Below are 269526 nucleotides of genomic sequence, written 5' to 3' on the forward strand. Positions count from 1 at the left end.
ATCAGAAGCCAATCACAACACGACACGTGTCAATGTCAAAATGAAACTAGAAACTCTCTTCTATAAATAGAGATCATTATCTCACAATATTTTCTAATGTCATTTGTACTAAATCATTCACTAGTACTCACTAAAGGAGAGGTTGAACCTATGTACTTGTGTAAACCCTTCACAATTAATGAGAACTCATCTACTCCGTGGATGTAGCCAATCTGGATGAACCACGTACATCTTGTGTTTGCTTCCATGTCTCTATCCATTTGCATACTTATCCACACTAGTGACCGGAGCAATCTAGGAAAGGTCACAAACTTAACACTTTCTGTTGTACCAAAGTCCTCACTGATTTTGTGCATCAACAACAATAGTCCAATTCTAAGGATGAAAGATCCATTAAAAAGATCGATAGATACTTTTTCTTTGTTTCTAACTTTGATCAATAAGATCCATTAAAAAGATGTATATGGCAAATCTAGAATACTATATAACTAGTATTTATATATATTAAAGAAGAGAAAAAAGAAAAGCAAAGTTTTAAAAGGCGCTAGGCACTAGTCGGGTGGCGAACATGAGTCTAGCGTCTAGGCGGGACCTTAGGTAGCCATTTTTTTAATTTTAATTAAATTTATTATGTAATGTCACATCCCCCCCAAGCCCCCACCACATCCGAGGCTCGACTCCACCGTAGCACGATATTGTCCGCTTTAGGCCCCGACCACGCCCTCACGGTTTTGTTTTTGGGAACTCACGCTAGCAGAACTTCCCAGTAGGTCACCCATCCTGGGAATGCTCTTGCCCCTTTCTCGCTTAACTTCAGAGTCCCTACGGAACTCGAAGCCAGTGAGCTCCTAAAAGGCTTCGTGCTAGGTAAAGATAGGAATATACATAACCCAAGTTCACTTCACACAACATAACTCAACATCCAAGGGCAAAATAGTAACTTCTACGCTCTTGAGGATAAAATAATATATACATTCGGGACGGGTTGTCACAACCTCATCTCATGAGGCTTCAATTGTCGTGAAGCATAAGCAATCACCCTACCATGCTGCATCAATACACATCCCAGACCATTCAAGGAAGCATCACTGTAAATCTCAAAATTACCACTATCATCTGGAAGTGCTAAAATAGGTGCATGAGTGAGACAATACTTCAATTGCTGGAAACTTTGCTCACAATTATCATCCCACTCAAATTTAACATCCTTCCTAGTTAACCTCGTCATTGGTAAAGCAATAACTGAAAAATCTTTAACAAACCGTTTGGTATTTTTCAAATTCCTAGTGATTAATCAGGGTGGTGGTCAGTTGCCTAGTACCTAAAAATATCTAGGCGTCTTTTCTTAATTTTCAAACGCTTAGAGATTAATCGGGGCAATGGTCAGCCGTCTAATGCCTAAGCAACGCTAAACGGAGATTTTTAAAACAATGAAGAAAATATATGGCAAATATAGAATACTATATAACAATAGTCCAATTCTAAGGATGAAATATCCATTAAAAAGATCGATAGATACTTTTTCTTTGTTTTTAACTTTGATCAATAAGTTAAGTTTATATACAGAGGTACAACACAACATGCATGGTATGTAATATGTAGGATTATTTTAGTACATTCACATTCAGCATGCACATAACTCATATAACATTTGCATTTTTTATGCAGGTACTCCAAAACTTAGTGCATGGGCAACGAATAGCCTTACTTTTTCCTCCATTAAATATTACCTTTCACTGGCCGCTTTACTTAACTTTCACCGTCCAATTTCTTTTTCATCACCTTTAATTTCTTAGCACTCTAATAAAGTGAAATATTTACCCCCAGCTGAAATTATTCATATCCTAAGAACACTTTATACATCCACCCACTGCATGGCATTACTGAGTTGGCTAATAACAGTAACATAATCGTCTGCAACCATTAATTAACATATGTTTTGTGCACCTAAAACAACCATCGTCATCGAGCTTTTTTTTCGCAAAAAAAGTCTATTATACGTCCCACAGTTTGTCCACTAGTCATGTACGACGAGGATGCATGGTTCCATTTGCATAAAAGATCATGAACTCCATGTGTTACAGTGCTACAAGAAGTTTCCGTTTCTATTTAATTTGTTCTAATATCTTTTTCTTATTTTTTTGCTTTAAGCACTTTCACCCCACTCCATCACCAAAAAGTATAAGCTTTTTGCATTCTATATAAACCCCCCCTAAGGCTCTTGTGTTCCTTCATGCAAAATAATTAACCTTCCATCATATTCTTTTTCTTGAGCATCTCATATATTTTCCTTTCTTTCAAAGGGTTTCGTGCACTTGAATATCTTGGGTTTTATTTATTTATTTATTTATATCGAAATCTAGGGTTTGCTTGCTTTTTTTTAATCGAATTTAGGGTTTCCTTGCTTACTTATTGCAGTTGTGATTAATCAAACAAGAAAATAATTAATCATGAAGAACAAGGCTTCTGTTTTCTTGAAACATATAATCACCTTGCTGAGTTCCATAGCCAAGGCCAAGTCCTTGGCTATCAAGAGCAAAACTAGCGCTGCGAAAGCTCGCCTGATAATGTTCTCATTGGTGAAGAACAAGAAGGTTTTGATGGACACCGTGTCACACAAGATCCACAGTCTCCTAGGCCACGATCACCGCGATCAAGAGGAGGAGGAGGGAGACCAAATCAAGGCGCTTGTTCTCTACAATGCCATTGCCAATGAGTACTCACATGCAGTTGGTACTTCGATCTGCATGCTTAGGTACAATGGCCGAGATGAGGAGGAGGAGGACGACGACGACGACGATGATAACTACCCTGATCTCAGGCACTCATTGTTCGATGAAAATGAGAACTTTGATGATGTCAAGGATGGCGGGTCTGTGATCGATCTGGTGAAGAATTCCAAGGTGGAAGGAGAGGATTTCAAGCTGGAAGACGAAATAGATCACGTTGCGGATTTGTTCATTAATAGGTTCCATAAACAAATGCGCTTGCAAAAGCTTCTCTCCTTCAAAAGGTATCAAGAAATGATCAACAGAAGCGTCTGAATATTCTGACAGATCAACACAAATAAAAATTATTACGCTGTTTACATTAATTAACAAGAGTTGTTATTATCATTCCAATATAATCATATCTTACACTTTTCTCGTAAAAAAAAAAAGAAAAGAAAAAAAAGATAAGACTGTAAGATGATTATTTTAAAGTGTTTATAATAGTTATCTAATTAATTATGTGTAGAGATGGATCGATCGAACCCCTATTACTGGTCATCAAATAGGTTAAACGTATTTGATATGGCTACCTTATGCATCTATTAGAGCAAGTCTACCCCTAAAAAAATGCGCCAGCACCTAGCCTATTTAATCCACTTAGTGAACAGTGATATACCTCAATGAACAATGATAAGCCAAATGCATCTCCACCCCTAAAAAAATAGCATAGTCAATTTTATTAAAATATTATTATTTTTTATTATAAAAAAATAAAAAAAAATAATTTTATTTTTAATTTCTGACTTTATAAAAAATATTAATAATTTCTGACAATTTATTTATTTATTTGGTAGAAAAATATGAACTGTTGATCTAAAAATCGAACGATCCTCATTGTGCCACGTCAGTGGTCATTAATTTTAAATTTCCATTTTTTTTATAGTTGGAAATCCAACGGCCCAGAAAAATAGTCGTTGGAAATCCAACAGACATAGATGAGCCACGTGTCCCCATGCCGGAAATCCCATATTGCACCTACACAATGGGCCCCACCTCTACGACTCTGTCAGCCACTTTATGGCCTTTGACGTCAGGCTGATGCAAGCCTGACGTCAGATGGCCATCCCATAACTCAGAACATTTTGGACTGCTTTGGAGACTGGCTTGGGCTGGACTGGAGCAAAAAGAGGAGAGGCTGGTCCATTTTTCATGTTGGGTGCCGGCATATTGATCCCCGGTGGACTTGCTCTTTAGGGGCTATGGGGCCTTTTTCATTACCTTGTAATTTTACATGCATAAATAATTAAATACATTGTTGTAAGCTGTTTGTAATACATACTTTTTGATATGGAATACAGGTTTAATTGAAGGGAGTTTTAACGAAAAGTCCGTCGTACTGTTCATTTTAACGAAAACCGCATTTTTACACTAAAAAGTCAATCCTGATACTATTTACTTTACCCTTTATTTTGTCCTTATCATTAAAACTCAAAGTTTTCAAGCATTTTTCATTAGTTTTCCTTTAATTGAAATTCCGCAATGCTACTGCTAGATCTGGTATGGATGCATGTCGTTGGTGCTTTACATCTTACATCTTTTATCTTTACAAAGTCGATCATTGCACTACCGCCAACAACCTTGGTAGCGGCCGTCTCATGCATCTACTATGGGCTACGGGGCCTTTTTCGTTGCCTTGTAATTTTGCATGCATAAATAATTAAATATATTGCTGTAAAGCTGTTTGTAATGTATACTTTTTGATATGGAATAAAGGTTTAATTGAAATTCGAGTCCGCACTGCTACTGCTAGATCTGGTACGGATGCATGTTGAGTTGTTGGTGCTTTACATCTTTTTTCTTCTCTCATCAGACTCTCAGTCACAAAGTCAATCATTGCACTACTGCCAACTGATAACAACCTAATATATGTGATACAGAGAAAACAATGGAAAGGAAAAGTATCGAAGAGTGAGAACAAACTTAGAGAGAGAAAGAGGAGGGAAATTTTCTGTTTTTCATTACTCTCCAACTGTAACCCACATGACTTATAAATACATCACACATATAACTAACTCTAAAGTCCTCCAATACAATTGTTACACGTGTGTATATACTCTAACATTCCCCCTCAAGCTTATGCGAGGAACAACCAAGCATAAGATTGTTACAATGAGTACTAAACAAAGGCAAACACAACCCCTTGGTGAAGATATCAGCATGCTGTTCAGCAGAAGAAACAAACTGAAGCAAAATGGATCCTTGCTGAACACGTTCACGCACGAAATGACAGTCGATCTCTATATGTTTAGCTTTGGAATGGAGTACTGGATTTGTGGCCAAGGCCATGGCAGATATGTTGTCACAGTGAAGAAGAGGAATGTCAGTACAAGGAAGATGTAAATCCTTAAGCAACTGTTGTAACCAAACCACCTCTGCAGTTGTGGTAGCCATAGCTCGGTATTCAGCTTCTGTGGAAGATCTGCTAACAGTATGTTGTTTCTTAGAACTCCAGGATATAGGATTACACCCCAGAAACACTACGAAACCTGTGGTCGACCGTCTGTCATTAGGATCCCCAGCCCAATCAGCATCAGTGTAAGCTTTAATATCCAAAGGACCAGATTTAAAACATAAACCGAGAGTCATGGAACCTCTGAGATATCTCAAAATACGTTTGACAGCAATAAAATGACTTTCTAGAGGTGATTGCATGAACTGGCAGACCTGATTTACTGAATAAGCAATATCCGGTCGTGTAAATGTCAAATACTGAAGAGCCCCAACAATACTCCTATAAAGACCCGGATCGTGAAACACAGGACTACCATGTTTGAGTAATTTCTGATTGGGATGGCAAGGTGTAGTGCAAGGTTTGCTATCCATCATGTTGGTCTTACTGAGTAAATCAGAAATATACTTGGACTGATGCACAAGTAAGCCTTGAGGCTGATAGTCGATTTGAAGACCAAGGAAATAATGAAGTAGTCCCAAATCCTTCATTTCAAACTCATTTGTTAACTGATTAATCACATATTGAATCTGAATGTCACTATCACCACTGAGTATTATATCATCAACGTACAGTAATAACACAACAACAGATTGCCCATCATGCTTCACATATAGAGAAGGATCAGCATAGGAGGGTTTGAAACCCAAGGTAAGAAGGAACCTGGTAAAACGATCATTCCAAGCTCGAGGGGCTTGTTTGAGGCCATAGAGAGATCTGTCCAGTTTGCACACAAACTCAGGGTGAGCAGGATCAAAGAAGCCTTGGGGCTGACACATATACACCTCCTCATCAAGAAAACCATGCAGAAAGGCATTTTTGACATCAAGCTGTTTTAATTTCCACCCTTTTGTGGCAGCTAAAGATAACATGAGTCTCACTGTGGTGGGCTTGACCACAGGACTAAAGGTTTCGTAGTAATCAAGACCTGCTGCTTGTGAAAACCCTTTGGCCACCAACCTGGCCTTGTATCGAGCAACTGTGCCATCAGGATTATGTTTGACCTTATAGATCCATTTACAGCCAACCAAATTTTTATTAGGGGGAAGGGGAACCAACCGCCATGTTTTCTGCTTGACTAAAGCTGCCATTTCCTCTTCCATAGCATTCTGCCACTCAACAGACTTGGCAGCAACTGTGTAAGATTGGGGTTCTTTGATCAGAGAAGACTGAACCTGAGCAAGAAGCACCTTTTTCTTGAAAATACCAGACTTGGATCTGGTTTGCATTGGGTGTGTATTAATCTGAGAAGCAGAAACATGTTGCAGGTCCGGAACTTGAGAAACGGTGACATCAGGATGAATGTCGACATCAGGATGAACTTCAGATTGTGCGACTGACAGTGGAGTCGTGTCCACAGAGGAAGACCGTTGTGGAGGGACAAGATCACCATTTGTTGAAGAAGAGGACTGAGTAACTGTATTTGGTCCAGTGAAATTGGGAAAAATGGAGGGATGGTGAAAAAGGTTGGGGTGAGAAACCTGATACGGTGACACTGAGGATGGTGATGTGGAAAGTGACATAGGTGTGCTAGGTAACAGAGGTAATACACTAGGAAAAGTGTCCTCGTCAAATACAACATGTCTAGAAACAATAAGCTTGTGATCTCTGAGATTATAACAAATATACCCTTTATAGTGAGCTGCATAACCAAGGAATATACACTGTGTGGTTTTTGGATCCAGCTTATTGTGTCTATAGGGTTTCAAAGTAGGATAGCAAGCACACCCAAATACTTTTAAATGATCAAGTCGAGGAGGAAAATGATATAACACTTCAAAAGGGGACTGCATTTGTAAAACAGAAGTAGGCATGCGATTAATAAGATAAATGGATGTGGCACAAGCATGAAACCAAAATTGTGAAGGAAGGGATGCTTGTTGAAGTAAGGTGAGTGCAGTCTCCACTATATGTCTATGTTTCCTCTCAACCAACCCATTTTGTGCAGGAGTATAAGGACAAGACATTTGATGCAAAATACCCTTGGTTTTGAGAAATTGTTGAAAAACAGACCCAATAAACTCTCCACCCCCATCACTTTGCAGCACTTTGATATGAACAGAAAAGAAATTGTGAATAAAGGCATGAAACTGAATAAAGATTTCACAAACTGCAGCTTTATTCATCATGGGAAAAATCCATGTATACCGTGTACATTCATCTATAAAAGACACATAGTATCGATGACCTTCTAGAGACAGGACAGGGGCAGGTCCCCACACATCAGTGTGAATGACTTCAAAGGGTACAGTAGATTTGGCTGCTAGTGAAGGAAATGGCAAGTTGGTAAACTTGCCTTGCAAGCAAGGGATACATGTTTGGGGTATGGGATTACAAGGAAAAGAAATAGCTGACTTACGAAGAGCTAATTGAACTACAGAGTTGGTTGGATGCCCCAATCGGCAATGCCACAGAGAAGCATTCACTTTCTGTCCAAGATAAGCTGCAGGCTTTAAGTGTGGTTGCTTGAACAAAGGAAGGGGGTAAACAGCATTGTTACTCAGTCCTTGGTAGAGTACCTTGTTGGTGACCTTGTCCTGTATACACACAGAAAATTCATCAACAATGCATCGACAATTATTATCTTTGCATAACTGATACATAGAAAGTAAATGTTGAGATAACTGTGGGACATGTAACACTTTGTTAAGCTGAAGCATATGAGAGTGAGTGGGAAGACAAGACTGTCCAATGTGAGATATGAATAAACCTTCACCATTAGCTCCAGTAACAGATTCATTGGATGGATATGGAGTAGCAGCTTGCAGGTTCGAAATATCAGAGGTCATATGATTGGTAGCCCCCGAGTCAAGCAACCAGAATTCTTGCTGTGGAACAGAAGGTAATGGAGTAGTCCTAGCAGCAAAAGCTACTGGAGATGATGCTTGGTGAGCCACAGAAGGATTAGAAACATAGTGCGGAGGCAGATGCTGAACTGGTAAACCAGGAGCCTGAAACTGTGATGAGTACATAGGAGGCTGAGACACAGACATGGATGCATTAGAATTGCCCCTATCAAAGCATGTTGCTGCAGTGTGACCAACTCGATTACAGATTTGACAACCACGTTGAAAGCAATGAAGGGCAGAGTGACCCTTTTTATCACAAATCTGACAAAGAAGCATAGGGTTATAAGGTGGCACAGATGACATTGGAGTGTTGAAGTTCTGAAAAGGAGGCTGAGACTGAGACTGAGACCCTTGAAATCCAGAATGAAACTTCTTCCCCTTGACTTTATTCTTGAAATTATTCCCCCTGAAATTGTTGTATGTACCAGAACCTGTTTGAGAGACAAAGGCATATGGTCCTGAAAAAGGTAACTGCTGAAACTGTGATGAGTACATAGGAGGTGGTTGACTCAGTTGTGGAGGAGAAAACAGTTGAGCAAAATGAGACATCTGAACTCCGGGCACCATTTGAGGATCTGGAGGAAACTGCTGAACTCGTTGGACCATTTGAGGACCTGGAGGAAACTGACCTGAGGAGGAACTATTAGGAAAGTTACCAGAAGAAGACTTTACACCAGATGAACCTTCTACTTCATACATAGAACCGGAACCATGAGCATACATGGCAGTCATCAGGGGCTGTTTAAAACCTTCCTCAAGTGTTGCTTCTTCAGCCTTTAACTGAGATCGGAGCTCTCGCAAAGAGACTAGATTTTCTCGTCCTCTAATAACAGCCTTAATAGTATTATATTCAGTTGGTAAACCTCGAAGAGCAACAATCACAATGTCTTCATCAGAAATGACTACACCCACAGCAGCTAGCTGATCCCTGCAATCTTTGATCCTTTGAAGATAAAGATCAACAGATTCTGCCCCTTTCTTAATGTTCTGCAAATCAATTTTCATCTGCACAATGTTGGTTCTAGTCCTACTAGAGAATCTCTCCTTCAAATTTTCCCACATCTCCTTGGAACTTTGACACCCAATCACACAAGATAACGCAGCAGTAGACAAGGTTGCAGTGATAAGGGTCATTAATGCTTTGTCATGAATTCTCCAGACTTTGAAAGCATCAGTGACAGAAGAAGTATCCACCATATTGCCATCAACAGTTTCAATGATATTGTGTTTTGCAGGACAAGGTGTAGAATCATCAAGAAAGCCCATAATACCATTGCCCTCTAAAAGTAACTCAATTTGGAAGTTCCAGGTAACATAGTTAGCATCATCTAATTTTACAGTCACAGTATTACCAACACTAGGTATCAATGAAGATATAGGCGATTGAGTGAGCGCTAATTGATCAGCAGTCACCATCTCGAAGAAATCAACAAAGCTTAACAAGCAACAACCAGCAACAATCCACAAGCAAACAACAGACACACCAACAATCGGCGCAAGAAATCAACAATCGACAAGTATCAACGACTGATCAACACGTCAAAGCACAGCCAGATCTACGAAAAATGCGAACACGAAGAAGCAATAGAGCATAGAACGAGACAAATACCTACAATCACCACGACGAGCGACCACGGTACTCAGAAATCCCCAAAAAATTAGGGTTTGAGAAACCAACGAGCTGCAACCAGAGAACTCCGACGACAACACCGATCTACAACCAGAGAACTCCGACGACAATCAAACAACAGAACTCCACCGATCACCAACGGAAAGCGGAAGCACCGGTCACCAAGATCGTCAGACGACGGCGTTAGCCATTGTCGGCGATGATACCATGATAACAACCTAATATATGTGATACAGAGAAAACAATGGAAAGGAAAAGTATCGAAGAGAGAGAACAAACTTAGAGAGAGAAAGAGGAGGGAAATTTTCTGTTTTTCATTACTCTCCAACTGTAACCCACATGACTTATAAATACATCACACATATAACTAACTCTAAAGTCCTCCAATACAATTGTTACACGTGTGTATATACTCTAACACCAACAACCTTGGTAGTGGGCTGCGCCACAGACTTGTGATTAACCAACTTTTCTCTTATTCAAATACTGGCCTTCATGCACGTGCTTGTGCATGTGCAGAAGATTTTTTTTTTTAATCACAGTATATTATATATGATTTACATATTTTATATGTATTTTTATGGGTAAATTGATAAAAAGAAACTTAAATATTTGAAGTAAATGAATAATCATATATCATGGTAGAAGAAACCCTTTATAAACCAATTAAAGCAGCTGAATTCATATAATAAAATTGGTCTATATAAAATTTACATTAAGAATAGAGAAAATAATATTTCATAAACAATTGATTGAATCATATTATTGCTAGCTCATTGTGAGGCTAAGCTCAGCCTCTCCCCTTTAGTGTAGATAATATCGTTTGTTAAAAGAGAAAAAAAAAACAATAATTTGACAACTAATTTAATTACATAATTATTCGCGTGTGAACTACTTTTTTTATAACTAGCATTACATGCCTCTTAAGATGTTTTGAAAATGTTTAAAAATAGAGAAAATAATATTTAATGTACAACTGATTGAATCATATTATTGCTAGTCTATTGTGAGGCTAAGTCTACCCCATCTTCCTTAGTGTAGATAATATAGTTTGTTAAAAAAAAACCATTTTATAACTAGTTTAATTACATTATTATCCGCGTGCGAAAATTTTTTGCAAGAGTCAGATCCACAAATATGAAAGAAGGTAGTAAAAAAATGGATTGTGTTTGTAAAAACTATACAAAACAAATTAGTTGACGAATTTTCTTTTGATAAAGTTGATCTACAGAAAAAAAAAAAAATGAGAAGAAAAGAGTTTGAATGAGATTGTCACACCGTTACTAATCTGCATGCTATTTGAGAATGCCGAATCTAAAGTGAGGCCTTAAACAACAATTAGAAAGAGGCCCTCACATGCTTTCCCATCATAATATTTATTTAATGGTTTAGTAAAAATACTAATATTTAAAAATAAGCATTAGTCGCAAGTGATGAATGATCCTAATAGATATGCCTTTCTTTTCAAACCGCTACACATCCAGATTAATCCCTCTATCCTTACCTTAACAACTCAGAATATGAATATTGTTATGCATAAGGCCATCTCCAATAAAATTCCTATATTTAGTCCCCATGTGCATTGTAATATAAAGCCGACGACGAGTTTATATTTTATCTCTCTTTTATCTTCATACTATTTTCATGCTACGAGTGTCTTGGATTAACGATACAATTGAGATATATATATATATATATAAGTTCCCTTTGTTCAGAGTATAGAGCCCATAGACACGGTGCTACGATAACAACGGATCAGGATCCTCTCCTGAGCAGATGGCGAGGATCCTCCTGACTAGGCCCATCGGGCCGTTCATTTTTTATCCAATGGCTACAAACAGGAGGCCCTCTAAAAGTTATAATAATTATAACCGTTGGATAAAAAATGAACGGCCCGATAGCCTTGGTCAGGAGGATCCTCTCCATCTGCTCAGGAGAGGATCCTGATCCGATAACAACAACTTGTATCTCGAGTCTTGACGAGTTTTCAGTAGGTTTATAATTTGGGTGGATCCCACTGAATCATCAGAGAACTAGGCCCGCCTAGAGTTTGCGTTTGCGAATCCAAAGCCCAAACTTTTGAAAGCCCAAAATTCATCATGCGACGTGGCAGCCCACGTGAGCCAAAATGGCGGGAAAGGTTCCCGCCAAAAAGCAGAAGCCTCCTCCCTTGTGAGCCCTTGAGGCAGCGCAGTTCCATATTCCGAATTGCAATTTCAGCCGCATAGAGAGAGAGAGAGAGAGAGACGACGAAAAGAAGTTTAATTTAAGGAAATGGCAGAGAATCATCCGTCGACGCCGGATTCGCCGACGTCAGTCGGGTTCAACACGGATCAGCTGCCTCACACGAGCCGCACCTCCGAGAACTTCTCGTCGTCCTCTTCCGACGACGAGGCCGCCGTCGACCCCGAAATCGTCCGAGATGAACCCGACGACGATCCCCTCCTTGAAGAGGAGGAGGGAGAGGATCTCTTCCACGACAATTTCTTGGAGTCAGTACTTCAATTTCTTCTCTCTCTGAAATGCATGATGTTTTTTGAATTGATTTCATTTGATTTAATTTTTCAAATAAAATTTCGAAATTTGGGTTCTCAAGAAATGATTTGTTTGGATGAAAATATAGTGATTATCGGAGAATGGATGGGCACGACCAGTACGAGTCGGTGGGGCTGGATGACTCCGTTGAGGACGAAAGGGATTTGGATCAGATCATGGCTGACCGCCGTGCCGCGGAAGTCGAGCTCGATACCCGTGACGGCGTCCACACCTCACGCAAGCTCCCCCATCTTCTCCATGACCAAGGTAAGTAAACTTTGTTTCTGTGAATGTAATGTATCCTTGCAATTGAGAATGGAACAATTTCAGAATTATGTGTTTTTGGTGTTGGTTTTGGTGAAATGTTGAGTGTGTGTTGGCATTTTGGTTGCAGATACTGACGATGACAGCTACCGGCCTTCGAAGAGGGCAAGGGCGGATTTCAGGCCTCCGAGAAGCTACGATGATACAGATGGAATGCAGAGTTCACCCGGAAGATCACAGTCACAGCCCGAACACTCCAGAGAGACTGATGATGACGGCGATGAGGTTTAGTTATTCAAAGCATGCTTTTGACTTTGATGAGATTTTACATGAATTTCTTAACTTGCGTTGTGAACCCTTTCTTATATGTCAAATTCTTATCACTGGTTGTGGGTTTCATGTGTAGAATGATGAAGAAGAAGAATTTGAAATGTATCGTGTTCAAGGAACACTCAGAGAGTGGGTTACTAGAGACGAAGTGCGAAGATTTATAGGCAAGAAATTCAAAGAGTTTTTACTCACCTATGTGAAAAAGGATCACAATGATATCGAATGTGTGCGCCTCATTAATGAGATGGTGTTAGGTAAAGGCGTAGCTTTCTTTTATAACTGTTGTTGTCTTTTTAATATTCTACTTTTTATCCCATTCTTTGTGCAAGCAGGAAGCTAATGATGCCTCGGATTTTGAATTTGAATCAATTTTACTGTTGCATTGTGCAGCCAATAAGTGTAGTCTGGAGATTGATTACAAGCAATTCATCCATGTTCATCCCAATATTGCCATTTGGTTGGCTGATGCTCCCCAGTCTGTCCTGGAAGTTATGGAAGATGTTGCCAAGAATGTTGTGTTTACTTTGCACCCCAATTACAAACGTATCCATCAAAAAATCTATGTTCGGATAACTAACTTACCTGTTTATGATCAGATTCGCAACATTAGGTATAAAGGAGATTTCATTGTTGTGGTTACATTTTTCCTTGCCTTTTCCTTTGTGGTGACACTTTCATTCTGCTCTGAATGATGTGCAGGCAGGTCCATTTGAATACCATGATTCGTATTGGAGGGGTTGTGACCCGACGCTCTGGGGTCTTTCCCCAATTGCAGCAAGTAAAGTATGATTGCAATAAATGTGGGGCAATCTTGGGGCCATTCTTTCAGAATTCTTATTCAGAAGTGAAAGTTGGTTCTTGCCCTGAATGCCAATCAAAAGGACCATTCAGTGTCAATATTGAGCAGGTGAAGTTTCATATTTTCACATCTGCCTTCAGTTTTCTTTTTTAATGTTGTGGAGGCGGTTATGGGATTTTAATTAGTATTACACTTCAATTCTTTCCTCAGACAATATACAGGAATTATCAAAAGCTTACACTCCAAGAGAGCCCTGGAATTGTCCCCGCAGGTCGGCTTCCAAGATACAAGGAAGTGATACTATTGAATGATCTAATTGATTGTGCTCGTCCAGGGGAAGAGATTGTAGGATCCTCATCTTTATCTTGCTCATTTTTACTTGATACCTGTTTTAGTGAATAATCACTCAGCCATATTCTGTTTTCTTTTCTATTTGATTTATTCCAGGAGGTCACTGGCATTTATTCAAATAATTTTGACTTGTCTTTGAATACAAAGAACGGGTTTCCTGTATTTGCCACTGTGGTTGAAGCAAATTATATCACTAAGAAGCAAGACCTCTTTTCTGCTTACAAGCTTACTCAGGAAGACAAAGAAGAGATAGAAAAGTTGTCTAAGGACCCAAGAATAGGAGAAAGGGTATGTTACCAAAACCCTCATTCTAAAGTTTCTATCTTTGTATTACCATGAAATAACTATAAGTTTGATGGATGCAGCTTATCAAGTCTATTGCGCCATCAATCTATGGCCATGAGGACATAAAGACTGCAATAGCTCTTGCCATGTTTGGAGGCCAAGAGAAAAATGTTGAGGGAAAGCACAGACTAAGAGGGGATATAAATGTTCTTCTCTTAGGTGATCCTGGCACGGCAAAATCACAGTTTCTTAAGTAAGAGCTACTATCATTCATTTAAAATTGAATCCAGTTTTTTGGCAGTGAAGATCTATTTAATTATTCAATTTTTCCTTCTCAAAAGGTATGTTGAAAAGACTGGGCAGAGGGCGGTGTATACTACTGGAAAAGGAGCATCTGCTGTGGGGCTCACAGCAGCTGTCCACAAGGATCCTGTTACAAGGGAGTGGACTCTTGAAGGAGGAGCGCTTGTTCTAGCTGACAAAGGAATATGTCTTATTGATGAATTTGACAAAATGAACGATCAGGATAGGTACGGAAACAGTACTGTATATGTCCATCTTTCAATTATGAAAGCTGACTCACCGCCTTCCCCATTTTTGTTGAGGATTTGAGCACTAACATTTTCATCTGCAATTAGGGTGAGTATTCATGAAGCAATGGAGCAGCAAAGTATTAGCATATCAAAAGCTGGGATTGTCACTTCTCTACAAGCACGCTGCTCTGTCATTGCAGCTGCAAACCCTGTTGGAGGAAGGTATGTTAGTGCAAAATCTATTAAAACTAGCCATCGGGACATACAAACTCTCTTGCATTTTTAAACTAGACACAGTTTTCTTTTTCCTATTGTAACCATTACTTGCATGTCTGAGAACAATCTGACCCTATGTCTGCATTCCAGATATGATTCCTCTAAAACATTTGCACAAAATGTTGAGTTAACAGATCCAATCATCTCTCGTTTTGACATACTCTGTGTTGTTAAGGTCACGATTCTACAAACTCTAGTCTTCTTTTCTACATTTTATGTCAGTACATTTTCATAGGGTTGGAAAAAAAAATGATAATATGCAGGATGTGGTTGACCCAGTCACTGATGAAATGCTTGCAAAGTTTGTCGTTGATAGTCACTTCAAGTCACAAGCCAAGGGAGCTAACATGGATGATATGCCTATAAGCGAATCCCACGAAGACAGTGAAGCCTCTGCCAACCCAGTAGATCCAGAGGTTTATACTTCATACCCTACCCAGTCTATCAACTTGTACTTTCTTGGTTTGTATGGACTTGAGTTTCTTTCTTTTTAATCTCATTGAGTTTTTGGCCTTCATTTTCAGATAATTCCTCAAGATATGCTGAAGAAATACGTAACATATGCCAAGTTAAATGTATTCCCAAGGTTGCACGATGCTGATTTGGAAAAGATCACACGTGTTTATGCTGATATGCGGAGAGAATCTTCAGTTAGTTTCTTTTCGTACATGTTTTATCTTGAGAGTTTGTGTTTTGGGGTTTACCTTGTAGGAGACTTACTCTTTCACTGTTTTGTTTAGCATGGACAAGGCGTACCCATAGCTGTAAGGCACATTGAATCGATGATACGAATGTCTGAAGCACATGCAAGAATGCACCTTAGACAGCATGTTATACAAGAAGACGTGGACATGGCAATTCGTGTATTACTCGATTCATTCATCTCAACCCAAAAATTTGGGGTGCAGAAAGCTCTGCAAAAGGTATAAAAAGCTGCACATCTTCCCTTTCCCTTTCCCATTTTTATTCTGGTGTTTTTATAGTCTTCTAAAGCTTCTAATTTTATGACACAGTGGCAAGTCTAGTTGCCACATTGAATTGTTAAGGTTTTAGCTATTGTTCTGCTCGGCAATGGAAATTTACGTTATAGTGAGTACGGTCAATCTTATATATGAGGATTCTTAAGTATCCACCACGGCCAACTTACTCTCCCTATTGTCTTGTATTTCTTAGGTGTTAATGCTCACATAAGTTTTCAAATTATTCCCCGGCCAAAACTCAAGTTTCAGCATGATAATCATCTCTAGGTCTTTGCTGAATGTTTATGCCCTTAATTTTTAAATACCATAACATTTTATAAGCACTTTCATAGTCAATCATTGCCAATCACAATTTGATCTTGTTTGTAGTTTTAATATTATAATCTAATAACTTTCTTGTGCCTACCTGAAGAATTTGTATATCACTTGGCAAAATTTTTAAAGTTTTCAGTGTAGTTGATTACTGAAGGATTTGTTTTGTATTTTGCAGAAATTCAGAGAATACATGACTTATAAGAAGGATTACAATAGTGCGGTCCTTCATTTACTCCGTCAGCTCGTGAGGGATGCAATCCGCTTTGAAGAAATTGTTTCTGGCTCTGCCTCAGGGCTCACCCACATTGATGTAAAAGTGGCAGATTTGCAGAGGATGGTAATGCAGACATGAAATCCTGCTATTGGAAATTTAATTTTTTTACTCTCCTAACCGAAATAGGCACTTGACAATCGAGCTTTTCGGATTTGATTTGTTCTGTGCAGGCGCAGGAGTATGAGATCCTTGATCTGCAACCCTTCTTCACAAGCGCTAGTTTCTCAGGAGCCAACTTTGAGTTGGATGAAGAGCGTGGATTGATACGGCATCACCTTGCAAGATGATGATTGGAAGAAGTATCGGTTTCAAAATTTGCTTGAAGCACATCAATCAGTGGTCTTGCATAAGTAGCACGAGCAAAAATGTCGCGGTAGTTTGGACTGCAGGATTATGAACTGCGTAGTTAGAAATTAGATAGATTTTGAACAAAATCTTACGATTTGCATTTGGTTTCGATGCTAAGATAACATTTACTGGTTTCTCTAGCTGCTCGCTCCAAAGAATTTGCCTCTCAGATTTTCTTGTTTTTGGTGTTTAGTCTTTTAATTTTTCTTATTCGTCGAAAATAAAAAAGTGCATGATGATTTTTTAGGCTGTTGAGCTTTCTTTTAGTGAACATTAGGATCCAATGCCCAAAATTGTCCCAAAATACAATTCAATTGCTTTTCTTCTTCGTGCAGACGCTATTATTAATGGTGAGGATGGGGAGAGAACAATAGGATCGGAAATTGACTGTTGGTAAATATGTTACAAGGAAGTTTAACGAAAAGCTTCCGATACTATTCATTTTAACGAAATGTTATATTTTTACACTAAATAAAATCAATCCTGATACTATTTATTTTATCTTTTATTTTGTTTTTATCGTTAAAATTCAAAGTTTTCAATTATTTTCATTAGCTTTCTTATATTATATCAAAAATTGAAAACTAAAACATATATACAGTCAAGTTTTCATTTTATTATTCTCTCGTAACCTCATCATTAGTTATAGCGTACATATGAGAGAATAATAAGTGAATGAGTATGATGAGTAATATAGTCGGAAATTAACATGTGTCCGGTTAAAATATATCAATCATTTATGGGTAATGCTATTCAGACTTCTTTACTTTTCATATTTGTTGTTTATTAATCATTTTCAATTCATTCGATTTAACAGTCATAATTTAAGAAAAATATGCAAAAAATAAAAATAAACGTGTGAATAACATCACCGTCACTTATCAAAGTGATTGAACCGTACAAATATTATAATGGTAATCATTTGTATTTCACAACTCAAGTATTGTCCAATAGAATCTTTAGGTCTCATATTGCACCCATCTAGTATCTTCTACTTGATACTTCGCTTCAACTGGCTAAAGAATCAACAAACAAAAAAATTCTACTCAGCAAAGGAAAGCATTCAAATCAACTGTTCCAGTGTGTAGCCAAAATCCAAGGCGCGCTTAGGGTTAAGGCGCGACGGTCCTCATGGCAGGAACACGGTGGCGTAATTTCACTGGCCTCCTTCTTCTTCTGCTGGTACTGCTGATTGGCTGCTCCGCTTCTCAGATCCGCGCTTCTTCCGAACATGAAGTCGATTCGGTAAACCATTCGCTTCTTCCGAAAACTGTTCTATTCTTTATTAGTCTATTTTTCATGAATTTTTACAAAGAATTTATGATTTACAGATCTTTTACGAGCCGTTTTCTGAGTCGTTTGAAGGCCGATGGATTGTTTCTTCCAAGGACGAGTACCAAGGTCCTCACTTTCTCCCTTCAATTTTTGTTCAATTTGTAATATCTTACATAATTACAGCAATTGGAAATAAATCATTGTTTTTCTGTAATCTAATTTTTCCAGATTTGTTCTTGTTCATACCGTAACTCTAGTCATTTATTACTCTCCAAGTGTAGTGAATTTATTTTTGCAGTGGATTTTGAATGCTAATTTTTGTATTTTTCAAATTTAGGGGTATGGAAACTGTCCAAAAGTGAGGGACATGATGATTACGGGCTGTTGGTAAGTGAGAAGGCAAGGAAGTATGCAGTGGTGAAAGAGCTCGACAAGGCTGTGAGCCTCAAGGATGGAACCGTTGTCCTGCAGTTTGAGGTCCGGCTCCAGAATGGGCTCGAATGTGGCGGTGCTTACTTGAAATACCTCCGCCCCCAGGATGCGGGTTGGAAAGCAGAGGAATTTGACAATGAGTCGCCTTATTCCATTATGTTTGGACCGGACAAATGTGGTTCCACAAACAAGGTTCATTTCATCTTCAAGCACAAGAACCCCAGGAGTGGAGAGTTTGTTGAGCACCATCTCAAGGACCCTCCATCCGTGCCCTCCGACAAGCTGTCTCATGTTTATACTGCGATACTGAAACCTGATAACCAAGTGAGGATTTTAATTGATGGGGAGGAGAAGAAGAATGCGAATCTTCTTTCGGCTAAAGATTTTGAGCCTGCGTTGATTCCAGCCAAGACAATTCCTGACCCTGAGGATAAGAAGCCAGAGGATTGGGATGAGCGGGCGAAGATTCCAGACCCCAATGCCATTAAGCCTGATGATTGGGATGAGGATGCACCAATGGAAATTGAAGACGAGGATGCTGTGAAACCTGAAGGGTGGTTGGATGATGAACCTGATGAGATTGATGACCCTGAGGCGACAAGACCAGAAGATTGGGACGACGAAGAGGATGGTGTATGGGAACCGCCGAAGGCTGATAACCCCAAGTGTTCATTGGCACCAGGTTGTGGAGAATGGAAGAAGCCAATGAAACATAATCCTGCTTATAAAGGAAAATGGAGCCCTCCTATGATTGACAACCCCAGTTACAAGGGCATATGGAAGCCTCGAGAAATTCCAAATCCTGATTACTTTGAGACCGAGAAACCCGACTTTGAGCCCATTGCTGCTATTGGCATTGAGATCTGGACAATGGAGGATGGAATATTGTTTGACAATATTCTCATAGCTGATGATGAGAAGGTTGCTGAATCTGTTAGGCTAATAACATGGAAGCCGAAGTTTGAGACTGAAAAAGAGAAACAGAAGGCTGAGGAAGAAGCTGCAGGTCTTTCGGATGGACTCTCAAGCTACCAGGTAATCTTTTTTTTTTCCTTTTATATTTGAGTTTCCTTCATTGCTAATGATTTTGGTACTTCATAAGCTAATCAGTTTTAAGTACTAATACGTGTAGAAGAAAGTATTCGACCTTCTCTACAAAATAGCAGATGTTTCTTTTTTGGATGCATACAAACCCAAGATCATTGTAAGTCCTTGGCCTGCCATTGCAGCATCTTAACAAACTTTCTCAAAACTCTGCTTAATTGAACTTGTAGAAGGCGATAATTATTGGTTTTTGTGATACTCATGCAGGATCTGATTGAGAAGGGAGAAAAACAGCCCAATATTACAATTGGTGTTATTGTTTCCGTTGTGGTTGTTCTCTTGTCAATGTTCTTTAAACTCTTCTTTGGTGGCAAGAAACCAGTGGTATGCTATTACTTCTTGCATATATTCACTTTTCTGTAGTGGTTACGACTTTTGATATCTTCTTAATTACACTAGGGCACTTGTAAACTCTTTTGTCCCACACTTTCCAGGTAACTGTTCCTGAGCCAAACAGGGCTACGGCTGCAGAGACTCCGCGCGATGAAGGAAGCAGTGGCGAGAAGGAAGATGAGAATGAGAAAGAAGAAGAAGAAGCTGCTCCTCCTCCCCGCAGGCGGCCTACCACCAGAAGGGAAACATGAGCATATATGTGATATCAGTATGTGGTTATATTAGCAAAATTTTGAGATAGAACCTATATGGCTAGATTTCTTGCTAGCATGTTTCCGAAACTTCCTTTTATACTTCTTATCAGAACACTTCTTTAAGTATGAATTAGCGCTGCTCTTGTATTGATCGTTATATTTGTTTGCCTAACGTTTTCTGTTGGAGATGGATGTTGTTCACTCTAAATTAAGAATGTTCTCCCATTTAGCCACCTGCTCTTCATCTTGAGTTATGAATTGCGTTGTGTTTAATGTCTCATTTCTGCTGTAGATTGTCACTATAAATGCGTTATTTGCGACCATTTAGCCTTCGTAGATCAAGAACCCAGATGATATAACAGCAACATATACATAATTTTTTCACCAAAAATCATCGCATTACAATAACCTTTCTTAAAACGAGGGAAACAATTTGGGTCCTTGAGTACGATTTCTCGTCCTACCATGCGGGACATAATTTTTGCAGAATCGAGGCGCCTGCGACACACCCGGATTGTGTACCGATGAGGCCAAAAGAAACGGCCAGCATTCACGCTCTTCATCCACATCACGGAAACTAAAATCCGATTCAGGTCTCTGTCCTTTGCCTTCCATTTTCTGCATCAAACACTGCAGCTCCAAGTATGTTCCCTGTGATCTTCGGTGCGCTACGTCCCCCGTCCCGAACGCATGAATTTTGTTTTCGAGTTCTGTCCGAGTATAAGGTTTATTTGGTCTGAAATCCATGTCTGTAATCATTCCTCTAACTTCATCGCCCATCTCCTGTTTTACATTTTCGGCGTACCAGTTGGAGAGCAACACATATCGTCGGCATGAAGAGTTTCCAAATCATAGAGCTCTCAATAACCCGTTTGCCCAGATTCAGTTGCAGGTGAATCCTACAGCCATTGCGCAGTGCTCTGAGTACCTCGGCATGTCCTTCAATCTTTCTTCGGCTATAAAGCTCCTTGCATCGTCAAATTGCCCAGAACGAGATAGAAGAGCTACCAGCCAAGCACGGTGCAACTGTAGGTGTCTTGATGCAGATGAAGTTAAACTCCCTTTCCTCAACCATGTGTGCAGCAACGCAAGCATGAAGGACAGCGGCGTATGTGATTTCATCGATCTGTATGCTCGAGTCCTTCGTGTGGCAGAACAAATATACTCGGACCTTTCCTTGTCAGTGTAAGCTGTACCCCGATATCATCACTGTCCACGAAACAAGATCTTTTTACTTCAACTCGGCAAAACTTTTACAGCTGATTGGATAAATCCCGACTTGACATACATGTCCCTAAGTGCATTCAGAACGGTGAGATTCATTCGGATACCATTTCGCAGCAAGAACCCATGAATCTCTTTGCCATGTTTACCTGCAGACATTCTTGCGCATGCCGTTAGAACACTAGAGACTGAGAGGGGTCGGGTTTCGCCCCGTCTTCTATCATCTGCCTCAACAGTTTAAGACCGTCATGGAAGCCTCCCCGCTTCACATTGGCATGAATCATTTCTGTCCAGGAAATGACATCTTTCGAAAACTGCTCGAGCTTCTTCGACACAACCGCGGTCCATGTACATTCTCAAGAGTGTTTTGCTCACCACACATCATACTCCAATCCACCTTCCTTGCCAACCCTGTGGACTTTTGTGCCATCAATCAACGATCTCAACATGCCACAGGCACCAGCCACCGTCGCAACCGCCACAGAACCTATCTGAGCTCCAGACTCCATCATTCTCTCAAACACATGAACCGCCTTGCCGGGCTTAATTACCTTCCCCGATGTACAACCTTGCCAGCATAGTCCAAGAAAGAGAGTCCTTAACAGGGGATGTTAAGGGTATTTATCAGATAGCCCTTTTGCAGCGTCCGCGCTGTCGAGATGACCGTACAATTCAATGAGAGCGGCAACCACGTACCCGTTACCGGAGCAGACGAGCTTATGAGCGTGGCCATGGAGTTGCTTGCCGAGAGAGAGACCGGCCGAAGAGCGAACAAGACGCGAGGGAGGGTATGTGTGTCGGGGCGAATGCCGCGGAGGAGCATTTGGTGCCAAGTGGCGAGGGCGTGGTGGAAGTCGCCATTGGCGATATGGGTGACGGCCACCTTCGTGGTGGGCTTAACATTTCGGGAGTGCTTGCAGTGGACGGTGTTGATTGAGTTCTCGGTGACCATCAGAAGCTGGATTTGGGCGGATGGAAGGGCTTCCATTTCAGTTCAGTCGGACCCATTTCAGCATTGCCCGTACGGATTAGCGCGCTGTTATCGATGAGGTGTTTTTTTCTTTTTCTAGAGAGGGTTTGCAGTTTGGCAGTTGAAGTTGAAGCTTGGTCGAAGAACAACGACATGTCGTGTTTTTTTTATTAGGATACTCTCATAGCAACTCTACCCATGGAACCCTCCTCTCTGGCAATCCAATATTGAATCCATCATTTTGAACAGTAACTGCCTTTAATGAATAGTAACTGCCATTAATGAACAGTAATTTTCATTTGCATCTTCACCCTTGGAGCCCTCCCCCTGGCAATAGGCAATAAAATATTAGTTTTTTTTGCTTGTTTAAATAATACAAAATAAAATTATTTGTAATTTCGGATAAGATTTTTTAAATCGTTCTCGTTGCGCCACGTGTCATTTTATAAAAAAAAACAATTATTTAGCGATGGATTTCGATAAGATTTTTATCCAATGTCATCGTGTCACGTATCGTTATCTTTTGAGAATCTTTGACGATAGATTTTGATCAGATTTTAACTCATTCAAAATTGCGCCACGTGTCATTATCCGAAAAGATAATTATTGGAGATCGATTTCGATAAGATTTTTATCCAATACGAACGTGCCACGTGTCATTATCTTTTCAGAATCTTTGAGGATAGATTTCGATCAGATTTTTAACGAATGACGGCATGCCACGTGGCCTTATCTACAATCCAATCCTTTCTAAATCGTCCATATAATCCATCATCCATCCTCACAAATCTCACACCAATTTTCTCAACATCTCTATCTCATTATTCATAGTTTCTACTTCTTCTTCACCATCCATCCTTACAATGTCTTCTTTTTCATCAAGGATGATGTGAGAAATCGATCAGCAAGAGGAATAATTGTTTAACCAATCTGAAGGAATGTTCAATCTTCAGATAGCCGAAAATGAGATGGAAGAGGATGAGGAGCGTAGAAGGAGAGATGACGAAACAAGAATAGCCAGAGCCTCACATTCCCGTCGAGTCATCCAGACTGTTGCTCAGATATGCAGGCCCAGCCATTCAAGAAACCTTGATAGAAGCAGGCAACGACGGGGTGAAGAGCTGTTGGACGATTACTTTGTCCATAACAGTGCATTTCCTGATACATATTTCAGACGCCGTTTTAGAATGGAACGACATTTGTTCAACAGAATCATGACTGATGTTTGCAACCATGATTCTTACTTTGTGCAAAAGAAGGATGCTTGTGGTGTTATGGGTTTCTTGCCTCAACAAAAAATCATTGCTGCGTTGCAGATGCTTGCGTATGGAGCATCTGCAGACCAAGTGGATGAGATAACGAGGATGGGGAAATCAACCATTCTTGAGGCCCTGATGAGGTTTTGCGGAGCAGTCGAATCTTTGTACACCGCATAGTACATCCAAAGACCTACTCACATGAACTTGCAAAGGCTTCTGAAGAAGGGCAAGATGCGAGGTTTTCCTGGGATGATAGGAAGCATCGATTGTATGCACTGGATGTGGAAAAACTGTCCAAGTGCATGGCAAGGTGCATATGGGGATAGAAAATGAGCAAAATCTATCATTTAGGAGGCAGTGACATCTTTTGATACATGGATATGGCATGCCTTTTTCGGGGTTCTGGGGGCTCAAAATGATCTCAACGTCCTTGCCCAATCCCCAGTGTTCAACAACGTCCTGCAAAGAAAGGCACCAAAAGTCACGTACGTTGTCAACGAACGTAGGTACGACGGGCCATACTACCTAGCTGACGGCATTTACCCACGATGGGAAACATTTGTCAAAACAGTGCCACGTCCGCGAGGTGCAAAGGAAAAACACTTTGCAAGCTATCAAGAGGGGTGCAGGAAGGATGTGAAGCGTTGTTTTGATATCCTTCAAGCTTGTTGGGCGATCGTCAGGGGTGCTGCCAGAATGTTTGATGTAGAGTCACTTCGATCCATCATGATGACGTGCGTCATTCTTCACAACATGATTGTGGAAGATGAGTTCGATTATGATGCGGTTGATGAATATGAGCCTGAGCCAGACACGATGAACAATTCAAGAACATGGATATATTGTGCGCATAATGCCACCGAAGAACCCGTGCAACACGAGCCATTAGAAAGAGATGGTCGTTACAATGAAAGGGTCATTCAACGATATACTGCACTTCAAAGGTCATCTATGCACAATGATCGGCAAATTGACTTGATAGAGCACCAGTGGGCATTGAAACAAGCTGAAGATACTTAAGTTTATTTAGTATGTTTGTTTGTATTTGGTGTGTTTATGTAATTTTATTTGGTGTGTTTTTTGTAGTGAGTTTTTTATTATTTCGTATGTTTTATGTAATTTTAATTGGTGTGAATTATTTGGTATGTTTATGTAATTTTATTTGGTGTGTTTTTTGTAGTGAGTTTTTTATTATTTGGTATGTTTATGTAATTTTATTTGGTGTGAATTATTTGGTATGTTTATGTAATTTATTTGGTGTGTTTTTTGTAGTGAGTTTTTTATTATTTGGTATGTTTATGTAATTTTATTTCATTATACGTGAACAATTTGATGAATAAAGATTCTATTATTAGGAAAAATATATTACGAAATTAAATAAATGTACTCTCAATTTAAATAAAGTACTAACTTCAATAAATTGGAAACAACATAAATAATAAATTACAACCCAAAGTGATTGGAAAACTATGGGCTCCGATTACTAAAAGTACCCTATTCATCATCACTTAGCCAATATGTGGTGCTAGGATCATCTTGTCTTGTTGTGCTAGGACCATCTTGTCTTGATCTCGCTTCTCTTGCACGCCTCCTTTGCACCACATCCGCTTTCTCCGATTGTCAAAAATATTTAGAATTTGGAGACATCCCTTCTAAACGCGTGTTCATAATGTCACGATCTCGTTGTGCAATTCTTTATTCTCTAAGCAACTCCCTTTCTTGCCTAAGTAGCTCTCTTTCCCTCTGTTCAGCTTGAAATGCTTGTTGAATAGCTGCAACTTTTGCCTCATCTCTAGCCTTTTCAGCCTCATATTTCGCCAATTCCCGTGCCAACGTCAATTCACCTTAACGAGCAAGTTCTTGCATGTACTTTCCATAATCATTCTTGGAAGCACTCCCTTTCCTCTTTGAAGCCTTCTTACCTAGAGGCCTAATTGGATAACGGGTCGACCCCGACGCTTGTTCAGGAATGGGCGTTTCAGACACTTCTTTTCCATCTTCTTCATCAACATGGGAGCCATGATCGGGTGTAGAGTGTGGAGGGGTGCTGTGTACAAAGGTGCTGTGTAGAGGGGTGTTGTTCATGCATACTTCTGGACCAACAGGCACAACTTTGAATTTAGGACAATTTTTAACAATATTCCAACATTCCCACCGGTGGAATGATTTGTTTCTTGATTTGATTTTGGCAGCATACCATGCTTGTGCTTGAAGTTGCTACAAATGAATAATAATGAAATTATTAGGTAACAAATAAATAATACAAACAAATAATAATAATGAAATTATTATTAGGTAACAAATAAATAATACAAACAAATAATAATAATGACATTATTAGGTAACAAATAAATAATACAAACAAATAATACTAATGAAATTATTAGGTAACAAATAAATAATACAAACAAATAATAATAATGAAATTAGGTCACAAATAAATAATACAAACAAATAATAATAATGAAATTAGGTAACAAATAAATAATACAAACATATAATTATAATCAAATTAGGTAACAAAATAATAATACAAACAAATAATTATAATATATTCTTACCTCATCCGCATAATTTGCCCCACTTCGAACATTACTACTAGCTTGTGTCAAGGCATCTCTCCACGTACTAAAGGAATGACAAAGTATTTTCCAACGACTGGACATCGATTCTTTGGTTCTTTTCCCACCTATTTGCTCAAAAAATTTGGTATGAATTAAACTCCACATTTCTCGCAACTGCATCTCATTACCCGTAAGGGAATTATGAGTAACTTCAACCCAGCTAGTGCACAACGCAACATCTTCAAGAAGCGACCAATTCGTACCTGCATCAGTAGTCATTTTGTGGAAAAAAAATTGGATTGAAACTTTGAGAGAAAGATAGGAATTTGATTGAAAGTAGTTGAGAAAATATGAAATTGTGGTGTAAGGTAGATGGAGAAGAAGTGATATTTATAGAAAAGTAAAAACAATTTTTTACAATTTTTTTTCAGATTTTTTCGGATTTTTTACAATTCTTTTTAAATTTTTATTCAAATAATGAATCTCTGCCGTTGGATTTTAAAAAATTTGAATTCCAACACTCCAGATTCTGCCACGTGTCACAACGGTAACTTTTCTTAATTAAATTTTTTTTTAAATTTATAAAGCAGATTAATATCAACCGTTGATCTCAGATCGAACGGTTGATATAAAATCAGCTTTTTTTTTATTACCGTTGCAAATCGGACGGCTCGTATTAAAGAGCCGTTGGGATCGAACGGACCGTGGGAAGCCACGTGGCTTCCCAATGGTAACTGGGTTGCTAGGCCCGTGCCCTGAATTCCTGTCGGGCGATGCGCCCCCACTCGCGAGTGAGGGGCACGCGCCTGACACAAAAAAAATAAAAATAAATGCTCAGACCCAGGCCTGACGTCACGGGCCTCGGGCCACAGGCCTGTCGATTGTCCACCCCCCCCCCTCGGCCCTCGGGCTCCCACCCTCACTCGGGCTCTCCATGGCTGGAGAAGAACCAACCGGCCCTCAGGCCCTTTCCTGGAGCCCGTCCCCCGAGCAAAGAGCAAGGCTAGACTTGCTCTTAATAGAGAAACGACACCTTTGCAGAAGCGTTCACCTCATGGCAATGGTGTCATTCATTTCATTCAATTCAACAGCAAAAGCACTTATATTTCAAACTGTGCCTTCTTGATAGGCATATCATGTTAAACTAGCAAACTGTCGAACCGAACCTAACCGAACTAACTGATAGCAAATTAGTTTGGCATAAATTGGTTTGGTTTTCGATTTTCTCACTTAAAATCCAAGCCTGAGCATTTTTATAAAAAATATGCTTCCATTCCTCTCTTTTTTTACTCCGTTTCTAACTGAAATCTCGATTAGTATTATATAGTTTGTTTCTCAAATTTAAGAATAAAGCGAACTGAATCAAATCATGCACACCCAAACCAAGTATTGACCAAAATAAAATTAGAAGAAAAATAGATTAGACGAGTAAATAATGTTCCCAACTCTTTCTGTTTCATGTCTCCAGAAATACAATCTTCAAGCACTCGACTTCGGAAACCAATACACCACAATGTTTTAACCATTGTAATTTGCACATGAAATATTTGAAGGTCAAAGTGTTTCGAAGGAATCGGCTGTTATTGTATCGATCTTGGATATTTTTTTAACAAACGATAGTAACTACATTAATTAGTGAGTTTAACCTCACAATGAGCTAGCAATAATGTGGTTCAAATTTGTCTTTGGCGAGAATCGAATTTAAAATCTCTTACTTACAAGTGAAGAGGAATACCAATACTAGGGAATCGAATATAAGATCTCTTACTTACAAGTGAAGAAGAATACCACTAGACAGTAATCCTAGGGGTAACCTTGAAATTAAGTTGCCATAAAATTATAGCCACAAGAATCCGCACAAATTAGAAAGCAATTCACCTCCCCACTCCCCACTCGACCAGGCCTAACTTTGACCATACTTAACTTCATGTCGTGTTTGTGAAGGATAGGAATTGGATGGTGGGTATTGGCTTGACTGAGCTGGTAGCTGCTGTGTTTTTTTTAATGGACTATTGATTACGAGACGTTTCGGTAGAGCTGTCTGATTAGTTAGTATTTATATTATATTTAGGCTAAACTAAAATATTGATAATTTCATGTGTTTATGCGACATGCGCCTACAAATTTAGGTGAACTACTTATGTCTATTAACACGAGAAATTTCGCTAAAATTATCTGTTTAGAACAATTTTTAGGTCGAGTAAGACAACGAAAATTGTGAAGAAATCATGTATTATAAGAGGTGCCCTAAAATTTTCGATAGGGCAACAATATTAGGTCGTGACCTCGGGTAAGACCACAAATTCGAAGAATTTCATGCCTTTGTAGTTTGTACGATGAGCTCACAAATTTAGGATGAGCGCGATAAGAACTTTTGGTAGAAGTGTCTTTTAGGGAATATAGACGCTGGGTGAGATTTTACAAGCTGTTTTCATGAAATTTTTACCTAGGAGATGATTTTAACGCATATTTTTTAATTTCTCACGTCTTTTTATTTTTTGTTATTCCATTGAATAAGTCTAATAAAAATAATTATAAAATTAAAGTTTAAGAGGAAAATCTATCAATTATAAAAGTTTCAGAAAGATAATTAACTAAAATTAAGATTCATGAGAAATTAGCTAATTATAAAAATTCAGTAAGATAATTAGCTAAAATTAAAGTTCATAAAAAAATTTACAAATTCGAAACAGAAATTGACAAATAGGTTTGAATTAAAGAAGTGTGCTTATCAATTCTTATTGGGATCCGAGTAAGGGGAGATTTTTCAGTGTGACTGTTACACGAGGTGGTACACTGCGTGTCGCTATATAAATGATGGGTTATATATGTTAAAAAGTTAATAACTTAAAAAATAAAATTTCTCATCACTTACATAAAAACACATAATTTATCATCCGTATTTATGTCACAATTAAAAATTTCTCCGAGTAAGATTAGAAGTGCCTTAAAAGACAGAAGGCAATTTAGACGGATCGGATAAACCGAGTCACGGTGGAATCCCGGTCCGTCTAAGTCCTTATCTTAAAGAGTAAACTGTCGGTTTACCCCCTGAACTTTCACCTCACTTTCGATTTCCCCCCTGAACTTTTCTATTGGAAAATTAAGGACTCAAACTAATTTTTTTAGCCAATTTACCCCCTACCGTTAGTTTTTCATATATTCCATCCATATTTCCGTTAAGTGAGACCATGTGCACAACATGTGAGGGTAGTTAAGTCATTTCACTCTTAAAAATGATTAAAAAACTGAAAAAACAAAAAAAAAAAAACAAAACTTTCCCTCTATTTTTTCCCGCTAATTCCTATCCTCGATTTTATTTTTCCCTCTCATTCCTATGCATGAGAAATGACATATGGTGTTATTGTCTACCATTTTTATTTTCTCTAACAAATTAATAATTTAACAAATGCTAATGGTGCTATTGTCTCCAAAGCAGTGCATTAATATAAGAAACCCTAGTTTTTTTATGGACATGTTTCTTATATTAATGTACTGCTTTAGAGACAATAACACCATGAGCATTTGTCAAATTATTAATTTGTTAGAGAAAATAAAAATGGTAGTACATGCTTCAAGAAAAAGATTAACTTAGCTACGTATGAAGACAATAACACCATATGTCATTTCTCATGCATAGAAATGAGAGGGAAAAATAAAATTGAGGATATGAATTAGCGAGAAAAAATAGAGGGAAAATTTTTTTTATTATTTATTTTCAGTTTTTAATCATTTTTTAGAGTGAAATGACTTAACTATCCTCACATGGTGTGCACATGGTCTCACTTAACGGAAATATGGATGAAATATATGAAAAACTAACGGTAGGGGGCAAATTGGCTAAAAAAATTAGTTTGAGTCCTTAATTTTCCAATAGAAAAGTTCAGGAGGAAATCGAAAGTGGATTAAAAGTTTAGGGGATAAACCGACAGTTTACCCTATCTTAAATGACGCTGACCTATGTTGACTGCTAATTTGTCCATTTCCCTATCATGTCAAAATCTGAAACAAGAGCACTGGCAGTTGGTGACCTAGGCCAGCCAGTCCAAATCTGCCAAACCCAGCCACGCACCATAGCCATTCTACTAGAAATTGTTTTAAAATTTTTAATTAAAATTAAAGATAAATATTACTTAACCAACGCTGGTTATAAAATATACAATGAACGAATATGATATGTGGATTCTTAGGATCCTTACAAAGAGGATTCTCATTCCAAAAGCCACTCATGCTTGGGTTTATTTTATACATGTAAAATTAGATTCACATCAAACGACTGATGTACTACGAGAAAAACTTTAATGTAATCGGAAATGTGAAATATATGCCATAAGAATACAGAGATATACTCTATGACAGGCAAGCATTTCAAGATTGAAGTAAATTCTGCACACTTCTTTTATTTTTTGTTGCACACGGTTGTTTATTTTTTGTCTTTATATTGAATCATTATTCAAAAAAGAACCAAAGAGAAATAGATGGTCATGTACGAAATTGAAGTAAATTCTGCACACTTCATTTTCTTTCGTTGCACACCTTGTTTATTTTTTATCTTTAAATTGAATCATTATTTGAAAAAGAGCCAAAGAGAAATAGATTGATATGTGCGAAATTGAAGTAAATTCTGCACCTTTTTTTTTTTTTTTTTGGTTGCACACGCTTATTTATTTTTTATCTTTAAATTGAATCATTATTCAAAAGAGAACCAAAGAGAAATAGATTGACATGTGCGAAAATAGTTTCCAAGAACTAATGAACCAATGACAACTTTGAGAAATTGAATAAGAAGAATTTAATGGTAGTACGATTAGCAAAAAGATGACGATCATTAAGCAAAAAAGTGCAATTAGAAAGTAATTGTATTAAAAAAGAGCATGAAAACATATTCATGTATTTACATAATTATATTCACTTCAATCCAATGAAAATCAAAAGAGGGTCCTCCTCATTAACACCTAAATCCTAACTAATCATTAAAAAGGCACTAATCATCATTTTCTTGACGATTTGATCTTGATCTTGGCTTTGGAAGAACCATTAGTAGAACTACTCTTTTGCTTCTGGGAAGCCTTCGATGAATTTGGTTGAGATTTCTTCTTGGAAGATCTCCTCAGCCCAAAAGAAGAAAGCTTTCTGCTCTTCTCCCGAGACTCTCTGATGGGCTCGAGCCTTGGCTTCCACTGCCGTGCCCCAACAAGCTGCGTGTAGTCTTTCTGCAGCTGAGCCGTCGTACAAACCCCGCTCTTGGCCTCCACCGCCGCCGCGTCATCCTCGAGCTTCTTTTCCTCCAGCAATTGCGATATAAACTCGTCCGAAACGCGTATTCTCAAACACCCAGACGGCGTTTTCTGTATATCGAACGGCTTGCAGCTCGCCGCTTTTCTAACAAACGCGTTTCTCGACGAGTCTTTGCTGCTGAAGGAAGCAATGGTGACGAACGAAAGCACGGATTGGAAAAACTGCTGGGGAAGGAGAAAGTACTTGTGACCGAGTTGGAGCTGGTCGTCCTCCGACAGTGCCGGGATCTTCTGCCCGATGTAGAGCGAATCGGACCGGCACACTTGGTGTTTCGGAAACTCCGTCATGACTTCCGAAACGTGGATTGGCCGGTGGTAGATCAAAACAAGCCCGTCCGATTTGACAAGCTTGATCGTGCAGATCGGGCCGGCTTGGTCGTTGGGACGGAGCTGCGCGCGAGAGATGCGTTGGCTGCCCATCAACTGGAAGCACCATGGCATCATTTGGAGAGTGAAGAATCGCAACGCCATTTGTCAATGTGTGAGATCGGAGAGATGTAATTTGTTGGGGACTTTCAGCATAGATGTTGTGCGCATAATAAAGATGGATGATGATAAGGTGTTAAATTAAATTACCGAGAGAGCGAAAAGGGTTGTGGCTTTTGGGTATGGCCTGTGGGGTTTGAGAAAATTGATTCCAAGTTAACACGATATGAGGTGGGTTTCTTGGGGTTTATATATAATTGTTGATCGATGTACGACTATGTGGGTTTGAATGGAATGTGCACCATGTTATTATAAAAAATTCTTTAAGGATTCTCTTCCCTTCCTTCCCTTTTTATTTGAATGGCTACAGTTAAGCTACATCAATAACTTATATTGATTTTTTTTATAGAGATAATAAGATAAAAAATAAAATGTGAGAGAAGAGGAGAAGGGAAGGGGATAGGAATAGGAGGGCACAAAATCCTACTTTGGAAGATTCGGTACTCTTCAATTTTAACTTTCATATTTTTGAGCAAAGATATATCGATTAAAAAACTCGTAGTACCGGCCGGTCCAAAGCATCCAAAGAAAATCATGTTATTATACAATAGTAGAATGCATTTTAATCTAAATGAGGATCCTCGCCATATCTTTTTTGTGAGGATCCCGGGGATCCTCAAATCAAATTTGTTTATAAATTATTGTAAATTTTTTATTTAAAATTGAATAAAAAAAAGTGACCGCACGATGTACGATGAACAGATATGATTGGAGGATCCACATAATTCTCACAAAGAGGATCAGGCAAGGATCCTCTCTCTTTTAATCTAATCTAAACTACTAAAAAGATTTTATTTTTATTTTTTTAAATACGATATTTTTACACTAAAGAGATTGAGAGTTCGGCTACGTCACACTATGGACAATCTAATTTGGTATCGAATTTCCATATACGAGATTCAAATCTACGACCCCTCACTTCCAAATAAAGAAGAATGTCATCAAAATGTAATACTAAATAACTAAACTGCTAAAAAGAGATTTAAACTTAATACAAAGAGAGGGTAATCGCGACCTTTGCTTATAGTTTCAATAATACAGAGACACATGTAAGTTTGTTTTCTAATTGGACAGCTTGGATTTTAGAGTAGGACTGAAGACAGAAAAGAAAGAGAGGGAGGAGGAGGGGGACCGATAGACCCGGGTAAAGCTTTGCTTTCTATTTGTCCGTGGGACATCAGATAGTACTTAGCATCTACTTTTGTTTGTTAATTTTGAAAGTTGGACACTTTGGTTTGACTGCAATTTCTTCTCGTACGCCAATTGAGGCCAAGCTTATTTAAATCCCAGATCCCGCCTTTTATCTATGAAATAATATGTGGTCCAAATCCAACCCTCTTAAATTACTATATTTTTTGGTTTAGATAGTAAATAGTAATTTGGGAGGAGACATACAAATAAATAAATATTTTGGTGTAAAGATACTATGCTATCCCATATGCGGGCATGCTGGATTCTTAATTTTATCCATATATTTGGCACGATATATGCATATGAGGGAACATCGAGTTATTGTAGTCAGAAGAGCCAGATGAGCAGATAAATCATTATAGAGAGGAAGCGAATGAAAACTCTATTATGTTTCGATGTATGCATAATAATTTGGTGTGTACTTAAACATTTAACACTTAAAAATTTAATGGTTACTAATTTTGGTCTATAGTATGTATTAATATAAGGGTAAGACTACATATAATAGATGTTTTATCAGAACCTTCACAAAACGAGAAGTCTTATTCACTTGGGGTAGCTTTTTTTAGTATAAATCAATACACAAAAAGCATCATGTGTGTAGCAAAACTTTGAACAGTTAAAGATTCAATAGTCACAAGTGGCAGTCTACTCACCAATGTTTACGAAAAAATCACGAAAAATGATCAAAAATGTTAAGATGTGGTCAGTTAGGTAAGTTGGTCAACAGATTGTGCTTATTCGTTTCCACTAAAGTTCGATTCATATCTTTTTTTTACGCAGATTAGAGTACTAATTTAGAATATCCTCGTGTTGAAAAAAGATACCAAGAGTAGAAAATACATATAGTTTTTTTGTTGCGTAGAAAGAAAAGAATATATCTGTAATTTGTGTGCGAGTTGCATGGTCTAAGGAAAGGGTGACAGGAGAATGCACTTCCCCATGGACATAACAGTAACACCACTGACCACCCCATGCGTGACGCACACACCACCATTCCCAACTTCTATAATTAAACAAATTTACCACAATCTTAGATTCTCTAATTCGATCCTAATTAAAATATATCATGATAATCTTTTTTTCTTTCTCATTTGGCCTCTCCAACTCTGAACCAAAAGTAAATTACAATTAATTAGATCTTGATTGGTCCCAGGTTGCATTCTAACCAGTCAGTTGTGCGTCCCTAGCTCGGAATATTTTAAAATATGTGTATTGGTGAATAGTTTAAATTATCTGTTCAGGATTGTTGAGAGTGTAATCTCAGATCGGATAATTATACTCATGCATCAGAGTTCATGAAGTGAGAAGAAAAGAGTACAAAAACAAAAAACGAGAGTGTAAAAATTATTATTGTAGAGTCTTAACAGATTATCCACCTGTTGAGTTTAATGACTGCACATTATCGGTCACTTTATATGCAGCATGCACATGCGAAGACAGTAGTTTGAGCAAACGGTAGCATTTATGCACGGTTGTTTGATGTCTGTAAATTCGTATTCAAACTAGACTCGCTTCAACCAACACATCCTTGGTCCCTGGATAGTGGATTCACAGGTCCCTTTCAGCTAAACCTCGATAGAAAATAGTAGTAAAGTTAATTACGTTGCGTACGAGAAGGATTAGTGTCTCTTTGCTGGCAATTCTTATGCACTCTAACTGTGGTGAAATCATGTTCAGACTACAAAGACGTTCCAAGACAAAAGAGAAAAATGCTTATAAATTTGAATACCATTGCATTTTACAAGTTTGTGAAATATTTAGTGCATATGGTATTGAGTTCTTAAACCCTGCGTACTTTTCTATATATATTGTCACATTCTTGGCTTACATAGAGAAGCTTGTTTATTGCACTTAATTTTCTCCATTAGTTATGTAGAATTGTAGATTACCTGTCAAGCCATGATTATCGTCATTAATTAACTTTTTGTGTGTGTGAGAAGCTGGCATGCAATTCGAATGTGTACTCACCAGAGTTTCGAACATCCATTAGCAATCATCAACGACAAGTGAAACCAACAATATTCAGTGGAATTCTGATATCATATGCTGCAAACTTAATTTACCAATTGTATGTAGGTTATTCTCTTAATATGCCTTCACATTTTCCACAACTGTTGTTGTCATATTTTTCTTTTCTAGCGATATAAATTTTTATAAATTTAGTGCCTTTGCACATGAAATACAACAAATTACTTTACAAATGTCAAGTTCAATTAACCTAACCTATTTTGATTAAAAAGGAACCAAAACTTACGTATCACTTGGGTCTATAACACTCTATGTTTAACTCTCCCTCTCTTCAATGATATGAATTTTTTTATTATCATCTGTCTATCTCTCTCGTCATATTTGGTAGCTAATGTTTGAGTTTGGATGCATAGACAACTTTGAAAGATTCTTATTTATAGAGTCTCTCTTCAATTAGGTCATTCAGTCAGGACCCATCAAAGCATTACCTAGTAAAAGCAAAGTTGGCAAAGCCAAAGTGCCCGACGCCCGTCTGAATTTCCAAAATTGTCCATGCAGAAATTTTCACTAAAAAAATGTCAATGTAGTTGTCTCAACCCTGCAGGAGAAACTTCTGTTACTATTTTTTTAGAGTAAAAGTATATATCGACAAGGTTGATGGAACAAGTACCTAACAAAACGTTAGAAACCTTCACCCATAAAAAATATTTTAGAAAAGATACGAGACAATAAACTATAACATGGGGTGTCAATAGATATTGAAACTCTATTTTTCTATTGTGATTTTGGTATTAATTTTATTTTTTTTTCTAATTGAATCAATATACAATTTCTCATGGTGTTATATACGTGGAGCCAACTAATCTATTTGGATTTTACATATATAATAGAAGAGTTTTTTGTAATACCATAACATATCTTTGTTCTCATATACAAGTTTACAACGCTTATCACGTGATCACAATATAGTTTTAGTTTGTATATATATGAGTCTACAAAACTTATCACGAGAACAAATAAAGATAGATAAGTATAGATCTCCAATAACAGGTAACACTTTCCACGTATAAAAGTCTTTTGATACAATGAACCATATAGTATGAACATGGAGATTGTTATAAAACTTAATGAGAAGTTGTTATTGTTGAGTCACGCAAATGCACACTAGCATTACCACACACATGAAAACTCCATCAACTCGACTCCTCATCCACCAATCCAGTCTCGTCCGTTTTGGACAAACACAGTAAAAAAAAACAGTACAACAACAAAAGCAAACGTGCATGTGTTGAATACATTTGCTTTCTTCAAGGCACAAGGATTGTCTGCCCTCTTTGTTTCCGTGCCCTCCTGTTTTGTGTAGTCACGGTTAAGCTACGTTAACTTTTATATTATTTTTTATAGAGATAATAAGACAAAAATGAATAGTAATATAAAATGTTGACGTGGTTTAACCGTGATCATACAAACAGGAGAGCATGAGAGGGCACGGAAACAAAGAAGGCAGACAATCCTTGTCCTTCTTCAAGTGGATCGACCATTCTATCTTTGACCAGTTTGGTCTAGTGGAAACGCACGTGTTCAGGTGTCGAAGTTGAAGGAAAAGTACTGATCAAAATGGTATTCAAGGAAAAGGACTGAAAACTAAGTCGACCAAACTGGTAAATAGGGCATGCCAATTGCCACACCAGTTTATCGCGTGATTCACGAATCGTGCTGGAGTTATTCATACCGCATTTCATGATCAAAATTGTCTATATTTTAAGACCTCATTCAATGTTCATTCATGCAAAACATTGTACCAATCTGAAACGCTTTTGTGACCTAAAATGTGCAAAACATATCATTTTTTAAATAAAGTTGAAACATGTCACTTAATACTACAGTCTAATGATATTCATTTTCACTTGTAAGTAAGAGATTTTAAGTTCAATTCTCCACAAAGGCGAATTTGAACCGCATTATTGCTAACATATTGTGAGGCTTAGCCCACTCCCCCACCCACGTAATGCAGATAACATCGTTTGTTAAAATAAAAAATAATGTTGAAACAGAAATGAGAATAAATAATGGTAAATTTGAATTGTTCTGGCTGTTGTTCAAAATGGAATTTTAATTTTTTTCTTAAAAAAATGACATTCTTAAAATATGTTAATTACTTGGAAGTTGGAAGAGAGGGAGTCATCAAATGGTGTTTTGACTGCAGTGGCGAAAAATAATCATGCTTATGCACTTGGTTTGGATTTGATCCCCACGAATCCTCTTCCCCCTAACAACTAACAATTTAACTTACTAATGCTATCGTTTATTCAAAAATAAAAATAAAAAACAAGGGAGAAAGTTGTGAATCATGGAGGGAAAATGTAATGGGAGTGAGATATGTTGATATTCTTGATTTGATTCGTGATTTTTTTAGTTATTAAAATACGAATTTTGAGGCGAAGGTTTATTTTTTTATATTTTTATTTTTTAAATAGGGACAACTAGTAGCAAACTACGGTTATCCATTCTTTCCAAGGTTGGAAAAACTCATAGAAGCATTTCAGCCTCTCTATGGTCACAAGTCTTGCTTCCACACCAACCACGAATTTTGAGGTGAAGTTCACATTTATTTTATTTTATTTCATATATGTGTTAAAAAAAATAAGAATTTCAAAACTAATGTTTTAGCCAAAAAAGTCAAGAATGAGAATAATTCCAACTCCGATTGCATTTAAGTAACCCGCCATTCGTGCATAAAAGCCTCACTCAGATTATAGATGAAGTGAAGCTAAAGCCCAAAAAGGAAAATGGCCCAAATATAGCCTACATGATGAAACTGTATCCGGCCCATCAGGACCCATCTGAGTATTCCGTATCCCAGAGAGAGAGAGAGAGAGAGAGAGAGAGAGAGAGAGTTGACGAGAGCTGAGAAGAAAGGAAAATGGCGAAGAGGTGGTGGATAATCGGAGCGGCTGTGGCGTTAATCGGAATAGGGAGGGAGCTGAGCAAGCACTATGGGTTGGACAAGGACGCTGTGCTCAAGGTGTTTGCTGAATTGTCCGATCGCCTGGGAGTATGGGCCATCCCACTGTACGTTTCGATCCACACTATCACTCTCGCTCTCTGCCTGCCCTACGCCGTCTTCTTCGAGGCCGCCGCTTCTATGCTCTTCGGCTTCTTCCCGGCCGTCCTCTGCGTCTTTGCCGCAAAGCTGCTCGGCGCTTCCCTCTCTTTCTGGATTGGCAGGTACCACTTAAATCTCATTACTTTTACCTTTTCGTTTGGGCAATTTGACAAGTGATTTGGGTAAATTAGACTCCTCTTTAATCTAAATGTATATAGTATCACCGTTAGATTTGGTAACATATAGACACAGGACGGTGATCATTTTTGAAAGTTTTATGCTTTTCTTTTAGTGATGGGTGAAAGGTGAAAACTTTGATACGAAATTACCATGGAATCACCCCACCACACAATGCCTAATACCCTTTTCCTTATTCAATGAGATAATGACTGAAATTTATGATTTCGTAGAGGTGGCTCTAAGCTTTTAAGTATTAAAGGATTCAATAGAGTTAGAATTGTTAGCTTTATGTTGAGTTGTTCACTGCATTCGTTGAGAGAATCAGGTTCGATTTTGAGTGAAGGACAAGTTTGTTTTAAATTTTGATTTAGATGAGGGTCTCTGCAGAAGATTTAACCTCCCTGCAATGGGAAATGCATATTAGTATCTTAATACAAATACAATTCATAGTATCACCAAAACAGCGAGAGGTGCGCAAGTACGTGAGCAGCATTGCTTAACATTCTTCATATGACAAGTTGACAACAGACTGCATCAATGAAATTCCCCCCTGCTCCAGTTGTTGGGATTAATGCTATGTTGATTAGGTTGAAGTTTGTGTATGTGTGTTTTATATTATTTGCTTTTAGGTACTGCTTTAATGCTGTGGTGTTTGCAGGTTAATATTCAAGAGTTCAAGCTCAGCAATGGACTGGGTCCAGAAGAATAAGTACTTCAATGTCCTATCCAGAGGAGTTGAACGAGATGGTTGGAGGTTTGTCCTACTTGCCCGGTTCTCGCCAATGCCATCCTACATTATAAATTATGCCCTTGCTGCAACAAAAGTTCGGTTTGTCGTGGATTTTCTGCTGCCGACAGTTATTGGATGCATGCCGATGATTTTACAAAACACATCCATTGGCAGCCTGGCTGGTGCTGCTGTTTCTTCAGCATCGGGCTCTCAAAAATCTCAAATTTGGTCGTACCTTTTTCCTTTACTAGGAATTGTGTCAAGCATTCTTATTTCCTTGAGAATTAAGAAGTACTCTACTGAAAATTTAGTGACCGAATCATCTCCAAGTCATGACTCTAGTAACTTAGTTAACTCTAATGACAACGACTTGAAAAAAGGTCAGTGATGGATTTGTAAACCCTAAAACTTGGTAGAACCGTTGAACTTTACCAATTTCTGCTGCTGCTGGAAGTTTTTCTGTTGAGATCCCTTCTTGTTTTTATCTGCAATCTGCGTTTGTGGATGATGTGCTATTTTATTGTTTCTTCCCTTAGCCTACTCTAATTACATTGTGGAGTTTCTTGAAAACTAAGCAAAGGCATGTAGAAAGAGCTACTGTAGGGAAGAAAGTTTAACGCTCCCATTTTTAACTGACAATTGATAAATATATTTATACAAGTAATTTTGCGATCATGTCAAAGTTCCCATGTTCTCATGCATGCTATAATAAAGTGGTTTACCTAGCAAGATGAAGGTACCATCACAGTTGTTACTGCGAAGCTGAAAGATCTGGTGGAATAAATTGTGGCTGTGTATTATTGCTGCTATTTACTCTGCTGCAATAGTAGAACTGTAGAAGTCTTTGCGTTGTCAAGTCTGCGAAGATTCCGTTACATCTTTCTTTGGTTTAGTGACACTGAATGCTGAATAATGATTTTTGTCTGAGGCAGCTAGGACTTGTTCACATTGTCTCTTTGCATTATATGGCATGACAAGGGCCAATTACATCGATGATGTGAAATGAACAAGGTATGTTTTCTAGTGCCGCTGTTACTAATCCATTGATCGTAGCAGGTTTTTTCTTTTTGCTGTTTTAGCCATAATGTGCATTTAGAATTTGATGTTCATCAAAATGATGGTTTTTGTTGATTTTAAGGTTGGGTCGGGTATGATTTTGTATTTGTCATAGGATTAAGATACTAATTACAACGGTTAATCTCCGCGCACACACAATGCCATGTAGACCTGGCATTTTGGACCCGACCCGTTAATATTAGTATTTGGGTGGATGCTTAACGGGTCGGGTCGCTAACAGGTGACCCGTTAGCTTAACTGGTTGGGTTCGGATAACCCATTAGCTTAACGGGTCGGTTCGGGTGATCCGTTAACTTAATGGGTTGGATTGAACCCGATCCAATCCCGATAAACCCGACCCGTTTACAGGTCTAGTGCCACGCACGGATGCACGTGGACATGCTGCAATAAAGATATGAGTCTTCATTGGATAAAGATTGTCGTTTCGTATTACCACTAATCACCCTGAAATGAGTTCAAATCTTCTGCACTCAGTTTGTTTGTGACCTCTATCATTGATTGAACTCTCTTTAGTTTTGTTATCATAAATTGGTTGTCAATTAATGATAGACAAAATAGGTGCAGAAGATTTGATCTCCCCTGAAAGTCAAACACGGGATTATTCTCTTGCTGGTCCAAGGGCAATTGAAAGCATTAGCCCTTGGAAGTTGACGATCATGGATGACAACTTTTAGGTCAAAACGATAGATTATCCTTTTGAAATATATGTATGTGGAGAAATTCAACAAACCCTACATGTTGAAGGACACAATGCCAGCTTGCCATATCAAAGTGGTATTTCATACTAAAACTATGTGCTTTACCAAATTGACTCCCTTGCGGCGCGTAGGGCGGCCGCACGTGTCAGCTCCTTCATGTAAAGGTGGGTGTAGAGGGTGGGATCCACACGGAGGGCCTGGTCTTTTATGTAAGAGTTGACGCGACGGCCCATGACAATAATTTCTCCTTACAGCCCCTTTTGTCAACAAAGTCCACTTCCTACCGTGGCAAATGTTGAATACCCCATCATAGGCCCTAATGCTCCGCTAGTGGGTAATTGAAGCAAGATGTCGTAAAGGATAACTTCTTCTTTAGTCTTGATTTGACATTCATTTGTTTGGATGAGTTGACATTTGTAATGTATCTTAATCAAGTGTTACTAATGATGATCATGGATAATTACCATCATTTTAAAGGTACTAATTACTTTTAAAACAATTTTAGGCATGGGTTATTATACACACATAATATGATCAAAAAAGGAAACTCTAGTGTTTTGGGGCCATGGGTGGCGTGTTAAGGACGCAAGACGTAAGAATTAAGGACACAAGACTTAAGAATTAAGGGAAATACATCATCAAGATTGACCATGGAATAGAAAAGTATTTGTTCCGCTTTTCCATTTTGTTCAGACCACGTCATCCGTCTAGCAACAATACAAATAAGTGAAAACTCTTTCTGTATTAAGATCTAAATACACGAGCTTGCTATATCGACTTCAATAAGAGGGCCTCTTGTTCGTGTCTGCCGTCAAATGGGCAACGTGATCCGGCTACCGGAAAGAATAATGTATCCAACTTGTGCCCTTGTGGTTTTCTTGGTCAATTAACAAAGGGTTTTGGAGAGCACCATAAAGCAATGCTCAACGAGTGAACACTAAGATATACATAATCCAAATCTTAATCTAAATTAATAAAGGTTCTTATCCTTAATCAATTGAACACTTTATGTTTCTGCATCCAATCAATTAAACTCTTTTAATTCAAAGAAAGAAATGTGGACAAAAACTTATCCAAAATACCCAAAATAATAAAATAATAAAACTTGTTCATATTTGCAATTGGGATATCAATCTACACATTATTGGTGGTCACTTGTTGCGGTGGTTCCTCCCCCCTTTTTCTCTGTCCCCACCTTCTCACCAGATGGTTGTTAGCGGTAGGTATTATTGCACACCTACCACATGCGGTGGACCCTCACAGGACCCCATTATTTCTTTCCCTTCTTTTTTCCACTTTTGGGTGCTCAAAAAATCAGTGTGCAAAAACCAAACTCCTCTAATTTGATTACACTTACACAAGGTATAAAATATCGATGATATCGGAAATATCGGTAATCCAAAAACACGAAAATATCGATGGAAATATCGGGATATTATCGATATCGATAAAAATTGAATAAAAACCACGGAAATTGTAAGAAAAACTTGGAAATTTTTATTGAAACTTTACAGGATGTTTATTTAGTCAATTATCTATTAGTTTATCACAAAAAATTGGAAGGAAATGCATTGCATGATAGATTTAACTAATTTAAGTTGATTATATAACGAGCTGGCAAACATTGTGAGTGTATTTGGAACTATCAAATTAGTCATTTATCCTAATTAAATCTGAACTCTATATCTGGATTTCGAAACCCTCTCAGGCTGCCACGTGGCAGCCCCCAGCACTCCTCACGTTTCTCTCTCACTCACTTCGACTCTCTCTCTCTCTTCTCTGCACTGTCTCTCTCTCGAAACCCTTTTACCTCTCTCCCTCTCTTGCCGTGACCACACACACACACGCAGCAGCACCATCTGCTCAACTCAAGCAGCTCGAGGACACCACCATCGTCACACATCATCAGTCTTCTCTCTCCCGCCTTTGCGAGAATGGCGGAGCCCATAAACTCTCCAGCGAGTCTTCTTTGATTTTCCGATTAGGTAAGTCTCGGATCTCTCTCTCCGTGTTAGTGTGAAGCTCAAATTAGTTCGATTTGCTGCACTGCACAGCAGCATAAGTCCTTCGTTCACCACCGCAGAAAGAACAGACAGGGAGCGAGTGAGCGGAGGGGAGACACACCACACCCACCCCACCGTGACCTCCACCACAGTGGCGCACACTCCGGCGAGCACCATCACCACCTGTAAGAGGCGCAGATCTTGGCAGCTGCGACGACATAGCTCGGTTGCCGTTCCGACGACGGAGAGAGAGAGCGATATTATCGATAATATTGATAATATTGCGATATTTTGACGAAAACCAATTGGATAACCATTAAAATATCGGTAACGTGAAAAACCGATAATATCGGCGAAATATTGCCGATATTATCGGCATTTAAGACCTTGCACTTACATAAGCATTAGATCATCTAATGATAATTACAGGCTATAATCTCTCTATCTCTCTCTCTCTCTCTCTCTCTCTCTCTCTCTCCTTCTTTAATCACTCTACTTAGTATAATTAATCAGAAATTCTCTTTGTGGAAGTCGAACTTCGTGGTGGTCTTGTGTGAAAAGTACAACGCCAATTCCTTGAGGTCCTTTGTTAGTGCTGGTGCCCCACAGTAAAACACCCCTGCATACATAACCATCAATTTTGTCACGATTAAAATTAATGATGCAAAGATTATGATTAACAACGTTGGACTTAATTAAGAGGGCGGCATGGATTCTTAATCGGTGATGAATGTGTGTCTAAAATAGAACTCGCTTACATCAACGATTAGAAATCAGTTATGATACGTCAACGTACGAGTGACTGTGTTATTCTAATTTAGTTAGATTATGGATTTTCAAAGCATGAAGTGGTGGACAAGAGAAGGTGGGTGAGGTTGGTGAGGAAGAAGCTTCTTTTGTACTCACCCACTCGGCTATCCGGATGGCGGCGAGCGATATCCTTGTAAACTTGGCGCCAGTTGGGCTTGGCGAAGTGGGATTTGACACGTGTGCCCGACACCACATCGACGCCGTTCTTGGCGTGGTGGAGGGACTGGAGCATGGCAATGAGGGCTGACCTGGCATCCCCTTCCTCGTACACACTGGTGCAGTAGTTGTGAATCTCGATCACACCCTTCTCGTCCATGTCCGCCACCTCGTTCAGAATCCCCTTGAACCACTCGAACGAGCCTTGTTCTCGCGTCACCCAATAGTAGTAGGCCTTTCTGGTCTTGAACCCTTTGTTGCTCTTGTTCTTGCCACTGCTGCTGTTGTTATGGCTCGGGGCATTCGGAGTGGCCCTGCCGCTTTCTAGGGCGGACTCCGAATCATCGCCTTCCCTGCTCTTCATCTTTATGTTGTTGATAATGTCCTTCACAATGCTCACCATGGGAGTTGCTCCGATTCCGAGCCCTACAAGCAAGACAACGTCGTATTTCTTGTAGTCCTGTGCCGGTGCTCCGTATGGACCGTCTATCAGTATCTTAGGGAAGCTGCAACACGAATTAATTAACAAATCAATCCACATTACTCAATTTTAATTAAATCCTTCTTTTGTTTTTAAGGTATGTATGTCGAATTAAAAATGTACCTAGGATTGTTTCCTCCTTGCATATCAGCTCTGAGTAGGCCGCTCTTCCCACCAGTTGGTGGCTGACATACCTAATTAACCAACACAAACAATTAATTAGTGAGATCATACACAAATTTTGGAGGGTTTGTAGCAAGAAACTTTAACATGAACAAGTTGTGATTAGAAATTTTTAAACGAACCTCGGAGAAAACAGTTTTGAGCTGCCGCGTCCAATCGCCCAGTGTTCGAATGTGGACGCTTAGGTAGTCATCTCCCGGTGATGAGGTAATGGAGAACGGGTGCCTGTCGATATGATTAGAACATAATTAGTATGTTTAATCGGGCATGATTAGAAGATGGTGTGCACAAAATGTACGAGTGTTTACCATTCGAAAGGAGAAACCGCAGCGCAGTTGACAAACATGTACTGCCCGCTCTTGTATTTGAAGCCCTGAGGTTTCGACATGTGCAGTGCAAGAACATTTCCAGGATAAACAGCAACCTTCAATAATGTTCATAACAATGTGTCAGATAATTAAGAATTTGATTATAGAATTTGAGCTAAATAGCTAGGTAAGCAAAAATTAATCAACTAATTAAGTACCTTGAGAATCTTGACTGGCTTGATGCTTGACCTAAAAGCTCTAATCAACCTTTCGCAAGCGTAGAGGACGACCGGAACCGCCAAATACATCCATGTCTGCCACCAAAAGAAGTAAATCCACTCTCAGAATCATGCAACTCAATTACGTACCTTAAGGAACTGACGGTCTTTTTTGACGGATATTCTAAATTATTTTAATTTACAGGGAGAAGAATTCGAACTCGAGTGCAAAGGACTCACCGTTTTATGATACCATTCCTTGGTGAGGTAGAGCTTGATGCCATGGACAATGAGGAGAGCATAGACAATGACAAACAGGTGGTGGGAATACCAGAAGGCGTTGAAGCCTGTGAGCTTCTTGAGCGGCTTTGGCAAGTTGAGCTTGTTTCTTCTGAACCAAGGAGTTGCCAACGTGAAGGCTATGGCCATCAATACCACCATCAAAATACCTGACCACCCTTCCACTCCCTTCACGAACCACCAGTAGTTCCCAGGCTGCTCCTCGCCGAAGTAAGGTTTCAAGTCCTCGTACTCATCTTCAGTCGCATGTATAATCCGTGGAAAATCGCACGTCAAATGCGCCCCCACGTGTAGTCCAACTCCAACAATGATTCCAACCGCAATGACCTACAAGACCAATTCAATTTCACACTCGATTTTGGAGACACTATCGGATTCTCCGAATGAGAAAGTGACATTTTGTTTTTGTTACTACCTTGTGGAAATTTAAGTTGTCATCAAACGGGACGGCAACGCCTAATTTGGTCTTGTTTCGGAGCCAAGTAATTGTGTTCCGGCAGACGGGAAGAAGGATCAAGGCCATGTTAAACTTGAGAGTCTCAGCTCCTCCTTTGGCAATGCAGACACAATATCCCATCACCTCGAATGCCTCCTCTCTTTCGCGGTACTGCACAAACTTGTACACAAACAAACAAGAAACTATGCCGAGCCAGAGCATCATAACCCAGAATCTCTGCCAGTTATCAAGGAAGAAGTACTTAGTTCTCTGGTAGCATCTTCGGATTGGGTTGTTCTCCTGCGTCGGCTTCAGCTTCTGACTCAGAAGCTGACTCAAAACCCGGCTTTCGTTTACGCTCACAGATTGGCCAACCGGAGCTTGCAGCAACAGAGTTTCCAAATTTTGAACCATGATGTAGCCGACATTGTCCGGGTCTAGTTCTTCCATGATCAGAGCTGCATATTCCTTTGCTTGTTTCTGAATGTTTGAGAGCTTGTTTGCAGAAGCACTCATGCTTATAATCTGCAACACATATATACGATCAATTTAGGAAACTGTTATTAGCACTTAAAGAAATGTCATCGGCAAGTTAAAACTCGATTACATAATTCCAAGAATATTTAGCCCAGCGCTTAAAGTTAATTAAAAATTAAGAAATGTGGCCGGCAGTAATCAGTAAATGGCGGGTCGCCTACCTCTGTGACTTCTTCTTCAGTGATTCTTCCATCGGCGTCTCTATCCACCCTGCATTTACACACACATTAATTCTACTTAATATTTAATTTAATGACTAAGATTAGATTAATTAAGAAGCCTAATAAATTAAATGGTTTGTGTACTGTCCAAGTGTTAGTGTAGTACATGTCAAAGAATGTTTGGAGTCTGGAATCAAAACTTTCATCGGAGATTTGCTCCCAGAATTCTCTAAGTTGCGCCTTGTTGATGATATCGCCGGTTATGTTCCGCCTCCGAGCAAGTGCCCGGAAAAGCTCTCCGGCAAACTCCTTGGACTCCTTGTTCATACCTGCAAAGTAATTTAAACCGCGTTAACTAATTTAGCTTTCACAATTGACTAATTAATTAACGTAGTGATTTTTACACTCCTTTCTAATCCTGCTCTTGTTTCTGTCGTTTTAATCCTATGATTCATTCGTAGGTAAAAGAGAGATGATCAGACCTATGCATTCGCCAAAGAGGGAAGAGGGGAGGAGCCAGTTGGATTTGGCGGTGAGCTCGTCGTAGCGCTTGTCTACGGCGGTCCAGCCGGAGGTGGCGCCGGCGCCGGTCTTGGTGGTGATGAACTTGAGGCTCTTCAAGGCGTGGGCGGTTGCTGACTTGGTCCGATCGAACCGCTTCGCGTTGGAGGGCCTCTTGCTGAAGGAAGCCAGCCGCTTCAGCTCCTGAGAGACCTGCCGGATGTGCGACGACGTGTTCCGCAAAAGCGATGACCGGAAAGATGACGACTTCTTCCCCTCGAGTGTCCGCTTGGCGAGCAGAGCCAGCTCGGGATCTTCGTTACTGGCTCCACCGGCGGCCTGGACGCTGTGGACGGCGACGGAGTCGTCTCGGATGTCGAGAGTGATCTCCACGTAAGTATCATCGTCGTTTTGGTCGGAAGTATTACCAGTAGTCTTATCCGTACCGCCGGACTTGTCGAACTTGGCGCTCTTAATCCGCCTCCACGCCCGGTTGGAATTGGAGGACGTGGTCGGGGCGTGGTTGCCGCTGTTAGGCGTTCCCAGGGGGCCGCTGAAAGCTCGTCTTTCGAACTCGATGCTGCCCCCTGGCCCGGTGGACTGAGTGGACTCGGTGTCGGAGTTGTACTCCGAGGAAGTAAGCATCCCTTCCTCGTGGTGATGACCGTTCATTTTCAGATGCTTCTCACAGATATTCAAAGTTTGGTTGATTCAACTATTCAACAAAGTAGGAAACTAATTAGCACAAAGAAAGACAAATGGGGGGTCCGAATATATTTTGGGATTAAAATACGAGGGGTGGATGGGTATATGTAAGAGAGGAGGACGAGGAAAAGGAAGAGGAAGGTAGCATGCAGTAGCAGAAGGGATAAAAAAACATGAGGGTGAAAAGAACACGAAGACAACTTGGAATACGGAAAAGTTAACGGAGGTGAATTGTCTGTCATTCCATTCCCATACTCTTTTTATCTTTTTTTATTTGTGTGATTACGTTTGAGTTATGTTAATATTTTATATTAATTTTTTTATCAAAATAATAAAATAAAAAGTAATAAAAATATAAAATATTAATTTGATGGAACCGTAATCACACGAAACAAAACAGAAAAAGATGAAAAAGGTATGAAAATAGAAGCACGGACAATATATCTCCAAAGTTGAGCATGAGAGAAGAGCGTAGAAAATGAGCGAGCAACACTCGGCGGGGATTTGATGTGCTCTCACTTTCTCTCTCATCGCACTACTCATACACAGACGTACATGTGATGCACTTTATTTTGTTATTATTTTTCTACTCTTATCATTTGATGTGACAAATGATATGTATTTAATACTTTAATTAATGAACTCTCTTTGATTAATTATTATATAAATTAATTATTACATCATATAATACACCGTACAGACATGTAATATAAATATATGATTTCCCTAATATTACTATGAATGAAATTATATATAAAATTATTTATAGTGTTGTCCTCCTCTAGGGTGAGATTTCGAGTTCAAATTATACGTATATAAGATAATCATGCAAGTATTCAATATTAAGTTGTCATCACCCTTTAATCAAGGTTCTAGGTTTACTGTCCCTTTTTGTGTATCTCATTTCTAATATTTTTGACACATGTCATTTAACTTAACTTAATCTCAAATTCTGTTAACTTTTTATTTAACATTTAAAATTTTTAAAAATCCAAAATAATCTGATTGTTGGGTTAACGAGGTCTGCAAATCCAAAATAGAATTCTTTCTGTGGCTGTTGGGTTGCCAACATAAGCAAACTTCTTCCAAAATTTTCTCCATCATTGTACTGCTTGTTCACTTCATTCCAAGCCAGCTCTGGTTGAACTTGGATTCTGTCTAGTTGAAACTTGAAAACAAGCTCTTATAGGAGTTCGTTTTCTCCATAGTTGTACTGCGTTTTGTCTATAGTTTATCCTTGAGAAGTTAAGCAACGAATCAGGTATAGGATATATATATATGAATCATTTATAGTTTTCTTGCTTCTTATTCATATATAAATTTGACTCTCATATTGTATTTTTCATTTTTCCTCAAAGACATGGATGGAGAAAATAATCCCTGTGAAGCCAATGGAACCGAAGCATATGAAAAGCACCAAAGAAGGATTTATGCTTTGATCAACTCTCAAATGACAAGCACCACAAAGACTCATGATAATGATATGAAAGTGTAAGATGCTATGAGAAAAATGCTCAACAAATTTACTCTGTTTTGGGACTAAAGTTTCAGTTAGTACTTTTTATTAAAGATTAATTTTATTTGGTTTGATGTTTGGAAAGTAGTAGCGACTATCAATTCTTGTGATTTTCTGATGACTCATAAAATAGTTTGATTGAGAAGAAAGAATTTTATTTTGTTTTTAGAGTGCAATTCGTTTGACACCAAGCAAACGAACCCTGCAAGAGCTTTCTTCGAGTCACAAATCAGTTCTTGCATTTAAGGGACATACATAGCACTACAACTGTGAGGGATGATTTCATATTTGTTTTAATCTCAATCACCTCAAACTGAGATTTTCTGCACGACAATAACAACAGCAACGTACACACAATTGATAATGAATAAAGCCCTCCGTTCGCTTACTCAACTCTTCACCCAGTATGCATGTCCCACTGTTTCGAATCGTTTCCGTCTTTACTAACCAATTTCTACCTCTTCTTCGATCTAGAATTCCCAGAGAATCCTTGACTCCTAGAATACAATGGGATTTCACACCTGAAAAATCTCTCACTCTACCACCTCTTAGCAAATCCTTATTCTATGGATGAGATAGCAAAGATGGGAAAATAAATTGTTCTAGAGTCCCTGATGAGGTTTTGCTCCGCAATCGAAGCCCTTTACAGCAATGAGTACCTCCGAAAACCCACGACAATGGACCTACGAAAGCTTTTGAAGAAGGGTGAGATGCGAGGCTTTCCTGGCATGATTGGAAGTATCGACTGTATGCACTAGATATGGAAAAAATGTCCAAGTGCGTGGCAATGAGCTTATGGCGATAGAAAATGAGCCAAAAGTATCATTTTTTAAGCAGTGACATCATTTGATACATAGATTTGACATGCTTTTTTTGGTGTTCCAGGAGCTCAAAATGACCTCAATGTCCTTACCCAATCTCCAGTGTTCCACGAGGTGTTGCAAGAAAAAGCACCGAAAGTCACATATTGGGTTAATGGACATAAATACGAAGAAGCATACTACCTAGCAGACGACACTTACCCAAGGTGGATAACATTTATCAAAACAGTGCCACATCCACAAAGTGAAAAGGAAAAACACATCGCAAGATGTTAAGAGGGGTGTAGGAAGGATGTGGAGCGTTGTTTTGGTATCATGCAAGCATGTTGGGTGATTGTCAAGGCTATTGCCATATTCTTTGATGTCGAGGCTCTTCGATCCATCTTGATGACTTGTATCATTCTCCACAACATGATTGTGGAAGATGAGTATGATTATGATGCCATCAATGAATATGAGCGGGACACGATGAATAATTCCAGAATACGTATATATTGTGCTCATAACCACATCGCAGATCCCGTGCAACATGAGTCATTGGATATGGAGGGACGTTACAATCAACTGATCATTGATCAGTACACTTCAATGCAACGACCATACATGCACTTAAGCCGTCAAAGTGACTTGATTGAGCATTTGTGGGGATTGGAACAAGGTGAAGAAACTTAAAAGGAGCTTGTGGCCGAATAATAAAGTTCTTAGTTTATTTGGTGGGTTTTTTTAAAGTTTTATTTGGTGAGTTTATGTAACTTTATTTGGTGTGTTTTTTTAAAGTTTATTTGGAGAGTTTATGTAATTTTATTTGGTGTGTTTATGTAAGTTTATTTGGTGTGTGTTTATGCAATTTTATTTGGTGTGTTTATGTAATTTTATTTTAGTGTATTTATGTAATTTTATTTGGTGTCTTTAAATAGGAAATTACATAAATTACTACAAATAAATAAGAAATTACATAAAGTACAACAAATAAATAAGAAATTACATAAAGTACTACAAATAAATAAGAATTTACATAAAGTACTATAAATAAATAAGAAATTACATAAATTACTAAAAATAAATACGAAATTACATAAAGTACTAAAAATAAATTAGAAATTATATAAAAAGTCTAAGGAGTTAGGATATGTTGTGCTAGGATCTTCGTTGCTAGGATATGTGTAGCTAGAACCCCTCCACTTGTTCCCTCGTTTTTTTCACGCCTCATTTGCACCACGTCCTCTTTTTCCAATGTCCAAAAATATTTAGAATTAGAAGACATTCCTACTAGAGGCTTGTTCATAGTGTCACGATCTGCTTGAGCCATCATTTCTTCTCTAAGCATCTCCATTTCTCGATTAAGTACTTCTCTTTGTCTCTCATTAGCCACATCACGTCTCTCAGTAGCTACTAAGATTGCTTGCATAGTCGCAGTTTTTGCCTCATATCTAGCCGCTTCCCACGCCATGGACAGTTCACCTTGGCGAGCAAATTTGTCCATATATTTTGTGTAGTCATTCTTGGAAGAACTTCATTTTTTTTCTTTGCCGCCTTTTTACCTTGAGTCCTTAGGGACCGACAAGTCAGCTCCCGCACTGCTTAAGGCATCCCTTCCCGCTCTTCAAATGTGTCATCTTCATGTTGGGTTGGGTCTGCTTATGGCGAACTGTGTAGAGGGATGCCGTGCATGACAACATCTGGACCGGTTGGCACAAGTTTGTATTTGGGACAATCTTTGACAACATTCCAACATTCCCATATGGTGAATGATTTGTTTTTGTTGTTCGCATTGTACCATGGTTATGCTTGAAATGTCTATAAAATGTGGGATAAGACAATATTACAAAATACGGGTGTAATACAAATAAATAAATTAAAATATTGATGCGGGTGGAATACAAATAAATAAATTAAAATATTATCACCTGATCCGCTAAATTTCTCCCACTACTAAGATTAGAGGAAGCCTAAGAGAGGGCGTTTTTTCCAACTAGTAAGCGAGTTGTTAAGTTTTTTCCAACGACCTTGAAGACCTTGACTACTTCTTACGTCTTCTCCAAGCCTCTCGCAAAACGCTGTAGTAATTCTACTTCACAGTTCTCGCAACTGCATCTCATTACCTGTAATCGGGTCGTGAGTAATTTGAACCCAGCATTCACACAACATAACATCTTTGACGACCGTCCAAGTAGCCATTTTTTGCACACAAAAGTATATGAAAGCTTGGGTTCATATTGAAATGTGGTGTAAGGTGGAAGATGATGGTTATGTATTTACAAAAAAAAATAATAAATTTTTTTTCTGTATTTTTAAACAATTTTTAATAATTTTTATTAAGTTAATTAATCTGGACCATTGGATTTGAAAAAATTGAAATCCAACAGCCCAGAATTGGACATGTGGCCAACGGTAATAATGATGACATTTTCCATATTTTTATTATGTTTTTTGGTCCAAAATCGTGGACCGTTGATCTAGGAATCGGACGGCCCAGATGTTGCCATGTCACTAGCAGTTGGGTTTGAATTTCAAAATTTTTTTATCGTTGGAAATCCAACGGTTTAGAAAACTAGTCGTTGGAAATCCAACAGCCGAAGACGCACAACGTGGCCAAGCCCCACGCCCCTTTAGTGGGCCTAAGACGAAGTGCCCCGCCGTCTGTTTTCTGTCAGGAACGCGCTCCCACGCGTCGGACGCAAAAAAAAATGTGGGCTTCGCTGATGTCAGATAGGCCGGTACATCACTCAGCACATTTTGAGCCAGCTTACATACGGGCTTGGGCTGTGGCCTGGCCTATTTTGCTTAGCTGGAGAGTTTTTCATGGTGCCAGCCTATTTTTTAGGCTTTGGACTAGCCTATAAATTTGGGCTGGAGTTGCTCTAATTAACTGTTGCAATGATTAACTAAGAGCATCCCTAATGTGAGCTTTATCCTCCATGAGGCTACCACATTTCTAGCCTTAGCGAAAAATTCCATCCCCAATGAGCCGGAAAATGGGGCTAGATCCACCATTAATAATTGTAAATTCCATTAGAATTAAAATTTCAAATTGATTTAACGTTCATGGGCATTGATGGATGAAATTTTCAAATAATTTTTTTTCAAAATTCTATGATACTAATTTACCAATTGATACTAGGTAAATTGTTGTGTTATACGTGAAAATCAAATTATTTTAGACGGCGAAGTGGAGGTTTATTTCTTTCAAATGATGAGATTGAGATAATAGAATCTAATCCAACGAACGATTCATAAGTGATGAAATCTAACTTTGTCGCAATTTGAACTTTTTAGGTTGAAGGGTTCATAAAAAAAATTTAAGATATCACGTCCAAAAATCAACTTAAGAAAAGCTAAAAAAAAAAAAAAATCATTGTTTAATCAAATTACTACATAAATAAATATATATAGCCCTATATAGAGCCTGAAAGATATAGCCCCTCATTGGGATAGATTTTTTTATAAAGCCCCAAAGATTCCTCGAAGCTCTAAAATAGGCTATATCCATCACTTTTCCAGTCCCATATAAAGCCCCTCACTGGGGATGCTCTAAACAAGTTACAATAACTGGCAAAAATCAGGTAAGAAATAATAACACTTAAATTGTCACTTCTTATTACGATCAAGTAATATTTAATTTATTTGTAAGTAAGAGATCTTAGGTTCGATTATTGTTAAATGCGAATTCAAACTAAATTATTATGGCTAACCCTATGAGGCTTAATCAATCTCTTATTGTCATAGTATAGATAATATCGTAAGTCTGTCAGATTCACGCCCCTATTTGATCTTTGTTTGTATATAATAAACGGTAATGGCCCGGTGTGATAAACCAAACAAAGAGGGATGGTCGTGGTGTTTTGTTTGAGCAGTGCTATCTAGTGATTAGAGACCAAATTATTAAACCTGTTTCCATCACATTTGCCACATATGGTCCGGGAATCTTGGTAGGTAGATCGAGGAAATATCAAGATATTCAGTCTGAGGGTCTTAATTTGTGATTTTTTATTTTGTCGAAACTTAATTTATGATTTGATTTGGATTGATTTCACGTTAAACGCGGCAAAGAAACCAACCCATACAAAATCACTAACATTGGATTGTTTGAATGGGGCGGTGTATCGGTTATGTCTAAGCTCAGTATTATTTTAAACTTGTTTTAGGGATCTAGCTCAATCATATATGCATCAGTTTCTAATAATAGTAGTGTGTTGAGTGAAGCATAATAATTCTATATTTGAAATAATTTTTTAGTTCTTTATATTGTAAAGAAGACAAAATTATCAAGACAATAATTTTTAACAATTTCATCAAAGAAATAAACTAGCTATATAATTATATTTAAACGTTGAAAATAATTTGTAGATGATTTTTTAGATTGTCAAAATCAATCAATAAAATGTCTAGTGCCAAAACCAAATAAATTTAACTTAGTTGACTTGGTTCAAATTAAGTGATTTTCACATAGGCACGTCCCAAACCCGACCAAATTTTTACAAGTTTTAAAACCGGAAAAAAATAAAAAATAACCACTCGGAGTGCGTGGTTTGTTTGGTGGCGATGCAAAATCACAATTTAGTTCAGGCAGTTTTTGTTGGTTTTTACATGATAAAATCACAATCTAGTGCATGAATTTAAGGATTGAACGACTACAATTTCTTACAAGGATTCGGATGAGGCAGAACGACTACAATTACCTTGATAAATTGAATTTCTTCTTCTTTTATATATATTTCAACTATATTTGTTGGTAATGTACGTAGCATACAAGAAAGGAATAAAGGAATAAACGTATGAAGCATGCATACATTGGGTCGACGTCCAATACACACACACACATATATGTACATATATATATATATATATGTATGTATGTATGTATGTATATACAATTTGCGTTGATTAAGGAAGATGAATGATAAATTCAATTTGATGGGGATTAGCAGAAGTAATCTCAATCTAAGAGCTCGTTTGTATGTACTTTTAAAATGACTGAAAGCGTTTATGATGAAAATGTTTTTAGAACTAATCATTAGTAAAGATGCAAGTAAATCATGGGAAATCACTTAAAGTGCTTCTTGCATAAAACACTTTAAGTGCTTTTGAAAACCCAAAAATATTTTCTTTAAAATTGCTTTCAGTCATTTTAAAAGCACATCCAAACGAGCCATAATACTTTGGCCGTCTGGCTAACAACAAAAGAACTTGGCTTCACATGGATATTAAACATTAACTTCAATTGTGTGACCTTTGTAGTGGTGTGAAGAGATTTTTTACTGTGACAGGAACATGGCCCATTACATGAAATGTAATAATGCAATTAGTTGGAAACATGAAACAAAAATTTCCAACCAATTGTATTATTATACTTGGTGCTCCGGGCCGTGTTCTACGTAGAAAGTAGAATTTTTGGGGGTATCGGGATTACAAGTCACACGATGTATCAATTTATGTGTTATAATAAAGGTGAAGAACTCAGTTGATATGTCCTTATTTACGTGTTATAATTTAAATAAAAGAGTAACGCTATGTGGTCGTATTTGGAATATAACTAAAAATTACTTTGTAAAAAAGGAAGTTGCTATATGTCTGTATTGTATTTCCTTTTGTAAAACGGTCTAATTTCTCAAACTTTATGTAATTTTCATTATATCTTAGTTAAAATTTCTGGTTAGTGATTAATGTTATCATCATTTGAATTTGAAACGACCAAAAGCAAGGCAAACAATGTAGACTATAACTCCATCCGTTATCTTTTTGTGATGGCTTTAATCTGAAAAGTAAAAAAGGGCAACTGGGGGATCAATTGCTGCTTGGTATTTTGTTGATAATTGTTAGAATTTCTCTGTCTCACATCGGGCATAAGGCTTGAGAACAAGCCATTTAAATAAAATTATCTCAGTTTAACTAATACCGAGACCTTTTTGTATTAAAACCTCACATATGACGAATTGAGCAGGTGACCAAGTGGGGATAATATCGATGTTGTTGGAGTGGGCCCATGACCCGTCTATCTGAAATTTAAGATGGTATCAGAGCCAAGGGACGGGCCCGTACATCCACATGAACGGGTGTGTCCCCCTTGACCCCGCATAAATAGGTGATCCCTAACTTAGCTCTACATAGACCAAGAGATGCCAAGTGAATGGGTGGGTTCCCATTGGCCCTGAGCGAACGGGTGAGCCCCGGCTTGGCTCCACATGGTTGCCAATGTGTGGAACTTCACATGTGACCCATAAAATGGGGTTTCAAGTGTGGGAGAGTGTTAGAATTCCTCTATCCCACATCGGCCAAAAGGCTTGAGAACAAACCATTTAAATAGAATTACCCCATTCTAACTAATACCAAAGTATTTTGTATTAAAACTCCACATCTGATAGATTGAGCAGTGACCAAATGAGGACAGTATTGATGTTGTTGGAATTGGCCCATGATCCTTCTACTTGAAATATTAAAACAGTTGACACGAATATGCACGATTATCCTCAATCATGTTTAGTACAATGAAACTGTATATCCTTTCGCTCCCTATTATACATGTGAGAATGATATTATAAATAAGAAATTAGCGTGTTGACTTTTTTGAAGAAATTGACATGTGTAGAAATTAACAGTGTCAATTCTTTTATTTTGGTCCCGAAGCACTAGAGCACTGCTGTGTTGCTTAGTTTATCTTTTATTTTGGTTTTAGTTATTATTAATTTTTTTATTAAAAATTAACAGTGTCAATTCTTGCATTTTCCTCCTTGGCTTTGACTCTTTCATTGTCTGGTCTGCCTGTCTGTGGACGACTGTCTTGATTTTCTGTCATCGAATCCTTTCTTGGGGATCTTAAGATTTTTGTGATTGTGATTATTCATTGTACATTGTCAAAAATCATTTCAAAATTCAAAATTAAATATAAATAGTACTTAACGAAGATTGACCGCATGATATACGATGAACGGTCACGATTACGAGATCCTTAGGATCCACAGGAAAAGGAGGCTGGGATCTTTTTCCAACTTTCTTCCTTACTAGATGAGCACATGTCCAAAAATTAGAGAAGAAACGCAAAAAAGAGACCAAAACAAATAGAACAACAGAACCTTAGAGCATATTCAATGGAATCCCTATATAGGGAAAACCATCATATTCAATGGAATCCCTATATAGGGATACTTGGTGTATGTACCCACATATAAAACAAATATAGAGACTTTATATGGACGGAAATGGTGGACCAAATACGACAATTTAAGTGAAAAAACAAGCGTGGATCCCAATCACATGGCCTTGTCTTTTTTTTTTCTTTCCTTTTCAATAGTTTAAAATAGAAGGTCCATATTGATTCTTGCTTTTCAAATTTTTTTACCATTGAAAGATCAACAGTTTCAATTCAATAATCGTTTCAATTTAGGTTATTCTCTCATGTTGGTTTTCAATTTTATTTTTATTTTTATCTTTTCATATTTCCTCCATAGAAAGATTAATAGTTTCAATTTGGGTTACTCCCTCATGTTGTTCTCTCATTATTCCTATAAATACTAAATTATTTGACCAAAACTTACCAAAACTTCATCTCTTATACTCAGTTCACTCGTACTCAATTCATTCATTCTAGTTACGTTTTTGTGAAGGAAAAACTTGGTGTCAGAATTTGAATTTTTTTTGTTAAAATGTTCACTAAAATATTTTACGAGAACGTAATGTTAAATTAATTTAAAAAATGTTAACACAAAAAAAATGTGAACCTAATCAAATTATCACATAAAACGGTAAAAACCTCAAATTTAGGGATTCTATTACAAGGACTCTCTCATTGAAGGTAATAGTCCATTAGGGACACAAAGATTCTTTTTAAGTCTTTAAATGAGTATTCAAAAAGGGTGTGCTATCCACACACACACATTTTACTTTTCACACACCCCTTATTAATTTATGTCATTTTATATTCTTCAATTCATCTGATCTGACGATTGAAAATTAAAAAAATGTATGGGAAGTAAAAAATAGTGTGTGAATATCACATCCCTATTCAAAAATGGCAGTGGGAGTAGAGATGCTCTTAGCATGAACGGCGCATGACGAATATTTGCCTTAAAGGTCCATGAGAATGGGAAACAAACATTTAAGGCAACCTAAATGAGGACCTAACCCGAATAAAGAGAAGTATGAATGGGCTGACTGAGTAGGGCGGAGGGGTCCGGCCAGCGTCAGCAGTGAACGACGCGGCAGAAAGTTTGATTGTGTATTCACTGAATTTTACTTCCATTTTCATTTTTAAATTTAGGTAGCCAGAGACCAAGGACTGATCTTTTTTTTTTTTGTCAAATATATTTTGTTAGATTAGATGTTATATTAGTTACCAACGAGGTTCATACTCAAGCTGTAATGCAAGGGCTCAACACATTTTCACCGTTGTGGTAAAGGACTAAGACCAAAGACATACTTTTACTTGATTAAATTTAATGCCCAAGGGTAATGATAGGAGACCAAATTTCTAAACTAAATTTTGTAAACTAAATGATATGGATGTTGATGATTAGATTATTAACGTGCTTATTTTCTATTGGTGACATATCATTTGATTTGAAAATTTAGTTTAAAAAATTTGATATTTCTAACATTATCCGTACATCTAATACTACACTTTAATTGTTTTTTTTTTGGTTTTTTCATTTGTAAGTTCTCTCATGAATGATAAAATTTGATATCCAATTTTTATAATTAGCTATCTACATAATTCGCTCATTTCAACCGACTTAGTGTAAATTAAAACAAAACTAAAACAAGAGTTTGTTGACATGTGTCCATAAAAGACAAAAACCATAACAAGACTTTTCGAAATTCATTGATAATCTGGTTTTCAGCTTTTCATATATGAATCCAATCATGTTGTAATCAAGAAGATGCTTAGTAGTTTATTTAGGACCATCTTGTTATAGAAATTAAAGGAATAGATTCAGATCTTTGCGGGGCTTCACTCATAATGTGTTGAGTATTAAGTTCAGTTTTTGTTAAAGGTGAATTTGAATCAAATCATTATATAAAGTTATGTGAGCTTAATCCCTCTCCTATTTTCATAATATAGATAATATCGTATTGTTTGGACCCAAATTTACAACATCGGCCTGTGAAATCAAGGCCGTTGAGTGAACGTAGACCCCTGCAAATCAATACAAAATTGCCCTGCGCAAACTCTCACAACTTGTGATTTTTCTTTTTCCTTTTTCGCTGACACATCTTCCGTTGGCATCAACATCACTGTGGAAGCAACCGGTGATATCTTAAGTCGGCATAGATAGCTCTGTCACCGTAGAATCAGTCGGTCTCGCAGTATCTTCCGTTGGCATCAACAGCACTGCGGCGAGAACGATTGATTACCTATCCAAGTCTCGGTCGAGAAGGGTTTCTAAATCCTTATTGGTCGAGGTCATTTCATCAGCCTTCTCGACGAAGTGAGGTGTTACAGTTATTACATTCGGCACATTGAAAGTCGAATTTGATATCGAACTTCGTAAGAATAGTAACCTTGTCTTCAGGTTCGAGAGCCCAAGAGGCCGAGACGTGTTCCTTTCTCGGCCGCAATCGTAAGACGCAGAAGTCAGTAGCGCGACCCAACGCAACATCAACAAATTTACTCCTCGGCCGAGCTTGGCCGACGAGTTGGCACGCCCCGCATTCACCGAAAGACGTAGTTAGCTCATTAATTACTCGGCCTGCGCGCCACGTAGGCTTTGTAGTTTCTAGGGTCAACATTTTGGCACGCCCAGTGGGACCCAGTGCTAATACTACGAAGTTCATATGATATATCAAGATTCCAATCTGGCTCAATGTAGCCGATTGTACGAGCTCCTGGAGGAATTGAAAAAACATAATGAGGAATGCAAAAAATCTTTGGAAGCAGAAAAAGTTCTTCGTGGCCATAGAGAGATGCAAAAGTCATTCGCTTGCATGTTGAAAATAAAAGCTCCTGTTACCCTGCAAGGGCAATGGGTAAATGAAGATAGGGCTCGATTTAATGCCTGGCTAGATGAAGAACGTTTTCCTTACGTTTCCGACTACAGGTCAATTCCATTTGAAAAATGGTTAAGTCCAAAGGCTGGGGGGCAATTTTTCGTTTCAGCCACAATCAAAATTCGGCTTCAGGAAATTGCCAAGACGGCCGAAGAAATGCCTAGGCCACCTGTTGTCTCGGTCGAGACTGAAAGTGTGGTAGGCCTAGAAGAAAAAGTTCAAATTTCTGAGTCACAAATCAACTTGGAAAATGATTCGTCAGTGGAGTGTTCCAATGACGAACAAGACCGATACACAGCTTCGGACCATAAAACCACATCAATTGATATGGTTTTAGACGCCAAAACCACGCCAATCGATATGATTATTGGTGATAAAGCCGAGATAGAGAAATCTCGTTCGGCTAAGTTGTTCGAGTTAAAAGCCGAAATTGGTGAAAAAATTATGCCCGGGGGGGCAAAATAATTGTTCCACACATTTGGCGGCCGAAAATGAAAAATATTTCGTCAAGTCAAAAATATTTAGAAATTTTTTTTTATTCGGCCTAAGATCTCGGATTGGAATAAAGCATCGTTGGCCTCCTCCTCTTTATTAGTTTGGCCACTTTCGTTTTCCTTTTGTTAAAAAAGAAATAAATTATTTTCCAAACCATTCGGCTTTATGGGTCGATACTTGAGAAAATAAGGGGGGCAACAGATGGTAGTTCGGCAAAAAAAAAAAAAGAAAAAAAAACTTTGCCGAAGGAATGGAAACGGATGTGCATGGCAGCCTTATGCAATCACATTAGAATCTCGGCAGAATTGCGAATTGGAATCTCGGCCAGATCGTCGACCTCGGCCCAATTTCAATTTTTTCTCGATATTGGTGGCAGGCCGAGCTTCAGGAACAATTTCAATTTCATATATATATATAGGCAGGACTAGCCCTCGCCGAGAAGGTCATCTACACCTCTGTGATCTTCTTCGTCTTTGTCAACACCATCGAAGAAATCTCCTCAGGCGAGAAAGTCTTCTCGCAGCTACAAGTTGTGTGGATGTGGCGTTCTATTCATGGCGTGGTGAGCTTACCAGGGTACCATTGAGAATACCCACCAAGCTCGGCGGTCAAGTTTCACCGAATGAAGCAGTTTGAAAAAGATAAGAAGTCACTGAAGTTGGGGATTTGTGAGAGTTGTTTCAATCTGTACCTTGAAGGATTTGCGTTAAATTTTTTTGGCAAAGCAGACAAGTAGGATCATGCTGGTCGAGCAGATTTGACTACTGCGAAAACATTATATGCTGCAAGCATTTTGGCGTGCAGTGTGCAGTCGGCGTCAGGCCAATGCATTTGATTATGCATAAGAATTCGGCCAAGGACCATTAGGCCGAAGTCGAAGGTAGAAAAGTCGAGGAAAGTGGGTTGAAAATTAAGATCAATAAATACCTTTAACCCTCAAGTCATGGTTCGGTCGCCATTTGGTTTACCTTTAATCGACCTTTCGATGTAAGAGTAGGTGACTTTTCTCATCTGGCCGAGAAAAGTGGATTGAAACCACTTTCCCTGACAAGATTCCACCCTCCCTTTATTTTACAATAGTTGAATGGTGGGCAGTGGTTTGGTGAAGCAGAAAAGATTTGATATGACTCAAATATGGTGCTATCGTGACCCATATATATAGGTATAAAGGCATGCCGACGTCATAGACTTTCCTCGGCCACTTTACAAAACAGCATATATAAGCCTTGGCCAAAACTATATATATATATATATATATATATATATATATATATATAAGGCTTGGACGTGAAGTTTTGAGTTTTTTGAGGAACTAAGCGGTCAAGGGATTAGATGGTAAACATGTGGATGCGACTACGAAAAAGTGCCAGTCAACAAAGTATTATCTCAGCGCCATGATGTTCACTGTTGCTGTATTCTTTCTGCTTGCCTTCGTTCTGAGCTTCTCGACCTCGGCTTAGTGTATATATATCTAGGCAGGACGAGCTGCCAAGAAAAATTCTTCTCGACCCTCTGGCAAAATTGCTGAGCCTGGCAGTCGAAGGAGGCCGCAACGTTGGCAGAACATACATGTTATTGCCGAGGAACAAAGTTTTTTTTCGGTGATACGAACAATTAATTTCCTTAACCTTTCGGCTTACGAGCCGAAGTTCAAGGAAACTGGGGGGCAATGTTTGGACCCAAATTTACAACATCGGCCTGTGAAATCAAGGCTGTTGAGTGAACGTAGACCCCTGCAAATCAATACAAAATTGCCCTGCGCAAATTCTCACAACTTGTGATTTTTCTTTTTCCTTTTTCGCTGACACATCTTCCGTTGGCATCAACAGCACTGTGGAAGCAACCGGTGATATCTTAAGTCGGCATAGATAGCTCTGTCACCGTAGAATCAGTCGGTCTCGCAGTATCTTCCGTTGGCATCAACAGCACTGCGGCGAGAACGATTGATTACCTATCCAAGTCTCGGTCGAGAAGGGTTTCTAAATCCTTATTGGTCGAGGTCATCTCATCAGCCTTCTCGGCGAAGTGAGGTGTTACAGTTATTACATTCGGCACATTGAAAGCCGAATTTGATATCGAACTTCGTAAGAATAGTAACCTTGTCTTCAGGTTCGAGAGCCCAAGAGGCCGAGACGTGTTCCTTTCTCGGCCGCAATCGTAAGACGCAAAAGTCAGTAGCGCGACCCAACGCAACATCAACAAATTTACTCCTCGGCCGAGCTCGGCCGACGAGTTGGCACGCCCCGCATTCACCGAAGGACGTAGTTAGCTCATTAATTACTCGGCCTGCGCGCCACGTAGGCTTTGTAGTTTCTAGGGTCAACACGTATATATTAGAAAAAAAATGTAATAACACTTGAATTATTTTGTATAAACATGGTCCGTCGGATTCACGTTAGTATTCGATCGTTGTTTGTATATAATAAGCGGGGTAATGGGTCGGTGTGGTGGTGATAAACCAAACAAAAAGGGATGGGGAAGTGAGATACCGGAGGAGAGTGACATTACGAGGTAAAACTAACTGCTACTGCGTGTATATACTGGTTGATTGTGATTATATACCGTGGGCGTTTACTATTCTTCGCCATGATATTAAGCACGCTGCTATTTTACTTACCTTTTTCGTATACTTTTGAATTTTGATATACCTAATACGAAGTCTAACAAAGTTTGTTATAGTGTTTTGTTTAAGCAGAACTATCTAGTGCTTAGGGACCAAATTATTAAATCTGTTTCATTCAAATTTGCTACATTTAGTCCAGGGCATCTTGGTAGGTAGATCGAGGAAATATCAAAATATTCAGTCTGAAGTTCTTAATTTGTGATTTGATTTAGATCGATTTCACCTTAAACGCGACAGAGAAACCAACCCAAAACAAAATCACTAATTGTGGATTGTTTTATTAGGGCGGTGTATCGGTTAGGTCTGAACTCAATATTTTTAACTTGTTTTAGTAATTTAGCTCAATCATACTTATATGTTTCAGTTTCTAATAATAGTGTGTTGAGTGAAGCGTAATAATTCTACAGTTTGAATTTTTTTTTTGTCCTATATATTCTAAAGAAGCCAAAGTTATCAAGACAATAATTTTAATAATTTCATCAAAGCAAAAACTAGTTTTATAATTATATTTAAACATTGATATTAATTTGTAGATGATTTTAAAATTTTAAAATCAATAAATAATTCTCTAGTGCCAAAACCTAATAAATTTAACTTAGTTGATTTGGTTCGAATTAAGTGATTTTCATATAAGCACGTCCCAAACCAGACCTAATTTTTACAAGTCATGAAACCGAAAAGATACAAAAAAAAAAAAAAAAAAACACTCGTAGTGTGGTTTGATTTGGCTATTTTGATGCACAATCACAATTGAGTTCAGGCAAATATTTGTTGATTTTAACATGATAAATCACAATTTAGTGCACGCATGACTTTGGGTTGGCACGAGGCAGAACGCATGACTTTGACTGTAGAAACCCTACCTTGATAAATCGAATTTCTTCTTCTTTTATATTCCAACTATACTTGTTGATGTACGTAGCATACAGGGTGGGAATAAAGGAATGAAGCATACATACGTAAGACCCTAGTGGTCGACGTCCAAAATATATAATTTCCGTTGATTAAGGAAGATGAATAATAAATTCAATTTGATGGTGATTAGCATAAGTAATCACAATCTAATAATATTCTGGCAGTCTGCTGGCTTTACATCTAACGACAGAAGACTTGGCTTCACATTGATATTGAACATTAACTTCAATTGTGTGTCCTTCGTAGTATCCTACTTGATAGATACGTGGAAAATAGAATTTGTATGGGTATCAAGATTACAAGTCACACGAATTTATCAATTTATGTGTTATAATAAATGTAAAGAATGTAGTCATATGTCCTGTATATTAATACAGAAATAAATTTGTTACAATTTAAGTAAAATAGTAACGTTATATGCAATCTGTTTTGAATGTATCGAAAAATTTCTATGTACAAAGGCAAGTTGCTATATGTCCTTGCTGTATTTTGCAAAACGGTCTAATTTCCGAATAGGGGTGAAGCAGAAGAGGAAGTAGCAGTCATGGCAGAGGTAGAACTAGTGGCGGTATAGTCGTGGCGGAAGCAAAATCTAGTATCAGAAGACGAGCGATTAAACAGAGAGCTCTGATACCATGTGGAAAGTGAATTGCATAAGGTTGAAGAACAGTGACAAGTCGAGAATTGCAGGAGATAATCTTTCTCATTGCTGTTTACAGTATAAATACACAAGTATACAAGAGAGTCCTAGTCAAGGTAAATTACGTGTCCATCTCTAAAACAAACCTTGTGTTTACATTTGATTTTCAAGTGTTGGACTCCAAAAGGTTGACTAGGTAGCCTGTTTAACAATATCTTTGATAAAATTTTGGTTAATGATTACGTGAGAATGATAACATAAATAACAATTAACGAATTAACTTTTAGTTAAGGAGAGAAATTGACGTGTTGAATTTTTTTACTTTATCTACTCTTGCAACGTATAACGCGTTTGTTGTGAAAATTATCTTTAAATGATTGATCTCATTTTTAGAGAATATATTTTTTATATTAGAACACTTGAAATGCTTTTAGTAAATTATGTGCTTCAAGCAGGAAAGAGATCCTAAAACGGAAACAGCAAACCGCGAAATGACGAGGCATGAACGATGCATGACGAATATTGCCTAGAAGGGCCCATGGGAATGGGAAACAAAATGAGGAGCTAACCTGAATGAAGAAAAGTGTGAATGATGCTGACTAGGTAGGGCGGAGGGTCCAAGGCAGCGCCAGCAGCGAGCGACGCGGCAGCAAGTTTCAAAGCCGATTCACTGAATTTTATTTTTATTTTTTAGTATAGATAGCCAAAGACCAAAGATAACCTTTACTTTGATTAAATTTAAAATCTAATGCGTCTAATACTTAGATCTAATTGTATTTTTCTGATCTTTTTTACCTGCAACTGCTCTCATAAACGAAAAATTTAATACTAAATTATTATAACGAATTTTTGTGTGATTCGCCCTAATTTCAACTGGCTTAGTATATATTATAGTTATATTAAAAAAAAGGAAACAAAAACGAAGACAAAACCTCTTTGATTAAACAAATCCCTCTTGATTAATCGCAGGCAAGGGAGTGAATATTATTAGACATACAAGACAAAAACCAAAACAAGACTTTGCGAAGTTGATTGTTAATCTGGTTTACAGCTTTTCATATACGAAATTTTTAGTTGCTGCTTGCTGCTTGCTTTCAAACAAAAATCAACAAACAAAATGTTTAGTAGTTAATTAATTTCTAAATAGTCTATGTTAACAATTGAAGAAAAAATTTTATTTTTATTTTTAGTAATGTAATAGCGCATGGAGACCAGATGACATACCCAACACCGTTTTGACGCGTTATTATTTTTATAAATATTTGACAACGGAGTAAAATAAGGCTATAAACCAAATCGAATGTGATAAGACTAACTAAGCTCAATTTGTTGTTCCAAACATATGAATCCATGGATTATGATTAAAGATTGGGGCATAAATTGTGCTAACCGTACTGTACTTAAACTCGACTTAAACACGACTTCTGTTCTTTGGGCTCATTTGAGTTAAGACTCCTACAAGCATTCAACCTTTTGCCCAAATTCAAAATTTTAAAGTGGGTTGAGTGGGCTGAATTTGAGGCGATGCGGATGTGCACTTCAAACCTACTTCACGAGAAGGCAAAGTTTGTGATCTGAGATAAGCGGTGGGCTGAGGGGATGTGGGCATTAGTAACCAATTACATACTTAATATGCTTAGTGCTAACGCAATCTATTTTCATAAAGTACTCTCATATCATGCTTTCTTTTGTCATTCCAAGTAAAAAATCTTGATCGAACCTATGTTTTCCTAATGGTGCAATATGCTCATGGTTAAACTTCATATGGGTTCAATGCACTTTTATGTTGAATGAATGATCTAACGTTCAATACTCACTTTTAACAAAACTCTTTTAGGACGTACTCTTGAGATACAAGAATTCACTAAACTAGTTTTAAGTACCCACAAGAATGTGCTAACATTGTTCACATATATGTTTAATATTATGAAAACCGACAATATACTTGCCCCATGGTCAGTTTTATCTATACCAATTGACATGGCTCAATAATAATACAACACGTCTTCTCATGTTTTTAGAGCCTTTTCAACAACTAAAAAGCCTTGTCACATGTTTATGATATATGGAATCTCAACAATCTTTGGGTTTAAATAAGTCCGTTGCCCCTCGAGTTTCCTTGATTTCTTGATCAGTTCCTTCGTAATAGCCTTAAGTTTTATTTTGTAAAAACCCGTGTGCAATTAGAAGTGAACCATCTATAGGGATCAATAATATATAATATAGCATGTCTTATCAGGTACTAAACGTAAACATGGTGATAAAAATTAAAAAAAAAAAAAAAGGATTTAGAAAAATGGTTCTCTTCGTAGTGAGAGTCTTTTCTCCTTAGTGAGAATCCGCCATTGTGCGTGTCTTCGTGTGGGCGTGGATTTGCACTCTTCTATCCGTTTCTGTGTTCATCTTCAGTGGTTGTGGATCTCCTTTTTGGGCGATTTATGAGAGGGGTAGGTGGAGCTATTTATTCTTCTTCGATTTTCTTCATTTGGGGTTTGTGCTTCTTCTGATTGTGGTGGGGCTTTTTGTCCGTGTCTGTATTCGTCTTCTGTGGTTCCGGATCTCCAGTAGGGGGTTTGTCTGAGTGGGGTAGGTGGAGCTTTAATTTCTTCTTCAATTCTCATCGCTTGGGGTTCGTGTTTCTTCTGGTTGTGGTGGGGTTAGTATGGAGGAGAGTGGGCAGGGCATTTTTCCCTTCCATTCTTTTATTTGGGGGTTAGGGTTGTACTGGTCGTTCAGTTTGGGGGTTATGGTTGTATTCCTCTGTACTTCAGTTCTCGATGTGGGAACGGTAGTCCGGAAAAATCGTGGGCTCTGTGAGGATGGAGAAAATTTGGGTATAATTAGACCTCATAGAATTGAATGCTGGAACTGTATTTATGGGTCTATTGAGACTTTGGTTGGCAGCTTTAAAGGCGTTCAGTCCTTTTTGCCCCCAAATGGTAGGTATGTTCAGGTTTATGCTTTTAATGCCAATTTTATTGTGCTTCCTTTGGTTCTTAAAGAAGATTTGAAACCGATTAAAGATATGCGACTGTTACCGGCGGGTGTTCCTAAGGTTTTTTCTGAGTATTTCAAGTACTCTGCGGTATCACCGAGGCTGTCGAAGGTGAGGAATCTGATACTTATGGAGAATCAAGGTGTGGATGAGCTTGTTGTTCATCTGGATCGTTCGCTGGATCTGTCTACAATGGAGATTGGTGTAAAACTAGTTGGTATGGCTTTGGCGCAGAGAACGTTGAATAGGTGGGGTATTAGAAACATTCTCAACTCGGCATGGAAGGAACTGGGTGAAGTGGGAATTAAATGGGTCCGAGAGAACTTGTTCATTATTTCGGTTCAGGATCAGAGTATAGCTAATAAAATCCTAGCCCAGGTGTCGTGGGCAGTCATGAAGAAGAATTTTGTGGTGAAAACTTGGCCCCTGGACCTCGCTCTGGAGGAAGTAGACATGAAGACAGTTCCTTTTTGGGTTCAAATCCGTGGTGTCCCTTTATGTTTGGTTACCAAGGAGAATGTTACTCGACTCACTAGGAATGTTGGCGCTTTTTTGGAGATGGAGGATCCAGCAAAAGCTCGTGGTTTCTTAAGGGTTAGAGTTTTAGTTAATTCGGAGAACCCGCTTGTTCTTGGATGTTGGTTGAAAATGGAGGTAAACAGAGAGACTTAGGTTGAGTTTAGGTACGAGAGGCTCCAAGACTTTTGCTATCGTTGTGGGCGTATTGATCATGTTAATACGGAGTGTTCCTATGCGGTGAACATGGGAGGGGCGGAGGGCTATGAAGATTAGATAAAAGCTCCCCCAGTGCGTGATTTTATGGAGCCCGTGCGTCCGACACGTTTGGGAGTAGGTGAAAGGAGGAAGGTTGGAATGGTAAGGGGCAGTGATCGTCCCGAGTCGAGGTTGTAGCGTCCGATCCACAGTGAGGCTTCGAGTGGGAAAGCAACAACTGGGGTTAATGCAGGGGAGCACAGTTCTCAAATTCGTGACAAGAAGAAATGGCGTAGATTACAGCGACAAAAGTTTCCTAATAGTCAGCTTCAGGTGGTAGTGCCTCAGCTTAGTCGTCAGCTCAAATGGGATTGTGGAGGTGGGAGTTTCTCGCCAGTTTTTAACCAAGTGGTTTTTCAGGGTGGAGAAGGAGGACATTCGGTTCGGATTCGGGATGTCAGTGAGGAATATTCTGCTACTCTACCAGAAGTTGTTTTAGAGGGGTTCACGGGGAAAGAGGTTTGTAACTCTAGGACGAGTTCGAGCCTTATGCGTCATGAGGTTGGTGGTATCAAGAGAGGAGTGGAGTCTTCGAGTATGGATTTAATACCATCCCCGCAAAAGAAAACTCGAGGGCTTAACACGGAAGATGATAGAAAAGGTAAGATGGTGGAATTGGTGCGGGGTAGGAGCTTGAAGGAAAGTTGTCTCTTGGTTGATAGGGTTATCTATGATGAAGTAGAGTTACATGAAGGCAATATGGAAGTCCGTGATTTGTGGGATCATGTGGAGGCAGTCTCCGTAGAGAAAGAGAGCAGTGTCTTGGCTGAGTGTGCGGGCAATCTGGCTCGAGGTGGTGGCGGCTGGCCCTCAACAGCCGCAAGAACGCCATGATTCTGGTGTTTTGGAACTGCCGTGGTCTAGGGTCGGACACGGCAGTAAGGGCCCTTCATGGTCTTATTAGAAACAAACGACCATCTATGATCTTTTTATCTGAAACTAAAATGAAAGATCATAGATTAGATGGTGTTAGGCGACGTATGGGTTTTTTGAATGGTTTCAATGTTTCTCCGGTTGGAAGGGCAGGTGGGCTAAGTTTGTGGTGGGATGATTCTGTGGAGGTGCAAATTATGTTTTCTTCTAAGCATATTATTGATGCTATCTTGCGAAAGGTTGGAGACAGTAATTGGGTTCGGATTACTGGAGTTTATGGAACTCTTTACAGGGAGGAAAATGCTGCTTTTTGGGATTGGATGACGAAATATTTTACACCATCTAATATTCCGTGGCTATGTGTCGGGGACTTTAATGAATTTCTTTGGGATCATGATAAGTCAGGGGGTGTGGAGGTCCTCTACAATAGACCTAGGTATCTGGAGAATTTCATGCAGGCTACTAATTTGTGGGATTTGGATTTTAATGGTCTTGCTTTCACTTGGCGTGGTATGCGCCATGGTAATCTGGTGGAGGAATGGATTGATCGGGCTTTGATCAACGGGCTATGGCAGGATCTGTGGCCTAATTCTTTGGTTACGCATGAAACAGTTATGGGGTCTGATCATTATCCTCTCATTATTCAATCTGATTTGGAGAGTGTGCGGGGGCGTAGGGCGTTTAAGTTTGAGGCGTTCTGGGCTAAGGAGGATGAATGTAATCAGGTGGTGAGCTCTTGCTGGAGTAGGCCGGATCCTGGTGAGATTTTGGTGAGGTGGACAAAGAAAATAAACGATTGCAAATCCAGTCTCATACGGTAGAGTCGTAATAAATTCAAGAAGAGGGGTCATCTGATTCAGGAACTTCTTCATCAGTTGCAGGAGCTTCAACGGGATTGGCGTTCTAATATTGACGTCATTAAGCAGAAAACTCTGCTTGTTGACGAATTGAGGGCTCAAGAGGAAAGTTACTGGATGCAACGATCTAGAGTTAAATGGCTTTGTGATGGGGATGCAAATACCAAATTCTTTCATAATTCTACTTTGTAACGAAGACGACGAAACCAGATTATCAAAATTAAGGATGAGCTTGGGAATTGGGTGGAGCAACCTTGTCGTGTTCGGAAGTTGGTGGAGGATCATTTTATGCAGACGTTTACATCTGGAGGAGCCCAGAATTGGGGATCATTGTTGGACTGTATTAGCCCGATGGTGACTGAGGATATGAATCAGGCGCTTTAAAGCCGGTTTCCGAGGATGAAATTAAGGCAGCGGTTTTTAAAATGGGTGGTCTAAAAGCTCCAGGACCGGATGGTTTTCAAGGTATATTCTATCAATCTTTTTGGGATCATGTTTATGCGGATGTTTGTGCTTTGGTGAGGGAGATGATGCAGGGAACGAGTAGTCCGTCTACTCTTAATGCTACTCATATTGTTCTGATCCCAAAGGTTCCACACCCAGAGTCGGTCTCGCAGTTCTGGCCTATTAGCCTTTGTAATTATTCCTACAAAGTGCTGTCCAAGGTTTTGGCGAACCGGTTAAAGGTTATTCTTCCAAAGATCATATCTCCCTCCCAAAATGCCTTTGTGGCGGGACGCCAAATTCAAGATAATATTGGGATTGCTCATGAAATGTTCCACTTTTTGAAAGGGAGGACATCGAAACGGAAGTTTGAAATGGGTATTAAATTGGATATGCAGAAAGCCTATGATAGAGTAGAATGGGATTTTCTTGATGCGGTTATGGAGAGAATGGGGTTCTGTAGTATGTGGAGAAAGCTTGTTATGGGATGTGTTTCTTCTGTTAACTTTGCAGTCCTTCTCAATGGGCAACCAGGTGACAAGTTTGCTCCTTCTAGGGGTCTCAAGCAGGGAGACCCATTATCTCCATACCTGTTTATTTTACTGGGGGAGGTTATCTCGTGCATAATTCAAGCGGTGGTTGACGATAAAAGGCTGGAGGGAGTACGGATTGGTGTCTCGGGGCCAATTATTTCTCACATGTTTTTTGCGGACGATACTCTTCTTTTTTTTAGAGCGGAGGTAAATTATTGCTGGAATTTACTCTCTATTCTCGAAAGGTGTTATGAAGCTTTGGGGCAGAAAGTTAATCTGCAGAAATCTAGTATTTATTTTGGGGCGAATGTTCTGAAGGGGGTGGCTGCCAATTTGGGTGGCATTCTTGGTATGTCAGTGGTGGATCATCCTGGCACTTATTTGGGTGTCCCTGCCATCTGGGGTCGTTCCAAAAAGCGTGGCCTTGCTTATGTGAAGGGCAGAATTTTGGGGAAGTTCCAAGGGTGGAAGCAGAGTGCGTTGTCGCGGGCGGGAAGAGAAGTCTTGATTAAGGCTGTGGTCCAGGCTATTCCTGCTTATCCTATGAGCATTTTTTAATTTCCTGCTGTTGTTTGTCTGGAATTGGATGCCTTGGTTGCGAGGTTTTGGTAGGGAAGCCATGGGGAAGACCGAAAGATTCACTGGGTGCCTAAGGAGGTTTTAGGCCTTTCTAAGGATATGGGTGGCCTGGGTTTCAGAAACTTTCAAGAATTTAATGATGCGTTACTAGCTAAACAGTGTTGGAGGTTAATTACTGAGCCGAATTCGTTGTGGGCTCGGGTTATTAAGGCCTGGTACTTCCCGCATTGCTCTTTTTGGGAGGCTAAAAAAGGGGCTAGGGCGTCGTGGGCTTGGTCCAGTCTTCTCTCGGGCAGGGAGCTTCTTGCCAGCGAATCTCATTGGCAAATTATGGGTGGGAAGATGTGAGGGTTTGGGTGGATAGGTGGCTGCCCTCACTTCCATCGAGGCCCCCTATGCCGCTTGGTGAGGTTGAAGTTACGAAAAATTTACGGGTTAGCTCCCTCATTGACTCATTTTCCCAGCAATGGGATTTTGAATTTCTAAGACCGTTTCTCTCTATGGCGGATCAAAGGGCTATTCAGGAAACGCTTATTGGAGACTCGAGGAGGAAGGACCGGCTTGTTTGGGCTGCTAACCGGAATGGTAAATATTATGTGAAATCGGGTTACAGGTGGCTTCAAATTTGATCTTTAGATGTCAGGGATCATCGTCTGCCTGTAGTTCGTTTGATTTCTAAAAATTTGTGGACTTGTATTTGGAAGCTGGACGTGCCTCCCAAAATTCGGCACTTCTTATGGGTATCGTTGCATCTTGGCCTGCCTACATGTATGGCTCTTTTTAAAAGGAGGTTATCCCCTTCTCCCTCATGTCCTCTATGTCGGAGTGCTGATGAAACTGTGGAGCATGTCTTTCTTCATTGTCCTTGGGTGGCGGCTGTTTGGTTTGGTGGTGCTTTGAATTATAAAGTTGACGCTGCCAGTATCGATTCGTGGGCTCTGTGGTTGCAGGCAGTGTTGTCTTCTAATAGGGGATCTTCGGCTAATAGGAAATGGTTCCAGGCTTACGTTGCATTTACTTGCTGGTTCATTTGGAAAGCTCGATGTGATTATTTGTTTAATCAGGTTTCTATCAACCCTTCTAAGGTTATTTTTTCGTTGTTGACTGCTTTTGGGAATTATTTGCATGCTGTGTCAAATTTGGGTGTTGCTCGGCCAGTGTCGGGTTCTCGGGAAGTTGCTAGAGTCAGGTGGTGTCCTCCTTCTTCTCATTTTGTTAAGATCAATGTGGACGCTAGCTGGTTTAAATTTTCTCGGATGGGTTTTGCAGGGGTGGTGGCTAGACAGGAAGGTGGGCTTTTTCAGGCTGCGGTAAGGTCCTCTCTTTTGGCTCCTTCTTCTTTAGTGGTTGAGTCTATTGCGATTCTTCGCGGATGTGAATTGGGTGCCTTGTTGGGTTTCAACTCTGTTATCATTGAATCTGACTCTCTTCAGGCTATTTCCTGTTTAAATGGTTCTCTTGAACATGGCAGCTGGGAGGCTTTCCCCATTTTGGCTAGGGCTCAAAGGTTGGGTTCGGCTTTCCAGAACTGTCGCTGGTCTTGGGTGCCAAGATCAGCCACTATGGCAGCGGATGTTCTTGCGTCAACTGGTCTTACGGAGATGTGTGATTTTGTGTGGGTTGACAGACCCCCATGTTCGTTAGTTCATGTTTTATGTAATGATGGTCTTCCTTGTCCTCATTAGTCGTTTGTGGTGGGTTTGGGGTGACACTTTTACTTAGTGCAAGTGTCTGTGGTTTGTATCCCCGCTCACTGCTTTGCTTTGTGTTTAGCTTCGCTGTGTTTGCCTCATCGTAGGCTCTCTTGCTTCTGTTTGACTTCTTAGCCTTGGGTTGTTCCAAAAAAAAAAAAAAACCTGCTTAATTATGCCCTAATCCGAAAGAGTTGGAACCAGATTGCACGTCAAACCATTAAAGGCACATGTTTTGGCTCAAAGTTGGTTACATATCTTTGGTTCGAACCAAAATTTGGAAGAAGATAGACCATGTTAATTAAATTAATTGCATAGATGAGTTTCCCAAATTGCCGGGATCATTAATATTGATTCGGATGTCAAATATCTTTTTATATTAAATACAGAACATTAGAATTTCACATGATTACCAGTTCATATGATCAATCAAGTTGATATTGCAGTTAATTAAACAAAGCTTTCTGCGCAAATATACATGTTAATTTGTGTGCATATATATAATACATATATATGTGGAAGTCAACTGCTTGCGACCTCGAGTTACAACAAGTATATCTCATTAATTCGGCTGTTATTTGATTCTGCGGAGACCTCCCAACTCAGCTGAAGATCTGCGAACATATGCTAGGCAGGCAGTGGTTTCCAAAGCAGGCAACATCTTTTGATCCGAGGCTTCGATTCCATATATAAAAGTCGACGAGGGTTCCGCTGACACTTGTGATTAACTAAGCTAACTTCTGAATAATTAAGTTAATTGGAGAAGTAAAACATTACTTCCACCAGCCACATATAACATACTTGAATCTTAAGTCTACAGCCATAATCACCTATATCTATGCATGCATGCAGCATGTATGCGGAGATATCGGAGTACGAATACTATAGTTTGTGTTTGGAGTTAAAGCGATAAACAATGTTTTATAAAAAATAAAAAGATCCACAGTTGATCCATCAAGGAAATTCTGAAATCCACTCAAAATTTGAAACTTAAAACCTAACATATTCAATATTTGAAGAATCATATTCAAGCTAATCAGCTGTATCATAAAATGAGATAATAGTGTATGAATGAAAATTTGCCCGACATGCATTTCAATGGAAAACAAGTACAAAAGGAACTATTAGACTACTCAATTGTGACTTGTGAGGGTGACTAAGAGTAGAGTGAATCTAAAGTTCGAAACCCACAATGTAAGTCATGACATACATTCTAATAGAAAAGACATGTAAAAAGTTTCTTGAAATCAATGTGTTGAGGTTGGATGACTCTGCGTCTGTGACAATACTACTACGTAAAAAATTAAGAACAAAGTTTTAGAATTTATTGTGGAACATTACTGATTTCATACATGTTAAAACTATGTAAATCAAACGTTATAAACAAAATCGTTCATTCTCTTTATCTTTATAATTCAATATCATCTTTAAATAAATTCATTCAATTTGAATTTATACCGTCATATGAATCAGTTAACTAAATAAAAATGAATGATTTTGATTATTTGTATGACAAAATAATGGAGAATGTAACCTTATTTGGAGCCGAGCAATACCGTATCCGTATCTCCCTAACTTTAACTTGATATATAAAAACATACGTTGGGTTGACCAGATTAATGAAGGAGGCTACTGTACACTAATAAAGAGAAAAGAACAAAATATGTATTGCGGAAGAGGGAGAGGAGCTAGGTTTGATATGAATGAGTGAGTTAAGGGCTGCCAGCCAAACCTGACAAATAATTACAACTGGAGCCTGGAGGTGGAACAAGACACCTTTCTGCTTTGGATAGTGCTGGAACACAACCGCAAGACAGCGTATTCTACTGTGAATAAAATCATCTGATAAGGAAGGATAACGACCTATATAACACAAGTTCATCATTAAGTGATAATCTGTTTCAAAAAAAACAATAACATATAAATTACATATTTCTTTATTCTTTTTTTTAAGTCATCGTAAACAATAACATATAAATTACATTTTTTTTTTTAAGTTGTCGTAATATTAAACTCGTACAATATAAGTTTTTTTTTTCAATAAAATAAAATATTATTTCATCACAACACATAACAAATTGACAACACTTATCTCATCTGTTTGCGGGATCAGGATTCTCTCTTTGAGCAAATGATGAGGGTTCTCATGACCAAACTCATTGGGCCGTTTAAATTTTATCCAACAGCTACAATTATTATTACTTTTAAAAGAACCTCTTGTTTGTAGCCGTTAGATAAAATTTGAACTGCCCGATGGGCCTAATCATGAGAATCCTCACCATTTACTCAGGAGATGATCCTGATCACTGTTTGAGCACATACTAGGCACTTGGCAAGGGACAAGGATTGGCCGCCTCTCACTTCCCGTGCCCTCCTGTTTTGTGTGGTCACGGTTAAGTCACGTCAATATTTTATATTATTTTTTTTATAGAAATAATAAGACAAAAATAAATAATAATATAAAATATTAACGTGATTTAATCATGATCACACAAACAGAAGGACAGTAAGAGGGCATACAATCATTGTCCCTTGGCAAGACATCCTTTCTCGATCAACGATCCAAACCCACCTAGTTGATTTGAAGGGGATTTGACCATATATGACATAAAATATTTTGTATTATGATTTTAGATTGAGAGGATTCATGTCATGTGGTCAGGCTAGCTACTGTTGTTGCTGCTTTCAGCTGACCATCCACATGCTGTTGTTCCAGATTCATGCACCACCCGCCGATTCCTTCTTTCTTCCAGAGTTTCATCATCTTTTGTTTTTCTTTGGCTTTGTTCACTTTAGTAAACCGAAATCCTCCCCTCATACGTATGTTGATTGTTGCGTTCTCGTCAAGCTATAGTTTTTATCCATTTCTTTTTGGGATTCTAGTACATCATTCTATATCAACAAAAATATTAAATACTTATACGCTAAATTATGTCTACATGCGTCGTAAGAGTTCTTTTAGTTGAGAAACACTTTATAACTAGGACATTTATCTTAGACATCATGATAAGCATTTTTAACCAATTTAAAATTACTTTGAAATAGGCTCAAACATACTATTTGGTCACATATACAGTTGATTTGGTGGAAGTCTAGTAAGTGGTTGGAGAAGGCATGCGATTCTGTCGACGAATTCAAACTTTTTCGACATAATATGTGACAAGTGTTATCCTTACATGAAAATATCTATGCCAAATATCAAAATTTCATTTGAAAGAAAGACTTATATGAATCAAGTTTCCTATCTAGTAATGATATAAACTTGCTTCATGGAAGACGTTTAGAGAGCTGCTCCATTATCATTTTTTTATTGGCATGTTCCATGCAAAAGTAGCATTTTTTGTAAGAAAAATAATCCTGGAATGTTAGCTGTTTTCACGGTAGGTCAGGAGAGGTATGTATGTATTAAATATGTACAGCACGTGTCATCGTCCCCACTAGGGCAAACCGAAAGCCCTGAGAAGCCGTCCTCACGTGCGTTACAAAATCTATGCTTGGTTTGGTTCACCCTTTTACTTTTATTTTTATAATTTTTAAAGTTTATCTTTGATAATCAAACGCTGTGCTCTGCACCCAGTGGCGAAGCCACGTGAGGGCGAGGAGTGGCGGCCGCCACTCCCCTCGCCGGAAAAACAAGGCTGGAGTGCTGGCCAGCCCCTCCCCTCCTGCTGCTGCTGCTCTTTGTGCTGTCTGGTTCTGCCCTGCACGCAGCAGAGCTGCTTTCAATTTTTTTTCAAAACGCCCAGGCCAAAAACTTCAATGACTCCACCGTCTACAAGTCAGGTTCAATGCATGCATTTTCTGAAACTTTGGTGCTTGCATCATCTGTAACTCAGGTCTATTCGGAGGAAGAAAAACAAAAAAGTAAAGAGGAGAAAACTAGAACCCTCTGGAAATGAAAAGCAAGAGAATAAAAAAAGAAAAGAAAAAGGACAAGAAAAGCTGGAGAGAGGTGAGAGAATTGAAAAAATGATACAATAATATTTAGATTTTAAAAATAATTTAGTCAGTTACGTAGTCCAACACTGTATCAAATGTTTTATTATTCTTATACAAGTTAGTTCATGCTAAGCCAATCCAGCTTAGTCTATGAAGTTAATCCAGTCTGAGATAGCCTAGTGCAACAAACGCACTCTAAATTTATAATCCTAACCCTAATAAATTATTTAATACGAATTTTGAGACCATTGAGTTAGATGAAATATTGGCTAATCTTCATGCAAACCCTAGACATAGATGTCAAATGATTGATTATCCACTAATTATTGTGAAGCAATTCGTAGACATTATCTTCAAAATGATCATTGTCAACCTAGAGACCACATCATGCCAAGAAAAGTTAGCGACAAAAGATGTTTTATCATCGGTTGGTTTGATAAGTTTAAGTGGTTGGAGTATAGTATATCAAAAAATGCTGCATTTTGCCATTATTGCTATTTTTTTCAAATGTGATTTCGATCAAATGAGTAGCACTGGAAGTGATGTCTTCACTAAGAAAGGGTTTACAAATTGGAAGAAAGGACCCCAAAATTTTCGAGTCCATGAGGGAGGTGTTAGAAGTCTTCATAATAAAGTTGTACAACAAGCTATATGTTAGTGTATAAGCTTCTTATATTGGCTTTGTTGTTACCAGTTGCAACCGTTTTGGTGGAGAGAGTTTTTTCTGCTATGAAGATTGTGAAAACACCATTGTGTAACAAAATGGGAGATCAATGGTTGAGTGATAGCATGTTTGTTTACATTGAGAGAGATGTATTTGCTTTTATTGATAATGAACCTATTATGCGACGTTTTCATGATATGAAACCCCACCGACAACAATTGTAATTTGTTTGTATTGATATATTATGGAAGACATTACTATATAAAAGGATTTGGTTGTTGATATTCTTTTGAACCTTGCAGTCTTTTAACTTCGCCCCTCCGCTCGTCAATTCCTGGCTTCGCCACTGTCTGCACCCAATATTATTAGAATGCCATTCATACTCTTCCTTGGTGGTGGTTGTAGTAACAGGAAAAGGAACCTTTTCGAATTCATTTTGTGGGATTCCTTTAGTCATTTATCGTATATTATGTAATTAGTTTTTATCTGATACTATTTGTATTTAATTTTAAATAAATAAAGTTAATTGATTTCTGATCGCACGATACATGATAAATGACTAAAATGTAGAAATTCTTAAAGATTCCCACAAAGTAGATCCAAATGGGATCCAATTCCTTAATAACAAGTAAAGAAAACAGAATACACTTGAGTTAATATCTCTTCGGGTTTAGCTATATGAGTTAATATATTGACAAGTATGGGCATATAATTGGGAACTGGATCCTCTCCTGAGCTCAGGATGGGGATCCTGATGAGTAGCTCATCCGGACCGTTCAAACTTAATCCAACGGTTGCAATTATTATAACTTTTAGAGGAGCCTCCTGTTTAAAGTCGTTGGATCAAAATTCAACGGCCCGAATGGGCTGCTTAGGAGGATCCCCATCCTGAGCTCAGGAGAGAATTCCATACAATTGCTCCAATGCCCCAGGTTTTCAATAGAGACTTTCCTACACTCGGACAAGAAAGTAAAGAGCATTTTCAATAGAAATGTCAATCTGAAATGTTAAATTTCAGTGAGAAATGCTATGGAGACTCTCTTGAAAGTGGGAGAGAGTCCATAGACACTTCGTGCAGAATTTTCGTGCTAACATGTAAAACATTATACCAAATACATAAGGTGATAAAAAGTTTATGGAGGGTCCTATTTTTGGAGTCTCCTCAGCATTTGTCAATTTTATTTTGAGAAATGCTATGGAGGCTCTCTCAAAGTGAAATTCTCTATTGTCTTTCTAACATCTCACAGTTTAAAGTCAATTCTCGTGCTAATATTATAATATATTGTAACAAAAACATGAAGCGAGAAAGAGTTTGAGGGTCCCACGCTAAACATTTACTCGGTTTCCATCAAGTAGCAAAGACCACTAAACCGTGTCATCATCACACTAGACATTTACTCGGTTTCCATATGTTAATTCCACAATTGACTCTTTTGGTTCAATGAGGCAACCAGTTGCCAGTTTCACGCAAAGAGCTAGCTGTGTTCCAACTCGATGACAAAGACAAAAGGTGCCGAGAGACTCACTTTTCTCCACGTAGTGGCCCGGGTTAATGCAAAAACATTGCACTTACTGCAGTATATGGCAGTGGCCGTTGGCCATTAGCGAGTCTCTCGTTTCTCATTGGCCACAAAAGATAGCCAGACAGATGAAAGACGAGAGATTTTTTCAATTTACTCGAAACATGGGAATTATCATTACAAATCGAGAAATGTTAAAAATAAACCATAAAAGTGAGAGGAACTTGTATGTTACGGTGACGTCCATGCCAATATATAAACAAAGGCATGTGGGCGTATGATGTATTCTTGAAATAAGACATTATCATAATAGCGTACTCATATTATAAATGTTTTTTTTAATAAAAAAATCATATCAACTCAATCGTTTAATAATACGTTATGTATCATCTTGTCGTTTAAATATTAACAAGATTTTCTAGAAAAATAGTCGAAATGTATCAATAATAATAATAATTAAATTCAAAAACATCTTTTATCATTCGTCTAATGTCTCTTCCTCTGTCTCCACCAAAAGAAAAATAATTGAACAGCTGTACTGCTACGAGCACTTTAATAACAATCTCATCAATAATATTTATTTAAATTTTCCACAGGATAAAAAATTTGAACAGAAAAGAAAACCCTTCAACTACGAAATGCAGATAAAATCCCACACTACAAATAGGGCTGCCCTCCTCTCATTTTTCCTCATCACACCTCAAAGTCTCTCTCTTTCTCTCCCTCTTCCTCTCTGTGCTGGAGGTAATGCGCTAGAATCTTGAAGCACCCCCTTTTCAATTCTTTCAAGTTTCAAAGCTTTTGATAATTCTGTGTTTTGGAAACTTCTGTTTTGTGCAGAGAAAATGGCTTCTTGCAAACAATGGACTGTGTTTTTGAGTTTGCTGTGTTTGGTCTCTGCAACAGTGGCAGCTCCCCCGAAAAAGCCAGTTGCGGTGCCGTTTGGCAGAAACTACATGCCCACTTGGGCTTTTGATCACATCAAGTACTTCAATGGAGGCAAAGAGATCCAGTTGCATCTCGACAAATACACAGGTACAAAGAGAAACAACTCAAACCAGTACATATATATATTATTAGTATCGCTCAAGCGTTAACCAGTTAGTAAATTAATCAAATGATACTTTTGAAATTTCATATTATGGATTCTTACTAGTATTTGGTTTTGATTTGAGAAGGTACTGGCTTTCAATCAAAAGGAAATTACTTGTTTGGCCATTTCCATATGCAAATTAAGATGGTTCCTGGGGATTCTGCTGGAACTGTTACTGCTTATTATGTGAGCGTTTTCTTCTCAATTTCTTTCATTTTTTTACTTCATTTTGTTTTCCAAAGTTTTTGAAACGGACGTTGAACTCAAATGTTATATGCTTGTCATTCAGCTGTCTTCACAAAACAACGAACACGACGAGATCGATTTCGAGTTCTTGGGGAACAGGACAGGACAGCCATACATTCTGCAGACCAATGTGTTCACGGGTGGAAAGGGGGATAGAGAGCAGAGGATTTTCCTCTGGTTCGACCCTACTGCAGCTTACCACTCCTACGCCGTCCTCTGGAATCTCTATCAGATTGTGTAAGTTTTTTCTCTTCTGCCCTCTTTTCTTTAAATTCCTCTCTTTTCATGTACATTTTCTCGTAATCCCTTTTGCTTTTTCTTCGATTTTTTCAACCCAGTGACACTCAAAACATTAGAACAAAGTTGTTGGGTGACAGAGATTTTTCCATGTGATGGATAGGGGTTCATCATGTCATTATACAAATGGTAGAATATGTATGCTAAAAGTTAATAACTTAAAAAATAAAATTTCTCATTACTTTTATTAAACATTTGATTAAACATTTGATGTACTACTTATATTTTCATCCCAACTAAAAGTTTCTAGTTGTGGAAATTAACAAGGTCCATCATCATAACTCCCATTTTTTCTCGTTTCATTATTTTTTTAATTTTATTCAATTTAAAAACTGGATAAAATAGTGCATTTTGAAAAGAAAAAAAACAAAAGATAACAACAATCACGTGACGCGTATTATAAAGTTATAAATTATATCGGTGTAAGATACCTTGCACCATCATAAGATTTGCACCAAAGTCATAAAGTTCAAATTTTCCACTGAGAAACGGAAAAAAACAGAGTCTAGTAAGTCAAAGATTTTCAACCAACAAACATTGAACATCCACACTTTTTCCTCACTTTTTCTTTTCCAACTTATTTTTATGGAACCGGATCTGAGCAAAGAGTAGAGATTCTTCTGACTAGGTTATCTGGACTGTTGAAATTTAATTCAACGATTACAAACAAGAGACTTTTTAAAAATTATAATTATTGTAACTGTTTGATCAAATTTCAATAGTTCAGATAGTCCGGTCAAGAGAATCCCACTCTATGCTCAGGAGGGGATCCGGTTCCTATTTTTATGTTTTTCGAAACAGGTGTTTCAATATAAAATTCAATGATTTTATCGTGTTTGGCTTTTCTTTTTCTTTTTCTTTTTTCTAAAAAAACTGGGTAAAATTCATATGTGGCTGACTTGTCCCGCCTTTTCATGCAAAACCAGATTCTTGGTGGACGACATACCGATCAGGGTGTTCAAGAACAGCAAAGATTTGGGTGTGAAATTCCCATTTAACCAGCCCATGAAGCTCTACTCCAGCCTGTGGAACGCAGACGATTGGGCTACCAGGGGTGGTCTGGAAAAGACCGACTGGTCCAAGGCTCCGTTCATCGCTAGCTACCGGGGCTTCCACATCGACGGGTGCGAGGCCTCCGTCGAAGCCAAGTATTGTGCCACCCAGGGTAAGAGATGGTGGGACCAGAAGGAGTTCCAAGACCTTGATGCTCAGCAATGGAGAAGGCTGAGGTGGGTCCGCAAGAAATTCACCATCTACAACTACTGCACTGACCGAGTCAGATACCCTTCTATGCCACCAGAGTGCAAGAGGGACAGAGACATATAAACCAAGAGTAAATTATGATTAGGCTGATATACTTGCAACATCTCGTGACGTTGTTACTGTCGCACGAGGATATATAAACGCTTTGTTTTGTTCGAGCGAGTGCACCGATTAGAGAAGAAGATGACACGTACTCAGTGTTATTACGTATTCCATTGTTTTTTCTATCGATTGTATCGTCGATTAGCATGCAGATTCATTATCCGTATGAGTGTTATTATCTTTAATTCCGTTAAATTATTTTTTAACAGAAGGTTTGTTAAATTATCATAATCTTTAAATAAATAATATATAGTTTCTGTGTTCTCTTCAATAAGGTGGATATTAAAATAATTATAAGATCTAATTATTTTGATCAACGTAACGTGGATTCATGTGAGCACTTGTTTTTTTTTTACTTGGAGAGTTGTATTAGAATAATTTACAGTGGCCTTGATTGATGATTCCCCAGCAGCACGATCTGAGTAAAGGTGAAATTATTGGTCTGTAGTCTGTCAAGTGGCAAGAGACAGATGGGAAGAGAGATATTTTTCAGTGTAACCGAGGTGGTACATCTCATGTCTTTATATAAATAGTGGATTATATGTGTTAAAAAATTAATAACTTAAAATTATACACTTGCATAAAAACACGTGGTGTACCATCCGTATTCCCGTCACAACTAAAAATTTCTCGTAAGCCACAAGGATTGCTTGCTTGTAGTTTGAAATATTTTGGAAGCATTTTCATAGAGAAATTTTTTACTGTGACGGAAACACGAATGATACACCACGTGTTTTTAGTAAGTGGTGGAAAATTTTATTTTTTAAGTTATTAACTTTTTAACATACATATCTCACCATTTGTATAGTGGCACGTGATGTATCATCTCGTGTGCCCGTCACACTGAAAAATCTCTCCATTTTTTTTAGAAGGATATTTTGAGATGGGTAAAACTAGAGAGATTAAATTTGTAGACTATATTAACAAATCAAATTAGGTGTCACTAAGCTTTACTAATGAAGCAATGTTGGAGATTGGTAACTGAACCAAATTCTCTATGGGCTCATGTGATCAAAGCTCGCTATTTCCCTCACTATTCTTTTTGGGAGGCTAGAAAAGGAGGTCGAGCTTCATGGGCATGGGCTAGTCTTCTCTCAGTTAGAGATTTGCTTCATAAAGGTTCCCATTGGCAAATCATGGGAGGGCAAGATGCCAAGGTTTGAAGTGATAGGTGGCTGCCCTCGATTCCTTCGGGACACCCGAAGCCTATGGGACAACAGAGTGTATCGCCAAATCTCAGAGTTTCTTCGTTAATATGCTCGATATCAGGTTGTTGGGATATTGGTTTTTTGCAAGCTTCTCTTTGAAGCGGATCAAATGGCTATTGAGGCTACTCCCATTGGTGTTTTAGGTCGTAAGGATAGACTTGTGTGGGCTCCGAACAAGAAGGGTATCTACTCGGTTAAGTCGGGGTACAATTGGTTAAGTAGTGTTGTGGACGAGAGGGGGTTTAGCCCTACTTTAATTAATCAACTCCCTCATATTTTTTGGAAACATTTATGGAAGCTTGGGGTGCATCCTAAGATCCGGCACTTTATTTGGATCTCGGTTCACGGTGGGCTTCCCACCTGTGCTACTCTCTATCACCGCAAATCTGCCCCTTCCCCTGTGTGTCATATTTGTTTGTGCCAGGATGAATCTCTTGAGCATATCTTCCTCCTTTGTACTTGGGTTCGCCCTATTTGGTTTGGCGGTGCGCTATCCTATCTAGTTTGGCGGTGCACTATCTTACAAAGTGGATCATGAAGCTATTTCTTTATGGGGTGGGTGGTGCAAGGATGTATTTTTGCCAACGTTTGGATCGGCTTCAAGCAGGAATTGGGCCCAATCTTACATTGCTTTCACTTGTTGGCTCATTTGGGAAGCTCGTTGTGATTTTGTGTTTAATAAGGTTCCATTGAACCCGGTTTCAGTTCTTCTAAAAAATTTAGCTGCCCTTAGTTCTTTTTTGAAGGCTAATTCTAGTGTGGAGCCGTGTGGAGTGACGAGTTTTGCTTCGGCTCCTCAGGTTGCCTCTTGGTGTGCTCCATTTGATCCTTGTTTTAAGATAAATGTGGATGCTAGATGGTCGATGGTCACTCAACGAGGTTTCGCTGGGGTGGTGGTGCGTGTTGCTGAAAGAAGATTTGTAGCAACTGCTCGCTACCCTATTTGTGCTCCCTCTGCCATCACTACGGAAGCACTTGCTTTGTTTCATGGGTGCAGGTTGGGGTTGAAGCTTGGTTTTCAGGAGGTCATTTTCAAATCGAACTCGTCAGAAGTCATTTCTTGTCTTTCTAGTTCTGTTGTTGACAACTGGGAGGCTTCCCCTACATTGGAGAGGATCAGATTGTTGGGGAGTTCTTTTCAGAGTTGTCGTTGGTCTTGGGTCCGAGATCAGCTAATGAAACAGCGTACGTTTTGGCGTTGTATAATTCGTCAGAGATGAGTGATTCTGTTTGGGTTGATCGACCCCCATCTTCGTTGGTATTCGTCCTAAACAATGACGGCCTCCCTTGTCCACATTAATTCTTGTTTTTTTTCGATGCTGGGGTGACGCTTTCACAAGGTGGAAGTGTCCTATTATTTGTAAGCCTCGCACTGTTGTTTCCTGCTCAGGCTCTGCCTCTGTTGTTAGCCTCTTGTAGGCTTTCCTGCTGCTGCTTTGATGATCCTGTCTTGTTTCAATGAAGTGTGTTTCCTCTCAAAAAAAAAAAAAAAAAAGAACATGTTTATCGACAATTAAGTAATAATGTATTCACCAACTTCCATATCATTTAGTTTATAAAATTTAATCTCCCAAGCATTACTCTTCTCAGATTATTGGATAAGGTTGTCTCTCTAGTTCAAAAATATTTGATGCCTTCTGTTGATGCACAAAACCGAAGGTCTTGGAACAACGTAAATCCGACTGTGAATCTGCAAGTAATGTAAATAACACAAGATGTATCGTGGTTCACCCCAAGGTTTGGGCTACGTCCACACTGATTATGTATTTATTTGAGGGAGAGAGAGCTCTGAGAGTGAGAGCTTTGAAAGGGGGTGAAAGGGCCTAGGAATTGGCCTCCCCTAATTGTGAGGGTGAGAGGTCCTTTTATAGAATAATGACTCCTCACTTATTACATATTTGCCTCTTCCTTTATCACATAATTACATTTAAGTCCCCCGAGTATTTGTACGAGATCTAAATACGAGACCCTAAATATGGTATAAACATTAGTCCCCCAAGTCTTCAGTCAAGAGAGTCTTTAGGCTAGAGACTTGAAATTCAGTCCATGTGTGGGCCGAAGTAACTAGATGTTGTCTTGAACTGATGTTTGATATGAGGCGGTGCTCAATCTGAAATGATGCTCAACTAGAAGTAGCACATGCTGCGAGGCTGCTCGGCTCGTGGCTTATGTTGCCTTGGTTGGCTCGGCTAGTAGCGTCTGAAGGTGAGGGAGTCCTTTTTATAGAATAAGGGCTCGCTCCTCAATACATGAATGATGGGCTAGAGTTGATGCTCTCTAATGATGGTGAGGGAGTCCCTTTTATAAAATAAGGGCTCACTCATCAGTACATAAATACGGGCTAGAGTTAATGCTCTCTAATGGTGATGAGGGAATCCTTTTTATAGAATAAGGGCTCGCCCCTCAATACATGAATAATGGGCTTGAGTCCCCTAAGTATTTTTCATGAGGCCCAGTTAAGGCCCAATATATGGTGTATAGTGTAGTCCCCCAAGTCTTCGGTCAATAGAGTCTGTTGGCTGGAGACTTCAAATTGAATCCATGTATAGGTCGAAGTGGCGGTTGTTCGGAGGCGGTATTTGTATACCCTGCACTGAAGCTTTGTAGGTAAAGCTCTGTAAATGAAGCTTTGAAGCTAGAGCTCTGTAAATGAAGCTTTCGAAGCTGGAGCTTTTGTAAATGAAGCTTTTGAAGCTAGAGCTCTGTAAATGAAGTTTTTGAAGCTGATTGACATGAGTGATGCTCATGAATGTTTATGTTGATTGACATGAGTAATGCTCATGGATGTTGTCATGAGTGATGCTCATGAATGTTAACATAAGTGATGCTCATGAATGTTGACATGAATGATGGTCATGAATGTTTATGTATGATTGTCATGAGTGATGCTCATGAATGTTTATGTATGAATGACATGAGTAATGCTCATGTATAATTTGGAGTACTGGGCGTACTTTTGATCACCTGGTTGGTGGCATGAAGAGGAGTACGGGTTGTACATTTCATCACCTGGTTGGTGGCATGAATGGCTAGTTGCCAAATGATATTAGAGTACGGGTCTGGTTGGTGGCATGAATGGCTAGTTGCCAAATGATTTTAGAGTACGGGTTGTACATCACCTGGTTAGTGGTAATAGCGGCAGATTGCCGAATAATTATGGAGTACTGGGCGTACTTTTGATCACCTGGTTGGTGGTAATAGCGGCATGTTACCGAATAATTGTGGAGTACTGGGCGTACTTTGATCACCTAGTTGGTGGTAATAGCAGCAGATTGTCGAATAATTGTGGAGTACTGGGCGTACTTTTAATCGCCTGGTTGGAGCTATTTTGGGCTTATAGGCCTTCACCCTCTACACAACACTCCAACCCATTTATTTTAGGCTTGCCGGTTTTTTTTTTGTTTGATGATTACCCTCTGATGGGGTTTATACATATTACCCTTTGATGGGGTTTATACAAATGTCTCCGAAAGATAATAAAAATAAATTACATCATTCTAAAATAAATCTGATCCTCTGTTCAATGGGTCACGCCCATTATGCCATCACCACCACAATTATGTCTGCTTCTTTTTATCCTCCTTTGCTTTCTGCTTTTGCTTTTACTTTCTCTTTTCCATTTCCTGCATGTTCGCCTGTAAAACATAACAGGACAGTCTTGATACCACCTACTTGCTCTCTTTTGTTTTTCTCTAAAGTGATCTGTTTTTGTTTTTGTTTCTTTTGACAAGCTGATGGACAGACAGGATGGCATAGGTCGGATTTAGCACATGCGAAGAGTTATTCCCTTTGTCTAAGTGGGTTGTTGAAGATAACCCATTACTGCATTATTCTCAGAGATATGATGATGATGCAGTTGAAGATTGTGCAGAGATACGGAAGACCAAAAAGAAGACTTTGAGGGCCATTGGCTCGATGATTGATTAATTATGCAGGGATATGGTTGTCTCCTGATGATGCTGCCGTAACTTCCCAAACGTCACTGTTCCCTCATGATGATGCCGTTTCATGTTACTGGAGGTCGTCGATCTGACCCGACCCAAAAAGACCTTGAAATCGTTCTTCAACACGAGAGGACCTTGATCCAAACATGGCGCAAAACCGCTCCCAGGAGCAAGAGAGATGTTCGGGGCCAATCCGGCCAGAGATGGAGGCAGAGCAGGCGCTCTGTGGTCCCATACCTTTAGCAGAAGCAGGACTATTCTATGGACTAGGCCTCGCTTGCTAACTTCGATTTTGATTCGGCTCACGTTGCTGTTGCTGCTGTTGTGCTTGTCGCCCAAGATCTTCAAGATCGTGGTCTTCCCCGCACCATTGGATCCGACAAGGAAGCATCGATCGTCTGTGTTGAGTGCGAGATCGAAGTCCTCGATCAGCAGTTTGGAGTCCGACGACTGATGAAAATCCTAAATTTGAGGGACCAACCTGGGTTTGGGGCGTTGACGATGACTGGGGAGCAGGGCAATGGGTGGCGTCACCACCGTCGTCCAGATCTTGGTGTTCGGCGATTGAAGTCCTCGGCAGCTCAGGAACAGAAATTCGGGTCGACCCGGAGTCAACCTTGACAAGTTTTTTCGCCGACGTCAACTGCTTGCCCACATAGCGTCTCGAGAGCATTCCTCATTCCAAGCATAACGGTAATGACATAATTTTCAATGGAGACGATAGCAAGGTCTAAGGTACCGACTTGGCCGGCGGAGACTTAAGTGATTGTGCTGAGGGAATACTGGCATATAAAGGTGAAGATGGCGGGGCCAGTGAGAAACCATAGCTTTTTGGCTTCTTTGAAAAACTCGCGGAAGAAGTCGCGAACGTTGACGATGGGAGAGATGCCGTCGGCATCGGGAGTGAAGGAGGCGGTGGAAGTAAAAGAAGGGTTTTCCGGCGGAGGGAAAGACTCTAGATGGCCATGCAGGTGCTGATGATGATCAAACTTGTCCCTTTGTTGTCTTGCCCGCCACCTCCTCTCACTATGTCTGCTGCCCACGCTAGCAGTCCCTCCATCTCTCTTCCTCTTTCTCTCTCTGCAGAGTACATAAAAGGTTAAAGCAGTGCAGCACATATGCACAAAGTGTGTTTTGGTGTTGATGGGTCTTGGTTTTGGGCCAATTGAGACTTGGACACTTCTGAGACAGAGTAGAGAAGAAAGAAGATGGGGGGTCGGTGTCTCTTGGGTTTTGCAAATCCACGATGGATAGTGGTGAGGTTTCACGGTGGTGAGATGAAAAATGAAAGAAAACCGACATAGCTTTTTGTGTCGTTTCCCACAGACGGTGCCAAATGTTGATGCACAAAACCGGAGGTCTTGGAACAACGTAAATCTGACCATGAATCTGCAAGTAATGTAAATAACACAAGATGTATCGTAGTTCACCCCAAGGTTTGGGCTACGTCCACACTGATTATGTATTTATCTGAGGGAGAGAGAGCTTTGAGAGTGAGAGCTTTGAGAGGGGGTGAGAGGGCCTAGGAATTGGCCTCCCCTAATTGTGAGGGTAAGGGGTCCTTTTATAGAATAAGGACTCCTCACTTATTACATATTTGCCCATTTCTTTATCACATAATTACATTTAAGTTCCTCGAGTATTTGTACGAGATCTAAATACGAGGCCCTAAATATGGTATAAACACCTTCAACTTAAGACCTTCCTTAAATAAAAAAGAGTAAAATAGCAAGATAGCTCAAGATTTGGAAGGAACATAATTGTTCTCTCAAGGGAAGAAAATCTGTTTACAGTACTCATTACGTGATAATTTTCATAATCGTAAAATTTAAAATATTCTCTTTTTTGTGGTCGTCATAATATATCGCACAAAATTAGTCGTCATTATAATTCATTTAGATATTCTAAACTAATATAATCCATGAGAGATGCGTTTGAACTTGGCTGCAAAAAACTAAATACATTGTCCTAACTAATTGGTCAAACTCATATTTGCGCATTTTCTTTTCTTTGGATTTGCTCGAAATGGAAGAAATTACGGAGGAAAGGTGGTGGTTACGTCCACTATCAAAATTGAAACTTTGGTGTCTAAAGTATTGGGTAACATAACTATTTCTAACAAAAAGAGAAGGGCGAGGGGAGTGGAGCATCCCATAGAAAGTGACATGGAGACTTGGGAGTCATCTTGTCTCACTTATATTAATGCAAAAATTAAGCAGATTTCCGGGTCAAAATTGATTGACTAGGATGGAAGCACAGCTAGATTTGAAAGGGCAGCAATGAAAGTTGGAAGCAGTGAAAAAGAAACTCTGCCGAGACACCATCAAACAATCAATTTGGTCTGAATGGCGGAGTGGGGAAAAGCAAAGAGGTCATTGTTTAGGCACAGATGTTAGATGATCTGGAAATGGATGTGTGACCATTTTATCAAGTAAATGTCAATGTTTACATGTGAATTTGACAACTGCAATCTATGACATAAAAATGGGTTCATCCGATAAAGCACTTTCTCAAATTATAATTATGCTTGCACTTTGAAGTTTAGAGTTCAAGTTTAATGTCCAGGTGAGTTTGTATACCAACATCTTACATGCCAACTAATTCTTACACTGCGTTTTTATGAGAAAACTTAAAATTACTAAGGAATCAGAAAATAACAGAAATTGAAGTGGCCGAATTTTATTTTCTAAAATATGAGAAATTTCTTGTTTGGTTAACCTAAAAGAACAGCGAAATTTAAGTACGAAATTTAATGTGTATAGAATCATTGATATATAAATGAGAGATAATAGTTAGGATGCTAGTAGTGGTGGTGGAGACGGCGGTGATGATGGTGGGTGATGGTGGTGCTAGGGGTGGGGAGACAACGGTATGTGGTGGTGGTGGCAGTCATGATGGTGATGATAATGGTGGGTGGTGATAGTGGTAGTGACATGTGGTGGTGGCCACTCATGGTTCATTTTTTTTCTTCGTATTTTGTATTTTTAAACTCTCATTCATAAAAATTTAAAAATGACACTAATTTCTATGAATTTAAACTTCAGAATTCGTGCATGTAAATTTCTAAATTCCAACTTTTGTCCAAATTTCAAGTTTATTTGTCTTGTCTAAATGTAGTGTTAGTTTAGCAATATCTTTCTTTTCATGAATGGTTGACTTAAACCATAATAAGGGTAAGGGTCATGTATTCAGATTTTAAGGTTTAGAGTTCATAAAGCCAATATTTGGATGAGGAAATTACTCCATAAACAACAAGAAGCCATGTACCAATGTACTCATGTGTAACACATGTATCTATTTAACAGGATTACACTATAAAGTCATAAAATATTAGCTATTTTATTCTTTCATAGCATGACTGTGATATCCCGTTTCGAAATTTATCATTTATTTATTTTACAATTTTGAAAAGAAAAAAAAAGTGATTTAAAGGGTGTTTTGGTCATTTTAAAATTTACTTTGGTACTTGGAGGTGATTTTTTTTTTTTTTAAGAGAAATGATAACATTTTATCAAGCAATCATAAGTCAATTGAAATCAAATAGGGGTCTCCACAATCGAGTCCAGAGGCTCCTCAAACCAACAAAACTCAATAGGAGAAGAAACAGCCAACTTGGTCATACCATATGCCGTAACATTAGCAGTACGGTGCACAAAACAAACCTCCGAATCCACAAAGGCCCGCAAACTAACACAAATGTCATCCACCAGAAGATTCATGGGAGAAGACCCCTGGACTCGGCTACCAATAGCTTGAACAACTTGCAGTGAATCACTCTCCATAATAACTTTAGGCAAATTCCTGTTCCACAACCCAACGAATCCCCTCGCGAACAGCAAGTAACTCCCCCATGGTAGGACTCGATGCAAGGGATATTTGGCAAACAAACCCTCCATCATAGCTACCAGCTTCATCACGAAATACCGCACCTACACCTCCCACATTCGACCTAGGGAGAAAAGAGCCATCAATGTTGATTTCACTCACCCAACCGAAGGGGGACTCCAATTCGACATAGCCTGAAGTGGACGGGAAAGATGAAAAACTAAGGCCAGATTATCCACGTTGTTCTCCCAAAGCAGAGTGTTCCTAGCACGCCAGATATCATGCAGAGTCATAAATAGTAAAACTAATTGACTTGAAGATAACTGATCCACACATAATGACAGCCAATCACACATTGAAGCTTGTGCCGAGAGCCTTAACCCCAGTTTTAATTGAGAAGATGTGTACACCGCACGAGAAAATTGACAATCTTTGAAAACATGGCGCCGAATCTGAAAAGAAACTACAAAAAAAAACATATATTGTCCACTACAACTCCCTTGGTTTCCAGATTAGCATGAGTAGGCAAAATATCGTGACAAGCCCTCCAAACACACATCTTAACTTTGCCTAGGATAGTCGCCTTCCACATAGCTTTTCCAAACAGAAGCCCCCATCAAAACCAGGTGCGAAGAGGAAGCCTCAAAACGGCGATTGAAAGCTACCTTATAAGCACTATTTACCGAGAACAAACATTTCGCATCATAATGCCAAATTAACTTATCTGGAGGCAGTCTACAAATTAGCGGAGTAGCAGGAATCAATGCTGCCTCACATGGACGAAATAGCTTATTAACCAAATTATAGTTCCAAGATGCCGTTTCTGCAACAATCAAATCTACTACATACTCTACTCCAGCAACCGGGAAAGAAGGCATAAGAGGTCAAAACAAATGGGGACGGTCAAGCCACTGATCATGCCATATTCTTATCGAACTACCATCCCCTACCCGTCAACGTGACCCACTTTCCAGGGCTAATCTAGCTTCCAAGATGCCTTGCCAACACATAAAATGAGATAACCCCAGTGACGTCTGCCATAAAGTGTTATGAGGAAAGTACTTGGCCTTCAATAATCGAGAAAGAAACTGGATTTTGAACCAGCCGTTACCCTTATTTGGCAAGGAGCGCAAGGTTGAAATCATACAACGAACGAAAGCCAAGACCACCTTCTTTCTTGGACCGGCACATGTTTTCCCATGACATCCAATGGAAGCAATAAGAGCCTTCACCATCCCCTACCAAAACCGGCAAAATATGCGCTGAAGATCCTCACAGAAGGTCTTTAGTAGAAGAAAACAATTCATCGAGTAAATAGGTAGAAACTACCCGACCATCTTAATAAGAATCTTTTTACCCGCAGTGCTAAGTAGTTTTTCTTTCCAGTATTTCAGCTTTTTCCAAAGACGATCTTTAATATAAGAAAATTGTTCAGAGTGGTTCCTCCCAAGCACAATAGGCAAACCAAGATAACAGTCCTGCACATCCACACGCATTACACCTAAGTAAGCAGCCAATTGAACTTGAATATCCCGTATAATATTGGGCGAAAATGATATCGCACACTTCTGAAAATTTATACACTGTCCAAAGGCCACCTCGTAGAGTCGTAATACTTGTTTAAGATACCAACACTCCTGGAAAGATGCTTCATAAACAAGAAACTATCATCAGAAAACAACATATGAGAAATAATAGGCATCTCACGACAGATAGTGACACCATGAATAAAATCAAGCCTTTCATAACGAGCAAATAGACTGGTAAAACCTTCTGCACAGAGGAGAAATAAATAAAGGGAGAGAAGATCCCCTTGCCTGAGGCCACGGATGGGAGTAATGTACCCTATAACATCTCCATTAACCAGAAATGATTATGTGATTGAACTAACGCAGCCTATAATCAAATATGTCCATCGAGGATCAAAACCGAGTTGCAACATAATTTTCTTGAGAAAGTTCCATTTGACGCAATCATACGCCTTGCTCATATCAAGCTTTAAGGCTAGATAACCCCGTTTAACCCTTCGAAGATTATGAAGGTGATGACCCAACTCAGAAGCTACAAGGGAATTGTCTGAAATTAATCGGCCTGGAACAAAAGCACCTTGCTGCATAGAAACAATTGCATCTATCATCCCCTTTAATCGGTTCACAATAACTTTAGCCCCTATCTTGTAGAGGACATTACACAATGCTATGGGCCGGAGCTGGGTCATATTTGTTGGCTCAAAGACCTTAGGAATTAGAGAAACAGTGGTGTAATTTAGTTGCTTGAAGATGCGGCCTGATGTAAGGAAAGACTTTACAGCAGCAATCACATATGTTCCAACAATGTCCCAAAACTTCTGATAAAACAGAACCCATCTAGCCTTAAAACAGTGTGAGGGTCCATTTGGAAAAGTGCCTCCTTAATCTCGATATTCGAATAATCAGAGCATAGCATACGATTCATATCCTGAGTGACACGCTTGGGAACAAATTCTAGAATCACATCACAAGGGAACTCACCATTTGATTTAAACATAGAGGAGAAATAGTCAACCACAACCTTCTCAATATCTCCAGAGGAAATACACCAAGTGTTGTTTGCATCAAACAAACCTTTTATGTTATTTTTATGGTGACGGTTAGAAATTTTCTGATGAAAATACCTCGTGTTTCGATCCCCATCCAGCAACCAGGTAGTGTTGGACCACTGCTTCCAATGGGCCTCCTCCTGAGTAAGTAGAGACTCAAGCTTACTAAAGAGAGAACTCATGAGCTCCCATTCCACCCCATCGAAAGCTTGTTGAAAAAGAATTTGCAGTTGGTCGTGGACCACCTTAATTTTCTGCTGAGCAGAACTTAGAGAGCGCTTCCATTTCAACAGTTCAACACGAGTTGCCTTTATTTTTTCGCAAACACAATACGACGGTGTTCCAGGAACACTTTTGGAGGTGAATTTAGAATAGACGGATAGAACTCAATACCATGAGAATATACACAAACGACACCTAATTCCGAATTAGAATGAGGAATTTACGAACCTTGAAATATGAGAAATTTGGTCCTTTGCACATACTATAAATATAATTACCGAAATTGGAAACCTCCTAAATTGGACCAAATCCTTTTAGAGGCGATCGAGTCAACCTGACCCAATCATGACCTGAACTTTGACCGGTCGTATCTCTTGATTCCGACCACCGTTTTGGTGATATCAATTTGTCCTTGTAACCACTTTAGTTTTTGAATCGTGCCTTAGAAGCTTTTGGTACACCTAAAATCCTAGATTTCGAGATCATCGTCGACAACGAACTCGGTGGCACATCACCTAGGTTTTGTAGCCCAATTTTTCACGAGCCCAACCAAAATCAATGTTGCCGGACCTCTGATGATGGCGCGACGCGCCTCGAAACTTTTTGGCACTGCATTTTTTCAGGCGGCTTTGACCGTCTTCCAACCATTTCTAGGGATAGGCGCATACATAACTTTTCTTCCTCGTTGAGTTCTACATGCATGTGTAATTTGGTAGGAGACAATGAAACGTTCTCAATGTCCTGAGTCCCTATCCATGATCCGTTTGTGTGATTCAATCGCTTGATTGTAGAACCAAATGTGATTGCCGTTTGAGTTTGGTGAATAGTGAAGACCCAAACGTTGGATCGTTGTGAAATTGAAATAGGCTTGTGAGTTGAGACTTGTGTGTTTTAATAGCGATTGATCGTGTGAGTGATGCGATCTTTGTACTCGAGAAGTAGTAGCTTGAATTCCAAATGAGTTGACTTTAGTTTTATGTGACAACTATTTTGTATATGAAAGACTCCCTTGTTATTTAATTTGTGTGTGTAACTTGAATTTATAAATGTGTTATTACCCAATCATTGATCTGCTTTGCGAAATGTATATATGTGTGTGTTTGAAATAATTGTGAACTGAGAGGTCTAGTAGAGAACTGTTATCGTTGTAGTATTATTACTACCATCCAAGAGTATATTTGTAGCATGTATTAAATTTATTATTACTGTCAGCCATAAGTATATCTGGGGATATCATATTTATTATTACTCTCAAGCATGAGGCAGATATTAGATTTATTATTATGGTCTATCAAGAGTATATTTCGGGCAAATATTATATTTTCATACTGTCAGCTTGAGGGCTCGAGCACAAATTCGAGTTAGTAGTTTCAATATTTTTAGGGATGTGTTATCCACACATCCTTGATAATTCATATTCATTGATCTTCTTCAATTCATCCGATCCGACGGCCAAAAATTAAAAAGATGTGTGAGAAGTAAAACGGGATGTGTGGATATCACATCTCTATTTTTATTTGTGACAAATGATATTGTTAGTGGGTTAAATAGTTAATTGTTAGGGGAGAAATGAAATCAGTAGGGTTCAAATAAGCAGCATGGTATATAGGCATAATTGCTATCCTTCACAGCGGTAAAGTCATCTGCATGTATTTTCAAAACTTATGTAAAAAGAAAAAGGACATTTTTTTTTATTTTTTTTACAAAGCTTTACACTTATCGAGGTCACTACTTTAGGTTAGGTTAAGGAGTGAGGATATTGAAGATTCTCAAGTTACATTGGTTCATCGTATATCGTGCGATCAAAAATCATTGTAAATTTTTTTATTTAAATTTAAATATAAACAGTATCTAACGAAAACTGACCGCACGATATACGATGAACGAATGTGATTAAAGAATCTCCATAATCCTCACAAAGAAGATCCGCTATCCTCTCTCTGGGTTAAGGACTCATTTGGTCCCACAACATTATCCGATTCCTTCCAATCACCATTTTGTAGAAGAAAGAACTTTCCTTTTGTTAGAAATCCAACTTTACCCTCAAGCTCGACAGGATCTCTTCATTTCTTCTTTAACCGACTTTGAATATCGTAATTTTACAATCCAATCCAATCCAATCCCACGAACTAAACAATACTTAACTCACTAATAGAGAAAAAGAAATGAGACTGACCAATAAGTACGTTTTCATGACTGATCCATCATCTACTTTCATTTTAAGAAGCTGGAACCCATTTCTTCCTTCCACGTTACGGCATATACCAATCCTTGACACTAAACGAGGGTCGAGTGTCCGTTGTAGTATTTCAGTCTATAGAACCAGATCATCAGGCTGAGGGCCCGTAGGCCTGAGGCTTTTAGAGCAAGTAGGAAGCCAGCAGAAAAAGGAAAAGTTTGTGAATCCGTAATTAAACCGATTAGAAACTTTGTCTTCTGGAGAGGAAACGAATCACAGAAGCAGTTGCCTCGTGATATTTAAAGACCGATGAATCTTTCACTTTTATCAAATTAAGAAAATGTTGTAAACTTGTAGAGTTTATGAGAACTCCTGATCACTCAATCTAGCTTTAAAAAAGCTGACATTATTCAGACAAATGACCGATTTATTGTTCTTCACTACTTTAGCTTGTCGGAGTGAAGATCTTGCTTGTAATGGAAGAATCAAAAGATCGGAAACAGTTCCGATTTTCGAGACAGCATATATAAAGGAGCAGAACAAATTTCGGTGTCTGCAGCCTGTGGTCGATCAACGATGGCCATGGCAGACACGAAATGGATTATTCAAGTTAACGAAGAGCTCGATAAGATGCAGGATCTTTCGATAGAGAAGGAGCATTGGAGCAAGGGGTCGATATACAGACTGCCAACCTGCATCACGGACATTAACAAGAAGGCCTACAAGCCCCAGGTGGTCTCCTTCGGGCCTTACCATTTCAATAATTTAAATCCAAATGAGGACCACAAGCGCAATAATTTAAATCCAATGGAGGAGCACAAGCGCCGCGCCCTTGTCCATTTCCTGAAAAGATGTGGGAAACCTGTTGAGCTGTTCGTCAACGCGCTGGCTGAAGTGATGCAGGATTTGAAGGACTCGTACAATCCGCTTGAGCCTGAGTGGAGAGATGATACAGATAGATTCTTGCAGCTGATGATTCTGGATGGCTGTTTCATGCTGGAAGTCTTGCGGGTTGCTTCTCATTTACTGGATGATTACGCTCCCAATGATCCCGTCTTCAGCAACCACGGGAAGCTCCATACGATGCCGTACATCAAGCGCGACATGTTGATGCTTGAGAATCAGTTGCCAATCCTGGTTCTTGACAAGCTGGTTGCGGTTGAGAGCGATTACGCTAAGGTATTAATGTAGAGAGTGTCAATCTCAAGTCAGGAAATTAAATTGTTGCATAATAATTATATAAAATCTCGAACCTCTGCACCCATTGCCAATTGATTTTCTTTGCATGCTAACAACATAACACATAAGATTCTGTATCCCATGTGGGATGCTCATGTTCTAACACATAGTCCTCTGTATCCTATGTTGATGTTTTTCGTTGCACAATAATCTCTATTTGTTTCTGGCAGGATGAAGGGTTTGTCATCAAGCTCCTAATCAAGTTCTTCTCCCCCGGTATAGCAGCCTCAATCACGGGAAAATGCGTGCACGCATTGGATGTGTATAGGAAGAGCCAGCTTCTGGGAGAGCCCTATTGCAAAACAGGTCACTGCAGACCAGAGACTGTGAATCGTCATGAGGAAATCATCTGGTCAGCGACAGAGCTCAATGAAACCGGGATCAGATTCAAGGAAAGCAAAACCACTAGCCTCAAAGACATCTCATTCTCCAGGGGAGTCCTCAGGCTCCCATCCATCATTGTGGATGACACCACCGAATCCATGTTCTTGAATCTGATAGCGTTTGAGCGCTTCCATGTTGGGGCAGGCAACGAGGTCACATCCTATATATTTTTCATGGACAATATCATAGACAATGCCAGAGATGTTGCCCTCCTACACTCAAAAGGTATCATCCATAATGCCCTGGGAAGCGACAAGGCAGTTGCGGATCTTTTCAACTCGCTCTCTAAGGACATAACGCTTGATCCAGAAAGCAGCCTTGATGCGGTGCATAAGAATGTGTATCACTACTGCAAGAAGCCTTGGAACGTCTGGCGCGCCAATCTCATGCACACTTATTTCAGGAATCCATGGGCTATTATTTCCCTCGTTGCCGGTGTCTTCCTCTTCGTGCTCACTATAGTTCAGACCGGATACTCCATATATCCCTACTACTTTCCAAATGGTGATTCTCCCACCTGTGCATGTTCTGTTAACAATTCTACTAGCCCTGCGCCTCCTCCTCCGCCTCCACCAAACGCTGCATACTCCACCTCACCATCAAGATTTATATTTTCTTTCGTTCTTATGTCGGTTGTATGGATGCTTACGGGTTGAAGATGGTTTTGATCATTCCCAACGATCATCTGTGGGTTTTGGGAGGTTTCCTTCATATTTCTTCTCCATATTTGTTTGAAAAAGACGCTAGGCGCTAGTCGGGTGGCAGGTTAAGATTTTTGGAACATTGGTTTGAATGATTTCTTCTTGTTTGCTCGATGTCCAAGAAACACCAGATTCATTTATTTTCTATCCATAAATAATTCATCAGTGAGGGAAAATGCATGTTGCAAGATGACGATTTCTCGAAATAGTATTATATAATGATTGATTTCATAAAAGTAGTGACACATGAATAATACCCGGATTCTAAATCTTTCCATACAAATTTCAGTCCTCACAAAGAAAATTTGGGCCTGCTTCATCATCTTCTGTACAGAAGCTCCTACTGTATACATGGAAAGAGTGGGGGAAAGACTCCGTGCCTGCCGGGGCCTCTACGAAAGACCAAACTCCGCATTATTTCATATCTCGAAATGCAACGAACCAAAATCAGTTGAACAATTTGGGTTCTACAGTCCAAGAAAAAAGTGACTCTACTTGCGCGGGAACTTCAGTCATATTACCCGAGAGCTGCTCTTTATCACTTCATTTTTCCGATTCCAATCAAGGTAAGCTGCAAGAGATAATATAGATTATCAGATTACAAAACCAGTAGATAACTGAATATCAATTCGAGAAAATGACATCTAACACAAGAAAGAAAGAAAATGGAATTACAATGTTGTTCTCAGGCTTCCCCCAATAGAATCCAAAGAGGACAACTGGCAATATATTGCAGGCTATGAGTACGAAAATCATCAGTGCATGCATTCCCATCCATTCCATCACAATAGCCGGGCGCCTGTAGCCACACACATCGACCTGAGGGAAGAAGAAGAAGAAGAAACCGTGCAGTGAGAAAACTAGGAAGGCCGAACCATAAAGTATTTATGCTAAGACGGTGTCAAGTTGAAGAGAAAATTAAAAGAAATTGTGAAGAAAGTTTCTCTTAAATTCCTTGACTTGACTTGAAACCCTACCATCAAGTAAATTGCAGCGAAGAGAATTCCAGCAGCACCAGCTGTGATACACATATAACTGAATGTGTAAAGAGCCTTGTTAATATGCATGCCTGAGAAAAAAGAAGCATAAAAAGGATAGTTTAGTGATAAAAAAAATTGCAGCTAATTCCATTCTTTATGTGTGTTTAACAAAATTGTACTGGAACTGCGTACCAATTAAGTCGAGGGTGAGGCCTAAGACTACAAGAGACGAGGATGAGATAGACCAGTGTAGGATTCTTTCCCGGTGATCCTGCATTTGGAGGGAGTAATGGTTACAGATATGAATCCTCTGAGGAAGAAAAGAAGTACCTGATATGAAGTTTTCTCACCTTAAAATGGACAATGATGTGCCCGTAGTGCAAACCAACCAAGCAGGTAACAATGGCCATCATTGAACTGCAACGACGAAGGGGAAGCAAATAAATTTTAAAACACGAAAAGATTAGAAACAAATAACCAAAATACACGTCTACCTAAATAGTGATGAAATGGGATCTGCAAAAAAGTAAAAAACACACCTCAGAAGTCCTTCAGGATCAAAAGGGGCTTGGCACCAAGAAGGAGCATCGGCAGGCAACGGGCCATAATCAGGGGAGTTAACACTGCATTGCTGTAAAATAGCAAATAAAAGTTTAACCATTACTAATGACAGTGAGGAACACTACAATTAAATGAAATTAAGTAAAGGAAATAGATTCTTACCTCCGTTCGCGCGTAGACTGGTCTTTTATATAAATGCTCAATCCCCAATATCGTACGATCAATCATCCCAACTGCATTGCAAGCCGATCCCGTGTCACCCCGTACTCCACATTTTACCTACAAAAAAGAGATGAGTATAAAAGCGGGATATATCTTTATAAAGCAAAACATACGCCGAATTCTCAAACATTTTAGGAAAGAACTAAGAAACAAATGATGGAAACTTACTGAAAATGTTTTCGGTGCAGAGGAGGAATCGACAGGAATCTGGTACTCCCAATCAGGAACATATAATCCGTATAACGATGACAGGTATATCGTGGTGATTATCAATGCCACAGCCCTGAGAAACAGGGCATACATTTTTTTAAATGGAGCAATATACACATTAGTATTAGAGTGGTGCAGAAAAACAAAAAAATAGGGCTACTAATGCAGATAAATATTACTTACAATTGAGATCGATATTTCCTGAGCAGCGATCTTCCTGAGTTGACATTACCATCACGCTTTAGCCAAATCTCGCACAACGCTGCTACAATATATCCAATCGCAATTCTCTGTGAATAAAAGAATTAGTTAACTTTTCTCTCAAGTTTCTAAATTAAGAAATAACCCTACTGAAATACAGCATACCTGTAGAATGCCCATCCATCTGATCTTTGTGATATCAACCCCGAAAGTAAGATCCTTGACGCGATGGAAAAATCCGCCTGGACAAAAGATATGTCGGACATTGCTCAGTATACAAAATCTTATAGTTTGCAAATCAAACTTTGCAGTAAAAGTCTTTTGTAGAAGACATAAAATTACTAGTTCACTATTGCCATATGAACATATCAATCAAATGCTAATAGCCTGACGATAGAGAAAAGTTTCGGTTTGACTGTCTAATATATTAGTGTACCTTGAAGAAAAAGGCCTAATGCTAGAAGCTTCAGCGTCCGTAAAACTGCTTTTTTCGTAGCATCAGCTCTGCATGACGGTTTCTGTACGCAGAAACATTTATCTGTTAGCTAGCTTCTTCCTAAAACTGTGACGGAGATCACGTAATCATGAAGAAAAAATGAATTGATGGAGCAAGAAATGTAAAGTGTACCTTGTAGGCAAGTGCAAGGGAAAGACCAACAATAAACAGGAAGAATGGCATGACTAAATCTGCAAGGGTTAAACCATTCCAAGGTGAATGGTTAATTGCAGGCAGGATTCCACCCATGTCGTCCACTATTATCATCAGCTGCATCAAACAATGGCAAGCAATTATGGAAACGAACATAACAGGATTCACAACTACAGGTGACCATGGGTCGTGTTCGATTTATCTATTTATGTTGGTATCATGTGCATGTGAAACAACGAGTTAATCGACATGTCAAATGATGTAACAAATAGAACAATACAAGCACTCGTATAAATGTTTTTATATTCGTACGAGTTAGTATAGTACAAGTTATGTAAGATGTATTTGAAATTGTAATTAGATTTTCGTTTTTTATAAAATATTGAAAGAAGAAGAGAAACTGCTTTTGCACTGGTTTCCAAGTGGCAGGAGTTAAATGGCATTCAGAGCTTTTTGACATAACTCAAAGCAAGTAATGCCAGCAACACGTAAAATATTTGATAAACTCCAAGCAAATTTATGGATGGACCAACCAGCTGGAGTTGCAGTGACTGCGGGCGAAGCCGACATACTTCGGAAGTATGACCCATCTCTACATGTCAGACGCGATAGATTTGGTACATCAACCCGTCACATGAGATTAAAGAAAAAGTAAAATAGTCCAAATAGGAGAGATAGAAACTTGTCTACAATATCGTATGTATAACACGAGAGTGTTTTTGATAAGATTACTGCATTTGGACCATAAAACAAATGAATAATAACCGATACGTAATCCAAACATACATACTAAAATCAAATAAATAAGAACTACCACGTGATCCAATTGCTCATACTAAAATTTTATGACTGCATTTGGATCACAGAACAAATGAATAAGAACCGACACGTAATCCGAACGCACATACTAAAATCAAATAAAAAAGAACCGACACGTGATCCGATTGCTTATACTAAAATTTTATAACTGCATTTGGACCACAGAACAAATGAATAAGAACCGACACGTAATCCGAAAGCACGTACTAAAATCAAATAAATAAGCACCCACACATAATTCGAATGCTCATACTAAAATTTTATGACTACATATAAAATGAAATATATTCCGGTTACATATAAGAATCTATCAGTGGAGGTAAATTTTAGGCGCTTGGTGGTGGAGCTCCAAGTCACTCGATACAAAAAGCAAAAGCCTGAGAAACGGGCATTGAGATTGAGGAGGTCGGTGTCTTTTGATTAAAGCCTTGCAAAAGGAGAGAAGAAAGGAGGGTGCCGTGTCCGTTGCATTTGATGTCACATGTGAATCGAGATCGGATTTGCACACGAATATTTACGAACGGATTGATCACAATAATAACAAGATGATTAAATCTTCTTTTTTTTCCTTTCATTAAATTACGTAATTAGTCGGTGGATTTGTATTATAATTTAGATTTCTTCGCTGAATTAAAAATATGGTAATTTTCATTTTTGAATTTGACAAAATCTGAAAATTTGGTTTTTCCATTAGGTTAATTACGTGGCATCAAGATTTAAAACAAAAATGAAATTTATTAGAAATCTAGTATTTGAAAATAATAATTCCAAGATTTTTAAATAATCAATATGTTTTACTTTTAAATAGATCGGTGGTGTGGATGCGAGAGGCTGGAGGTACGGGGTGGCGCGGATGGTTGGAGGTAGGGGTTTGGGGTGGATGGCCGGAGGTAAGGGGGTAAGTAATTAATTTTTTAGCAAAAACATAAAAGAAAATATATAATTAATTTTTGAGCAAAAACATAAAAGAACAGAAATTATAAAGAGACTATTTTAAATGAGATTTTTCATGAAATCTCTGAAAACTCACAATCTAATCTCAATTTCCATGTTAATATTATAAAATATTATATAAAAAATATGAAGTGATAGAGAGTTCATTAAGGGTGCCGAGAAAATTTCCTTAGCATTTATCAAAAGAAGATATCGATTTTAGAACGACATTGTTGAAAGGAAAGAACACAAAGACATGAAATCGATTTTTGACCAAAACCATAAGAGAAGCTTATGCAATTAATCATGATACCCACAAAAGAGGGATACCATTTTATTTCGTTGATTTGGATTTTTATTATTTTCCATTTCTTCAAACAAAATTGAACGGAAAAAGTCAACAAAGAAGAGATTTTTTGCCACAATCTTAAATTTCAAAATTTTCATAGCAGATCACATTCATCCAACTCATTTAAGACTTAAAAACAAGCAAAATACTGAACTAGAAACCAGTTCCGTTCTTCTAAATTTTATAATGTAAAATAACTCGCTAGTGTTTCATAACGAAAAATACGTAAGAACAATAACATTAATTTTATTTCTTAAGGAGCTAGTTTGGGGTCTATTTTAAGTGACATGAGCTGTTTAGCAACAGTTCATTAGTCACCAATCATCCATTTTGTTGACAGTTACAAACAAACAAACAAACAGAGCAAAGCTTAAACTCATGCGAAACACTTTCGACATTGTTTACTTTAATAAAAAAGAAAATTTTTACTTTAAAAAATCATTTTTTGTACTATTCACTTACAACGCATTTTTGTTATTTTGATTAAATCTCAAAGTTTTCAAACTATTTTCATTTGTTTTTCATAGAAAAAATGCAAAAAAAACCAAAATGGAAAAAACCATCGAAACGGTGCCGTATCACCAAACGAATGAAAATTCATTTCGTTTCTGTTTACGGCGTCGAAAAGCATCGTATCGTTGCGCCTTTAAGCAAAAGGCAAAAACTAAAATCTACCAAATGCCTTCAAATATTAACCATTAAAATTTATTTTCATCAATTAAAATTAATTTTTATCTTTTTTCATTACCAAAAATAGAAGGCAAAAATAGAAGAGAGATGAAGGACTATGAAAATCCAGGGAAAGCAGACGTTACCGCAACCGTGAGTCCACGAAAGACGTCAAGGGAAACAAGGCGTTGCTGCTGTTGCCGCGACTTCGAAGGCAATGACGCCACCGCTGCTTCTCCGTTACTAATATTCTTACAAGCAGCGCCCCCGACGCCGGTGGGAGACTTTGATATCGGCCGGACGGCCATCTCAACATCGGCGTCCATATGACCATCACCGCCATCACCGCCAGCACCAACACCATCACCACCACCGATATTAATGTTCTTCCCCATGATACGATCCGCCATACCACGTTTTTCATCGTCCGAGTACACTTTAATAGGCTCGTACATCGCCATATCTCCCTACCCTATTATGGACTCTGCATGTAAATGGACATGATATGCAAATCAGATAACAAATACGAGAATGTTAGTAGTAATATCGCTCGTAATCAGAAGAAAAAAGGAAACAAATATATGGAAATATGAATCTTCAATATTGGCCACACAAACCTGATTTTGGAGGGCAAGAGAGATCAAATAAAATAAAATAAACCTCTGACTTTTTTTGTTTTGGTTTGGGAGGGGGAGCGGAGCCGCAAGGAGAAGAGGCAGTACCTTGCAGGACTGCGTTGGAAATGCTCCCCAAGTTTTCTGGTTTCTTTTTCTCCTTTTATGCTCCTCTAATTTTCTCTCTCCCCTGGCTATATATATATAAAACCCAAAAGGAAAAGGGGTTTTTGTATATTTTTGAGTTTGTTTCACCAAATTATCTTGAACTAAATTAACTTCAGAGATTAAGATGGACTAATTTAAACTAGACTAAACTAGACTAACTTAACATTTGGTGCAATGTCGGATTAAAAATAAGAATAATAACAAACTACAATATTATATTTTTTAAATCATATCTAATAATATTATATTAATTAATTCTATCTTTTTATTCTAATAAACTCTCCCTCTCTCTAGAAGCCTCCATCTTTTTCTCCCTCTTTATCCCCCTCGTTCTCTCCGTCCCACACCTTCCTTCCCTTCCCTTTTTTTCTCCAATTAATTGCCAAATTTTTTTTCTTCTACAAAACAAAGAATCGAGCTTGGTTTTTCAGGTTTTTGTTCGGTTCAAGATTCCAACTGGAAAGAGCTTTCCAAGTTCGTGGATTTAATCAGCGCGGTAAGTCTGTGGAGCTGCGGAACCGGCCTGCAGCGATGCCTCGCGAGCTGACCGACGACTAGTTGGGGTTTGTGGAGTCGGGGAAGTGAGAGACAACGATGGCTTGGATTTCTTGGATTCGTTTCCGTCAAACCCAATATTGTAGACTTGGAGATCTTCTAAGATGAAGAAGAGGGAAGAGGAGAGAGAGAGTCAGAGAAAGGGAAGGCACGTTGTCGCTCAAGCCTGAGGTGAAGCGAAGAACAAAAACGGGACTATGAATCTCATCGTTTTTTGTGGCTCTCGCTAAGCCCACCTAGCGAAGGATTTAGTCAGCACAAGTCCAGCTTAATCCCATTAAACACAATCTCAATTTACACCAAACATAGGATTACTGATTCTAATTAAGTATTCCAATCTAGTGAAACTTAAGTCGGCCAAACAAACGCGCCCTTAGTGATTGCAACATAGCAGATATTTGTTTTGCACCCTGTATTTTCCCGTAATTACCCTCTAAAATCCCTTAATTATCATCCCCGCATAATAATTTATAAATAAGAATCTGCTTTGTATTAGGACTCGTGAATATGTATTGGTTTGGTATTAAGGTGATTTTATAAAAAGTGGGTATAAAAAAAGCTGAACTCAAAAAAGTGTTTGGTAAATACTTAAAAACAACTTATCTTCACATTTTTGGGTGAAAAAAAAAAACTGAAAACGTGAAGCAGTAACAATAAGCTTATTCTCACAGCACAGCAAAAACAATTTTTTTTTCAAATCACAGTAATACCAAACCAGCCCTATATCTAGTCTCCCACATCTCCAATCCCAGTAATAGTTAGAGTTGGTTTGGTATTACTATGCTTTGAAAAAAAATGCTTCTATTGTGCTGTGAGAATAAACTCAATTTTGCTGCTTCACGTTTTCAACTTTTTTTTTATCCAAAACTGTAAAAATAAGCTGTTTTTAAGTGTTTACCAAACACCTTTTTGAGCTCAGTTTTTTTTTATAACCACTTTTTATAAAAGCACCTCAATACCAAACCACTTAGTACATTCGCGTATCGCATAACTAATCTCCTATATCTCTAATTCCAATAATAGTTAGTAAGTTCACTTAACATACACATTTTGATGATTCATTAAAATGCACATATTTCATAACTACAAAGTACTATACACATATTATAGACGTACATACTTTTACATTTAACACACGATTTTTTGACACGTTTTATAATAAATATATACAATTCACGTTTTCTATCAAGAGTAAAAGTAAATAAATATTAAAATAAAAAATGGCCGAAATAATATGATATTTTTTTTTATGACAAAGTTGTCGAACAATATTTACATATTTTTCATATACCATACTTGTTCCATATTTTACTAGAAAGTTATGTGTATCTTAGGAAAGCAGGACTGTCACAAAGAATAATAGAAAATCACCTCTAACTATGGCTTGTATCTTATCTAATGACATTTTTTGTGGTTTAATTTTGGTCATTTTATGTTTGATCAAGAATCTATGGCCATAACTCTGCCCTTATTGCATAATAAAAATGATAACAACATGCGACAGATACATCTGAAAATTTTATGACATTTGAATCAAACCATTATGGCCAGCCTATTACGAGGCTCAATCACTTTCTCATCTTCTTATTATAGATAATATCGTTTGTTCAAAATACATTTTGTTATAGCATATAAAATGATAACAATATGCGACAGATACATCTGAAAAAAATCTTCCTTCTCTGCCGGCTTTAGATTTTCTCAATCTATTTTGGCATTGCTTTCCCGAATCCCGACTCTCTTTGTATCTGATGAGCCGCAAACATAAAATGCCTGACTTCCCAAAAGCGTGACGTGAACAGCTGAAGCTGTTTCTCGCTGGGATGGGACTGCTTTTCAGCAGCTCAGATTTTTGCTTTTTGGCCTGGATTTTGAATAATGGAAGCAAACCATGGGTTGTAATTGTATTACTAAAAAAATGTAAAACTCATGCATTAGACTCTCTTTCCAAATTTATTTCCCTTTTTTCGCATGTACGTACACGTTACATTCTTGTGTATATATTTAGTACAACTTTAATAACTATATACCGTAAAAAAATTGAAAAACTACTATTTTAATTTCAATATTCCTTCCAAAATTAATTGATTTTCCCCACCAAGTAGAAAATGTGGTTCACGCTAGAAAGAAGATCGTTCGAAGATTATTTGCAAGGTTATCGTTCAATAACTTCGAATATTTGACTTAACTAAAAAGTAATCTAATGAAGACCTTAACTTCGAATATTGTCAAAAAATATACGACTTTTTAAAAGAAGACAAATATAATTAAAATGACGAATAAGAACAAGATTTAGAATTTGAAACTCTCAAAACGTAAAAAGGAAAAAGCAAAAGTAATAAAGAGGAATGGCTACACCTCCCGTGTTGTTCACCACTATCTTTATGCACTTGATTTGTTTTATGGTCAATTCAGCATTCAATTTCAGTGACGAGTTGATAAGCTTCCATCCTGTGATGAGGTTGCGAGATAAACAGACACACAGAAAAAAGAAAAAGAAAAGAAAGATTGAAGATAAGGAACCAATGATGATTCTTTTCGGATATTGGTCAGAAATTATTTTAAATATTTTTATTTAAAATTAAATATGAATAGTATTTGATAAAAATTAATCATATAATAAATGTTAAACGGACACGATTTAAAGATCTTAAGATCCTCATTGGTAAGGAACGGACATGGGCAAAGATAACGCAGACAAATAAGCAAAAGCACAAAGCAAACCCGCCCCGCCCCACTCCACTATGCTTCAAAAAAATTCCATGAATATGGTAGGCAGCTCATAACTATTTTCATTTGATTTTGCATCCGAAGTTTTATCGCAGTGACAAAAAATAATTACTCATGTCATGTAATGTAGGTTCAATTCTTAGCAATAATCTTCTTTTAACAACTATCTATGTAATCCATTAACATTATTGCTCTACTAAAAAAAAGATTAAAAAAAATACAAACAATGTAAGGCGGATTAAACATCTGAGTGTGTCAAAAACATTTTTCTAACATCAATATCAACAACATATACCTACACGATATTAATGACAAAGATTGCTTTATTTAGTGAACATTTATGTTCACAAGCATTTTGATGTCTCAAATTTAAAAAAAAAAATATGTCCAACTCTGTAACAAAATTTAAGTAATTATTGCAGAAGCACTTTGACCCTGCTTTCCGTATAAGCTGCTTCGCCGAAACACATACAAAATATGAAATTGGGGAATTTAAAATGAGTAGATTCAATGTACTTAGAGTGATTTACAAATGATTACTTGAAATGATTCATTTAAAAGTGATTTGGTAATGCTCATTACTCATACGGTATATTTTCATTGGAGGCAGATTGTCTGCCCTTCTGTTATGATGTCATTCTCATCCCCTCCTATTTGTGCAGTCACAATTAAGTCATATTAACATTTTATATTGATTTTTTATAGAGCTAAAACAAAAAACAATAGGAATATATAATATTGACGTTGCTTAACCGTGACCGCACAAATAGAAGGGATAACAAGGGCACCATAACAGGAGGGTAGACGATCTGTTTGTAGGGTTTAGTGTTTAGGGTTAAACCTAAATTCTAAACCCTAAATTGTAAAATAGCTAGAAATCCCTCGTCCAAACACATCGTTAAGCAGAGTAACATAAATTAGGTAAAACACGATTACATTGCATAGCCACGGACAACGCCGTTCATGACGTCCTAAACCTGAAAACACAATCACCCTTAATAACTTTTGCAGGGGCATTACGCACTGATAAAGTTGGAAGCATTACAAACACGAGAGTAGTAGGCGGTGCAACTATAATAAGCATATGGTGGTCCAAAAACTCCAAAACAGCAAGTGGGGTGATTCATATAATGTGATTAGGAAAGCATCTACGTATTTGATTCGATCAAAAGGGTGGAGCAGTTAAAGGGGAATAGTCAGTTACCAAAACCAAACTTGTAATAGGCCTATTACACAAGTAAGTTTTCCAATCAATTGGATGTCATTAGCTATTCATTGATTGCTATGAGTTTTCTTTTGAGTAAAGCAAAAATCTTACCGCCTATAGCATATCGGACCACCACATAATCGGGTCACGCAGTTTGAATGATTGGTGCTGGCGGATGTCTGCCCGTGCTCCTTCACCAATGTTTCTGTAATCGAAAAGAAAGATCAGCTTCTATTAAGAGTAAGCTCTACCGGAGGAAATAAGACTAAAGGTCGTATCCAGTGCACAAGACTTTCGCTTTACGGAGGAAATAAGACTATGGATGTTTTTTTTTTCTTTTCCAAAAGATTATTTCAAGCATCGCTTTTCAAGGGTAGAGAGAGAGAGAGAGAGAGAGAGAGACGCGCGCAGACACACATGAAACGGACAATTATATTGGACCGCCCTAGGTGCAATATTTTCTAGGCATAAACATCACATTACTATATTTTTGGATGATAGACATGGTATAGTTTCAAACCAAAGAAGGAAAGGAGGCTATATAATGCATACAGGTAGCGTATGCCATCTGATGAATACAATTCCAAACAGCTAGCATATGCTTATACACTAATTGAACATGAAACCTACTGATCCTTTTGGAGAAAACCCTAAACTGCTTCAATAAAAAGTCAGCATCCTAATCCCTCATTTGTCACCAAACGTAGCATGAAATTAAGCTTTCCTATCTCAACGTGGTATCTAAGTATAGAGAATTGAGAATTCCCACTAAGCACCTGTTGGCCCTAACTTACAAAGGAAAAGAAAAAATGCTTATGTATATTAAAGGACAATGGCGCACACACCAGCAATCCACCCACAGGAATCATTGGGTCATCGTATTCCTAAAACAAGAACTAGAAATACGAACATTGCAAAGAGGAATAACCAATTTAATAAAAACTCTGAAACCTCTAATTATGCTTTTGCTTTCTTTCATTGAGAAGATTGTGATTACCAACTTTTGATCTCTTGAAGCCTGTGATCTAAACATTCAACGAGTATTTTTAACATATACCTACTTCTACGGATGCACTTAAATTATCTTGATGTCTATAGAATCATGGCTTGGCATGAAAGTCTTGCGATTTATCCCAATCTGATCAACTAGTTTTGTACACAAAAAGTTAGACAATCCTTAACTAATATGCATGTTCGTATTAGTTTTATGAGAAGGTTTGCCATATATTTCAACTTGCTCCCAAAGAAAGCATGCAGTCATTTTCCCATTAAAAGTATAGGCTTTTGCTATCCCTTTTTTAAGTATGCACCCTTTACTCAAACTTCTTCCACTATATATTTTTAGGTACTTAGGTACATGCGTACATGCATCAAGATACAGGAGGACATCTAGGCTTTCCGTCTGTCAATTTGCTGTATCAAAATCACAGTTGTCTAGTTTATCATTAAAAAGCTTTACCAAGTGGCAATTAGATGTGTTGGAATTGTTTTGTTGTTTTCTTTCTTTTGTGATTTTGGTCTTTCTTTTTTGTCTTTCCCTAAAGAATCCTAAAAAGTAAAGCAACTAGAGAAGAAGAAATATTTCATTCCTAAAGAAAACCAAAATCCACACATTTAGAACAGGTTCCTAATCATAGTTAAACTTTGGTCTGAAGACTCTGAATATGTCCTGATGACGGACAAATACACGAGCTAACAACAATAGGGCATGTAACCGCTTACAATTTGCTAAGGATTCTGCGGGATGACACATAGATTAGGCCAATCAGGTGATACAAATTTAAATTGCCTAGCAAGGATAAAACCAGAGGAACACTCTAAATGCTTGCTTGATAACACACCAATTTCATCTCGATAAGTGACCTTATCTTATTTTCATTATAGGAGTCTTAAACATAACCAATTCAACTTTTTTTCATTAATATAGAAGTTTACAAGCAATCATCACATAAACTGGTGAGCAGTTTGATCAGAAGGTGCATATTCATATTTAGCGTCGAAACTCAAAAAATACAAAGGATTCAGTTTCTAGCTGTTAACTCATTAACTAACTAAAACAAAAGGTGAATTCAATGCAGAAAGATAATAGTCAAACTTACACAAAGCCAGCAACCAAGAAAGCAGTTAGTTAGCTATCCTCATCTTTCTTAAGGTTGCCACAGACATTGCACTCCATGACAGTCGAAGGAGTTCCGTCATCTTTTGGGGGCAATGGAGCCAGAGTGCCCCAGCAATTGGTTCTATTGCACATGAACCTGAGAAAGAAATAGGCGTGTGGGAAATCGGATTCCCCTTGGGCTTGAGCTTCGGCTTCTGCGACGTTATTCCCGGCTTCCCGTTGGGCTTGAGCTTCGGCTTCTTCAATGTTATTTCCGGATTCCAGTTCTGATTCCAAGGCTGCTTCCATTTCCTGGTCTTGGTCCTCATCCATACACTCTTCTTCTTCCTCACCCTCATTGTCAGACCAATTAGTTTCCACCTTGCAGCGATCACATTGGCAAGCGAAGCCATAGTCCTCCGCCAGAGTCCTCTGCCGGTTCGAATAGCTCTGGTTAACCGGAAAATAGCTCAGGCAAATCTCCCTCCCCGCTGGAACATCATGGATCATCCTGATAACCATGTCGGTGTTGTGTTTGCTGTCTGTGTCGATATAATCGAAGCGGCAGGCATTGGGGAGGCAGTCGTGGTTAAAGAACGAAGCTTTCGGATAAATGGCGTAGGCCCTGCTCGCCCTCTGCGACAATTCCGTGAAGGGTTCCATCAATCCGAAGGCGTTGAGCTTGTCCTTGGCCAGCAGGGCCGCCGAGAGCTCCACCGTAAACGGCTGCTCTAGGAACACTGGGTGGGGAGCACAGAGTGTCGAGATGAGGGAGTGAAGAAACTGGGCAGCAGCCGTGGTGTCGGCGTCGGCGAGGTCGTGTGGCTGGCCCTGGAGAGACAATAAAATCTGGAAATCGGAAGGGGAAACCGCCGCGAGGTTGTAGGCGGCGATCAGGAAACTAGCCTGGACCTGCCGCTCGAGCGGCTGGCCGGAGAGCAGCGAAGGGGAGTCACGGAGAAGGCGGAGGGCATAGCAGGCCCAAGGGGAGTGAGAGGATGAGAGAGCGGTGGAGAGGCAATGCGGGCCGCAGAAGACATGGTGCGAACACAATGGACATACTTGGGGTTGAGCTTGAGGTTGGGGTTTTTGTAAGGTTTTGAAGCAGTGTTGGCAGTAAGGTTGGGGAGAAGGAGCAACGAGAGAAAGAGCGGAGTAGAGGAGGATCGGAGAGTCTCTGAGAACTATTTCGCCGCCCCTGAGTGGCTGAGCCGCCACTAACCCCCGTCCTCTCCCTTCTATCTCCGTTACCCTCAATGATTCCTTCGTCATTTCCGTTTGCTTCCTGCGGTTTTCGGTCAGTTGTCTCAGACAATCAGAGGTTTTGACCAAAAATTAAATGACTATCACTATCACCCTAAACCCTAAACCCTAAACCCTTCCTTTTTTCACACTTAAGTCGTTTTTTTTTTTTAACCCTAAGCCCCGGAAACCCTTTTACCCTTTGCTTCATTTTTTGTTTGGGGCTAAAGAGTTTGGCCAAGTGATTTAATCTCAGTTAAGATTTTATTTTTTTATTTCTTTTTTATCAAACGTAAGGTACACATTTTGTATACAAGCAGAGAATGCCTTAAATGCTTTTGTTCAAGACGTTGTGATATATCAAGTTCGATTTACTAAATATCACTTGTATAAAAAGAAAGTTAAGATAATTAATTCACCTACTTCAACCTCGTACACAAGATATAGTGCTATAAACCTGGTTGAATGCCCTCATAGATCGAGTTTAACTTGTGCATTTGAAGTTGTGAATTGGGCACAAGTAATTGTTTCGACATATGAGCTAGACATAATGAGTTATGAATATATAATAAAATAAATTTTATAACATATTATTATCCATAAGTTACAAGTTCCGTCTTATAAAATCTAACCAATCTTTACCAATCCAATCTCATTCCTAAAACTCAATCTCATCCAACCTACCAAATAGATCTAAATGCTAGAGTAGATCAAATTTGGTTCATGGGCCTCCATTCCTCTCATGGCCAGAAAATCCAAAGCACCATGTTCACGCATTGGATTTAAGCCCAAAGAGAAACTTGAGTTGGAAGTTTTGACGTCTAAATAGGTAGCCGCCGTATATTATCGTGGCCAAGTTCTTGTCCTTGTTTTTGGTTGTGGTAAAGGTCGGTTCCGGAGAAATCCAAAATTGCAAGGGGTGGGACGATGGGTTGATCTAATCTAACCAGGGTTAAAAGTTGGGTTAGGGTTAGGCCCAGCGGTGCCTGGTGGTACTATATAAACCGAACGTCCCTTCTGTCAGCTCTTGTTTTAATATCAAAGTATCATCCGCTCTCGACTCTCCAGGAGCTCTTGGCTGCGCGCTTTCCATCAGGTCCTCCCCCTTCCTCCTTTTTATTGTAGTTATTATTTTGTTCTGCGATTTTTCTAAGTTTCATACGCGATTTTTCTAGGGTTGTTATGCGACTTTTCTAGGGTTATTATGCGATTTCTCTAAGGTTCTTATGCGATTTTTCTAGGGTTCTTATGCGCTTTTGTTCTCTCAATTGTTTCGATCTGCTGTTTAATTCTGTCGAATTTGAAAATTGGTATATTTTATATTCCCTGTGAAAGTATGCATATTGTGATTGCTGATTTTTTTTCTGAAGATATGCAATCAATTCGTGTATGATTGTTATTTTTTTACTTTTTTGTTACATGCTTTTTGTTTTTGCGTTGAAATCATCAAGTTTTATGCATAATTTGTGGTTGTGTTGATATGCCCTGTGATTAATAGTTTCCATCGTGAATAATTGTTGCTGTATTTTATGCTTGATAGCATGTATCTATTATTTTTAGCTGAATTTTGTCAATTGTTGCCGGGGATGTGTGTTTTTGGGTATATGCATGCGTCTCATCCCTTGTTACGTGCTATGGCTGGATTTGAATAGATTGCATGAAAGTATGTAGTGTGGAGGCATTCTGGTATGTTATAAATTTAGATTGTGTGCCCCTCAGAATATGTGGTAACATGTGTAATTAGGATGCTTATTCCTTTTAATGTGGATTCAACGGCTCCAGATTCGGTATTTATAGTAATAACTTTTGCATTCAAGCTATTACCTTATTGCTGCTTGTTTTGCATTTCGGGTTTTCCTCTGTTTAGCACTTTCAACGTGAAATGCATGACTTCTTTTCGTGTTCTACAGACTCGGTGTTTATAGTTAGAACATCTTAACTTATATGCTTCTTCATTTTCATTTTGTTTGTCGTCTGCTTAACTCTTCCAACGTGAAATTGTGACTTGTTGTGTTTTTCGAACAGTGTATGTAGTTACAACTCTTGCATTCTAGTTCTTACCTTATATGCTTCTTCATTTTCATTTTTGTTGTTGGCTGCTTAAACCTTCCAAAGTGAAATGCGTGGATATTTGTTGTGTTCTTTGAATTTAGTATTTATGGCTAAAATTTCTGCATCCTGGCACTTTACACTTTGTTACTTCTTGTTTCGTATTTTGCCTTTACTTATTGAGTTTTACTCTGTCTTGTAATTGGTGGCCTTATTTCATCTGGTTTTGTTCTTTTGAAACTCATCTGCTCAATGTTATTTTGCAGGCCATCATTTGTTGTTTCAGCTGTTGCTGTAATTCTTCAGAATGGCAGATGGTCACGAGACTGATAAGAACATTGAGATTTGGAAGATTAAGAAACTGATCAAGGCACTTGAAGCTGCAAGGGGTAATGGAACCAGCATGATTTCTCTCATCATGCCTCCCCGGGATCAGATTTCTCGTGTGACTAAGATGCTTGGTGATGAATTTGGAACTGCATCGAACATTAAGAGCAGGGTGAATCGTCAATCTGTTCTTGGGGCTATTACCTCTGCGCAGCAGAGGCTCAAGCTTTACAACAAGGTTCCTCCTAATGGGCTTGTGTTGTACACAGGGACCATTGTTACTGACGATGGGAAGGAGAAAAAGGTTACCATTGATTTTGAGCCTTTCAGGCCCATCAATGCATCTCTTTACCTCTGTGACAACAAGTTCCATATTGAAGCGCTGAATGAACTCTTAGAATCTGATGACAAATTTGGCTTCATTGTCATGGATGGAAATGGGACACTTTTTGGGACATTAAGTGGAAACACTAGAGAGGTGCTTCATAAATTTAGTGTTGACCTTCCAAAGAAGCACGGAAGAGGAGGGCAATCAGCTCTACGTTTTGCTCGTCTTCGAATGGAGAAGCGACACAACTATGTTAGGAAGACAGCGGAGCTTGCAACCCAGTTTTATATTAATCCTGCCACCAGTCAGCCCAATGTTTCAGGATTAATACTCGCTGGGTCAGCTGACTTCAAAACTGAGCTTAGTCAGTCAGATATGTTTGATCCTCGTCTGCAGGCCAAAATACTGAATGTGGTGGATGTTTCTTATGGAGGAGAGAATGGTTTCAACCAGGCTATTGAGTTGTCGGCAGAGATCCTGTCCAATGTGAAATTCATACAGGAGAAGAAGCTGATAGGAAAATACTTTGAGGAGATCAGCCAGGATACAGGAAAGTATGTTTTTGGTGTGGACGACACACTAAAAGCTCTAGAGATGGGTGCTGTTGAAATTCTTATTGTGTGGGAAAGTCTCGACATCAATCGGTATGTGCTGAAAAATATTTCTGGCGAGATTATAGTGAAGCATTTCAACAAGGAGCAGGAGAACAACCAGAGCAACTTCCGGGATGCTGCCAATGCGGACCTAGAGGTTCAGGACAAGATGTCACTGCTGGAGTGGTTTGCTAACGAGTACAGGCGCTTTGGTTGTAGTCTTGAGTTTGTCACCAATAAGTCACAGGAGGGGTCACAGTTCTGCCGTGGTTTTGGTGGAATTGGGGGGATTCTTCGCTACCAGCTTGATATGAGGTCGTTTGATGAGTTTTCTGACAATGAAGAAGTTTATGACGATTCTGAATAGCAATCAATCAACTCTTCCCCAAAACTGGTGCAGGAAGGTGGGGTGCAAAAAGCCTGCACCAGTGCGCTCGGAGTCGTGGTTGCTGCTGCTGCTCCTGAGCTATTGACAGAAACATGCTCACGCTTGATTGAGGTATTTCTTCCCTCTTTAATATAGATAAAATTATTTTCTTTTACAGCGATCAGTCCCTTTATCGTGTCTTTATTTCTTGAAGGACATTACATTGTTATCTGATCCTGAAAACCTTGATCTGGTGATTTCATCTGGATCGCAGAAGAGGCAAGGAAAATCGATCATATTGGACGAGGATACAACGCCGAGGACTGCTTCCTTTGGGCCAAGACCTTCCGAACATATGCACCCATGTATCGAGAACCCCATAATGATGCTGCATTGTGGTCCTTGGGGTTGCGCATCGCATTTGGTTATGTAGTTGTATTTTGTGGTTTACTTGTGACTTAAGCCGTGTTGTGTCGTGTCGTGTCTGTCTTGTGAAACAATTTACTAGCATCGATGTGGTATTGTCTGTCTTGTGAGACAATTTACTAGTGTCGTGGCGGCGCATCTTTGAGATGGAGCCGGGCTGAATAATCATGTTTGAACTAGGAGTTACGTTTCTCTTATCTGCTTGTGATGACTCTAAACAAGTAAACCTATGCTTATTGTGGCTAATACTCCTCATCTTTCTTGGTACGTTGGATTCCTTTGGATGCTTGATGTGTAGACTTGGAATTGGATTGGTCATGGAATTCTTTTGGATGCTTTGAGAGAATGTTTTTAGGTTTTAAAAGCTCTTGGAAGTGTTTTTTTTTGTAAGGACTTGCATTTTTACCAAAGATTGGTTCTAAAAATATTCGCGCTTGGTGTTTTCAGTCATTATAAAAAGAACTTCTAAACAAACTCAAGTAGTTTAAGACGGGCCTTTGTTTATTTATATCAGTTATTTTCGTTTGATTTATTCAATTTAATAACTAAGAATAAGTACGGTAACAATCGCATAACTTATATAGCAATGTCTCTTATATGTTGGCGAATCCAATGGTGTTTGGATATACACACAAAACATGGCACATCAGTTGGTGTTCAAAAAAGGTGGTGCTATCCACGTTCATTTTTATATTTTTTGATCTTTTCAATTTATTTGTCTGATGGCTTAACATTGAGAGAAGTGTGTGGAAGGTTAAAAAGAGAGTGGATAGCATCATCCTTCTAAAATTGGTGTAGTAAAGTTCATGTCTAAGTAGTGGTCATTTTGAAAACATGTGCTGTGGTTATAATATAGGCATAAGATTTTCACTCTCATTTTCAGCCTCATGCACATTCATGTTTACTTCTGGTCTTTCAATGGAATAAAGCAAAATAGAATCATTCAATGGAATAAAACAAAAGAGAATCAATTGGCAAATAAATAGGAATGTCAGAAAAAGAAACTATGTGCAAAAAATATTTTTGCATTGTGACATTTTTTCTATTGGAAATAATAACCGCACACAAATTTTCTTCTTACACATAATTATTTATTTATAGTCATCAAATTCAATAAATCACATAATAACAACGACACAAGCGTGTAATGTGAGAACAAAATTTATTAAATGAGAGGCAACTAATAGCCCAACAAGAAAACAAACCCTGAACCACAAGGAAGATGAAGCCCAGGAAGCGCGGCCCATATAAACAAGTGGGGTTTGCAACTTGCAGGGCAGGTGACAATTAGGTCTAGCGTTCGAGTTGCGGCTCGTCTATAAAAGGCTGCTTTGGTATCCATTCGGTGGAACACCGAATACGCGGACGCGGCCGCCGTCCCAATGCCTCAAACGGAAGGCCACAAAATTCTGCAGAATCCTTTGTTTCCGTTGTTTATCCCTCTCTGCCTTGTTGATCGATACTCCGCTTTGTTCTTCACTTTTCATCTCTGCTGATAAATTCTGATTCGCATTTGCATGGTGTTTTTTTTATTTTTAAATTGCTTTCTCAATACTTTCTTTCAGTTGATTGGATTAAGTTTCGCATTTGATTTGATGTGAAGCAGCAGCAGCAAAAGCAGCTCCCGATGATTGAACTCCATTTATATATTAAAAGTTTCAGCCTTGTCTGAATCAATTCTGTGTTGATAGGTTTTTCGTTCTGAGGGAGCTGCCTCTTTTTCTTTTTTTTATTCTTTTTTCTTTTTATTTACTTTTCTTTTTTTTTTCTTTTTTTTTAATGTTTCAGTACGGCAATTGTGGAAGTTGCAGAAAAGTATTCGAAATTAAGAGATCCAGGGAAATAAATGAAAAAAAGGTTTTCTGGTAGCTGTAAGAAATGATATGTCATGGTAACCAGTTTGGGAGCAACCACTCAAAAGTCTGTAAGAAAATGAACATGGTACCCCACAAGTCCCTCAGCAACTCATGAGCTGATACGTTTTCAAACACTCTTCTTGTACGATACTGCGTAGTCCTAACTGAAAACGTTTATGTAACAAGTACTTGTGCGTGCTCATAAGCGCTTTCGTTACAAGTAGAACACAAATTTTATCAAAAAACCAAGTTACAATTCCACGGTGGACCGCCGTTCCAGAACATCCTCATCCAATTTGCAGCATTCTTGTTCGTGATGAAGAGGTTGAGTATAAGACTGGCCGCTAAAGGCGGCCGTGCGTGATCGTAGGACTGCGTCCGGCAAACGCTGAAGATATCGCTCCGTGTCTGTGGCCGTGGAAGCAATAGACAATTCTTGGGCGCCATTAACTCCGCCATGACCAAGACCACAGTTATGTCAACTGGGACATCTCCGGAATGTCACTGTTTAATTTATAGCGTATAGTGCAAGAGAACGGCATGAAGATTACGGTAGTTTTGTAATATTTTGCAAAACCGATTAAAAGTTAAAACATCCGTAGTAAAATGTAACATTGGAACAAGTAAGAAAAAATTGTGCAGTGGTTGACGGCCTTCGTTATTTTGTAACTCAAACAACACGAATATATGAAATTTGACACAAACTTTGTATCAACATAATACAGATATGAACCGTTCCAACTCTCCCAAAAGCATGTTAGAAAGGGATTAGTGTTAATTAATCAGGCAAAAATAAATTGTTCTTACACAGGCATAATCCCCTTGTTCTCTCGTATATTGAACAGAGTTCAAGGAGTAGCAGAATTTCCGAATCAATAACTTTTCCAGGCGCAGCCAAGGGGTTCGAATCAGACAAGCTTTACAATGCCGGGATATATTTGGATTCTCCTACTCCTGCAAGAGGAAAAAGTACATTAGTACTAGAACCAGAGAATATCAACCAACATATCATATAAGTTCGCCTGCCTACATACAGACTACAGGATCGTAACACATGCGAACGCAGTACTAATTTATAACAACTATCCTTCTCAAAATGGGCTCAGCAATTACACAATCTAACATATCATTATCAACCTTGCTAAACAATTGATTCTTCCCAAGTGGATCCTAATTCTGTATGAATCACTAATGTGAAGAAGCCTAAATCCATCACAACCTAAGCCTGCAGAACTGATGGGAGCTACAAAAGTAAGTTTAACGTGAAATGAATTCCGATAGCTGAAGAAATAAACAGACAAAGGCTGAACCGAACTCATCCTATTTCCTTCTGTCCATTCCCTATGCCCTTACATTATGACAATATTATAAACCAACACAGTCCCTCTTGTTTGTAAAGGGTCCTGTTTGTACATTGCATTATTTGAAAACAATAACACCACTATCTTGATTTATAAGATAATTTTTGAGGCCATCAAAGTTGTACGCATCTTCTTACCCGGATAACATGAGACCCTTCTACAACAGTGCACAAAGATGAAGAAAAAAATATAGAAAATACTTTTAAGTTTAAACATTATAGGAAGTGCATCGATACCTGTTCCATCAGTTCAGCTTCATCGTTCTTCTGCTCCTCCACATCTTTTGGTTCAGTACTAGCCTCATTTTCAGTATTTGTGTCCATTTTATCATCCCTTTCTTCAACACTATTGGGCTCAGCATCATCATCAAAAATTTCCAAATCTGCAGGAAGCTGACCCGACTTCAGTGCCTGCTCATGCAAAACAAGTAGAATGTTAAAGTAAAAACATTAAGAGATAAGACATCGAGAAAATTGTGAAGTAGTTTCTCAGCTTGAGCAAACAACCTTTTCAAGTCTAGCAACCTCTTCAAGAGTCGAGGAATTCACTATGGCAGCCTGCACATGGACAAACAACGTATAAAATAATTGAAAACCTAAGGTGACTCCACAAATAGCTGCACGGTAGGAGAAAAAACCACCGAAACAAAACAATAATCTATCACAAAAGATCAAATTCTCTATCAATTCCCACAACTGGATATCTCGATATATCAGAATAACTTTCAGTTGGGACAACTAATGCCTAAACAGCAAAGTGAAGACAATTTAACATGGAGAATAGACAATGTATCAGAATTGCTCAATCAATTTACACTTGTGAACAAATCCAATTATAAAGGTTGGAAAAATAATTTCATACTAATGTTTATTCATTAGTAGAGGAAAAAAGAATAACCCTAATTAACTGTTTCTTCCTTCACATTTAGAACACGGACTTAAAAAGACTATGAAAATTGTTATTTCTTGAATAAAACTGCGTTGATTATAAAAGTAATTGAATGGTGAACTTTGTCTCTCCTAGATACATTTAAATAATATTTCATTCGTTTTACTAACAGCTCCAACGTGAGAAAGACGTAGTTTTTCCATGCACATACATGGTCACAGAATATAATGATTGATGAAATTATGTAAAAACTTGATAGCTAAGATTACCTTGATTTTCATAATTTGTTCAGGAGTGGGGGCAACAACTTTTGGAGCCTGTTGTTCCTGGGAAACTTCTGGAACCTCTGCAGGCACGAATTTTTTGGGAGATACCTTTCTAGTCTCTTCTTCAACCTCTTTAGATGAAAACAAAGTTTGTGCTTCCAGTCTCTCCTATGATTGATAGAACAAGCCCAAATAATAATTAATCCAGGTGATAGGTACAAAAGGGACAAGCTAACCTTCTACGAAAAATAGCATTCTATTTCATATTTCCACTTTTTGGGTGAAAGTAGTAAGAAATAAGCAGAAGCCATTGATACAAGTTAGCAAAAATGAAGCATTTGGAAGGAACAAAGCCTTTTAAAGCTATAAAACCAAAATAATATTGTGTAATGTCTGGGAATCAGACACTACAGAAATTGATTTTCAGTAGCCTACGAGTAAAAATCGAAAATCCCCCGGAGAAAAAGCGTCACAATTATAATACAACATATATGTCACATTACACCGTAGCTAAGTACAATATGGCCAAGCCAGTTTTGCTCACAAGAGGTGTGCTTCTGTCATGTCAGCATGGAACTCAGCTATGCAATTCAGGGCATTCTAATACCAAGTATTAGTGTTCCATTAGTATGTTATTCCTAGGCACTCTAAAAGCATCTCATAAATGGTACCATAGAAAAGTAGCGCCCACACCACAACGACAAACATTAGTTTGGCAATCTAAAGTTGACTCACCTTGTTTTTCACCTTCTTAAAATCAAGAACCCGAAGCGATTTTAACTTATGAATCAAGTACAGCCTATAGTTGGGTTTCTTGGTGATGTTGTTATCCAAAAGGCTAAGGTACTGCAACTTTGGGAGGGATGCAAGAGGGTCGATCTCTACCAGGTTGACTAGCCTGTTGTTGGTAAGCACCAAGGTGTGTAACTTCGGCAAGAACTCTGCATTTACATACAACTCGATACTTGGTACATAAAAGATAACATGATGGTATGACATAAAAGTGACAGAAGGATAGAAGTTAGTTACCTCCAATGTTGGGATTGATACGGGTGATTCGGTTGTTATTAATAATCAAAGTACCCAAACGATTAAGATAGGGCATGTTTTCGAGCTTGACGATTTCATTGTCAGACAAATCAATGGTGTCAAATTGGTCCTGTTCAAATTAAACCGAAAAACCATATTTCATTCAACTAAATTCAGCAATTTGAAGCAGATTAAATCGAAAAAACGATGGCTTGAAACGATTACAGTTAAATTTAAGTAAATCACACCTCTGTCGCTCCCAAGTTTTCAATTACAGCAATCTTATTACCTGACAACAAAAAGGAAGCAAACAGTTTCAATTATCAAAACCCTAACGGCGTCAATGTAGGGTTTGGAGTTGGGAATTGGGAATTGGAATTGGAATTACCTCGGAGATCCAACTCTCTCTCCTTAAGAGCATTGAAGAAGTGAGGGCTCTTCCATACCAAGTCAGCAGTCAGCCTCACCATCTCTCTCTCTCCCTATCTTAGCTTTGCTGTTCCGCTCCGTCACTGTTGGCCTGGCCTTAAACCCTAAACCTCTACTTTCTCCGCTGCTAATTTGGGCCGGAGCTCGGAGGTCACCAGCCACTAAGTTGAATTGAAAAACCTAATTGTGCGCCTACCCGGCTGCGGCGTCGTTTTCGTCTTTTTGTAATTTAAGCAAATTTTCACTTTCGTCCATTGCAATTTCTTTTCTTGCATTTTCCGTTTTTGGAAGAGTTTACTGAAAAAGTAATATAAATAATATAATTTCTGGAAATATATATATATATATATATAATATACATATATATTGAATGAATTAAAATGAGGCCCAAATTTGATGTAAATATTCTTGAATTTTTGTACTAAAGCATAGATTAAAGAACCAACTGTAGCTATGGTCCCTTAACTTTAGCTCAATTGAAGCAATGGTCCCTCAACTAAAAATTCATTACCATTGGTTTCTCAACTCATCAAAATGTGCAGTTATGGTCCCTTAACTAAAAGTCCATTACCATTGGTCCCTCAAGTTTAATTCAACTGGAGAAATGGTTCCTTAACTTTAACCCAATTGTAGTAATGATCCTTACAACATAACTCGTTTTGACAAATTTTTTGACGTGGTTGACGAAAATGACCATAATTACACACTTTGATGAGTTGGGACCCTAATTATATAAATAGTTATTCCAACATTACTTATTTTGATAAATTTTTGACGAAATTGATGAAAATGACTATAGCTACGCATTTTGATAAGTTGAGGGACTAATGATAATGAATTTTTAGTTGAGGGACCATTGCTTCAATTTGATTAAAGTTGAGGGACCATTGCTACAATTTACTCTGGATTAAAATGCATTACAGCTCTAACTTGATTATAAAAATCATAATCCGAAGATAAGTTTATAGTTCCAAAATATGTTTTTAAAAAATCCGATGCACATTCAAAATAAAAACAGCACAAAGGAATAACTTTATGATAAATTCAATTAAGTTGTATTTTGATGTGCTTACTCCACTTGCACACGATTTGCTGATTTGTTGGATTAGGAAGTTGGTAACTTTATGATAATCAGTTTCTCATCATTTGCAATGGTATGCAGCCCTCGTTGCGCTTAAGAATCTTCTGCAACTCAGGAGTCAGGACAACCGAAGCTCTGGTTTTTAAGAACTTTTGTGGGTTGGATGGAGTCTTGGAGAGATTGAGCCGGCGACGGCAGGGTTTAATGGTGGTGGAAGACCACAGAGATTGTGCTATGGATGTGCAAAGCATCCGCAATGAAGTGCAGCAGATTTTTTATAGAAAGCTGGAAGAGGTGGCTACTAGACTTGCTTTGGGTAGCAATCTGTTTAGTAACTTACTTTTGGTCTTAACTACCATCCTATTATTTGCTTTGACTTAGAGTCTTATGGAAATGACAAGTAACGCGAAAGGGTGGTCAGGGGAAGGTTGAAATGCATCTGTGAGTCTTCCGGCCTTCAAAATGGTGGACTGCTGTAATGAAGCCATCAGCTGATCCCTTAAAAAAAAAAGACAAGTAACACGGGTTACCACATGATGCGAACTCAATCCTTAAACAACACTACATACTTGGGTACGTCTGGTGCGTTTGTAATTTATGTAATGCTCTTGATCTTGGATCTGTACATAGTAAACAGTTGGAAATCTAGTCTCTTTCCCCAGAAGGGAGACTAGGGTGGCCTTTGGTTGTAACTTGTAGTCATAGATTGATAGGTGAAACTTCAAGGGCAGAAATGTTATATGTTGAAGTTACGATCTTCTTGGGAAATGAATTTATCTTGGCAGTCAGCTTATCCAAGCATCTTTGGTGAAAATGAGATTTCGTTGTAAAACTAATTGACAATTAGGAAACTAATTTATATGCATGTGTAAAGGTAGTGTGGGTGAACACACTATGATTGCGTGATGGAAGTTGAATTTTCGCTCAGTAACTGATAACCCACGTCTCATGGGGAATGGGGAGGAGTAGTTTAACTCCTTAGAAGCTTTCCTTAACTTATCAATGTACGATAATTCCATATTCTCACGGAAACCGCCTGCATAAGCAACAAAGAAAGTTTTGAAGTGATACTTCTACACTTTGATACAAGAATAGGACTCTTCTATGAATGAAGTAGGTGGATAGTTCTTGCTGAACTATTAAATATCAATTTTTCTCTTTGGTATCTAAAAACACGGACTATTGTTGCATGATTGATCGTTGAATTTGATCTAAAAACTTAAAGTTTAACCTTTGGATATGATGCTACAGCTTGAAAAAACATCAGCGCTTAGTGCATGAAGTTACCAAATAAAAATAGGCTAAATGTATGGGGTGGAGATTGGTCCAATGTACTACTTATGATTTTCTATCATTTTCCTTGTCCTTCCTCACTAGGTACCGTAAGAATGAAAAATTCAATTGCTCTTTGTCGTGGATTTGCTCAAAAATACGTTTGAATTCATCGACTTGCTATGAAGGATGGCGACGTGTGCGATCGATCGAGCTCACGTCAACTTCTATTTCTCGTGCAAGAAAACAAGCATTTTGAGTGGCTTGTCTTAATCATCATTTGATCAAACGTCTTGTGTTCGAATTCATTTCTTTTTGTAGGACTTGTATCGAAAGTGGAAGAAAAAAAAAAGTAATTTAATCCGCAAAGAAATTTGATATGCTGTTGAACTCTGATCACTATGCCATCAACTTTAATCATATGATCAACATGCCGTGGATGTTCAAAAATTAAAATTAAAATTATGATCATATTAACTTAAAAAATTGGGAATTTTTATGGGCCTGAAGCAGTAGCATCAACATATTATGACAAAAAAGATTACATTTAATATATATATATATAAAGTGAGCATCCTATAACGGTAAAACATTCAAAATACCATAGATTGCCTTTTAAGAATTTCAAAAATTACAATTAAACCAAAAATAAGTTTAATCGATTCACCACTTTTTCATTGAACATGGTCTAATATAAAAAGGCAATTGCCACACACGTATGCGTGTGGCAAGACGCTATTTTAATTTAATACGTGTGTGGCAAGACGCTATTTTAATTTAATCACCAACCAATTAGAATTAGTAGTTTATTTAGTTGAAGGGTTGGTGTACAACACCTTGTATTTTGTAACTCACCAAACTCCGGGGTGCAACTTGCGAGTAGGTGGGTCGATACGGTGGGGAAGCGGGTTGGGGCGTGTGGGGCTGCTAGGCTTGGGTGGGTAGGTTGGGGATTTGGCGTTACAGGGTGGCTGCTGGGGTTTTTGTTTTTGCATTGGATTTGATGGAACAAAAGGCTAGTAAGAAGTAACTGTGCTGTGAAAAAAAAAAAAAAAACCGTTTGTTTTCAGAAGTAGGGGTATGGCTGTTTTTGCTTTCTACTGTTTTCGACTTATAATTTTGCCCAAAAACATCTCCCTACGTGTAGATTTATACAAAAATCTTGTTCAGCATATCAGATCAGTAGCCGTCTGTTGGTGTGTTGGTGTCTGTGGTGATGATGTTTAAGGATATTCTAAGGAATAAATTTGGTGAAATTAGAAAAAGTTACATTTATAATTTAATGGTGTGTATAAAAAAATGATAGTGTTTTTCATACACTTATTTTTACTTATGACACACTATTTTCAAATTTTAGCTATTGGATTGAATGAATTGAAAAAAATCAATAGTAAAAAATTAACAAGAGTATGAGAAGTAAGAATGAGTGTGTGAATAACACTACCCTTATAAAAATTGAGCGTACACTTAGATGAAATTTGGTGTTGGCATTTTAGCAAAAATGGTATCTGAGATTGACATAATTCCTCATTTTGGTTCTTAATATTTAAAATAAGTAGAAATTCACCATCAATCATTTTGATCATTGCATAAAAAATATATGTTAAATAAAAAGTAAAATTGTTCAATAGAGACTAAAATGACAAAAACCAAAATAACAATACTGCAATAAATAAATTTTAAAAATGGAGTTTTAACGAAAAATATTGTTCACTGTTAACAAAAAATCACATTTTTACATTTTTCTGGTATTATTCACTACATCTTTATTTGTTCTTTTTCATTAAAATTAATTTTTTTTTATTAATTTTTTTTTTTACTTTTAATTAGTTTTCTTTTTAAAAAATAAATAGTCAAAGTACCAGCGCAACGAAATGTACTAAAAAATAAAAATAAAAATAAAAATAACGTAAAGAAAGGAAAAAAAAGTTGTGATCTTGGGCCGCACGTGTCGCCACTTTCTTAGAATTTGGACAAGCAATCGATCGTGTTCACATCTGCCAGTCCCGCCCCCGGACGCCTAGATTCTAGAGAGAGAGAGGGAGTTTCAGAGGAGAGAGAGTTGGAGTTTCAGAGGAGAGAGGAGCGTGGACTAACTAACAATGGCTTTGCAGACCAGTACCTGCAGCAATGTTCTGCTCCCGATATCCGCCCCGGTTCCGTGTCGGGTCGATTCCATCCGGCTCCGAACTCGAGTGGTCGGAGCTGGAATCTGGGGTCGGAGGAGAACGGGAGGGGGAGGAGGAGTTTGTATGATCGCATGCAAGAGCAGCAGCGGTGGCGATGTGCCCAATTCGAATTATGTGGTGCCCCTAGACAAATCGTTTTCGTATTCCAACTCGTCCCTCATCACTCGCCCTCTCACTGAAATCCTCAGAGACCTCAACAAGCGAATCCCTGATAACATCATCCAGACGGCAGCTGAAAGTCCCTCCTCCACCTTCATCCCCTGGTAATTTTCTTTTCTCTCTCATTTGATTTTCTCGTTGACCAAACAAATCTCATGGAAATTTTGTGTATTGGGTAGGTACCATGCCAACCGGATGTTGAGCTTCTACGCTGCTGGTGTGTCCCTTCTTTTCCTCGTCTTCTCAGTTTGCAAATTCATAAGCTTTCAATCATAATTCCTTATAATCTCATTTTTTAATTGCTCCAAAATACCCCAACTTTTGTTTTTCAGAAAAATTTTGCAATTTGTTTCTCCCCTTTTGTAATCAATACTTGGTAATTGGTGTATTTTTAACTGTTAATCTGATTTTATTAAGCAATTAGCTATCTGTAATCTTCATCAGTCTCATGCGTTTCGGCGTGGAGATGCCATGTTATGTGCATTTTTCATTTCAATCATTCTTCAATATTTGTGCCAGTACACTACTAAGATGTATGTTTGGTAATTGGAGTGCATGCTATTCATCATTGCTCTTAATCCCGAATTCGTCTTTAGTTTACGAAACCTTGATGCCTGCATTATGAGTTTTAGGCAGAGTATTAAGATCAGCAACCTAATTCGAGTTTAAGAGCTTCAGGTAGTTCGCCCGACTGCTACTCTCTCTTGCCCTCTGTAGTGAATTGTGGACTAAATTTACTTTCATTGACCACTTAATTTCGTTTCTAGTGAATCTCCATATGTTATCAGTTGTTAACATTCTCTTTTACAGGATGGTGTGGAGAAGTCCGTGATGTTATATTTTCTGACAATGGAAGCGTGACTGTGGTATACCGTGTCACTGTACGTGGATCTGATGGAGAGGTCTGGCCCTTCTTCTATCTACTGCGGTTTATTTCTACATTATAACATATCATGTTTGATAACTAGTTACTATATGAAAATAATATTCATGCCTCTGACCATAGAATCATTCTTTGCAATCACAAGTTGTATCATACATGCCATAAAAAAATCACTACAGTTCCATATGTGAATATAATTTTTTTGTGCGCGATTGCTTTGAATTTTATGGAATTGTGGTCCTAAAAAATTGGTACTGTCAAGTATTAGGAAGTGAATCTTTCATATACTGTTAATTCAAGAGGCTCAGAGAGTCTCCGTCATCTTATGTTTTTGAAGGTTGATGCGCTTTTTAGAATTGTCATTATAGTTTTAAGGTGGAGACTTGGGTGGAGGACAAAAACGTTATGTTAACGAACACTTAATGCGTACTGAATTTAGTTTTGAATGGGAACGTGAATTTGAATTCTTGAAATGTTAAATAACCTAAAACTGAGTAACCAGCAAGCGTCACAAACCTTCTACACAAGAAAATGCCTAAGGAAACAGTGAAACATTTTACACGAGTAAACAATTAGAAGCATGTCCTTATCTCGTCTTTGGGGAGCGGTGCATTGCCAATGATTTCACTGTTTATATCTTCTAGTTCAAAATTAAAGGAAGTGAGGTAATGTATAACTGTTGGCTGGATGCCTTGTTATTTGGGGAGTGGTGCATTGCCAATGATTTCACCATCGTCGAATTCTTGTCATAGTCCTTATCTCCACAAGTTTCAATTGTAAATCTCCTGTTTTAAAACGGGTGCCTTGAGGAACATACGATAACACCTGCAGTTCTAATATTTGATCTGACGCACCAATGCAGGCACACCGTGAATCAAGTGGAACAGTAACACCCAGTGACGATATTGTCGATCCAGTTGCTGCAGCTGAGCAACTTGCTTTCTGCAGAGCGTGTGCTCGGTTTGGCCTTGGCCTGTATCTGTTTCATGAAGATTAGATGCAAAGAGACGGGAGGGTTGAGCTGCTCGTTGTGTCATCCTTTCGTTTGATTCGCTAAGAAGTCAGATTGCGCCATGCCTATATATCCAACGGATGAGTTGTCATATATACTGCAGATTCGTATTTACAGTAAAACCTTCCTAAAGTTACACAGTTGGGACCAAACCAATTTTATAACTTAGGTTATTACTTAATAGAGTGGTAGTTAAAATATATTGTTGGACTTATTTATCGAATTTTGTATTTCCTAAATTGGATTTTTGGGCGCCAAGAATTTTATTTCTTGCATATTATTTATTGATAATTCTAACTATATGGTGGCGTGTTTACTTAAGTCGGGACATAGAAAAATTAAAACTTATTACAATATGAAAGTTTAATTCAATACAGATCGTGTCCCAAGTTGAGACCGGAATCTTTTATGACTTTAGGCCATCTCCAACCGAAGGCTGGCCAGAGGGCTCATTCCCCAAGATATTAATATTTTAATGAACAGTACAGGGCCATATTTGCCTCCGTCTCCAACCGAGGGCCAGAGGGCCAAAGGGCTCGTTTTAGCCCTGTCACAAAAAACCGTCTCCAACCGAGGGCCAAAGGGTCATAGGGCCAAACATAATTTATTATTTAAATTTAAAAACTACAACAACTTAAATTTAAAAACAACAACTTATATTTAAACACTACAAATTAAATTTAAAAACAACATTAACTTAAATTTAAAAATTACAACGACTTAAATTTAATATCCATAATCAATATCATCTTCATCATCTGCCATTGTAGGAGTATAGTCAGAGGTAAACAATTGCCGCCGAGCCATAATTTCTTTTTTTTTCCTATCAAAATAGGCCTTACTCATTGGAGTGTAATTCGAAGTGTTCATTTCCATATTCTTATCATCCATCTCTTCTTGTATTTGTTTGGCTCGCTCTTCATGTCTACACTTCCTTTCTTCCGCCTCACGGGCATTTTGCTCCGCCAGTAATCGAAATGAGGCCGCCACTTCATGTTGAGCGGCGTAATCAGCATTTGCCTTGCCCTTTTCCCTCAACCTTCGGGCCTTGTTTCGTCCCATAGCCCTAGGTAAAGAAATTTCGGACGGAGTCGGATTTTCTACCCTTGTTTGTTGAATGGTAGGAGATCCATCTTCATTCATATCTACAGATGGGGATGCAACTTCCAAAGAATCCACTCTACGTTGAGGTGGATCTTCAAATAACACCCACCCTTTACAAATTTCCCAACAACCGTGAAACTGAAAGGGTTTTGAGCTGCCCTCCATATACAATTCCTCCGCTTGGCGTACCTAGAAAATATAATTAAAAAAATTTTAGGAAATTAATTCACGAAATTAATGTAATATAATTAAACATTTAAAATAAACTGTAAAACACTAACTTCGTCATAGTAATTGGCGCCGCTTTCATGTCTACTTGCTGCTACTAATAGTGCTTGATGCCATTTTTTGGACACACGAGTCCAAACACCTTCACTTGTTTGAGAAATCCCCCTCACACTATCTTCTGAGATCCATCTATAAGCCTTGCAAAGAGCTTCATCTTCTTTTCGGGTCCAAGCCCTACCTTTCATTGCAGATGAGGCCATTTTTTTTGAAAAAAAATGAAGGAAATATTGCAAATGAAATGAAGAAATATTATAGATGAAGGAAATATTGAAACAAATATTATAGATGAAGGAAATATTGGAAAATATATTGAAATAAATATTGAAAAATTGAAACAAATATTATAGATGAAGGAAATATTAGAAAATATATTGAAGGAAATATTGAAGGAAATATTGAGAAATATATTGAAGGAAATATTGAAAAATATTGAAGAAGGAAATATTGCAAATGAAGTGAAGAATTGAAAGAACTTCACCATATTTATAGAAGAAAAAAATGTTTAAAATAAATTTAAAAAAAAAAAAAAAAAAAAAAAACCAACGGCTAGCTGACTCAGCTAGCCGTTACATTCAAAAACATTTCAAACTATTAGTGTCGATTATAACCGACACTAATAGTAGAACTATTAAAAAAAAAAAAAGCTCTTTAATGCTGTCGGTTTTAACCGACAGCAATAGGAAACATTAAAAAAAAAAATAGCCAGCCAGCCAGCCCTCCAGCCCTCCAGCCCTCTTCGATCCCGTGGGGCCCTCGCAGATTCCAGAGCCCTCTGGCCTAGCCCTCGGTTGGAGACGGTTTTAGGGCTATTTTCAGCCCTCTGACCCTCTGGACCTTTCGGTTGGAGATGGCCTTAGAGGGGTTTTTCCGTACATGGGCCCGCTGAAGTATCTCTTTGAAAAGGCAGCCCTCACGGGCCGTACAACGTGGCTGATGTTACTCTTTAAGAGTTCGATATTGTGTCCGTCACACTCTAAATGAGAAAGGCAAGGGGCAGGCAATAGCAGACCACATGCTGATCATCCCATCTCGTACCTGACTATGAGCTTGATTTTTTAGTAAGGGGACGAATTTCGCGGGCGAAACTATTTTATTTATGAATCAATGGTAACAGTAAACTATCATTATCCTTGTTTCTGATGCTTGTTTATGTTACAACTTTTTTTCTTCTTTAGAGAAACACTGCTTTTGCTACAACTTAAAACCCAACAAATGTACATTTACACACGTTTTGATTACTTCTATCTATACATTAACATCTTTGAAATTACATAAATATGAACAAGATTTTATTTCCAATTCATTTCTTTTTATCGTCCTATCGAAAACCATGTTCTTGTCTCGGCGAGATAAAAACTTTGGTCTGATTTGTATGCTATTATTTGCCCAACCCATCACGGCTTCAAGAGCCTTGGACCTGCATTTGAAGTTATCCACGACGCAATCACATCCACAAGCAGGCCTAAGTCTTTTGATGCTTCTGCACGAAGTACCTTCGAGTCTACACCCCATGTGCTGCCTACTTCTTTAGCAACGGTCTCCCATGGTGTCCCGACAGTGAGATTAGCCAACATCTCACTTCCGCGATTTACTGCATCTGCCATTGCCGGAGGCACATCTGGGAGAGCCTGCACGACAGAAATATTATTTATCTAAAATGCTCCTCTTTTAGAGATGGATCAAACTGGAACTGGACTCGGGGATTCTAAGTATACATTTGACGTACGGATGTCCAAAAATAAAAGCTACGGATATTTATTTCCCAACTATGGTTGGCACAAAATTCACCTGTTGCAAAGGAAGCCCGTGATCTCCAGGTAATAAGCGAATCGACATGTCTAGCATAGAACTGATGGCTGAATTTGAAATTAGCAACTGTGCCAAAGTTGAAGTCTCGTCGATCATATCATCCCTGAACTTCACCAGAAGATTCCGGGAAATACCGTAGTATGATTTTACCTGAGAAAAAGCATCATTAAGTGGTAAACCTTAACATTAAATATGAAGAGAAGCATAGAAGCAACTTGTAAATAGTTATAGGTTTGCTTACTAGTCGCCGAGTTTCTTCTGGTTTTGGAGCAAAATCTTCTCTTCCATTAACTAAGTCCATATACAGTGGAGGGAGCTGCTCAACTAAAGGAAGAACTTGCTTCATGATGGGAGGGCTAAGGTTTTCAAATTGCTTCAAAGTCATTTCTGCCTGCAAGCATTTCAATGTCAGAGTTTCATTGTTACTAGAAATGAATAATGGAATTCCTCGATGAGATGATTATATAATCACGCTTCATGTGTCATGGTTTAAAAACTAAATATACATATATGTACAAATTTACAACACGTTAATTTTAGAAATCTCACCCCTAGGCGGATTGTTGGTGATGATGCAATCTGTGCTAAAATTGGTCCAAGGCCTTGAGCAACTGGAACGACAACAGGTGAGAACAGAGGAATAGTTGAGCTTGCCTCCTGTCAAATTATGAAAGAAACAATGTTTTTAATATCAAATGTTCTACCGAAACACTTTTAGAAACCGTATATCATGTTATTATGCATATGTTTTTACTTGTTATCTTTTGTTTTGTTCAATACATAATTATGATGCACGTGAGATGTGTATGAGATGTTAAGAGATGGTGTATAGTTCAACTGGTTGCAGCCTAAATGAGAAAAGAATTATAAAGCAAGCAAACTGTTAGAAATAGTGAGAATTCCACCTCTACTCATCTCAATTTCTTCTCTTCTTACTGAGTTCTGAAATGTATACCAATGAAGTCAGGAGGTTAAATACCTTGTTATTGAATGCCATCAGCACATTCCCATTTCTTTGAACAGCATATCTTGAACCTAACCAACCATTCAGCCACCAACGTAATGAGTTTCTAAAACCCAAAAGATTTGCACTCTTAAGAGCAGTTAGGAAAAAAAAGTGGCAATACCGATCAAAAGGTGGATGACAGATCCCAAAGAGTGGCCAATACCGAAAGTAGGAAGATCTTGAACCTGTACAATCAAGCATCTCAGGTTTTGTGCACCTAAGGAAGAAAATCAAGCAGAATTCGAAACATACAGATTCTGAAGATAAGAAATAAAAACACACCGTCTCTTTAAGAAATCGATAACACCTATCAAATTTGATTTGGGTTTCATCTGCAATGAAGAAGTGATCAAATCCACTAGCATACGGTGTTGCAATCACCAAAATACCCCTACAACACATAAATGGCTGAATCATATTTTCTTCTCTCTCAAAAGCGGAAAATTCCATCAAAACCAATAGTAGATAGACAAAGATCAAATACAAATTTCTAATAAAAGAAATCAGGACAGCATATAAGCTGTATATGCATGATACAAACTATTCAAGTTAATTACCAGACAACCAAAGTTTTAACTGAATCTCACTTTTCTGAGAGGCGCTCAAGAAACAAACGGTAGGTAAGCTGAGGGGCAGCTCCAACAAATATGCCACCAATAAAATGTACCACGGCCTTGGGTTCTGAGTTTCTCGGTTTGAGAACCCATGCTCCCTGAAATATATAATGATAGATAGGTTTAGAATGGTTATGAATGAAGACTATCCTTCCCACAAATGAAACATACAAGAGATAGAGTAAAAAAAAACATATGGCTGCTTTTTCAATCAGTGTCTAACATATACTATTTATTCCTTGAAAAAAGGTTCGTAGGCTTTCAAGCTAGAGCCTTATGAAATGCTCGAGAAAGTTTCTCGGATTAACATCTGCAGCCACTACCTGGTTTATTCATCTTTCATTTTGAATGGTCGTGATGGGTGTGAACTTGTATAAGTTGCACTTCGAAGCGAATAAGGAAATGGACACCCCTAAGCAAGGATGACCAAGTAAAGAAGAAACTCTCAGGCTGCTGAAGTCCCTACTAATGAGAATATAATTTGATCGGGGCGTTTGACATGTATTGTTTCCTAGTACAGTTTCAACATTATAAACCTTGCTTTCGTAACTCAAAACAAAAAGTAAAACTTGCTACGCAGATTCGACAAGTTTTGATCCACCACGAAACCAAGTTTCGATCCACTATGAAAATTTGATCTAGTTTCATCCCAAGGCCATCTTTCTAGAATTCACTTGGATAATGGACTTTTAACTAAATAAGCACCCGGAAGTGGTTCCGAATACAGAATTCATCACGGAATATAAACATAACTGAAACAAAATTTGAAATCCTGTGATGGTTGACCTGTGCAGATTCCAGAAAGCCTTGTGCATACACGAATGAAACTAAAACCGATGTGATAAGCCGAAAAAAACAGCATGAAATGATACCTCAACTTGAGTCCAGTCGCCTGTACCATCCCAACGACCTTGGGCTTGCCTCACTGTCTCTGTAAGTACTCTACAAGTAGATAAAAATAAAAATAAAAATCGAGAAGGCGATATTCTAAACTACTCTAGTTCAGCGTAATTCGACCCCAGGATGCAAAGGGGCTGGCGCACACACACTGCCTGAACAACTTACCTTTCAATCTCGGAGTAGAGCTGAATCCCAGTTGGTTGTGGACCCTGTGGAATTGGTGGTTGTGATTGTCTCCCGGTCGTTTCGTCGTCGTAGTTGCAGCAGATTCTGCTCTGACGACGGCGCTGAGAATTCGAGAGGCTGAGGACGCGGCTCTGCGACTGAATCAGCAGCCGCTTACTGAAAGATTGATGAGGGTGGAGATTGGGATGGGGCTGCGGACTCCTTACCCAGCAACTGGCCATGCTTTTTCTGCTCAAAGACTTCAACTTTTTCCAACCCAAATGCAAAAGCTTCGATCTTTAGATTCAAATTCCACTGTATTATTTTCGCTCTTGTTCAAATGGTCAGCTGCCTGTCATCGTCTTCTTTCTTCAGAACATAGACGACTTGTGTAGAATTGAAATTGGTGATGTGGCCCAACCTGACCACACCCGGTAAACGACACCGTTTCCCGGCTCTTCTTATAGCCAGAAAAGTTTTTGTAACTTACGAATAAAGCTTTGTTTGGTTTCAGACAAGGAAGAAAATATCGGTAATATTGGAAATATCAGTAGTTTGAAAACACGGAAATATTGATGGAAATATCGGGATAATATCGATATCGATAAAAATTACATGGAAACCACGGAAATTGTAAGAAAAACTTAGAAATTTTTATTGAAACTTTGCAGGAAGTTTATTTAGTCAATTATCTATTAGTTTATCACAAAAAATTGGAAGGAAATGCATTGCATGATGGATTTAACATTATCAAGTTGATTATATAGCGAGCTGACAAACATTGTGAGTGTAGAAAATATGTAGAAATTAATGAAAGAAGTCTAAACACACCATAATCATTTATATATGATGAATTAGTACAATATTTTACACTTTATACATTGCATGGTAAGATACATGAGTGACTTAGTACCACATAGAGTTCCTATGAGGTTCAAAATTTTCACTATCTTCATCATCTCTATGTGTAAAGTGAGTGTATTTTGAAGAGTAGTTAACAACCATGGCAATGGTTTTCAAGAACCAAAACCCAAAAGTCAATAGGAATCCGAATACTTCGGTATTTTTCGGGATTACCAAACAAATGGGATTTGGAAACCAATCTCATATTGAAAATTTCAGTATTTTTCGGGATGGGATTCCCGAACTTCAGGATGGTTTTGGTTTGGGATTTTTCGGTTTGGGATTTTTCGGTTTGGGTTTGGGACTTTTTCGGTTTGGTTTGGGATTTTTCGGAATTTTTTCCAGCCCTACCATGTAAGTGACCAAATAAAAAATAGAAAAATTAAAAACCACATGCCATTGACTAAGTAATTAATTGACACAATTTAAAATATAATACAACAAAAAATTTGGAATATGTGCAAATTTGTTTCTTGTAAAAAGAATTCAAAACAAAACCATATATATAAATATTGTAGCATATTATCACAACAACATAAGTGGTATAGTGGTTAAGGTGTTAAGGAGTTAAGTGGGAAGGGTTCGAACCCCTCTATGCTCAAAATTGGGACTTTTCCAAATTTTCAGGAATTTTTGGACTCGGCGATATTTTCGAGAGATTCGGTTACCTTCTGATATCGATTTAGACAATTAAAGTAGACAAAATTGAATTATAATTTATAATGGCAAATAATGACTAGTTAAATCTATTTTGATGAGCCATTATATTTTCTTCAAAATTGGGACTTTTCCAAATTTTCAGGAATTTTTGGACTCGGCGATATTTTCGATATTTTCTTCCATGGTTTCAGATTCGGTTACCTTCTGATATCGATTTAGACAATTAAAGTAGACAAAATTGAATTATAATTTATAATGGCAGATAATGACTAGTTAAATCTATTTTGATGAGCCATTTATGTGAAAATATATTTCAATAGTGTAGTCAGTAAACTCCGTCTACATACGATATATTGCCTACTTTCAACATTATAGGCAAATCGGGTTCTACGTCTCTAACCTACCCTTTTAAACTCAATTCAAAATGTTATTTTTACACTCATTTCCTTTATAAAATAACATATGTAATTGAATATTAAAAAAAAAAAAAGAGGTGTCCTTGTCCCATCCCCTTTCCCACTAGCATTTCCATGGCTACTTTTTTTTTTCTTTTTTTCTTTCTGCTACCAAACTCAGACATTTTGCCTTTTTTCGTTTTACTGATGTGGATAAGCAACAAATCAAATAATTCATCCTCTTATATTTATCATCAAGCAAGGAAGTTTATAATCTAAGAATATTTGTAAAAAGTTTTTGTGACATCCCACATTGCTCAGGGGAGTGATCCTTACATGTATATCCACATCCTTACCACATTGCTCAGGGGAGTGATCCTTACATGTATATCCACATCCTTACCTAGCACGAGGCCTTTTGGGAGCTCACTGGCTTCGGGTTCCGTCGGAACTCCAAAGTTAAGCGAGAAGGTGACCAGAGCACTCCCAGGATGGGTGACCCACTGGGAAGTTGCTCGTGAGTTCCCAGAAACAAAACTGTGAGGGCATGGTCGGGCCCAAAACGGACAATATCGTGCTATGGTGGTGGAGCGGGCCCGGGACTGGGAAGTTGCTCGTGAGTTCCCAAAAACAAAACCGTGAGGGCATGGTCGGGCCCAAAACGGACAATATCGTGCTATGGTGGTGGAGCGGGCCCAGGAAGTGGTCCGCCCCGGGCCGGGATGTGACAATTGGTATCAGAGCCTAACCCTGGTCGTGGTGTGCCGACGAGGAAGTCGGGCCCCTAAGGGGGGTGGATTGTGACATCCCACATTGCTCAGGGGAGTGATCCTTACATGTATATCCACATCCTTACCTAGCACGAGGCCTTTTGGGAGCTCACTGGCTTCGGGTTCCGTCGGAACTCCAAAGTTAAGCGAGAAGGTGGCCATAGCACTCCCAGGATGGGTGACCCACTGGGAAGTTGCTCGTGAGTTCCCAGAAACAAAACCGTGAGGGCATGGTCGGGCCCAAAGCGGACAATATCGTGCTACGGTGGTGGAGCGGGCCCGGAAAGTGGTCCGCCCCGGGCCGGGATGTGACAGTTTTTCCTTAGAATTTTTCAATCGCAAAAAGTTTAACAAACCCTTCATAATTGATGAAAAAAATTGAAACCTAAATACTCATCTTCTAAATTTAAAAAAAAAATTGAAATCAAACGAACAAAATATTCATAAATTGAGTCATACTTTAATTGGAGGATTCAAAACTTCAAAATCACCATCCATCAATAAAAACGCTTGTTTTTCTCTACAAGACCTATTAGGGTTTTAGCTAGAATGAACGTATGATAAACAAGAAGTGATGGTAGGGTTTAATGGGTTTATTGATAAATTTGAGTTTTATTATTAATTTCATTTTGTATTTAATAGTAATTATGCAATAAGGTAAAATAGACAATTAACAATTTAAATTTACTTTAGGTGTAGAAAGAGGTTACATGAGTTCAAATAAAATTTCGCTTTTGTTAATCATAACCCTATGGTCAAACATGTTAGCAATGTCAATCCAATTTGTTATTTTCGTTAGTCTTCCGATAAATCTCTGTTAAGATGTTGGGGGTAAAAATGTCATTCACTCTCATTGTCTGTCTCAACTAACAATAAATTGTCACTACTTTACAATAAATTTAGAGTTGTGCTATACTGCTATGCACAAACTATTAATGGGTATGCAAGTGGTCATTTACCACAGTGATGGAAAGAAGAGTGGGTTCGAACTCCGTTGGTGACTAATCTAACAAAATTATATCGTTTGACAAAAAAAAAACATATTAATGGGCATGAAATTAATAATAAAACTCAAATTTATCAATAAACTCATTAAACCCTACCATCGCTTCTTGTTTATCCTACATTCATTCTAGCTAAAACCCTAATAGGTCTTGTAGAGAAAAACAAGCATTTTTATTGATGGATGGTGATTTTGAAGTTTTGAATCCTCCAACTAAGATATGACTCAATTTATGAATATTTTGTTCGTTTGATTTTTTTTTTTTAAAGTTTAGAAGATGAGTATTTAGGTTTCAATTTTTTTCATCAAGCCTGAAGGGTTTGTTAAACTTTCTGCGATTGGAAAATTCTAAGGAAAAACTTGTCACCAATGTTGTTAGATTATAAACTTCCTTGCTTGTTGATAAATATAAGAGGATGAATTGTTTGATTTGTTGCTTATGCACATTAGTAGAAAGAAAAAAGACAAATGTTTGGGTTTGGTAGCATAAAGAAAAAAAAAGTAGCCATGGAAATGCTAGTGGAAGAGGGGGTGGGACAAGGATGCCTTTTTTTTTTTTTTTTAATTCAATTACATATGTTATTTTATAAAGGAAATTGGTGTAAAGATAACATTTTGAATTGAGTTTGAGAGAGTAGTTTAGGTAATAAATTTGAGTTTAAAGAGAGATTAATTTTTTTTAATAAAAAATAGGGTTAATTTCTATTTACTACTCTGAAGTTTCGTGGTTTTCAACATTTGGTACATGAAGTTTTTTTCATCCCAAAATCATATCTCAAGTCTTAATTTTGGGACAATTTCATACATCCGTTAAGTTTTTCGTTAGAATTTCTGTTAAGTGATGACGTGGCATTCACGTGAACAATAACTGAGTGCCAATATGAGCCCATTTCAATATTAAAAAATTAAAAAAATATACAAAAACACTAAAACAAAGAAAAGTCCATGGCTTTAAGCTGGAAGTCTTAGGGTCAAATATCAGAACTGGAAGCCTTAGGGTTTCGACAAATCTGCGCCACTTAATGTAGATGGGGATGAGAGAGAGGGAGGGTGGGATCTAGGTTGGGGATGGCCGACAGTTTCAGAGGGATCCCTCCGACGAGCTTGCAGCGCCGGCGTCTCAGCAACAACCCAAATGCGGTAACAATAAATCAAAGAACCCAAATTGTTGAAGCCATGACTTCAAAACATGGTTGTCTCTCATTCGAGGTTTTGCAATCCCCCAAAGGTCACGGCATGGTTAAGAAATTTGAGGAACCCAGTCCTCGGGAACCCTCATTCTACAAAGTCAAATAAACAAACCCTCGAGCAACTCACAACTTCGTCGCAATCCCAGCACTTGCAGCTACCAACCCGCAAACTTCAGCATCTCGTCTCTCTCGCCATTTTAAAATCGAACAACAACTGCACCTCTTTTGCAGACCCCTGACTCCCAGAACCACACTTCAGCCACTACAAATTCTAGCCTCAACCCACAACCTTCAGTGTGCGAATAGAGATGAGAGAGAGGAAGGGTAGGATCTGGGTTGGGGGAAGACCTTCCATTTTCACCTCTACCAACCGCACCAGCTTCTGAAGTCCCCAGGCTTGGAGCGGGTCAAGGTCTTCGACTTCGACTTGGCCGTGCTCCGGGCCCTAGCTGGATCTAACATCAAGGTCACCGTCTATCGCTCTTCTCCTCCCCCAAGTCTTAGTCTTTTGCTACCAACTGGGTCCAGCGAAATGTCGTTGCTTACCACCCCAACACCCAAATCGAAGCTATCGGCATCGGCATTGAGGTCTTCGTTGACACCCACAACACCACCAAGTTCCTCATCTGTCGGGTATTGACCAGCGGGGGGACCCCTTTAAGAACCAAAGCAGATCTGACCATCTACCTCTTCGCTCTATTCAACGAGGACAAGAAATTCGATCCCACATCGGAGAGAAACTACGAGATCTTCTTCCCCAACGAGCGGAAGGTGTACGAGGAGAAGCTGCAGGCGGGACTAGACTACGCTTGCAGAGGAGAGAAGGGAGGCTGGTGCAGTTTGCAGAGGTGAAAATGGAGGGTCCTGCGGGTTGCAGAGAGAGATGTGAGGGAGGGGTGGGGTAAGAGACAGGTAGTTTTTTGGGAACTTTAACGAAAAGCTCCGGTACTGTTCACTTTAACGAAAAACCACATTTTAACACTAAAAAATCAATCTTGATACTATTCACTTTACCCTGTATTTTGTCCTTATCGTTAAAACTCAAAGTTTTCAAGCCCTTTTCATTAGTTTTCCTTAGTTTTTTTTAGGGTTTAGGGTAAGAGACGGGTAAGTTTTTTTTTAGTTTTTTTTTTCATATATTTTAAATTTAAATTTAAATTTTTAAATATTTTTTAATTTCCACGTGGTCCATATTGACACATGACATTCAATCATTATCTAAGTAGGCGCCACATCATCAGTTAATAGAGGTTATGATAGAAAACTTAATAGATGTATGAAACTATCCCCAGATTAAGACTTGAGGTATGACTTTGAGATGAAAAAAACTTCATGTACCAAATGTTGAAAATCACGAAATTTTATGGTAGTAAATAGAGATTAACCCTAAAAAATAATATAGGTGAAATGAGTAAATTATGTGTAAAAAGAGATTACATGGGTTAAATCGTTCTAATTTTCAGAATAAATCCAACAAAAACAAAAGAGTAAACGTTAACGATGGCATGAAGTCATTTTTGGCAAAAAGTTAGAGATGTCATTAAGATTTTCATTAAAAATAGATGGAGAATTAGAGTTGGTGGGTGGGTCCATCGTCACCCAAATTTAATGTTCCAGCCCAATTCGCTGGCCGGTCATTATTTGTATTAAAAAAAAAAAATTTAATAATAGTGTGAAGAAACAGTTCGAAAATCACTTTCCCGTCGGAGTTTCCACAAGTTTGGATCAAGAGGACCAACAAGATAAGATTCATCCTCTGTATTCATCACGTAAGAAAATGCCCAACCTCAAACGCCGGCTGCTCCTGGCGGCAATGCTGGCGCTGGCCGTCTCCTCCGCTTCCTGGTTTTCCATCTTCCCTCTCCACTTATCCAAACAAAACAGCCATAATTTGGGTCTGTCCGCTCCTCCTCCTCCAGATTCAGGCCCTTACCACGACTGGGACCTCTTCGCGGCCGATTTCCGAGAAATGCTCCAAAGCTTCAAGATTTACGTCTACCCCACCAATTCCAACAATTCCGATCCTCCTTCCTCCCCCTCCTTCGCTTCATTCCCCGCCGTCTTCCTCCCCCACCCCAACCCCTTCGACCCCAAGCTCGGAAACTACTTCAGCGAGCACATGTTCAAGCTCTCTCTCCTCTCCAGCTCCTTCGTCACCAACGACCCACAAAATGCCCACCTCTTCTTCCTCCCATTCTCCGTCAATGTCCTCCGCAACGACCCCCGTGTCCACTCCGAGTCCTCCATCGCCGAGTTTGTCGCCCACTACACTGCCGCCGTCGGCCGAGACTTCAAGTTCTGGAACGCCTCCTCTGGCGCCGACCACTTCTACGCCTGCTGTCACTCTGTTTGCAGAGAGGCCGCCGCCCAACATGCCGGGCTGCGCAACAATGCGATCCAGCTCACTTGCTCCTCCAGCTACTTCCAGAGATTGTATGTTACGCATAAAGATGTCGCCTTGCCGCAGGTTTGGCCACGGCCTCCTCAGCAAACCCTCAACCCCCCACATGCCAGGTATTATCTCCAACCCAACATTTTAGTTTGTATGTTTTGTTTTTGGGTAATGCTTAATTTCTTTGGCCAAATGTTAATTTAATACCACGCTAATCACTTCGTCTAGATCAACCGATAGCGTTACTGGGTTAAATAATCATACCCGCATCAAAATCATATACATGATTGTTTTCCGTTGCTGCGATAAAACCGCATTTGCAATAGCAATGTAACATGTGATGTTATGCTCAATGCAGGGATAAGCTTGTTTATTTCTCAGGACGAATTCAAAACTCGGACATTCGCCAACAGCTGATCGATTTATGGGGCAACGACACTCGCATGGACATATTTCCCGGCAACCCGTCTTACCCTTACGAAGAAGGGTTTCGGAGGAGCAAGTTTTGCCTCCATGTCAGAGGCTACGAGGTCAACACTGCGAGAGTGAGTGATGCAATACACTACGGCTGCATTCCGGTTATAATATCCAATCACTACGAGCTTCCATTTGCTAATGTCTTGGATTGGACCAAGTTCTCAGTTATTGTCAACAGTGGCGAGGTTTCCTTGTTGAAGAAGACATTGTTGTCGATAACAAGACAATCGTATGCGACGTTGTACCGTAATTTGATCAAGGTTCGTCGGCATTTTGTTTGGCACGAGACTCCGAATGGTTACGACTCCTTCCACATGACTGCTTACCAGCTGTGGCTCAAAAGAAGCTCGCTGCGTCTGTCCGCCTAAACCAAGTTCCGGCGTTGTATCTTTACACTTCTAAAGCTGAATGTCACAGTTGTACCACATGAATGATTTGCACCATATTTTGTGAAACACGGCACGCGTCGTAGAAACTGAATGATGCCGGTACAACAGTTACAGAAAACCCCCAAAAAAACAAACAATAACACATACTTTCAGGAATTACACGCTCAAGGCCACAATGTAACGAATCCACAGCGAAGATTCAACAGATTATTTACTCACAATAGGAAGTCTAAGTAATATACAAGTAGAAACAGACTTCTTACAAAATGTAATGTAGCTATAATCCAGTTAAACGGCACACTAATATGGCTTCTTAAAACATGTAATTTTATTCAATATTTGTAAACGTACTACATTTAATGTTCGGCGGGCTGTGACTGGTATGTGCGCCGCCTCAGCTGAGCCTCTGGAGTGGGCTGCTGCAAGAAGATCCTCGTTGGATCATTAGGATCGACATACCTGCAAAATTAGGAAATCATAGTTAAACCGGTAATCCTTCTCTTCAGCCACTTGACTACAAGCATAAAACAGCAAAATACGTTCACTTACGCATGTCTCATCATCTCATCAACAGGAGTTTGTGCTGCTTGCAAAGGATCCACATGAGGCTGTGACCCAGCGTTGGGGTGTTGATACTGGTTATACTGTCTCACTGCGGAGATCAAGTTGAAAAAGAGTGGAACGAACGTCCCACAGCCCCCTTCTTTGAACAAAATCTTGAATGAGTGAGTGGAATAAAGAGCCCCATGCTGACCTTCTGGAACCACCTGAAATTAGCCATTAAGACCGATAAGATCTCCAAAATCAGAAACGGGGATCTGGGATGGCCAATAATTGAAATCCTCTAACACATATACTTACTGGCTCCACCTGACCAGCAATGTTGTTGCAGTGGAAAATTGGTTGATTAAACTTTTCACCATGGACGTAAAGCTGAAAAACAGATGAATCCAAAGGTCAGTGAGATGCAAATAAATAGATACAAAAGAAACACAGGAAGAGACATCAACTATGCATGAAAACTGCACGGAGACAAAAGGTCAATCGTCACATAAAAAATGCTTTTAAGCCTTACACACATAATAACAGTAGCACTCGCCTAAGTCCCTAGAAATATGCACCATTAAGGGGCTGAAATCCAACAACTGTTCGATATCACATTATTACTGCTGTGGGATTATGATGGTTGACAGTGAAAATTAGGGTGGTTGTAGTGGCGGATAATGGCTGACTGTAGGTTTATGACACATTTGTGACATAAAAGGTTGATTAAATATGGTGTAATATCAAATTTATCAGTTCACAGTCTTGGTTAGATAATGGCAATGAGAGATGCAGGAACTTTAACTCAGGATCCTACTGTCCTCCCTAAGATCCAGTAGAGGGCCCTCGGATCAATCATAAGATGATACCAAGGATTTAATAACCATGCTAAATAGCCCAAAACATAGATTTGCGGAGAAACAGTAAAAAAAAGATCTAACCAAACATAAAAATAAGGGGGAAGATGAGCTCATGATTGACATCAAATCAAGTATTTGAAATTGGGTCAGTGAATTAAAAAGACGCTCACAAATAGCGCGGCGAGCGTTTGGGCACACGGGAAAGGGGGAAGTGGATGGAGAGTGCTTCTCAACTAGGGCGTGGGGTTTTCTTTTTCAGTGGGGTTTTACCCTTTTGTGGAACGTTTTTAATTCTTCCAACAAAGTCTCAATGTAGCTCACAATAGGGTGAGAGACTAAGAACTCAGCAAGCTAAAAATGGCAAAAGCAATACATCTGTTTGGTCTAATATAAAAAATTAAAGCTCGTTGCTTCGGACTTGGTATAAACATCAAAAGAGGCTTACAGGGTTATAATCAACAAAAACAAAGTGTTACAACCTCCGTTTGAGACAGGTAGACTGTTGAAAGAATTCTTACTGTTATGTACCAGATTATATTTCTGTGTACGTTCTATGGTTTCATGTTAGTATTAGTCTGGCAGTTCCGAACGATATTTCTTGTTACTGAACATTAACAAATAAAAATTCAAGGCTTCACAAATTTGATACTAACAAAAAAAAAGAATTACATAAGAATCATCAGGTTTTGAATAAGTTTATTCACTTCAAATGAACTTCTGAAAGAAAACCGCAGCAGAAGGACGAAAGGAAAGCAATTTAGAGTTAGGAGCAAGAATCACATACCAGGGGCATATCAAAAGCAAAAAAGCTCCCAACAGGCTTGTTGGAAACAAAGACCATCCGTATATTTGACAAGTAGATTGTTCCTTTTGCTTTCAGACGACCACCACCATCATATCTGCAAGTGCAAGTTGGAGGCAAATGCTCAATACAGAAACCAATTCCAATTTAACCAAACAAACAAACAACAGTTGGACACTGCCGCAATCTTCTTCCAACAACTCCACAGAAATCAAATAAAATAAATGTAGCAACTTTAAATTAAACAACCATCAAATCAAAATTCCAATCAAACCCCATTTGACAAGGATGAAGATTGAATGCTTTGATGGGCTTTGATCATTAATGCTAGCAGAACAGAATTGAGTCGCAAGAAATTTTCACAGAGAAAAAGTGAGGGACGTGAAATCAATCAAAATTGTAAGAGAATACGAACCCGGGAATCTTATCGACCTCGAACTCGACGCCGTCTCTGGCCAAAACGAACATCTCGTTCACGAAAGGAACGGGCATGCCATTGGGGAACAGTTGAGGATTCACAGCCATCTCTCTCTCTCTCTCTCTAGATTTCTCGGTTTCCTTCTTCTTCCTCCTCCGGTGGACCGTTAGAGGGATGGATCAGTTTTATTTCACCACGTCGCTCTGGTTTCCTTCGGTAAACGGACACGTCTTTAATTTGTTCCCACGCTCTCCAGCACTCACCCGCTTTCCGCAACCTTCTCGAACGTAATATCTACACACTTCTACTTTTTTTGTTTCTTTTTTTTTTTTTTAAATTTTAGCACGTCCTTAAATTATAAATTTTACTGATTTTGATCCTCCCTAATTTTTTTTAAGTTTCCCTAACTTTTAATTTACGGTAAAGTCTATGTCAAAGTCCCAAAACAAAATAATTCTCAATCTAATCTCTACTAATTAATGATTTTTTTTTTGTCAATCAAAAAAGGGTAAAAAGACAAATTAGCTTTCTATCACAAAAAAAAATGATAGGCAATAATGTAATTTCATATGTTCAAATTTTACTATTTTTTATTGAAGTCTCACTTACAGATGATGTTAAAATACCTTCAATATTAAAAAAAACAAAAACCTTTCACTCCTCCCATTCTCTGTCTCTCTCTCTCTCCTTCTCTCCTTCTCTCCTTCTCAATCTGATAGAATAATTAACAAAAATATTGACATGCACATTAGTAGGAGTTGAAACTTAAGAACTCTCGTAAAAATTTGATCGAAAAACAATCTCTCTGTATTCTATGTTGCTGACTGAGAGAGAAGAAGAAACTGGTTTTTTTTTTTAATGCATTGATATTATTTTCACTAAAAAAATAAAAACAAAAGAGTGGGCAAAATCTCACAATAGACTAATTATAGTAATTCAATTCAAATTTAAGTTTAGAGAGAATCGAATTTAAAATTTCTCGCTTACAAATTAAAAAAAATAGCACTAAATCATCTTAACTTGACAAATTGAACATTATTAGAAATCGGACGTAGTTTTCGATTGGATAGGGGCTTTTTCCTAGTTGTAGGTTTCGTTGACTTCTGTTGCATCCATGCAACTTCTTTCTTCTATTTATTTTATTTTATAAACGAAAAAATAATTACTATAAATTAATCTAAGTTGAGGAAAGGAGGATTTGAATATTGAGTACAAGAGGGTTGAGCACACTGTTGTTTACATATAGCACCACTTCACAATACATCGGTATTATAGTGAAAAAGGCAATGGATAAAACCGTTGTCGAAGACTAAAAATTCTAGTAGTGATTTCAAAAGGATGGAATTACTTCTAATTACATTGATATTGTCTCCCAATTTAAATCTTATCATTAGGTGATAAGATATAATGATGATTTATGAATCTTATTGATGCACAAAACTGGAGGTCTTGGAACAACGTAAATCCGACCGTGAATCTGCAAGAAATGTAAATAACACAAGATGTATCGTGGTTCACCCCAAAGTTTGGGCTACGTCCACACTGATTATGTATTTATTTGAGGGAGAGAGAGATCTGAGAGTGAGAGCTTTGAGAGGGGTGAGAGGGCCTAGGAATTGGCCTCCCCCAATTGTGAGGGTGAGGGGTCATTTTATAGAATAAGGACTCCTCAGTTATTACCTATTTGCCCCTTTCTTTATCACATAATTACATTTAAGTTCTTCGAGTATTTGTACGAGATCTAAATACGAGGCCCTAAATATGGTATAAACAGTAGTCCCCCAAGTCTTCAGTCAAGAGAGTCTTTTGGCAGGAGACTTGAAATTCAGTCCATGTGTGGGCCGAAGTAACTAGATGTTGTCTTGAACTGATGTTCAATATGAGGCGGTGCTCAATCTGAAATGATGCTCAACTAGAAGTAGCACATGTTGCGAGGCTGCTCGGCTTGTGGCGCTTGAAGGTGAGGGAGTCCCTTTTATAGAATAAGGGATCGCTTCTCAATACATAAATTATGGGCTAGAGTTGATGCTTGCGGCGAGGCGGTTGCTTAGTAGGCGGTGATACTCTCTAATTGTGGTGAGGGAGTCCCTTTTATAGAATAAGGGCTCGCTCCTCAATATATAAGTGATGGGTTAGAAGTGATGCTCGTGGCGATTCGGTTGCTCAGCTGGCGGCGTTGCTCTCTAATGAAGGTGAGTGAGTCCCTTTTATAAAATAAGGGTTCGCCCCTCAGTACATGAATAATGGGCTAAGTCCCCCAAGTATTTTTCATGAGGCCCAATATATGGTACATAATGTAGTCCCCCAAGTCTTCGGTCAATAGAGTCTGTTGGCTAGAGACTTCAAATTGAATCCATGTATGAGCCGAAGTGGCGATTGTTCGGAGGCGGTATTTGTATACCCTGCACTGAAGGTTTGTAGGTGAAGCTTTGAAGCTAGAGCTCTGTAAATGAAGCTTTCGAAGCTGGAGCTTTTATAAATGAAGCTTTTGAAGCTAGAGTTCTGTAAATGAAGATTTTGAAGCTAGAGCTCTGAAGCTTTTGAAGCTGATTGACATGAGTGATGCTCATGAATGTTTATGTTGATTGACATGAGTGATGCTCATGGATGTTGTCATGAGTGATGCTCATGAATGTTAACATGAGTGATGCTCATGAATGTTTATGTATAATTGTCATGAGTGATGCTCATGAATGTTTATGTATGAATGACATGAGTAATGCTCATGTATAATTTGGAGTACTGGGTGTACTTTTGATCACCTGGTTGGTGGCATGAAGAAGAGTACGGGTTGTACATTTCATCACCTGGTTGGTGGCATGAATGGCTAGTTGCCAAATGATATTAGAGTACGGGTTGTACATTTCATCACTTGGTTGGTGGTAATAGCGGCAGGTTACCGAATAATTTTGGAGTACTGGACGTACTTTTGATCACCTGGTTGGCGGTAATAGCGGCAGGTTGCCGAATAATTTTGGAGTACTGTGCGTACTTTTGATCACCTAGTTGGTGGTAATAGTGGCAGGTTGCCGAATAATTTTGGAGTACTGGGCGTACTTTTGATCACCTGGTTGGGTTATTTTGGGCTTATGGGCCTTCGCCATCCACACAACATTCCAGCCCATTTATTTGGGCTTTGCTGTTTTTTTTTTTTTTTTTACCCTCTGATGGGGTTTATACAGATATCTCCGAAAGATACGAAAAATAAATTACATCATTAAAAAATAAGGAAAGTAAACCACATCATTCTAGTGGGGTGTTTATTCCTTGCTTTTGCTTGTGTTTTTCTGCTGCACTCTCTCTGTCTCTGTCTCTGCGCTGCTGTCCATTTGTAAAGAGCATATTTGGAGGTCATCACTCATGAGCTCCGTGACCACTTTCCTTGGAGGCAATCAATCCACATGTGCTTGCATGCATCTGATCCATTTAATCACAGAGAATTAATAGAAAACATCGTCAGGCAAAAGCAAAAGCATACCAATATCAGTCTCCCTTTTTCTTTTTCTTTGGTGGTCGACATCTTTTTTTTTTTTGCTTGTGGCTTTTTTAGAAAAGCTTCTCCATTATTCTCAGGGCTGTGATGATGATGCAGTTGAAGATTGTGCAGAGATACGGAACACCAAGAAGAAGATTTGGAGGAGCCATTGACTCGGTGATTGATTGTTGGGCTGCTGGCACTTGTTTGTCAAGGAGCATAAGAAACTTTGGGAGTTAACCGGATGCTTCTGGTGGTAATAGTACAGCGGGCACAGCACGATGAAAGGCGTGATGATGAGAACGAGGTAGAGCTCCAGGCCGGCGCAGATACTGACAAAGAAGTTAGCCACTGGTCGAACCAAAACGACGACGGTGCCTACAGTGATGATGGCGAGTAATTGGATGGCAACGATCACGTAGATTTTACGGATGAAAGACCACAGAGCTCGGGGCTTTCAAGCATCACAGGGTAGAGCAGCCTCAAGCATCACAGGGTATATGATGCAAAAAGATCAGAGGCTAAACATGGACGAGGCAAAAAACAAGTTGAAATAGGCAGGAGTCCCCGAAGATGAAAACGCTGCTCTAAAGAGGCAGTTCGCACCTCTGGCCAACGATACTACCACTAAAGATAGCAGTAGAATAGGCTTATGAATGCTGTAGCAATTCAACAGACTGACGGAGGGATCAAAGTTACCGCAAATCCTGAAGACATTGAGCTACCAGAAGAAAATGATTCAGAAAACGATGAAAGGGTGGAGATTCAAATTGCACAAAAAGAGGTCCTGTATGCTGTTTTTGGAGAGTTGGCTAAAAAGAGAAAGGAGGCCGAAAAAAACGAGAGTAGATATGCTAATACCAAGGACGAAGGAACACCGTTCAATATCTGACTAGAGAGATGCTTTTGCTTCTTGGTGAGTGTCGTGGTGGCTCTCAGAGGATCGGCGAAAGGAGTGAGTCAACATTTGGAAAATTATAGGACATGTGGCGTTGTGGCGTTCATGTAATCTTGACATCTTGCCTGCAGTATAGGACAATCCACATTTGTTGTCTTCTTTTGCACCAAACTCGCTAACAGAGAGGACCCTTTTGGATCTGGGTCGGATTCTTGTCTACCTGGGTTGTGGGAAGAGCTGCAACTCGCCATTCTTTCTCTCTATCTGTTTTTGTATGTAAGAAGAAGAAGAGTTGGCACCATAAATTGGCGACCTGTCGACTAACCTTTGATGAAGTTCTTCGTTGTCGTCTCTGGTGACGGTGGTGAGTTGGCAGATGCTTTTGACGTTTGGGCAAGACGGTGGTGAGTTGGCAGATGCAGCGTTTGAGCTCGCCCACCGTGTCGTCACCGTATACTTTAACGGTGTGCTCATTTCCGCTCCACTTCACTGTCAACGTTATCTCCTCTTCTGGCGACGATGGCGTTGAGGTTGAGGCTGCGCCTGCACCTGCTACTCCTGCCATATCACCAATAAATTGCTTTCTCTCTCCTGAGGTTTTAAGTTTAGAGAAAGAGGTTATTGGGTTTCTGAGTTTTTGTCATTTTGCAGATTTACGGTGAAGGTGGAAAAATTAAGAGAGATCCGACATAGTTTTTTTGTGTCGATTCCCACAGACGACGTCAAATGTTGATGCACAAAACCGGAGGTCTTGGAACAATGTAAATCCGACCGTGAATCTGTAAGAAATGTAAATAACACAAGATGTATCATGGTTCACCCTAAGGTTTGGGCTACGTCCACACTGATTATGTATTTATTTGAGGGAGAGAGAGCTCTGAGAATGAGAGCTTTGAGAGGGGTGAGAGGGCCTAGGAATTGGCCTCCCCCAATTGTGAGGGTGAGGGGTCATTTTATAGAATAAGGACTCCTCACTTATTACATATTTGCCCATTCCTTTATCACATAATTACATTTAAGTCTCCCGAGTATTTGTACGAGATCAAAATATGAGGCCCTAAATATGGTATAAACAAATCTTATTGTTAGGTGGTTGTCGTGCTACTTTAACTATCTTGATCGTTACTAGATCGAACGGAAATCACTTCATGGGCTGAAAGAAGTTGCATTTAACTGTTTTTACGATTTGGTTTACCGCCCGCGTGACAACAACTGTAATAGTTTTTGTTCATAAAGAACACGAGGGAACAGAAATTGACATAGCGTTGCTGAAGAATGTGTTGGATGTAGGACAGGTTCAACATGTTGCATGCCAGGTTCAAAGTCGTTGGAGATCGCAGCAAAATTTTGATATAAACTGAACTTGATCATTTCAAGCATATGTACGTATTCTATAGATCATTCGTACATAGATTGTTCGTATTGCATAGATGATTATCCAAACATTATGATTGTTCAATTGAATTTTGATGAACAAATTAAATTACAGATCGTTTAATCGTTCATATAGAAAAAATCAACCTTTAAAAAAAAATAATGAATCATTTTAGTAAATGATTTGCACTCAGTGACTAAAAACAACAAGAACTTGATAAGAAATTGTTGACCTTAAAAACTATTAAGCCTACGTGGCGCTTAGGTCGAGTAATTAATAAATTAACTACGTCATTCGGTTATGTGAAGGCATGCCAACTCGTAGCCCGAGTTCAACCGGGGAGTAAAATATGCTGATGTGGCATTGGGCACCCTGCTGACTTTTTGATCTTGCGACTGCAGTCGAGGAAGGAACATGTCTCGGCCTTCGGATTCTAGAGCCTGAAGACAAGGCTGCTAGTTTTGCGAAGTTCAATTTCAAATTCGGCTTTCAATGTGCCGAATGTAGTAACTTGGTAACACATCACTTTGCCGAGAATGATGATGGGATGATCTCTACCAACAAGGACTCGGAAATCCTTGTTGATTGAGACTTGGATAAATAACCAGTCAATCTCGAAGCAGTGCTATTTATCCAAACTGAAGGTGCTTATCGATCGGTTGATTCTACAGCTCTAGTGTTGTTTATCCAAACTGAAGAAGTCGACTGATTCTACGGCTCCAGTACTGTTTATCCAAATTGAAGATGTCTCTGGTTTCTTTCATAATGCTGTTTATCTAAACTGAAGATGTGTTGGCGGGAAGAAAGGGGAAGAGGATAAAACCTCAGGGTTGTTGAGAAGCTTTACGCATGGTAATTTGTGTTTTGATTTGGGAGGGGCCCTCTTAGTCGTTTGCCACTTGGTATTTATACAAACCTGCTCAAGTCGTAAAAACCAATCCCAATTGCAATGTGACTCTGAGTCTTTATTTGTTGCTGCTGACCACGCACTTATCCCATGCATAATTACAATAATAAATGAAGTTATGAAAACTTTTTCTCATATGCACATAAGTCCACACCTTATCACATCAATAAAAGCTTGATCCCATCTTTTCCATCCTGACATTCTGTACAATCTTTTTCAAAGATTCAATCCTAATTGCGTCATCACCATCGTTCAAAATCCACGTGTTCCAATGCAGTTCCACTTTATCTCCACATCTTGTATGCAATCCGACCTTTTCCTGGATGTGATAATGCATGCAATTTCATTAATCCCATTTAATTAAAATACTTGGCATCCTGCCAAGATACTTGGTGGCTATGATTCTTCCATATCTGCCCATGTTGTTTGACCTTGTCCGTGCTTGAATTATTGGAATACACTTCAAAACTCCAATACGAGAATTGACACGCCCCGATCCCGATATCCTCGGGATATCAGGATGGTCACGTGCTGGCCGACACCCGAGGGTGACGAAAGCCATTTATTGAGTGCAATTGCTGAAAATAAAGGATAGATAAAACTTATAAATGTAAAAGAATAAGGAATATGCATTTAAGGAACGTGTTCAGAGCATACAACTAACTAGAACACTAAAAGAATGATATAAAATGGAATGAATAAAAGAATGAGTCCCACACCAAGAGGACTCGAAGATGCCGATGCGGAAGTGCCTTGATTGTCGGGATTGTACGCCTCGATCCTAAATCCTGAAGGGGGCGCAAAACAAACATGAGTGGACCAAGTTGATATATATATAATAAAACAGTTATCAATATACTAACCCCCAGGTTTATGAAAACAAATATATAATGATGAACATAGGTTTTCCGAAACCTAGCATGATGTGCAGTATCTCAAATCATAACTCATATATAATAATCACTAGTGAATTGTCCGATAACCTGCAGGCCCCATGCCGGCTCCCCGTCTCTGAGCAGACAGTCAGAGGAAAATACACTTCAGGCCCCATGCCGGCTCCCCGTCCCTGTGCTAAATAGCCAGAGGAAACACACTCCAGGCCCTATGCCAACACCAAACCGTCGCCCGGGACGGACCGGAATCTATCCCTACGTCCCGTAGCGGAAAGGACCACTAGGTAAGTACAAAACCATTGAACATACATATATTGAAAAACAACTTCGTAGTATAAAGTCATCCATCATCTATACTACAAAGAGGTGTTCTAAACATGTTCTAATATCATATTGTCATCCATCGGATATTCTATAAGAACATGGGTTATAGGAAAAATAGTAATAATTCAATCTAGCCTCAGTAAGCATATTATCTCAAAACGTTTCATAAAACGTAATCATTAAATCATGCATTTCATGTATGCATTTCTACTATTAAAACATGCTTTTGAAGGGGTCCACTCACAGTACTTAGCCGCCGAAGAGCCACGCAAACTAACGTCACCAATAATTGCCCCTAAGCACATAAAGGGTCCAATTAATAAAACTATATAATAGCAATTGGATTTGGGAAAACGGACGTTGGAAACGGATTCAGAACGTCGAATTACCCTAAGAAGGGTCCCGGACGAAAACCCGAAAAGTCAACTCTAAAGTCAATGTTAACCGGAGGTCAACGGTCAAATTAGGTCTAACGGGTTTTAGGCTTGAAATCCGGATTAGGGTTTAGGTTAAATAGGATTAGGATTTATTGGGTTTTGAATTTAGGGTTCTAAGGTTAAAAGGGTTTAGGGTTAAAATGGGTGGTTTGGATTTCTAAGGTTTTGGGTTAAAATGGTTTAGGGTTAGGAAAGGGGTTTGGGTTTAAGCCCAAACACATACATATACTATAAACACACACACACACACACACACACACACTACACAAGGCCCTAAGGCCTCCTAACAGAAATCAGGGCTTTAAGCCCTTGGTTGAAAACCGGCCCAAGGCCAACCAAAACTAGGGCCCAAGCCCTTTGGGTTTTAAAAACATATAACTAAAAATAAAAACTGAATGGGTTAGGGTACTGGGCCAAGGCAACACGGGCCTAAGGCCCGAGGGAGAGGGAAAGGCCGGATGGCCTGGGTTTGTCGAAGGAGAAGGTCGGAATTTCGGCCGGAAAACCACCCAACTTTAAATGGTCATAACTTTGTCAATACTCAACGAAATCAAGCAAGACAAAAATGAAAGTTGTAGCCCTTGAAGATACGAAGAGAATGGTACCTCACACGACGTCTAACTCGCCGTGGTTTGGCCGGAAAATGCCTCGAAAGCCGTCGGACTCGCCGGAAACTGGGTAAGATTCAAATGAGTATAACTTCTTCAATACTCAACGAAATTAAGTGAAACAAAAAGGAAAGTTGTAGTACTCGACGAGACGAAGAGATTGATACCTTGCACGCCGGCCAACTCGTCGTGGTTTGGCCGTAAATGGCCTCGAAAGGGGCGGTGCTCGCCGGAGCTTACTCCGTGACGTCGAACTCGCAGGGCAGGGTCCGGGGTTCGTTGCGAGCCTCTCTTCGATGGTGACTCGGTCCTAGTGAGTCCAGGGGAAGAGAGAGATGCGAGAGGTTGAGGGAGAGAGGTACGGGATAGCTGAGAGGGAGAGAGCTAAGGGAGAGTTACGGGGGAGAGAGACGAAGAAGAAGGAAGAGAGAGATGGGAGGCTGGGGACAGAAATCAGGGGTGGGTCCCCCTTGGCTCACCAATTAAGACTAACAATATTTTAAAAAATGGGGTGGGGTGTTTCAAGAATCCCGAACAGACTCGTGGAGGAAGAAAAGTCCTTGATTTCAATATGCACTCTTCAAGCTCATTTTTAATATTTTCATAAGATAACTACTACAATAATCCAATACTAATATTCAGAAAAATATTAGAAACAAGCCAATAATGACTAATTGGGTACAAAGTTGATCACATTCTAATGTCTAGAATTCTTCATAATCATCTGACAATCTTTTATCCGAAAATGTAAAATCGGGTACAAACAGAAATACAAGTGATTAAACTTTGACTATAGAATATAGATCGTTTCCTAATTGAATATATAATCAAGGATTGGAAAGGTTAATACGGTTCTTATTCCTGCTTTATAGATGGATTACTCAATTAATTATTCATCTCTCGCACAATTCGAAGCAAACGATCAAGCCATTGGTGTATCCGGCACCTCATAGTCAGCTTCCTCCACCACAAGCGGCTGCGACGACGTGGGATTATACTGTTGAAACACCACAACCGACGCTGTGGACGAAAAGTCTGAGGACGCCAAGAAGCTTCCCACCGGCCCCAACTCCGCGCAGTCACTCGAACTGTCCACCAACGGCGCCGTCGGAGGCATTCTCCCCACAATAAACAAATTGACATTTTTAGCCATCGATTTCAACACGACACAAATCTCCGCCTTGCTGTCCACCACCTTCTCCTCGTACAGCATCGACGGCTCCCCGCCGCCCTCCTTATTCCCACTATTCTTCATCACATTCATGTACTCCGCCAAAAGCGACTCGTCGTCCTCCTTCTGGTCGCCGCCGCAGTCTTCCTCTTTCAAAATCTCCTTGTTCTTGTCAGAAGTTATCCCGACCAATTTCGCGCCAAAACTCAACGTCTTTCCTTGTGGGGCCACAAACCGAATCAATGTCATCACAATACCGGGATGCTCTGCCAGCCTCATTCCGTACGCCAACGCCTCCCTGTCGTCCCGCCCTCCGAAAAACGCCACCATAATATTATACGACACCTCGCTGGCCGAAACCTGGGCTGTTCCGCCAAGACCCCTGTCCACCAAAATCCCAACGGAGCAGGGAGCGTGTTTAAGCACACGCTCGTTGACCGATCTAAACGCGTTTCCTAGAGACTCCATGTTGCCGTCGAGCCTCTGGTGTTTGTGAAACGGGAGTAAAATCACGGCGGCATTCTTTTGGTGGGCGCTGGCGCAGATGTCCTCATGGATGTTGTCGAGGGAGGAGATGGCGGTCATGGGGCGGACCTTGACGGAGCTGAGCTGTTCGTAGGCCTCGAATGCAATGACCATTTGGTCCTTGTTGTTTTCGTCGTTTTTTTTGTTCCAGAAAGGGAGGCCGTTGTTGCGGGCCTTGTGGACCATGGAGATGGCGGAGGAGCGCTCTGATAGCTCCATGAGATGCATGGCGTAGACGGTGAGGCGGCCGCGCTTGCGGGTTCCGCGGGAGGACTCGATGAGGTTGATCACGGTGGGGATGTTGCGGGTGCTGTGGAAGCAAGCCAGCATTCGGAGCTCCGTGTCGGGGTTCTTGCGGAAGACGCTGCGGTGCTTGTAGGGGGCGCCTCGGCGTGCTGGCTTGTAGACTGCCATTACTAGTGGGGTGGTGATGAAGGTGGTGAATAACGCCATTAGGACGAAGATGGCGAAGGTTTGGTCGTTCAGCACCTGCCATGCGTATAGTGGTGACACATAAATTAGATTGTAAATTAAAATTGTGTAATAATCTAATAACAACTAACCATATGTTGAGAGAAGTCAAGGTTTGTGTGTGACATTACTGATTCATCACTATTCTAAAAATATTCGCATAAGCTCCGTTTAAACGTTAAAGAGCTAGTCACCGTTCTGATTAATTTTTAGGCATTTAGAAATTAAGAAATGACGTCTAGATCTACCTGAACGTCGCCTAGCCTATCTAGACTCACCTAAGTTGCGACTCTCATTTAGACATTCATTTTGAATTTTTTTTCACTAATAAAAGACCTATTGAATACTTAAATAAAAATTTATTATGCTTGTTCTTCAAGCTGTCAATATGATCTAATATTCCAATACAATTATATATATTTTTTTAGGTATAGGTGAAAATTTATTTGTGTGTTATATAATAAATTTAATTAAATTAAAAAAAAAAAGAACCTAGGCCCCGTCTAAACACCTAAATTAGGTTCATGCCCGCCCCTGACTATCGTCTAGTGCCTTTTAGAACCTTGCCCAATCACTGCCACAATATGAACTAACAATATTATACAACTGTAAATGTAAAATTGATTTCCCACCCATAAAAGCGGTAAGTTGACTAGATCTAAATTGACTTTCCACCAAATAATTAGCAACCGTAATGCTATGTGTATGACATTTTACCCACCCACATAAGTGAACATTTATGAAGACCTAATTTCATAGTTGGCTACATAAAATTTTCTTACCATGACTAAGTAGACGCTAAATAATTTTCAATGCATGAACTCTCTTTTAATTACCAATTTTTCTCTATATATACTAGGAATCCAAGAATCATTAAGGTTTTTTCTTTTAATTTTATTCAACGGAACTAATGTATTTGTACACATATCATAATCTTAATTATTAAAAATAAAAAAAAAATAAAATAAGATTAACATAATTAAATAGCAAACTGATACAAAATTTGGTGTGTGTAGCAATACTCATATTAGAATCATATTAGAGGTGAATGTGTAAAATTAAACCAAATTTAATTCTTTTGAGAAGAATTTAGAGTGATATAAGGAGGTGACAAGAAATTATAACTACTAACCTTTCTATCCTTTCCAATATTGAGGACAATGAGCTCCACCAGTCCCTTGGTGTTCATCAGAAACCCAAGTGCCAACGCCTCCCTGAACGGCACCTTACACGCCATCGACACCGTCACTGTCCCCACAATCTTCCCGAAAGACGCCGTGAATATAACCAGCAGCAGCAGCGCCCACGACTGCCCGCCGCTGATGGTGGCCACGTTGGTCTTCAACCCACTCGACACGAAATATAGCGGCAGGAAAAGCCCCGACACCAGATCCTCTAGCTTCTCTATCAGCACCCCGGCGAACGGCCCCTCCTTCGGGACTATTATCCCAACCACGAACGCGCCGAACAGCGCGTGTATCCCAATTACGTCCGTCACGAAACTCGCCGACAGGACGAGGGACAACGTGATGCATATGTAGAGCTCCTTCACCGGCTCCCCATCGGGGGACCGCCTCGCCATCATGGCTAGGAGGGGTCTTAGGGCAATGACGCAGAAGCCAACGAAGCCGGCCCCGGATAGTAGGACCCACACGGAGACGAGCGGGGAGGTATTGGTTCCGGTAAGGGCGATGGCCAGGGCGAGGAGGATCCAGGCGGCGACGTCGTTCACTGCGGCGGCCGACATGGCGATGCGGCCGACGTCAGTGGTGAGGAGCTTGAGCTCGGCGAGGATGCGGGCGAGGACGGGAAAGGCGGTGATGGAGAGGGCGACGCCGATGAAAACGAGGAAGGGGCCTTGGCTGACTCCTTTGGAGACGGTGGCGCGGAGTGCGAAGGAGGTGAAGACGCCGAGAACGAAAGGGAGGGTGATTCCTGCGACGGCGATGCCTAGGGATTTCTTGCCGGTGCGGCGAATGGCGCGGATGTCGAGTTCGAGGCCGACGAGGAACAAGAAGAAGAGGAGTCCGATGTTTGCCACTGTGTCCAGTACAGTCATGGCTTTTGCCGGGAAAACGGTGTGTAGAAACTTCTGGCTTCTCCCAAATGCCGACGGCCCAAGCAATATCCCTCCCTACAATTATATGTGCGTGCATGCATGAATGATAAATATATTGGGTTACAAAAGCAAAACAAAGAATGTTCTCTTACCAGACAATCTGAAACGCAACATGATTATGTTGCTAAATCGTGAATTTGAATCATTGATCAGGTTAACGAAAGAACTTACAATGACTTCGGCTATAACTCGAGGTTGCCGCAGAGGTTTTAGAAGGAATGCAAGTGTTCTGGTGAAAACAACGACCAAGACAATCTGGAGGATGAGTAAGGGAATAGCAAAATCTAGGGGATTTTCGCCTTGAAACGATCCATTGGATGTTGCCTTCATGGGGGCAACCAGCGGTGGCGGCGGAGCCATCTTCAGATCGATTGAATTGGTCAGAGATTTAAGAGATCACCGCACACACAACGGATCTGCCGGCCGCACCAACATTCCAGTGAGTAGAAATCAATTGATGAAGAAATGAACCAACTCAAAATTTCTTTTCTTTTGACATGATGAAGATAATCTCAGGACGCTAGATGCTAGACGCTGGACGACTTATATGAGGATCTCCGGCGGTTGATCTCTGCATGTGTGTAACTGTAATTTGGTTCGATTCGAAACAGACTCCGGAGAGTGAACAGAAGAAGCTAGCACAGCAAAGGGGAGAGAAAAGTGATACAAATAAAACCAACATACTAATTATAGCAAATGACAACAAATTGAACGCTTTCTTTGCTTGGGAGTGAGGAAGTGCCTGCTGATTCCTCCTTCCCCTCCCACATGTGGTTAATATTCAACCTGAATTTGTTTCAACTCCGATCTCAAATGACCGAACAAATCTCAAGTTTGAATGCAATGCCCTAATGAGTCAATTATCAAGATATAAACTAATCACCACATATAAGAATTTCATCTCCGATGCGTATAATTTTCAGGGATACAAACTGAATTGGAAAGAAAATTGACAGCGTCTCAATGTCAAATGTTCAATTAACTAGGAAACAGCAACTCTGCTAACACATTGATACATCCTTCCATCCAAATCTTTTACAGAAACTACAAAAGGGGTACGACGGTCCAAAATAGGATTGAAGTATTTCGTGATCTTAGAACTGAAGGCCGTGTTCCCTGGCTGCATCAGCAAGGGCTTGCACACGTCCGTGATATGGGTATCCACCACGGTCAAAGGCCACCTTTGAGATCCCTTTCTCCAAACATGACTTTGCGATCACTTCTCCTACCTTCTTTGCTACTTCCTGATACCACATAGCTTGAATAGATCAGGAATTTTGTTTAACAAACATCAAAGCTAGGCAACAAGTTTTATCAAATAGAATTGACATAATACCAAATCATAAACGAACGATCAAAACCTAAGCTGAACTACAAGACTTTTTTTTTTCCAGCTGTTAAGTTTATTACTACATCATTTATGATAAATCATCGAATTGGAATTAACGTATCTTAAAGTCAAACAATAACAGACAACAGGTATAAGGAGCTAGTGATTTGATGATATGTTAAAAGTTTAACCGAAAAGTACGGTTCAGAAAATAAAGGTAATGGAAAGTTTTCAGAAAATATGGCTATCTATTGATGAATTCCATCACAGAGATGTACATCTGCAATAAAGTTTTCAGACTAAAGAACCGCATAGCCTAGGAACAATATCGAACTTTCTGTTCAACTGATATGTGTTAACTCACAATGGTAGGACCAGAAGTGTAGTCAAATTCTTCAGAGATGGGTTTCTGCATTGTTGAAGCCGAAGCAAGTGTGTGCATCTTGCTATCATCAATCACTTGGACATAGAGATGCTTGTGGGAGCGGAAGACAGCCAGCCTGGGCCTTTCGGGAGTCCCTTCAACCTGAAAAACAAACAGATGCGCCATCCACAATCAGAACAGGCAAATCAACCAAATTTTCGCAAAATGATCCATTAGAGAAGAAACTAATAGAATCAAGGGAAAATATTCCACATAAGTTCATTTGCAAGGGTAAAGTCAAGGATTCGAGAGTGCATCATGATACTAATAAGAAGACAATCAAAGCTTCAAAATTTAACTTTAGGTAAGAACTGTCCACAAAAAGGCAATACATTAAACTTTCCGAATGAACATGGTAGCAAAGCCTGTGGAGAATATTGGGAGGCACCACTCATGGGAACCTTGTCTTTGCTACAAGCATTCGAGTTTTTCGAACCAAGATCCTATCAGTTAAGCTAATCTATGTTTAATCTGCTACATTCAACCGGAAACTCTGTAATTGGAAACTAGAACAAGCTAACCCAATTCATGTGATGTCAATTCACGAGGAGTTTCTGGCATATGAAATTGAAGGCACCCATTTTCATGTTCTGGACACCCACTACTCAGAAACTGACAAGCAAGAGTTTCTGGGTTGGGAACTTGGGAGAAAAGACGATAAGGGACAGTTAAGAAGATACAATCCAAAGGGGCAACAATTCGTGCCGTAAAATTTTATCTTGAATTATGTGGGTTGGAAGCGAAGAAATCAAATTGCAGAAATTGGAGAGAAGAAGAAGTTGGGAAAGGTACCGTCTTTCTGATACGGGTATGGCGGGCGGTCCTGTCTTCTCTTTTGGTGGTGGCTTTGGCTTCCACGACAAGAGACCGAGACTGAGGCCTTGGAGACGGAGTCGCCGCCACTCCCACGAGCTGAGGACGCAGCCATAGCTGCTGAGAAGACGCTAGGAACGAAAGCGAAGCTGACATTGTACTGTATCTCTCTTTCTCTCTCTATCTATCTTCGTCTCTCAGCGTGTGTCTCTCTCCCTGTGTATTTCTAAAACCCAATTCTGCAATTTGGCACCTTATCCATCCCCCACCCAGAACACTACTCACCATTTACCCGCTCTGTTATTCTTTCTTTTTAACCCATTTTTTTCCCGATAGCCCAAGGGTTTTGTTGGGAGTTTAAACGAAAAATCATATTTTTACACTAAAAGGTCAAATTTGGTATTATTGAATTTACCCTTTATTTTATCTTTATCGTTAAAACTCAAAATTTTCAAACCATTTTCATTAGTTTTCCTGATTTTGTTTTATTTTTTCATTACTTTGATTTAAAAAAAAAAATTAACGAATAGAACATGAAATCGACGTTTTGGAAGTTTATATGAGGTAAGATTTTATATTTTTCATTATTTTAGTGATCTCAACGGCATCGGCGTGCCTATAATTACGTTATGAAGTTAATGCATAATTGATTATGCTATGCATTTCTAGATCACTTTTTGCTACAAAGTGACGGATTCTAGATTTTTGCTTTTTGATGGAATTCTCAAATATAAATCTTCATTCTTTGAAAGGGAGGAGGAACAACATAAAAACCAAATAAGTCAAGAAAATTGGTGGTCATGTTTCTTTTACAAGCAGGCATAAAAGCCTTTTAGTACAAAAGCTCATATGCAGCTGGTACATCGTGCACCGGGTGACCTTTCCGGTTTCTTTCCATTATCTTTCCCGCAAGGGAGACTTGTTTCCCCACCACAAAGATGAACGCCTTTCCGATTCCTCCAGCACCTCGGGCAGTTCTTCCAACACGTCGTACATACTCACTTGGATCGCGGGGGAAGTCAAAGAGTATAACATGATCCACGCCAGAAAAGTCGATTCCACGCGATGCTCTGTCAAATATTTCATAAACGTCAACTTGCTGTATGCTATATGACTCGTTTTTACGGAACCAATAATGATCCGGTCTATACTTATTATGCAAGCAAAGTTCAGTACAGGAAATGATACAGAAGGCAACGGAAATTGCTACCTATCAGTGCAAACCAAAAACTGTGAGACTTCCTTTGAATGAGAATTGGTGAACTCCTCCATATTTGCGAGTCTTGATCCTTGGGCCAAGGCAGAGTGGAATGGTAGAACCCGAATGCGAGTTCCACTTCTGTCAAAACGTGTTAATATATTCTCAACTTTTCTGCACGTTTCAATCTGCAAACAGGCAAGGAAAAGCTAACTTGAGTAATACTTTCTTTAAGTGACCTGAGAAGAAATTTAGTTCCATATACATAGAATCAGAAAGGCTTGTAAATACACACAATCCCAGGTACATGGCAAGCCACTCAAAAGGGAAAATGTTTCACGTTACCTTGTTGCAGAAAATTATCGATTTGGGAACTGGACTTCCCTCCACAAGCTGTAGAAGAGCAGATTTCTTATTTGAGAATGCCTTCTCTGGAGATCTTTCACCTCCATCATCTCCACTGCAATCTACAAGCACCTGGACATGAATCATGATTATCAAAATCCGTCATTTTGGAGTTACGTACAGCTCTTCAGTTCTAATAAAATGAAATTTGATGGGAAGCTAGGAAAAAATTTGAACAAAAGTAAAACTAATAATGCAGAAACAATAAGAACACCCTTTTTCTCCAACAATTGAAGGTGATAATTTGTTCTTGACATGTTATGAAACTGCGTAAACCATAAAATAAGAGCCTTCATACTCACCTCATTACCAGGACTACATACAAAAACCATTTTATACACAACAGATAACCATACTAACCTCTTCAAGGCCAGAGCTTATACGGTGCATTCCAGGTGCCATGACTACTTTACAATCAGGAAAGGATTCAACCAATTTGTTGTAAATTCCAAGGGGTAACGTCGCAGTCACAAAAAGATATTGTGTGGTAACAGGTGCAGAATTGATCAAACTTTCCAGTGCTGCTTCAAAATCCTCATCATTAAAGAGTATATCAACCTCATCTAGTACAGCGCTGCAGCATAGAGGTTCTAATATATTATCACCAAGCATCACCAAGCATCACCAAGAACTCCTAATCTATTATGTAAACTTCATCCAGATTAATTATGGATAACTGACTGAATTTACTCATCAAAGTGAAGGAATCATATCAGGGTATAACAATATGCACCAATGAAATTCAAATTACAAAGGAGCTTTAGTTTTATCAACCCAGAGATAGACATATATAGAAAAGTTAAACGAAGTTAAAGGAATACTGGGTTACCATCTTAGATTTGATAAGTGCACGAAGCCCTCTTTAATCAGATACATAAACCGACCAGGTGTTGCTATTAGGATATCCACACCTTGTTCTAAACTTTCCATCTGAGTTTTCTGCCGATGACCACCGGTTACAACCATAGACCTAACTGGAACCCCAAATTTTGACATTGAACGGCAAACACCCAAAACCTGCATGAGTTACACTTGCATTGTCACAGGCTGATATACCATAAAGTGGGAGAAATAAGACTAAATATCCATTATATTCTTTTATATGTACAATCTTTCAGAGCCCGAATGAGTGTAAGGTAAATCAAGAAAATCAGTTATATACAGTAAAAATACAGGTAGAGTTTTTAAAACTGTAGTTGTTTCCTCCGTTCTCTTTTTTTTTTTTTTTTTTTTAAATTTAAATTTAAATTTTATTATTCTGGTTGAGCTTGTGCTGTACTGTTCTGCACTGCATGCAGTTATTTTAAGTTACAAAATTCTAGTCTACAAACACATGCATATGCATGTAGGCAAATCTCAGAGAACCAGGCCACACAAAGAGCTGGCAATAAACTAATATGCTCAGAAAACTGTTGTTCAACCAACGTGAGCAAAGATCAAGACGACAACAAATATTAAAACCAACAGCAACTGACCTGAGAAGCTAACTCAGCAGTTGGTACCAGTATAACAACTCGAGGACTCATTGATGAGGATTTGCTCAGCCCTTGAAGTTCTTCTTCCCTTAAACGCTGAATTACTGGAGCAAGATAAGCTAATGTCTTGCCAGATCCACTTTGGTCTGCTATAATAGACGTTTTCCCCTCAACAACAGGAGCAAATGCCATGGCCTGCAGTTATACAAGATGTGTAACACAAGTTTAAACTGTACTTGAAAAGTAAGTAGGTCTTCATCAAATATGAGTTACCAATACGAAACTTTTTCAAGGTATATCCATGTACAGGTTGACTAAGCATAAAATTTTCCAGGATGGTGGAACTTTCTCACTTTTGCAAGTGAAGCAATATCAGTATTGGGAATAGGAAAGAGACAGCCCTTCGAAATAAGACGACAACAACCTAACTACACAAACATAACTAAACATGATAGGAAGGAAGTGGTGATGAAATAGAATCAAACAGCGACATATGAAAGCTGCAACAAATTAAACATATTTCTAACAGCGTGGAATGAAATCCATGAGGTGGAAAAATTATATATAATACTTCAGAGGATATTATATATGAGACATTTCTTGAAGTGGATATATTTCAAACAAACAACCAAATCAAATTATTCACATAATGTAAACTAAATATGGGAGCAATGTTGATGTACCTGAATATGCGATGGGCGCTGGAAAAGCTGCTTCTTCAGACATTCAATCATATATTCACTGCAACCCACATCCCTAAAGGATTTTCGACTGAAAAAGTCATTGTCAGTGGAAAATTTCCTTCGCTGATTTAGGTCGGGCAACTCAGCCAAGTCATACATGGACCCTCCTCCATTGCCCCATCCTTTTGAGTGAGCAGAAGAACCTCTTGGAGCTGAATCCTTTTGTCTGGCTATGTTGGTGTCAGACCTATAAGGCTTATGTTGTTTGTTTTGATTGTCAGAGATTGGCTCAAAACCATTTTCCGTCCTTTTCACAGGAGAATGGTCCATGTTGTTTGCTGTCCCCTTCCTCCGCCTCATGTCCCTAAATTCTTTCGAGTGGGAATCACTTGAGCGTCTTCCACCAAGACCGCGGGCATCTGCTCTGTTCTTTTTCCCATCAAATTCAAGTCTTGAAGGCGAATTGACAAATGGTGGTGCATCTTGCACATTTACTTCATCATCACTTTCATCTATTTCTTGCTTAATCCGAGAAGGTTTCTCAGCTATAGATTTCACTCTATGTACTTTCAATCTCCCGAAACTTTGAGCAACTCTCCTACTAGTAGGTGCCGGTTGACGGTCATTGCCTGTAAATGGTGGCACATGCTCAATTCCCACCCAAACTGGATAAACATAACATATGTGCAGTTTGAAGCAGACAAATTATGTATGCCATATCTACAGGTCTAATCAGACTCAAGTTTTATAATTTCGGAAAAACCAACCAAGTATGTGAGATTTGCAGCAAAACCCAAATTGAAATTGAGAGGGAGAGAGAGAAGACCTCGATGGGTGGTAGTGTTTCTGGTGGTGGGAGTGGGAGGGGCAGTGTTGTCTTGTCCAAGGACGATGAAATCGTCCATGAGGTCATAAGAAGCTTCTGCTGCAGCTGCAGGGTTATCGGTGGGTCTCTTACTGAAACTGCAACTAATCCCCCATTTTCTCGTCTGATGAAGATAGAGACACTTGCAGCTGTGGGTTCCCGCCATCCATGATTCTGGTTCAAGGCGTTTTGGCCGCAGGAGGTGGTGGTGGTGGTGGTTGACTGCCGCCGGAGCAGGAACTTTGGCCAGCATTTCTACTGCTTCTGGTTCGAAATTCACAAGTATTTTTGTGTGAAATTGTGATACAAAGTGAGAGTGCAAGTCGTTGGAGTTGGAGTTGGATGGTGGAGGTGACAAGTATCAACGGTTATCTCTTAGCTGCTGCTCCGCTCCTGCTCCCCTTATCAGCACTCGAGTATCGTCTCTACTGGCTACCGATAGAAGCCGCGCGGTTTTTAACGCAAGGCACTGCCACTACATTACTGTGTCCGGCCCACATTAACCTTGTTTTGGGCCTTGTTTCTTTCTTCCTTTTCTTGGTGTAACTTTAAGGCCTTTCGTAATTGTTTAAATGAGTGATACAAGAATCAGACATCGTGAGTTCGACATTGGTGAGTTTTGTATATTAATGTGAAACCCGTCAATTTTTCTTTTCTTTATTTAATGATTAGCTATCTATTTTTTCTCTTGTCGTTTATTTTTTAGTATCATACTCATGAGTTTAATATATTGAACTCAAATTAAGAATACCCTTCATAACACTAAAATCTTCCGACCAATTGTGGAAATTTAATTCTATATTATTGATGTCACACTCAATTTTTCGGCCTACTGTAGAAGTGTTACACGGGGATCATGCTCTCCACAAATAGTTTCATTCTCCTTATGATTCGATCGACGAAACTCTCTTGACCACCCATGCTCTCCTACTTACCTTTATCGTATAAACTTGCTCATCAAATCAATCTCAACCGTTGAGAAATGTTTGATGATATATATGATCAGATAAATCCTTCTGTGACCTTCATCAACTCTTCCTATTTATAGCATTTTGGAAGTATATATGTTCATACACAAAACATAAAAGCAGGCCATCCTACGACCATAGCATTCTCAAAGATCAGATTGCTCAAGACAAAATGTTCAAAGTTTTAATAAAATGGATCGACAGAACAGCATAAGATCAGGTGCGAGCAATGATGACGGATTGAAACATTCAAATGAAATGGGAAGAGGGGAAGAAGGGGTATTTGAATTTACATGTCCTGCATTGCCAACACCACCAGGCATCTGTAACAAGCCTTAGGACCCTACCATCTACCAAATCTTTCCAACCTCCGCCGTCGTAACTCTTCCAAAGTAAGGTCACCGGAATAATGTGGTGATCGAGGTGAAATGCCACTGCCATTGCCATAGCCATCCCCTCTCCTATTTGTCGAACACATTTCACATACATCTAGCCAAGCAGAATTCTCATACGTACAAGCATGGCACCTCCAGAAACCAGTTACAGACATTCCTCTCTGACCCCCACCAACACGTCCTCTACCAGATATTTGCCTCCGCGGAAACAAGCGCTGTAAAAACCTCACAGGCCATTTCAGCACACCAAAAACACCTCTGAAGATAGCAGTAAGTGGGTCTGAACCATTATATGAACCCCTCAGCCGGATATAGACAAGACCGGCAAGTATTCCACCCAAATGGCCAATAAAAGAGACACCAGGTACCAGCATTTGGGCAAGAGCTAACTCTGCCCACGCAGCATAATGAGACGGTATTGGAATTCCATACACATAACTGTTCTCAGCCTGTGAATTGAGCACAACCTTCATGGCAAAGAGAACCCCAGAAAACCCAATAGAGTATTCATAGTAGTAAGACTGGTCATAGTCGAAGAACATGAGTAGAGACTTGGAAATCAGCAGTGACATTCCTTGGGACATACCCAACAGGACAGCAACCATGGATGCAAATTCAGCACTATCCATTGAAGATTCTAACTGAATCCCCTTCCATAACAGGGAGAGCATGTTGTAAACCAAGTGAGACTCTCCGGCGTGGTAGAACGGCGACAAGAAGAACCGCTTCAAGTCCCCATACTGTTCAAACCAATTGCAAAAACAGCTTGTCCACATCAATGTATAATTCACATACAGAATCAAAACTATAAAATTTGCAAAAAAATAAAGAAACAACTTACCCACACTAATTTACAATGATCCCATTAAACCCAATTGACATATGAAATCAAAACAACAAAAAGGTTGTAGCTTTCTAGAAATTCTAACAGAAAATAATATTTCAAGTTCTATCATATACATGGACAGGACCGAAATTAGCACATTACAAACAATTTGGGGTTTTTCATAACTTAGAAATGTGAAAAATAAACTGAAAGAGTAACAAAACTTGGGTTATTATTCACATTGTTCATACAAAAATCTAACAAAACATTACAATTCAAATTTTATTGCATACATGCAATTATAAGAAGAGCAAAAATTAAAATTTTACAACAATTTGGGATTTTTGAGTAAGAAATGAGAAATTACCTTGAGGATGAGGTGAGGATTGAACCCGACTTCTTGAATTGATGGAAGAATATTGTCGAGAAAAGCTGGGCGCAAGTAGACGAGAGCGTTGGCGGCGATGAGTCCGGCGGTGACGCGCGGTTTCCGTTCGAGCCTGTAATACTCGCTGACGGCGTGAAGTGCCAGCAGCGGCAGCATTCCGTTCGATCGCGGCCTTCGATTTCCAATCACCATTCTTGAGCTTCGAGCAGCGTTGAATTGGTTGATCTTCGAGTGCAACGGCCTCCTCTCTCGAATCAATTTGGCTTCTTGGTTCGTACGAAAAGCACCTTCCAGAGAGTCCAAGACGCTTCGGCTTGGCGGTTACAATTCTTTTCCTTTCCGTGATTTATTTTGTAGGACTCTAATCACGTGACTTGCGCGTGCATGGGAGGCTTCCTTAAGTTTCGTGGGTTATGTTAAGAAATGGGCCGACCCGTAAGATAGCCCATTACCTCGTGACGCAAGCCCCGCGGCCGGCAGTGCCAGTCCGGCCTGCTATAAATTAATAGGAAAATTTTACCTCCATTAATTTTTTTTTTGAACCCATGATATTACCAAGATTAAGGGGTAAAATAGTAGATTAAGTTTCACAATGCGATAGCAATAATGTGGTTCAAATTAGACTTTACAAAAATCGAACTTAAAACCTTTCACTTACAAATGAAGCGAAATATTAATTTCATTTTTAGTTGTGAAATTTTTTAGAAGTGTCTTAATATGACCTTCATCTGATCTATCTCCTCGACTTTCAGTTTGGTCAACAGCTTTCTTATTAATACCTCGAGGAGGAGTTAATCCTCAAAGTATCGTGTTATTGATTTACGGTATTTTATCTTTTTTATCAGCTTCGTTCGTATTATCAATCATTTTGTCGATATTATCTTTGCAAAAAATTTAATTAAAAACAAGAGTGTTTAGTCAATTAACTGTAGTAAATAAATAGACATTTTGTAATACTTTTATTGCATTTGATCATATATTTTTATACAATTCAATGACTAAATAGTTTATTATATGAACGGTTCTGATTATTTGATATAATTCCACAAACATCTTGAAGAAGAACTCCTTTATCTATTGAATAGCCAAGTTAATTTCTAGGTAGGGATAGCGACGGGAGTACATGATTATGTTATTCATTATGTTTACATCAACAAAAGAATATTTAGGTCGTCACGAAAAAGTACAAGAAAAAACCAATTTATCCCCAACTCCATCTTCTTCTTCTTTCTTCTGAATCAAGCATTTCTGAAAGTAAGTGATAAGAGCCACAGAGGATTGGAGCCGCTGAAACTGCAAAGAAGCTAGCTTGGATTTGATTTTCTGCCCAGAATGCTGAAGGCCAACAATCCATTTACCTGCTATTTCTGTAAGTCTTCTCCCCCATTGAATTATTTAATTTTATTTATTTTTACATATTTCTCAATTTTAATGAATGAAATTTGTATTTCTGCTTAGTTATCTGAACCCCAATTCAAAATTGCAGGATATTCATCAGAAGGGTTTGATTTTCAATTTGGTATTTGATTCCTGTAGCGGAGTTGCCGATGCCCATTTCAGGTTGATAACCAAAAGGAGCCATTTTTTTCTTCTGGATATATTGGAAACATGTAAGAAATTGTTTTTCTCAGTTCTCAACTAGATATCAATTTTTCTCAGCAAGAATGCCATGCTTAAGATTTTTAAAAATGGTGTAATGTTTCTCTCAGTTCCCTACATAAAATTATTTTTGCTGTTGTTTTTAATTTTTTTAGTTTATATTTGGTAAATACAATTGTTGCTTTTTCAAAGAACTGGCCTTTATCTTGTCTATAGTTCTATATGCATGTAGTTTTTCCATTTTTTCGGTTTTCCAGTATTCGGTCTCAAGGATTTGGTTGGTTTATCTTTTGGAATATAGGGAGTCTCTGCACCAGTGTATTATTCCTGGATTGTCTGATGATTTGGCGTTGAGATGCTTGGCAAAGGTGTCTCATGGGTACCATGGATTGCTTGAAACTGTCTCAAAGACGTGGAGAGATTTATTACGCAGCTCGGACTATGCTAACTATAAAGCTAGAGAAGGATGGTGCGGCGACTGGCTGTTTGTTCTTACAGAAGGATCTAACAATGAGTGGGTTGCTTATGATCCTGAAGCTGATAGGTGGCATCCTTTGCCAAAGATTCCCACCGCTCATGGTGACTGGAAACACTTTGGATTTTCAAGTATTGGTGTCTGCAACCGATTTTTCGTTATTGGAGGGTCCTATGCGCAGAATGACCCACCGGTTCCCCACCTAAAGTCTTTGGTAACAAATGAGGTGATGCAGTTTGATCCGTTTAAGAAACAATGGACCAGTGTGGCAAGCATGCTTACACCGCGTACTCATTTTGCATGTAGTGTTGTTTCTGGTAAAATTTACGTTGTTGGGGGCCGCAACTTATCTTGCACCAGAGGGCTTGCTCTTGCTGAGGTTTATGATCCTGTGGCTAATAAGTATGTTACTATATTTGGCAATAATGTCTGAGATCTGATGTTACTATCACTGCTTCTGTCATTTTTACATATGGAAAAGTTTTTCGTTTTTCATTTCTTGCTATATTACATTTCGCCGTTTCTTTTTTGAGCAAACTACTTCAGTCTTCCTTGAGGTTTGGTAAATTACTGACTTTTCTTATGTTTATCTTGATCCCCCCTCGTTAAAAGTGAGGCCCGACGGTATTAATAGCAGATAACCTAACGTGTATGTGTGGATGCGTGTTTGTGAGAATATTATAGCCAACTGATTCAGTTGTATTTCTTTCTTCGGTTTTCTTTCCTAATCTGGTAATTCTTTAATCGAGTTATAACTGTTTGAAATTTTCAGATGGGAGGCGTTGCCACCAATGCTCAATCCTCAGATGGACTGCTTAGGCTTGTCATTCAAAGGCAGATTTCATGTTCTCAGTGATCAAGTAGGCCTGCCAGACCAAAATACCTCTGAGGTTTTTACTCCATCCGATGGAACATGGCGCACTGTGGAAGACATCTGGCCTTTTTCCAGGGCAATGCAATTTGCAGCTCAGGTGATTGGAGATAATCGAATATATACTGTTGTAGACTGGGGCGAGAGCTTGATTAAAACAAGGGATACTGAAAAGGGAGAGTGGTACACCATAGGCTCAGTTCCGTCGGTGATTTTTCATGATCACCCTCGGCTGCTGGAGGCTTTTGGGTACGGTTTTGCTGCCTTAAGGCACGAACTATATGTTCTGGGAGGGAAGGCTCTCAGGTGGGAACAATCTGGTGCCGGGAGGTTTGACATTGTGAAGTTGGGTTTGGTGAGGGTTTGCAATCCATCAGCTAAGCCGTTAAAATGGAGGGAAACTAGACCGATGATTGGGTCAGCTCGTGGCACCGTTATAGGGTGCGCATCCATGGAAGAAGAATCTTCATTTTTAACACGGTGAAGTTGTATCCCGATGATAAAATGGAGCGATTTCAGCTGACTGACTGACTGACTGATCGACAAGAAAAGCCTTGCCGGAAGAATGTTTTCAAATTTGTCAAAGGAACATGCTTTGGCTTTGATTCTGTATTGAGTTATACACTCTAAACTCTATTGAGTTACAGACCGAGTGCACTACTATTGTGTTTTGAAACCTTATAATTTAATTAAAATCAGAATTTTTTTTTCTAAATGGAACAACATGATTACTGTTATAAGTTGAAAACTTGAAAAAATGTATCCATTTTCAACGGAAAACTTACAAAACCTCTTTAACTTTGGACTTTATTCTACTTTGTCCTCCGCATTTTCAAATTGGTTTTGAGTTCTTTGAACTTTCAATTCGTGTCAATGTTCTCAATTATCAATTTCGTCGCAATTTTTCCTCAATTTCGTCGCAATTTTTCCTCAATTTCATCACCTGCAATGCACGCATAACCGACTTTTAGGCGTATCACCATCAAAATACTACATTCGCAACAAAATTAACTCTCAATTTGAAATTATTTGGAGAAGAATTGGAACTTACACATCGCACCATGTTCCGAGGCTTATATAGTACAAAATGGATGAAAATAACTGACATAATTAACAGAACTGTGAATGAGAAAGACATTAGAGCAATTTCACCCATGGAGCTCTTACCCTGGCAATCCACTATTCAATCCACCCTATTAAACAGTAACTGCCTTAAATGAATAGTAACTACCATTAATGAACAGTAATTGCCATTTACATCTCCACCCTTGGAACCCTCCCCCCCTGTCAATAAGCAATCAAAATAATAATTTTTTTTGTTTGTTTAAATAATAAAAAACCTCTCTCTCTCTCTCTCTCTCTCTTTCTCTGACACAAAAAAAATAAAAAATTGCAAAACACTCGGGCCACAGGCCCGTCGACTCCCCACCCCCCCTTCGCTCGGGCTCCCACCCTCATTCGGGCCCTTCCCCGCTGGAGCTGCTCCCACCGGCCCTCAGGCCCTTTCTCCTCCCTGTCGCCCGATCGCCCGAGCAACCAGCATCCGCTGGAGTTGCTCTTAGTCCGAATTGAAAGTGTAAGATTTGATTATTTTTAATTTTTTGAACAATCAATTTTATCTACATTAAGAGAAAGAATGCGCTTAACATTACAATGGACTAATACATATGTGCCCTTATTTACGAATAAAGAAGAATATCAGTAGACCTAAGTTGACAGAGCATGTCGAAGGAAAAGCAGAGTGTTAAAAATTGGAAGCCCAATGAATCAAACGCCATCAACGCGCGGCAGTCACTGCCTTTAAATACAAGATCTCACAAGAAACCCAGGAACCAGCGACCCTTTCTTCTTCCTGCAATTACTTGCAAGATGGGTAAAGGAATATGGATTCACTGGGCGGTCATGGCGCTTCACGTCGTCGCCATTCTCTTATTCACCAGAGGCTTTCTTCTCACCCGGACGGAGCTTCCCTTTTACAGCAACTGCTCCGACGCTTCCCAATCGCCTTGCTCATACTCCGTTCCAGAAACCCTGAACCGAAATGACACCGTTGAGCCGAATCAGCAGCGTTGCTGGAGCAAGCCTGCTGTTGGGCGGCTTGTAATCATCGTTTTCGACGCTCTCAGGTAAACCCCGTTTCAAATTTATCAAATTTATCGAAGAAAGTCATGTGGGCAATCTCAGTTTTGTTAATCTCTTTGTTTTTCTCAGGTTTGATTTTGTAGCTCCGAGTACTTTCTTTCAAGGTTAGCATTCTCAATTCTCACTCCACTAGTCATTGCCTGCAATACGATTGCGATTGTAAAGTCGGGTGCTTGATAAATGTTATGTTGCAGAATTGAAGCCATGGATGAACAAATTACAGCTTGTACAAGACCTTGCAGCTAGAAATGCATCGTCTGCTCGGATTTTCAAAGCCATTGCTGATCCGCCCACGACGAGTTTGCAGCGTTTGAAGGTTAGCTTTTTCGCTTGCTTGTTCTAAATTGTAATGTTAGCTTCAAGATGGTTGCTTTGCACAATGCCTCGTGCACCACTTTAAGCTTATCCTTTCATGGATTATGATTTACTGTTCCATGCCTTTAGTTTGCGTTTCTAGTGTAGAGCAATGCATGCTTTGATATTTCGAATTTGGTGAATTAGAGCCTGTTTGCAGGCCTTATGCCAAGGATGCATGTTAACTTTATCAATTGCTTCCCTTGCAATGTTTTGTAGGGCTTGACAACTGGTGGATTGCCGACTTTTATTGATGTTGGGAACAGCTTTGGTGCTCCAGCTATAGTTGAAGATAACTTGATACATCAAGTTGCTCTCTCCCCCTCCCATGATTTTACTTGGCATAATTTCTTGTATTGGATAGTAATTCTTTTTTTTTCAAATTGTATAACTTCTTATTGTTGCCAATCTGAAACGTGGACCTACTTGCAGTTGGCTAAAAATGGAAAGCGAGTTGTGATGATGGGGGATGATACATGGACGCAGTTGTTTCCTCATCACTTTGAAAAATCTTTTCCTTACCCCTCTTTTAATGTTAGAGATCTTGATACGGTACGCCTTACAAAAAAATTCCAAGTTTTTTAACCTTCCTTGAATTCAGTCATATTGTTGAATATGATCATGGCTAGAAGTAATTTGTCTTTCTGTTCCAGGTGGACAACGGATGCATTGACCACCTTCTTCCATTCTTGTACCAAGAAGATTGGGATGTTCTTATCGCACACTTTCTTGGAGTGGTACGGTTTGTTTGCTTACCTTTTGCAGTGATAAATAGATTTGGATATTTTGTTTCCAATTGTATAGACCTGCTCTAAGGGTTTCATACGAGAAGCAGATTATGTTCTTCTAATGAAAGCTGTGTATAATTTATTTATTTATTTATTTTAAATTTTCTCATTGCTCAGGATCATGCTGGGCACATATTTGGGGTTGATTCTGTGCAAATGATAGAAAAGTTGGAGCAATACAACAACGTCTTGCTGGTAAGTCCTCAAACTCACATATGAAAATCGCTCTGAGCAAGTATGCTTCATTGGACGCTTTGCTTCCATGGATTCCTAATTTTTGTTTACTTGCTAGTTGGCTGTTACTTGGCTCCCTGTGATAAATTACCCAGTTTTTATGATATCTTTTATGTGTTTTTTTGCTTTTCTTCCATGATAAGCAATGAAAGTACAATTTTGAAGCCCAAACACATGGGAATTTTTATCAAAATTATGATTCTCCCTCAACTTTCTGAATTTGGTTCCTTTTCGTTCCAACCTTTGGGTCATTTTTTCAAAATATTGAATAGTTTTAGCCTTTTAGGAACTTACATTTTGCTGGTTGGTGCCGTTGCTACGCCTTGTTCACCTAATAATGTGCTATAGGTCTAGCCTTTTTATCTATCCTTCCCTAATTTCCTCAACAAACTGATCAGTTTGCTTTAGAAAGTAGTTGAAGCACTGGAGAGGCAGTCTGCGCCAGGGGGCTTACATGAAAATACTCTGCTACTTGTGATGGGCGATCATGGTCAGACTGTGAATGGAGATCATGGTGGAGGAAGTGCTGAAGAGGTACGTATTAAAACATGTTTTTCTTAATGCTTATTTATTTTTTATTTTGTTTTACTCGTGCTAATAATAAAACACAATGCAGGTTGAGACATCAATGTTTGCTGTGAGCTTTAAGAATCCTCCATCTCCCATACTATTAGAGTTTGATACTTCATCATGTGAACTAGACTTGGTACCGCCTCTCTCCCAAAGTACAATAAAAATCTTCTACCTACGAATGAGTTGCTCCCTTTGCTACTCTTCTCTTATATTTTATGGAGGCTCAAGATTGATTTCGTTGAAAATGAAAAAGAGAAACATTCAAAATGGTTGGACAATTAAATAATTTAAATTTTCAAAATCTAATTTTGCCTTTTACTTAAAGGGATTGTTGAAACTTGATTCGATTGGTCATAAAACTAATTTGTCTTTCAGACTCTCCATAGGTATGAGTCCTATTAGCCTTAAGAGAACTTTAAAGAAGAAAATCTCTTTGTTCAAATGGCATTTTTAATTAGGTTTTTATGAGTCATAAGTTAATTTTTTGTTCTGATTAAATTATTTATTGTTTGGCTTCAGGATGGGAGGAATATTTGTGCCAGTTCCTTCCAGCAGGTAATAATGGGTTAATATATTTGTTCTTTTGTCTTACTTGCCAATCACCCATCCTTAGTCAAGTCACTCTCTGCAGCTTGACTTTGCAGTGACAATATCAGCGCTTCTTGGTATCCCCTTTCCTTTTGGAAGGTGTAGTGTAAGCATCCTGTCAATTTAAGTTTTGCCATTATGATTGTCATTACTTATTGATTTTATTGATCATTACATGACTACCTCGGCTTCTTATTTTTTTCCTACACTATATTATACCATGGGCAAGCCAATACTTTCGATGAAATATGAAATGAAACATTCAATGGCCATGAAGTCAACATTCGTTTATTTGAGCCAGTGCCTACTGCTTATATATGGACAACATTTTACCAGGTTGCTCATTTCCAGACCAAAAATAAATAAATAAATAAAAGACTGTAAGGCAATCTATTGGATGAAGCTGTCACTGTAGTTAACCTAATTGAGACTCTGTTAATACACAAAATGTCATACAAACTGGGTTGTTGTTTATATCTTTGTGAGAGGTCACATGATCCTGCGTTTGGATTATATGGGTTTGGTTTGCATTGTTTTCATGGTACTCAATTTTTGAGAGCATTGCACACTGTAAATCTATCCACTTTGTGTCCAGTTGACAATGTCTGGTGATCCTACACAAAGCGTAACTTGCTGGAAAACATGATTTCTAATATATGGCGTCTAATATTTGTTCCAGTTTCCATATCCTGGAACATATGTTGGCTTCCTTCATTTCTGAATTCTATGATGTAGAAATCACAATAATCAATGTCCAATGGATTGTTCACCTCTGTACCACTGTGTCATTACTTTAGCTTTTTGTTGTTGAAGGAATTACATCACTTTTATTTGTTTTATTTTCAGTATTGGGCGAGTTAATCCTCAGCTATATGCTTTAGGTGCTGGAACATGGAATTTTGAAGATAGTGTGGGCAATTCCCAAAGTCATTCAAAGTTGGAACAATGGATGCTGAATTATGCCAATATTCTCTGCACCAATTCTTGGCAGGTATTACTCTAGCATTTTATATTATGTCAATGTACTTCATCAATTCTTGGATGAAAAATTTAACCCTCGTGTATCATTTATCTGAAATAATTGTTGGATTCTTCGTGTATAGGTAAAAAGATATATAGATATTTATTCAGCTTCATCAGTTATTGGATTTTCCCACGAAGACTTGTTACACATAGCAGGCATGTATGCTAAAGCAGAGGAGAAATGGTCACATGCTACAAAGAAATTGCTTTCACGTGAAAAGGAAAGCCAGAATGAATTATTGCCTGCTCTTAAGAGGCAAATTGATTTGTATTCTGATTTCCTGGCAAGTGTTGCTGAACTTGCACGCTCCAAATGGACTGAGTTTAATTTAAAGATGATGGGTGCTGGACTTGGCATTATGTTGATGTCACTTCTTATGCATTTCATTGCAATTAAGAAAGTGAAAGAGCAATTTGGTTTTTCTTTTACTTCATCTGGAGATTCTGGGATATCCTTCGGTTTAGTTTTTTCTTGTTTTATGGTGGTGATGCGTGCATGCAGCTTCCTCTCGAATAGTTTTATCTGTAAGTAATAATTACTGCTCATTTATATATGGATGCACATAATCCATGGTTAATGCTCACGTTGGCAAAGTAACTTTTTCTCTTTTTCTTTATTGTCAATCTTGAGATCAGTGGAAGAAGGAAAAGCGGCATGCTTTCTTTTGGCCACAACTGGACTGATTAAGATGCGATATTCAATCATGAAGAAGAAGATGATATTAGAAGTAAGTAGTTGTTTACCTCCGGTTTCTTTTACTGTGCCCCCACCCAAGACCCTAATTCTAATTAATCATTTTTTGCGGACATACTGTTACAAGTTTGTGATTTCATTTCTGATAGAACTAGATCAAATATTGTTACCTGTAATGATCATTTTTCACTGATGTAAGTGCAGGCATTTGTTTTCCTTCTTCTGATCACCATTTGCAGATTTACTATTGAAGTTGGAATGTCAAAGCAGGCTCCTAGTTCTGAAATTATTAATGCATATCCTTCGTGGATGCTCAGGATCACTGCAGGGTTTCCAGTTTGGAATATTCTCGCTGAAGTTTTACCAGTAGTTGCCCTGATTCTATTGGCAATCTTGCTGCGCAAGGCTATTACTGGAAGCTCTTCTGAGGGGATTTGGAAGTATATTGTCATAGGAACCAATATAAGTTATATACTAATAGCAGTGCATTGGGCTTCAGAAAGTAACATATTGAATCTGGATGAGGTGCTTAAAGGCATTGGAAGAAATAACCTTCCTCGACTGATATATGCCATTGGATTTGGACAATTGTTTTTACTGGCATTTAATCAGTTTTTCAATAAAGGGAAATCCTCAGATTGCAGCAAAGTCTTATATATTAAAACAGTGGCCATGTTTTCTGCCTGGAGCTCAACAGTCATTCTTCTGTTGGGAAAGCAGGGGCCCTGGATTGCTTTAGCATTCCTTATTGGAGGTGCGTGTTTTAGTTATTTATAGTTTTGGTGCTTTATTTTTCTACTGAATGATATTGTTTTGGCCAATAAAATTCATCTTTTAGCCCTGCTTTGAATACATGGTCGGTCGTAGAAGTTGTTTCATTGGAGAAAAACCATGTTAGGTTTTATAAAATGATTTGTGCTTTTGTTCTCAAAGTTTTGGTACATGTAATAATCTGTTTTGACTTTTGCCAGGTTATTGCATAATGAGGCTGGATAACATAGAACTGGATGCCAAAGATGGAGGCAGTTGGAATACGTCGCTTGATCCTGTCCCTGTAACTCAATGGAGCCTTTTTGCTGTGTGCCTGTTTTTCTGCACTGGTCATTGGTTTGTTGCTTGTTTCCTACTTTGGGTGTTTTCTGATTTCTCTTGTCAGCACATTTTGTGTTAGTTTTCATAATCCTTTTGGTTTGGTCCCTACAAAAAGAGTTGAATTTTTCTATATTATATTTGCATTGTTTTCTTCATTTTTTGCCCTCTTTATGTTTCATAACCCAAAACAAACTTTCCTTCAGGTGTGCTTTTGACGGCCTCCGATACGGTGCTGCATTTATTGGGTGAGTCACGGGTATCCGATAAGTATCTTTTGAAAGCTAAAGAATTCAGTAGTGATTGTCTACCACTTTTGCCTTTGTTAGTGGTCAATGGTCATAGTGTGGGAGTTATATCCATTGCCCTGTGGATTAGATTATTAAAACCCTGTATTATTTTCAGGTTCGATGAGTTCGTCCTAGGTCCCCAAGCAATCCTCCTTACAATGGACACATTTGGTTTTTCTCTCATCCTTCCAATATTTGGACTTCCATTTCTTGTTGCACGCCTGGGTCAGACCGAGAAAGGGAAGAAATTCATGCTCACGCGACTATCTCTAGTAAGTTTATTGACTTGCATATAGATCATATGTTTGCCACTGAAATGAGCTTTATCTTTACAAAAGGGATTCTTTTAGTAAGATCACGAGTGAGTCGATTATTGTTCATGTTTTAGGTGTATATGATTTATGGGGTCATCACGGCCACTTCGGTCACAGCCACTATAATATGCGTTACAATGCATAGGCGGCATCTAATGGTAAAAACGTCATCCTAACACGAATCTCTCTTCTTTTCATGATAGTTTTTTCCCATGATATGCTCATAGCCACATGTTTACCTTGCAGGTATGGGGTTTATTTGCTCCTAAGTTTGTTTTCGATGTGGCTGGTCTTATCCTCACGGACATACTCGTTTGTGTGGCGTCACATTACTATTTCAGTCGCGTAGAAGATGATGATGATGCTCTACAAGACCCGTTCAGCGAAAAATAGAAACCATACATGTAATCAACTGAAAATTTTTGTCCACATTTATTGATTGATTATTGTAGCTATTCATTTGAGATACCAAATGCATAGTCGTAGTTGTATTCGTTTATTTAAACAGGAATACTTGCGGAAAAATCTAATGAATGCGATGTTGTACCAACTATTTGAGCTGTGTCTGCTGCTCGTCATGCTCAAACACGACCGGACTTGAGCGTGCACAAGCAATGGTCGTCGTACCTGCCTAACCCGTTTTCCTTACGACTTGGATTGTACAATAAGTTATCGATAGCTCATGATCTAACTGAAAAAATACAGCAGATTTGGTCGAGTGCAGTGCACTACAAAATGATGGAAAATACTAAGGTGATGACTGGCTGGGACGTGAATGATGCAATGAGCTTGTAAGAAGTTTGGAGGCAACAGATTGGAAGATCCGCTTGTAAACTCGGACATGTGGAGTGCAAGGGGAGTTAAATGTTGACGTTTTTGTAGGGTAGCTACTAGCTATGATCTTCCACTGTAAAGGCCACCAAAAGCATCTAATGCCCCTCCTGGCCGTAACTTAGCAGCCAGAATCTCACGCCCTCGAATAAGACTAAGCAAAGGCTCGGGTTCCAGTTGGAACTGCCTCTTGCATGACAAAAAACGCTTTTGTGTAACCAAAAACGCCTTATGGGCCGCCAGTTGGATTGCTTTTCTAAAAAGCTCTTATGTTCATAAGTATTTTTGTAAGAATTGCTCTTATGATAAATACGTTGAAATTTTTATTAGCTTGATAAAGATTGAACCTGGCAGGTGCTTCTCCAAAAAGCGCTTCTATGAGCTAGAAGCACTTTTAAGTCCAAATGCAGTTTAGAAGCACCTTTAGTTGTTAGACAGAACTTTTGAATTTTTTCACAAAGCACTTCCAAATGCTATTTACATTAATGCATTTTTAACAAAAACGCTTATGAACATGAATGCTCGCTCAACAAACATTTCCAAGTGAGCCCTCATTGGTCACCTTAGGGGAATTGTCTCCAACTAATCATCCTTGGCTCCATCTTTCACGTTGTTTGAAATAGCATTTGTAAATTAAATTATGATTAAGGGCATAAATAACTTAGATTATAGATGGCTGTCAGAGCGACAATGATTGAGAATACTTGTGCTGGATTGGATCTCACGGCCGGTCCGTCGGCTTCTGGCGTTGTTTGGCATTGGCATTTGGGATCTGGGAGTTGGAATGCCACTGTTTTTGTATGCTTCCCACAATTAGGATGCCACTGGCACTGGCATTAGACAGGATGGCGTAACATTTTATGCTCTCTTAACAACACACCTAATCATAAATACATGTGTCTATATATATTTATGCACTTGCAACCTCCCGCTAACACCTGTAGGAGTCCCTCTCTCCTTACTCTTCTCCCAAAAATCTCTAACAACCCTTTTCTTTAACAAAGGAACTCTTATCATCCTTGGCTATGGTAACTACTGAGGCGAAAGCACCTCTGCTCATAAACGTTTTTGGTGAAAATCTTTTTAAATTGGTTTTATAAAAAATTTCAAGTGTTTCTGAAAATGTTTCAGAAACCAATTACCCAAAAAAAAAAGCTTTTGAACCAAATAACATTTAACTTTTTCTCTAAACGCTTTCAAAAGCTCTTTAACCATTCTAAAAGCAGTTGTTGAATGGACCGTGAATTCAAAGTGTCATGCCTTGCTCATTCAATTAGCATTTTACACCAAAAAAAAAAAAAAACAAATTGAACATGCATGGTTGTTCATTAGAGCTACTACATTTTCTCATATTAGTTGGTTATACTTTGTAGGGGTTGGACAATGAACTTGGTGCTAAGGAGTTGGCCTATGAGCCCTTGAAGAGGAACCAAGGTGGATTCAAGGCCAACTATTTTATCTTTGGTAAGTGATTAGTGCAGCATGACACACTTTAATAGAAACAGACTCTACCATTATATGTGGAACCCACTTATATAAAAAAAAAAAGGAAAAACTAGTATCCGGTCCCTAGTTTTTACTGTTCATTGACTAAGACCTTATTAGTTCTCAAATTTTGATTCAAGTCCCTAGCATTAATGTGATAATGAATTTACATGTTTGTTATATAATTTTTTAATATAAAAATTAGTAATTAATTTAGGGTTTAATACTCACACCTCTATTAAACTTCTAATTAATTTTCAATTCAAACATTTTCAAAATAATAAAAAATTAAATTAAATTAAGTTTGTACCTATTAGTTTTTTTTTATATATAAAAAGATTCTCAATGTTTTAATCTTAAATGTACCCATTCATATAACTTTTCAATTTTTTTAATCTTAAATGTACCCATTCTCAAATATATCAATTTGTTATATGTAAAATGTACCCTTTTTTTAATATAAAATCCATTCAAATTTTTTAATCCATGTTTAAACTTATATGGGTACATTCTTTTTCGTTGATTTAAAAATGTATCCATGTTTTGGTACAATAACTTTTTTTGTTAATTTTGGTTAATGTACCCATACATATACACACACACACAATATAATAGAGAGTATAATTTATATTTTATTATTTTTAATCCCATAAATTATGGGTTTTATTTAAAATCTCATTAATATAAACAATTACAAATTTCAATTTTTATTTTTTAATTAAAAAAATATAGTAACTTACATTATTACATTAATGTCAGGGACCTCAATCAAAAACTAAAAACTAATAAGGTTTCAATCAAAGAATATTGATAGTTAGGGACCGCATCCAAAGTGTCCCTATAAAAAATGTGTCATTTTTACGAAATCACGTTAATTCGGGACAGAAATTTGAGCTCTTGTTGTATCTGTGTTTTGTGTGCAGCAATGATGTTCCTTGATAACATAGGCTTTGTGGCTAACATGGCAAGCCTGGTTTTATACTTCATGTTCGTCATACATTTTGACCTCTCTGGCTCTGCAACCACCACAACAAATTACTTGGGCACTACATTCTTGCTCACCATTGTTGGAGGATTCATCTCTGATGCCTATATGAATCGCCTCAACACGACTCTACTCTTTGGCGTAATCGAGTTGATGGTAAATCTTGTTTCTTTCCATCCTTCCAACCTACTTAATCTGACTCATCTTAACCGGAAACACAAAAAAAGAACTAATGTTAATCAATAGGAATCTTTATGTAGGACTTTTCGTTCTTTAGTACAAACAGACTGTCTGTTTCATAGCCGGACTACACTAATCAATACATATATGCTGTGTTTTGACTTCCAGGGATATATGTTGCTCATTATTCAATCCCATTACACAAAACTGCAACCTCTACCTTGTCTGGAATCAACCTGTGTGCATGGCACAAAGGCCCTACTGTTTTACGCTTCGATTTCCTTTGTGGCACTTGGAGGAGGTGGAATCAGAGGAGCAATCCCGGCTTTAGGAGCTGATCAATTCAACTCCAAAGATCCCAATGAGCACAAGCTCATAGCCAGCTTCTTCAATTGGCTTTTGCTTAGCATAACAGTTGGAGCTGTGGTTGGTGTCACATTTGTGGTGTATGTGAGCTCAAATGTTGGATGGGATATCGGATTTATCATCTCCTTGTCCTGCGCTGCGGTTGGTCTTATCTTTGTTGCATTGGGAAGGCCATATTATCGCGTCCGAGTTCCAGGAGACAGCCCTTTGATTAGGGTTCTAGAGGTCTTTCTCTCCCTTCCTCTCGTGTCTGGTAACTTAGCTAATAAAAACAGTGATTAGTAATGCCATTAACAGAGGACTGATTAATTTGAGATGATCCTGTTGTGCAGGTTTTGGTGGTGTCTGTAAAGAACTGGAAGGTGGAGGTACCCCAGAGTTCCGATGAATTGTATGAAATACGCGCTCGCGATTCTGCTTCTAAAGCAGAGCTCATCCCCCACAGCAGTCAATTCAGGCATGGTCCTCAAACCCTTAATTTGTTATCTCCACTTGTTCGCTTTCAATTCTTGCATACAATCGGCATGTACCATGTTTCTGGCAATAACAGATCACGTGACAGTATGTGACTGATTAGATGTTAGATCGATAGTTACTTGCTGTTCAAGCAAGCATGCAAACTAAACAAAATATCGCAATGACTGAAAAGTACAACTTTTCTTTGAGCAGATTACTAGACAAGGCAGCCGTTCTTCCTACAGGCCTGAGCGGAGCAGGAAAATGGAAAGTTTGCACAGTCACGCAGGTGGAAGAAGTGAAGGTTTTGACAAGGATGATGCCTATTCTTCTAAGCACAATCCTCATGAACACATGCTTAGCCCAATTGCAAACCGTTTCAATCCAACAAGGCACCCTCATGAACACGCGCATTGGCGATTTTGATGTCCCATCTGCCTCAATCCCGGTGATTCCTCTAGTGTTCATGTCCCTCCTTATCCCCATCTACGAATTTGCCTTCGTTCCCCTCTTGAGCAAAATCACGGGTCACCCCAATGGCATAACCCACCTCCAAAGAGTCGGGGTGGGGCTTGTCCTCTCAGCTATCTCAATGGCCATAGCAGGACTCGTAGAAGTGAAGCGAAAACATGAGATGGTTCACCACAACCACAAAATCAGCCTCTTCTGGCTCTCTTTCCATTACGCAATCTTTGGAATAGCGGACATGTTTACACTTGTGGGGCTGATGGAATTCTTCTACAAGGAAGCTCCCGCCGGCATGCGCTCTCTTTCCACTTCCTTCTCTTGGCTCTCTCTGTCCATTGGCTACTACTTGAGCACGGTTTTTGTTGATCTCATAAACACCATCACTAGCAAGTTCACTAAGAACAAAATGGGGTGGCTGGAAGGGCGCGACATGAACAAAAGCCACGTGGACTATTTCTATTGGTTCCTCGCGATCCTCAGCGTGGTTAATTTCGGAATTTATGTATGGTGTGCCAAATGGTACAAGTATAAGAATGACATTGCGGTCGACGAGGAAATGTTGCTCAAAGCCGGAGGACCTCAGTCTTTCTCTGCAAGTGGTGTAAGCATTGTGTCCAAGGCAGGAGAGAAGGAAGAAAAACAAAACGGGGCCAAGTGAAAAAATAGGAAGCAAAGTGTATGCCCCAAGTACAAGTACTAGTACTAGTTCCATTTCCATGCATAGAGAAATTTTGAGTTTTGAGTACTAAATGTTACGTGACATAAAAATGAAAATTCCCAAAAGCCAAAAGCCCTATAGATGGCAATGTCATGGTATGGATGCATGGACCACAACATCTTGTATTATTTATAAGTGATCAAATTCTATATAATTTGGGAATTTCCAATTTGGTGAACTATATATGAACCTCATATAGTGCTCAATACTATAAGACCAATTTCCCCAACGCATATGATATAAAAAGATTGTAACTCAAGTGATTATGATTAGTTAACTTTATACTTTGATCATGTGTATGATTTTCCTCACTTTTAATATCGTTTGTATTAAAAAACTATAAAAAAGAAGAAGTTGTCATGATAGATGTGGATGCAAGAAAATTAACTTATCTACATATGTGATACTACTATGACGGTATTTCAAATCAATCACACATTGTCATGCATTTTTACTTTACTAATGCATGATTAATATGAAATAACCCCACGACGACATTCCAAGCTTATGACAAGTTCTTCTCGAATGTGGGACATGCAAAAGCATTGGTAAGCTTTTAGGATAGAACTCACGATGGTGTGCATGATGTTGAAATGTGAACTACTAGGATAACAAAGTTGAATATTTGATAAGCATGGGGACATCATGGCCATGCAAAGATACCAAATGAGTGTGGTACAGCTCTCGACTAGGTGTGATTGGCGATCAAATAAAGTGTCGGCTGCCATTCTCACAAGTCAGTCTGGATAAGGGTTTAGGGTTGCCCTCAAATATCACTAAACCCCACTCTAAATTTAGAGGCATACATTATTTACTTAAAAAAGAAGTTAATTAGGTTAAAATGTCCCTAAAAGCTCTAATTCTATCAACCTACATAGACTATGGTTTCGACTTTCTCACATAATATTGACATTACGAGCTCGTTTGAAAGTATTTTTAAAATGACTCAAAACATTGTCATTTAGTACTACGGTCTATTGATATTCCTTTTTCTTGTAAGTAAGAAGCCTTAGATTTGATTCTCACCAAAGGCGGATTTGAACCACATTATGCTAGTCTATTGTAAGGCTAAGCCCACCACTTCGCCCTTAGTGTAGATAATATCGTTTGTTAAAAAAAACAAGACTCATAGCATTTTTTTGTGAAAATGTTATTGAAACCAATCCTTAGTAAAAATGCAAATAAATTCTATAAAATCACTTAAAGTGATTTCTAGAAGAAGAAACACATATTTGATGCTTCTTCCAAAAAGTATTTTAAGTGTTTTTGAAACCCAAAAACATTTTAAAAAAAAAACATTTTCAGTCATTTTAATACACTTCCAAAATAGCCTCACATAATTTCAATAATCCATGAAAAAGTTGAAATGACAGTGGAAAGAATGAAGTATATGTAAATTGGCGGGAGCGAGCACCAACATCCCTCCAATTAGGCACTCACAATCATTGCATATCTTATTGATATTCCTCTTCATATTACCCAAGTTGTTCTTCAGCCACATTCTCTGTGTGTTTCTGTCTCTCTGCCTCCCCCTTCCTTTCTTCAGCTGAATTACAGTGAAATAAATAAAAAAATAGCTCTGATTTGAACTGTAGTTTTGCAATCATCATTTGGGTTTTTTGTTGTTATTTTCTCAACGCTGTGTTGGCTCTAGTTTTTACCATTTGTATGCGCAATGAGATTTCTGGGGTCAGCCAACATGAAGCTTTTGTGGGCTGTGGGGTTTATGGGGTTACTGTTTTGCAGAAGAACAGATGGAACTTTTATTAGGGAAGTGAATGTCACCCGGGAACAAGACCTGCATTATACAGAGAGTAATGTGTATGGCTATGCAGCTTATGGTTATGGGGTTTCCACCAGACCCTTGATGGTGGGTCTCACTCTCATCAATGGAGCTGCTGCCAAAGGAGCAGGTTCTCTTTGGTCACCCAAAAATGAAAAATGGAAAAGATATTAGAATTTACAGATTACTGTGTTTTTTCAATGATTTAACTGTTTATCTTGATGTGCATACCCCTTATTCCTTATGATTCTGTTTGTTTATTAAAGTTTGTTTCTTTGTCGAACGATTCAATGGATTCATTGATAGTTGAAAGTAAAATCATCTGTTTCTTAGTTACATGCTCATGTGGCCAATTCCAGGAAATGCAAAGGAAAGGAAGTGATGCCTTGAGTCATATGATTAGTGTCCAAATAATGCATATGCTTGCGCAAAAAGAAGGACTAATCAGATATTCAATATTTCAATGTGCAGTCTGCCTAGATGGAACATTACCAGCTTACCACATCCACCGCGGATACGGGTCAGGAGCAAACAGTTGGCTCGTTCAGTTGGAGGTATGTCTTAACTGAGGGAAATTAAGACCTGTCATACACACTTGACAGAGTGAATTATGGCAGTTCTGTTCTTGACACATCACCATTAATAGTTATGATGATTGAGTAAACCTTCTGTTTGTTACTAACCATTGGTACTTCTAGATGGATCTCTCATTAGTAACTCTGATCAAATTAGACTTAGTTTCTCGTTCGGCAAAGATGATTTGCACTTCTTTTCCTTTTATATGTGTCTAAAGGAGATACAGGAAATAGATCTTAGGAAGGAACTTAGAAGATGCCGAATTGTCCTTCCTTGGTTAAACTTGTTTTATTGGGTGGCTTGCCTGTAACATGTTAGGAGCTAAACTTCTTTTATTGATAGGGAGGAGGATGGTGTGATACAATCAGAAATTGTGTCTATCGTAAGAAAACTCGTCGTGGTTCATCAGCATATATGGAGAAGCAGATACCGTTTTCAGGGATATTGAGCAACAAGGCTGGAGAAAACCCTGGTTATATATCTGGCTGCGTCCTTTATTTCATTACACACAAACCACTACTTTTCCTACATTTTCTTTCTGAAGTAATTAGTAATCTGACATTCTGGATGCAAAACAAACAATTGCAGACTTTTACAACTGGAACAGAGTTAGAGTTCGATATTGTGATGGTGCATCTTTCAGCGGTGACAGTCAAAATGAGGTCAGTTTGCTTAATTTCCAAAATCCAGAGGTCTTAAATTTGAAAAAGTTGCTGTTTTACACTGGTTGTGATGTAACAGGTTCTTGAGAATTTTTTTGTTAAACAATTTTTATGCAAACAAAGTTCAAAGAAAGCAGCATTCTTATAGATGTAATGTACTGAAAAAAAAATTGCTGAGGTGAGTTAAGCTAGTCGGTTAGTGTAGTGTGCATATCACCTTGCACTCAAGTTCGTATCCCCTCCCGGTTCATTAGATTAGTTTAGAAATATCGCTTTTCAACCATGGTTTTTCTCACTGCTTAAGGCTATGTGGTTGTAAGCCTTCCTCTTATTATTTTTGCTTGAACATGTCACACTGCTACTGTTCTTTCAAAAGAATTTTCCACATTTAATTATGGATGACAAACAATTTTACGCAGGATTCTTGATCATGTCCTCAATTGGTATGGTCATTTCCACCTTACAAATGAACTAATTTCTTGTTCTACCACTGATGCATGTATTGTTTCTGGTTTAAGTTAATTACTTTTTCATTATTGTATACCGCTAAAACTCTGGAGGACATTTTTTTAGCTTCATCATTTATGAATTATGACTGCAAAATTATGGCTTATTTGATGATCAGGCTGCCCGATTGCATTTTCGAGGGCAACGTATCTGGAAAGCTGCTATGGAAGACTTGATGTCAAAGGGAATGCGTTATGCTAATCAGGTTATTGTTAATTTTTGAGAGATGATATAATTTTACTCGTGTTAGTATTATACACTTTACTATTGGATTTCAGGCTCTTCTTTCTGGATGTTCTGCTGGTGGTGTTGCAACTGTACTCCACTGCGATGGATTTCGTGGAATGTTTCCCTCAACTACTAAAGTCAAGTGCCTCAGCGATGGTGGATTGTTTCTTGACGCGTAAGTATCCTTTCTTCAACAAATTTTGGCATGCCCGATACCTTTTGGTACTTAGATAAATAACCTTGTTATCTGAAATTGCAGAATTGATGTATCTGGTAGGCGCACTTTGAGAAGTATGTTTAGAAGAGTGGTTAGCCTACAGGTATATTACAATTTAAAACTAAAACTATCAACCTTCGAATGTGCTTATTGTGTATTGAAGCTTCTATGATTAACACACCGAAGACGTGCAATTTTTCATTGATCTGTGAACTCCTAAAATTTGTTCTGCTAGTTTGAACTTTGATGTGCGGAACCTTTTAAGATCATGTAGATACAATTATTTTTCAGGGGGTGCAAAAGAATCTCCCATGGAGTTGTACCAATCGCCTCAACCCGACTTTGGTAATTTCTTTTCTTGTATTTATTTTATCTTAAGAGAAACTCCCTTTTCTATATAGATTATACAAAGAACCCAATTTTGGAATGAGGCTTCCCTTCTGTTTTTAGTCTTGATTATTAACTTCGTCGTTCAAATTTCAGTGCTTTTTCCCCCAGCACTTAATTGCAAGTGTCAAGACTCCCCTTTTTCTGGTCAATGCAGCTTATGATACATGGCAGGTGCGTTCATATATAATTTCTCATCCTCGCATTCCTTTCTGATTCATATGGTGAATGAGACCTGATATCTTGCAGTAGAATCGTGATACGATGACGAGTGAATGATTAATTTAAATGTTATTCTCCTTCAATCAGATCCAGGCCAGTTTAGCTCCACGAACAGCAGACCCTAATGGCCTTTGGCATGCATGCACAAACAATAATGCAAACTGTGCTGCATGGCAAATTAAGTTTTTGCAAGGTGACCTCATTAGTTTGATTATGCTTTGTGTTCGAGATGATGATTTAGTTACATGCTCAATGCTTTGTGTTTCGGAACTGAATTCAGTTATCTCTTTTCTTTCTTCAACAAATTATTAGGTTTCCGGAATCAGATGCTCAAAGCTGTAAGCGGATTCTCGAGGGCCGGTAAAAATGGTTTGTTCATAAATTCTTGCTTTTCTCATTGCCAGACCGAGAGACAAGACACCTGGTTTTCTCAAAATCCTCCCCTTATTGGAAATAAGGTATGTCCTTTTTCCACTTTAAACTCGGATAAAGAAACAAATATCTATGGATTTGCAGTCGTTTCATTTTCACATTATTTTGTCACACTAGAGTCTGTCTTGATCTCATATGCCATCAATTATCTGCAGGGGATAGCAAAATCAGTCGGAAACTGGTATTTCGATCGGTATAGCATCAAAGCTATAGATTGTCCGTACCCTTGTGACAAGACCTGCCATAATCTGGTGTTTAAGTGAAAATTTCTGTATATCATCTCTATTTATGTCTTCTCTCCCCAATTTATATTGCCAAGGGCATGTAATGTGACATGTACTGTTTGAAATGAGTCATTGCTGTGAAGCTCGAAGAGTGATCAGCATGTTCAGGTATCGTTTTTATAATCCAACATATAAACGGAATAATCTTTGCTTAAATTTCAGTTATATATTTTGACAACATCTAGTTGACGAAGATGCGATGAGTAGCAATTTCTCGAATGAAATTCATCCAAAAAAATATTTTCCATGAGAAATACATGGTACAAAAGGGAGAAGACAGAAGTTCATTAAAACTTCCACACTAGCTAGTTGAGTGTTCATATCAAATTAAGTGATGCACAAATACCATATGTAGCTGGAGAATCGAAGGCTGTGATTCACATTCGTCGGAATTGATCTCTAAAAAATTTCTAAATATATTAGCCTAAAACTGCCTACAAGAACTCCTTTATGCTTGTCTGCTCTTACTTAAATGATCCTTGCTTTTGTTCAATACCTTCGTCTACTTTTGGCCTTGTGTTCATAAGAACCTGAAATTGAGACAGAGATTTCAAATTCGACCATTAGAAAGAGTTATACGATTTGTAAACCGCAATGTGGATGTAATACTCAATCAACAGTAACAGAAGCCTCACCTTTTGAAGCATGGCGTTTTCATTAACAACCGTAGATATCTTCTCTTCCAACTTTAAATTCCCATCCTCCAATTCTTTGGCTCTTGATTCCAGATCGTTGATGTAAATCTTTTTCCTCTCCCGGGCTTGTTGAGCAGACACCCTGTTCCTTAGCAATCTGTAAGTTTGAATACACAAGTTTTGATCAGTTTTAATTAATTGGAAATGGATATTTGTTATGAAATCATGTCAAGCTGCAACCTGATAATGTCACTACACATGATTTCAATGAGCCATGTAAACTGACTTAAGAACCAAGAAATTTGGACAAATTAAGATAAATTGAGGTTTTGGGCAATGTCGAACTAAAAAAAAATTCCAATTCAGCTAATTTCCATTCAAAATTTGACAAGTTTCATTCTGACTGGTAGGTGTAAGCTCGGTCTCTAGCAATCCAATTACGCATAATAGCGAATAAGAGAGTTCAAATCTAACAAAGATGGCCAAAAACAACCGGACATATTGCAGCAAAATCTTTCAAATGCGAGGTAGAACTTGATTAAGAATAAACGGAAATTTCCGAGGGAGGGTTTTGGGAGGAAGATTGAATTATGGAAGTAACAACGACTTGGCACATGGACTAGACAAATATTTGTGCATGCATGCAAGTTTTAAGCAAAAGTAGCTTGTGTATTGATGCAATGCACTGCATATATAAAAACTACTCCTATGTATAGAAGCCATTGATTGATAATATAGGGATTCCGAACCCCTATATTTATTATTGATAGTACCTCTTGAGCCGCCTGTACTCCTTATCGACCAGGTTTCGGCCTCGGTGGCGCTTGGCCGGAAAGCCAGACTGGGCATCTGGGTTGTTGTTACTGGTGGCATTGGCGATTGTTGAGGCCGCATTATTAATACTATTATTGGGAGGACGTAACGCCTCCACGTCCGGAACCATGAACATATCTTCATCGCTCACTTCTGGAACATTATCACCATCATCATCATCATCATCCAATGACCAAAACCAAGGAACGTCTATTAATTAAGACAAAATTAATATTGAAAAATTAAAAATATAACAAACAAAAGAGTAACCCTTAAAATTAAGGCATGGAAATGTAAGTAACTTCAAGCAAAAAAGGCCCAACCCTCGGATCAATATATCTTCTCATCTGGAAATACATTAAACTCGTTATTAAAAATTTAAGTGCTTCCTAAAAAAGCACTTTGAAGTGAAGCGCTTTCTAAACCAGACCTTTTATAGGTGCTTCTCCAGAAACCAGTTTTATGAACTTCTTTTGTCAAACGCAGTTAATTGTAAGAGTTTCAAATGTAAGAAAAGCGTTGTTAGTTAACCTAAAAGCAATCCCAAAAAGGCTTAAATAAATTTAACTCAATTAGTACATTGGAATATTTTATATGAATTTAATTAATGTAACACTAATATGGAGGAAAATATTGTGCAACTTTTAACTGGGAGTTTGACAAAGTATCGGCAAACCTAGTTTGTTACTGTTCTTGTTGTTACTATGAAGAAGAAGAGAAGGATGAGGAAGCTTCAAGGAAGAAGAACCAGATGGCTGCCGCTGAGGTTGTTCCAAACTGGAGGAGGAGGAGGAGGATATTGATAACATCGGATTTTGGTTCTCAATTGGGAAAAGTGCCAATTTATGATGAAACAAGGAATTGTGTTGGGACATGTAATCTCTAGCAAAGGAATGGAGGTGGACAAAGCCAAAATTGACATCATCACCAATATGGTAGCTCCCACAACCGTGAAGGGAGTAAGAAGTTTTTTGGGACATGCGGGCTTTTATCGTCGTTTCATTAAAAACTTTTCAATGATCACTCGTCCATTATGCAATCTGTTAGCTAAAGATGTTGTATTTCATTTTGATAAAGCTTGTATGGATGCATTCAATACTTTGAAACATGAATTAACCTCGGCCCCTATTATTATGGCACCAGATTGGTCTTTACCTTTTGAATTAATGTGTGATGCCTCTGACTATGCTATTGGTGCAGTTTTAGGGCAAAGGGTGAACAAGCTCCCACACGTGATCTACTATGCAAGCCGGACTCTAAATGATGCTCAACTTAACTATTCCACAACTGAAAAGGAGTTGCTTGCTATTGTTTTTGCCTTAGAGAAGTTTCGGTCATATCTTGTTGGATCTAAAGTTATTGTGTTTTTTGATCATGCAGCCCTTAGGTACTTGATGACAAAAAAGGATGCTAAGCCACGCTTAATTAGATGGATACTCTTACTACAAGAGTTTGACTTGGAAATTCGAGATAAGAAGGGAAGTGATAATGTTGTGGCTGACCATTTGTCACGGCTCAATGAAAACCATGGAGTTGGACAACCTTTGCCTCTAAATGAATCATTTCCAGATGAACAACTCCTGGTTATTCACGAAAAAGAACCATGGTATGCTGATTTTGTTAATTATCTTGCTTGTGGTGTAATTAGAAATGACCTTTCTTTTCAAGAAAGAAAGAAGTTCCTTGCCATGGTAAAGCACTACGTTTGGGATGAACCATATTTGTTTAAATATTGCCCTGACCAAATCATTAGGAGATGTGTCCCAGAGAGTGAGCAACAAAGCATTCTAACGTTCAGCCATACATTGGCATGTGGAGGACATTTTGGTGCCAAAAAGACATCTCTAAAGGTTTTACAATCTGGTTTCTTTTGGCCTACTTTATTCAGAGATGCTTTTGATTTTTGTTCTAAGTGTGATAGGTGCCAGAAAATGGGGAACATTAGCCGAAGAAATGAGATGCCATTGAACAACATTTTGGTGGTGGAGCTCTTTGATGTTTGGGGAATCGATTTCATGGGACCATTTCCATCCTCTTTTGGCTACTTATACATATTAGTGGCAGTAGATTATGTATCCAAATGGGTTGAAGCCATTGCTACAAGAACTAATGATCATAAGGTTGTTTTGAATTTTCTTAAAGATGTGATTTTTTGTAGGTTTGGAACCCCAAGAACTATTATTAGTGATGGTGGCAGCCATTTTTGCAACAAACCCTTTGAATCCTTGATGAAGAAGTACAACATCAACCACAAAGTGGCAACCCCGTACCATCCTCAAACCTCAGGACAAGTGGAGATTAGCAATAGGGAGATCAAGAACATTTTGATGAAGACCGTAAGCCCTACAAGGAAGGATTGGTCACTGAGGTTGAATGATGCATTATGGGCATATAGAACAGCATACAAGACCCCCATTGGCATGAGTCCTTATCGCCTTGTGTTTGGAAAAGCTTGTCATTTGCCAATGGAGCTTGAACACCGTGCATATTGGGCCATCAAGAAGTTCAACTTTGATTACAAGGATGCTGGAGTAGCAAGGAAACTCCAACTTAATGAGTTGGAAGAGCTCAGAAATGAGGCATATGAAAATGCCAAAATCTACAAGGAACGGACTAAGCTCTATCATGACAAGGCCATCCTACGGAAAGAGTTTCACCAAGGTATGAAAGTACTTTTGTATGACTCACGTTTGAGACTTTTTCCAGGTAAATTGAAGTCTAGGTGGGTGGGACCATTCAAGGTGCTGCAAACATTTCCCCACGGAGCTGTGGAGATAGAGAACATGAAGAATGGCACCTCTTTTAAAGTCAATGGGCAGCGATTGAAACCATATTTGGAGAAAGTGGAGGAAGAGCAAGTTTACCAAGTTGTAGATTTTCTTGAGTTTACAACACCGTGAACAAGCTACCATGTCTTGCCTAGACATTAAATAAAGCGCTAGCTAGGAGGCAACCTAGTGTGGTTTGTGTTCTTTCCATATTCTTTGCCTACTTACATTACATACAATTTTAAGCATCGAGGACAATGCTTTGGTTAGGTTTGGGGGTGTGGGATGGAAGGTTTGTTTTTTTTTTTTTTGTGTTGGTTGTGTTAGTTTTGGTTAAGTGTGTTTTTGCTTACTAATACGAATGTATATGAGGGCTATGTTTGCAAACAAACTATTGGGTTGCATCTGGTTGTCATTTATAAAGCTGTAACTCTTGAAATTATGATGATAGAGGTACCATACTCAAATTCTGGATGAAGAATAGTGGAGACTACCCTAGTGAGTTATTTTGAGCCTAATTGCGTCTTTGAGAGGGTTTAAAGTGTTTCTACTCCTATCTTTTTCTTTCAATTTCACTTTAAATGATCTCATTACTTCTATTTTGATTGGATACTAAGAATTACTCTCTTTTGCAGATACCATGTGTTTCGAATCATTCATGAATGAACTCAATGAGACGATGTTAGGCTATGCATGTTTTAACTACTAAAAGGCTTAAATCCTATCCCTTTGTGTGCTCCCTTCACCCTTGTTGCAGCCAAACACTTTAGCCTAATTCTTTCATCACCCACACCATACTCTACCCATTCTAGCCCATTACAAGCCATACCTTATAGTTTGGGGAATACCAATGTGATGAAGACTAAGGTAAATTGAGCTTTAGGACAAGATTGTGGCGTGTACCGAGGGCACCTATGTTGAAGTTGTTTCTAAAAATAAAGTTATAGGAAAAGAGAAAAAGAAAAAAAAAAAAAAGAAGAGAATCAAAGTGGATACAAGTTCCAAATCTCATCATTATAAGGCATAGGACCTGGACGCCAAAAACAAAGAAGAAAGAAAGCAAATGCAAGTGAAGAGCATGATCCTCAAGGACACTTTGGTATGCCCCAAACTCTAGTATTTCATATCACTTCTTTCGTAACCTATAACCTAAGCCTTACATTACAATCTTGAGAAAGACCTAGCTGATCATTGAGGATGTATTCATGGGTGATGGTAAGTATGTGTGTTATCTATATTCTTAGCATTTGATTCATTTCATGAGATCTACTCAGAAATTGTGCTTTCATTTCAGAATTCATATGTGAGACTTTTGATTCCCTTCACATAATTTCACTCATATATGGTTGTGGAGAGACTAAACCTTAGGGTCTGAGTGAAAATTTGAGTGAAATTTGTGAAGAGTAGAGTTGATGCGAGTTCTTTATTAAGCATTTGGGTATGGGCACCTATGTTGAAGTTGTAAGAAAATGGAGAAATAGCTTTATACGTTACAATTGATACGAGTCTTTGAAGTGGCAAGCTTTTGAGTTGAATTTATGACAAAGTTTTCATTAGTTCTTATTAGTTTGTTTAAAGCATGTATTAACCAAATTGTTTGCAGATTTTGTAAATGTTTGTGGGTGTCATCACTGTAAACCCTCAGGAGACACAACTCCTCCAACTAGGGACACCTAGGGGTTCAAAGGCTTGTTGCACATGCTCAGTGCAATCGTTTGGCCAGCGAAAGTGGTTTAGTTAGATGATAGTGTTTTGTGTGTTTTAGTTTTAAGTTTGCTCGAGGGCTAGCAAAAACCAGGTTTGGGGGTATTTGATAGTTCACATTTTGCATGCATTTATATCTTCCATATTTGGCGTCTTTGTGATGTTTTTGGATTAAAATGGTTGCATTTTACATTATTTGGTGTTAGTGTGCAGCCAAGTGTGTAATAGGATAAATTGGAAGGCAAATGAAGTAAAAACACTCCTTTTGGTAGCTGAGCATTATTCCAAACGTGGAGTGGATTCTGGGGAGTTAATTTGAAGTCCAAATGAGGAATCTAGGACTAATTTGGCTGCTGGAATTTCAGGAAAAGATGTGGAAGGAAAGTGGTGAAATTCAGCCATATTGGGTGGTTCCACACACCTTGCCGTGCCCTCACATGCAGTTCCAGCTCACTTATGCACTTCCATCACCAAAACAGCTCACCTTTGCATTTCCAGCTCCCTCATGCCCATGCCGTGCACTTTCATACCCTTTTTCCAGCTTGTTACAACCAATTCCAGGTTGTCCACTTCATCCTTGCAGCCATTCCACATGCATCTTCAATTAAATTAGCCACATGCAGTTTTATTTCCCTGATGCCATGAATCACCATCCCAGAAATCCACCCATTCCATAATCATTCACACAAACACAATCATTGCCGTGACTCCCCCTCCACTTTCCAGCATCACATTTCCAGCGTTGCACATGCATTCACCTAGCTGTCATGTTCCCTCTCCCATCCATTCATCTCCCTATTTAAACCAAGCGAATTAGGCATTTCAGAACTTTTTCTTCACTTCATTCCATTACACACACCCTAACCGCTCCACCTTCATTTACAACACACTTGGAGAACCAACACCGAAGGCAACTCTTAAGGGATTTCGACATCAGTTTTGCTTCAAGGGTTCCTTCTCCTTAATTCTATGTTCACTCATGTTGTATACTTTTATGTCAAACATTCTGTAAACATGAAGTGTAACTAATTTCTTTCTAGGGATTCGATGTAGCCTTGCAAGATTGCCATGTAGTTAATTCAGAATGCTCAGTTGATCCATTTATTCCTTGTTTCATTCTCTGATTTAATTGTGACTTTGTGTGTTGATTTTAATGCTTGATCACCATTTGAATTAACCACAGGTTGTCTAGCCAATATTAAAAGCACACATCATGCATAATCTTGGTAGAAATGGGAATGATTGAAGGGAATGTTTTGCAAACATCCTGCCAAGTGTTTCCTTTGGTTTTATGAAAGTTTCTTATGCGTGACACATTCTTGATTAGGAACCAAAGTTGCACATCACAATTAGGTTCATGACTAGGAACATTTGATCAAATCCACACATCATATGGTTGATCATATCTAAGTGAAACAAACTCAAGAAATAGGTAGATGGCTGAGCATAAACTGACTTAACAAACATGGAATTGGTTTAGCAATGGTGAAACCGAATCCCTAGCTTCATCTCCATTGGTGCTATCTCATTTTATTAGTTGTTGATTCATTTATTTGTGTCTACTTCATTTTCTTGTGTTTTCAAAGTTACAACAACAACTAATAAAATGAGATAGCACCAATGGAGATGAAGCTAGGGATTCGGTTTCACCATTGCTAAACCAATTCCATGTTTGTTAAGTCAGTTTATGCTCAGCCATCTACCTATTTCTTGAGTTTGTTTCACTTAGATATGATCAACCATATGATGTGTGGATTTGATCAAATGTTCCTAGTCATGAACCTAATTGTGATGTGCAACTTTGGTTCCTAATCAAGAATGTGTCACGCATAAGAAACTTTCATAAAACCAAAGGAAACACTTGGCAGGATGTTTGCAAAACATTCCCTTCAATCATTCCCATTTCTACCAAGATTATGCATGATGTGTGCTTTTAATATTGGCTAGACAACCTGTGGTTAATTCAAATGGTGATCAAGCATTAAAATCAACACACAAAGTCACAATTAAATCAGAGAATGAAACAAGGAATAAATGGATCAACTGAGCATTCTGAATTAACTACATGGCAATCTTGCAAGGCTACATCGAATCCCTAGAAAGAAATTAGTTACACTTCATGTTTACAGAATGTTTGACATAAAAGTATACAACATGAGTGAACATAGAATTAAGGAGAAGGAACCCTTGAAGCAAAACTGATGTCGAAATCCCTTAAGAGTTGCCTTCGGTGTTGGTTCTCCAAGTGTGTTGTAAATGAAGGTGGAGCGGTTAGGGTGTGTGTAATGGAATGTAGCGGAGATGAGGATGCTTCGTTGGATGTGTGGGCACACGAGAAAGGATAAGATTAGGAATGAGGATATCCGGGGTAAAGTAGGAGTAGCCGAAATTGAAGGAAAGATGAGAGAAAATCGGTTACGGTGGTTTGGACATGTGCAAAGAAGGCCTACTGACGCTCCGATTAGAAGATGCGACTATGGGACAGAGGTTCAGGGCCGAAGGGGTAGAGGAAGACCTAGGAAAACTTTGGAAGAGACCCTAAGAAAAGACTTAGAGTACTTGGATCTAACTGAGGACATGACACAGGACAGAACACAATGGCGTTCTAAGATTCATATAGCCGATCCCACTCAGTGACTTGGATTTTCCAAGTCTCCAACCGATAAGTTTTCCTCACTCGGGAAATTAAGGGAACACTACCTCAACCTACATGCTCCACTCACAAAGCTTCAACATACAAGCTTCAACAAAAGAAAATTCAAAGAACTTAGCGAAGAAGGCTTTGGTGTATTTAACACAATACGTTGAAATGAAGGAAAGCTTATTTATTGATATCCCCGATAAGTTACAAATATGTACATATACTTGAGTCAAAATAAACAAACAAGAGGGAGCCTTCACAAAGGTTGCTTAGGAGAAGTCTCAGCAGTCGGTAGAGCCCCAGAAAGAGAAGGCACCGGAGGGGGATCATTCGGAGCCTCAGTACTGGACAGAACCCTAGAAGGATGAGGCATCAGAGGTTGATCATTTGGAGCTTCATTACGCGGTACAGCCCCAGAAGACGAAGGCAATAAATGCCTTTGGAACAAACCCACAAATCTCTGATGATCAAGTAAAACCTGACCATCAGATTCCTTCATCTGGTCAAGCTTCCTCTTCATGTTTGTAGCATAGTCATGTGCGAGCCGGTGCAACTGTTTATTCTCATGCTTGAGCCCTCTAATCTCCTGTTTGAGACTCATCACTTCAGCCGCCAATGATTCAACTTGGCGGGTTCGAGCAAATAGGCGTTGGGCCATATTAGACACAGAACCTGCACACTGAACACTAAGAGCCAAAGAATCCTTAACAGCCAACTCATCAGACCGTTTGGAAAGTAGTCTGTTATCTTTGGGAGTGAGAAAGTTCTTGGCCACTACCGCAGCGGTCATATCATTCTTCATCACGGAATCCCCAACGGTAAGAGGACCAGTAGGGGAGACGAAGGATGGGCGCCATATGTTGTCTGGAGAAGGCGGAGCTGCCTCTTCAACAAGGTTCAAGTCAAAACGACGGTCGGAGGGGCCAGACATTTTCAAAGGTGTTGAAGAGAGAAGAGGTCGGACAAATCAAGATCTTAGAAGTGCAAGAATGGAGCTTCTACTGGTGGATATTCAAGTGTGCTTTGGAACTTAATGTCTGCCCCTATAAAAATCTGCACTCGATGAAGCTTCAGAAATCGAAGAGGCGCCTGCTCAGAAATCGAAGAGGCGTTTGCTTTCTCAAAAGCTGGGCTGCTCAAAGACCACGAGGGTCGATCTCAGAAATCGAAGAGGCGTTTGATTTCTCAAAAGCTGGGCTGCTCAAATACCACGAAGGCCGATCTCAGAAATCGAAAAGGCTTGCTTTCTCAAAAGTTGGGCTGCTCATAGACCACGAGGGCCGATCTCAGAAATCGAAGAGGCACCTACTTTTCCAGCCCTGTCAGCACCTGTCACATGCACACTCAGCTTTGCGGAAATTATGGGCATTCTGTCGAAGATTTCTAGCGAAGTAGAAAGCACATGAATCGTACTGTTCAATCACCCACTTCCCACACGCAACAGTAGCTCATGGGTACCACATATAACTTTGCCAAAGTTCTCTGACAAAGTTGAGACACGTGAAGCTTGCAGCTCCCACTACATCGCTATGACCAAGAAGGGTAAAAGATTAGCAAAGAAACAACACTAACAAAGTTTAGACACATAAATTTTGAAGGTCTAGCTACCATATTATTACCCACAAGGGTAAAGGAACAGTACCACTGCTGGATAATTGGAAAGTCCCGGCGTGTCAACCTCTGTGCTTCGTGGCAAGGTAGACTAGCAAACATACCCAACCTTTACTCACATTCGAGAAAACACTCCCAACAAGATTGCTTGCTCCAAAATCGAAGAGGCACCGCCCTCCGAATCTCGAGAGCCAGACTCCTAACATGATTACTTTCTCAAAAATCGAAGAGAGGGTAAAGGAACAGTACCACGGCTGGATAATTGGAAAGTCACTGTGTGTCAACCTCTGTGCTTCGTGGCAAGGTAGACTAGCAAACATGCCCAACCTTTACTTACATTCGAGAAAACACTCCCAACAAGATTGCTTGCTCCAAAATCGAAGAGGCACCGCCCTCCGAATCTCGAGAGCCAGACTCCTAACATGATTACTTTCTCAAAAATCGAAGAGATGGTAAAGGAACAGTACCACTGCTGGATAATTGGAAAGTCCCTGTGTGTCAACCTCTGTGCTTCGTGGCAAGGTAGACTAGCAAACATGCCCAACCTTTACTCACATTCGAGAAAACACTCCCAACAAGATTGTTTGCTCCAAAATCGAAGAGGCACCGCCCTCCGAATCTCGAGAGCCAGACTCCCAACATGATTACTTTCTCAAAAATCGAAGACACCGCTCTCCGAATCTCGAGAGCCAGACCCCCAGTAGGGTTGCTTTCTCAAAAATCGAAGAGGCATCGTTCTCCGAATCTCGAGAGCCAGATCCCCGACAGGATTGTTTGTTCGAAAACCGAAGAGGCACCAATTTCCCAACTTCAAGAGCTGGATCTCCTTGGATAAAGCTTGTCTGTAATCTTCACACGCAACATCAGCTTTCCAGATACCACAGACCACTTTTTCAAAGTGCTCTAACAGAGTTAAAACTTGTGAAGCTGGCAGCTCCCACTACCGTGCTATGACCAAGCAGGGTAAAGGAATAGCATTATTACTTGATGTTAGGGAGACTCCTATATATGTCGACCTCCATCCCCAACGGACAGGCAGACCTGCAAAAATGCTCAACCCTTCCTCTTATCTGAGAGGGCACTCCCAACGAAGCCTTTCGAAATATTCAGCTTTCTTTCCCCCCGATAATACCTCTGTAAACAAGCTATACTAGAGCAAGAATATCTCATATCATCAGGGTTAAAAGCAAGAGTATCTCATATCATGCTTTTTCCCTGTCTTTTCCTTTGGCCTTGTTCTTACCTGCAAGACAAGGAGAAAGAGAGCAATCAGTCAGCACTTGGAATCAAGCTTCCAGCCAGGAACTGACTGCCTGGAACCCCTTACCTGATTACTTACCTGGCATTGCTCTCGAGTACTCATCTTCAACACCTTATGCTTCCAGGGAAGATCCCGCATCTGCCTGAGGAACAGATAGGGCAAGTGAAAAGGATACAAGGAAGCATGTGGAGACAAGCGTAACAGCACACGTGCCGATACATCCGTTACTCTGTCAAAAGCAAAAGTATCCCATATCAGCAGGGTCGAACGTACTCTAGATTTGATGGACTTGTTTTGACCCTCAAATTCTTCAGTCGGCCTTATCTCTGGAGGAAACCAGAAAACCCTCCAGCCCAGTTCAAGAATAAGCCTGTGGAAAGTTACTTCTTCAAAAGCAAAAGTATCCCATATCATCTCTTCTCATTTTTCTTCTCTTTATCCTTCATGCTGCCTGCAAGATAGGGAGAATGTGAACAATCAGCCGGAGCTCTGATTGCTTACCTTGTCTGTCATCTCTTTCAGCAGATCCCCTAGCTCGGCGACTTGGGGGATTCCTACTACATGGTTTGTATCGCGCTTGACCAAGCCTGAAACTACAAGTAAGCTTCAAGTGACATTGATACATTACCTTGTGCATCTCCACCAGTTACAGATACCACCCCTGGATGGAGGAAGAGTACTTCCAGAGAAGATGCCACATCTACCTATGAGACAGATAAGGAAAGTCAAGACGATACCACACTCCAGTACTTAGAAGTTTCGTGGTTACGAGATCATTCTCCCACAATATTTCCTAATGTCATTTGTACTAAATCATTCACTTGTACTCACTAAAGGAGAGCTTGAACCTATGTACTTGTGTAAACCCTTCACAATTAATGAGAACTCCTCTATTCCGTGGACGTAGCCAATCTGGGTGAACCACGTACATCTTGTGTTTGCTTTCCTATCTCTATCCATTTATATACTTATCCACACTAATGACCGGAGCAATCTAGTGAAGATCACAAAAAGTGACCGTTTTCGCTACCTAGGATCTATCTTGCAAGGGAACGGAGAATTAGATGGAGATCTCAACCATAGAATACAAGCTGGATGGATGAAGTGTAAGAGTGCATCCGGCGTGTTGTGTGACCGTCGTAGGCCACTGAAGCTCAAGGGAAAATTTTATAGGACGGCAATAAGGCCAGCGATGTTGTATGGCACAGAATGTTGGGCGGTGAAGCATCAACACGTACACAAAATGGGTGTAGCGGAGATGAGGATGCTTCGTGGGATGTATGGGCACACGAGAAAGGATAAGATTGGGAATGAGGATATCCGAGGTTTGGACATGTGCAAAGAAGGCCTACTGACGCTCCGGTTCGAAAATGTGACTACGGGACAGTGGTTCAAGGCCGAAGGGGTAGAGGAAGACCTAGGAAAACTTTGGAAGAGACCCTAAGAAAAGACTTGATTTTGGATCTAACGGAGGACATGACACAAAACCGAGCGCAATGGCGTTCTAGGATTCATATAGCCGACCCCACTTAGTGGAAAAAGGCTTTGTTGTTGTTGTTGTTGTATGTGTATATATAATTATGGAATTTATTATGTGTCGTAAGTAGTGTGTGTGTGTGTTTAGATGAGTTGATAGAGTTGGGAGTAAAAGGAAGGGTTTGGATGAGGAGCGAACACGTTGATGTAAAGACAGCCGCGCGACAAACTTCCCCCTAAACAACACGCAACCAACCATTGTCATTGAGTAAAGCTGTTTTTAGTGTACTAGCTACTTCAATAATATATAAAGACATGGTTCTTTTGTAAGTAAAATACTATAGTTACACTCTTTTTAACCTCTCACGTTTCAAGTTTAATTTTAGCGCATATTTATCGTTTAAAGATGATGTAAGAGGCTAAAATGAGCGTGTTTAAATCTTCTTCCATTCATTTTTATAATTGCTCAGTCTTTAGATTTCCTTTCAAGAATTATTCATGCATAAAAAGTCGAATTAATCATGAATATTTCACTTAACAATTTCATTATCCTCATTTTCATTTTAGTTGTATCCAATAAATTGTGTTACTTCATATTTTTGTAAACGATCATACAATTTTGAATCTCGTTATTTTTTTATGATGATATTTTTTAAGAAGTATAGATAGTTTTTATCATTGAACAACATTGCGGGATATATAAATCCTAAGAAGATGTGTGCATTCTTGTCTTATAACAAAAACAGTTTCTTGCAAGTAGTGGATTGCACTGATAGATAGAGCACTCTTCAGCTCATTACGTTTTGAGTTCAAACACTTCATCCTTCCCTTAGAGTAATCACATCTTTCCCTTTCAAGCTTCAGCCAACCATGTCACTCATCCATTAATCAAGCCAAGTCAAAAAGTTGGAATGCTTGCTTGCTTGCTTTCCACTATCAAGTTTCTCACTTTACAGACCGGCTTGTAAAAAAGACCATGAATTCAACCAGCTCCGAAAATACTATTCTCGCATCATGTCCTGCCCCTTGCTGCCTTGCATACTACAGTCCATTTGTTCTTGCATTTCCTACATACTTCGACACTATATCACATGAAATTGAATGTGGATGCAAGTTGGGCTGCTGCCACTGGTAATGGGCATGCTGGGGTTATAGCAAGAAACGATGATGGCTTGTTTGTGGCGGCGAGAAAGTTGAAGATCAAGGCGCCGAGTGCTGCAGCAGCGGAGGCACTGGCAATTTTATACGGCTGCGAACTTGCCAGTTCGATGGGTATGGAAAGGATTATTGTTGAGTCTGACTCGAAGGAAAATTTTTCTTGCTTGTTGGATGCCTCAATAACTGGCAGCTGGGAGGCCTTTCCTACATTGGTCAAAATCATGCGGTTTGGGGAGTCCTTTCAGGCTTGTTGCTAGTCTTGGGTTCCAAGATCGGCCAACATGGCGGCGGGTCGGTTGGCATCGAAAAGCAATACGGAGATGAGCGATTCCACTTGAGTTAACCGACCTCCATCTTCGTTCATGTTCTAAACAATGATGGGTTACCTTGTCCTTCCTAATTTCTTGTAATTTGTAGTGAAGGGGGCGACATTTTAGCTTTTGTTGCAGCGTCTTTTACCTTTGTACCCTCCTTCATTACCTTATTTATGTCTTTATTTTCCTGTTGCTTGCCACTCTGTGGGCTTCCTTTGTACTCTTGGCTTTTGCTCTGGTTATAAAAATCTCCAATTCACCATAAAAAAAAAATAAAAAAAAAACACTAAAGACATTATTTTTGCAGTCTATTTTTCTCCTCTGCACTTCTTTTTTTCTCTTTTTATATTTTTTAGCCTTTGAATGGAGTATAAATAATAAGAAAAACGATTGAAGAGAACATATGAATGTAAGAGAAGAAACCGAGAATGTGAAAATCACTTACTGAACAACATATCTGACTTCAAATGGGCCTAATAAGCATTTTCATGTATCTAATTCTGGGCCTCAATCTTATACTGAGATCCTTAATGAATAATATTATCAATTGGACCGTACTCGTAAGTCTTATGGGATTGGGTTATTTGGAAAAACTGAAATGAATTTGCAATGGCCCCATGTATGGACAGCCAGAGAAGTTGTGTTTCAACTATGCGCTTACTTTGAGAGCTAGTTTGAGATCTAGCTATGACATAAAATATCGATGATATCGGAAATATCGGTGGTCTAAAAATATAAAAATTTCGATGAAAATATCGGGATATTATCAATATCGATAAAAATTGAATAAAAACCACTGAAATTGTAAGAAAAACTTGGAAATTTTTATTGAAACTTTGGAAAATGTTTATTTAGTCAATTATCTATTAGTTTATCAAAAACAATTAGAAGGAAATGCATTACATGATGGATTTAACTGATTTAAGTTGATTATACAACGAGCTGACAAACACTGTGAGTGTAGAAAATATGTAGTAATTAATGAACAAAAGATTAAACACACCATAATCATTTATATATGATGATTTACTACAATATTTTACACTTTATACATTGCATGATAAGATACATGAGTTATTTAGTACCACATAAAGTTCCTATGAGGTTCAAAATTTTCACTATCTTCATCATCTCTATGTGTAGAGTAAGTTTATTGTGAAGAGTATTCATCAAATGATAAATCCCCAAAATAGTTTTGCATGTAATTGTTAACATGTCACTCATATAAATATAAATATGTTAGCATATTATCACTAAAACATAAGTGATATATGGTGGTTACGGTGTTGGAGGAGTAAAATAGGAGGGGTTCAAATCCCATTTGTGTTTTTTATTTTCTACTTTTTTTCCTTTTTTTTTTCTTTTTTTTCTTTTTTTTTCTTCCTTCCTTTACATCAATATTTTTGATATTTTAGCGATATTAAACCGATATTTTGACAAAATATTGCTGAAGTGTGAGCGAAATTATCGACATCGATATTTTCCGATATTATCATCGATATTTGTACGATATGTACATGGATATGTTCCAAAATATCCGTGATTTGAAAAAACCAAAATATCCTCGACATTTCGTCGATATTATCGATATTTCAAACTATGGATCTAACTAGGGCAACATGATTCATGACCATATCGACGCCATGCCAGATTACCAGACGTGGAATTCAGCCAAAATGGAGAAAACTTACCTATCACGTGACCAGATATGAGACACAAGGAGAGAGAGAGGGTATTGAAGTCATTGCATCTAATTCTTCCTCGCCAACATGGATAACACTAGAGAGAACTTGTCATACAAGTGGAGATAAAGTTTTTCGCGCTGCAAACACAAGAAGATATATCGCGGGTAAGACATAAGATTTTCTCGTGACATTGACCAAACATGTTTGCCAATTGTCATGACAACTGGACGAGAGCCTTTCCAAGTTACCAATTGCAAAGGGGAACTTGTTGTAGTATTGACCACAATGTGACCATAATACAAGGTGGTACATCATGTGTTACTATACAAAAAGTGGGATATGTGTGTTAAAAAGTTAATAACTTAAAACACAAAATTTCCCATCATTTATATATAAATATGTGATGTACCATCCGTGTTCCGATCACAACGAAAAATTTCTCGTCCACTAGAGTGACTCTCCAAGTCTAAACCCTAAGGTACAGGTAGGTCAATATTAATTAAGAAAAGCTTAATCACTTGCATTTCTTATGGGCAATTGTAAAATGTGGTCATAATATAAGATAGATATAAAAGCAATTAAAGGCCAGGAGGGGGTGAGTGGTCCATGCATTCTAAAATTTGTTGAGAAAACAAAAGGTGCATGGAGGGGGATCTGTCTCTCCACATGCCCTTGGGTCAGTTCAACGCGGGGTTTCTTGGCCCTACCCGGCTTTCCGTCTATCCCCTTCCTTACTCACACAAGCTTTTGGACTATGCTTTTATATCCATCCTCTCCTCTCCTCTCATTCCTCACTCCCAAACAATAATATGTGCACTAATGTTTTGCATGTTTTCTTCTCTCATGTCGTATTCAATTTAAGTCGTGGGGGAAAGCACACTCAGATTTTCTTGATTTTATATATTAATCATACTAGAATAATGTTAAATGTCATAAGCTTAAATTAACTTATTGCAATCATATCTTTCTCGCTCATTACATGATCAGTCTCAAAATGAAAGAGAAACACATAATTAATAATTGAGTACATACTCCCCAAATCCTCACATTTATTTAGAACGCTAAAACTTGAGTCTTGATCCACTCATTTTCCTCATATTTATTTGGAATACAAAAAATTGAGTCTTATCCATGCATCCCTGAATACAACCAGCTTCATAATAAGTCGGTTGATTTGTTTATCTGTTCATAGCTAGGCTGGCAAGTGGCAAGCCAATGAACAACTTCACATTCTATGTTGCAGATGAATATTTGGATGCTTTCAACTCAAAAGATGGTTGTTGATTAACACTTTATCAGATATATTATTTAATCTGAAACACTTAAGTTCGATCATTCTTTCTGAAGGCAACTAATTAAACATTTGAAAAATAGTACTTTGAGGAGGGGGTGGGGTGGGGCTTGTGGGTGGGTTGATTGGTTGATGATTTTAGTGTAGCACGTTTGTATATTGGTATTTGGCATGCACGTATGAATCGCTCTTTTAAATATTATAGAGACTTTCTTGGTTTATTGCGTGTAGAAGTCAATTTTCTTTATTTGTAAATTACAATTGTTACATCTGTAAAAGTAACTTATAAATGGTGATTTTCTTTATTAGAAGAAATAACGCCTTATATATAAAGAGCCGAACATTTTCTTAGGGGTGTGTGTGATATTTACACACCATTTTTTCCTTCTTCTACACCTTTTTGGTTTTCAGCCGTTGGATCGGATGAATTGAAGAAGTTCAACAGACATAAATTAACAAGGGGTGTGAGAGAAGTAAAAAAGGGTGTGTGGATAGCACACCCCTTTTCTTATAGATACACCTGAAATACCAAATCTCAAAACGGGATTTGTTCGTGCCACCATGTATACATAGAAGAAGGGATATTGAATGTTTAAAATATTACTCTTTTATGAAAGATCATATATGCTTATTTTAAAATTAAAAATTTTAATACATTGAGGGTGGAAGGAATGAGTTGTCTTTTGGGATTAATCTGTTAATACAATCCTATACTAGTAATAGCATATATTAATTTCCCTGCATACATCATACATGCCATGACGAACTCATGTGGCCATCTCTCTGTCAAGTGCTTTTCTAAATATATAGTATACATGCTCTTTATCCTTTCTTCAGTCATTTCTCTTTGCCTCTCTGTTTCTTCAAACTCAAATTCCAAAGCAAAAGCACTTATTGCAAAGGAAAAGCACTTCTCCTTCTTTTTCTTCTTGATTCTCCTCCCATAGCCATGTCTACTGAGGCTGCTGTAGTACCTGTGCCTGCTGATGATCAGGTAAACCTGCTTAAATTCCACAACTTAATTTGCTAGCTCTTTCTTTAATTAGATGTTGTCACCTCCCTATATGGATACCTTGTCACGACTTCACTTCAGTCACAAGCCAGTCCTTTGGTCCCTCAAATGAAAATTCTTGTAGAATCGAGTTCTATGTTTACATAGTTTTGTTTGCGATTCTCTGTGGTTTCAGTTGTTAATTAGTGGTGAAAACATCTTGAACTTTTGCTTTAAAGCTGTATGAAGACCACCACCCTTCCACAACATATAAACATATATGATTGTATAGTGATATTTGGATGCTTAGGGGTAATAATTACGTGTTTATATCTAGGGAATTTGGGTTCTTTGGTTTATCATTTTTGGCAGTTCAATTGCTCATCATCTTCAACTGATGTAAAATCCACTGGTCTATCTTCACACATTGTTTTCTCCTTAAGCACCCTTTCTTCACCTGTTGATTCTCTTTTGATTTATTCAATTTGACGGGTAGTAAAATAGAGAGAAGTTTATGGGGCATGGGGGAAAAAGGTTGCAGAAATCACTGCCCTAAATAATCGATAAGTGTGTGATTCCACTACTAATAATATTGAAACCTTTTGTACTAAAATTTCACACCTAATGTGCTAGTAGTGGTAATATACAAGTCAGAAATAATATCAGCGTGATTTGGGACCCTTGATTTGTCTCTCTCTGAAATCTTCGACACCAAATTCATCATTAACTAAGGTTGTAGAAACAGTGTTTCTTAGATATGCTTGATGTTGTTTTACCATCTGTTATTCTGATTTAAAATTAGTTGCTGAGATCATTTTGAGTTATGGCAGCCTATTGTGGAAAAAGTTCATGAACAAACACATGAGGTTAAGGAGAGTGATAGTTCTCCTCCACCCAAACCTGATGAGAAAAAGGATGCAAAGGAAGATCTTGCAGCAGAGAACTCTGTTGGTTCAGAGGTCTCTACAACCAAGGTTGAAGAAACACCAGTGGATAACGAGAACCAGACCGGGACTCCTGTCGTTGTTGAGGCTGAGAAGGTTGATGATGTTCCAGCCGAAGTAGTCTCGGAAGAGATGGAAAGTTCTGATAAGGAGCCAGAGCAATCATCCACAAAAGAATCAGCTAGTGAAACAGTTGAAGCAGTTGAAAATGTACCAGTGGGGAAACCGGCAGCAGAGTCGGTTGAAGATAATCCGGTTGAGAAAATAGAAAGCGAAGCAGTTGAGAAAGAAGCAGAGAAGGCAGAAGCTGTTGAAGCAAATGAGAAGTCAGCTAGTGAAAAAGCAGAAGCAGTTGAGAAAGAAGTGGATGAGAAGTCGTCTAGAGAAGAAGCTGAAGAAGTGGATGAGAAAAAGCCAGTGGAGAATGTAGCATTTGAGGAAGTTGAGAAAGAAGCAGAGAAGGATGAAACTATTGAAGCAGTTGAGAAAGAAGACAAAAAGACGGAAGCAATTGAAGAAGCAGATGAGCAAAAGCCAGTGGAGAATGTAGCAACTGAAGAAGTTGAGAAAGAAGCAGATGAGCAAAAGCCAGTGGAGATTGTAGCAACTGAAGAAGTTGAGAAAGAAGCAGAGAAGGATCAAACTATAAAGGTAGTTGGGAAAGAACCCGAAAAGGCCGAAGCAATTGAAGCAGCTGATGATGAGAAGAAACCAGACATCGAAGCAGTTGAGAAACAGATAGATGATGAGAAGCCAAGGGCTGAAGCTTCTGAGGCTAATACCTCAACTGAAGAAGCAGCTGGTCAGTCGGTGGAGGCGCCTTCTGAAATGCCTCTTGTCAAAGATTCAGACACTGTAAGTGTAGTGGAGGGCAAGCAACATGAACAGCTAAAAGATTTATTAGAGATGGAGAGAAATGTTGAGAAGGAACTCAAGACTGAAGAAAATGCTGCCACCGCTAGCTCTGCCTCAACCATTGAGGAAGCACAAAAGAATGAAAAAGAAGCCGAGAAAGATACTGCAGTTCCTGATGTACAAAAGCCAGTTGCTGAGAACACCGAAAAAGAAGCAGGCGAAAATGCTGCAGAGAAGGATGAGGAGAAGAAGATTGTGAAAACAGAACAAGAAACTGAAGAGAATGTTGAGAAGACTGATGAAAATGCTGCACAAGTTACCGATAGAGATTTAGTCGAGGCGAAAGAGGTAGCATCGGAGAAAGAAGAGGAGTACAAGGATATTAAAGAGAATGAAGTTGTTTTTGCGCCTTCTTCTGCCATTGTTGAACCCGAAAGTAAGTTGGAGAAAACCGAAGAAGCGAAAACTGAGACGGCTGCCGAGAGACTTGAGGCCTCCAAAGAGGAGGCGAAGCAAGATGTTTCAGTAAAAGCACAAAAGCAGTCAGGTGGGATCCTTTCGAAGGTGAAGCAGTCCATTGTGAAGGTGAAGAAAGCGATTATTGGGAAATCTCCAAGCTCAAAAGTGCTTTCCCCGGCACCAGAAGTCAAAGCAGATGAACAAGTCAGTGTCAAGTAGTTCTTTTGGGCTGGAGAATGATAGTTTTAATGGATTTTTATTCACTGTGTAGTTGGTTTTTTTGGCATTTCCTCATGAGGGCAGAGACCATGCGTTTTGCTTTGTGTGGGATTTGCAATGATTTTTTTTTCTTTTTTTCTTTTAGTTCTTTTGGGCAGGAAAAAAGATAATTTTTATTGATTTTTATTACTTATGGTTGTTTTGGTGAGTCTTTTATGTGAAATGTAATTGAACATTATATTGATTGGTATGTTACATTTTTAAAGTTGTAATTATTTGTAGCTCACATCAACTACATTAGTTATAGTCTGTTTTTTGACGAGAAATAACACATTGTGACATAGTATAGTCAATTAAGGAAAATCAAACGATAACCTTAAGGCATCATGATTTATAATCCACCATCAAGTCATAATAAATAATAATATAAATAACAAAATCAAAGTAAAGATAAAACTATTTTACAAACTACCTCTACCTTTAGCGTGGTTAAGAACCCTAATTGAAAGCAACATACAAAAAATAACAAAACTTTAAAAAATACCCTCAAAACTCAACGTTTTAAACTAGTAGACAATATCCTTAAAAGCCGTATATCATAAAAAGTAGCATATTTGACTCTTCTTGCTATTCTCCTTGAATTAGCGTACCATGGATCTATATTAAGAGAGTAATTTACATGACAAGACTACACTATTCTTGTGAAGTTTATGACAAAGTCTTCTCATATCAAAGCTTTAGAACCTAAATTTACAAAAGATCTTGTTTCTATCATTATTAAACATTAGCCTTCACACACACGCTCACGCGCGTGTATAAGGCATTTTTTGAATCACAGCATGCCATGCGTGACTTACACGTTTTAAATGTATTTATATACGTAAATTGACAAAATGAAAATTAAATATTTGAAGTAAATGAATAATTTTCGATCATGCTAGAACAAATCCTTCATAAACCAATTAAAATCGCTGAATTAACATAATAAAATCGGTTTCTATAAAATTTATATTAGGAATAGAGAAAATAATATTTAATAAACAATTAATTGAATTACATTATTGTTAGCCTATTGTGAGTCTAAGTCCACTTCCTTCCCCTTAGTATAGATAATATTATTTGTTAAAAAAAAATCATTTGACAATTAATTTAATCACATTATTATCCGTGTGCGAAAATTTTTTTTTATAAAAAAAAAATGATCATTTGACAACTAATTGAATCATATTATTATACGCGTGCCAGAGACTTTTTTATAACCGGCACTATGCACCTCTTAATTAAAGATTGAGAAATAATATTTAATAAACAACCGTGTGCAAAATGCATTTTTTGAATCACAGCGTGCTATCCATGATTTATACATTTTAAATGTTTTTGTCATTTGTTTATTATTTTCTCTCTTCCCTTTCATTTTTTTTATTATTTTATCTCTTCCCACTTATATTTTTATTATATTTTATGATAGCCAAATTACCAAATTACCCTTACTACATTAAATTTTGCTGTTGTATTTTTTGTGGTTGAGGGGCATTTTGGTCCAAATATTGGCTGCATGTGATGTGCACTGTTCATCCCAGTGATGACAAAATTATTTAAAAATAAATTTACCAAATTACCCTTGGATTATTTTATGCATTCATATTTCATGCTTTGAAATTTTTTTTGCCGAGGGGTATTTTCGTCCAATTATTTTGTCAAAGCCGGTGACACCAAAGTTTTGTCCGTATGCTGTGACCCAAAACCACGGTTTTGCACTGTGCATCACTGTGCACTTTTCCATTGGCTTTCTTGTATAGAAGATACACAACCTTTCTATTTGATCACATGTATTTTGAACAACTTCTTAACCGGGCCACATTGAAAGTAATCCTAAGAATAGGGTTGTAAATGAGTTGAGCCAAACTGTAAATCACCGACACAAGCTGCTGATAGGTTTTACGAGCCGAGCATATGAAAGTTCAAGTTTGGCTTCTTTCTTATAAAGCCAAATTAAGCTTAGCTTATTTCTTATTTCTTTTACGAACTGAACTTCAACAAGTGAAAGACGAGCTAAACCCGCAAGAGTGCTGATAAATTCACCCCATTATCTTATTTTTTCCACCCACATTTTAGTATAAATTTTAATGTCAATTTTACCCTCTTGTAAAATGACATGTAAGGACCAAGACAAAAATATACTGCAGATTGCCAATTTCCTTATGCCCACTGCACATTGTAAAACTATAACACACTTGAGGTTTCACTTCAGTTGCATACCCAATCAACAATGGGCTGCATGTATTTATAACAACTTCAGGATTACAATGGAAGTTTGAAAACCCTAAATACAAGCAGTTTTCAAAAATACAAATAGAAGCGTAAAGATTACAAACCGAACTTTGCGTACAACAAATATTTGAAATACAAAACCCTAGAAACTAGGAGTATCAGAAAAGGATAAGAGTTTGATGAATATCACAACTCCTCAAAACTCGGCAAGCACGCTGGACCTTGACTTCGTCTAACACACATTGCCGGATAGCCCATTTCCTTATGCCCATTCACCATCTTTGTAAAAGAAAAAAAAAAATCTTCTCTCTTTCAATTTAATTATTGTGCATTTCTGGGACGAAATCAACAAGTATTTATACTTCCATTTTTTCTTTCTCCAAAACCCAAATTACAGGGATCTAATCAAATACGAACCAACCGATCATATATCACCCATCACTGCTTCATAACATCCATGGCTTTAAACTCTCCGTCCTCACAGCCCCTTCTTTGGTTCTAATCCCAACCCAAACCTCACCTCCCTTCTCTGTCATTTTCCTTCTTTCTAAAACCTTAAATACATAACCCACCCATTGAATTCCATTGCAATCTGCAATACTTGAAATTCATAGGAAAAATAAAATATCTAGACTATGCAGGGGACAAGAAGATGGGTGATGAGGCAATTTTGCTGCCATGGTGGTGTTCCGATGGTTGGGGGACTTGGGTTAGGTGTTGGGAGTTGGTGTGGCACTCCAGCAGAGTAGAGGCGTCGAGGGCTGAAATCACATTAGGGTATTTTAGGAATGTTGGTGGGTGAGAAAAGAGTGTTTTCTTCTTTTAACACATTTGGTGGATGAAAAAAATAAAATAGGATGAGAAAATAAGAAAATGAGGTGGGCGTAGTAGCACTCACCTGCAAACTAGAACTATTTCGTGCGCATTTACAACCATATCCAAAAACACATTGAGCTTTCTTTGTGAATTGGGCTAAAAGCCTAAAATGAGTTCTACTTGGGCTGACCCCAGGTTAGGTGAGGTGAGCTGAGCTGTTGAGAACTGCAAATCCTTTTTTTTTTCTTTGGGTCCAAACCCGATTCATGTTTTTTTCTTAATGCACTAAACATCAATTAGTTTTCACATTTCCCATTTTACTTATACACATTGATCGAGGAGTTTCAAGAATTTAAGCATAGGGCTGCCACCCCAACTGAGAGGAACAAAAAGAAAGTAAACTAAGTTAAAAGTAATAGGATTACATATGCAAGTTTTGCCAGTTAGACGATAAATATTTTCACTGTTATACACTTGAGTTTGAATTTCAAACTTTTAAATTAAAATAATTCAGAATATATAACGTCCTGTCATAATTGGGAGGAATAGGAGCGATGATATAGTTGTGATTTGTAGAATAAATCAGGAAAAGGTCTCCTGACAAAGAATATATGCATTAAGAAAACACACAAAGCAAAGGCTAGAAAAGGGATCGTGTTCATGCCCCCACTCCAGCGATGCAGTAAGTAAATCAGCCACGGGAAGGAGACATTGCGTAGGTGGGGCAACTCAACTCAAATAATACCTTGCTATATTTGACCGAGAACGAGAAGGAGGACTAGAAAAAGAAGTGAGATTAAGCTCTATATATATCTAGATTAGTAGGAATTGGGGTGATTAAATGAATAATTAGCAATGACATAAAACACACTGAATACAGCTTGGAATTGGACGAGAGAATAAAGTTGCAAAGAAAAGAGAGGGATTCTTCGGTGCCTCAGTTGCCCATGCATGACCTTTATTGGGTTTATAAATTGTGGGAGCTTAAAGAAGAAAAGAAATGGATAAGAAAATGACATTTTGTAGGTGACTATGGGGGCAGTGGTAATTAGATGTTGGGAGCTTTGGCAAAGGCCAGCTTGGAACAAATTGAAAGCGAGTGAGTAGCTACCTCTCTATATATGATGAGCTGCTCGAAAATACTTGGCTCTTTATATATAAAAAAAAATTATTAATTTTTCTTGCAAAAAAATAAAAAAGAATCATTAATTTTCATTACTAACGAATCTCAACTTGGTACGTTTTTTGGTTTTAGTTAATATATATACGGTGAGTTGCCATGGTATATGGAATTTAAAAGCGTTTTTCATATAGAAGCACTTAACTCCTTCTATATTTATAAATGAGTCGAATCACAATTAGACATTTATTCTTTTAGTATCTTTTTAGTGATCGGTTGTATATATGTATCATACTGTGATTAACCGTTAATAAGAAATGCAAAAGCCAAGCAATATTAACATAAAATATGTATGTATTTATATATTTATTATATGTATACACTATAGACGTATGTATGCTTGAGATGTACACAAAGTGATTAACATGAAGATCAATGTCATTGAAGTAAGATAAAGATATGTATGGCAGAAGCACTGTGCCAGACCGAAGCAACATAGGGGGAACAACCTTTTCTCATACCCCTCCTTGTTTGCTACAACCCCAAATCTTCTATCCCTCACTCACTCTTCCTTTGGACCCTAAACCTTTCTTCAGGACCAAGCTTGCCTACCTGTCCCCCACCCACCCCAAAACAAATAAACAAATTAAATTTAGGTGCCCTTTACTTGCCAAAACCATCCCAAATTTGAAGGGGGAAGGGGGTTTTTGGGGCGTGTGAATCTAACTCCACTCGTTTTTGAGATCCAGACTTGCACTTCCCGTCTGTGACATGTATGATGCAAACAATTTAATACATTTAGATAAACTGTGACTTTGTGAATGATTTCCTTGGTCGCATCAATAAATAACCTATGACTTACATAAAAAGAAGATCACATTGTTGGATTGTTGGAGCAAAACAAGATATATAATTGAACTGTTTTTTTTTAACGTGTGACAGATTTGCTCAAACCAAGTAAGAACGATTGTTGGAAATATGTTAGGTCGTTGATAATGATGATGCATATATGGTCATTGCATATATGTACATGTACATATATAAAAATCTGGAAGGAGCTGTGCTAACGTCAATCATGCATGCATGATACTATCATAGTCTTTCATGTGTGTAGCAACTGTGGAGCCTTCAAGTGCTGGCGTAACACATGATTGGCGCTTACATGCACTCTATTTGTTTCGAGATTGTACATCTTAAATAAAGTTCTAGTGCTCAAATGAGTAATTTCTAGACCGTAGCTTAGGTTATATGAATTATGTTAATTGAATACTCATCCACAATAATAAAAGAAAATCTCATGAGTATGAACAATTAGGTCACGGCCGGCACCTCTCAAATTAATGGGATGATTACAAAAACATGACAACTGGTCATGCATGTGTGAGGGCTAAAATTGAAACAAGGATTTGTGGAAGCATGTATTGATCTTAAAATAATTAATTTAAATATGTTACTCGTTTCACATAACAAATCCTATATTCTTCTGCACGTGTATTAGATGCTCATGTAGTGCATGTATTTCTGCATTAGTTTTGCAAACGAGAGAGAGAGAGAGAGAGAGAGAGAGAGAGAGAGAGAGAGAGAGGGAGAAAGTGGTGGGTTTATAGGCGTTGAGTGCGGAATTTAGTTGATTGCATGTTTGATAAAGTTGGGTTCATGTCTTGGCTTTTGAGAGACGTAGTCTTGGTCTCTTGGATTAGTTCAAAAGTCTTTGAACTCAAGCAATTTATCAAACACCTCAATCGAACCTCCTACGACTTTTGAACTTTTTATAACTTTAAAACCTTCATGTTCCGCCTTTGCCTCCCCTCGTCCCCTCTCTCACTCTTTTTGCTTTAATCTCCCCTTAACCTTATCTTTTACCTCTTGCATTATTACACCAACCGATACCAAATGGCACACGTGTCGCTCTAATAAAATAGAATCTAATACAATAATATCATCAAACATCTGACTATTATCATGCGTACATATGACGTTGATATTAATGAGTTTTTTGAATCTACAAAATTTCATATTTCATATATCAAAATGTTTAATTAGTCAAGAAAAATTTTAGGTTCAATTTTATGTTAAATAATATGTCACGTGAGAAATATAATTAAAGGTGCCAACAAGAAATTAGTATTGAAGGGGGTAGATTTTGTCTGATGGGTGGGAAAGCAATCACTTCACTTTATTATACACATAATACATATATTAAGTAACTAATTTGTTGTTATCATTACTAATATCTTACAGAATTTTTAGGGTGGCTCATCACCATGAGCCTATGCCTGAGAAGGAGTAATGTGAAGGGAACAAGGTATGTGCATGGCCGCTGAAGGCTGTCCCAAAAGATCTGTTAATCCTATATTAACAAAATTATATATTTACTATGTGTGTTTAATCATAAAATAAAATATGATTAGTAACAAATCGTAAAAGATAATTTAAAAATAAAAAAAAGGGAGAAAAAGGGCAAGAAGGCAGATCAGCTGCTCTCCAAAGACGAGATTGTTACTTTATTAACTGTTTGTTTGTCTCCACTAGGCACTAAGCAAACTGCCTTTGCTTCCTCATCTTTCCTTCATATTGTTCTTATATTCTTATTTCTTATAAAGGGCTAGGGTTCTTAGAGAATAAAGAAACAGTTGTCTGCCCCACCCTTGGTTTGGTTGGTCCATTGTGTCTGGATAAAGCTCTAGATTAATATTTTATAAGCTCTTAAATTTGTTTAACATAGTTTCTAAAACACAATTATTATTGAGAAGGGAGACATTAACCAATCCAAGTATGTCTAAGTTGTCTCTATGGCCCTATATATGGATGTCATCATTTAACTATAAAAGATTATTGCATGGTATTGAAACACTGTCACATGATATAATAAGTTAATATGTAGTATACAACGATTTTATATTTGGATACAATTGTTTTATACTCCCCTTTCAGTATTACCTTGAATTAGTTGTACCTATTCATTATTTGATCTTCGGACTCTATTAGCATATAGGCGTTTTTATGTTGAAACTGCTTAAGAAAATACAGTTTATTACTTAAAAAAAAAAGAGTAACACACAATGATTTCTCAATCCGATCGACACCCTTCTTTCTAAACCTTCTGTAAAACGAGCATCTAGGACCTAGAGCTGCATTAAAGAGAAAAAAAAAAAAAAAAAAAAAAACTCTAAAAATTACTCTCTGTCATTCACTTATGAACTCACAACCGTACAGCAGAAAGAGCCCCTGCAGCCGTTGAATTGAACATTTCTCCTTAACAGCAAACTGAGTAGCACACATGAATTAATTAAAAGCCTCTGTATGTATATTCAATTTGATTGGGGGCTTTCAAAAAATTGTACAATCTGGAAGTGGGACATTGAATGTGATTAAATTAACATTTTATCTACTCTCCAACTTTATAATCAAGGAGGGCCTGCATGCAATTTGATTGCCAAGCATGCATGGTTAATTACACAGAAACATGACCAGAAATAAAAAAGAAAAATGGGAAAAGATTTCACCTTTGGGGAAGATGGTCAGTAAATTACCAGGACCAGAATAAATAGATAGACAAGTATTATATGTTAGGTAAAAGGAGATTAAATATTTGATTCCTTTAAGTTAATTGAATACTTGATAACTTTTTCCACCTGTTAGAGCCTGAGTAGGTTATTTGGTTTTAAATAAAAATTTAATTTAGGTACCAAACTATTTGGTATATTTTTAGGCGAAAAATTAATGTATGAATGTTTCACCACGGTCATTCGCAAAATATTTCTCACAAAGACATAAGATTATCATATTATGGATTTATTAACTTAACATTGGCTTCATATGATGTGAGAGTTGTCCAAATTAGGCATTGAATTTTTTTTTTAATTGGAGAAATGAATCCACGTGGGATAGGTTGCATGGACATGGTGGGCCACCCTTGTAACAAAATATATCAAACTGACTAGTCTTTTGTTTGGGATTTGACTACATCTCTTTTCCGGTGTCGTTGTGTGTGTATATATATTATGCACATAGATTCACGGCCTGAGATAGCGGCTTTTTATGCATTTTCACTTTGAAGTTTCTCAACACATCTGAGTAGAAAATGGGAAGAAAAGCTGCAGCTTATTCATCATCTTCTTCAATAGATAGCAGCAACCATCCTGATCATCATCTTCCTAGCCCTACTGCCTCATCATCTTCTTCCTCTCTTTCTCGGAAAATCAATGGAAATTACTGCAATAGCCTCAGCATCACCAGAACAGATTTGAGCACTGATCTGAGACTTGGCCTCAGCATCTCTCCTTCTCATCACAGTGACTTGTCTTCCACTTCAACCCCAAGGTATGTATGAAAAACCACCATTCTATTTTTTTCCTTTTCTGACGAGCAAAAAGTCCTCATCTCGGTTGGCTTTTGTGGTTTACACACACACACATATATATATAAACTAATATTTAACTATGTATATATGTTATGACTGAAAGTTGATGACATTTTTTCAGGGAGCAAGCACTGATAAACTGGCCACCAATCAAATCTATCTTGAGGAGCACACTTGCAGGGAGAGGAGCAGACAACAGGCGTCATCCCTCCTTATTTGTGAAGGTCTACCTGGAGGGCGTTCCAATTGGTAGAAAATTGAATTTGTTTGACCATGATGGTTATTCCGCTTTGATTTCATCTCTTTGCCTCATGTTCAAGACCACCATTCTATGTAAGTTCATTTTTTTTTTCTAAAATTAAAAAACTTATTATAGGACCACCTGTTTATGAGATCAAATCATATTTGGGTTTGCTTTTTATTTATGTATTTTAATTTGGGCACTATTTTTTGGGAGCAGGTCCCGAGAATAATCATTTTCATTTGGACAAATATCATGTGTTAACTTACGAAGATCAAGAAGGGGACTGGATGCTAGTTGGAGATGTGCCTTGGGAGTAAGTACGCATAACCCTAGGACTGCTAGTTTGGTAACCAAATAACGAAATGGTTATCCAATAGGCGTTTAGTAACTCTATTTCCATTACCAACCTCTCCTCCATTTTTCATAATACTTGTGTCCTAACATTGTGTTTCTCATATTTTGGCTTTGAAACACAGGATATTCTTGACCACAGTGAAAAGGATGAAGATCACCAGAGCAGACAGATGTTAGTTGAATTATATTTTGGTCATTCTTAGATAAATATTTTTTGTCTTAGTGGTGGTTTATAACTTCTTACTCAAAAGAAATCAGATTTAATACATATTTTGGCTAAAGCCAATCTTGTGTACATTATCACATATATAACAGTTGCATTTTCTTTTCTTTTTTCATAATTATTAAAAGAGGAGAGAAAGTTTGAAACTATTACAACCCACATCAAATTAAAAAAAGAAAAGAAAGTTTGAAACTATTATAACAGTTGCATTTTCTTTTCTTTTTTCATAATCTTATTTAAGCCAAATTAGTACACCCGTGTCATAACAGTTGTATTTTTGTACTTGTATTTCTCGGAAGCATCTTCAAAATCCACATCAAACCCACTTATTCCAGAAGTAAAAGTGAAGGAAAACATGGGGCTTTTGAAATATTGCTATGAGGGTTTGCTAATATAGGACCATACTTGGTCTTTATTTTTCCTTGTGCACTTCCTTTTTTTCCTCTTCTGTGCTTTTCGCGTTGTTAGGTGGGAATTGATGTGGTTTAAAGTCCCTTGTCACAACAAGATTGTTGCCTTTTAATTCCCGTGATGAAGAATTATAATTAGCAACATGTTCCTCATCAAAGACATCACTTGCATGCTACACGTGTTGGTGAGCTTAGACGTGCACGCCATCATGCTCATGATTCCTATCGTTTTGATTGCAGAAATTAACTTGGATTAATTCACAGATAGATGATAAAGTTATAAACATCATAATTTTGATCTCAATAATAATGTTAAGAAGTGGAAACATTGACCACCCAATTTCTTGAAACGTGGTGGTGGTGTCTCAAAAATTACTAGGAAGCTAAACCCTATTTTTCATAATCTCAACGGTTAAAGAAAATTTGAACCGGTTGCGTATCTACTTGTATCTATCTCTTTTGTTATGTGCATACAATCGAAAATAGCTGAAGATTCTCTTCAGCTGCTAAGCTTAAAGTTTATTGTCCACAAAACCCTTTTATTTATTCTTGTTACATTCTTGGCAGGCCAACTTAGATGAAGCAACCACTAGGTTACATTACATCATGAGCAGTACTAAGGGACCTAAATTGATAATCAGAGAAAAATGGCAAATGGCAAATGGCAAATGGGGCAATGATCTTCCTTATTGATTAAAATTGTGTGACCACCAAGGGAATTATAAAAGTTTAATTAGCTACCAAGTCATCCTCATCAATGATGTCATGTTGGAAATCTATCCAAGGTCTAGAGTGTCACTGTGTTAGGTACCCCAACCCTTACCGGTTCAACCCCAATCAACAATGTGAGAACCAAACCATACCAGCTCAAATCATCACTTGAAAACTTATGTCTCCGTTTCATAACTATATCTCTTATCACGTAACTAGTCATTTAAAAGATAGAAAAAGAGGTATGGAACAAAGGCTATATGCAAGCTATTCCCTTGCTATGGGCATAATTTGAACATCAAGAGATGTGAATTTGGTGGGTTACAATAGAGAGTCAATATAGTTGGAAAAGTATTAGGTTATAAAGGGTGATGTTATTTACACTCCTGTTTTTACCTTTCACACAATTTTTTCAATTTTTTGTTGTAGTGTGGAATATATTGAAGAAGATTAAAGGATATAAATTAACATGAAATGTGTAGGAGGTAAAATGAAATATGTGGATAGCACCACCTAAACTACAAATAGAGAGTCAACGCAATTTCATAAGTTAAATTATTTCCCTGTTGGACTATATGGGCCATGATCTTCCACTCACTAATTTGGATTAAGTTCAAAGATAAGTTATGAAGAAAAACGTATTGAAAATTTGTATTTTAAAAGTCCAAGAAATAAGTATGCAAATATCACGCCAATTGGTTAAGTTGGTGTGCCCGTTCCCTTCTACTCAAGTTTTAATCCCCTTTCAATAAAAAAAATGTTCTAATCACCCTTCTTGTAAATTAGAATTGTTTAGAATATTACATTTTTAGAAAGAAAACTCAACAAAAAATACAAGTTTGTTTATTTAGTTAGTATTTGGCTTGTAAATAATAGAAATAATTAAACGCAAGTGGTGAATTGTCCTGGTAGTTAAAGCATTAATTTTTAACTCATTGCGTCTCAAGTTCAATTCCTCTCTTTTCTCCTTAGTGTAATTTAGTGTAAAACACTGCTTGTAAAAAAAAAAAAAAAAAATTATTTTCTAACTTTTGTTCCAGTAAATGTTGATCCACAACGGGCGGGAGGGAGGGAACCAAAAAAAAAAAAAAAACTGGCGGGTAGGACCGCATTGGCCCAACCCAATCAAATGTTGGGTTAATGGATCATAAGACATCGGGTTCAAACGTACCCGCAACTTGCCAAACCCGTCAATAAAAGATTAAGGAAGAACGCATCTGGAAGGGTGTTTTCGGGAAACAAAACAAAAGCAGAAGGAATCACGGAGCCTGAAGCCGAAAAGAAGAAAAAGAAGAGTCGGAGTCGGGTCGGGCATGTCAGTCGCTCCGAAATTTAGTAAATTGGTGGAAGGAGAGAGAAAGAGAGGATAAAGAGAGGAGAAAGCCATGAAAGTGTTGGAAAATATTAGTATTTAGGTTTATTTTAGTATTTGGGTTTTGCTTGTTAGTTTAGGATTTGGGCCTAGCTCATCCGAGTTAGGGTTTCTTAGGTTTAATTCTCTATAAACATTGCTTGTAATTTAGTTTGAGAATTAAGTCATTCACAATATAGTCTTTTAGGGTTTTGTAATTGTTCCGACATTTTCGTTTGTTTAATAATATTCTTATTTTTGTTAGTCTTGTTCGTCGTACACTTTGATATTCAACTTGGTATCAGAGCAGGTTGGATCCTTCGGGATTTAATCTGCTGTTGATGTGTGCCAATTTGTTTGTATAAGTTTTGTTTTAGTCCGCTTGCGCTGTTTGTGTTTTCGTTTTAGATTTGTTAGTTGGTATTGATTGTTTGCAAGGAAAAAGTCTGAAATTGTGTAGTCTCACAACTGCATCTGAATCCGTCCACAACCGTACACCCGCAAAAAAAAAAAAGGCTGATGTTGTTGGTTTCCACAGAAGGAAAAAATAGGCAAATAGAAAGATATGCTGGATGTTCGCACAGAAGGAACAAAAAGAAGGAAGAAGGAAGAAAAAAAAAGGAAGGAAAACAATTTGGTTGTTTAAAGGTTGCATTGGGCATGGTAGCTTGAACTTGGATTGGGTATTGACATTGGCATCGGTATTGATATTGATATTGACATTAGTATCGGCATCGGTATTGGTATCAGTATCAGTATCGGCATCGGCATCGATATTGACATTGGCATTGGAATTTGGAGTTTTGCATCCACATCTACTTTGGCAAACCCATGTCGTGTACCCCCATCAGTTTAATGAGAGTGTTGGAAAATATTAGTATTTAGGTTTATTTTAATATTTGGGTTTTACTTGTTAGTTTAGGATTTGGGCCTAGCCCATCTGAGTTAGGGTTTCTTAGGTTTGGTTATCTATAAATATTGCTTGTAATTTAGTTTGAGAATTAAGTTATTCACAATGTAGTCTCTTAGGGTTTTGTAGCCGTTCTAGCATTCTCGCTTGTTTAATAATATTCTTATTTTTGTTAGTTTTGTTCGTCGCGCACTATGATATTCAACCTATCGACTTCCTCTAAAGGCCCTGCCAAGTTCAGAATGTGAGTTTCTTACTTCTTGCTCTAATTTTTTTCGAATTCTCTGAAGTTTTTGCTTTTCGTCTTCAATTTCCTGGAATTTTTTTTTATTTTTCATGGAAAAGATGAAAAATTTCCTGGTAAGTTTTGATTGTGTTGACAAATATCACACTAGGGCAGGCCAACAACTCAGAATTTGGTACCAATTCGCTTGGACCTCGTCATCGACGGCCAAAGGTTCAAAGACTGCTTCACTTGGAACCCATCTGGTATTTCTCTGGATTTTTCTAAATTTTCGTTTTTGTTTGTGTTTTTTATTTCAAATTTTGAAACTTGGGTTTTGATGTTTAGTGGTTTTGGTGACAGACCCTGACTCGGAGATTGTGGTGTTTGTGAGGAGGACAGCGAAAGACTTGAAGATTCCTCCGGGTTTCATTATAGTCATTGCTTCTGCCATTCAGGTTGGCATTTCAACTTTGTCAAATATTTTCCCATCAAATTTTGTATTAAATGCTTAATGTTGATAGCTTATGACTATGTTGTCTGGTGTCAGACTCCCAATCCTAGTTACCAAAATAACCTTGCAACAGAATGTTGATGATTCTGTTAATTAACAAAATCTAAGGACAAAAGTTGAAACTTACCACCCTATATATATTATTCATAGAAGTATATTCTCACTGCTACCACTCAGGAAAAAGGAAAAAGAGCCAGTGAGAGAGGAAAAATAGGGAATTTGATTGGCAAGGATAGAAAAAAGGAAAAAGAGCCAGAGAGAGAGACTATAGCCGGAGACAGTGGTTGTTAGAGAAGTCAAAAGAATCTTTGAACCCTCTTCAAAGACTCATGAGATATGCAAGTTCCACCACACGAAAAGTGTGGATTTGTAGTTGGTTGAGCTTGTAAGATTGGACCATGAACAATAGTTTTGGATGATTTTTTATTAAACTTTGAGCCATTTTGGTTAAATAACATTTAGGATGATTTTTGATTAAATATTTGTTGGTCCAAACCCTTTTCATTAAAGCTCAATTTTCAATATGATTTAAGGAAAACGAATACCACAAAACAATAAATACAAAAGAAACGAACATCAAAGTCAAAACGACATGTCAGACTATGAAGATGGTTTCTAGTGACACTTGAGAACATTTTTGCATCCTTTACAAAATGACATACGTTAGACATGTCCAAAAACAAATATGACATGATTAAGAACTTGAGACGATTTTAGGAGAGCCACTTTCAAAATTACTAGTTAGAGTGTGAACGAGTTGAGAAGAATAAATTTCAAATCGGCAAAACTAAATGCGCAACAAATCACCCAAAACTTAAGAAAATGAATAGTGAAGTGTAACATATAATTCATTAAAGAGCTTATAAGCATATCTCAACTTGTTTATTTTATTGAACGATTCAATTTGAACACTAATTTTATTTAACAACATGTGGCTTTTGATTAAATGAAAAAAAATAGATGGAACAAAGTTTGATTCTGAACATCACCCTACTCATCGTCTTCCTCCATGACGTCTTCCTCCATCATTTTTTGGTTGAGCTGTTTCATGCTCCTCAGCTATTTAATCCTCCTCCTCCTCCTCTGCAATTCTTGATGGTTTACTTTAACTCCCGTTTCTTGGTCTACCATTACTCATCGTCTTCCTCCATCATTTTTTGGCAGAGCAGTCTCATATTTCTCAGCCGTTTAATCCTTCTCATCTTCTGCAATTCTTGATGGTTTACTTTAATTTCCGTTTCTTGGTCGACCATTACTCATTGTCTTCCTCCATCATTTTTTGGCAGAGCAGTTTCATGTTCCTCAGTTGTTTAATCATTCTCCTACTCTGCAATTCTTGATGGTTTACTTTAGTTTCCGTTTCTTGGTCGACCATAGGACCGGTTTCTTGATGGTGTTCCGTACGTATCGCCGGTTCTTGATTATTGGAGTCAAACACCACTTGAATCCGGACTACTTTTGAGTTGTTCCAGCCCGTCCCTTGGATCCTCATCAGCTCCGGTGCAGGGGGTAGGAAGGGTGCAGGGGCAGGAATCGCCTGCTCCTGTGCCGGGGGTGGGAGGGGGCGTCGTTTGGTTGCGTGGACCACGCAGAATAATGTAGCGCATGAGGTCAGCAATCCAACAACGTTGCATGAGAGCAAAGCCATTGCCCAGACTTCAAATTTGTTGTATTTCTCCATTGCTCGAATTACCCACCGATGTTTTAAGATGGCGGAGGACACGGTGGTGCATGTAGCATTCCAAAGAATCGCCATAAGCCCTTGGAGTGAGGAATTTTGCTGGCTGGAACCTGCATGTCTTGTGATTCTTTGAAAAGGGTTCAAAGATTCATCTTCTCTAACATCGGTTGTGTACCACGGTGTTGCTCAAACCTTGCAGAGTGCTCTCCATACAACACCGTGGTATACAACCGCTGTTAGAGAAGATGAATCTTTGAACCCTTTTCAAAGAATCACAAGATATGTAGGTTCCAACCTGCAAAATTCCTCACTCCAGGGGCTTATGGCGATTCTTTGGAATGCTACATGCACCACCGTGTCTTCCACCGTCTTAAAACATCGGTGGGTAATTCGAGCAATGGAGAAATACAACAAATTTGAAGTCTGGGCGGTGGCTTCGCTCTTATGCAACGTTGTTGGATTGCTGGCCTCCGCGCTAAATTATTCTGCGTGGTCCACGCAACCAAACGATGACCCCTCCCATCCCCGACACCAGAGCCGGTGATTTCGGCCCTTGCACGCCTCCCACCCCATGCACCGGAGTCGATGGGGATCCAAGGGAAGGGCTGGAACAACCCAAAAGTAGTCCAGATTCAAGTGGTGTTTGACTCCAATAATCAAGAACCGGCGATACGTATGGAGCACCATCAAGAAACCGACCCCATGGTTGACCAAGAAACAGAAATTGAAGTAAACCATCAAGAATTCTAGAGGAGGAGAATGATTAAACGGCTGAGGAACATGAGATTGCTCTGCTAAAAAATGATGGAGGAAGACGATGAGTAATGGTCGACCAAGAAACGGAAATTAAAGTAAACCATCAAGAATTGTAGAAGATGAGAAGGATTAAACGGTTGAGGAACTTGAGACTGCTCTACCAAAAAATGATGGAGGAAGACGATGAGTAATGGTAGACCAAGAAACAGGAATTAAAGTAAACCATCAAGAATTGCGGAGGAGAATGAGGATTAAATAGCTGAGGAGCATGAGACTGCTCAGCCAAAAAATGATGGAGGAAGACAGCATGGAGGAAGACGATGAGTAGGGCGATGTTCAGAATCAAACTTTGTTCCATCTTTTTTTTTTCATTTAATCAAAAGCCACATGTTGTTAAATAAAATTAGTGTTTAAATTGAATCGTTCAATAAAATAAACAAGTTGAGATGTGCTTATAAGCTCTTTAATGAATTATATGTGACACTTCACTATTCATTTTCTTAAGTTTGGTCATTTGTTGCGCATTTAGTTTTGCCGATTTGAAATTTATTCTTCTCAAGTCGTTCATGCTCTAACTAGGTAATTTTGAAAGTGGCTCTCCTAAAATCGTCTCAAGTTCTTAATCATGTCATTTTGTAAAGGATGCAAAAATCTTTTTAAGTGCCACTAGAAACCATCTCCATAGTCTGCCATGTCGTTTTGACTTTGATGTTCGTTTCTTTTGTATTTATTGTTTAGTGGTATTTGTTTTCCTTAAATCATATTGAAAATGGAGCTTTAATGAAAGGGGCTTGGACCAACAAATATTTAACCAAAAACCATCCCAAAATGTTATTTAACCAAAAGGGCTCAAAGTTTAATAAAAAAACCATCCAAAACTATTGTCTATGGTCCAAACTTACAAGCCCAAACCAACTACAAATCTACACTTCCGTAAATACCCCTAAATGATTCGATATTATCCTGACTCTTCACCAACCTCAAACCAGCATGAAATCGCCATAATAACTCTCAATCTTCCTATCGAATCAAATTCCCCCATTTCAAAAACCACCAAATCAAAGTTGAAAGAGGAAGCATTCATCGGAGCAAAGCCGCCGAAACAAGTTCAATTGTAGAAATTCTGTTGAAACAAACCGGCGAAAACGTACCAAAACCTCCGTCGGAACAAATCGGCGAAAAAGATGTGGAAAACATACTAGAACCTCCATGTGAACAAACTGGAGAAAAAGAAGTGCAAAACGCACCAGAACCATCATCGAAACAAATCAAAGAAAAACTAACACTGTTTCTAAAAAAAAAAAATAACACTGTATTTGGAAAAAAAAAACAAAAAAAAAAACAGTTTGGGGAAAAACATAACACTGTTTGTGGAAACAAAAAAAAAACACTGTTTCTGGAAAAAAATCAGATACAATGTTCGTGTAAAAACTAAAACTGTTTATGGAAAAAAATTAGAACCACCATCGAAACAATCCGGCGAAAAACTAACACTTGAAAAAAAAACCAAAATATAAAACTGTTTCTGGAAAAACAAAAAAGTAACATTGTTTCTAGAAAATAACTAACACTGTCTCTGGAAAAAACTATTTCTGGAAAAACCAAAACATAACTGACACACCCCGACAAAAGTCGAGACGTGTTGGCTGTCACGTGAGCGTGACGTAGCCTTGTGCGCAAGTGGAAGCGATAAAGAATAAGGAAAAACGAACAATTTAAAACCAAGCAACTAGCAATTCCAGTTAAGAAATGATGCTAGTGAGGGTCTAAGTGTATAAATACACTTTCAGAGCAATAAGAAGATCTAGTTGCAGTCAAGTAGGGTAATTACTAAGATACAACACCCTAAGGAAAAAGAGCCAGTGAGAGAGAGTAGAGCCGGAGAGAGTGGTTGTTAGAGAAGTCAAAGAATCTATGAACCTTCAAAGACTCACGAGATATGCAAGTTCCACCACACGAAAAGTGTAGATTTGTAGTTGGTTGGGCTTGTAAGTTTGGACCGTGAACAATAATTTTAGATGATTTTTTATTAAACTTTGAGCCATTTTGGTTAAATAACATTTTAGGATGGTTTTTAGTTAAATATTTGTTAGTCCAAGCCCTTTTCATTAAAGCTCCATTTTCAATATGATTTAAGGAAAACGAATACCACAGAACAATAAATACAAAAGAAAGGAAAATCAAAGTCCAAACGGCATGGAAGACTATGGAGATGGTTTCTAGTGACACTTGAAAACATTTTCGCATCCTTTACAAAATGACATATGTTACACATGTCCAAAGACAAATATGACATGATTAAGAACTTGAGACGATTTTAGGAGAGCCACTTTCAAAATTACCTAGTTAGAGTGTGAACGAGTTGAGAAGAATAAATTTCAAATCGGCAAAACTAAATGCGCAACAAATCACCCAAAACTTAAGAAAATGAATAGTGGAGTGTCACATATAATTCATTAAAGAGCTTATAAGCATATCTCAACTTGTTTATTTTATTGAATGATTCAATTTGAAAACTGATTTTATTTAACATGTGGCTTTCGATTAAATGAAAAAAATAAGACGGAACAAAGTTTGATTCTGAACATCGCCCTACTCATCGTCTTCCTCCATATTGTCTTCCTCCATCATTTTTTGGCTGAGCAGTTTCATGCTCCTTAGCTATTTAATCCTTCTCCTCCTTTGCAATTCTTGATGGTTTACTTTAATTTCTGTTTCTTGGTCGACCATTACTCATCGTCTTTCTCCATCATTTTTTGGCAGAGTAGTCTCATGTTCCTCAGCCGTTTAATCCTTCTCCTCCTCTGCAATTCTTGATGGTTTACTTCAGTTTTCGTTTCTTGGTCGACCATGGGACCGGTTTCTTGATGGTGTTCCGTACGTATCACCGGTTCTTGATTATTGGAGTCAAACACCACTTGAATCCGGACTACTTTTGGGTTGTTCTGGCCGGTCCCTTGGATCCCCATTTGTTCCGGTGCAGGGGGTGGGAAGGGTGCATGGGCGGGAATCGCCTGCTCCGATGCTGGGGGTGGGAGGGGGCGTCGTTTGGTTGCGTGGACCACACAGAATAATGTAGCGCAGAAGGCCAGCAATCCAACAACATTGCATGAAAGTGAAGCCACCGCCCAAACTTCAAATTTGTTGTATTTCTCCATTGCCCGAATTACCCACCGATGTTTTAAGACGACGGAGGACATGGTGGTGCATGTAGCATTCCAAAGAATCGCCATAAGCCCCTGGAGTGAGGAATTTTGCAGGCTGGAAGCTGCATATCTTGTGATTTTTTGAAAAGGGTTCAAAGTTCATTGCTCAAACGCTGCAAAATGCCCTTTATACAACACCGTGGTATACAACTGCTATTAGAGAAGATGAATCTTTGAACCCTTTTCAAAGAATCACAAGATATGCAGGTTCCAGCTTACAAAATTCCTCACTCCAGGGGCTTATGGCCAGTTTTTGGAATGCAACATGCACCACCATGTCCTCCGCCGTCTTAAAACATCGATGGGTAATTCGAGCAATGGAGAAATACCACAAATTTGAAGTATGGGTGGTGGTTTCGCTCTGATTCAACGTTGTTGGATTGCTGGGCTCCTACGCTAAATTATTCTGCATGGTCCACACAACCAAATGATGCCCCCTCCCATCCTCGGCACCAGAGCCGGCGATTCTGGCCCTTGCACCCCTCCCACCCCCTGCACCAAAGCCGATGAGGATCCAAGGGAAGGGCCGGAACAACCCAAAAGTAGTTCGAATTCAAGTGGTGTTTGACTCCAATAATCAAGAACCGGCGATACGTACTGAGCACCATCAAGAAACCGGTCCCATGGTCGACCAAGAAACGGAAATTGAAGTAAACTATCAAGAGTTGCAAAGGATGAGAAAGATTAAAGGGCTGAGGAACATGAGATTGCTCTGCCAAAAAATGATGGAGGAAGACGATGAGTAATGGTCGACCAAGAAACGGGAATTAAAGTAAACCATCAAGAATTGCAGAGGAGGAGAAGGATTAAACGGTTGAGGAACATGAGATTGCTTTGCCAAAAAATGATGGAGGAAGACGATGAGTAATGGTCGACCAAGAAAATGTTTTTTAGTGTCACTAGAAACCATCTCCATAGTCTGCCATGTCGTTTGACTTTGATGTTCGTTTCTTTTGTATTTATTGTTCTGTGGTATTCGTTTTCCTTAAATCATATTGAAAATGGAGTTTTAATGAAAGGGGCTTGGACCAACAAATATTTAACCAAAAACCATCCCAAAATGTTAATTAACCAAAAGGGCTCAAAGTTTAACAAAAAACCATCCAAAACTATTATCCACGGTCCAAACTTACAAGCCCAAACCAACTACAAATCTACACTTCCGTAAATACCCCTAAAGATTCGATATTGTCTTGACTTTTCACCAACCTCAAACCAGCATGAAATCTCCATAATAACTCTCTATCTTCCTATCGAATCAAATTCCCCTATTTCAAAAACCACCAAATCAAAGTTGAAAAAAGAAGCATTCATTGGAACAAAGCCGCTGAAACAAATTCAATGGCAGAAATTTCGTTGAAACAAATCGGCGAAAAAGCGGTGCAAAACGTACCAGAACCTCTGTCGGAACAAATTGGCGAAAAAGATGTGGAAAACATACTAGAACCTCCATGTGAACAAAATGGAGAAAAAGAAGTGCAAAACGCACCGGAACTGTCATTGAAACAAATCAAAGAAAAACTAACACTGTTTCTGGAAACAAAAAAAATAACATTGTTTATGGAAAAAAAAAATCAGATACAATGTTTGTGCAAAAACTAAAACTATTTATGGAAAAAAATCAGAACCACCGTCGGAACAAACCGGCGAAAAACTAACACTTGAAAAAAAAAACCAAAATATAAAACTATTTCTGGAAAAACAAAAAATAACACTGTTTCTAGAAAAAACTAACATTGTCTCTAGAAAAAAAAGAACCAAAACATAAAACTATTTCTGGAAAAACCAAAACGTAACATTGTTTCAGGAAAAATAATCTGATATAGTGTTTGTTTTGTTTGTGTGCAAACAAACACTGTATCTGAAAAAAAAAAATCAAAATATAACATTGTTTCTGGAAAACAAAAAATTAACACTGTTTTTGGAAAAAAAAATGTTGTCAAAACTGTATCTGGAAAAAAATAACAATGTATCTGAAAAAAAATTGAACAAAAAGCTAACAAATCTCAAATTTATTTTATAGAGAAACAAACGATGAACTTCACTGAAGAAGAAAAATTGAAAATTAGTACCTCAAATTCTTCTTTTCTTCTTCATCAAATTGAAAGGTTAATAATCAGATGAATGAGAAGGGAAGAGCAGAAATTCACCTTTGGCTTTTTTGCCGATGTCGGTAAAAGTGCAGATCCCTTGCTCATCTTTACAGAGAAGAGAGAGAGAGAGAGAAATTTTGGGAAAGAGGGGGAGAGAGAGAGAGTGACAAAATCATACCATTTTGCTTGTAAGAGATCGTTTCCAATTTTCACAGAGATGGAGACGGCTCAAAATTAGGTTTAGGGTCGAAGATGTGGTTTTTACATAGTGATAGAAATGGAGTTGCTGTGTGAGATTAGAAAGAAAAATGGAAGGTTTTGAATGTCAGGAAAAAAATGGGGAAGAGAATATGAGAGAGATCCATAATGAAGAGAGATTAACGGACAAAAACTTGCCGTTAAGCATAAAATCGTAAACTCAATATTTGGGACATTTTAATTAGACTGATTTAGTATTGGGTTTTGTCCTAACCATTAAATAAAGTTATAACATGATTTTTGGTTAAAACTCAAAGTTTTCAAACATTTTTCATTATTTTTTCTTATTGATGATTTTCACAAAAAGGAAATCCTGATTAAAAGAAAATTCCTAAAGGTTTTCCCAAAAAAAACAAAAATAGTTTGGGCCTGATGGGTCATCATGATGACGGGCCTAGATAGGAAGCCCAAAGGCTGATTGTTAGGCCGGTTACATAAATATCATAATGTAAAGAGCTCAGCGCCCAAATCACGAGTGTAACGGCAACAGGTTTTTCACTGTTACTTTCTTTATTTTTGGCGCTTGAGAGAGACGTTCATGTCGCAAAAAGGGCAAAAAAATAAAAATCCAAAACCCCAAAAATTTAAATGCTCTGCAAATGCAAGAGTGGTGACTCATTGAGTCTGTGACGCGGCACTCTGCAACTCTCTGAATTTCCTATCCAACAATGGCGTTGGATGACGACGACTGGGATTTGAGCGCCGAAGAATTCGACTCTGTCGAAAGAGACGCGTTCCAGAAACTCGCTCAGCAACTCGTCAACTCCGCTTCCCCTTGTTCTTCTTCCTCCTCATCGTGTCCTTCATACCGCTAGGTGCACCAATCTTTCCTTGCCACGAACAATTACAACAGAAACAGACTGCGAAACCCGATTCGAATTCTCTTCCGAACAAGGTGAAATTCGTCTTTTTCCCATCAATGGTTCTTTCTTCAAGTTTCTAGGGTTTCGGATGCCTAATTGATTAAGGTGTTGTATATTTCTGAATTCGAATTATTACTATGTTTTTCTTGGTTTTTTTTGAATAAAAATTGTAAATTTAACACCTTTATCTGTTTACATGTTTGTTTTGCAACAATGCAGGTAGCACCTTTGTCAACTGGAACTAGAATATTACCTCCATCAGTCCCATGTAAAGTAAACCTTGGTAATTTCCCCCCTTACCCAATTCTATTTGACTTTTACTTTGAAGTTTTGAACTTTTCTCTTTTACTGAAGGGTTAAAAATCAACTCTTTCCAAGAAAAAGTAGCTTATGAAACCTTATTTTGACTGCTTCATCACGTATGCTACTTGTATGGAGCACAAATAGTGGTTTTAAGAGGGCATATCCCTTTTCATATTTAATAGTTCTTCGCTTTGAACGTCGAAACAAATCAGGAATTAAATGTCCCACCTTGACAATCACCAATGGTTAATCTTCCAATTTGATACCAGTTTGAACCTTTTTCATTATATTTTATTACGCGCTGGTTGCATTGTTCTACCTGCTGATCTTATGTAGTTTCTGGCTAACTCTGGGCTCCTATCTCTATCTCACTGCCTTTTTACAAGAAGATGAGCGTCTAAAGGAGCTACCTAAGATCACTGTTAAATTTTTTCTTCATGCTAGCGGAAACATTGCTGCAAAATTTCCTTATGACCAGGTATTCCTTTCGGTAAAAAATGTACATTCACAACACTCGTCAAAATCTTCATTTCCTTATCAATTATATTTCATGTTGCACCAGGCAGTTGTGGGTTCTGTCCGCAAAATCCCCAAAGCCACATGGTATGCAAAAGAAAGGTATCCCTACCCGATTTCCCCTTCCTACCCAAAGCCACTTGGAAAATGCATTATGCTTTCTCCTCATATCTTGTATGGACTTTTGAAAAACGTGGACATGTTGTGGGATGGAGCCCCAGCCAGATGTAATAGTGTTGAAACTGCAGGTTATGGATGTTTCCTATACCTTCTTTGTCATTTGCAGAGAAAGTTCTTCACGAGACATCTGGTGTTAATGTTGAGGTAATAACTGTTGCCCTTTTCCAGTTTTTACTCAGGTGTTACGTTGTGGTTTAGTGTAAATTGGCAAACGTTGATTTTTGGTGTATACATTCTGACCCTTTTTGTTTGAAGTTCACCAAAACTGGATTGTTTTTTGTTTTTCACTTTGCTTCATCATTTGATACTTTGTTTCAAGTTGTTTCAGGTAGAGAACTTAGATCCCGTAGTTCACCGTGCTATTGCTGCTGCCTCTGTTGTTCCAGACCTTAGAGGTAAAGGGTGATTATGCAAGTATCAGTGAAGTTCAGTTTGCGCGTAACTGATATGTTGGTATGAGTTGTCTTTTTCTTTTCCAGACAATTTTCGGTTTTTTACATAATTCTCTGGTTTGTTAAATAGATCTGTAACGTGTAAAGTAGAAAAAATAAAGAAAAACTAATGAAAATGGCTTGAAAACTTTGAGTTTTAACGGTAAGGACAAGATAAAGGATAAAGTGAATAGTACCATGATTGACTTTTTAGTGTAAAAATATGGTTTTTCATTAAAATTAACAGTACCGGGAGCTTTTCGTTAAAGTTCCCAAAAAATAAAGATAGTGAACAAGTATGTCTCCCATATTTTAGAAGGTGAGCTCGTGAAAGGGTAAATATTGGTCTCAATTGTGGTATTTTTAATTGTTTTAGAGTGACCGGTTCTAATATCTATCCCTTTCTTTCTTTTTTTTCTTCTAACTTTTGCGTGCTATTTTTTAAATATCCCTAACTGCTAAACATGATATTCAAAAGGATAGACAAACTATCAGCCTAGCGAGAGAGGGTAGAGCCGGAGAGAGAATGGTTGTTAGAGAAGTCAAGGAATCTTTGAACCCTTTTCAAAGACTCACGAGATATGCAAGTTCCACTACACGAAATTCTACCCTGCAGGGCTTATCGCAAAAAGCATGAATCTTGTTGAAGTAATGAGGCTGTTTTAAAAATCATATTGAAAATCCTGATTAAAAGAAAATTCGTAAAGGTTTTCCCATCCAAAAAAAAAGAAGAAAATTCCTAAAGAATAATAAAAGAAAAATAGTTTGGGCCTGGTGGGCCATCCTGGTGACGGGCCTAGATAGGAAGCCCAAAGGTTGATTGTTGGGCCGATTACATAAATATCATAATATAAGGAGCTCAGCGCCTAAATCATTTGTTCCCCTCATAACTAAAATATTTTCAGTGTGGTGCCTTCAGATGTAAGACCTTTTGACTTCTATTGCAATTGGTGGCCAATGAGGCTGCCCCACCTGGCCCATAAATTAAAATAATAAACCAAATTTCTAATATAAGTATAATTTTTTAAAGTGATAATATGCCCACCTCTAGATCTGGCATTTCAGACCCAACCTGTTAAAATGAGTATTTGGGATAGTGTTTAACGGGTCGGGTGGTTAACGGGTCATTTTGGGTGAACTCGCGAAACCCGTTAACCACCCGTTATTTAGGGTTTTTGTGTAATTTCAATATTCAATAATGAAACCCTCACTCTGTCTTGCATGTTCTGGAATCTGGCTCTCGTTCTCTCTAGTCTCCCTCATCTTCTTCCTCAGAAATGACCACTCTCTCCAGTCTCCTGGTGCAACATCTTGAGCTACCTGTAATCTCAACCACACCAGAAACTTCCTCTCCTCAAAGTCCAAACCCCACTTCAATTCCATCTCTGCCTCTCCCCGCACATTCCCCACCAAATCTTGATCATCAATAATCATTTCCATGGCGCCTCAAAAGAAGGTAATTACGTTCACTCTTGCTCTGTAACTTCTGTTCGGCTGCCAAGAAAGTATCTTTATATAAAATTACGAATACCGTTTTGTTTTTTTGGTTAATTTACAAATACCCTTTTGTTTGTTTGCTGAGAAAATGTGAATTTCATAAATTTCCAGGTGAACAAGCTTGACAGCGGCTGGGAGAATAAGTGGTATAGAGCAGGAATCTTCTACGAAGTGGTGGAGGAAATGGAAGTCGACATCTTCAATAAGCTAGAGAAGCAGAAGGTCATGTGCAACGTCAAGAAGGCTAGGCTTTTGTCCAAGGCGGAGGAGCTCGGGGTCACCCTGTCGTCGATTGGAAAAAAAATGTTAACAGGTGAAATAGGTGACCCGTTAGCTTAACGGTTGGGTTTGGATGATCTATTAAATTAGAAACAATATCCATTTACCCTATTCATATTGGATACGCAAAGAGAGGGTGGCCTTGTATTTCTACTACTCTGAAATGCAATCCTCCTTGTCCCAGGGCCCTTCAAACTTGTCCGAGTAACACCTACACACAGAAACAATATCCATTTACCCTATTCAGAAATCGAAAAATGGATTTTAGAAAGAGGAGAGATAATTAAGGTTTAAGAGTAATCGTGGAAACTAATTGTGCTAAGAGGAAGCAATTGTGGTCCGCGTCTTCACACAACAAATTGGAACATGGGATTGCATACATTTGGAATTTTAACAGTAACCATCAGTCATTCAAAATTTACCAGTCGCAATTAGAGCTTAAGTGATACCTTGATTACAGTCATTAATACGCCTACTCACACACTAAGACCTAAACCCTAAATCATTTGGATCCTTCTCTTTCTCCTCCTTGGAGACTCTGATTCAAGTAAAATCAAACATTCAAACAACTTATCTCTCATTTGATTGATTGGTACCAAATGAAGGTCAATAATACTTGTTTGTAATTTAATTAATAAAAAATTTAACGCTTGAATAAAAAAGTAAGAAATTAAAAGAGAAATGGAGAAATACTGGAATGGAATAAGTGAATCGTAGATGAAGGAGTTTATGTTTTTGTTTCTGTTTCGAAACCAGAACCAAACCAATTTGGGACAAAAATGAACAATGCTTTCAAATTTTTTCATTTAACCTAAATCAAAATATTAAGAGACGAAGAGCTTACGTATGTATGAGCTGACGTATGAAACTGGAGAAGTTTTTGTGCTTGAAATAGCTGGGGAGCAAAACCCGAGCGAACTCGCAAGAAGAGAAGCAGAGCAAGAGTCGCAGACAGGGAGAAGGTAGAGGGAGTCGATCCAAAAGTGAGGATTGATAATGTTCTCTCAGTCGACGACGGCCTCGGTTCGGCTCGAATCTGACAAATCTCCTTTAACATCGTTCCTTGGAGGTCAGGTTGTTGGTTTTGCAGAGTCGCCTGAAACTGGGTTTGTTGATTTGTCAATATCTTAACCCGATTTATGAGCTTCTTCTTCTTCTCTGGTTTTAAGGGTTCATCCGACTTGACGTATCAGACTTCTAAGCTTCTTCTCTGCAAGTCACATGCGCTCTCTCCCTTTCTGCACGTTCTGTCTTATTCCCTTCTTTCTCCGCGAGTCAAACCTGAGATGCAGCGGGTGAAAATCGGGTCTTAAGCCTGAGTGGCATTTTTGTAGATGAAGCAAAAGTTGGCTAAAAGCGTCTGAGTGGCAGTCTTGTAAATAAACTAAAATGTCTTACAAAACATTGTTCATATGAATAGTGCAATTTCCCCTTATTTTTTTGGTCAAATCTTTTCCGAAGAAAGGAAGAAGTTTTATTAAAAAAAGATAAGTACAAGACACAGGCCCACAAAAAAATATTAACAATACAAAAAAAAAGGCCAACCGAACTAACTTACAAAAGCCCAACCCAAAGCCTAAAAACTGAAACAGAACTCTGGAACTTTCCAGTTTGCTTCCACTGTCGTAACAGTGATTCCCGATCATCCAAACCCAATTACCCAAATCGACGCCATAACTCCCACCAAGCAGCACCGTAGAGATGAAACAAAGGGATACCCTGTCTTCCAGCCACGATTGATGCATCAGTCTCAACCAGAAAATGAAAAAAGCCCGTGGAAATACCATGGACAACACTGCCAACAAAGGCAAAACGAGAAAATGAGGTGGTGTTGGAAACACCTGAGCCAGCGTAACCGGAACTCTACACGTCTTCTCGAAAGAGCACAACAAAACGCCTTGAAAGTTGATTGCAGATCGGATCGAAAAAGGTCGAAAAAGAAGGTTGCCCATAAGGAAAACCAAACTGGATTAAAACGGGAAGGAAAGATGGGGAGATAAGAAGCAAAAGGAATGAAAGGAGAAAGGAGAAAGAAAGCGGCCAGAGCATCCACCGACCCTCGCCACAGTGAGGGCCAGCGGCAATGAAATCGACGAGTTAGAAGCTACTCACACAAAGGTGGGAAAGACTCTTAAGAAGAGAGAAAAGCTCTAAAGTAATTGGCACACGTTGGTTTTTGTCGTATACATTCTGACCCTTTTTGTTTGAAGTTCACCAAAATTGGATTTGTGTTTTTTTTCACTTTGTTACAAGTTGTTTCAGGTAGAGAACTTAGATCCCTTAGTTCACCGCGCTATTGTTGATGCCTCTGTTGTATCAGTGAAGTTCAGTTTGTGCATAATGGATATGTTGAAACAATATAAGAGATATGAAGTACAACATTTTCATGTCCCGCCTCCACCACACAACTGAGAAGATGAAACAAAATTAATATAAACTTTTCAAGAGTCCCAATTTAATATAAACTATTGCAAGATATTTAGTATATTGCAACAATATCTTAATGATAGTACTCACTAAGGCAATTTATACCATTTATTGTTATTGACTACATAATTTATGTTTTACCCTTCTAGGACTTTCTTCAAGCAATCTGAATCCTTCAAGGACTTTCTACATTTCATGACACATTCTCCTTTGGAATTTATAGAGAGCAACTTGCTTCCATATATACTTAAGAGATTTACTTATGGAGATATGCTTTAGGTATTCCATAAAGCTTCGTGTAATATATAATTCTCCATTTAAATGAACAAGTTTCACAATGGGAAATCATGTTTACAGAAGTATATCAATATTTCAGGTTTCAATTAAGAACCTTGTGTCATATTATGTGAGTGTATTTAACTGTATTACAAATGCCCATATAACCTTATGGGTTCAACATCATTTGGCGATTTGTACTATAGGTTCATTTTTCCACGTTCTTGATAAATTGTAATGGAATTGCCTAATTTTGCTTTTTGTCGACGAATGAAAGAACGTGGCTCAATATCAACACATCTTATTGATGAATTTAGTAGTTACTGTAAAACCAAAATTAACATTGGTAATCATCAATTCAAGATCCCATAATTCTCATGTGCATGTGCATGCATATTTATAAGCATTTCATTACTTTGGATATCTTTGTCTTTACAGGGGCTTTACGTTGTCTCTTCTAGGACAGTCATCTCTTATTAGATGAAATGTTTGAGAATTTGGACCATAACCTCATCTATAACGTTACAGATCTTGGATTTTTAATCTCCACTTCTGGGGAGTTGAATCATTGAAACCTACACATCGGTCATGCTTCAGGCATGAACTATATTAAAATTGCGTGTCCATGGATTATCCCTTTTGGAGCTTGAATCCATGCGGTGACGGTCATACTTCGGGCATGCAACAATTCAGTAGTGCCAAGTCTATGAATAGTCTGTCTGAGCCTTCAATCTGTGCTACATCTCTGTAACTTGTAATCAATTAGTAATTTTCAAATTTTGAATTACTTTTTTGTACATCATGTGAATGATATAAACTGGTAGAGATTGTCAGGCCTATGAGTAGAATTCCCATCATTAAACTTTGGTCTTCCATTCACTCAGTTAACCACCAATCTTCTCCCTTTGGACTTTCATGGACTCATCGTTAATCCTTTTGCTTCAGTCTCTTACCCAGTAGAAGATGTGCACAACCTTTGCCTTTGAATGGTCTTTCAAAGCATCACTTCTTGGTGACTCATCCACACTTGGCAGCTTCACTGTAAAGAGCCAATAGCGTACCAACTGTTCTGCTGAATTGGTGACTTAAGACCCATTTCCAACAACAGTTGAAGATGACTACTTGAAAGCAATGCAAGGTAAGCATCCAGGCAAAGGTTCCAAGCAATCAGTTGTAGACCGGAAGTTTGATTTCAGGTTCCGACGGATTGCTCTCTTTCTCCTTATCTTGCAGGTTAGAGTAAGGACAAAGGAAAAGGCAGGGAAAAGACATGATATGAGATACTCTTGCTCTCAACCCTGATGATATGAGATGCTTTTGCTCTTGAAGAAAAACAATAGAAGGATTTAATGATGAGAAAATTAGTTTGGCATTTTGAGGGTCTTGGTTGAAGATGTATTCTCAAAGAGAAGAAATATTGAATATATTGAGAGGTTTGGTTGCAAATGCATTCTCAGCAAGAAAGATGAGTTAGGCGTTTTGGAGGTGTGCTTTGCCATGGAGGACGAAAGTTGACATATATAGGGATTTTCCAAAAGCAAGTAGTGGTGCGGCTGTGACCTTGTCACCCACGTTTGTCGGCAATAGGAGAGCAGCGTCTTTGATTATTGAACAAGTGGTTGTCTTGCCTCTCATTTTTATAGAGGTATCAATTGTATTCAAAATGCATGCTTTGAAAATTGACTGCCTGTGAAAATTGTCTCTGTTGTATTTCGAGATTTCACTCCATCCAACCCTTTTCTTTCATCATTTTTGAAAGTGGCTTGCCCATCCAACCCTTGTTTAAATTTGAGTCTCGAAGGAGATACACACGAGTCATGTCAGGATAATATATGGCGCTCGTCCTTTTTATCCTCTAATGGCTCTCTTAGGGTTGGAGACTATGTGATGATGGATGATATAACCGTTACAGTAGTAGCTAGGAACCTTCTCACTCCCAGAGATAAAAGAATACTTTCAAAGAGGTTTGATGAATCAGTCGTTCAAGACTCTTTAGCTTTCAGTGTTCAGTGTGCGGGTTCTGTATCCAACATAGGCCAACTTATACTTATTCGAACTCACCAAGTCGAAACATTAATGACTGAGGTGGCAAGTCTTAAACAATAAATTAAAGGGTTCAAGCATGAGAACAGAGAGTTGCACATGCTTGCAAATAATAACTCGACAAGCATGAAAAGAAATCTTGACCAACTGCAGGAATCAAAAGTCGGATTCAAAGTGATCACCAGAGATTCGTTGCTAGATTCTGAAGGCAACTAGTGCCTTCCCCTTCTGGTGTTTTGCAAAGTATTGGGGCGTCACATGACCAATATAGGCAAAGGGAGGAGTTTCAAATTCGGGATGTATGGGGAGAAACCCAACGCCCTATCCATTAGGATATTGAACCACATGTTATAATCTAATTTAATTTTAGAAAGAAAAAGATTTAAACTTGAATGTAGAAAGAATATATTTAAGCCAAATTAGTACACCCGTGTCATAACAGTTGTATTTTTATACTTCTTGTATTTCTCAGAAGCATCTTCAAAATCCACATCAAACCCACTTATTCCAGAAGTAAAAGTGAAGGAAAACATAGGGCTTTTGAAATATTGCTATGAGGGTTTGCTAATATAGGACCATACTTGGTCTTTATTTTTCCTTGTGCACTTCCTTTTTTTCCTCTTCTGTGCTTTTCGCGTTGTGAGGTGGGAATTGATGTGGTTTAAAGTCCCTTGTCACTACAAGATTGTTGCCTTTTAATTCCCGTGATGAAGAATTATAATTAGCAACATGTTCCTCATCAAAGACATCACTTGCATGCTACACATGTTGGTGAGATTAGACGTGCACGCCATCATGCTCATGATTCCTATCGTTTTGATTGCAGAAATTAACTCGGATTAATTCACAGATAGATGATAAAGTTATAAACATCATAATTTTGATCTTAATAATAATGTTAAGAAGTGGAAACATTGACCACCCAATTTCTTGAAACGTGGTGGTGGTGTCTCAAAAATTACTAGGAAGCTAAACCCTATTTTTCATAATCTCAACGGTTAAAGAAAATTTGACCCGATTGCGTATCTACTTGTATCTATCTCTTTTGTTATGTGCATACAATCGAAAATAGTGGAAGATTCTCTTCAGCTGCTAAGCTTAAAGTTTGTTGTCTACAAAACCCTTTTATTTATTCTTGCTATATTCTTGGCAGGCCAACTTAGATGAATCAACCACTAGGTTACATGACATCATGAGCAGTACTAAGGGACCTATATTGATAATCAGAGAAAAATGGCAAATGGCAAATGACAAATGGGGCAATGATCTTCCTTATTGATTAAAATTGTGTGACCACCAAGGGAATTATAAAAGTTTAATTAGCTACCAAGTCATCCTCATCAATGATGTCATGTTGGAAATCTATCCAAGGTCTAGAGTATCACTGTGTTAGGTACCCCAACCCTTACCGGTTCAACCCCAATCAACAATGTGAGAACCAAACCATACCAGCTCAAATCATCACTTGAAAACTTATGTCCTCGTTTCATAACTATATCTCTTATCACGTAACTAGTCATTTAAAAGATAGAAAAAGAGGAATGGAACAAAGGTTATATGCAAGCTATTCCCTTGCTATGGGCATAATTTGAACATCAAGAGATGTGAATTTGGTGGGTTACAATAGAGAGTCAATATAGTTGGAAAAGTATTAGGTTATAAAGGGTGATGTTATTTACACACCTGTTTTTACATTCACACAATTTTTTCAATTTTTTGTTGTAGTGTGGAATATATTGAAGAAGATTAAAGGATATAAATTAACATGAAATGTGTAGGAGGTAAAATGAAATATGTGGATAGCACCACCTAAGCTACAAATAGAGAGTCAACACAATTTCATAAGTTAACTTATTGCCCTGTTGGACTTTATGGGCCATGATATTCCACTCACTAATTTGGATTAAGTTCAAAGATAATTTATGAAGATAAACGTATTGAAAATTTGTATTTTAAAAGTCCAAGAAATAAATATGCAAATATCACGCCAATTGGTTAAGTTGGTGTGCCCGTTCCCTTCTACTCAAGTTTTAATCCCCTTTCAATAAAAAAAGGGGAAATTTTATTTAAACCCATTAATCCTCTTTCCACACCCAACTTAGAAATTTTGTCCCACAAACTTACCATTTTACCCTCGAATACAAAATTTACAAACTAGAAAAAATTACACAAACACATAAACCCACCCAACCACCTACCCTGGCAACAACTGGACTTGATTATGGTCGTCATCAAGCAACCAATCGACAACCCTGCTAGGCTGGTTAAGACCAAGCCTTTCTTGAAGATCATACAATTGGATTGCAGTGGGTACCGATAGCCTCACCCGCCGATCTCGAAGCCCTCTTATGGTGTAAACCTTGCTATGCCTATCCTTTCCTCCAAAAGCTTGGGACGCACGCACAATCCTTGGATCCTTCAACCTTGGCCATGGAGTTGATGAACGAGATAAATTAGGGTTTGATGAGATTTTATTAGCTTCTTTGGCGACACATTCTCTTGATGTCGTCGAAGACCACAACCGCCCTCCGCTATATTTTTGATGTTCTTCTCCACCCTCCGACAATCCATTTTCCAATTTCCGGCAGCCAATTGTGGCTGGATTTTTCGCCAGTTGATAATATCTTTCTACACCCATATTTTCTTTAGGGCATAATTGGAATATAAAATTTAACAAAAATTTAATGGGTGTAGAAATAAGTTTATTGGGTCCAAATAAAATTTCCAATAAAAAAATGTTCTAATCACCCTTCTTGTAAATTAGAATTGTTTAGAATATTACATTTTTATAAAGAAAACTCAACAAAAAATACAAATTTGTTTATTTAGTTAGTATTGGGCTTGTAAATAATAGAAAATAATTAAACGCAAGTGGTGAATTATCCTAGTAGTTAAAGCATTAATTTTTAACCCACTGCGTCTCAAGTTCAATTCTTCTCTTTTCTCCTTAGTGTAATTTAGTGTAAAACACTGCTTGTAAAAAAAAAAAATATATATATATATATATATATATATATATATTATTTTCTAACTTTTGTTCCATAAAATGTTGATCCACAACTGGCGGGAGGGAGCGAACCAAAAATACAAAATAAAAACTGGCGGGTAGGACCGCATTGGCCCAATCCAATCAATTGTTGGGTTAATGGATCATAAGACATCGGGTTCAAACGTACCCGCAACTTGCCAAACCCGTCAATTAAGGAAGAACGCATCTGGAAGGGTATTTTCGGGAAACAAAACAAAAGCAGAAGGAATCACGGAGCCTGAAGCCGAAAAGAAGAAAAAGAAGAGTCGGAGTCGGGTCGGGCATGTCAGTCGCTCCGAAATTTAGTAAATTGGTGGAAGGAGGGAGAAAGAGAGGATAAAGAGAGGAGAAAGCCATGAAAGTGTTGGAAAATATTAGTATTTAGGTTTATTTTAGTATTTGGGTTTTGCTTGTTAATTTAGGATTTGAGACTAGCCCATCCGAGTTAGGATTTCTTAGGTTTAGTTTTCTATAAATATTGCTTGTAATTGAGTTTGAGAATTAAGTCATTCACAATATAGTCTTTTAGGGTTTTGTAGCCGTTTTGGCATTCTCGTTTGTTTAATAATATTCTTATTCTTGTTAGTCTTATTCGTCGTGCACTCTGATATTTAACTTGGTATCAAAACAGGTTGGATCCTTCGAGATTTAATCTGCTGTTGATGGGTGCCAATTTGTTTGTATCAGTTTTTTTTTTTAGTTATCTTCCGTTGTTTGTGTTTTCGTTTTAGATTTGCTAGTTGGTATTGATTGTTTGCAAGGAAAAAGTCTGAAATTGTGTAGTCTCACAACTGCATTTGAATCTGTCCATAACCGTACACCCGCGGAAAAAAAAAAAGGCTGATGTTGTTGGTTTGCACAGAAGGAAAAAGTAGGCAAATAGAAAGAAATGTTGTATGTTCGCATAGAAGGAACAAAAAAAAAATGCTATATTTAACTTGGTATCAAAGCAGGTTGGATCATTCGGGATTTAATCTGCTGTTGATGGGTGCCAATTTGTTTGTATCAATTTTGTTTTAGTTATCTTCCGCTGTTTGTGTTTTCGTTTTAAATTTGTTAGTTGGTATTGATTGTTTGCAAGGAAAAAGTCTGAAATTGTGTAGTCTCACAACTGCATCTGAATCCGTCCACAACCGTACACCCGCAAAAAAAAAAAAAAAAAAAAGAAAAGGAAAAAAAAGGCTGATGTTGTTGGTTTCCATAGAAGGAAAAAAATAGGCAAATAGAAAGATATGCTGTATGTTCGCATAGAAGGAACAAAAAGAAGGAAGAATGAAGAAAAAAAAAGGAAGGAAAACAATTTGGTTGTTTAAAGGTTGCATTGGGCATGGTAGCTTGAACTTGGATTGGGTATTGACGTTGGCATCGGTATTGATATTGATATTGGCATTAGCATCGACATCGGTATTGGTATCAATATCGATATCGGCATCGGCATCAATATCGACATTGACATTGGAATTTGGAGTTTTGCATCCACATCTACTTTGGCAAACCCATGTCGTGTACCCCCATGAGTTTAATGAGAATGTTGGAAAATATTAGTATTTAGGTTTATTTTAATATTTGGGTTTTACTTGTTAGTTTAGGATTTGGGCCTAGCCCATCCGAGTTAGGGTTTCTTAGGTTTGGTTCCCTATAAATATTGCTTGTAATTTAGTTTGAGAATTAAGTTATTCACAATAGAGTCTCTTAGGGTTTTGTAGTCGTTCTGGCATTCTCGCTTGTTTAATAATATTCTTATTTTTGTTAGTTTTGTTCGTCGCGCACTATGATATTCAACCTGTCGAGTTCCTCTAGAGGCCCTGCCAAGTTCAGAATGTGAGTTTCTTACTTCTTGCTCTAATTTTTTTCAAATTCTCTGAAGTTTTTGCTTTTCGTCTTCAATTTTTTATGGAAAAGATGAAAAATTTCCTGGTAAGTTTTGATTGTGTTGACAAATATCACACTAGGGCAGGCCAACAACTCAGAATTTGGTACCAATTCGCTTGGACCTCGTCATCGACGGCCAAAGGTTCAAAGACTGTTTCACTTGGAACCCATCAAGTATTTCACTGGATTTTTCTAAATTTTCGCTTTTGTTTGTGTTTTTTATTTCAAATTTTGAAACTTGGGTTTTGATGTTTGGTGGTTTTGGTGATAGACCCTGACTCGGAGATTATGGTGTTTGTGAAGAGGACAGCGAAAGACTTGAAGCTTCCTCCGGGTTTCATTACAGTCATTGCTTCTATTCAGGTTGGCATTTCAACTTTGTCAAATATTTTCCCATCAAATTTTGTTTTAAATGCTTAATGTTGATAGATTATGACTATGTTGTCTGGTGTCAGTCTCCTAATCCTAGTTACCAAAATAACCTCGCAACAGAATGTTGATGATTCTGCTAATTAACAAAATCTAGGGACAAAAGTTGAAACTTACCACCCTATATATATTATTCATAGAAGTATTATTCTCACTGCTACCACTTGAAAAAAGGAAAAAGGAAAAAGAGCCAGTGAGGGAGAAAAAAATAGGGAATTTGATTGGCAGGGATAGAAAAAAGGAAAAAGAGCCAGAGAGAGAGTAGAGCCGGAAAGAGTGGTTGTTAGAGAAGTCAAAGAATCTTTGAACCCTCAAAGACTCACAAGATATGCAAGTTCCACCACACGAAAAGTGTAGATTTGTAATTGGTTGGGCTTGTAAGTTTGGACCGTGGACAATAGTTTTGGATGATTTTTTATTAAACTTTGAGCCATTTTGGTTAAATAACATTTTAGAATGGTTTTTGGTTAAATATTTTTCGGTCCAAGCCCTTTTCATTAAAGCTCTATTTTCAATATGATTTAAGGAAAACGAATACCACAGAACAATAAATACAAAAGAAAGGAACATCAAAGTCAAAACGACATGGCAAACTATGGAGATGGTTTCTAGTGACACTTGAAAACATTTTTGTATCCTTTACAAAATGACATATGTTAGACATGTCCAAGGACAAATATGACATGATTAAGAACTTGAGACGATTTTAGGAGAGCCACTTTCAAAATTACCTAGTTAGAGTGTGAACGAGTTGAGAAGAATAAATTTCAAATCGGCAAAACTAAATGCGCAACAAATCACCCAAAACTTAAGAAAATGAATAGTGGAGTGTCACATATAATTCATTAAAGAGCTTATAAGCATATCTCAACTTGTTTATTTTATTGAACGATTCAATTTGAACACTAATTTTATTTAACAACATGTGGCTTTCGATTAAATGAAAAAAATAAGACGGAACAGAGTTTGATTCTGAACATCGCCCTACTCATCGTTTTCCTCCATGCCATCTTCCTCCATCATTTTTTGGCTGAGCAGTTTCATGCTCCTCAACTATTTAATCCTTCTCCTCCTCTGCAATTCTTGATGGTTTACTTTAATTCCCGTTTCTTGGTCTACCACTACTCATCAAATTCGTCCATCATTTTTTGGCAGAGTAGTCTCATGTTCCTCATCCATTTAATCCTTCTCATCTTCTGCAATTCTTGATGGTTTACTTTAATTTCCGTTTCTTGGTCGACCATTACTCATCGTCTTCCTCCATCATTTTTTGGCAGAGCAGTCTCATGTTCCTCAGCCGTTTAATCCTTCTCATCCTCTGCAATTCTTGATGGTTTACTTTAGTTCCCGTTTCTTGGTCGACCATGGGACCGGTTTCTTGATGGTGCTCCATACGTATCACCGGTTCTTGATTATTGGAGTCAAACACCACTTGAATCCGGACTACTTTTGGGTTGTTCCAGTCCGTCCCTTGGATCCCTATCTGCTCCGGTGCAGGGGGTAGGAAGGGTGCAGGGGCGGGAATCCCCTGCTCCGGTGCTGGGGGTGGGAGGGGGCGTCGTTTGGTTGCGTGGACCACATAGAATAATGTAGCGCAGGAGGCCAGCAATCCAACAACGTTGCATGAGAGTGAAGCCAACGCCCAAACTTCAAATTTGTTGTATTTCTCCATTGCCCGAATTACCCATCGATGTTTTAAGGCGGCGAAGGACACGGTGGTGCATGTAGCATTCCAAAGAATTGCCATAAGCCCCTGGGGTAAGGAATTTTGCAGGCTGGAACCTGCATATATTGTGATTCTTTGAAAAGGGTTCAAAGTTCGTTGCTCAAACCCTGCAAAGTGCCTTTCTTACAACACCGTGGTCTACAACCGCTTTTAGAAAAGATGAATCTTTGAACCCTTTTCAAAGAATCACAAGATATGCAGGTTCCAGCCTGCAAAATTCCTCACTCCATGGGCTTATGGTGAGTCTTTGGAATGCAACATGCACCACCGTGTCCTCCGCAGTCTTAAAACATCGACGGGTAATTTGAGCAATGGAGAAATAAAACAAATTTGAAGTTTGGGTGGTGGCTTCCCTCTGATGCAACGTTGTTGGATTGCTGGGCTCCTGCGTTAAATTATTCTGCGTGGTCCACGCAACCAAACGACGCCCCCTCCCACCCTCGGCACCAGTGCCGGCGATTCCGGCCCCTGCACCCCTCCCACCCCCTGCACCGGAGCCGATGGGGATCCAAGGAAAGGCCGGAACAACCCAAAAGTAGTCCGGATTCAAGTGGTGTTTGACTCCAATAATCAAGAACCGGCGATACGTATGGAGCACCATCAAGAAACCGGTCCCATGGTCGACCAAGAAACGGAAATTAAAGTAAACTATCAAGAGTTACAGAGGATAAGAAGGATTAAATGACTGAGGAACATGAGATTGCTCTGCCAAAAAATGATGGAGGAAGACGATGAGTAATGGTCCACCAAGAAACAAGAATTAAAGTAAACCATCAAGAATTGCAGATGAGGAGAAGGATTAAACGGCTGAGGAACATGAGATTGTTCTGCCAAAAAATGATGGAGGAAGACGATGAGTAATGGTCGACCAAGAAACGGGAATTAAAGTAAACCATCAAGAATTGCAGATGAGGAAAAGGATTAAACGGCTGAGGAGCATGAGATTGCTCAGCCAAAAAATGTTGGAGGAAGATGGCATGGAGGAAGACAATGAGTAGGGCAATGTTCAGAATCAAACTTTGTTCCGTCTTATTTTTTTTTATTTAATCGAAAGCCACAAGTTGTTAAATAAAATCAGTAGTCCGTCTTGCTTTTGTAAAATCAGTGTTCAAATTGAATCGTTCAATAAAATAAACAAGTTGAGATGTGCTTATAAGCTCTTTAATGAATTATATGTGACACTTCACTATTCATTTTCTTAAGTTTGGTCATTTGTTGCGCATTTAGTTTTGCCGATTTGAAATTTATTCTTCTCAAGTCGTTCATGCTCTAACTAGGTAATTTTGAAAGTGGCTCTCCTAAAATCGTCTCAAGTTCTTAATCATGTCATTTTGTAAAGGATGCAAAAATGTTTTTAAGTGTCACTAGAAACCATCTCCATAGTCTGCCATGTCATTTTGACTTTGATGTTCGTTTCTTTTGTATTTATTGTTCTGTGGTATTCGTTTTCCTTAAATCATATTGAAAATGGAGTTTTAATGAAAGGGACTTGGACCAACAAATATTTAACCAAAAACCAACTCAAAATGTTATTTAACCAAAAGGGCTCAAAGTTTAATAAAAAACCATCCAAAACTATTGTCCACGGTCCAAACTTACAAGCCCAAACCAACTACAAATCTACACTTCCGTTAATAACCCTAAATGATTCGATATTGTCTTAACTCTTCACCAACCTCAAACCAGCACGAAACCGTCATAATAACTCTCTATCTTCCTATCGAATCAAATTCCCCTATTTCAAAAACCACCAAATCAAAGTTGAAAAAAGAAGCATTCATCGGAACAAAGTCGCCGAAACAAATTCAATGGCAGAAATTCCGTTGAAACAAACTGGCGAAAAAGCGGTGCAAAACGTACCAGAACCTCCGTCGGAACAAATCGGCGAAAAAGATGTGGAAAACATACTAGAAACTCCATGTGAACAAAATGGAGAAAAAGAAGTGCAAAACGCACCGGAACCATCATTGAAACAAATCAAAGAAAAACTAACACTGTTTCTGGAAAAAAAAAATTAGATACAATGTTTGTGTAAAAACTAAAACTGTTTATGGAAAAAAATCAGAACCACCGTCAGAACAAACCGGCAAAAAACTAACACTTGAAAAAAAAACCAAAATATAAAATTGTTTCTGGAAAAACAAAAAATAACACTGTTTCTAGAAAAAACTAACACTGTCTCTAGAAAAAAAAGAACCAAAACATAAAACTATTTCTGGAAAAACCAAAACATAACACTGTTTCAGGAAAAATAATCTGATACAGTGTTTGTTTTGTTTGTGTACAAACAAACATTGTATCTGGAAAAAAAAATCAAAATATAACATTGTTTCTGGAAAACAAAAAAATAACACTGTTTTTGGAAAAAAAATGTTGGCAAAACTATATCTGGAAAAAAAAACATTGTATCTGAAAAAAAAAAAATGGAACAAAAAGCTAACAAATCTCAAATTTATTTTATAGAGAAACAAACGATGAACTCCATTGAAGAAGAAAAATTGAAAATCAGCACCTCAAATTCTTCTTTTCTTCTTCATCAAATTGAAAGGTTAATAATCAGATGAATGAGAAGGGAAGAGCAGAAATTCACCTTTGGCTTTTTTGCCGATGTCGGTGAAAGTGCAGATCCCTTGCTCATCTTTACAGAGAAGAGAGAGAGTGTGAGAAATTTTGGGAAGGAGGCAGAGAGAGAGAGTGACAAAATCATACCATTTTGCTTGTAAGAGATCGTTTCCAATTTTCACAGAGATGGAGATGGCTCAAAATTAGGTTTGGGGTCGAAGCTGTGGTTTTTACATAGTGATAGAAATGGAGTTGCTATGTGAGATTAGAAAGAAAAATGGAAGGTTTTGAATGTCAGTAAAAAAAGGGGACGAGAATATGAGAGAGATCCATAATGAAGAGAGATTAACGGACAAAAGCTTGTCGTTAAACATAAAATCGTAAACTCAATATTTGGGCAATTTTAATTAGACTGATTTAGTATTGGGTTTTGTCCTAACCATTAAATAAAGTTATTACATGATTTTTGGTTAAAACTCAAAGTTTTCAAACATTTTTCATTATTTTTCCTTATTGAAGGTTTTCGCAAAAAAAAAAATCCTGATTAAAAGAAAATTCCTAAAGGTTTTTCCAAAAAAGACAAATATAGTTTGGGCCTGGTGGGCCATCTTGATGACGGGCCTAGATAGGAAGCCCAAAGGCTGATTGTTGGGCCGATTACATAAATATCATAATGTAAGGAGCTCAGCGCCCAAATCAAGAGTGTAACGGCATCAGGTTTTTCACCGTTCTTTATTTTTGGCGCTTGAGAGAGACGTTCATGTCGCAAAATGGGCAAAAAATCAAAATCCAAAATCCCAAAAATTCAAATGCTTTGTAAATGCAAGAGTGGTGACTCACTGAGTCTGTGACTCGGCACTCTGCAACTCTCTGAATTTCCTGTCCAACAATGGTGTTGGATGACGACGACTGGGATTTGAGCGCCGAAGAATTCGACTTTGTCGAAAGAGACGCGTTCCAGAAACTCGCTCAGCAACGCGTCAACTCCGCTTCCACTTGTTCTTCTTCCTCCCCATCGTGTCCTTCATACCGCTAGGTGCACCAATCTTTCCTTGCCACGAACAATTACAACAGAAACAGCCTGCGAAACCCGATTCGAATTCTCTTCCGAACAAGGTGAAATTCGTCTTTTCCCCATCAATGGTTCTTTCTTCAAGTCTCTAGGGTTTCGGATGCCTAATTGATTGAGGTGTTGTATATTTCGGAATTCGAATTATTACTATGTTTTTCTTGGATTTTTTTTGAATAAAAATTGTAAATTTAACACCTTTATCTGTTTACATGTTTGTTTTGCAACAATGCAGGTAGCACCTTTGTCAACTGGAACTAGAATATTACTTCCATCAGTCCCATGTAAAGTAAACCTTGGTAACTTCCCCCCTTACCCATTTCTATTTGACTTTTACTTTGAAGTTTTGAACTTTTCTCTTTTACCGAAGTGTTAAAAATCAACTCTTTCCAAGAAAAAGTAGCTTATGAAACCTTGTTTTGACTGCTTCATCACGTATGCTGCTTGTATCGAGCACAAATAGTGGTTTTAAGAGGGCATATCCCTTTTCATATTTAATAGTTCTTCGCTTTGAACGTCGAAACAAATCAGGAATTAAATGTCCCACCTTGACAATCACCAATGGTTAATCTTCCAATTTGATACCAGTTTGAACCTTTTTCATTATATTTTATTACGCGCTGGTTGCATTGTTCTACCTGCTGATCTTATGTAGTTTCTGGCTAACTCTGGGCTCCTATCTCTATCTCACTGCCTTTTTACAAGAAGATGAGCGTCTAAAGGAGCTACCTAAGATCACTGTTAAATTTTTTCTTCATGCTAGCGGAAACATTGCTGCAAAATTTCCTTATGACCAGGTATTCCTTTCGGTAAAAAATGTACATTCACAACACTCGTCAAAATCTTCATTTCCTTATCAATTATATTTCATGTTGCACCAGGCAGTTGTGGGTTCTGTCCGCAAAATCCCCAAAGCCACATGGTATGCAAAAGAAAGGTATCCCTACCCGATTCCCCCTTCCTACCCAAAGCCACTTGGAAAATGCATTATGCTTTCTCCTCATATCTTGTATGGACTTTTGAAAAACGTGGACATGTTGTGGGATGGAGCCCCAGCCAGATGTAATAGTGTTGAAACTGCAGGTTATGGATGTTTCCTATACCTTCTTTGTCATTTGCAGAGAAAGTTCTTCACGAGACATCTGGTGTTAATGTTGAGGTAATAACTGTTGCCCTTTTCCAGTTTTTACTCAGGTGTTACGTTGTGGTTTAGTGTAAATTGGCAAACGTTGATTTTTGGTGTATACATTCTGACCCTTTTTGTTTGAAGTTCACCAAAACTGGATTGTTTTTTGTTTTTCACTTTGCTTCATCATTTGATACTTTGTTTCAAGTTGTTTCAGGTAGAGAACTTAGATCCCGTAGTTCACCGTGCTATTGCTGCTGCCTCTGTTGTTCCTGACCTTAGAGGTAAAGGGTGATTATGCAAGTATCAGTGAAGTTCAGTTTGCGCGTAACTGATATGTTGGTATGAGTTGTCTTTTTCTTTTCCAGACAATTTTCGGTTTTTTACATAATTCTCTGGTTTGTTAAATAGATCTGTAACGTGTAAAGTAGAAAAAATAAAGATAGTCAACAAGTATTTTAGAAGGTAAGCTCGTGAAAGGGTAAATATTGGTCTCAATTGTGATATTTTAATTGTTTTAGAGTGACCGGTTCTAATTTCTATATATCTTTTTTTTTTTCTTCTGACTTTTGCGTGCTATTTTTTTAAATATCCCCAACTGCTAAACATGATATTCAAAAGGATAGACAAACTACCAGCCTAGCAATAGGAATCTACATATACCTGAGGCCATGGCTCCAAATCAGTGGGAATGCATTTTGAGATTCCAACAACCAATGTTGAAACAATATAAGGGATATGAACCACAACATTTTCATGTCCCGCCTCCACCACAGAACTGAGAAGATGAAATAAAATTGAGCTTTCTCCCTCGTTATGGCCAATCCTACCAATCACAACTTGAAGGGGAGGACCACTCAGGTGGTGGGTAGTCATTCTGGAGACAGAATATCAGATCCGAAAGATTAATAATGCCAATGAAGAAGTCCCAACTAAAAGATTGAATTTGTGACCCACGTCGAGAAGTCCCACATTTGCCGCAGCAGCAGAAACACGCAAGGGATAACAAGAAATATCCCCGTTATCAGGCATAGCCAATGCCTTGAGCAATGAGGAATACACATCTGCACTCATCTCCTGAAAACGCGATAAAATTAATGTTTCTTCTTAGTTTGGTTGATGCTGTCACAATTATTTCGTTTGCTTATGTATGTACGTATGTATGTATGGACAGACGATTCACGCCACGACAGAGCTCGGGAAGATGGCCGAGTACTCCCAGACGTTTCAAGGAAAGGGAGTGAAGCTTGTGGGTCTATCTTGCGACGATGTGCCTTCCCACCTCGAGTGGATTAAGGACATAGAAGCCACAGCGTAAGTTCCGATTTCTATTTTTACTTGACACGATAATTGAGACTAGTGATTTCAAAACTCTTTTTCAGTATTGTGAGACGACAAGAAAGAGCGTTGAATTCAAATGTGTCAAAAAAATTACAGGGTAGTGAATTCAACGCTCTTTCTTGTCGTCGCACGATACTGTAATTTTTTTGGTTATCTAATATATGTCTGAGATGTACACTTTCAAATGTGTTGTGTCATGTAGTCCGAGTGCAAGGTGGATTACCCGATTTTGGCAGATCCGAACCGAGAGATCATCAAGCAAGAAGCAACTTAACATGGTGAATCCGGATGTGAAGGACTCTTCGGGAAACCAAGTTCCCTCTCGCGCTCTTAATATTGTGGGGCCCTGAAAAGAAGGTACTTTGGTATATATTTTAAATTTTTTTAAGCGATATTATTTACACTAAGCACTTAACTTGATGACTTAAGCGCTATTATTTACACTAAGCCCTTCATATTGTGCTTTTCTGATATGTGTGTTTTTCTTTTATTGTTGAGAGGTTTTGAATCTGTGTGTCGGGTCTAAATTATGCGGTTAATTATCGTTTTTGGTTACAGGTGAAGTTGAGCTTTCTGTACCTGGCGAGCACTGGGTGGAACCTGGATGAGGTGGTGAGGGTGTTGGAGTCGCTGCAGAAGGCGAACAAGCACAAGGTTGCAACCCTGGCGAACTGGAAGCCGGGGGATCCCATGATCATTTCGCCCTCGATTTCTTAGGACGAGGCCAAGAAGATGTTCCCTCAGGGCTACAAGACCATGGACCTCCCATCTAAGGAGTACCTTCGCTTCACAGATGTTTGATACAGTGTTAAACATTGTGGGTATGTGGTTTTTTTTTTTTTTTTTTTTTTTGGTTTTGTTTTGTGACTAGTGTCCATGAATGCTACCCTTTGTGTAATTAAGTACTGCCGTGTATGATCAATATATCATACGTGGATCGATTATGTGTTAAGAATTTTATTTGATAATTGTGGATTTTTTATACCAACGATTAGGGGTGGGCATCGCATGGGTTAGTTGGGTTTGGACATCATTCCGTTTGATCAACCTAACTTGCTCGGGCTATAAAATGGTTCCATCTCATTTTCACCCAAGAAAATGTGGAAACCAATCCATCCAAATCATTTTCAAGAGGGTTGGGTGAGTGTTATTGCGGTGAGGAGTAAAAGTCCATTAGCCGGGCCAAGCTCAGAGTTAAGTTAAAATGGAGATTTGATTAAATAATTCTGGCAACCTTTTCAGAAGTAACTTTTTGTGGAAGTAGCAAAAAACGGGGATAGCTCAGTTGGGAGAGCGTCAGACTGAAGATCTGAAGGTCAGGTGTTCGATCCACCTTCACCGCATTTCTGCTTTTTGTTTTATTTCAGGCGTTGCTTATTTGAGGCTCAAATGAATTAAAAAATTTCAACATCCTAAACCCCTATGCATTCAATTCAGTTAAGGTGGTTTCAATGAAACGAAACCAATCAAATTACATTTTTATTTGATCTGGCTGAAGATTACACATTTTTAGTGTTAACATTAAAATTAAACCAAATCATTCATATGAATTTGATTTGTTGTTTTGTGTTATGAATGAATCTCTCATTGATGAGAAAATAGATCTTGCATACGAAACCAATCAAATTACACTTTTATTCGATTTGGCTCAAGATTACACGTTTCAAGTGTTAAAATTAAAATTAAACCAATCATTCATACGGATTGGATTTGTCGGTGTGTGTTATGAATGAATCTCACATTGATGAGAGAAATGGATCTTGCATAAGCTTATGAGTAGGGGGGTTACTTCTCATATCATCAATTGATTTTATAGTTGAAATTCAACTTCATTAGTTCGAATAGTTCTTATAACACCCTGTACGTCGTGCCTTAACCAAAAAGAAACTTTTCAATGTACCAGAAACATGTCTCAGTGCATCAAGTGTCATAAGTCATAATATAAGTGCTTGAAATTTTTTTTTCAAGGCGGAAATAACAGCTTTGTTATGAAAGATCAGGCAGACTACGTCCATTCCTTTATGAGTGGTTTTAGGAGATTAAGGTCCCTCCTTATATTATCCCTCCATTGTAATATTTTAGATCGTTGAATGTATCCAACTATTTATATAATGACACTTGGTTTACTGGACCGACACACTGATCCATCTAAAGAATCAAAAGCCAAACTAAACCTCTCAATATAACCAATCATTATGATGGTGTACTTAGTTATAAACTCTATCTTAGAAATATAGTTTAAATAATGGTATAAATAGAAGATAATGCTAAAGAGACAAAATTTTAAATCAAATTTGACTCAGCCAAAAAACAAGGTTGGCACTCAGCCAATCCACTCCAGCCCGTTCCATTGCCTGGTGATAGGAGCATATTTATGCGACTTAGTTGGCTTGTTCTTGTGCATTTACGTTGTATTTCCTTAGTTATTTTAGTGTTTAAAGTTATTTTTGTGTGTTTTCAGACTCTAAGTACAAAGTAGGCAAGAAGATGCATTTTGGAGCATTTTGGAGCAAAATGGAGCTTGGAATGCATATCACATATTTGGGCCAAAGTGGATGGACGAATTTGAGAACTAAAGAGGCCAAGAATGTGAAGAATTATGGTCTAAAAGATGAAGAACTTAGCCCAAAAATTTGTCACCCCAACTTGCCTTCATTGCCATGCAAAACAACATAGAATTCCCTTTGGATTCCCATGCCATGCTTGATCACTCTTGTCCCCTACATAATTTCTGATTTCATGCTTCAATTCATTTAATTATTACACTTAATTGCTTGATACCTCTTGTTCCCTTCACCCACAAAATTTTATACAACTTTCACAACCATAACATGCACTAATTGATGCTCCATCATTCACATTTGGAATCCCATGCCTTGTGTACCACATGTTGCTGCACCTTTGACCCATTTATTGACACATTTTCACCTCCCTTTCCATCTCTATGCAATGTACACAATCATTCATGCCCCCTAGCTACAAGACCACTCCATTTTACCCTTCACACTTTGCATCATCACTTCATTTTCACCCTTGGACCATTGCACACCACATACACTCTTTGCCGTGCATTCTCCCTAGCCTAACCTGATTCTCTAAGGTTTTTGGGGCCTATATATACATGTTTACACCCCTTGGCAAAGGGTTCACACTCTCATATTCACCATTCATCACAGAAATTCGTCCATACTCACCCTAGGTAGCAAAACACCCCAAAAACACCATTCTAGTGCCTAGAAAACATAACAGCCACTCCACCTTCTTCCACCCTCTTTGCCTAGCTCTCCACCACCCTCCAACCCTCAAACACTCCTCCACACTTACCCTAAACCTTTCCATACCATTCCCCATCCATTCTACATCATAAAACTACCCAAAAATCCGTCCACAAAGCAATCTGCCGCAAGCAAGCCAAGGAGAATTCTTGGATGCACTTGCTACCCAAGTTGGAGCATTTTAGGTGTTTTCTTTCCTTTGATTTTAATGTCTAATTTTATGTATCTTTGCTTTGTGAGTATGAGGAACTAAACCCCTCTTAGTTAGGGGGTGATTCGAAACCATGTTCATACTTGCAATATGATTTGATTACATCCAGTTGTGATTCATAAGTTGTGAATTCAATTTACTTATCCGATCGTATAAAAAATGATTTGTGTATGTTGGTTGAGAGTGCACGCTTAATTTTCATGCATGAATTTAACGCTAGAATATAAGGGAGTTTCACCTAATCGTTATGAACTTATATTCACAAGTAGTGAAGGTTGCTAGTCACAATCACGTTAAGTAAATTCTTGGCATAAGTTTCATGCAAATCATAGTAACGAGTGCCTCGTCAATGCTTTTGTTTTTCATAGAACTTAATGATTCTTGCTTGTATCTCTATTATGCAATTCATGTAGGGAACTTGTAGGGAATGTTTTGGGTTGTCGTGTGCAATCATCCAATCCAATAACTTGTGGAAAAACTGAGGGTTAATTAGTGCAATTCACGGTTAATTTGGGGCGTTGAGTATTCATAGCTTATCGAAAAGCAACTGGAAATCGTTTTGTATGCAAGTGTGACATGTGTGGAGAAGAACCTCCTAGCTAGCCTTCCATCCATAAGTTTCATTCAAATTCATTTTACAATCTGTTTTGATTCACTTAAATTTGTCTAAGAATTTGTTTACTTTGTTCTTGTCTTAATTTAATTATTTTCGTCCTAAATCAACCCCATCTTATTTCTTTGAGTCATATTAATTAGAACTTGTCTTAGATTATGTTTTTAAGTGTTTTAGTTCATTAGAAAACCAAAATTCGTCCAAGTTTGTGTTAGAGTCCCAAAACTGCCCAGATTGTGTGTTTAAGGTAGTTTTGAGTGTTTAGGGGCTGTTTTGAGTCTTTTGGTTTGTTTTAGTGTTTTAAAGTATAGTTTTGCATTCTTTGAGTCTAGTTAGTGTTTTAAACTTTGTTTTTACGTTTTCAAGTCAGTTTCCAAGTGATTTAGCAATCCCTCCTAATCCCCGGCCTAGAACGATCCCTACTTACATACTTTACTACAATTGATAAAAAGAGGCTTTAATTTGTGTGCTTATATATTTCGCATCAAATTTTGGCGCCGTTGCCGGGGATTAGCAACTTTGCTAATCTCTTGGATTGTTTTCTTTCGAATTATTGTATTTTGTTTAAGTTTCTGTTTAAGTTGCTGATTTGTTTTGTTTTCTTTGTTTTTAGGTACTAGTGCATGACTCGAAGTTCCCGACCTGTTCGTGAGCATATCTCCGACTTTGACGGTGATTTTGAGAGGACTTTGAAAAGGAAAAAGAAATTGCAAGAGTCTAATCCTCCTAGTCCCGAGCCTGAATTAGAAGAGCAAGAAGTTGAGGTTGAAGAGAAGCCCACGGCACAAGTGGGTGGAGAAGAGCAAGGTATAGCCATGGACAACCGTACGCTCAAGGAGCTTGCCGCCTCGGGTTTGGATAATGCCGCACCATTGTGTATCCAATATCCCATGGCTGCTCAAGGTAAAACTGAAGAGTTCGAGTTAAAGTCAAGTTTGCTCCACCACATTCCAAAGTTCCATGGGTTGTCCATGGAGGATCTGAACAAACATTTGAAAGAATTTGAAGTGGTGTGCTCAAGTATGACTCCGGTTACCGTTGACGGAAGTATTTTAAAGATGAAGGCTTTTCCATTCTCTTTAATGGACAAAGCCAAGGATTGGTTATACGAGTTGGCTCTCGGTACAGTTACATCTTGGGAGAGTATGAAGAGGGCGTTTCTGGAGAAGTTTTTCCCAACTTCTCGCATCATTCTTCTTAGTAAAAAAATAAGTGGAATTCAACAAGATGAAGGTGAGTCTTTTCCTACATATTATGAACGATTTAAATCACTGGTTGCTTCTTGTCCACATCATCAGATGAAGGAGGAATTGCTTTTGCAATACTTCTACAAAGGGCTCCTACCACTAGAACGTCAAATGCTCGATGCCTCGGCGGGTGGAGCATTGGTAGAAAAAACGCCCATGGCTGCAAAAATCTTGATTGCTAATCGAGCATTGAACGCTCAACAATACGAGGGTGTAGGCCAAAGAGGACCCCCACGGCAACAAGTGCATGAGGTAAGTTCCACTTCCAATATTCAATCTCAGTTAGCTAATCTTACTTCTCTTGTTTCACAGATGGCCGAGGGAATGAAGATTCAAGGACCCATGGTGTGTGGCGTATGTTCTATCCAAGGACATGCATCCGAAAAGTGTCCTCAACTCATTGAGAATGGTGGATGGGAGAGCGCTAATGCCATTGGGTTTCAAAGCCAAAATCAGCCAAGACATGATCCATATTCCAACACGTATAATCCGGGGTGGAGAGACCATCCAAACTTCAAATGGAGAGAGCCACAACAAGCCCAACCACAAGGAGGCTTTAGGCAACAACCCCCGGGCTTCTACAACAAACCATACGCACCCCCTCAATTCCAACCACAATCTGCCCCAAATACTTCAAGTAATGCTTTGGATAATGATACACTTGTTAAGTTACTAACCACTTTGACTAATGGGCAGGAAAATCAAAACAAAAGGGTGGACCAACTAGAGAAACAAATGGGACAGATTGCCGAGGTTGTTGGGCAGATTAGAGACCAAGGAAGGCTCCCTAGTTCTACCATTCCAAATCCAAATTGAGGGTTTGAATCAGCCAAAGCAATCACCCTAAGAAGTGGTAAGGAGGTTGGGGTAGGTTCTTCATCAAAAACAGGTCCCAAAGAGGATGAAATGTTGCAAATGGAAGAGGAGGAATCAAGCCCACCCACGGCAAGGATGGACACACCTATGCCGCAAGTGTCCATGGCCCCTAAACCTTCAAATCTGTCCAATAAGGGTAAAAATGTGTTAAATTCAATTCCGACTAATGTTTTTCCTTTGAATGTCCCCTTTCCTAGCAGATTTTTGCAATCAAAGAATGAAGAGGAGGAAAAAGATGTTCTAGAGACATTTAGAAAGGTGCATGTCAACATTCCCCTCCTTGATGCCATAAAGCAAATCCCGAAGTATGCCAAGTGTTTAAAGAAGCTTTGTACAACAAAGAAACGTGTTCGGGAGAAAGAGGTGGTACATGTAAGTGAGAATGTCTCCGCCATCTTGCAACATAAACTACCCCCCAAATGCAAAGATCCGGGGAGTTTTACAATTCCGTGTGTCATTGGTAATACCCGTTTCAAATCTGCCATGCTTGATTTAGGTGCTTCTATAAATGTTATGCCATATTCCATTTATGCATCTATGAACTTAGGAGCATTGAAAAATGATGGTGTAATCATACAATTGGCCGATAGATCTAACGCTTATCCAAAGGGAGTTTTGGAAGACGTTTTAGTGCAGGTTGATCATTTAATCTTCCCGGCAGATTTCTATGTCCTCGAAATGGATGAATCGGACCATGCCCCTTCATTGCCCATCCTCCTTGGAAGGCCATTCATGAAAACGGCTCAAACGAAGATTGATGTGGCCAAAGGATTAGTCACTATGGCATTTGGTGGTGACATGATTAGTTTTAAAATTTTTGAATCCATTGAGACTCCTAATGTTGTTCATTCTTGTTGTGCCATTGATAAAATTGAAAAGATAGGACTGGACCGTTCAGCACCAAGCACAAAGGATGCATCAACAACCATGCAAGACGAGGGAATTGGAGTGGAATACAAGGACCATACGGCCACTGCCCTCACAGTGCTCAAATTGGCCGAAAGCACCATGGGGAAGAATGTTCACATTGCTGCCACTTCATCACATCACATAGGTAAGCCACCTAATCCAAATCCAATTCCCATTAAAGTTGATAGGTGGTTCCCTTCTTTGGTGCAGATACCCAAGCAGATCCCCGACGGTGGGCACAGGAACGTGAACCTTAGGCAACACAACGCACCCATCAACAAACATCACTATCCATTTTCGTTCAAGGATGCAATGTACGAGAGCTTTGTAGAACAAGATGTGGAGGAGACAACCCACTATGCCGTGGGTTCCCATGAAGGTTGATCAAGGTGTTCATCGTCCGGCTGGAAGACGTTAAAGCAAGCGCTTTAAGGGAGGCAACCCATTTATTCTGCTTGATTGTCAATTTTATTACTTGTTTAATTATTTTTGGTTATGATTTTCTATTTTGAAACATTAACAAATATGCAAAGGATTTTAACATTAAACTTCGTGGAAATGAACAGCAAACTGGGAAATAAAGAAACATAGCATAATACAAGAGGGAGCCTTCACAAAGGCTGCTTGGGAAAGGTCGCAGTAGTCGGCGGAGTCTCAGCAGTCGGTGGGGCCACGGAAGGAGAAGGTATCGGAGATTGATCAGTTGGAGCTTCACTACGCGGTGCCGCCCCAGAAGACGAAGGCAGATGCTGTTGGAACAAACCCACAAACCTCCGGTGATCAAGTAAAATCTGACCATCAGTTTCCTGCAGCTGGTCAATTTTCCTCTTCATGTTTGTGGCATAATTGTGTGCAAGCTTGTGCAATTGTTTATTTTCATGCTTGAGTCCTCTAATCTCCTCTTTGAGACTCTGTATTTCAGCCACCAACGATTCAACGTGACGGGTTCGAGCAAATAGGCGTTGGGCCATGTTGGACACAGAACCCGCACACTGCACGCTAAGAGCCAGAGACTCCTTAACCGCCAATTCATCAGACCGTCTAGCGAGTAGTCTGTTATCTCTGGGGGTGACAAGGTTCCGGGCCACCACCGCAGCGGTCATGTCATTTTTCATCACCGAATCCCCAACGGTGAGAGGACCAGTAGGGGATATGAGGGACGGGCGCCATATGTTGTCTGGAGAAGGAGGGGCTGCTCCTTCACCAAGGTTCAAGTCAAAACGACGGTCGGAAGGGCCAGACATTTTTCAGAGGTGTTAAAGAAAGAGGAGATCGGACAAGTCAAGATCGTAGAAGTGCAAAACGGGAGTTTTTACAGGCAGAAATTCAAGAGTGCTTTGAACGTCCTGCATACCTCTATAAAAATCAGCACGCGATGGGATTTCAGAGATCGAAGAGGTGAGCTCAGAAATCGAAGAAGCCATTCGGAGATCGAAGAGACGCCAGCTTTCTCAAAAGTTGGGCTTGCTCACAAACCACCAATTCTAGATACCGAAGAGTGTCAACTGTCTCAGCCTCGTCAGCACCCATCACACGCAACTCAGCTTTGCGAAAATTACGGGCAGTCTGTCGAAGCACCGATTCCAACCATCTGTCTCTCTCAGCCTCGTCAGCACTTATCACATGCAATCTCTGCCCTCAACGAAGCTCAGAACTCGAAACGTAAATTCCGGATATTAAAGAGGCCTCTGCTTTATCGAGACGTGTCAGCATCTGTCAATTTGCACATCTGCGTTGCGTAAATCACGCGTAATCTGTCGAAAATTTTTGGAGAAGCGGAATGCACGTGAAAACTACTGTTAAATTATCCCAGGCTTGCCGACATGAGTAATGGAACAATGCCTTCCCAGCCATTAAGAAAATTCTATAAATGTTGAACTTCGGAGTGAAGCAGTCTCACCCAACTTTCAGCCGCACTTAACCCTTCATCCTCTCTGAAATGGCTTTCCAACAAACCATCTCGAGTCACTCTGTATTTCTCATCCCCTGGGATACCCCTACAAACAACCCATCCAGAGCCCAAGTATTTCATATCATAAAGGTTGAGAGCACGAGTATCTCATATCATGTTTTCTCCCTGTCCTTTCTCCAGCCAGCACCTGCTCTCGAGTACTCATCATCTTATGTTTCCTCTTCGTCTCTCACGTATAAGGGAAGTGAAGATGATACCTCGAAGCATGTGGAGACAACGTGCTGATTCATCCTCAACTAGGGACAAGGAGAAAGAAAGCAAGAGGTGGGCACTTGGAAAGATTGAAGAAAGAAACAGACCAACACCTTTCCCTCGTGCCTGCCCGCCGTGCAGAAGAAACAAGCAGAGAAGAATGCAGACTGCACTCTGATATTCCCCGCTCAGAATTCCAAACCAGTTCAAGATCAAAGCTATGGAAAGTCAAAGTGTGGGGGAATTTGATAGGAGCATATTTATGCGACTTAGTTGGCTTGTTCTTGTGCATTTACGTTGTATTTCCTTAGTTATTTTAGTGTTTAAAGTTATTTTTGTGTGTTTTCAGACTCTAAGTACAAAGTAGGCAAGAAGATGCATTTTGGAGCATTTTGGAGCAAAATGGAGCTTGGAATGCATGTCACATATTTGGGCCAAAGTGGATGGACGAATTTGAGAACTAAAGAGGCCAAGAATGTGAAGAATTATGGTCCAAAAGATGAAGAACTTAGCCCAAAAATTTGTCACCCCAACTTGCCTTCATTGCCATGCAAAACAACATAGAATTCCCTTTGGATTCCTATGCCATGCTTGATCACTCTTGTCCCCTACATAATTTCTTATTTCATGCTTCAATCCATTTAATTATTACACTTAATTGCTTGATACCTCTTGTTCCCTTCACCCACAAAATTTTATACAACTTTCACAACCATAACATGCACCAATTGATGCTCCATCATTCCCATTTGGAATCCCATGCCTTGTGTACCACATGTTGTTGCACCTTTGACCCATTTATTGACACATTTTCACCTCCCTTTCCATCTCTATGCAATGTACACAATCATTCATGCCCCCTAGCTACAAGACCACTCCATTTTACCCTTCACACTTTGCATCATCACTTCATTTTCACCCTTGGACCATTGCACACCACATACACTCTTTGCCGTGCATTCTCCCTAGCCTAACCTGATTCTCTAAGGTTTTTGGGGCCTATATATACATGTTTACACCCCTTGGCAAAGGGTTCACACTCTCATATTCACCATTCATCACAGAAATTCGTCCATACTCACCCTAGGTAGCAAAACACCCCAAAAACACCATTCTAGTGCCTAGAAAACATAACAGCCACTCCACCTTCTTCCACCCTCTTTGCCTAGCTCTCCACCACCCTCCAACCCTCAAACACTCCTCCACACTTACCCTAAACCTTTCCATACCATTCCCCATCCATTCTACATCATAAAACTACCCAAAAATCCGTCCACAAAGCAATCTGCCGCAAGCAAGCCAAGGAGAATTCTTGGATGCACTTGCTACCCAAGTTGGAGCATTTTAGGTGTTTTCTTTCCTTTGATTTTAATGTCTAATTTTATGTATCTTTGCTTTGTGAGTATGAGGAACTAAACCCCTCTTAGTTAGGGGGTGATTCGAAACCATGTTCATACTTGCAATATGATTTGATTACATCCAGTTGTGATTCATAAGTTGTGAATTCAATTTACTTATCCGATCGTATAAAAAATGATTTGTGTATGTTGGTTGAGAGTGCACGCTTAATTTTCATGCATGAATTTAACGCTAGAATATAAGGGAGTTTCACCTAATCGTTATGAACTTATATTCACAAGTAGTGAAGGTTGCTAGTCACAATCACGTTAAGTAAATTCTTGGCATAAGTTTCATGCAAATCATAGTAACGAGTGCCTCGTCAATGCTTTTGTTTTTCATAGAACTTAATGATTCTTGCTTGTATCTCTATTATGCAATTCATGTAGGGAACTTGTAGGGAATGTTTTGGGTTGTCGTGTGCAATCATCCAATCCAATAACTTGTGGAAAAACTGAGGGTTAATTAGTGCAATTCACGGTTAATTTGGGGCGTTGAGTATTCATAGCTTATCGAAAAGCAATTGGAAATCGTTTTGTATGCAAGTGTGACATGTGTGGAGAAGAACCTCCTAGCTAGCCTTCCATCCATAAGTTTCATTCAAATTCATTTTACAATCTGTTTTGATTCACTTAAATTTGTCTAAGAATTTGTTTACTTTGTTCTTGTCTTAATTTAATTATTTTCGTCCTAAATCAACCCCATCTTATTTCTTTGAGTCATATTAATTAGAACTTGTCTTAGATTATGTTTTTAAGTGTTTTAGTTCATTAGAAAACCAAAATTCGTCCAAGTTTGTGTTAGAGTCCCAAAACTGCCCAGATTGTGTGTTTAAGGTAGTTTTGAGTGTTTAGGGGCTGTTTTGAGTCTTTTGGTTTGTTTTAGTGTTTTAAAGTATAGTTTTGCATTCTTTGAGTCTAGTTAGTGTTTTAAACTTTGTTTTTACGTTTTCAAGTCAGTTTCCAAGTGATTTAGCAATCCCTCCTAATCCCCGGCCTAGAACGATCCCTACTTACATACTTTACTACAATTGATAAAAAGAGGCTTTAATTTGTGTGCTTATATATTTCGCATCACCTGGCACCCAGCCCAAAATTGATAGACATTGGGATCGGTCCATTTGACGTCATCGTGGCGTCGGAGGGTATATGACGTCAGCTTTTTTTTATTTTTTTGGCTCCAGACAAGGAATTGTTGTGGAGGCTGAGGAGTGGAGCTGGTCGAGGCAGGAGAGGGTGTCGGGAGGGAAGGAGCCACGGAGGGAGAAAGACGGGAAGACTAAGTGACGATGTCAGAGGTGTGGAGATGCAGGAGGTGTAGAGGAGCTTGTTGTTGAGGTCGGCTTGGGATTTGAAGGACATGAGGGGCAACGGCGTCGGAAGATGGGAGGAGGAGGTTTGGAGGCGGCGGTGGGAATGGATTATCTATGCTGGGGTGGATGGCATGCAGGAATGGAAGGGAAATGTGGAAGATAGGCCTGACAAACGGGTCGTGTCAGTCGTGTTCGTGTAACACTTGCTATCTTAACAGGTCGTGTCGTGTCGTGTCACACCTGTTATCTTAACGGGTCCTTAACAGGTCGGGTCACTTTACCCAAAGGGTAAAGTGACCCGACCCGTTATGACCCGTTAAGAAAAATATATATTTTTTCTTAAATTTGCACATACCACACATTGTCATATAAATATTACTTCAAAACATTAAAACACAGTTGTCGTTTAAGTACTACATCTACACTAAAAAATAAGAGCTTCATAAAAAATACATCCATACACTACTAATCTATTACAAATATTAATGTGCAAGGATATGCAAAATGAAAGCGTTTTTGTTTTCAAGGTTGTGAAGCCTTTCTCAAAAGTTTAAATCTTGCCAATGGAACTCAAAGCTTAATGATAGTGACCCACTAGTGTGTTTATTCATACTTTCATTAAGTATAACATAAGATTTTGTGGTATCCGCTAGAGTAAATATTTTAAATTGAAGCTCGAATTCATTCATTGTATTCATATAGGGTCAAGGAGTGTAGTTGTAAAAAATCATCAAAATCGGAGTTAAAATAACCGTTAAATTGTGATTTTTCGTTTATAACCGTCGAAAAGTTTTGTCCCGTTACTTAATCTTTAAATGTTTGTTTTTTGCAATTTTTGACGTATGCGATCTCGAAGGATATACAAACAAGTATGACTGTTAGATCATTGAAACTAGTTTCGTTGAATTCGTATCCCATCAAAACAATTGATTCACTAACACTTAAGAGTTTATTCTTATTTTTATTAAGTATAACATAAAGTGTAAATATTTTAAATTGAAGATCGAATTCATTCTTCATATAGGGTCAAGGAGTGTAGCTGTAAAAAATCATCAAAATCGGAGTTAAAATAACCGTTAAATCGTGATTTTTCGTTTATAACCGTCGAAAAGTTTTGTCTCGTTACTTGATATCTGAATGCTTGTTTTTTGCAATTTTTGGCATATGCAATCTCGAAGTATATACAAACATGTTTGACGGTTGGATCGTTGAAACTAGTTTCGTAGAATGCGTATCCCATCAAAACAATAGATTCACTAACACTTAAGAGTTTATTCATACTTTCATCAAGTATAACATAAGATTTTGTAGTATCCACTAGTGTAAATATTTTAAATTGAAGATCGAATTCATTCATTGTATTCATATAGGGTCAAGGAGTGTAGCTGTAAAAAATCATCAAAATCGGAGTTAAAATAACCGTTAAATCGTGATTTTTCGTTTATAACCGTCGAAAAGTTTTGTCTCGTTACTTGATCTCTGAATGTTTGTTTTTTGCAATTTTTGGCGTATGCAATCTCGAAGTTTATACAAACATGTTTGACGGTTGGATCGTTGAAACTAGTTTCGTAGAATGCGTATCCCATCAAAATAATAGATTCACTAACACTTAAGAGTTTATTCATACTTTCATCAAGTATAACATAAGATTTTGTGGTATTTACTGGTGTAAATATTTTAAATTGAAGATCGAATTCATTCATTGTATTCATATAGGGTCAAGGAGTGTAGATGTAAAAATTCATCAAAATCGGAGTTAAAATAACCGTTAAATCGTGATTTTTTGTTTATAACCGTAAAAAAGTTTTGTCCCGTTACTTGATCTCTGAATGTTTGGTTTTTGCAATTTTTGGCGTATGCGATCTCGAAGCATATACAAACAAGTTTGACAGTTGGATTGTTGAAACTAGTTTCGCAAAATGCGTATCTCATCAAAACAA

At 38.6% G+C, this 269526-nt stretch overlaps 30 protein-coding genes, 4 long non-coding RNA genes and 1 other non-coding gene across 44 annotated transcripts; 20 read left to right on the forward strand and 15 right to left on the reverse strand.

The window, feature by feature from the left end:
* The first annotated feature begins 2228 nt into the window (after positions 1-2228).
* LOC126608905 (uncharacterized) lies at positions 2229-3238 on the forward strand. Its single transcript, XM_050276922.1, has one exon. It carries the CDS (start codon positions 2451-2453, stop codon positions 3042-3044), a length of 594 nt encoding a protein of 197 aa, XP_050132879.1. The 5' UTR covers positions 2229-2450; the 3' UTR covers positions 3045-3238.
* An 8649-nt stretch (positions 3239-11887) lies between these two features.
* Positions 11888-17235, forward strand: LOC126607428 (DNA replication licensing factor MCM2-like). Its single transcript, XM_050275009.1, has 17 exons — positions 11888-12191; positions 12323-12501; positions 12629-12783; positions 12905-13082; positions 13219-13438; positions 13528-13735; positions 13838-13972; positions 14075-14266; positions 14344-14516; positions 14605-14793; positions 14902-15018; positions 15163-15247; positions 15336-15488; positions 15597-15722; positions 15813-15995; positions 16543-16704; positions 16812-17235. Exons 1-17 carry the CDS (start codon positions 11974-11976, stop codon positions 16926-16928), a joined length of 2790 nt encoding a protein of 929 aa, XP_050130966.1. The 5' UTR covers positions 11888-11973; the 3' UTR covers positions 16929-17235.
* A 697-nt stretch (positions 17236-17932) lies between these two features.
* On the forward strand, positions 17933-20620 carry LOC126607429 (calnexin homolog). The gene is made up of 6 exons (XM_050275010.1): positions 17933-18234; positions 18321-18390; positions 18602-19731; positions 19829-19900; positions 20008-20124; positions 20235-20620. Exons 1-6 carry the CDS (start codon positions 18121-18123, stop codon positions 20382-20384), a joined length of 1653 nt encoding a protein of 550 aa, XP_050130967.1. The 5' UTR covers positions 17933-18120; the 3' UTR covers positions 20385-20620.
* A 10625-nt stretch (positions 20621-31245) lies between these two features.
* LOC126607263 (uncharacterized) lies at positions 31246-32399 on the reverse strand. Its single transcript, XM_050274795.1, has one exon. The coding sequence runs from the start codon at positions 32170-32172 to the stop codon at positions 31396-31398; it is 777 nt and encodes a 258-aa protein (XP_050130752.1). The 5' UTR covers positions 32173-32399; the 3' UTR covers positions 31246-31395.
* A 5795-nt stretch (positions 32400-38194) lies between these two features.
* On the forward strand, positions 38195-40040 carry LOC126607265 (uncharacterized). Its single transcript, XM_050274796.1, has 2 exons — positions 38195-38577; positions 39294-40040. Exons 1-2 carry the CDS (start codon positions 38273-38275, stop codon positions 39751-39753), a joined length of 765 nt encoding a protein of 254 aa, XP_050130753.1. The 5' UTR covers positions 38195-38272; the 3' UTR covers positions 39754-40040.
* A 3392-nt stretch (positions 40041-43432) lies between these two features.
* On the reverse strand, positions 43433-48060 carry LOC126607262 (respiratory burst oxidase homolog protein D-like). The gene is made up of 11 exons (XM_050274794.1): positions 47216-48060; positions 46900-47062; positions 46734-46782; positions 46015-46560; positions 45540-45926; positions 45300-45395; positions 45082-45197; positions 44896-44998; positions 44714-44784; positions 44050-44615; positions 43433-43762 (listed from the first exon to the last, which is right to left on the reverse strand). The coding sequence occupies exons 1-11, from the start codon at positions 47904-47906 to the stop codon at positions 43653-43655; spliced, it is 2898 nt and encodes a 965-aa protein (XP_050130751.1). The 5' UTR covers positions 47907-48060; the 3' UTR covers positions 43433-43652.
* Positions 48061-72755: 24695 nt separating this feature from the next.
* Positions 72756-73670, forward strand: LOC126609079 (uncharacterized). The gene has a single exon (XM_050277096.1). It carries the CDS (start codon positions 72756-72758, stop codon positions 73668-73670), a length of 915 nt encoding a protein of 304 aa, XP_050133053.1.
* Positions 73671-80377: 6707 nt separating this feature from the next.
* LOC126608745 (xyloglucan endotransglucosylase protein 34-like) lies at positions 80378-83074 on the forward strand. The gene is made up of 5 exons (XM_050276747.1): positions 80378-80543; positions 80640-80834; positions 80978-81078; positions 81182-81375; positions 82362-83074. Exons 1-5 carry the CDS (start codon positions 80438-80440, stop codon positions 82759-82761), a joined length of 996 nt encoding a protein of 331 aa, XP_050132704.1. The 5' UTR covers positions 80378-80437; the 3' UTR covers positions 82762-83074.
* Positions 83075-97172: 14098 nt separating this feature from the next.
* Positions 97173-99256, forward strand: LOC126608968 (UPF0481 protein At3g47200-like). Its single transcript, XM_050276986.1, has 2 exons — positions 97173-97935; positions 98166-99256. Exons 1-2 carry the CDS (start codon positions 97333-97335, stop codon positions 99033-99035), a joined length of 1473 nt encoding a protein of 490 aa, XP_050132943.1. The 5' UTR covers positions 97173-97332; the 3' UTR covers positions 99036-99256.
* A 20-nt stretch (positions 99257-99276) lies between these two features.
* Positions 99277-105459, reverse strand: LOC126608969 (uncharacterized). Its single transcript, XM_050276987.1, has 14 exons — positions 105291-105459; positions 104820-105157; positions 101883-102020; positions 101691-101772; positions 101420-101496; positions 101237-101343; positions 101012-101126; positions 100784-100900; positions 100600-100691; positions 100411-100477; positions 100253-100331; positions 100058-100149; positions 99756-99899; positions 99277-99651 (listed from the first exon to the last, which is right to left on the reverse strand). The coding sequence occupies exons 2-14, from the start codon at positions 105132-105134 to the stop codon at positions 99619-99621; spliced, it is 1458 nt and encodes a 485-aa protein (XP_050132944.1). The 5' UTR covers positions 105135-105157; positions 105291-105459; the 3' UTR covers positions 99277-99618.
* Positions 105460-109940: 4481 nt separating this feature from the next.
* Positions 109941-113911, reverse strand: LOC126607346 (histone-lysine N-methyltransferase ASHR2-like). The gene is made up of 2 exons (XM_050274898.1): positions 112047-113911; positions 109941-110152 (listed from the first exon to the last, which is right to left on the reverse strand). Exon 1 carries the CDS (start codon positions 113315-113317, stop codon positions 112076-112078), a length of 1242 nt encoding a protein of 413 aa, XP_050130855.1. The 5' UTR covers positions 113318-113911; the 3' UTR covers positions 109941-110152; positions 112047-112075.
* Positions 113912-114160: 249 nt separating this feature from the next.
* Positions 114161-117623, forward strand: LOC126607345 (eukaryotic peptide chain release factor subunit 1-3-like). 2 transcript variants are annotated; one of them, XM_050274896.1, is made up of 3 exons: positions 114161-114383; positions 115603-117083; positions 117166-117623. In XM_050274896.1, exon 2 carries the CDS (start codon positions 115644-115646, stop codon positions 116949-116951), a length of 1308 nt encoding a protein of 435 aa, XP_050130853.1. In that variant the 5' UTR covers positions 114161-114383; positions 115603-115643; the 3' UTR covers positions 116952-117083; positions 117166-117623. The 2 variants fall into 2 exon arrangements, with proteins under 2 accessions (XP_050130853.1, XP_050130854.1); XM_050274897.1 differs by having other exon boundaries at positions 117226-117623.
* Positions 117624-119891: 2268 nt separating this feature from the next.
* Positions 119892-123462, reverse strand: LOC126608833 (U2 small nuclear ribonucleoprotein A'-like). Its single transcript, XM_050276835.1, has 8 exons — positions 123166-123462; positions 123026-123066; positions 122778-122907; positions 122484-122689; positions 121752-121916; positions 121101-121151; positions 120831-121004; positions 119892-120187 (listed from the first exon to the last, which is right to left on the reverse strand). Exons 1-8 carry the CDS (start codon positions 123245-123247, stop codon positions 120182-120184), a joined length of 855 nt encoding a protein of 284 aa, XP_050132792.1. The 5' UTR covers positions 123248-123462; the 3' UTR covers positions 119892-120181.
* Positions 123463-127528: 4066 nt separating this feature from the next.
* On the forward strand, positions 127529-130102 carry LOC126608527 (DNA repair RAD52-like protein 2, chloroplastic). Its single transcript, XM_050276467.1, has 4 exons — positions 127529-128011; positions 128087-128124; positions 128718-128809; positions 129653-130102. The coding sequence occupies exons 1-4, from the start codon at positions 127662-127664 to the stop codon at positions 129785-129787; spliced, it is 615 nt and encodes a 204-aa protein (XP_050132424.1). The 5' UTR covers positions 127529-127661; the 3' UTR covers positions 129788-130102.
* Positions 130103-130392: 290 nt separating this feature from the next.
* On the reverse strand, positions 130393-131224 carry LOC126608734 (uncharacterized). Its single transcript, XM_050276735.1, has 2 exons — positions 131188-131224; positions 130393-131095 (listed from the first exon to the last, which is right to left on the reverse strand). Exon 2 carries the CDS (start codon positions 131069-131071, stop codon positions 130529-130531), a length of 543 nt encoding a protein of 180 aa, XP_050132692.1. The 5' UTR covers positions 131072-131095; positions 131188-131224; the 3' UTR covers positions 130393-130528.
* Positions 131225-132265: 1041 nt separating this feature from the next.
* LOC126608926 (uncharacterized) lies at positions 132266-136139 on the reverse strand. The gene is made up of 10 exons (XM_050276939.1): positions 135689-136139; positions 135496-135565; positions 134597-134721; positions 134292-134400; positions 134131-134194; positions 133983-134038; positions 133553-133660; positions 133245-133394; positions 132983-133153; positions 132266-132822 (listed from the first exon to the last, which is right to left on the reverse strand). Exons 1-10 carry the CDS (start codon positions 135928-135930, stop codon positions 132589-132591), a joined length of 1329 nt encoding a protein of 442 aa, XP_050132896.1. The 5' UTR covers positions 135931-136139; the 3' UTR covers positions 132266-132588.
* A 6088-nt stretch (positions 136140-142227) lies between these two features.
* Positions 142228-143933, forward strand: LOC126608724 (probable glycosyltransferase At5g03795). The gene is made up of 2 exons (XM_050276719.1): positions 142228-143123; positions 143360-143933. Exons 1-2 carry the CDS (start codon positions 142387-142389, stop codon positions 143844-143846), a joined length of 1224 nt encoding a protein of 407 aa, XP_050132676.1. The 5' UTR covers positions 142228-142386; the 3' UTR covers positions 143847-143933.
* Positions 143934-144061: 128 nt separating this feature from the next.
* LOC126608725 (uncharacterized) lies at positions 144062-146746 on the reverse strand. The gene is made up of 5 exons (XM_050276720.1): positions 146488-146746; positions 146055-146169; positions 144729-144800; positions 144417-144634; positions 144062-144326 (listed from the first exon to the last, which is right to left on the reverse strand). Exons 1-5 carry the CDS (start codon positions 146595-146597, stop codon positions 144224-144226), a joined length of 618 nt encoding a protein of 205 aa, XP_050132677.1. The 5' UTR covers positions 146598-146746; the 3' UTR covers positions 144062-144223.
* A 7008-nt stretch (positions 146747-153754) lies between these two features.
* Positions 153755-155908, reverse strand: LOC126606649 (uncharacterized). Its single transcript, XR_007617279.1, has 4 exons — positions 155575-155908; positions 155405-155473; positions 154607-154657; positions 153755-153933 (listed from the first exon to the last, which is right to left on the reverse strand). It is a non-coding gene; the product is annotated as an uncharacterized LOC126606649 (long non-coding RNA).
* Positions 155909-156081: 173 nt separating this feature from the next.
* On the reverse strand, positions 156082-160409 carry LOC126608445 (cation/H(+) antiporter 19-like). Its single transcript, XM_050276320.1, has 3 exons — positions 159865-160409; positions 158707-159708; positions 156082-157592 (listed from the first exon to the last, which is right to left on the reverse strand). The coding sequence occupies exons 1-3, from the start codon at positions 160051-160053 to the stop codon at positions 156330-156332; spliced, it is 2454 nt and encodes an 817-aa protein (XP_050132277.1). The 5' UTR covers positions 160054-160409; the 3' UTR covers positions 156082-156329.
* Positions 160410-160564: 155 nt separating this feature from the next.
* On the reverse strand, positions 160565-162531 carry LOC126608446 (50S ribosomal protein L18, chloroplastic-like). The gene is made up of 3 exons (XM_050276321.1): positions 162240-162531; positions 161388-161549; positions 160565-160937 (listed from the first exon to the last, which is right to left on the reverse strand). Exons 1-3 carry the CDS (start codon positions 162414-162416, stop codon positions 160788-160790), a joined length of 489 nt encoding a protein of 162 aa, XP_050132278.1. The 5' UTR covers positions 162417-162531; the 3' UTR covers positions 160565-160787.
* A 510-nt stretch (positions 162532-163041) lies between these two features.
* Positions 163042-167332, reverse strand: LOC126608728 (DEAD-box ATP-dependent RNA helicase 50). The gene is made up of 8 exons (XM_050276723.1): positions 166848-167332; positions 166022-166650; positions 165339-165533; positions 164693-164880; positions 164224-164437; positions 163804-163935; positions 163471-163646; positions 163042-163330 (listed from the first exon to the last, which is right to left on the reverse strand). Exons 1-8 carry the CDS (start codon positions 167137-167139, stop codon positions 163093-163095), a joined length of 2064 nt encoding a protein of 687 aa, XP_050132680.1. The 5' UTR covers positions 167140-167332; the 3' UTR covers positions 163042-163092.
* A 636-nt stretch (positions 167333-167968) lies between these two features.
* On the reverse strand, positions 167969-169797 carry LOC126608976 (rhomboid-like protein 14, mitochondrial). Its single transcript, XM_050276997.1, has 2 exons — positions 169443-169797; positions 167969-168989 (listed from the first exon to the last, which is right to left on the reverse strand). Exons 1-2 carry the CDS (start codon positions 169653-169655, stop codon positions 168198-168200), a joined length of 1005 nt encoding a protein of 334 aa, XP_050132954.1. The 5' UTR covers positions 169656-169797; the 3' UTR covers positions 167969-168197.
* Positions 169798-170547: 750 nt separating this feature from the next.
* LOC126608985 (F-box/kelch-repeat protein At1g16250-like) lies at positions 170548-173123 on the forward strand. Its single transcript, XM_050277004.1, has 4 exons — positions 170548-170832; positions 170950-171073; positions 171364-171939; positions 172310-173123. Coding segments are annotated over exons 2-4 (1161 nt in total). The 5' UTR covers positions 170548-170832; positions 170950-171071; the 3' UTR covers positions 172893-173123.
* Positions 173124-174142: 1019 nt separating this feature from the next.
* On the forward strand, positions 174143-181050 carry LOC126608722 (GPI ethanolamine phosphate transferase 3-like). Of its 4 annotated transcripts, XM_050276716.1 has the most exons (21): positions 174144-174534; positions 174620-174654; positions 174745-174866; positions 175124-175213; positions 175337-175456; positions 175558-175641; positions 175810-175887; positions 176335-176460; positions 176543-176632; positions 177019-177054; positions 177131-177193; positions 177317-177423; positions 177934-178078; positions 178191-178635; positions 178747-178838; positions 179009-179558; positions 179776-179911; positions 180100-180141; positions 180299-180455; positions 180572-180655; positions 180744-181050. In XM_050276716.1, the coding sequence occupies exons 1-21, from the start codon at positions 174278-174280 to the stop codon at positions 180888-180890; spliced, it is 3006 nt and encodes a 1001-aa protein (XP_050132673.1). In that variant the 5' UTR covers positions 174144-174277; the 3' UTR covers positions 180891-181050. The 4 variants fall into 4 exon arrangements, with proteins under 4 accessions (XP_050132672.1, XP_050132673.1, XP_050132674.1 ...); XM_050276717.1 differs by lacking the exon at positions 177317-177423 and having other exon boundaries at positions 174145-174534; positions 177131-177186; XM_050276715.1 differs by lacking the exon at positions 177317-177423 and having other exon boundaries at positions 174143-174534; positions 175124-175456; positions 177131-177186.
* A 2688-nt stretch (positions 181051-183738) lies between these two features.
* Positions 183739-186088, forward strand: LOC126608491 (protein NRT1/ PTR FAMILY 4.6-like). The gene is made up of 4 exons (XM_050276423.1): positions 183739-183954; positions 184147-184569; positions 184677-184801; positions 185014-186088. The coding sequence occupies exons 1-4, from the start codon at positions 183739-183741 to the stop codon at positions 185924-185926; spliced, it is 1677 nt and encodes a 558-aa protein (XP_050132380.1). The 3' UTR covers positions 185927-186088.
* Positions 186089-187347: 1259 nt separating this feature from the next.
* On the forward strand, positions 187348-191462 carry LOC126608492 (pectin acetylesterase 10-like). Of its 2 annotated transcripts, XM_050276425.1 has the most exons (12): positions 187348-187899; positions 188241-188323; positions 188688-188817; positions 188934-189007; positions 189633-189719; positions 189793-189917; positions 190002-190062; positions 190251-190304; positions 190443-190520; positions 190656-190761; positions 190881-191026; positions 191156-191462. In XM_050276425.1, exons 1-12 carry the CDS (start codon positions 187662-187664, stop codon positions 191261-191263), a joined length of 1290 nt encoding a protein of 429 aa, XP_050132382.1. In that variant the 5' UTR covers positions 187348-187661; the 3' UTR covers positions 191264-191462. The 2 variants fall into 2 exon arrangements, with proteins under 2 accessions (XP_050132382.1, XP_050132381.1); XM_050276424.1 differs by lacking the exon at positions 187348-187899 and having other exon boundaries at positions 187907-188323.
* Positions 191463-191484: 22 nt separating this feature from the next.
* LOC126608493 (transcription factor HY5-like) lies at positions 191485-193552 on the reverse strand. Of its 2 annotated transcripts, none has more exons than XM_050276427.1 (4): positions 193409-193552; positions 192693-192885; positions 191920-192076; positions 191485-191814 (listed from the first exon to the last, which is right to left on the reverse strand). In XM_050276427.1, the coding sequence occupies exons 1-4, from the start codon at positions 193539-193541 to the stop codon at positions 191749-191751; spliced, it is 549 nt and encodes a 182-aa protein (XP_050132384.1). In that variant the 5' UTR covers positions 193542-193552; the 3' UTR covers positions 191485-191748. The 2 variants fall into 2 exon arrangements, with proteins under 2 accessions (XP_050132384.1, XP_050132383.1); XM_050276426.1 differs by having other exon boundaries at positions 192693-192942.
* A 15907-nt stretch (positions 193553-209459) lies between these two features.
* On the forward strand, positions 209460-212381 carry LOC126606584 (uncharacterized). Its single transcript, XM_050273981.1, has 2 exons — positions 209460-209635; positions 210463-212381. The coding sequence occupies exons 1-2, from the start codon at positions 209591-209593 to the stop codon at positions 212107-212109; spliced, it is 1692 nt and encodes a 563-aa protein (XP_050129938.1). The 5' UTR covers positions 209460-209590; the 3' UTR covers positions 212110-212381.
* Positions 212382-220288: 7907 nt separating this feature from the next.
* Positions 220289-221609, forward strand: LOC126606588 (auxin-responsive protein IAA31-like). Its single transcript, XM_050273982.1, has 4 exons — positions 220289-220639; positions 220801-221012; positions 221140-221236; positions 221400-221609. The coding sequence occupies exons 1-4, from the start codon at positions 220401-220403 to the stop codon at positions 221452-221454; spliced, it is 603 nt and encodes a 200-aa protein (XP_050129939.1). The 5' UTR covers positions 220289-220400; the 3' UTR covers positions 221455-221609.
* A 12686-nt stretch (positions 221610-234295) lies between these two features.
* On the forward strand, positions 234296-256549 carry LOC126609081 (uncharacterized; the record flags this gene model as incomplete). Its single annotated transcript, XM_050277097.1, has 9 exons — positions 234296-234508; positions 234696-234759; positions 235166-235257; positions 235342-235397; positions 235544-235619; positions 235795-235870; positions 255415-255554; positions 255784-255938; positions 256140-256549. Coding segments are annotated over 7 exons (699 nt in total), but the record flags the coding sequence as incomplete, so codon positions are not given.
* LOC126606595 (uncharacterized) lies at positions 236779-238481 on the forward strand. The gene is made up of 3 exons (XR_007617262.1): positions 236779-237362; positions 237515-237880; positions 238362-238481. It is a non-coding gene; the product is annotated as an uncharacterized LOC126606595 (long non-coding RNA).
* LOC126606592 (uncharacterized) lies at positions 237799-238864 on the reverse strand. The gene is made up of 3 exons (XR_007617257.1): positions 238527-238864; positions 238132-238220; positions 237799-237893 (listed from the first exon to the last, which is right to left on the reverse strand). It is a non-coding gene; the product is annotated as an uncharacterized LOC126606592 (long non-coding RNA).
* Positions 252758-254784, forward strand: LOC126606593 (uncharacterized). 4 transcript variants are annotated; one of them, XR_007617260.1, is made up of 6 exons: positions 252758-253161; positions 253350-253413; positions 253823-253911; positions 253996-254051; positions 254198-254273; positions 254458-254784. It is a non-coding gene; the product is annotated as an uncharacterized LOC126606593 (long non-coding RNA). The 4 variants fall into 4 exon arrangements; XR_007617261.1 differs by having other exon boundaries at positions 252758-253234; positions 253820-253911; positions 253996-254273; XR_007617258.1 differs by having other exon boundaries at positions 252758-253234; positions 253996-254273.
* Positions 256550-256851: 302 nt separating the features above from the next.
* Positions 256852-256924, forward strand: TRNAF-GAA (transfer RNA phenylalanine (anticodon GAA)). The gene has a single exon. It is a non-coding gene; the product is annotated as a tRNA-Phe (tRNA).
* The last annotated feature ends 12602 nt before the right edge of the window (positions 256925-269526 follow it).

The sequence above is a fragment of the Malus sylvestris genome, chromosome 16 (genome assembly GCF_916048215.2).
Source record: "Malus sylvestris chromosome 16, drMalSylv7.2, whole genome shotgun sequence".
In the NCBI taxonomy this organism is placed as follows: domain Eukaryota; kingdom Viridiplantae; phylum Streptophyta; class Magnoliopsida; order Rosales; family Rosaceae; genus Malus; species Malus sylvestris.

Excerpts from the sequence above, each read along its gene's own strand:
- LOC126608905 (XM_050276922.1), top strand. The coding sequence starts at position 2,451 with ATGAAGAACAAGGCTTCTGTTTTCTTGAAACATATAATCACCTTGCTG.
- LOC126607428 (XM_050275009.1), top strand. The coding sequence starts at position 11,974 with ATGGCAGAGAATCATCCGTCGACGCCGGATTCGCCGACGTCAGTCGGG. Across the intron at positions 13,973-14,074 it reads CTCGTCCAGGGGAAGAGATT|GAGGTCACTGGCATTTATTC; the intron begins GTAGGATCCTCA and ends GATTTATTCCAG. Across the intron at positions 14,794-14,901 it reads AAAATGAACGATCAGGATAG|GGTGAGTATTCATGAAGCAA; the intron begins GTACGGAAACAG and ends ATCTGCAATTAG.
- LOC126607429 (XM_050275010.1), top strand. The coding sequence starts at position 18,121 with ATGGCAGGAACACGGTGGCGTAATTTCACTGGCCTCCTTCTTCTTCTG. Across the intron at positions 18,391-18,601 it reads TTCCAAGGACGAGTACCAAG|GGGTATGGAAACTGTCCAAA; the intron begins GTCCTCACTTTC and ends TTTCAAATTTAG. Across the intron at positions 19,732-19,828 it reads ATGGACTCTCAAGCTACCAG|AAGAAAGTATTCGACCTTCT; the intron begins GTAATCTTTTTT and ends TAATACGTGTAG.
- LOC126607263 (XM_050274795.1), bottom strand. The coding sequence starts at position 32,172 with ATGGCGTTGCGATTCTTCACTCTCCAAATGATGCCATGGTGCTTCCAG.
- LOC126607265 (XM_050274796.1), top strand. The coding sequence starts at position 38,273 with ATGGCGAAGAGGTGGTGGATAATCGGAGCGGCTGTGGCGTTAATCGGA. Across the intron at positions 38,578-39,293 it reads CTCTCTTTCTGGATTGGCAG|GTTAATATTCAAGAGTTCAA; the intron begins GTACCACTTAAA and ends TGGTGTTTGCAG.
- LOC126607262 (XM_050274794.1), bottom strand. The coding sequence starts at position 47,906 with ATGAACGGTCATCACCACGAGGAAGGGATGCTTACTTCCTCGGAGTAC. Across the intron at positions 44,785-44,895 it reads TCAAAACTGTTTTCTCCGAG|GTATGTCAGCCACCAACTGG; the intron begins GTTCGTTTAAAA and ends TTGGTTAATTAG. Across the intron at positions 43,763-44,049 it reads CCATCCGGATAGCCGAGTGG|GGGTGTTTTACTGTGGGGCA; the intron begins GTGAGTACAAAA and ends TTATGTATGCAG.
- LOC126609079 (XM_050277096.1), top strand. The coding sequence starts at position 72,756 with ATGGCTCTTTTTAAAAGGAGGTTATCCCCTTCTCCCTCATGTCCTCTA.
- LOC126608745 (XM_050276747.1), top strand. The coding sequence starts at position 80,438 with ATGCAGATAAAATCCCACACTACAAATAGGGCTGCCCTCCTCTCATTT. Across the intron at positions 80,544-80,639 it reads TCTTCCTCTCTGTGCTGGAG|AGAAAATGGCTTCTTGCAAA; the intron begins GTAATGCGCTAG and ends TGTTTTGTGCAG. Across the intron at positions 80,835-80,977 it reads GCATCTCGACAAATACACAG|GTACTGGCTTTCAATCAAAA; the intron begins GTACAAAGAGAA and ends TGATTTGAGAAG.
- LOC126608968 (XM_050276986.1), top strand. The coding sequence starts at position 97,333 with ATGGCCATGGCAGACACGAAATGGATTATTCAAGTTAACGAAGAGCTC. Across the intron at positions 97,936-98,165 it reads TTGAGAGCGATTACGCTAAG|GATGAAGGGTTTGTCATCAA; the intron begins GTATTAATGTAG and ends TGTTTCTGGCAG.
- LOC126608969 (XM_050276987.1), bottom strand. The coding sequence starts at position 105,134 with ATGGCGATGTACGAGCCTATTAAAGTGTACTCGGACGATGAAAAACGT. Across the intron at positions 102,021-104,819 it reads TTCGTGGACTCACGGTTGCG|CTGATGATAATAGTGGACGA; the intron begins GTAACGTCTGCT and ends TGTTTGATGCAG. Across the intron at positions 99,652-99,755 it reads GGAAGCCTGAGAACAACATT|CTTACCTTGATTGGAATCGG; the intron begins GTAATTCCATTT and ends TATCTCTTGCAG.
- LOC126607346 (XM_050274898.1), bottom strand. The coding sequence starts at position 113,317 with ATGACGAAGGAATCATTGAGGGTAACGGAGATAGAAGGGAGAGGACGG.
- LOC126607345 (XM_050274896.1), top strand. The coding sequence starts at position 115,644 with ATGGCAGATGGTCACGAGACTGATAAGAACATTGAGATTTGGAAGATT.
- LOC126608833 (XM_050276835.1), bottom strand. The coding sequence starts at position 123,247 with ATGGTGAGGCTGACTGCTGACTTGGTATGGAAGAGCCCTCACTTCTTC. Across the intron at positions 123,067-123,165 it reads GAGAGAGTTGGATCTCCGAG|GTAATAAGATTGCTGTAATT; the intron begins GTAATTCCAATT and ends TTTTGTTGTCAG. Across the intron at positions 122,908-123,025 it reads AAAACTTGGGAGCGACAGAG|GACCAATTTGACACCATTGA; the intron begins GTGTGATTTACT and ends TAATTTGAACAG.
- LOC126608527 (XM_050276467.1), top strand. The coding sequence starts at position 127,662 with ATGGCTTTGCAGACCAGTACCTGCAGCAATGTTCTGCTCCCGATATCC. Across the intron at positions 128,012-128,086 it reads TCCTCCACCTTCATCCCCTG|GTACCATGCCAACCGGATGT; the intron begins GTAATTTTCTTT and ends TGTATTGGGTAG. Across the intron at positions 128,125-128,717 it reads GTTGAGCTTCTACGCTGCTG|GATGGTGTGGAGAAGTCCGT; the intron begins GTGTGTCCCTTC and ends TCTCTTTTACAG.
- LOC126608734 (XM_050276735.1), bottom strand. The coding sequence starts at position 131,071 with ATGGAGGGCAGCTCAAAACCCTTTCAGTTTCACGGTTGTTGGGAAATT.
- LOC126608926 (XM_050276939.1), bottom strand. The coding sequence starts at position 135,930 with ATGGCCAGTTGCTGGGTAAGGAGTCCGCAGCCCCATCCCAATCTCCAC. Across the intron at positions 133,395-133,552 it reads CACCAACAATCCGCCTAGGG|GCAGAAATGACTTTGAAGCA; the intron begins GTGAGATTTCTA and ends AAATGCTTGCAG. Across the intron at positions 132,823-132,982 it reads ACGGGCTTCCTTTGCAACAG|GCTCTCCCAGATGTGCCTCC; the intron begins GTGAATTTTGTG and ends TCTGTCGTGCAG.
- LOC126608724 (XM_050276719.1), top strand. The coding sequence starts at position 142,387 with ATGCCCAACCTCAAACGCCGGCTGCTCCTGGCGGCAATGCTGGCGCTG. Across the intron at positions 143,124-143,359 it reads CTCAACCCCCCACATGCCAG|GGATAAGCTTGTTTATTTCT; the intron begins GTATTATCTCCA and ends TGCTCAATGCAG.
- LOC126608725 (XM_050276720.1), bottom strand. The coding sequence starts at position 146,597 with ATGGCTGTGAATCCTCAACTGTTCCCCAATGGCATGCCCGTTCCTTTC. Across the intron at positions 146,170-146,487 it reads GAGGTCGATAAGATTCCCGG|ATATGATGGTGGTGGTCGTC; the intron begins GTTCGTATTCTC and ends TTGCACTTGCAG. Across the intron at positions 144,327-144,416 it reads GATGAGATGATGAGACATGC|GTATGTCGATCCTAATGATC; the intron begins GTAAGTGAACGT and ends CTAATTTTGCAG.
- LOC126608445 (XM_050276320.1), bottom strand. The coding sequence starts at position 160,053 with ATGGCTCCGCCGCCACCGCTGGTTGCCCCCATGAAGGCAACATCCAAT. Across the intron at positions 159,709-159,864 it reads GAGTTATAGCCGAAGTCATT|GGAGGGATATTGCTTGGGCC; the intron begins GTAAGTTCTTTC and ends ATATAATTGTAG. Across the intron at positions 157,593-158,706 it reads ATATTGGAAAGGATAGAAAG|GTGCTGAACGACCAAACCTT; the intron begins GTTAGTAGTTAT and ends TACGCATGGCAG.
- LOC126608446 (XM_050276321.1), bottom strand. The coding sequence starts at position 162,416 with ATGTCAGCTTCGCTTTCGTTCCTAGCGTCTTCTCAGCAGCTATGGCTG. Across the intron at positions 161,550-162,239 it reads ATACCCGTATCAGAAAGACG|GTTGAAGGGACTCCCGAAAG; the intron begins GTACCTTTCCCA and ends TTTGTTTTTCAG. Across the intron at positions 160,938-161,387 it reads ACACTTCTGGTCCTACCATT|GAAGTAGCAAAGAAGGTAGG; the intron begins GTGAGTTAACAC and ends ATGTGGTATCAG.
- LOC126608728 (XM_050276723.1), bottom strand. The coding sequence starts at position 167,139 with ATGCTGGCCAAAGTTCCTGCTCCGGCGGCAGTCAACCACCACCACCAC. Across the intron at positions 164,438-164,692 it reads CACTTATCAAATCTAAGATG|CGCTGTACTAGATGAGGTTG; the intron begins GTAACCCAGTAT and ends TCTATGCTGCAG. Across the intron at positions 163,936-164,223 it reads TAAGCTCTGGCCTTGAAGAG|GTGCTTGTAGATTGCAGTGG; the intron begins GTTAGTATGGTT and ends ATTCATGTCCAG.
- LOC126608976 (XM_050276997.1), bottom strand. The coding sequence starts at position 169,655 with ATGGTGATTGGAAATCGAAGGCCGCGATCGAACGGAATGCTGCCGCTG. Across the intron at positions 168,990-169,442 it reads ATCCTCACCTCATCCTCAAG|TATGGGGACTTGAAGCGGTT; the intron begins GTAATTTCTCAT and ends TGGTTTGAACAG.
- LOC126608985 (XM_050277004.1), top strand. Across the intron at positions 171,940-172,309 it reads TATGATCCTGTGGCTAATAA|ATGGGAGGCGTTGCCACCAA; the intron begins GTATGTTACTAT and ends TGAAATTTTCAG.
- LOC126608722 (XM_050276715.1), top strand. The coding sequence starts at position 174,278 with ATGGGTAAAGGAATATGGATTCACTGGGCGGTCATGGCGCTTCACGTC. Across the intron at positions 174,655-174,744 it reads TCCGAGTACTTTCTTTCAAG|AATTGAAGCCATGGATGAAC; the intron begins GTTAGCATTCTC and ends GTTATGTTGCAG. Across the intron at positions 174,867-175,123 it reads CGAGTTTGCAGCGTTTGAAG|GGCTTGACAACTGGTGGATT; the intron begins GTTAGCTTTTTC and ends AATGTTTTGTAG.
- LOC126608491 (XM_050276423.1), top strand. The coding sequence starts at position 183,739 with ATGATGTTCCTTGATAACATAGGCTTTGTGGCTAACATGGCAAGCCTG. Across the intron at positions 183,955-184,146 it reads TTGGCGTAATCGAGTTGATG|GGATATATGTTGCTCATTAT; the intron begins GTAAATCTTGTT and ends TTTGACTTCCAG. Across the intron at positions 184,802-185,013 it reads CCCCACAGCAGTCAATTCAG|ATTACTAGACAAGGCAGCCG; the intron begins GCATGGTCCTCA and ends TTCTTTGAGCAG.
- LOC126608492 (XM_050276424.1), top strand. The coding sequence starts at position 187,991 with ATGTGCATACCCCTTATTCCTTATGATTCTGTTTGTTTATTAAAGTTT. Across the intron at positions 188,818-188,933 it reads CAAGGCTGGAGAAAACCCTG|ACTTTTACAACTGGAACAGA; the intron begins GTTATATATCTG and ends AAACAATTGCAG. Across the intron at positions 190,762-190,880 it reads GCAAATTAAGTTTTTGCAAG|GTTTCCGGAATCAGATGCTC; the intron begins GTGACCTCATTA and ends ACAAATTATTAG.
- LOC126608493 (XM_050276426.1), bottom strand. The coding sequence starts at position 193,541 with ATGTTATCAATATCCTCCTCCTCCTCCTCCAGTTTGGAACAACCTCAG. Across the intron at positions 192,943-193,408 it reads CAAGAACAGTAACAAACTAG|ACGTTCCTTGGTTTTGGTCA; the intron begins GTTTGCCGATAC and ends CTTAATTAATAG. Across the intron at positions 192,077-192,692 it reads GAGTACAGGCGGCTCAAGAG|ATTGCTAAGGAACAGGGTGT; the intron begins GTACTATCAATA and ends TCAAACTTACAG.
- LOC126606584 (XM_050273981.1), top strand. The coding sequence starts at position 209,591 with ATGTCTACTGAGGCTGCTGTAGTACCTGTGCCTGCTGATGATCAG. Across the intron at positions 209,636-210,462 it reads CTGTGCCTGCTGATGATCAG|CCTATTGTGGAAAAAGTTCA; the intron begins GTAAACCTGCTT and ends GAGTTATGGCAG.
- LOC126606588 (XM_050273982.1), top strand. The coding sequence starts at position 220,401 with ATGGGAAGAAAAGCTGCAGCTTATTCATCATCTTCTTCAATAGATAGC. Across the intron at positions 220,640-220,800 it reads TCTTCCACTTCAACCCCAAG|GGAGCAAGCACTGATAAACT; the intron begins GTATGTATGAAA and ends ACATTTTTTCAG. Across the intron at positions 221,013-221,139 it reads GTTCAAGACCACCATTCTAT|GTCCCGAGAATAATCATTTT; the intron begins GTAAGTTCATTT and ends TTTTGGGAGCAG.